The 215,877-nt window shown below is 36.5% G+C and overlaps 1 protein-coding gene across 3 annotated transcripts; it reads right to left on the minus strand.

Moving 5' to 3' along the window:
• Positions 1–36,036: 36,036 nt before the first annotated feature.
• NRK (Nik related kinase) lies at positions 36,037–174,259 on the minus strand. Of its 3 annotated transcripts, XM_064362032.1 has the most exons (29): positions 173,967–174,259; positions 166,643–166,708; positions 114,927–114,983; positions 113,414–113,485; positions 105,630–105,755; positions 100,119–100,229; positions 98,571–98,661; positions 95,375–95,505; positions 93,417–93,471; positions 88,588–88,666; positions 87,357–87,532; positions 85,642–85,705; positions 84,063–85,218; positions 81,238–81,345; positions 77,876–77,943; positions 76,040–76,134; positions 73,363–73,460; positions 71,951–72,315; positions 70,439–70,775; positions 61,725–61,911; positions 60,527–60,682; positions 58,654–58,797; positions 56,204–56,362; positions 51,854–51,958; positions 49,906–50,048; positions 49,457–49,606; positions 46,404–46,563; positions 41,490–41,629; positions 36,037–39,150 (listed from the first exon to the last, which is right to left on the minus strand). In XM_064362032.1, exons 1-29 carry the CDS (start codon positions 174,021–174,023, stop codon positions 39,055–39,057), a joined length of 4,752 nt encoding a protein of 1,583 aa, XP_064218102.1. In that variant the 5' UTR covers positions 174,024–174,259; the 3' UTR covers positions 36,037–39,054. The 3 variants fall into 3 exon arrangements, with proteins under 3 accessions (XP_064218102.1, XP_012307083.2, XP_012307082.2); XM_012451660.3 differs by lacking the exon at positions 49,906–50,048 and having other exon boundaries at positions 46,404–46,539; positions 51,858–51,958; XM_012451659.3 differs by lacking the exon at positions 49,906–50,048 and having other exon boundaries at positions 51,858–51,958.
• Between the last annotated feature and the right edge of the window lie 41,618 nt (positions 174,260–215,877).

Genomic DNA, 215,877 nt, shown 5'->3' on the forward strand with positions numbered 1-215,877 from the left:
TTCATTCACATCATATCTCATAGCCCCTCTTTTTCTGTATCCTAATCAGACTTCTTTCCATATATAGCACCCCTGTCCCACCTGTTTAAGTAGAAATCTCCTTTTTGGCTCTACTTTGACTGAAGCTTGGTAGTTTTGTATCCCGGATCCTTCAACAACCTTCTGTCTACCTCTACATGCCAACTCATTCCCACCTAACAAACTAGACTTTATCTCATTTAAGTATACATTGTGTATATTTAAAGCTTGAGTATAAATGGCACAGTGAGTGGTAATGATGTAGTATCTGAAATTCTAGCCCTGAGGTAAAACACTTCAGTGACAGAAAAATAGTAAAAAAAAAAAAAAGCAATAGTACTGTTGCAGATGTTGTGCTTCTATATTGAAATAAATATTTATGTTTGGAAAACTATGTGCCCGATAAACATTCTAACTTTTGCTTATTAGACCCATTTGCATGGAAGTTTGCTTATTCCAGGTATAGTTCACATTTTGTTTTTGTGTAAGAAACTTTCGAAGCTCAGAACAGGATCTCTGGTACAAAAAATTCATTATTAATATGGAGTTGTTTAACAAGTTACATTACAATCCTGGCTCTGCTGCTTAGTGTTTGGTGATCTTGCACAAGACACTTAAACCCTGTACCTTATTTTCTTCATCTGTAAAATGTGAACACTAAGAATATCCATATCATTGGGGTTTTGTGAACCTTCAATGTTATAAAGCATGTAACATGTAATATGCTCATCACAAGCCTGAGACCTGATAAAAAGCCCTGTAAATATTAGTTGTTTCAGTCATGTTGATCAACATCAAACAGTGGGCTGGTATCAGAACCAGGATTGTAATATGAGTCTCTTGATTTGCAGGTTTCTGTTCTGTAGCTAAGGCTCTACCTCCAGAGGCCAGAATAAATGTAATATCAACTCCTTCCTACCCTCTGTCCTCCAAATGAGCTCCATCAGAGCTTGTCCTAGAAGGAATATCAGTATCTTCAGAGGGAAGTCAGGGATTAGAAAGGCATCATCCCTCAAATACTTCGTGTGTCTCCTTAGAGACTAAACCTTGTTCAATCATTCTTTCCTGTAGCCAGATTATGAAGCACTACCACTGTTTGTTCTATGAGTCTCAGCCATAAGCAAACTAAGAATAGAATATAACTTCCTTAACCTCATGAAGGTTACGCATAAAATAACCAGAACATGTATCTCACTTAATAGAGAAAATTTGTAGCAGAATTTCTACTAAATTGGGAATAAGAAAAGGATTCTCTATTGTTGCTTTTATTAAACATTATATTGGAGATGTTAGTGCAGCAAGATAAGAAAAATAAACATTATAAAGAATAAAGTGGTAAGGAAGAGAAATCTGTCTACACAGAAAAACCAAGAAAATATATTAATAAATTCTTAGAACAAAAGACAGAAAACTTATTGGGTAACCAGCCACAAGAAAGTAGTTGTATGGATTGCATGGAATTTACATTTCTGCTTTCCTTTCTACAATATGATAGAATTATAGACACATGGCTTCCCTGATATACTGCAAGTTCTAGCCTCCTTAGCAGTTAGGCGTAGCCATGTAAGTAAATTCTCAACAATGAAATGTGAATGTAGGTGACACGCAACAACTATCAACTAGGGCATTACAATACTTGGGTACTTCCTACACTCTTTTTCTGCCTCCTTTAAGTTGGATTGTAGATTTACTTATGATCAAGTTTGACCACAAGCAGATAAAGAGCTCCTTGGCAGTCTTGTGAAACCTATGTGTAAGGTCTGTTCTCGCCGAGTGTAAGATGAAGAAACTGAGGCCAGCACGAAAAATCCAATGCGAAGGGTTTTATTCAGGCTCCCGGACGAGGTTCTGCGGTCTGACAGGAGGGGCCGGAGAAGTTGCACAGACTCCTCTCAGACGTGGGGTTTTATAGGGAATGGAGGCATTTGACTGGTTGTGCCCAAGGTGAGTGGGGCAAAATGGCGGGGAGTGGGGCCTGGATGGAACAAAATGGCAGGGAGGGAGTGGTGCCCAGATAGGACAAAATAGTAGGCAGGGAGTGGGGCCCAGATAGGACAAAATGGTACGCAGGAAGTGGGGCCCAGATAGGACAAAATGGTGGGGAGTGGGGCCTGGATTGGACAAAATGCTGTCAGGTAGGTCCTGGCGGGGCTTTTTTTCCCGGGCTCCCAGGGTGGGGGGGTGCTGTGTCCGAGCTCCCAGCGAGGGAGGGGGGTGTGTCCGAGCTCTCTGTGAGGGAGGGAGGGAGGTGTGAGCATGAGCTCCCACGAGGGAAGGGGGTGTGTCCGAGCTCCCCGCAAGGGAGGGGGGTGTGTCCGAGCTCCCGCGAGGGAAGGGGGTGTGTCCGAGCTCCCTGCAAGGGAGGGGGGTGTGTCCGAGCTCCCGGCAATGCAACCAGCCTTACACTATGTACATCTTTTAAGAATAATTCTTTAAATGCTAAGAAAAAGTAGGATTACAATGCCAATGCCACCAATAGTATGGAAATACAATTATTAAAATAATACTGAAATTACATCAGCAAGATGACAGAATAGGAAGCCCTGGATCCTCCTGCCCCACCTTCTTGACAAACGCCAATTCAACAACAATACACAGACAAATTCCCTTTGTAAATATACCCATTATGGAAAGCCGTATGGAGGTTCCACAAAATGTTAACAACAGAACTGCCATATTATATAGCAATCCCACTTCTGGGTATTTATCAAAATTAATTGAAATCAGGATCTCAAATGGATATTTGCACACCAATGTCCACTGCAGCATTATTCACAATAGGCAAGATATGGAAACAATCTAAATGTCCATAGACAGATGAATGGATAAATGTTTCTACATACAATGGAATATTATTCAGCTTTAAAGAAGGAAATCCTGCCATTTGCAACATGGATGAACCTTAAGGACATTAAGCTAAATAAAATAAGCCAGTCACAGAAGTACAAACAGTGTATTATTCCACTTACATGAAGTCTCAAAATTAGTAAAACTCATAGAAGCAGGGCATAGAATGTTGATTGCTAAATACTGCAAGAAGGGGGCAATGGAGAGTTGTTATTAAATGTGTATCAAGTTGCTGACAAATTCTGTTACTAGCAAGGGCTCTTTTCCTAACTTGAAGATGGCCACCTTCTCATTCTGTTCTCATATAGTCTTTCCTTGGTGCATGTAAAGAGAGTGAGAAAGAGAGAGAGAGAGAATAAGAGCTCTCGTGTGTCTCTTCTTATAAGGACACTAATCTTATCAGATTAGATAAGATTATGAACTCACGTAATCTTAATTACTACCTTACTCCAATACAGCCACTCTGGGGATTAGGGCTTCAGTATATGAATATTGGGGGTACACATAAAATCATAAAAGCCCAAGGCTGTTTCCTTTCCCACCTCTCTCAAGCCATTTTTCAACCAGCTTAGGAGGCCTGTTGTGCTTTCCTGGTGTGTGTGTGATGTAATCAGTCTTGACACCTGACACAAATTTTGGGTGAGAATCCATCCTGTGTCTGTAGGATGGCCACAGCAGATGATGTTAATTCCTCTTCTTGTCTGCTATTCCCTGCACATAAAGATCTTGAAGTGTTCAGGCAGCATCCATAGCTTATTCTTCAATGGGACTCTTGCTGAATTTCGTGGCAGAAGTGTTTTTCCTTTGGTGATCATGACTTGCAATGCTACAAAGCCCAGAGCCGTAGAGACAGGTTGCAAGGTCCCCCAGTGGATCATTTAGAGTAATGCGAGTGTGCTCACTCCATTTTCCATCAATTGCTTCCTGACTCATGAATTCTTCCTACTGGGAGCACACCATCATATAGTGGTCTCTGATTAAAGTTAGTATACTGTGCCTTGGAAGAAGTAATCCAGTTTTGTAAAGTATCACCTCTGAGCTGGTGCTTTATGTAAGCCTTCATCAGGTCATTCTAATGCTCTTTTATGACGGCAGATTCCAAGTGCTACTATGGATGGTCCCTGACTTATGATGGTCTGATTTACAATTTTTTAATGGTATGATGGTGTGAAACAATTCTGTTTTTCACTTTCAGTACAGTATTTAATAATTTACATGAGACACCCAACACCTTATTATAAAATGGGCTTGTATTACGTGATTTTGCCCAACTGTAAGCCAATTTGATGTATGATGGAATTGGAGTAACAAATCTTTGGGGAAATGATGATTACATCTATACTGGCAGTAGAACAATGTACTCACTTATCATGGAGAAAAATTATGAGAACCCTACCTTTTGTCACATACTAGAATAAATTCATGATGGATTAGAGACTCAAATGTAAAAGGTAAACTTTAAAATATTCGTAGTGTATCTTATAAAACAACAAGGAAGGATTTTTGAAATAATAACAAAAGTAAAACATATACAGAAGAATACTGGAAAATGTAACCTCAAGAATTGACAAAATGCATCTTAAACAAAGTAAAAATATAATTATAGACAAGAATAAGATATTTGCAATAAGTATACCAGGCACATGATTAGTGATATAATAAATGCCAACAAAAGCAATAAGAAAATGGCACATATCTAAGAGACAAAATTGGCAAAAATTAGAGAAACCAGTGCTGATGGAGAAAAAATATTGCCCAATACGCCTATGGAAAATGCTGGTAACTGGACCTTCCAAAGATTAATTGAAACCATATCCCTGTAGGTGGGGCCTATGCACATGTGTTTATTAGTTGGTTGGTTTTTCTGCTTTGCTTTATCTTAATTTTTTCTTTCTATTATAGTATATGATGCATACAAAATGTACACAAGTCATAAGTATTTAGCTCAATGAATTTTATCAAAGAGAACATATTCATGTAACCAGCACCCAGATCAAAAAAGAGAGCCTCATCTATGCCCCAGAAGCCCCTTTCATGCCACCTTATGCTTATTAACCTCCCAAGTGTAATTATCCTGATTCCTAATATCGCAAATTACTATGCCTGTTTTTAAATATTTACATAAATTAAATTATATAACATACTCTTTTGCTGTTTTTCTGCTTTCCATTCAACACTAGATGATTGCTTATAGTTAGAGTTTTCAGTCTTATTGTTATATCGTGTTTTGTTTTACGCAAACACATTTTGTCTATCCCTTCTAATGTTGATGGATATTTATGCAATCTCTAGTTTGTGGGCTTTTATAAATAATGTCTCTCTAAGCATTATTAAGCAGGTCTGCTAGTGAAAAAATGTTTGCTTTCCTGATGGGTGTAAACCAAGGGATGGAATTGCTGAGTGATAGGGTGTGCATATAATCAGCTTCCATAGACATCCCTCTGTCTTTGCCTGAATCTGGATTGTTAGCATCTAGGTGCATTCTGTTTGATTGACATTATTCCCCTGGGAAAGCTGTTGCAAATTCAGCACACCTTGCAAAATTTCAATATCTATCCATTTGGGTTCTTACCACTTTCCTCGAGGTGCCTGTGTCTCCTAACAGAGGAAGTCTGTTTCCTAAGACTCCCTGGGGAATTTGTTTCCATGGAGTCTCAGGAGGTAAAGACTTCAGAGTAGCCTTAATAGAGTATATGGAATTCCATTCTGCTTTTCAGAGGCATTTCTACTTACATTTGGCCTCCATTCCTGTACAGCTTTGGAAATCAGCAAATGCCTTGAGCAAGGTTCTGGTTGTGTGATTGAGTCCCCCCATGTCTTCAAATTTGTCATTCATTTTCCTGTGAACACCAAAAGCTCACCTGTTTATTGATTTCCCAGATGCTGCCTTTGGCTGGAACTGGCAAAATCTCCCTGGGAGTGGGAGGAATAACAAATTACAGATTCTCAATACAACTTGGAAATATTTTATTCTCTGGAATCTTTTCCCATTTTGTCCTCATTGCTTCTACATGTTTCAGATACATTTAAAATTAGATTTTAATCATCTATCTGACTTTTCTAGGTGTTCTTTATAGAAGCACTGACCTACCAGGAACTACTCCATCTACGTGAAATGAGAAATGTTTATGTGTTCTTTAAAATTTTCCAACATTATTTGAATGTGTAGAACCCGCTGAGAACCACTGTCTTGGAGAAACATTTGCAAGTATATACTTAGAAACATATGCCAGGAAGTTCATGGCAACAATGCTATAAGGGAAAAACTGCAAACAACTGAAATATCCATCAATAAAGGAATGGATGACTAAATTCTATAATAGTAACATTCATATGATGGAATATTGTTTGAGCACCCAAACTGATAAATTAGAACTACGTGTCTAAATATGAATATATCTCAAAAATCTCAGAAAATAATGCTACCTTGTTCCTAGAAATGGGTCCCAATGCAAATCCCAAGAAAATGTTACTGGATCTCACTCAAGAAAGAATTTGGGGCGAGTCTACAGTGCAAAGCAAAAGCAAGTTTATTAAGAAAGTAAAGGAACAAATAATGGCTACTCCATACACATAGCAGCGGCCTGGACTTATTGTTACTTCTTGATTATATGCTGAACAAAGGGTGGATTATTCATGAGTTTTTCGGGAAAGGAGTGGTGAATTTCCTTGAAGCTGAGGGTTCCTCCCCTTTTTAGACCATTTAGGGTAACTTCCTGACTTTGCCATGGCATCTGTAAACAGTAGTGACTCTGGTGGGAATGTCTCTTCACATGCTAATGTATTATAATTAGCATATAATAAGTAGTGAGGACAACCAGAGGTCACTTTTGTTGCCATCTTGGTTTTGGTGGGTTTTGCCAGCTTCTTTACCACATGCTATTTTATCATCAAGGTCTTTGTGACCTGTATATTGTGCCTACTTCTGATCTCATCCTGTGACTGAAAATGCCTAATCTCCTGGGAATGCAGCCCAGCAGATCTCAGCCTCATTTTACTCAGCCCCCTATTCAAGATGGAGATGCTCTGATTCAAGTGCCTCTGACAACCTGGTAAGGACCAAATTGAAGAACAAAACAAAGTATAATACTATTTACATCACTTAGAACGCCATACAAAAGAATACTTTAGTTCTGGAGATCTCTTGTAAAATGTGGTGACTATAGTTAAGAATAATGAATTGTATACTGGAACATTGCTAAAAGAGTAAATTTTAAATGTTCTTGTCACAAAAAAGATAACTATGTGAAATGATGCATAAATTTATTAGCTTGGTTGTGGTAATCATTTTGCAATGTGTATATATATATATATATATGTCAGAACATTGCATTGTATAATAAATATATATTTTTATTTGTCAATTTTAACTCAAAAATATTTTTCAAAAACAATACCTAAATAAGTCATGAATACACATATATGAAGTAAAAGTATAAAAATGTGAACTGGAAATATATGCATCAAATTTACGTTAATGCTTACTTCTAGGGGAAGACAAGTGGTGATGCGATTGAGTAAAGGAATAAAGAGGAAGTCAACTACATCTACAATTGTTTATTTCATTTTTATTTATTTCTCAAGGAGTAAAAGAAAATATAAACATTTTTTAGTACTGTGTGATTGGCATCTGGGTGCGGTTATATTATTCTCAGTACTTCTCTTCAGGCTTGAAACTTTTAAGCCTTAAGAAAGAAAACTCAGTTTAAGCATAACCTTTCTGGTGAAGCGATTACTGATTCCTCAAGAAAACTCTATAACTCTTGTCTAGCTATACCCACAGGTTTTCCTACCTGACGTTTATTGTTATAGCACTAATGACAGCCTGTTTTAATAATCTATTTGCTCACATGTTGCTACTTCTATATTAAAAGTTACATGAAGAACTAACTCAAAATAAGGTGAATAATTTAGGCTGAGTGCGGTGGCTGACACCTGCAGTCCAAGCACTTTGGAAGGCCAAGGTGAGTGGATCACCTGAGGTCAGGAGTTTGGGACCACCCTGGCCAAATGGTGAAACTCTGTCTCTACTGAAAATACAAAAATTAGCTGGCCGTGGTGGCACACGCCTGTATCCCAGCCATTTGGGAGGTTGAGGCAGAAGAAGGAGGTTGCAGTAAGCTGAGATCATGCTCTTGCACTCCATCCGGGGCAACAGAGTGAGACGCTGTCTCAAAAATTTTTAAAATGGTGAGTAATTTAAGAGAATTAAATCAGAATAACAAGAGGTATGGTCCAGGCATGAATACTTTTAAATCTCCTAGGCAATTCTAAGCTGCAGCCAGGGCTAAGAACCACAGGTATTCCTGAAGAGAAGCAATTGGGTTGCCCTTGTTACCTTTTGTGTCTAACACATATTACAAGGAATGGCATAAATCTAGTTGTTTGGCTTCTGTCATCTTAGAACAGCACCTGTGGTACTCCTGTTAATATTAACTTACATTCATCCATTTCATAAGACAATTAAGGAACAAAAGTAAGTCCCTAGCAACTACAGACTTGGTGAAAGCAGCATGTGCCTCTGGAAGGTCATCTTAAGTCACAGCTTCCCTCCTTGTTCCAAGGGATTACTTCCTTGAAAGGTCTGGTCTCGTTCTGATCATAGGTCAGCTGATCATTGACTGCATGCTTTGCATATAGCATCTGCTTTGGGAAAGGTGATGGATTATAGCATACAAAAACAAATGTAATTGTATTTTCTAAGGCCAAATAACTTTCACACGTAGTTCTTTAAAATTCTTCTTTCTTATAGTGACTATATTGGCTAATTTTTTGTCAACTTGATTACACTGATACTAGTTTTTTTGTTGTTACTGTTAAATACCAGTGTAGATGTTGCTGTGAAGTTATTATTTACATGTGATTAACATTTACATCAGTAGAATTTTAGTACAACATATTACCCCTCATAATGTGAGTGGGCCTCATCCAATCAGTTGAAGACCTTAAGAGAAAAGATTGAGGAACTCTCCTGGGTCTCTACCTTGCCAGACCTACTGATTTATTTCAGATTTGCCAAACTCACAATCACATAAGCCAATTCTTTAAGTGTCTCTCTCTCTCTCGCTCCATATATAATGTTTCTCTTGAGCAATCTTGGTTTGGGGACATCTCCCTGAAGTAGCTTTTGAAAGTTTAAAAAATGTTGCTTTATTTTCCTATAACTGCATTGAATTTTGCTCTTAACCACACAACCCTTTTAATTGCATATCAATGTATCTAGTCACTTCAAGGCAAAGTTAGTCACTTATGAACTCTTCCTTTCTCTTTTGGATGATACATTACCATGTTCAAGCATTTCTCTCGCCTTTTTCCTACTTACCAACCCTCACAATGATTTAAGTAACATAGAAGGAGGGGACATGCTCATGCATTGCCTTGATATCAGGGGAGAGGCTTATTGTCCAAGGTGGGTAGCCTCTGTCCACATTGACTTCTGCTGCTATATTTTTTCCATGCTGGCCACTACTCATTCCTACTGGCATTGGCTCAGTTGGTTCCTGTCCTACCATGACCTTTAATTCATAGAAGCCCACTTATTACATTGTCTTGATGCCAATATCAAGTTCTTTTTCAATACTCTGGCTCTCCTTCAACCTTTTAGGAACCCCTTCCCCTAGAGACATGAAGACTGAGAGCTGCTGTCCACATATCACAAAGGGATGCCAGAATTTTTGTGAGGCATGAGGAAATGGGAGGACATGCTCAAAACACCAAAAGACAAAAAGGTTAACAAAGAATTTTATATCCAAAAAAAATCCTTCAAAGTGAAGTAAAAATTAAGATACTGCCAAAGGAACAACAACAACAACAAAAACACCTGAGGGAGTTTGTTATTAGTAGACCTCCCATATAAGAAATGGAAAAGAGGTCAGGTTGAATTAAAAAAGAATCAGGGAGTAACCCAAATCCACATGAAGAAATTAAGGACTACATTAAAGTTAATCACAAAGGAAAATTAAAAATTCAATGTTAATGTATTTTTGATTTGTAACTCTTGTTTTCCTATATGATTTAAAAGAAAACTGCATAAATCAATATTTATAAATCTATGGTAATAGGCACACAATGTATAAAATAACGATGCAACATGTGGCAATAACATTATAAAGCAGGAGACACAGCTATATAGAAACTTTTTTAAAAATATATAAGTATGTTGATATTAATCCAAACTAGATAGTTGTAAATTAACTGCCTGCCTGACATTTTCTCTTGGCTGTCTGGTAGACATTTTAAATTTAACACGTTTGAAATCAACTTAATGATCTACCCTTAAAGCAAACAAGCAAACAAATAACGGCAACAACAACCAGACAAATAAGTACCCTGCTGCATCTTTGATTTTCTCCATCGTAGTTCATAGAAATTTTTTTTTGAGACAGGGTCTCACTCTGTTACTAAGGCTGGAATGCTGTGGCAGAATCATACCTAACCAGCATCAACCTCCCAGGCTAAAGTGATCCTTCAACTTCAGCTTCCTCAGTAGCTGGGACTACAGGTGCATGCCACTGCACCCAGCTAACTTGTTAAATTTGTTTTTTGTAGAGATAGGATCTTATTATGTTGCCCAGGCTGCTCTTGAATGTCCAGGCTCAAGCAATCCTCCCACCTCAGCCTCCCAAAGTGCTGGGATTATAGGTATGAATCATCATGCTCATCCAGTTCATGGTAATTTAATCCCTCTAGTTGCACAGAACACAAACTTTGAAATAATTCTTCACTTATCTCTTTCTCTTACTCTTTAAATATATTAATCTGGAAATACTTTTGACCCTACCTACATAAGATATTTCAAACTTCTCACTCCTTCCAATCCTACTACCCTGGTCCAAGCCATCATCATCCCTCAATTTGTTCATTGTAATTGTCTTTAGCTGCTTTTGCTCTTACTCTTCTACAGACTTTTCTTAAAAATCCAGAGTAATTCTTTTAACACCTAAGCCTCTCACATGTTTCTTCTGCACAAAATCCTCTAATGATATCTATCTCACTTAGAATAAAAGTCAAGTGCTTCAAATGGTCTACAGGACCATGCCTTTCTGACTTTCTCTTCTACTACTCATCAATTCAATCAGTTACAGTCCCTCTAAGATCCTTGATTCTTGGATATACTGGGCATGGTCCCATCTCAGGGTCTTTGTACTTGCTATTTTCATCTCCATGGGATCTTCTGCTTCCTCACCTCTTTCAAATCTTTCCTCAAATATAAACTCAGGGTGATTTACTCTGCCTATCCTCTTTAAAATTGCAACCAACTACTCCAGCATTATTCCTCTTCTTTAGCATGCTTTATATTTTTCATATTATCTAAAATAATGTACAATTTAAGTAGATTAATTTGGTTTCTTCAGTGTCTCACATTCCTAGAAAGTAAGCTTCAGAAGGGCAAAGGATTTTGTCTCTCTTGATCACTGTTATGTAACCAGGGTCTATTAGAGAGCTCCACCTAGACTGCTTTCAGGGCTATTCTTACCTAGACATATAATGTCCCCGAATTCATTCATTTTTACCATTTTTATCTAACTGCCACTGCAGTCAGGTGATTCCTATTGCTGATTGACATTCTCTGCCTATAAGTCCTAGCTTCTGCTGCCGTAATATAGGGCAAACTTGTCCAATGCTCACCTTTATGGATCTCTTATATGTTTGAATGCAACTGGTCATTTCTACAACTTCAGTACTAAAGACGACAACTCATAGTTTACTGTCATGGTGTGCCTCTAAACAATGTCTCCCTGCTCCTCCTTGATGTTTCTTTCATTATAATCATGTCTTAGGCTTAAGTTTCAAAGGCCTATTAGGAAAAGCCTTTTAACCATATCTGTATGCTAGTTTAGAGGGATCTAATAGTAAATATACAAGGAATTATTGTGCTATAATATCACACATTTAATTTTATTCCTGCAACTATTCCATCTCCTAGGACAAAGAAAAAGTGCTTCTTGGGACTGGGTTTAGGGTGGACTGAAGATTGTGGGCTGAGTATGCCTTATTATTTTTAGTATGCCACTTACTGTAGCAATACTTAATCTTCTCTAATCTTAGTCTCTACTGCATGGTTTGACTCATGTTGCTATACTCTATGTTCTACCACGTTGTATTCATTTGCAGGGCACTACAGTCATTTCTATTGTGCCTTCTTCATATTATTTGAAAGATGTGCATAGCCTGTAAAGTCTTAGTGTATAGATAAGTCAAGTTCTTTTCTAGGAGGTAAATTGCATATAACAAGGGCCTTTATAAAGGATGACACTGCAGAGGTCTAGTCAATGCAGACAGTCTCCTCCAGCTATCATGTGAGATACATCTATGAAAGTGTTTGTGTGACAAAGTGAAAGCAGCTTTAGTTTCATGAAATCAGGATGCTTTTATGTCAGGAAGATTGTGTCTTAGCAGTATAAAATAATAATGAATTCCTGGGTATCTCTTCAGCTATATCTGAGGAAATATTGTTTAAAGAAGTCACTATACACTTGTAGACTGGATGGCACTGTCTGGGAAGGTAGCGTTCTGGTATAGTCAATAGGCTCTGAGACGTGACTGTATTTCTCACCTTTATTTATCCATTTAAGAAACATCTTATTCTTATAATAGGATCAGGATCTGCTGCAAGTGAATAAATAATTCAAAATTTCAGTTTCTTAAATACTTTAGACTTGTGTTTTTCTTTCATGTAAAACTCTGAAGGTTCACAATTCAGGGGTGACATGGCAGCTCTGATCAATGAAATCCTCAAAAAGTTAATCTTCTCCAGTTCATTACCTACCATGCTGAGTGTGGCCCTCATTCCCAGATCAGAAGCATTACCTGCATTCCAGGAAGTAGGATAGAAGGAAAGGTGAAGAAAAAGACACAAAGTGTAAACTCCTGAACTTCTAAGGAAAATTCTCAAAAGTCGTCACATGATATTTCTACTTTTATCTCATTGTTTAGAACTTAATTACAGACAATCCATAGAGATGTTCAAAATCTATTCTTTATGCTGGGCAGCCACATTCCTAAGTAAAAATACTATTATTTGGATTATTGAGTCTAAGAGCCAGAGCTATGGTTTTAATGCCTGTGTCCTCTCCAAAATTTATGTTGAAACTTAATCTCCAGTGTGACAGTATTAAGAGGTGGGACAGTATTAAATGATTAGGCCATGAAGGAGCCTCATGGATAGGATTAGTGTCATATAAAAATGGCTGCCCTTCTATCTCTCCTGTCATGTGATGATACAGTATTTGTTCCCTCCAAAGGATGCAGCTACAAGGCACCATCTTGGAAGCAAAGAGCAATTCTCACCAGATGCCAAATCTGTTGATGCCTTGAGCTAGAACTTCCCAGCCTCCAGAACTGTGAGAAATAAATTTTGATTATCTATAAATTACCCAGTCTTTGATATTTCTTATAGCAGCATGAATAAATTAAGACAGCAAGTAACACGAAGAATGGAACCTGCTCTGCCACAGTCTTTCTCAATTAAGCTACTTTTCAGTCATTTATATGTGTTAGGCAATATCAGTGTGCATGTGTGCGTATGTATGTGTGTGTGTCTAGTAGCCTTATGGGAGGGATGGTATCCGATGAGATAATAGCCAAAAGCATGGATTTGATTCTGCTCAATTTTCTGTGAACCTAAAACTAACCTAAAAATAAAGTCTATTTCAAATGTTTTAAAACTTAGTCTTGAGCCAGCACACCTCAGATTTAAATGCCAATTCTCCCACTTACAAACTCTGTAACCTTGGGCAAGTTATTTCACCTACCCAAATCTCAGTTTCCCATCTGTGTAGTAGAAATAATAATGCCAACTCCTGGAGTTACTGCAATTTTCATCTCGATAATGTATATAAATTGCTTAAGCACATTGTTTAACATATAGTTCAATAAATAGAAGCATCTATTGGTATTTTATTATATACATGTATTATTATTCACATAAAAACTTACCCATATATCCATATGGAAGCTGTTCAAACAAGATAATCAAAGTTGGCATACATTTTAGAGATTCAGGCAAGATGGCTGACCAGATGCAGCCAGGTGGAACAACTGTCACCAAGGGACCGAGAGGACTGGCACACTCCTAGAAGATCTTTAGAGGGAAGGCACTGAGAGTGGATAGAGGGAAGACACAGAAGCTGGGCTGAACAGGGAGGAATCTGGGAGCTGTGTGGTGCTGCCACAAACCATGACTTCTTCTTGGCCCCCCAACCACTCCAGGAGAATGGGTGAGGGTGAGTTGAACTGACAGAAACAACCCACTTTCTCCAAGGGCCTCTGGAATCCCAGCAGAAAGAGACCCCTTAACCACCACGGACACTTGAATGGGCAGGGAGAGCTGCTCAGAGAAGTAGTAGGGACAGCACACCAGCCAATGAGGAGCCCAGAGGGCTTGGTGTGGGAGCATCTATAACTGAGCATGACCAGGGATGCCCATCCCCCCAGGCTCCACTTGTTCCCATAGGAGACCTTAATCAGACGGGAACTGTCAGACCTAAACTCTGCAGGGTGGTCTTGATCATCAGAGGATGATGCCCATCCCACCTGAGTACTCCTTGGTATGCTAGCCTCTCCTGGAGTCCCAGCCTAGTCATGCCTGCTTTCAGTGCAGTCTCAGATGCCTTGGGGGCCCACATCATAGCTCCTGAACTGGTCAATGGTTCCTAACAGGGGAGAGATACAGCAGCATGGAGACCAGGGCCACACACCAGTCCATCCTTTTCCTCTCCCCACTGAAGCTTCCCCTTGGCCCACCTCCAGCCCCCACAATACTTTGCCTATGTGTGTGAGTGTGGGTGAATTTTTGCCTTACCTGCCTCACCAGGGCATGTGTGCAAGTTTCCCCTGCCTTGCCTGTGCTGACAGTGGGAATGCACTCTGCCACATCTCCCCACCTTACTACAATTGCAGTCTGAGCCATGACAGGCACAGAGCCTGCCAACCGGGACCTGCCAGCGACCTGCAGGTCACTGCCCCAACACTGCCAGGCCCAGAGAACAGCAGACCCTCCCTTGTCCTGAGTGGCCAAAGAGGGTACACACAGACCTGCATCTGCCAGGGTTCCACCCCTGTGCTAACACCATTGCCAGCACACAGTCACCAGCTGGTCTCCTGCCCCTTGAGCCATGCTGCCTCCATTGCTGCTGTGAATGTCTGCATGGAGGCAGGCACCCCCACAACTACTAGTGCTCTCCCGTCATGCTGCTCTTGCTGCTGCTACTGCTGGCACGTGCAAATGAGGAGAGACCCTGCTACCATCACCCTACAAAATGTTTTGACTGGCACCACTCATCAGAGTGTAGTGACCAGCACTCTGAGAGCATCTTGGCCCTCAAGTGTAGTGGGTTCCTAACCTTGAGGAGCCAGAGAGCAAAGATGGCCCTGATACTAGTCCCGGAAGGTAGATCACACAGTATAGGAGCTGGTAGCTGAGCCTGGGCCCCCTAAAAACTTCACAAACTAAGTCATTTGACTGAGTCCATCTTAAACCACAATCAAACCTCAAGGTCATCAAATAGTATAAAATAAAATTTAAAAATCAATGGACAGCAACTTCAAAGATTGAAAGCACACCAGCCCACAAAGATGAGAAAGAACTAGTGCAAGAACTCTGGCAACTCAAAAAGTCAGAGGACCTCCCTTCCTTCAAATGACTGCATCTTTAGCAAAGGTTCTCAACCAGGTTGACATGGCTGAACTGACAGAAATAGAATTGAGAATATGGATAGAAATTAACATCATGGAGATGTAGGAGTATGTTGAAACCCAGTTCAAGGAAGTTAAGAATCACAATAAAATGATACAGGAGCTGACAGACAAAATAGCTGATATAGAACAAAATGTAACTGACATGATAGTGTTGAAAAACAAAATACAATAATTTCTTTTCTTTTCTTTTCTTTTCTTTTCTTTTCAGACTGAGTTTCACTCTTCTTGCCCAGGCTGGAGTGCAGTGGCGCAATCTCAGCTCACTGCAGCCTCCTCCTCCCAGGCTCAAGTGATTCTCCTGCCTCAGCCTCCTAAGTAGCTGGGGTTACAGACATGCACCACCATGCCCAGCTAATTTTGTATTTTTAGTAGAGATGGTGTTTCTCCATGTTGGTCAAGCTAGTCTCAAACTCCTGACCTCAGGTGATCCTCTCACCTCAGCCTCTTAATGTACTGGGATTACAGGTATAAGCCACTGTGCCTGGTCTAAGAATTTTATAATATGATCACAAAAATTAATAGCAGAAAATACCAAGCTGAAGAAAGAACCTCAGAGTTTGAAGACTACTTTCTGAAATAAGACAGTCAGACAAGAATAGAGAGAAGAAACAAAAGAAATGATCCAAACCTCTGAGAAATACGGGATTATGTAAAGAGACCAAATCTATGATATATTGGTGTCCCTGAAAGAGATGGAGAGAATGGAAGCAACTTGGAAAACATATTTCAGAATGTCATTTATAAGAATTTCCCCAACCTAGCTAGAGAGGCCAATATTCAAATTCAGGAAATGCACAGAACTGCACTAAGATACCCCACAAGAAGATCCTATCCAAAACACATAATCATCAGATTCTCCAAGGTTGAAATGAAAGAAAACAATGTTAAAGTCAACTAGAAAAAAAGGTCAGGTCACCTACAAAGGGAAGCCCATTAGACTAATAGCAGATCTCTCAGCAAAAATCCTACAAATCCAGAAGATATTGGGGGCGATATTTAACATTCTTAAAGGAAAGAAATTTCAGTCCAGAATTTCGTATCTGGCCAAACTAAGCTTCATAAGTGAAGGAGAAATAACATCCTGTTCAGGCAAGCAAATACTGAGGGAATACCTTACCACCAGACCTGTTTAAAAGAGCTCCCAAAGGAAGCACTAAATATGAAAAGAAAATATTGTTACCAGCCACTACAAAAACACACTTAAGTACACAGACTAGCAACACTATAAAGCAACCACACAAACAAGTCTGCATACTAACTAGCTGACAACATGATAACAGGATCAAATTCACACATATCAATACTAACCTTGAATATAAACATGTTAAATGCCCCAGTTAAAAGACACAAAGTAGCAAGCTGGATAAAAATGCAAGACCTAGTGATATGCATTCTTCAAGAGACCCATCTCACATGCAGTGACACCCACAGGCTCAAAAGAAAAGGATGGAGAAAAATCTACCAAGCAAATGGAAAACAGAAAAAAGCAAGGGTTGCAATCCTAATTTCAGACAGAACAGGCTTTAAACCAACAAAGATCAAAAAAGACAAAAAAAGGCATTATATAATGGTCAATAATTCATTTCAATGAGAAGCCCTAACTATTTGTATAAATCCAAAACTGGAGCACCCCACCCAGATTAATAAAGCAAATTCTTAGAGGTCTTCAAAGAGACTTAGACTTTCAAGAATGATAGCGGGAAACTTCAACGACCCACTGACAGTATCAGACAGATCAATGAGACAGAAAATTGACAAAGATATTCAGGACCTGAACTCAGCACTGGATGAAATGGACCTGATAGACATCTACAGAACTCTCCATGCCAAAACAACAAGATATACATTCTTCACACAGCCACATGAGACATACTCCAAAATCAACCACATAATCGAACATAAAATGCTCCTTAGCAAATGCAGAAAAACTGAAATAATAACAATCACTCTCTCAGACCACAACACAATAAAATTAGAAATCAAGACTAAGAAAATTGCTCAAAACCATACAATTACATGGACGTTGAATAGCCTGCTCCTGAATGACTTTTGGACAAATAATGAAATTAAGGCAGAAATCAAGAAGTTGTTTGAAAGTAATAAGAGCAAAAATATAACATACCAGAATCTCTGGGAAACAGCTAGGGCATTGCTAAGAGGGAAATTTATAGCACTAAACACATATATTAAAACGTTAGAAAGATATCAAGTAAGCAACCTAACATCACAACTAGAAGAACTAGAGAACCAAGAACAAAACAAACCCAAAGCTAGCAGAAAACAAAAAGTAAGCAATAAGAAGTGAGCTAAAAGAGATTAAGATAGGAAACAAAAACATTCAAAAGATCAGTGAATCCAGGAGTAGATTTTTTTAAAAAAATTAATAAAATAGACCACTAGCTAGACTAATAAAAAAGAAAAGAAGATGCAAATAAACACAATTAGAAATGACAAAGGGGTTATTATCACTGATGGCACAGACATACAAATAACCATTAGAGAATATTATGATGGGGTTTTGGGGTAGAGAGTTCTGTAGATGTCTATCAGGTCCATTTGATCCAGTGCTGAGTTCAAGTCCTGAATGTCTTTGTTAATTTTCTGTCTCATTGATCTGTCTGATACTGTCAGTGGGGTGTAGAAGTTTCCCACTATCATTGTGTGAATCTAAGTCTCTTTGAAGATCTCTAAGAACTTGCTTTATGAATCTGGGTGCTCCTGTTTTGGATATATATATATATATATATATATGCACACAAATTAGAAACTGTGAAAGAAATGGATAAATTCCTGGAATCCTACACCCTCTCGAGACTGAACCAGGAAGAAACTAAATTCTTGAACAGACCAATAAGGCACTAATAAATAGCCTAGCAATAGCAACAACAAAAAACAAACAAAACAAAAAAGCCATATTCATAGCTGAAGTCTACCAGATAAAGAAAAAAGAGCTGGCGCCATTCCTATTGAAGCTGTTCCAAAAAACTGAGGAAGAGAGACTCCTCCTTAACTCATTCTATGAGGCCAGCATTATCTGATACCAAAACCTAGCAAAGACACAAAAACTTCAGGCCAATATCCTTGATGAACCTCAATGCAAAAATCCTCAACAGACTACTATCAAACCAAATCCAGCAGCATATCAAAAAGCATATCTACTATGATCATGTAGTCTTTATCCCTAGGATTCAAAGTTGGTTAAACATATGCAAATCAATATATGTGAGTCATCACATAAACAGAACGAAATACAAAAAGCACATGATCGTTTCAATAGAGGCAGAAAAGGCATTCAATAAAATCCAATTACCCTTCATGTTAAAAACTCTCAATCAACTAGGTATTAAAGGAACATACCTCAAAATAATAAGAGCCATCTGAGAAAGCCACAGACAACATCGTACTGAATGGGTAAAAGCTGGAAGAATTCCCCTTGAAAATGAGCACAAGACAAGGATGCTCTCTCTCACCACTCCTATTCAACATAATATTAGAAGTCCTGGCCGTGACAAGCAGGCCAGAGAAAGAAACAAAGTTCATCTAAATAGGAAGAGAGAAAGTCAAACTCCCTGTTTGCAGACAACATGATTCTATATCTAGAAAACCCCATAGTCTCAGCCCAAAAGCTCCTTAAGCTGATCAACAACTTCAGTGAAGTGTCACAATACAAAAGCAATGTATAAAAAATATTAGGATTCCTATACACCAACAACAGCCAAGCCAAAAGCCAAATCAGGAATGCAATCTCATCCACAATTGTCATACAAATAATAAGATACCTAGTAATACAGGTAACCAGGGAGGTAAAATACCTCCACAAGGAGAACCACAAAACGCTGCTAAAAGATATAAAAGATGACACAAACAAATGGAAAAACATTCCATGCTCATGTGTAAGAAGAATCAATATAATTAAAATAGCCATGCTGCCCAAAGCAATTTATAGATACAATGATGTTCCTATGAAACCACAAATGATATGCTTCATAGAACTGCAAAAATATTTTAAAATTCATATGGAACAAAATAGAAGCTTGTGCAGCCAAAGCAATCCCAAGCAGTAAAAAACAAAGCTGGTGGCATCATGCTACTCAACTTTAAATATACTACAAGGCTAATGTAAGAATTAAAGAAAGAGGAGAGCAACCTGAAGGGTGGCTTTCAGTCAACAGAAACAGGTTTATTTAAAAAAAAAAAAAAAAAAAAAAAAAACCTGAGACAGGCTGCTGGGTCAGAGCCCCACTCTCTTAGACCAAGGGTTTTTAAGGATTCAAAGTGGGAGAATTTATCAGAGGCTTGGATTGCTTCTGTGTCTCTTTGTTGTGCTTATCTGGGAGGGAGAGTTACGTGTTTGTACGTACATCTTTCTGCAGCTGCAGGCATATCCCCCAAGTCTGCTTTTAGCTTCCCTATCTGCACCTGAAGGGAAAGGAATGTGCTTATTAAGGCCCACTGTTTTACTGGGGCCCATGGTATGAGATTGTAAAGTTTGGCAGTTACCCAAGAGACTTTCCCGTTACCTCCCTCTGTGCCAGAGTGTACTTATCTGTGTTTTATTGTCTGCTGTTTCTGTCAGCTTATAGTTAAAAGATAAGTTATTTCCTTGAAATGCATGAGGCTAGAAAGGGAACTGGAACTTAAAGAGTGGTGTTCGTCTGAGATGATGGTGCTCCTGCTCTATCAGCTACAGTAATCACAGCAGCATGGCACTGGTATAAAAACAAACACATAGACGAATAGAACCAAATAGAAAGCCCAATTAAAGCTGTACATCTACAGACATCTGATCTGCGACATAGCTGACAAAAACAAGTAATGGCGAAAGGATTCCCTATTCAATAAATGGTGCTAGGATAACAGGCTGGCCATATGCAGAGGACTGAAACTGGACCTCTTCTTTTCACCATATACAAAAATAAACCCAAGATGGATCAAAGACTTCAATGTAACAGCTAAAGTGATTAAAACCCTGGAAGACAACCTAGACAACACCATTCTGGACAAAGGAATGAGCAAAAATTACATGATGAAGACATAGAAAGCAATTGCAACAAAAGCAAAAATAGGCAAATAGGATCTAATTAAACAAAAAACTTCTGCACAGCAAAAGAAATTATCAACAGAGTAAACAGACAACTTACAAAATGAGAGAAAATTTTTGCAAACGATGCATCTGACACAGGTCTAATATTCAGCATCCATAAGGAACTTAAACAATCTAGAAGAAAAACAAACAATCACATTAAAAAGCAGGCAAAGAATTAGCTGGGTGTGGTGGCACAGACCTGTAATCCCAGCTACTTGGGAGTCTGAGGCAGGAGAATTGTTTGAACCCAAGAGGCAGAGGTTGCAGTGAGCTGAAATCGCACCACTCCACTCCAGGCTGGGCGACAGGGTGAGACTCCATCTCAAAAATAAATAAATAAATAAAAATTTAAAAATGAAAAATAAAAGTGGGGAAAGGACATGAACAGACACTTTTCAAAAGACGACATGCATGTGTGGCCAGCAAGCATATGAAAAATAGCTCAATATCACTGATCATTAGAGAAAAACAAATCAAAACCACAATGAGATATCATCTCACACGAGTCAGAATGGCTATTATTAAAAATTAAAAACAAAACAAAACAAATGCTGGTGAGGTTCTGGAGAAAAAGGAGCATTTATACACTGCGGGTGTGAGTTTAAATTATTTCAACCATGTGGAAAACAGTGTGGTGATTCCTCAATGACCTAAAAACAGGACTGCTATTCGACCCAGCAGGACCATTATTCAGTATATGCCTAATGGAATATAAACTGTTCCACCCATAAAGACACATGCATGTGTATGTTCGTTGCAGAACTATTCACAATAGCAAAGATGTGGAATCAACCTAGATGTTCATCAATGATAGACTGAATAAAAAAAATGTGGTACATATACACCATGGAATACTATGCTGCCATAAGAAAGAATAAGATCATGTCCTTTGCAGGGACATGAATGGAACTGGAGGCCATTATCCCTAGCAAACAAATGCAGGAACAGACAAATACCACACGTCCTCACTTATAAGTGGGAGCTAAATGATGAGAATACATGGACACATATAGGGAAATAACAGACACTAGGGTCTGTTGACGGGGGAGAGTATGAGGAGGGAGAGAATCAGGAAAAATAACTAACGGGTACTAGGCTTAATATCTGAGTTAACAAACTGATTTGTACAACAAACCTCCATGCAATCAGTTTGCTTATGTAACAAACCTGCACATGTATTCCTGAACTTAAAATTGTTTAAAATATTGGCATATTTTATATGATTTTTCAGAGAATGTCAATTTCTGCAATGACCTTAAAGTCAGGAGAGCAGAGTTTTAACTTAAATGTCATTGGGCAATTAACTTGCTACTTTTTTCTTTTTCTTCTTTTCCTTTCCTCCCTTCCTCTCTCCCTTCTTCCTTTGCTCTAGCTCTCTTTTTCTTTCTTTTTTCACTCTTTCTTTCTTTTTCCATGTACTACTACTTTGTACTGAGGTATTAAGATCAAGTACTCCCCTCTTTAGCCTCTACCCACTAGACGCCAATAGCACCACTCCCAACCCAGTCATGACAACAAAAATTGTCTCCAGACGTTTCCCAACCTCCCCTGGGTGGCCAAATTTCCTTCCATTTTCATCACTACTTTAAGCAGTAAGATGTGAAAACATTAAATAGTAGATTTATCAATTGTAGATGTAAACCATTTAATGAAATTGTATTAAATATGATATAAACTTCAGGCATTTTTTTCTTTCCAGTCCCTGAATATATAAAGTTATGATATAAATTTGCAATGATCACAGAAGCATAGAGGGATAACAAACAAAATTCAGAAAGCTGAGATTTTAAATAAAAGTACAACATTCTATAATGCTGCAATTGTTGTATATTCTATAGTCCTACAATTGTTGTAAATAACATGGTATGAAATGAAATAATGAAACTGAATGGCTTCTAAATAACCACATTCAACCCTTCAAAATCCCAGCTTCTGAATACTTCTTTAAACAAGGAAGTAAAATTTTAGGAGAAAAAATAACCCTGCAATTTTTCATTATTCTTGGTGAACTCTCAGAATCTCATTATATCTATTTCCATAAAATAATTGAACTCGCGCCAGACATTTCTCATACTTGAGCCTATAGCTCCACTTAGTGGTTCGTATGGTTCATAAGCAAAGGAAGTTTAAGTGGTTTTAAGTTGTCCTAAGTCTAGTAGAAAAATAAATGTTGTTTCTATCTTATCAGTTTGATAAAACACTTAAAATAGTCAAGTGCAGTAGAACTGTAATCCAAATATCACACAGTTTTAGTTTCACTGATGCTTGTGGAAAAATCAAGCTCCCTCTGATACATACAGCATTGAAAGCCTAATCTCAAGTATCCAGAGAACTCCTTTTCTTCCCCATCCTGCCCTTTCTACTCCAATAGATGTGATTAGATCACAGTAGAGGAATCAAAGGAAAAAAAAATCAATTGATTATTTTTAAAAGGATAAAGAAGCTTTGAGGTAAGTTTTGGATGAAAAACATCCAGACATTCCATGCAGAGTTTATAAGAAGGTGTTTTTTTTTTTTAAAGGGAGAGGCTTTTATTATTTTATTGTTAAAGTAATATATCCACATTACAAGTAAGACAACTATAAAGTATAAATAAAATAATGTGTATGCCTTTATCTATGTAGATAATCACTTTTAGCATTTTAGTGTACCTTTTTCTGTATATATTCTCTATACAACAAACTAATTTTCTACCTAAAACCAATATTTAAAATTAAACTGAAGATCAATCAATGGTGTTGAAAGTCAAAATAGTGATTACCTCAACACGAGGGTAAGTATTTTTTTTTATTTTTTTTATTTTTTATTTTTATTAAAGAGAAAGAGAGAGAGAGAATGGGGAGGAGGAAAAAGGAAGAGAAAGAGGGAGAGAGAATGGGAGTATTGCTTTCTTGCCCAGGCTAGAATGCAATTTAGTAATGGGTATTGAAAACCTCTTGTATACTGATAATTATACTTAATGATGTAGTCAGGAAGGAATAAGGGAAGAAGATAACAAACAAACAGCCAACCAATATTTCATTTAAAGCTATGAAATGCTATGCGATTACTGAGGAGTGATTTACTTCCAATTATATAGTCACTTTTGGAATAGATGTGAGGTGGTAATGTATGTTTTATGTATTTGAAGTGGAGAGTTCTATAAATGTTTATCAAGTTTACTTGTTCCGGGTCTGAGTTCAAGTCCTGGATGTCCTTGTTAATTTTCTGTCTCGTTGATCTATAGAATCGTTAGCTCTTCTTGTTACATTGATCCTTTTGCCATTATGTAGAATTGCATCTCCTGCTTTTTGTTTATTTGTTTATTTTTACTCTCTGGTTGGTAAATCTTCCTCCTTCTCTTTGAGTCTTTGTGTATTGTTGCATGTAAGATGGGTCTGGATGCAGCATACCGATGGGTTTTGGCTTTTTATCCAATTGAAATATATATAAGTTTAATACTGGCGTTTGATGCGTGCTGGCTGTTTTGCCCATTAGTTGATGTAAATTTTTTATTGTGTTAAAGTTCTTTGCTTTTTAATATATTTTTGGAAAGGCTGATATTGGTTGTTCCTTTATATGTATAGTGCTTCTTTCAGAAGCTCTTGTAAAGCAGGCCTGGTGGTGGTGAACTCTCTAAGTACTTGTTTGTTCGCAAAAGATTTAATTTTTCCTTCGCTCATAAAGCTTAGTTTGGCTGGATAGGAAATTCTGGGTTGAAAGTTCTTTTCTTTAAGGATGTTAAATATTGGTCCCCACTATTTTCTGGCTTGTAGGGTTTCTGCTGAGAGATCTGCTGTGAGTCTGATAGATTTCCCTTTGTGGGTAACCTGACCTTTCTCTCTGGCTGCCCTTAGTATTTTCTCCTTCATTTCAACCCTAATAAATCTGGCAATTATGTGCCTTGGGGTTGGTCTTCTTGAAGAATATCTTTGTGGTGTTCTCTGTATTACCTGGAGTTGAATATTACCCTGCCTTGCTAGGTTGGGAAAATTTTCCTGAATGATATCCTGAAGAGTATTTTCCAACTTGGATTCATTCTCTTCATCACATTCAGGTACACCTATCAAACGTAGATTAGGTCTTTTCACATAGTCCCATATTTCCTGGAGACTTTGCTCATTCCTTTTCATCCTTTTTTCTCCAATCTTGTCTTCTCGTTTCATTTCACTGAGCTGGTCCTCGACTTCTGATATCCTTTCTTCTGCTTGATCAATTCGACTGTTTAAGCTTGTGCATGCTTCGCGAAGTTCTCGTGTTGTGCTTTTCAGCTCCATCAATTCACTTATATTCCTCTCTAAATTGTCCATTCTCGTTAGCATTTCGTCAAACCTTTTTTTAAGGTTCTTAGTTTCTTTGCATTGGGTTAGAACAAGTTCTTTTAATTCACAGAAGTTTCTCATCACCCACATTTTGAAACCTGCTTCTGTTATTGGAACACACTCATTCTCCATTAAGCCTTGTTCCGTTACTGATGAGGAATTGCGATCTGTAGAGGGAGAGGCATTCTGATTTTGAGTATTCTCTGCCTTTTTAGGCTGGTTTCTTCCCTTCATTATATATGTATCCGTCTGTTGTCTTTGTAATTACCGACTTTCTAACTAGGTCTCTGAGCGGACGTCCAACTTTTTGATTCCCAGCGCCGAAATCTGAGCAATCCACTGCACTGGCCAAGACAGCGGTGTTAAGATTGATGGTGCCTTTCTGCCCAGGAATCTCTGGACTCTGCACCAAGAACTGCCGCTTTAAGGCGCCAGCAAAACCGCTGCGCTGGCCACAAGAGTCGCTCTGGCGACCCGTGGAGCTCCTCTGCTGGGAATCTCCTGGTCCGTGAGCTACAAATATTCGTCTGAAAGTGTGGCGTCCTCTCGTTCTCTGCGCTTTCACTGGGAGCTACGTGCCCGAGCTGCTAGTGGTCAGCCATCTTGGATCTCTCTCCCAAGGGTAAGTATTAAATGGAATAAAAGCTAGGGAGAAATTATTGGAAGCATTGGGAATGTTCAATATATTGATATGAGTGATGGTTACACATACATACACATATGTGTGTATGCATGAATTTATGTTTGTGTATAACTGATTCATTAAAATTTGTATCTAGTTAGTGTGTGTTGCATGTCAATAAAAATAAATCTAAGAGAAAAATAAATTGAACATTAATTTCAATCCTAATTGAGAAAAAATGCCCTTTTTTATAATCAAAAATTAGTACATGTGCATGACTAAATTTTCTAAGAGTACAAATAAATACGAAATAAAAATTAGATATTCCACCCACTCAGGCACTGCTTTCTCTCCTTAGTGGCAATATTTATTAATGTTAAAAGCTACTATGTAATATAATAGATAATATAGAGAATATAATTCACAATTATGCTGTGCTTATTTTTTAACTTCGCATTATCTCTTTAATAAATCTGTGTGATGTTTCTATATTGATATACACAGATATACTTTGTTTTTGTTAATGGCATTGTATTCTACTGTATGGATTCACCATACATTTTAAAACTAATGTTTATTGATGAAAACTCAGTGTTTTTTCTCCTACTCTAGTGCTTTATTACAATCAATGTTGCAACAAACATTCTTGGGCACATACCTGTCCACCTGTGTGAATATATCTGTTGTATCTATTTCTGGAAGAAAAATCACTAGATCAATGGGAATGTGTGTGCTAAAAGATATTTTCAACTTGCCTTGCAATGGGATTGCAACCATAGCATATGTAACAGCACATTACAAGCGGTATGATATCAAAATGTGTTACCTTTGCCAATCTGACAGATGCAAATGCTACCTTTGTTCTCATTCCCATTTACTTTGTTATGAGTGGGCCAAACGTGTTTTCCTAAGTTATTAAGTTATTCATATTACTTTTGATGATAAGTCTGTTCCTATCTTTAGCCTACTTTTTATTAGGTTTGTCTTATTTTCGTTTCCACTGAAAGCAAAGCCTGCTACAAGAACTTGGATTAAGAGAGTTTATTTGGTATGTAATTTCAGAAAACAGGAGTTGGAGAGTTGGTAGAGTGAGACGGAGAGAAAGAAAGGATGGTTAAAAGATATATCATGTGGATCACTGCTGTAGGCTAAATTCCACCAGGACCTCCTGAGAAGTGTACATAATGTCTCCAAGCATTGTCCACCTGAAAGTTCAGAAGCTGAAAACATTTCCTTGTTAGTTTCCGTACCCCACTGATTGAGCTTTACTCACAGGTAGTGTTAAATCTGCCATATATTCAGGCTGTGGTTGCATCCCACAGTATCAGAAAAGGCTGTGAGACAGAAAGTGGAAAGAGAACTCTCTTTCCCTGTGAGGACAGATACTTGAATCCTGCACTAGAAGATAATCAGGGCAGCCTAGCAACACCAGCAAGGGAGCTCCACTCCAATAATCAACCCAGCCTGGGAAGCTTCTTTTTCTCCATGGACATGAGGCACCCCTTCCCTATCCAGAGACACTGGTTGTCTGTGTGGCACTGGGAAGAGGGATTTAACCATAAGAACCATTCAGGCTAACAGCCTCTTTACCCCTATAATCCTGAGATTCCCCTTTCCTATCCAGAGAGACTAGTGCACCAGTAAATGAATAACCACAATGACAAGGGCCTAGTCAGAGAAGTGTTCTTCATCTTCCACAGTCAGGGAAAAGAATGCCACAGCAACGTCCTTTCCAAGGAAACCTGTTTACCTTCATGGCCTGAAAATCCCTTGCCCGACCCGGTGATACCAGGCACCCAGGCCTAGGGAAGCCTCTTCCACTTCACCAACAAGTACCAGTGGGAACTGCAGCAGCACCAGATAAACTAAGCAGATCAAAATAATACTGCAAAGTCTGTAAAAAGTAAACTGTCAATGTAACTACAGACCACAAAAGTTGGCTAGCATCTATGTATTAACCTAGGCATGATGACTGCCTGCTCACATAAAAGATATAAATAGGAGTCACCAAACATAACCAACAACATGTCTAGGAAACAACAAAAAGCCTGTTATATCAAGGACTAGGGAAATCAATAATCGAAAAGACAATCAATAGATATCAACAGCAAGATGAATTAATGTCGTAATCATCTGACAAAGATTTTAAAGCAGTGATAAAATACTTCAATAATGAACTATAAATTATCTTGAAATAAATGAAAAATTAGAAAATTTCAGAAAAGAAATAAAGTTATAAAAATGACCAAGTGGAAATTATAGAAATAAAATATTAGAAATAAAAGGGAACATACTGGAATGGCTCAAGGATAGAGTAAAGATGACACACACAGAATTAGTGAAGTTGAGGAAAGATCAATAGAATTCATTCAATCTGAATAATAAAGATAAATAGACAAATAAAAATGAACCAAATTTAAATCCCTGTGGGAGAATAACAAAAAGCTAACATTTGTGCCATCAGAGTTCCAGAAAAAGAGGTGAGGGAGACAGAGAGAGAGAAAGAGAGAAACAGAGATAATGGAAAAAATGGAATCTTAAACAAAGGAGAAGCCAAATGTAAAAATTTGGAAAATTCCCAAACTGGCCATGTAAATAATTTTTTAAAATGTGTTTAGGAGAGGAAATCAAGAGTGTGGTTGAGATACCTTTTATAACAAGGTTAGTATGAATAGAAGAAAGCCGGATACTATTTTTTTTCCTTCATCTTTTATTTTAAGATCTGGGGTACATGTGCAGTATGTGCAGGTTTGTTACATAAATAAATGTGTGCCATGGTTTGTTGGCTGCACGGATCAACCCATAATTTTGATATTAAGCCCAGCTACCATTAGCTATTCTTCCTGATGCTATCCCTCTCCCTACCTCCGACAGGCCCCAGTATGTGTTGTTCCCCTCCACATCTATGCATTCTCATTGTTCAGCTCCCACTTATAAGTGAGAAAAGGTAGTGTTTTGTTTTATGTCCCCACATTAGTTTGCTGAGGATAGACTTCCAGGCTGATCCATGTCCCTCAAAGGACATGATCTCATTCTTTTTTTTGTGGCTGCATAGTATTCCCTTGTGTATGTGTACGAAATTTTCTTTAGGCAGTTTATCATTGATGGGCATTTGGGTTGATTCCATGTCTTTGCTATTGTGAATAGTGCTGCAATGAACATACGCATGGATGTATATGCTTAAATTTATAATAGAATGTATATTATATATACATTCTATTATAAATGTATGATATATACATTTATATATTATATATATAATATATTATAATATATATAATAGAATAGTATAAAATATTCTATATATTTTATACTATATAAATATATAGTCTATATACATCAAATATATAATAGAATAGTATAAATTTATAATAGAATGATTTATACTCCTTTGGGTAATACAGTGGGTAATATAAATGTAATTACTTTGGGTAATATAATTTGGTGAGCAATTCCTTTGGGTACTATGAAGTAATGGGATTGCTGGGATAAATAATATTTCTGTCTTTAGATCTTTGAGGATTGACCATACTGTCTTCCACAACAGTTGAACTAACTTACATTCCTACCAACAGTGTATAAGGGTTCCTTTTTCTTCACAACCTCACTAAATAACATCTGTTATTTTGTGACTTTTTAGTAATAGCCATCTGACTGGCATGAGATGATATCCCATTATGGTTTTGATTTGCATTTCTCTAATGATTGGTGATATTGAGCTCTTTTTTCAGACATTTGTTGGCCATATGAATGTCTTTTGAGAGGTGCCTATTCATGTCCTTTGCCCTCTTTTTAATGGGATTGTTTTTTTCTTGTGAATTTATTTAAATCGCTTGTAGGTTCTGCATATTAGACCTTTGTCAGATGGACAGATTGCAAAAATTTTCTTCCGTTCTGTATGTTGTCTGATCACTCTGATGATAGTTTTTCTTTTTTCCATGCAGAAGCTCTTTAGCTTACTTTTATCCCATTTGTAAATTTTTGCTTTTGTTGCAATTGCTTTTGGCATTTTTGTCATGAAATCTTTGCCTGTGCCTATGTCCTGAATGGTATTGCCTAGATTTTCTTCTAGGGTTTCTTTTTTATAGTTTTGGGTTTTACATTGAAGTCTTTGATCCATCTTGAGTTAATTTTTGTATAGGGTGTGACGAAAGGGTACAGTTTTAATTTTCTGCATATGGCTGGTCAATTCTCCCAGCACCATTTATTTAATAGGGAATCCTTTCCCCATTGCTTGTTTTTGTCATGTTTGTAGAAGAACAGATGGTTGGTAGGTGTGTGTGGTCTTACTTCTGAGTTATCTATTCTGTTTCAGTGTTCTACGTGTCTGTTTTTGTCTCAGTATTTTGCTGTTTTGGTTACTATAGCCTTGCAGAGTAGTTTGAAGTCAGGTAGTGTGATGCCTCCAGCATTGTTGTTTTTTATTAGGATTGTCTTGTCTATTCAGGCTCCTTTTTGGTTCCATACGAAATTTTAAGTAGTTTTTTTCTGATTCTGTGGAGAATGTAAATGGTAGTTTAATGGAAATAACATTGAATCTATAAATTACTTCAGGCAGTATGGCCGTTTTCACAATATTGACATTTATGAAGACAATAAGATGACCTAGCGGCATTTCAGAGATCTTGGAGGCTGCCATGTTCATCACAGGCTCAGAGTGCCAAGGCCTTGAGATCAGAGTAGCTTCTAGGGAGGGGCCTAGGTTGCACGTAGAAACTCAGTGCTCACTTGCCAGGGTGATCTCAAATCTCTGCACCCTGAATTCATGCACTAAAGTCTTCAAGTGCCCCAGCTAGGGCTCAGGTGGACCCAGCTATGGCTTGGACAACCACTCTGGAGGGTGCAGGCACATACAGAGTACATAAGCTATGGAAGCATGGTTACCTTTACCCAGATTTCAAAAAAATGCAATGGAGAGCTTCAGAATCCAGGCAAAGAACTGCCTCAGTGTCAGGGCCACTGTAGAAAGCTCCCTCTAGGGCAAAACCTAGTGGAGCTGTGAGTTTGGGGCCAATGCTAGGGCAATGCTTAATGAAGCCATGAGGGCAGGCCTACCCCAAGACTCTAGAGCCACCAGGGTATAATGCCCACCTGGGAGAGCCACAGGCACCTGACCAGTCTGTAAGAAGTATGGTGTGGGTTGTACTCAAGAAAGCCATGGAGGCAGAATTCCCCAGAGCCCCGAGAATCCAACTCCTACCCTAGTATGTTTGTAAGGCAGAACATGGAGTCAAGTAAGTTTATTCTCAATCCTTAAGATATAATTTTGTTTGCTCTATTGGGTTTTGGACTTAGGTGGGACCTGTTACCTCTTTCTTCTTGCTTATCTCTCTCATTTGGAATTGGAATGTTTATCCCATGCCTGTCACAACACTGTACATTAAAAGCACAAAACTTGTTTGATATTACAGTCTCTCAGCTGGAGGGGAATTTGCCTCTGTATGAATCATACCTTGAGTCTCACCCCATCTCATTTAGATGAGACTATGAATTTTAGACAAGTTTGTGCTAGAATTTTGGGATTATTAGGATAGAATGAATGTATTTTACATGTAAGAAGGGCATGCATTTTGAGGGTCAGGGCAGAATGTTATTGTCTTAATATGTCCCCTACCTCCCAATTCACATATTGAACCTTAATGGCTAATGTGCAGTCAGGCGCCAGTGGCTCACACCTGTAATCCCAGCACTTTGGGAGGCCGAGGCAGGCAGATCACCTGAGGTCAGGAGTCAAGACCAGCCTGGCCAACATGGTGAAACCCCATCCCTACTAAAAATACAAAAATTAGCTAGGCATGGTGGCGGGCACCTGTAATCCCAGCTACTCGTGAGGCTGAGGCAGGAGAATCACTTGAACCAGGAGGTGGAGGTTATAGTGAGCCAAGATTGTGCCATTGCACTCCAGCCTGGGCAACAGAGCAAAACTCTGTCCAAAAAAAAAAAAATCAAAGAATAATTTAAAAAATCAAAATTTTTTTTTGTTTTTGAAATTAACAAGATTGATAAACTTCCCCCAGGGTGCAGGGATACAGCTTAAAGTCAGGAATTGGACAAAGCATGGTGCAGAGCTCTGTGGGGTCCCATGCCACCACTGCTGGCTGGACTAGCACTGTTGGGCATGGCACAGTCATGGGCAATGGCAGATGATGGCTTCAGCGCACACTTGCAATCTGCAACAAGGAAGCACCAGCACAGCCCGCATCCCCGAAACCTCTACTACAAGCTGGTAGGGACCTCAACCAAACAATCCTGACCTTTCAATCCTGCCTCCTCTGGATCCCAGCCTTGTTGACCTCAAAACCTTAAAAACTAAGGTAAGCTGTGCTCCTTCCAATCTATAAATTTTCTTAAAGGCGCCATATCCCTAATTGGGGGAACCTTAAGGAAGTCTAAAACAAATGATGTAAGTTTGTTATTTCATTTACAAACTTATATTAAACAAACTCCAGATATAAGTTTCACTCAAAGAAGTTAACCCTATCACTTGCATGTGCACAAGACCAGAAGGATGACAGATCTTTGCCCTTTGCTTCATTATAATACCAGTTCTCCACCCAAAGAGGTGCTCATCTTCCATTTTCTAATCATGTGATATATATGTTTAGCATGACTCCTTACTACTCTTGTGCACCCTGTATTCCATCCCATCATGTTGTAAAGCTCACTTACCTCATGAATTATGCATATCATCTCCTTAAGGCACCACAATGTACTCCCTCTGGGGAGGCAGCCAGATAACTTTAACTCCAGTGCTGGCTCCCTTGTATTTGGAGGAAAAAAACCTTTAAAAAAGCCTTGACTGGGAAACATGCTGGACCTCGTGTCAATTTCCATTACATGAGAGTCTAAGAACCTGTGGTCTGTAACAGTATTATGGTTTGAATATTTGTGTCCCCTCCAAAATTAATGTTAAAACTTAGTACTCAATGCAACAATATTAAGAGTTGAGGCCTTTAGGAATTGATTAGACCATGAGGGCTCTATCCTCATGAGTTGTGTTAGTGCCTTATAAAGGGACTTGAGAAGGTGAGTTCATCCTTTCCACCCTATTTTGCCCTTGTGTCTTTCCTGCCATGTGAAGTCACAGTGTTCATCCTCTCCAGATGTTACGGCAATGTGTAATCTTGGAAGCAGAGAGCAGCTTTCACCGGACAACCAAACCCACAGGCACCTTGATCTTGGACTTGCTAGCTTCCAGAAGTATAAGAAATACATTTCTGTTCTTCATAAGTTATCCAGTCTCAGGTATTTTGTTACAGCATGACAAATGGACCAAGGGAAGAAGGAATGGTGTTGGTCTATACAGGACAGCAACAAGGAGGCATAATAGATAATATAGTCTGATAGTAATAGATTCAAAAGGGAGGGCTACTAGGGAGAAAGGAGGGATAATGATGTAAGAAGGGACAATTGTTTGGAAGCTGCAATGACGCAGAGGAAAGAATGAGGGCACTAAGGAGATTATAGAGGAGATAGTAAGAGATGATAAGAAATTTTTGGCCTAATTCATCAATAGCAATAATGTCTCATCTTTTAAAGTTTTAATTTATTTGATTACCTTTTCTTGATTTTTTTTCATGTGTAGGTAACAGCATAATTAATTTTGGTCTTCATTTGTTCTCACTGAATTTCCACTCTTCCAATTCATGGAGGGTTCCTTTGTCTTAGTTGGGTAGAGAGGTTACATATTAGAACCTAAAGAAAAATTTTCTGAAAACCTCCTGCTAGATTTTATTTTGCACATTAGGCCATTCTTAAAGGATAAGGGAAAGAGGTAAATGCATTTTGTATTGAATGGAGTGGTACAGAAATACAAGAACCTAGAGTAGAGAAGATTCACTAGCATGGGAAAGGATAGTGGGAACTACGGTTTTTAAAGCATCAGGAGCCCATGCCCACTCAGCACCAATGAAAGTAATAGCACAATAGTGAATATAACCCTAGATGTCTGGGCTCCCTGTCTTGACAAATATTTCCATGGCCGCACATGCCTCAGAGGCCTCAGTGCCACTGTAAGACTAAATGAGCAATAAATGTATCAATGGAGACAAGTGTAAACTATATGCCAGTAAGGCACCCCTGAATTTTCTGATTCATAAAAGATACTTGGGATCTTTTGATAACCCTAGTGAATGAAAGAGGAATGATTAAAATTAAATTTCCCCCAGACTGGTGGGATGGGTGTTGGAATCAAAATAACTGTTTTTGTTTGCTTGGATTCCGCACATTCATTTACGGATCAAATGAAGCCCATACTTTCCCAACGTTTTTACAGAATTTAAATTTTACATTATATTGTGGAGAAAAGCTTTTCCTTTTTCTTGGAGCTCAATTTACTTTGAACTTCATTCCATTCATTTCCAATTACTTAAACTTGTGAGACTCAACTTTATGGTGTTGCATGCTTACTTTTTAGACCTTTGGATAGATTATTCCATTTGGTATGCATTTTAGAAGTACCTACCTACCTGCAAATCAGACAGACTCTTTCAACTGCAAACAAAACAAAACAAAACATGCCTTTAGGGAATGCTTGATATCTAACTGTTTATAGGAACATAATTAAAAATTTTGGATGAAAAACTATATTTACAAGCTCTGAAGGCCCTTAAATATATCTCAGGATGATGCAACATAAACAGTTAATCTTAAGAAAAAGAATCACATTCGAACCAAAAGTCTGCATAAAACAGCCAGTTAAATGGCTTGTTTACTTTCTGTGCTCTTATTTTACTAAACAATGTTTGTCATTACTTATGAGCCTTGTGTAATTACTGAAGGATTATAGTGGCCCTTATGTGTTGTTTTAAAGGTAAGTAAAATTTAGTAAGAATAAATGTCTGTATTGACCTATCTTTTGTTTGTTTCACTTCAGGTTTGTGGGGTAAAATCTTTTGAAATTACCAAAAATAGGTCCTGACATTTTAGTCACCAGACCAGAGCACAGATGATACTTTCATGAAACAACAAATGGATTTCTGAGTTTTAAGTGGTTGTAGATACAATAGCACCAAAGACAATCCAGGCAAAACAAAAAGGGCCCATTTCTGCCCTTCAACTCATGTTTTTATTGAACAATTTCTGTATGTTAAGCACCAAACAGGAGACTTGGACATATGAGGTGGCAAAACTGTAAGAAATGGTTAATCCCAAGTCTTATTTTGTATATATTTACAAAGTAGGGTGTGGGCTAGCTTCTGAAAATGTAAATCCATATAGAATCCCTTTTACTCTTTCTTGAACTATTATTTTTAGGTCAGTTGACATGGTTGTGAGCAACATAAAATGTGATATGTGACAATGATTTCTAAAACATGTTTGACTTTAATTCATTAGCTGCCACCATTCAGTTTTTGGAATTAAAAAGTAGCTATACTCCTGAGTATTCTTAAATCAGGAGTAAGGGCTCTATTTTTTTTTTTCAAAAAATGTTATTATATCGGATGAAAATTAGTGTTAAAAAAGGATTCAGTCAATGGATTTGCAGCATGGAAGTCCTTAGACCCCACTGCTTATGTTGTGAGTGATAAACTTACTAATAATGAATAACTAACGACTTCTAGTCAAGACCTATCCTGTCCCCATGCTTTGGTAAAGAGTCCCCAGAATAATGCCCTCTCTCAGCGTTAGGGACTCACCGTGTCCGAGCTAATTACAATTTGTGATGATACTTTTATTCCTTTGCTCCTAACACTGTCCCTTAAAGTTGAAGTCAGCGTAACCTATGATAAAGTTGAGTAAAACAATTTGATTGTAATGAAACATTTTGAATTCAGCCTTTAACATCCTGGACAAGCATGATGTGTTCAGGTAGCCCAGCTCCAGAATACCTGGCCACACATGCCAAATTAGGACAATACCCAGTAGGCTGTAAGGAGTAAATCTGATGAACACCTCTCCAAAATGTCCCGAGATGGCAGGATGTGCATGAGACTATGCTTTTAATACTCCACTGCTGAGACCTGCTGAGGGAAGTTCTGTTCTTCTGGTCCTGAAGAAAGGACTAAGCTTCTTTGAAAACTTGCCATGATTACTCCATCTTCTGTATTCCACCATCAGCCTGTACTAAACTCCTTCTTAAATGAAAGATACTCTCTGGATAGAGTTCTTCACCTTTCCTCTCCTCGGGACTTGAAAATACTGGGGTTGGATGGGAGGGAAGGCAACATTGGAACTTGCTTGAGTTTCACCCATACCATGTGAATCTATGCCCATATGTAAAGTCTTATATATTTAGAGGAAAATTATTCAGTTTCCAATTTCACCACTATAGCCAGAAAGTATTTTTTAATCAGATTAATATATCCCTCTTTTGCCAGAATTCCAAATGCAACAAGCTGAACCCCTAACAGATTCCAATCAGATCATTATTATATACTTTAAAGAGAAGAATATTATTTGAGTAAGTCCTAATTCTGTGGAATCAGATAAGTATATTTCAATAATGACATCAACTAATGATTTATAAAATTTTATTTTTCAAGGTTAAACAATGATTCATTGTAGACTTTCTGAGCAAACAATTAGCAGTATTGAAGATTGTTTGAATTTTTTTTAGAGTACACATTGAAAACAAATTAATATGATTTCAGTAGACAATTTGTTAAAATAAACTGAAGAGTACTTAAAAGATCCCATTGAATGCTTGTGGGATTATTCCTAGTTTTATGGATACTATTTCAACTAAATGAATCTTGACAGAGAACACTTAGTAATTAATACACCTAGAAACTGATAGCACTAAAATATTAAAACTTATGCATTCCAATGTTTATGTGTATATGTGTGTAGGAGCATGTGATTCTGCTTTGCCTGTTTTACTGTCTTAATGATTATCCCTTCTTACTGTTTCCTCTGGAGATCTTACCTTACTTCTACTGACAATCACTCAGAAATTTTCTTACCGGCCCTTTAATCCATCATTTTCTAGTTTTCAAATATTTCCAATAATGGCTTTTATTTTAGACAAGGGCTTTGTTGAAAAACTAAATTATACCAAAATAAAACCATACCTTATCCCTAGTGCTGCTCATGACCTGCCAGAATGTTAATGGTTCAAACCACAAGGCTAGGGAAATTATGTAGTCAGGAACCTTCCTTCTGCACATCCTTGATGGGCTGGGGCTTCCAGGTGCTGCTGCTACAAGGTAATGTATAGATATAATTTCTTCTGTCTCTTACAAAATAAACTGACCACAAAATACCATTGTCTCTTCACTTTCTTGTTTCAGCTGGCAAAGGATGTGAAGATTCCAGATGGATTTACATCTAAATCGGCAATATTCATTACTTATGAGCCACTTTAAATATTTGCTGTCCTTTCTACATGCTTACCTAACATTTCAATCTCCCTTCTTGACATGTGCCCAGCTTCCTTTCTTTATTAACATTTTATCCTTTAAAGCTTGGTTTATCATTTGCAATCTCTCTTGCTTGGTTACTTTGGGACATCTTTGTAGATTCAGTTCACTTTTGCTTATTTTTACTGGAATAATTGCCACAGAGCACAATGGGAGTTGACTTCCTAAAATAGTTTTGTCTTACTGTATTAAAATATGATTTTAAGATAAAACTTAATTTTAAGCTTAACTTTGAGTAAATATTATGAAAAAAATGGATTATTAAAAGACTTGATTCTACACACTACTTATATGAGAAAATTTTCTGAAATTAAAACATAGCAAGCTCCATTTGCTCAGCGATGAGGTATTTGCACAAAGTTCCCCATGGCCTTTTGGTGTACAAATTTATAATAATGAAGACTACTTCTAGAAAAACATTGACATGAAAGTTTGATTTTAAAATCTACTGAATGAAAAAAGTTGTTTGAGTTGTAAACACTCAAGGATAAGCCAGTTTTAGGATCACATTATTGTGTCACAGTAAAAGAAATGTGAGTCACATTTATTTCCTTAGTTCATGGATTCAGGCTTTCCTAAATTCTCAATAATGAGCTACTACACTCTTGATATAAAGTTGTTAGGAAAATCCAAATCTTCATTTCTGGCACTAAGTGCCAAGAAATGTGCTATTATGAAATCACACATAGTCAGCTGCTTTTGAATTTTGGTTAACCAGGTAGTTTGAAAATTATCATCCCACTAGCACTGTCCTCAGATTTTAGAAGCAGAACTAGAGGAATTATATTGAGGTATACTTTGTGGCAGTTCTGTTGCTTTTCTATTGCCACAGAACTAACCATGGTATTGAGGATGGATATGCAGAAATTACACTCTTCATCAGGTAGCAGTTACCATAGGTGACCAAACATCACCAGTCTATGGCGTCTATAACATATTTGGATGATGGACTAGTATAACTTTCACTACTCTAAATTTGCAGACTTACAAAGATGGTGAAAGTTGTGTATTTTTGAAATCTTTCTTTTTCTTACCTTTAAGTCTTTATGTATGAACTTATCACTGAATATTTTTAGATTAATTTCTGATTTAACATAAATAGAAACATGAAAAACACAGATATTAGCAAAGTTTCTTCATTGTTATGTTTCGTTCCTTTTGCTTAATACTGGAACGAAGCTTTTGTGTGGTCTAATCTTGGATTGGGCAAATATTTGATGCTGTCTGATAGTCATACTTTTGGCCATATAACTTTTATAAATCAATCTATCTGCTTTGGGGAGTAGAATTTGACACCTACCTTAAGGTATTTAAAAAAAAAAAAAAAAACCTCATTCTACAGTACATGTGTATAGGAGTTTAGTCCTGTATTCAGGCTCACAAGTGTATTATTTGGTGGTCTGTAACAACAGCTATTGCACATCTTTTGGGGGTTCTGAGAAAAAACAAGCATCTAGGGGCTTTCTTTCTTTCTTCTTATCAGGAAAAAAAAACAACTTAAAAATGGGTGAAAAGAACACAACTGGTCTTTAGCTGTAGGCTTAATTGTTATGAATCAGTAAGCAAAAGGGTGGTGGCATTTTCCCCTTTATCACCATAGTTTTCTCTGGGCATGCAGGTTGTTCAACCTTAGTCTGGGTTATAACAGTCCTTAAGATTTTTGTTTCTTGACCAAACCTTTGGTTCTTTAAATAACTTTGGAAAAATCACATACAGTTTGTCGATGTTTTTCTTTTTCTGAAAAAATCTTATCCCAGGGCCAATTCTTTTGAAGGCTGCTTGTAATCTAATTCATAACAGGTTTCTTTACCCCATGTTGTGAAATACGAATACAGATACTGTCCAAACTGTCCAAAGAGTAATGTTTGAATTCACAGTAACAAAAGTTACAAAGTTTGTGCAAAAGATATTGTACACCATTGGAGTACATAGAGCTTGCTATAGTTAATTTTATACATAAAGCTGCGTTTCTCATTCAAACTATTCTGTGCTACATTAAAAGTTAAGTTTTGGATTTAATTTTTACTAAAAATAAAACTGAATGCTCATTTGATCTCTGAAATCTGAAGATGCAGTCTGCCTATACATGATGCTTGTAATGTAATAAATCACTGGAAACTTTTAGACACTGTAATTGCTTTGGAGCTCTTCAAGTTTTCCAAGCGTCATGAAGTAAACCCGGCTGTGGCGATTGCGCAGGGTAGAGGTAAAGAACAGCTTGAAAAAGAAAGAAAGACACTGTCAATAGATATTTAATACATTGCAACCAGATATTTGATATAACTATGATTTTAAATTATCTGCACCTGCTAATTAAAATATTAAGTCTTACCGTTTTGTGGAACAGTTTGTTTTTCAAATTAAAGAATAAGAGTTTAAATTAATTTTGAGTCTAAATTATACGTTTTTAAAACAACCTCTTACTATATTCTACATAGTTATAATTTATATGGTTAAATAAAATTAATATTTTTGTAGGTGGCCTTCATTTGCTGAAGTTCTTGATTATTTTGGGGGAATAATTATTTGCTTTTTAAAATGATAATCTACTTATATTCAAGTTGGCTTTTTTTTTTAATATAAGGAAACAAATTATTTCGGTGTTGTTTACCATTGCTGCTTGTATTTAAGAAGACATTGAAATTGTCTACTTGATGCAATTTTCTTTTTTTTCTTTTTAATATTTTTTAAAATTAAAAAAATTAACAGACATATAATATTATATGTTTTTATCACATACAAAATGATGTTTTGAACTCTGTATACATTGTGGAATTGTTAAATCTAGTTAATTAACAAATACATCACCTCACATGGTTATCATTTTTATGGTGAGAGTACATAATATCCACTCATGCAATTTTCTATTTCAGCAAAATGGACTGATATCAATAGATTGATAAAATGAATTAAACCCAGTGGCTTACAGAGGGACATGTGTAAATGTGGGCTGTGCCATAAAGAAAATCAGAAAAAAATGCAGATAAATATCAAACAAAGTCCTCCTTGTTAGGACTAAGGCTTTTGACATCAACAGTGGCTATACTTATGAAACTTTGTGACATAATGATGATGATAAGATACACTGGGTGTGACAAAGGGAGGCAGGGAGTCTCTAATTTGTAATACTGTGAAATTACATCATATGTAACTGTACATGTTGCTTGATAAAATAAAATATATGAAATTATTAAAATTTAAATATTAAAAGTATTTAATATTATTAGACAAAGGCAGCAATCAGTTACTTTGGTTAATACTCATCAAGAAAATGAATAATATTTTAAGAAAAAATATGTGATTATACAGTGTTAAATAAAATTTAAAATGCTCCTGCTTAACTCTTCTAAGATCTGCTTTATATTTAATTAAATAAAAGTCTTCATAAACCTTTATAGAGTTTCACTGTGGCCCTACAGTTGAGGGGGATGCAGGACTTTAGGTATATATGAAAACAGTGTTTTAAATTTCATAGTAAGTAAATGTTATCTCAAAATAAAGAGACATCATTGTAAATGTTTTAAAAGATATGCTAGTCACCCTTGACTTAACATATTTGGTGTTCCACACAATTTGTGAGATGCTTTATATATTATCACTAGTTGTCACAATTGTTCCCAAAGCATTTATTAATATTTCTATTTTGGAAATGAAGGAACTAAGGATCAGAAAGATTAATCAAACTTCTCAGGTTCTCTAACCTAGTTAGTCCGGTTAGAGCCAGGACTGCATTCTAGGTCTTGATGACCTGAAACACAGGATTTTGCCATTGCATCTCTTTACATTGTAAATTAGCAACTTTGCTTGATGCATAGTGCTTTATCCTGGCTGTTCTGATATTAACTAAAATCCTCTGCAATCTCTTCTCAACATGAATGTTTCCTAATCCTATTAGTATTATTTCTTTACACTAGTATTTCCTATAATAGATAGGAATGATAATGATCTTATACAATAAAATTTTCCATCTAAACTATTTGAATTAGTTGTTAAAATTGATCAAATTATATAAATAATTACCAAATCTTGATTTTATTTTTCTTTTCTGCAAAATAAACATTGTAACACCCACTTGTGAAGATAAGTTGAGATAGCTGTTAAAGTAGCTAGCACAAGGCCTATTATACAATTAGGTGCTCAGCAAATCTAAGTACATTTTCCTTCTGTTATTGAATTATGCTGAAAGCTATAAAAGGCAGATTTGTTCAAGCATTTTGTTTAAAATACCATTTTAATATGAACATGAAAGGCACTATGAATCAAAGACAATAAAGGATTTTGAACCAAATAAAGTAACGGCTAAGCTTCGTTTAAGACATAACTAGAAATTTTTCTTATTTTTTCAAAATGGGCTTCTTTTGAAACCAAATTTTATCACTTACCAAGTTAGTGTTTCTACTGCAAAATATAAAATTGTTTTTATAAATAGTAAGCCAATTTGAAAAATATAGCACAAGTATATTTATAGCCAGAAGGAAAAGGACAGAAATTTATTTAGTTAGTTCATTTTCAATGGTTGCTTTATTTTTGCTTTAACTGGAGGGTGTAAGCTATACCTTGTCACCCCGGGTACACAGGAATCTCAGCTTCTTAATTGACCTGCGCTTCAGCTCACTTTCCAGGACCTTGGATTGCAAAGAGCGCACTTCAATGGCCTTTTGACCCCATCCTGTGGTTCGCTGTGTACACTCAAAAGCTACAATACAAATGAAAAAAATCAGAGAAACACAAAATCTTTCCAGCAATCATAGAAAATTATAACTACGGTCAATGTTTGGTTATTAAGAGACTCATTATTACAGTTTAGGTAAACACATCCTGTTTTTCCCTCCTATAGTCAGTTATTTGACCATTTTGCTGCTCAAGAGTGGTGTTCAAACTGGCACCTTTGTAATCAACATTTAATTGCCAGATCTCAATTATTTAATTGTATTCATATCCTCTAAGATGACAGAAAAAGCTAAAGACTAATTCTATCCTGCTTGTAGGCATTCTAATCTACACAGCCATTCCTTATTTTATAGCCTAAGTGAGATACAGCGTTCCTAATAAGGGTGTGCATTTGTGCTCCAGTGACATACATGGAAACCTGACTCTTAAAAATTAAAATAGTTAAAAAATGACTTGCTCAAATAATAGCTGTAGCAACTCTAATTCAATTCAATAAATTATCATGTTATAAGAAGAACCAAAGCTAATTTGACGTTTTTTCCCTGCTCAGGAAATATTTATTAAGATTTTATCTTTTTTGATTCTATTTTATAATACTTTGTGACAAATATAGACTATGACAACAATTGCCCTAAACCTAATTATGTAAACAGTTAGTCAACTGGTGCTGTAAGCTATTTTTGGCACAGGGAATAGCACTACTATTACATCTTTAACTGTCAATTTAACATTCTTTATGTACTTCACAGGGAAAAAATCCATAAGCAAATCAAATCCTGACATTTAAAATAATATCAAGATTTTAAATTCAGGCTGGGCGCGGTGGCTCACGCCTGTAATCCTAGCACTTTGGGAGGCTGAGGCGGGTGGATCACGAGGTCAAGAGATCGAGACCATACTGGTCAATATGGTGAAACCCTGTCTCTACTAAAAATACAAAAAAAAAAAAAAAAAAAAAGCCTGACATGGTGGCACACGCCTGTAGTCCCAGCTACTTGGGAGGCTGAGGCAGGAGAATTGCTTGAACCCAGGAGGCAGAGGTTGTGGTGAGCCGAGATTGTGCCATTGCACTCCAGCCTGGGTAACAAGAGCAAATATCCGTCTCAAAGAAAAAAAAAAAAAAGATTTTAAATTCAAATTAAAATAGTCTAGGAAATAACAAAATAAGGCATCTTTAATCTCATATTAACATGATTAAAATCAGAATTCAATTAAGTACTTTGATTTTTTTTATTGTATTGTAGGTTTTGGGGTACATGTGCAGAACATGCAAAGTTGTTGCATAGGTACACACATGGCAGCGTGATTTGCTGCCTTCCTCCCCTTCACCTATATCTGGCATTTCTCCCCATGTTATCTCTCCCCACCTCCTCACTTCCCACTGTCCCTCCCCTATTTCCCCCCAACAGACCCCAGTGTGTAGTGCTCCCCTCCCTGTGTCTGTGTGTTCTCATTATTCAACACCTGCCTATGAGTGAGAACATGCAGTGTTTGATTTTCTGTTCTTGTGTCAGTTTGCTGGGAATGATGGTTTCCAGGTTCATCCATGTCCCTACAAAGGACAAAAACTCATCATTTTTGATGGCTGCATAATATTCCATGGTGTATATGTGCCACATTTTCCCTGTCCAGTCTATCATCGATGGGCATTTGGGTTGGTTCCAGGTCTTTGCTGTTGTAAACTGTGCTGCAATGAACATTCATGTGCATGTGTCCTTATAGTAGAACGATTTATAATCCTTTGGATATATACCCAGTAATGGGATTACTGGGTCAAATGGAATTTCTATTTCTAGGTCCTTGAGGAATCTCCACACTGTCTTCCACAATAGTTGAACTAATTTATACTCCCCCCAACAGTGTAAAAGTGTTCCTATTTCTCCACATCCTCTCCAGCATCTGTTGTCTCCAGATTTTTTAATGATCACCATTCTAACTGGCATGAGATGGTATCTCAATGTAGTTTTGATTTGCATTTCTCTAATGACCAGTGATGATGAGCATTTTCTCATGTTTGTTGGCCTCATGTATGTCTTCTTTTGTAAAGTGTCTGTTCATATCCTTCGTCCACTTTTGAATGGGCTTGTTTGTTTTTTTCTTGTAAATCTGTTTCAGTTCTTTGTAAATTCTGGATATCAGCCCTTTGTCAGATGGGAAAACTGCAAAATGTTTTTCCCATTCTGTTGGTTGCCGATTCACTCTAATGACTGTTTCTTTTGCTGTGCAGAAGCTATGGAGTTCGATTGGGTCCCATTTGTCTATTTTGGCTTTCGTTGCCAATGCTTTTGGTGTTTTGGTCATGAAGTCCTTGCCTACACCTATGTCCTGAATGGTTTTGCCTAGATTTTCTTCTAGGGTTTTTATGGTGTTAGGTCTTATGTTTATCTATTATAAAAGGAATACATTCTGCATTGTTATAATTGCATGACATATTTTTTTAATTCCTTATCTTTCCTTAAGGTTCTAGGATTCCTTTATCTAACACAAAACTTATCTGGCCTATATATGTATACATTAAATATACATAAAAGGACTATTAAGGAATTATCAAACATTTATAGAAGTGACTTTTCACAGGCATAGTGTGAGCCATTTTGAATCCCTGAACTAAAACTTACCGATCATTTATTATTTCCTGCTTTCTTCTACATTGCAATTCAAAATATCTAATGTATGAAATTGACATAAAATTTGTAATTAAATTACAATCATATTTTGACCAAGAAAAATGACTATCCTGGAAGAAGACTTAATAAGTCAAATTTCAGACTGGAATTAAAATCACTCCAGATATAAAGGAAATAAGAAAATCAGTCTCCAAATGGTTGGGAACAAGTAAGAGATTTAGTCTATCTAAAGTTAAATTTTCTTCACCTTTGTGACTACTTTATTAAAAATGGTATTTTTGTCAACAACAACATAGACTAAAAATTCTAAACTTAAAGCACAGGCTATTTGTTGAGTCCAAGTACATAGTTCATATGGCATCACATAATCTCTACCTTAGTCCCAAAACACCTGCATCTGCCACTTAACCTAACTACTGAGCTAGCTTGCTTTCTGAGATGGGACACAGTAATTTGGAAGTGAGAACACAGTAATACCGGCTGCAATTGTTAAGCTTGTATATATTTGTTTGGAAATGGAGAGCAATGATTTGAGCACATTTATTATAACTTAAGACAATGTAAACTTTAAATTGGGGAAATCTGGATCTGGATTAGTTTTAAATAACAAAGCAGTTGTTTTTAGACAGAAAAATACAGTAATTGATTTCCTTAATATCAGTGTTATATGGTAGTCTCTAGTATACTCTCAAAATATCCTCAATATAAAAACTAAAATATCATGTTCTTATAGCACTGTAATTTATTTTACATGTAGCTGTCTTTCAAATTCTAGAAACTTAAAATAGCTTTTTGTTTTAGGTCAGAAGTTGTCCTGCCTTAGGACAAGACGTGTACCAGATGACTTCTCAAGATCCCTTTGACTCTTATGATTCTCTACTGGCATAAATATAGGAGTTTGTTCAGTTTCCTATTTAAACTGAATTTCCTTATTCCCATTTCTGATTAGCATATGGATCACAAAAGTACCACTGTAAAGGATAGAACATGAGTCATTACTTTTACTTTCTTTTGCCCCAGATCTGTCAATTATACTGTAAGCATTTACCTTCTGTCACTTAAAGTGGTTTTAAACCCTCTGTGAGTTCTTTCTTGTTTGAGGAAATTGGAGCAGGTTTTCAAGACAATCTTTAACACTGACTATATATGCAAAAAGAAAGGATTCTGCAGATGCAATGCAAAGTGCCATCATCTCATAAGAAAAATGTTCATTAACAAGCGGTTATTTTGAACTAGTCCTTAAAGCCACATGAGGATCATATTTAGTTATAGAGATTACAGAAGCATCTGGCGTCTCATTTGACAGCCCATCTTTCTCTCTCTGTCTCTGTCTCTGTCTCTGTCTCTCTCTCTCTCTCTTTCTCTCCACACACACACACACACACTGCTGCTTTTTTCCTTTATTTGCTCCATTAAACTTCTCTTTTCTATAATAGTTATCCTCCAGCTAATCATTCTACTCTCTCTAATATTTTTACTTTCGTATGCATTCTGTTCCCTATCTAGAATCATGTCTGGGGTCACTGAGTCTCATAACATATACAAGAATCTCAAATTATTTGGATTTCCCAGATCAGCAGTCCTGCTTTGGTGAGGAAGAAAGAAATGTCCTGGTTTGATGAAGACGAAAAGGCAATTTTCTTTGTTGCCACCTGGGTGGTATCTAACAGGCACTCCAGTCAGTGATATCTATCACTTTTCTGAATGATTTGATCATTCACAGAAATATAACTCACAAAATAGAGCTCTATTGACTATACAAAATAGAAGTATTTGGCTCTTCTTTTATACTAGTTGGCAGTCTCCTAAGATAAAGATGTACCCCACAATCAGTGTGATGAAAAGAAGCATTTTCAGTATCTGTGTGAAGTCTGCAAGTAAAAGAAGTTAAAAAAAATTACAGATTTTGAGGAAATGAATTTGCTCTTGTTTCAATTATAGAATATTACAAATAACTCAGATAACCAAAATGAGTCTCTTTGTGGTACTCTCATGAATTCATTAAGCAAATACAGGCATTACCTTACTAAGGGAATAAATATGCAGAACCCCAAATTAATCTTATGTGTCTTAAGAAAATGTAATAATTCAGGAAATATTTTCTTAGGACACCTTTTTTACCCTTGGAAAGTTTCTCTGGGGTCATGAAGGAGAAGGAAATTGTGTACATACCTATAGAAGACGGTATGTCTTTCCATATTTCAAGGATCTTCTTGAAGAGTTGTTCATTTGCTTCTACAGAGAGGGCTTCAGCATTGAAGGTGAGCATCATGCCAATTCCCAAGCAATCAGGTAAAATGATGATATTCTGTGGTATAATGATTTCCAGGGGCTGGAATTATGTTTCATAAAGATTTATATGTCCAATATTTTATTACTACTACTTTAATTGAAGCAGCTTGGCTGGGCAATAAAGACCAAAAGAGGTTCAAAGAGCAAGGAGGAAGAGAAACCTCTGTTTCCAAATTAATAAGCATGCCATCCAGTATTTGAAAAGAGCTGCTTTCTTTATGTCATAAAGCCATAACTTTTAAATATTTTTCTTGATATTTAGGAGAAAGCCTTATATTAAAAAAGCAAAGATGTATTTCCAACACAGATTTTTTTGACGTTTCACAAAATATTGTGTATCATGATAGAAGAAACATTTCTTGCTACAGATGAGTTTAAGATTAATTTCAGCACATTAATAAATAGTTTAGTAATGAGTGTATAAACCAAATAACAAATATAGAATACTTGCTTATCAGCTAACTCATTCAAATTAGAAATAGGAAACTAGTCTAAAAAATAGCTTGAACTTAAAATGCTTACAAGGGACAGCTTTATAATAGTCTTCACAGCTTGAAATATAACTTTAAGTCATTTCCCCCTTTGCAAAAATTTAGAATTTCTTTTTCAATTAATATAATTTAATATGTATTTAACATAGATATTCAAAGACATATTTGGTGACATAATATGAAATACTAAGAAATATCTAAGCATTTCTAAATTTCATGATGCACAAAACAATGCAACAAAGTTTTCTTAAACTACAAATAGTGTCACATTAAAGTATTTCCCTGCAAATGAAAAATTGTGTTCCCCAATGGTTTCTCCAAACTAGTACCAAAAAAAAAAAAAAAAAGGTCAGAAACTATACTTGCCAAACCCAGCGTACTCAGGCCAGGTACTTGAGGCCGTGTCTCAGCAACAACAATCCTTATAACTAAAACGGGGATCCAGAGGCGAAAAGCAATTTTAATGCGTTCCCTGGGCACTTGCATCAGTAATTGAATCAGAAAAAAGATAAAGGAAGAGAATAAAAGAAATTGCAGGAAAGAAGATTGTCTCAATAAAATCTGTTTAGAAAAGAACTGGACTGCTGCAAATCCAGACAGCCTCAGATGCTTCTCAGATGATTCCTGGAGTAACCAGATATTTTTTAGCACACATGGTTCCCTTGTATCATTACAGCTTTTGTAATCTAGCACTCTTGGAAAAATATTATGTTCAGTACATTCTTTCTCAGAAGACACCCCCTCCCTGATATTAGAGTCCTTTCTCTTTTAATGGGTCAAGACACTAGAGCATTTAGCTAAAAATATTTTTGAATATACACAAGGTATCCTAACTGGGTCAGAAAGTGATTTTTAAGAACTCATCTCTCATTCCAGCTTCAACAGTAACTAGAAAATTGCTTCAAAAATAACTTTTCTTGCATATTAATCATGTGAAATGCAGGGGTCAACATTCCTAAATTACTTTTCAAATAAGTGTAAACGTGGACCAATGCTGCAATGTTCAATATTGCACTAACTTCTTAGTAAGAGCTATGTGATACAACATAAAAAAAGATGCAGGAAGCTATGGAAACACTCCAACTGAAGAGTACAAGAATAGCTATATCAAAATTAACCTGACCTCATGCCTAAGTGACTTTGGTTAAAATTGGTTCAGTATTTTCTGCATTATAAGCAGTGTGATTTCTATATAATTATGGGCAACTGAGTAATAAGCTGATTATCTTTAATATGACCAAAAGACTTTAAAAAAAAATGTCATGGGTATACCTATGTAACAATCCTGCATGATCTGCACACATACCCCAGAATTTAAAGTATAATAAAAAAAAAGTTCCCACTCATGTCCTGGCAGTTGGTTTATGTAATTTGTTAGAGATATAATGAGATAATTCTGAGAGCTGTTCAAAATATCACTCAATCGTAATTTGAAAGTATATCAAAGGTTTCTCCTGGACTTTTTGTATAATGCTAAAGTGCTAAAATTTTGGTTGTCTACAAATTAGGAATTTAAATAAAGTGAACCAGAGAACTGTTGGTTTAGGCCTTCCTTTTAAATAAAAATTTCAATAGGACAAACATCATTGCCAACATCAAATTTGAGACACAGTAGAATTACATTTTGTATGGTGTGTGTGAGGGATATTACATTATGTTCAAACTCTTTATGTAAATGATGTGTATAATATTTTTACAACAATCCATATTTTAGATGTTGTGCTATATTTTCACAAAATATAATTATTTAAGAGTTGAGTATCTGCTTTTAAAATGCTGAATTTCTGATCAGAAATTCCAACTATAATTAACCTTATAAGAGAACATTTTATGATAATATGCTGTTATGTCACAGTTGAAGTAATATAATAAAGAATAGGGATACATACAATAATGCTGCAATACTGGTGTTGTATTTTTAAAAAATCTATTAATGCATTGTGGAGTACAGAAAATCTAAAGCATGTACTGAAAAATCAAATGCATTTTAGGGTCAGTTATTATAAATATATAAACATAAATGGATAGAGAATGCAGAGCATATATCCCATCTAAAAGGAGCCATACATGAATCAATTCCAATTGATAATGGCTAGATAGTCATGTGGCACTGATGCTGTCAGGTCTTCTGATGTATCAAGAGAAGTCCAGGTTTTAAGGGTAAACGTTACTCATTACAAAAAAAAAAAAAAAAAAAAAACCACCACTGGGCAAGACAAGCAATGTCTATCTGCATAATACACTCAACTTTCTAAACTAAGGAATCTCAGTGTTTTTTGCTTATGGAAGACCACTTTCTGGCACTCTATACTTACCTTTTATGTCTCAGTTCCAGTATAGACATTGCAAATCATAGTTTTAAACCTTTCAGAATTTTGACAGTTGGAAAAACTCAAATGGTGGTATGCAATAATTTCTAGGAATTTGAAGGTATTATCTTACATTATTTGGCAGGGTCACATCAGACATAACCTCAGATTCTGCATCGATGATGTGATATCCATCTGCTGAGCTGAAGAAAATCTTAAGTCTTTTTTCAGAACCAATAGCCAGGTCAACTGTCACTGGCTTATGACCAAGTGTTGGAAATACCTGTGAATATAAAACCAAATAAGGCCAAAAGGCCAAAAATGACATTCTAACTAAGGCAAAAATTCCCTCACTCTTTTGTCAGGTATATAAGTGTACAAAACCCAGGTGGATATTTTAAATGGCATGTCGTGTTTAGAGACCCGTGTATTACAATTTTTCTTAGATCTGTTATTACAACAAAGAAATAATTATTTTCAATAGCTTCAAAATATTGAGTTTCTCTTCAAAGGTCAGATTGGCATTGATCATAAGAGCCGTGTATGGCCCTGCATTCTGTTTGCTGTCTTCAAGTTCCTTGCCTTGAGCTTCAGCAAATGAAGGAGCTCATCTGGTCTCTTAAACCGGTTCGCTGGATCAGCTGCCTGTATTTTTGCCAGTATTCGTATATAGGCTTCATAGGACATGTAGTCTCCTTCGGAGTCTGCTGATTGATCAGTGCATACTTGGTAGGGAATGAAAAGGGCCAGACATATTAACCTACTATACACTGGGTAGTACTCTAGGCTCCTATGGTTTCTAATCTAAAACAAAAGACCAAACAGGATTCATTGCCAAGATCAGATCATGGTAGAGAACTGAGCATCACAGGATTCACCATACTGTAGTTGTGAGGTTGGATTCAAGAACTGCAGTGAGGACTTGGACAAGAATTGTGCATCAGGCTAGACAGACTGTTGGTACTTATCTCTTCGCCTTCCAGCTCCATACCAGGCAGCTCTGACCAATCAGCAGACACCCAAGAATAAACTCATATCCAAATACTGACAGCTGACCCAAGGCCCAATTTAGGGAGATCAGATGAGGGATGTGATTTGTGTAAGGGCTGACTTAGATTGTATATACAGTCATCTACACTATTTATAGAAGAACATAGCTATTTTGAAAATAGACATTGGCAGGTAGTCATAAGAATTTGCTCATCTTTATTGTATACATGCTATGAGTTCCCTTACAAAATATACCACGTAAACGGATCCTGACTTAAGATACAAAAGCATTTCATTAATACCTTGCTGCGTCTATCAGGATGGGTCGCTACCGTGCTTTGTTAAAACCTGTCTATGGATCAACTAGTTAAAAATCACCTGGGATATCTGCTAAAATATCAGTTCCCAGGCCCTGCTCCAGACCCACTAATTCAGTCTGGTGTTGGGTCTGAGATCTAAACTTTTAACAGATGTTCCAGCTAATTCTGATGTACATCCATTAGAAGCTACTGGACATGATAGAATACTGCCAGTTCTTTAGTCAACCCTCATATGGAATAAATACAAAATAATTCCATTTAAGTAAAATTCTGGAGCATTATAAGTAAGTTACTCTAGATAAAAATAATCCCCCATTCTTAAGGTTAGTTGTTTGGGACACTAAATTGTTAACTTATGTGGCTGATTCATAGAAGTTCAGCTAAACTGTAATAAAGGTAGAAAGAGTACTGGTAAGCCTAATCACCATGGCTCACAATATTAATAGTTCTAGAGATAAATGTGTTTAGAGTTCCAGCTTGGAAAGAATATAGACCCATTGAACTCCTTCCCATCCCCACCTACTGTGGCCATGGTAACTGGAGCAAAGGCTTTCTTTTCCCTCCTTTTTCTTCGAAGGGTGTTCCCTCTCTATAATTGTCACACCTTTCTTTACCTTCCCTCTGCTCTCCACCCCCCACTAAGAGAGAACAGGGACTTTCTCAGCTTCACGACATTTGGGTGGCACCCAAAGCCTGTGTTTGGGGCTCTAGAAGAGAAGGTCTTCATGTTGACTACAGGAATTGGGAATGAGGCACTGATGAGGCGGTCCTATAAGGGGAGGGGCCAGGGATTTGCCTCGTATTCTCCCTTGCTGTGATGCTTGTGAATTGCCTAAAAAAGGGTTAACAGTAATTCCTGACATGGTATATTGAAGTTACATTAGTAAGACCCCATATCTACAAAAAAAAAAAACTAAAAATTAACCAGGTGTGGTGTGTGCTGGTAGTCTAGCTACTTGGGAGGCTGAGGTAGGAGGATGGCTTGAGCCCAAGAGATCAAGGCTGCAGTGAGCTATGATCATGCCACTGCACTCTAGCCTGGGCCATAATGATACCCTATCTCTAAAAAAATAAACAAATAAGCAAGCAAAGTAACAATGAAATTGTATTAACTACAGAAAAATGGCATATACTTCTGCATCTGTATTTGAAAGCATGATTCTGTTCACAATTTCTTCTCAAAATAAAAAATCATATAATCCAAAGGAAAAGGAGATCACTCACTTTAATAGCAGAGCTTTCATCAAAGGACTTCGGTGCCCATGCATAAAGGTGAATTGATGATTTTAAAGCAATTGCAATATATGTTGTTTCTTCATGTTGGACTACAATGATAAAACAGAAAAATGTAACAATGCCACAGAGTTAACAAGAACACTTAAGTATTTGTATTTATCGTAAAAAATGCCATAACCACAATTTAAGGGCACAGACAGTATATTTTTGGGGAAGCTACTTGGTTACAATTTGATGCCCACAAAAAGATGACAAGATTACTGTATAGTTTTATGGAGTATACATATTTGCCTTCAAGGGCACTCTAAATTGTACACTGGAAACATTGATGCAAGAAATTAAAGAAGATATAAATAAATGGAAAAATTCTCCTGTTCATAGATAGGTAGATTTAACATTGTTGAAATAGCAATACTGTCCAAAATTATCTCCATAGATTCAATGCAATCCCTATTAAAATCCAAATGGCCTTTTAGTGAAGAAATGGAAAAGTTAATCCTAAATTTCACATGGAATCTTAAGAAGCTTCTAATAGCCAAATAATATTGAAAAAGAAAATCAAAGTTGGAGAACTCACACTTTCCAATTTCAAAGCTTACTACAAGTTACAGTAATCAAAGAAGTATGGCACTAAATAGCATAAGGATAGGCATACAGATCAACGGACTAAAACTGGAAGTTGAAAAATAAACCTTCACATCTATGGTCAGTGGTGTTATACCATTCAATAAGGAAATAACAGTCTTTTCAACAAATGGTGCTGGGACAACTGGATATACCCATGCAAAACATTAAAGTTGGAGCCCAAATCTCACACCATACACAAAATTAACCCCAAAATTGATCAAATACATAAATGTAAAAGCTAAAACAATAAAACTCTTGGAAGTAAACACGGAGATAAGTCTTGATGACCTTGAATATAGCAATGAATTCTTATATTTGACACCAAAGTATAAAGCAAGAAAATAAAAAAAAGATAAATTAGGCTTCATCAAAATTAAAATTTTAGGGCACCAAGGGAAACTACTAAGAAAGTGAAAATACAACCTACGGAATAGGAGAAAATATTTGCAAATCAAATTCTGATGAGAGTACTATATGGGCTGGGGTTGGTGGCTCTCACTTGTAATCCCAGCATTTTGGGAGGCCAAGGTGGGTGGATCACTTGAGGTCAGGAGTTTGAGACCAGCCTGGCCAACATGGTGAAATCTCATCTCTACTTAAAAAAAAATACATATGTATGGACAAAAATTAGCTGGGTGTGGTGGTAAGCACCTGTAATCCCAGCTACTCGGGAGACTGAGGCAGGATAATCGCTTAAACCCAGGAGGAGGAGGTTGCAGTGAGCTGAGATTGCTCCACTGCAATCCAGCCTGGGTGATAGAGTAAGACTCTGTCTCAAAAAATAAAATAAATTAAATTAAAATAAGTCTAGTATATGGAATACTTAAAAAATGCTTATAACTCAACAGCAGAAGGACATAAGAACCAATTAAAAAACAGGCAAAGGACTTAAATAGACATGTCTCCAAATGGTCAGTAAACATGTAAAGGTACTCAACAACATTAATCATGAGGGAACTGCAAATTGAAACTTTTACGACATCCCACTTTACACCCATGGGGATGGCTAGAATCAAAAGATAGACATGTACAGGTGCTCACAAGGATACCGCGAAAGTAGAGCCCTCGTATATTAACTGATAGTAATGTGAAATGGTGCAACCACGTTGAAAAATAGTGTAACAATACTATCCAAGAGAAAAAACCATACATATCCACATACAAAGATGTATGAAATGTTCACAGTAGCATTATTATTTTTTTATTGTACTTTAGGTTCTGGGGTACATGTGCAGATCATGCAGGATTGTTGCATGGGTACATACATGGCAAGGTGGTTTGCTGCCTTCATCCCCCCATCACCTATATTTGGTATTTCTCCCCTCGTTATCCCTCCCCACTCTCCCTAACCCTCTCTGTCCCTCCCCTGGCCCCCACCAACTGACCACAGTGTGTGATGCTCCCCTCCCTGTGTCCATGTGTTCTAATTGTTCAACATCTGCCTATGAGTGATAATATGTGGTGTTTGGTTTTCTGTTCTTGTGTCAGTTTGCTGAGAATGATGGTTTCCAGATTTATCCATGTAGTAGTATTTTTAATAGCCAAAAGGTGGAAAGAGTGTGAATGTCCATTAACCTATGTATGGATAAGCAAAATGTGGTATATCCATACAATGCAATACTACTCAGCATTAAAAAGGAATTACTGGTACATGTTATATATATAATATAGCCAAACCTTGAAAATATTATTCTAAGTAAAAGTCTGTCACAAAACACAACATAATATATGGTTCCATTTGTAGTAATTGTCTAGAAGAGGCAAATCTATAGAGAAAGAAAGTCCTGGGTAACCATTTATCAGTTTACCAATGGTTACCTCGGATTGTGAGGGGAAGAAGGGGAAGTAAAGAAGGATGGAATGGGGGTAACTGTTAATGAATATGGAGTTTCTTTTGGGGATGATAAAAATTACATCATGGTGATCTACACAACTCTATAGACCCACTAAAACCCATTGAATTGTGCACTTTAAACAAGTGTATCTCATAGTATGTAAATTATTTTAATAGGGCTATTTTAAAAGATAAATTTAAAAAGTACAAATAAGTATATGCTTGCTCTTGATTAGGCCTTCTGGTTCTTATAGAATATGTTGTCTTACCTGATAGATTTATACTTTGTGCTAAAACCCCTCTTCTTTGGCTGCAATTTCTTCTGCCAAAACTAGGCATACTTGCTCCCTCTCTCTCTCTCTCTCTCTCTGGGTCTACTTTACTCTTGCATTTTCTTTTGCATTGCTCCCAAGTAAGTCAAAGGAGCATGATGGCTAAACCCCAAAAATCAAAGGTATTCTCTCTTAAGAAAACACTTCCTATACATTTAATATAGGGCAGTAATTGGTGCCAGTTCACTGTCTTGTGGATCTTGGAAGGCTATGAAAATGCCAGTCAAGTATGATCTGTTCTTGTCTTCCTATATGAAGATGCTACTATTACACCTGTCAGTGAGACAAATGTTTTTTGCTGTTCTGAGAGCTTAAGTGGACTGGAATGGGGTCAACTAGGAAAATTAAACTTAACTAGTTCACCCCTTACAAAGAGCACAGATTTGCAAGATGAGTACCTTTGTGACTATCTCTTATTGAACAAATATTTCACAAGTTAGTAGGAGGTAGTTTTGCTATATAAACTCCTGAGTTAACATCTGGGACTATCTTTCACCTCTGGGGCTATCACATTTGCATAATATGATTTGGAGTGAAATAGTGATACCTAAACCTAGAAGAAACTAGTGTATTTATTTAATGCTTAAGTTATCTGGGTACTCAGTTCCCTCTTTAATGGTGTATGCGTACATATGCAGATACATGCAAAAACCTATGCTGAGAAAAAGTCACTTTATATGCAAAATGATAATGGTCAGTCAGGATAGAAATATACCATTGCAGTTTATACAATGTGATTTCAACTATTTCCCACCTATACCGTCAGTTCTGCCTGAAGAGGCAATTAATGAAGAGGGAAAGAAGCAAAAGAAGGCTGAGAGTAGAGGGGGATTTGCTTCAGAAATAGAACAGAATGGGATGACATTAGCTCAAAGATTTTTATAGCTGAGAGCAGGATTCTAAACCCTTAGGATTGTTACCCAATTTCACAGTGGATGGTTGTGAAAGGACAGGGGATATGAAAACATTCTAATCAGACGAAATAGTGATTATACTCATGAATATCAACAGTGGGAGTGAGAGTCAGCAGATATAGAAGAATTTACTTTCCGACTCATCATAAGGTTTCCTGGTCAATATTAGGAGAGATTCAATCTTCCTGTTGTTCCAAAGAAAGAGAATATTATATGAGTCTCCTCAAGTTTGTGAAGATAAATCAAGACCATTTATATAGCTGAAGCTATATAGAGGCAGGAAAATAATATCGGTTTATCTGGAATATTCAGAGTGACTGGGAAAGAAAGTAAGATGAGGAGATAAACCAAACCTAACATCAATAGCTGTTTTAGTCAATCAATATTTTCTCAAAAACAATCAAGATTGTAACACAGAAGACCTGGAAGATGTGTCAGTGAAATTTACTCTTCCTTGGCCTAAAGTTTCTGTCTACAGCCATACCACCCCTGAAAGCACCTGATCTTGTCTGTATTTGAAACTGCAAATTGTTTCCTTTCTCTACTTTGCCTTTCATAATTATGTACTTCACCAGATGAAAGGATGCAAAATTAATATAGCTGTAGTAAATATGAAATGTGGCTTACGGACACTGAAGTGTTCACAGCCTGTTAACTTATCAATAGCTTTGCAGGCTTCCTCTGTCTTCAGCATTTCTTCTTGCCTTCTTTTACTTTCTGGATCATTATTCAAAATCTTGTTCCTCAGCCAGGTCAGATGATACACCCGAAGTCTGTTCTTATGGCCTGATATATAAGAAAAGATATAGTATTTAAAGTCAATCTTTCTTTTCATATATTAGAAGAATAAAATGTAAAGGTATTTTTCCTTTTAAAAATATTTTTATTAACATAAAAAGCACTTTTTAGAAAACTACGTTGCATCAGAATCTCCCATTCAGGTTTTGGAAATGTAACAGACTATTTTAGTCTATCAATTCCAAGAGATAGTCAAAGTATCTAGCTATGTGCCTCTCTGAAGTGTATCTAAACATTTTTGGGGGGGACAGGTTAACCCTTCCACTACACAGGCAGGATAATTACCATCCACTCATTTGTACGTTGGCTATTCACTAAATCATGACTGCTCTAGGGTTCAGACACCTAGAAGCTGTCCCTGGTAGTGTGTGTGTAAGAGGGGTGGCTGAATATTGACTGTTAAGATATTAAGGGACAGCAATATGGGTATCTTGTATTCTGTCATTCTAGCATGCTTATAAAATAGTTGAACAGTTTCATTACATTTTCCCCCAACTCAATTTATCATTTATTAATTTCCTAATTGTAAATCCCATCAAATTCTTACAATTCGGTCAGAAAACAGGCCATGAAAAAAAATCACACACTGCTTTCCCCCATATAGTGACTATAATCATTTATCTTTGTCATTTTTATGGTTTATTATTACAAGATTTCTAGGCCCAACAATAGGATTCTTACTTATGTGATTAATCTTTCACGTTTTTATGTAACAGTTTTGAAGCAGTGTTAGGATTCAGATATCTATGTCTATGTGACATGGTCTTGAATTGTAATCTAAATTGTAATCCCCATGTGTTCAGAGAAGGACCCATTGGGAGATAATTCAATCATGGGGGTGGTTACCTCCATGCTTTTCTCATGATAGTGAGTGAGTTCTCACAACATCTGATGGTTTTATAAGGGGCTTTCCCACACTTTACTTTGCACTTCTCCTTGTTTCTGCCATGTGAAGAAGGACATGTTTGCTTCCCCTTCTGCCATGACTGTAAGTTTCTTGAGGACTCCCCAGCCATGTGGAACTGTGAGTCAATTAAACCCCTTTCCTTTATAAATTACCCAGTCTCATGTATGTCCTTATAGCAGCATGAGAATGGACTAACACACTAGGGCTATTCTATTTCTTAAATGGTAAAATAAATTTGTGCTTTAAACTACTCAGTATCTTCTTATACTGATGTTCTCAGTATTATTTGATGGAAAAATATTCCACATTTGAGAGAAGCCCAAGCATTAGAGAAGAACACATTTTGGTTAGAGAAAGTTGCATAAAAAGTAAAGAAATGTGTTACGCAGATATGTAGTCTACAAGCCATCCAAATGTTTAAAAAAAATTACTTCTATGTACCTTAAAATTATAAGCAAATGATTATAAAAACTATAAAACATAATTTAGAAAATCATGAAGTCTGAGCATACCTCTAAAGGAATTTATCCTCTAATCAAAGCTTAAAGCAAAGTTAATCATTTCAGGAATAATACATAATCATTAATGCACAACATGGAAATGTGTGCACTAACTATACATAAAACATGTTATATATACAATAAAATATATGAACTCATATAAGTGACTGTGATTAACACCATTTTATTCCGTAGACAAACCATATTTTCTTACTTTTCCTCTCCTTTGGTCAGTCATCATTTGCCCAGAGTCAGCTTTAATGTTGATGCTTTCCTGATACTAAGTGCTGTTTAGTAATCACGATCACTTTTAACACTCATTTACTTGTCCTCTTGTATTCTAAGGTTTAGGCTCTGACCGACCAAAACTAAGAAATTTAACTACTATTTGGAAAAGATGTAAAGATCTTTAGGGGATCCATTCTTGTTACAAACTCCGTATCTGTAGGCCCTTGTGATAAAGCTATACTCAGGACAAGATTCTTTTATATCTGATTATTGTTCACTTTGTTCTTTGCTACTTCTAACACATCACAAGAAAGGGACATGGTGGATGTTGATCCAGTCCTGTGCATAAGTGGATGAAAATTGGAGATCTGAATTTGTAGGAGGCTGCACTGGAGAGAACATATAAGGATGAAAATGGTGTGGTTTTTCTTATCAGTAACTTAGACTAGGTACTTTACAGTTAAAGGAAGTTACTTTAAATTGTAAATAAATAAGAGATTACAAGTAGGAAAGTCTGGTGTCCCAATTAAAGGTTATATTTAAAATGTTCTTCTATGAACACTTTCACTGAGAAAGTCTTTAACCTAGTTTGCAGCCTAATTAATCGACACAATTACTCAGCTAATTATAGTTCTTAAACAAACCTGAGATGGTAATCAGCAAATTGAGTGGCTCTAAGACTTGAATCTGGCGGAATGGTCTTCGCCTTATAAGTTTAGTAATGTCAGCCTTTCCACTTCTGTCCATCAGACATAGATTAGATCGGGTTCCCAACAGCAAATTGACTCCTGTTCATATATAAAAAGAGCTATATTAATTCAAATTATTTTTCATAATTGCATCAATATTACTATTTTTGCTATTCCAGTGTGTTGATCTATGTAAAGATGACTTATCAGTTTAGGCTATATTGACCTCATACTGTGTAACTATGTACTCTCTACCAACAGAACAAATTTCAATGAAATACATAAAAATATAGAAGATAATTTCCTCTGGCAATATTCTACTGGCTGATGTCTGATATGCCATCTCACAAATGGAAATTTATGGATATCTTAGTACCCTTTAGTAGTGTTCTAAACTTTATCAAAATCAATCAACCTTTTTGAAAATTACCATTAAACATTCTTAGCCTACCACATACAAAGAGTTCAATTCAGCTCATTTCTCATTTGTAAACATTTCTCATTTGTAAAACATAAGTGAATGTTTGAATGCTTTAAAAATAATTATATGTAAATAATTGTTTTTAAATTGAATGATTCTGTGTTCATGCATATATCAAAAATTTACCATCGCCAAATGCCTGTGAAATTAGCTCTTATCTTCATGTATCTGAATTTCTACACTCTCTTTTATTTGTTGACTGGCTCTATTTGTTCAAATTTAAGCACTGTTTAAAAAACAAATAAGAGGACTGAAATAGAAGACAGAACTAAAGTTAAATTGTACTTCAAACTACTGTGGGAGCTTTTCACTATAAAATGACATAGGCAATAACCAGCTAAGTAGTAAAGCAAGATAAAATTTCACAGTCCTCCTTGCACTTGGAGCATACCTAAGCTCCATCAGCATAGGAGAAAACTTAAGCAATTTTGCCTTCATTTTCTTACTCTATCATTAACCAGCTCTCTAACTCATGGCCAGTAGCATGTTTAGGGGCTGCGTCTTCTTCTCACAGGAGAATCAGAGAAGGAGGAAGAAGTATAGTCAATTTTTACAATAATCTTTTATTTTTCAAAATACAAAATTATGGGTTATAAAAATGAGTTATTAGACATTATCTACATGTCTGGGTAGTTGCCAGACTGAAATGTTCATGCTATATTGTTGTTTGAGACACTAAATTAGCAGAACTTTGAGATGACTTTTTTCTAAGTTCTTTAATCCATATAATTACAATGTTTGCCATGATTTTCTATTTTTTATTTTAAACCCGTCCTTTGTTCAATCATACATGAAGCAAAATTTATGAAATTGTGAGACAGAGGTTGGCATTTACTTCGGATTTCTTCCTTCCTTGCATTCATTTATTCTGTTTCATTTATGATTCAGTTTGGCTTGAGGTAAAATATTGTCTCAGCATTTCTGAAGTGGTTATAATTTTTCTGAATCAAAGGTTTTAAAAAAGTCTATCAGAGTTAAGACATTATAGAAGGAACTTCTCTGAAAATTCCCAAGCCTTTTTACAAACAAGATCCTGCAGAAATCTTTCTTGAAATATCTCATAAAGTATCATATGTTAGAAATATGAATCTTAAATTTTCAAAAAATCACAACCTAGTCCAACTGTATATTTTATCCAAGTTAACTCAGGTTTAAAAAAAAATACAAAGGCGGGGGCCATCAATTCAAAAATCAAACTACACTGAGTGAAAAAAAAATCAACAAAACCAATTCTGAGCAAATTAACTACTATGAATTTATTGTAATGGTTTGGTAAGAGTAAACAAATATTTTATGTCTATTATTTTCACAGGTTTGAAACATGAAAACAAAACAAAACAAACTCACCCCACAAAGAACCACAGCAGATCTCAGAAGTGAACTCCTTTTCATACATGTGGATTAGTGGTTTTTTACATGCAGGAGAGACATAGAGTGGGTTAACATTGACTTCAGAGGGTTGCTTAGGTGATTCCTCAGGTACTTCTACGAATCCAGCATATACTGCAAAGATGTAAGGGGAAGATAATAAGAGGAATTACTAGCTCTATGCCTGATAGAGTTATAGAAAAAAAAAATCTTAAAGAAAAATCTGGGCTGGGCATGGTGGCTCACACCTGTAATCCTAGCACTTTGGGAGGCTGAGGCAGGGCATCACCTGAGGTTGGGAGTTCGAGACCAGCCTGACCAACACGGAGAAACCCCACCTCTACTAAAAATACAAAATTAGCTGGGCATGGTGGCGCATGCCTGTAATCCCAGCTACTCAGAAGGTTGAGGCAGGAGAATCACTTGAACCCAGGAGGTGGAAGTTGGGGTGAGCCGACATCGAGATTTTGCCATTGCACTTCAGCCTGGGCAACAAGAGCAAAACTCTGTCTCAAAAATAAACAAACAAACAAACAAATAAACCCGCACCTGATGGAGTTATAGAAAAAAAATTTTAAATTATTCATCTATACAGCTTATTTGATACAATGTTTCCACAAATGAGACATGACTTAGCCAAATTTATTTTCTTTGGCCAGGTGTGGTGGCTCATCCCTGTAATCCAAGCACTTGGGAGGCCAAGGTGGGAGGATCATTAAGAAACAGAGGTTGAGGCTACAGCGAACCATGATCATGCCACTGTAATCCAGCCTAAATGACAGAGCAAGATCTTGTTGCAAAATAAAAAACAAATTTCTTTCTTTTTATTGTATTTTATTTTTTACTGGAAGTATAGTTTCAGTAACTCTGAAACCATCAGCTAAGACAAATCATGATGGCTAAAATACATTGTTGAACACGAATATATTTTAAGTTATTGTAATTAGAACACACACACAAATCTAGATAAGGGATTCAATTTCTCAATTGTAGCTCAAATTTAAGTACCATAAAGATTCAGTGAAGAATAGATGTTTTAAAAGCATATATCAACCTGAATTTATTTAAACTGAATGTCAGAATAATTTGATTCCTAACAAATCATAAAGCACTGGTTAAACACTATTTAATATGTGAACAGATAACAGCATTTAGAGATTATATTAAACACACTCACAGATGGCACTGGCAAAGTCAGCATCAGTAGACCTCCCAGAACCTTTGGAAGGAGAAGAGTGACTGGCAGAAAAATCTGATTGTGTTGATGATTCTGATATGTCTTTATTGTCATTCTCATCTTCAGGTGCTGATGGTGCAGCACCTGAATCAATGGCATTTGAGGCCTCATTTCCACCACCTGGCTCCTAAAAGAAGTCCAAAAAACAATTTTTACTTTATTAGTAGGTTAACAGTGGGAGAAATATGCCAAGTGAGGGGTTATTTGAAAAACAGAATGCAATATCTATAACATCTGCATTCTTATAAAATCCACATTTACTAGAAAAACTCAACAATGTTATCAGAAGAGAGAAAACTAACCTATTGTTGAGATGACCGATATTAGAGGAGAAATGCAAGGAGCTATAGGTTCCCAGCTGTACAATCTGGGACCTAATATTTGTGGAATTTTTACCATGTATCAGCTACTGTGCTAGGCATCATATCTGGATATCTTTGTGAATCCTTACCATATCCCAACAAGTAACTATAATTATCTCCAATTTACTTATACAAATTTAAAATTTAGAGACGGTAAATAACTTATTCAGTCATAGTGTTAGTAAGTAGGGGAAGTAGACTTTGAAAACAAAGTCTGTTTGATTCCAAAGCATACATTCAGTTGTGTCATGCCAAACAGCCTCTTAACAAAATGTAAAGCACAGTGTGGGGATGTCTGTTCCACTGCTATATGGTAACTTCACAAAACTGAAAGAATGAAACACTTGCAGAAATAATTTTCAAATGATAAAGAAAATGAAGGAAAATCAACCAATACAAATTCAAGAGTGTAAACATGCATCACTGAACATGTAGCTGGCTTCCATTAACGTACAAAGAAGATACTCAAGGATAAAAGCCACAAAATTTGACAATTTGTGTGGTACGCCATGTCCTGTGGGAAAATATGTGAACTATTGTTGGTAAGTCCTTCTGTTGATAAGCTCATTCTTGTGTCTAAACAATGATTCTTGGCACTGAGAAAGTTGTGCTATTCTGTAAAAGACTGATTTTTATGATCTTTTCAACCACAAAAACATGGTATGACACTATGTCCTTTCTAAGTTGAAATGAAAGAAAGATCCACTTCCTCTATAGATTTCCCAAACATTCCTTAAGGTAACTGGAGATAACCAGGGGTGCTGTGAAACTTATGTTGGAACATCCTGTTTTAATGTCTTTAATTTAGACAGATAGATAGATAGATAGATAGATAGATAGATAGATAGATAGATGATAGATAGATAGATAGATAGATAGATAGATAGATAGATAGATAATAAACAGACATAGATATTTTCCCACTGACACTGCTTTCCCATTAGAAACCATTCAGGGAACTTCCTTACTTACTTTTTATTAATTTGTTTTCATCCTTTATTATTTATTCCATAATTACTGTATGCTTATCATATGTCATGTCCTAGGTTACACACTGAAGTTGGATGAGTTGGTAGACAAATAATCAAGGAAGGATTAGATATAATTCTTTCCTTTTAAGAGTTCACAATATAGTGTGAAAGCAAAAAATAAAATAGCAATACCATAAGTACTAAAATGGAATTACGGGCAAAAGGTTTGCAAGCATAGAGGAAGGGGTATATAATTCTGCTTTGGGAGGTCAAGGATTATATTGATTTGGCCCATGAAGGATTAGTAATTCATCAAGCAGAAAATAAGTGAGAGGGCAGCCTTCCATAGGAAACAGCTTGCACAGGAGCACTAACTCATGAAAGAGCATGGCGTCTCCAAAGCCAGTTTGTGTGACAGGAACATAGGCCAGGGGAGTAGACTGGCATAATCTTTCCTCTGTCTGGAGTTCCAGGTGCGTTTTCAGATATCCAGACACTCCCCATTTCTCAAGAATGACTTCAAATATCACATGGTCCAGGAAATATTCTCTGTAATAATTCCTACTAATGTAGCATCTATGAACTACTTGAGTATTTTAAACCTATCTATAAAGTCAATAAATGTTTTGTGAATGACAAAATCATTGTCTAAACACAGCATATTACTTGAATTAAAAATTTAGTGTTAACAATTGCTCAAGAAGTTAAGCATAGACTTATTACATGATGCAGCAATGCCACTCCTAGCTATATACTCCCCCCCCGAGAAAAACCTGAAAGCAGGAACCCAAACAGATACTTGTACATCAATGCTCTCAGGAGCACTATTCACAATAACCAAAAGGTGGAAACAACCCAAGTATTCATCAACAGATGAATGGATACACAAAATATGATATATGCATAAGATAAAATATTATTCAACCTTGAAAAGGAATGAAATTCTGATAAATGCTGCAACATGAATAAACTCTGAAAACCTAAAAAGTGAAACAAGCCAGACACAAAAGGACAAATACTTTATGATTCCACTTATATAAGTTACCAAGGAAAAAAGGAGAATAGAGGTTATCAGGGGTTGGGGGAGGGGGAAACCAAGACTTAATTGTTTAATTTGTTTGGCATGTTAAAAAAAAAGTTCTGAAAATGGATAGTGATGACAATCCCACAACATTCTGAATGTAATAATCCAACTGATTCGTACACTTAAAAATGGTCAAAGTGGTAAATTTTATGATATGTATATTTTACCACAATCAAAAAAATATTCCCAGAAAAAAATAATTGGCTCTGGTTGGAGTGATGTCAGTAAGATAGTTTATTGGTGGCACCTGGTGCTTGTCCCCTTCACAAAAAAGGACAAAGAGAATGAATAAACAATTACAATTCAACTGGTGTGTCTGAGGGAGAGTGTTGGAGTGCAGTGATAGGGTGGTGAGGTCACTGTGCAGCATGGAATATCAAAATGGCAGGAAAGAGAGGGAAGTGAGGTACTCTGCTTCTGCTGCCCCATCTCCCCTACCATGATCAGCTCAGAGCCAGGAAGGAATTCTTATTGAGAAAAGGTAAGCAGAAGATTCTCATTAGCCCCAGTTGTCACCACAGAGAACTCTAGTACTTACTACAGGATAATCTCATAGTCCTCACAAGCCCTGAGCTAAGTTTGGGAAGGTGCCTGAAATTCTTGTGGCTGCATTGCTCCAGACAAGCAGCAAAAGTTGTGTATTTTCCACCAACTCATGACCTAAGCTGCTGCAGCCTGGTGTCATCTTGAATCTAGAGTCATTGCTGAAATGCACTATGCTCTGGGGGCCAGTAACCACTGTGCCTCTCCAGCCTTGTGCCTCCACTGTAATTTCACCAAGCCCCCATTGATGGCTGAAATGCTGTGACCCTGACTGCTCAGATCTTGGGCCCAGGAAAGACCGACCATAACTCTAGTACTCCACAGTGGTGAAGCCAACTCTAGGCTGGCTTAACTGCTGTGCACTTGCACCCTTGGTCAAACAAACAGCTCAGCAGCCCTGATCCCAGAAAGCCAGACCCCCAAGCCAGCTGTCCCAAACTGTGTGACCACACCCTTGCCCATAGAAGTAGTCTGGTAACCCAATCCTGGAGAGAAAATTCCTGAGCCACCCAATCCACTGCATGTACACTTGTGCCTCTGGCCTGAGAAGCAGCCTGGCAAGCCCACCTCTGTCAAAGACGTGCCACTTCTGCCACAAACTTTTGCAGCCTGGGCCACCAAGGTACTAGCAAACATTGCTAATGTAGATTACAGCATAGAGACCACGCTGCTGCATCTACCCAGAGCCAAAGTCAATGCGCCCCACCCAACCAACACCCCAGGACCCATCTACAGTACTAAGTCTTTCCTTATGAAAGCCACTCCATAACATTATAAGAAGTGATTGTTCCACCAGATGCACAGATAACAACACAAGGATGCAAGAAACATTAACAAATAAGGAAACATGATACCTTCAAACCGAACATAATAAGTCTCCAGTAGCAGACCCAACAGAAAAGAAAATGTGAAGTGCCAGAAAAAGAATTCGTAATAATTATATTAAGGAAACTCAACAAGATACAAGAGAATACAGATAGACAAATCAATGAATTTTTTTTTAAAAAATCATGATCTGAATGAGAAATTTAATAAAGGAATAGGTATCATTTAAAAAGAACCAAACAGAAATATTGAAAATAAAGAATCCAATGAGTAAAATTAACAAAAAAAATACAACACAGAGCTTCAACAGCTGACTACACCAAGCAGAATAAAGAATTTCTGAACTTGAAGACAGGTCTTTTGAAATGACCCAGGCAGATAAGAAAAAAGGAGAGAGAAAAATAAATAAATAAAGAGAGCCTATAGAACTTATGGGACAACATTAAGAGGATGTATTGTTGAATTATGGGGCTTCCAGGAAGATGAAAATATATAGAAAATTATTTAATGACATAACAGCTGAAAATTTCTCAAGTCTTGGGAGAGATATGAACACCCAGATTAAGGAAGCTCAAAAGTTATGAAATACATTCAGCTCAAAAAGGTCCTCTCAAAATAAAATTACAGTGAAACTGTCAAAAGTCAGTGGCAAAGAGAGAATACTAAAACAGCAAAAGAAGAGTCTCATCACATATAAGGAAATCCTCATTGGACTAATAGCAGATTTCTGAACAGAAACCTTACAGGCCAGGAGAGAATAGGATGATATATTCAAAGTGCTGAAAAAAAAAAAAAAAAACCCTGCTAGCACAAAATAGTATCCCCAGAAAAGCAATCCTTCAGAAATAAAGGATAACTAGGCCAGGCGTGGTGGTTCACACCTGTAATGCTAGCACTTTGGGAGGCTGAGGTGGGCGGATCATGAGGTCAGGAGTTCGAGACCAGCCTGACTAACATGGTGAAACCCTGCCTCTACTAAAAATACAAAAATTAGCCAGGCATGGTGGTGCATGCCTGTAATCCCAGCTACTCAGGAGGCTGAAGCAGGAGAATTGCCTGAACCCAGGAGGCAGAGGTTGCAGTGAGCCGAGATCACACCACTGCACTCCAGCCTGGGGACAGAGCAAGAGACTCTGTCTCAAATAAATAAATAAATAAATAAATAAATAAATAAATAAGAAATAAAGCCTCTTCTACACCAGTAAAAAGTAAGGAAATTCATCACCACTAGACAGGTCTTATAAGAAATGCTTAAGGGAGTCCTACATCTGAAAGAAAAAAGACAATAACTACTATCATGAAAACATGAAATTATAAAACTGGTAAAGCAGGTATAGAAAGGTGAAAGAGAAAGGAATCAAACCTTATTATTACAAAAGATTACCTAACCAAAGTTTAACAATAAGAGAATAGGTTAAAAAAAAAAAGGGGATACACAAAACAGAAACAATTAACAAAGTGACAGGAGTAAGTGTTCACCTATCAATAATAAACTTGACAGTAAACAGACAAAATTCTGTAATCAAACTTATAGAATAGCAGAATGGTTTAAAAAGAAATGCCAGATATAGGTGACAGGCAGATGGAGGCAGCAAACCACCTTGCCATGTATGTACCCATGCAACAACCTTGCATGATCTTCACATGTACCTCAGAACCTAAAGTGTAATTTAAAAATAAATAAATAAAAATAAAACAAAACTACAAGCCAATATCGCTGATGAAGATAGATGCAAAAATACTGAACAAAATACTAGCAAACTGAATTCAATACCACATCAAAAATATTATACACCATGATTGAGTGGGATTTAATCCAGGGATACATGGGAGAGTCAACATATGCAAATCAATAAACATGATACACCACATCAATGGAATCAAAGACAAAAATTATATGATCATGTCAAAAGATACCAAAAAAACATTCGAAAGGTCAGGAGCAGTGGCTCACATCTGTAATCCCAGCACTTTGGGAGGCTGAGGAGGGTGGATCAGAAGGTCAATAAATAGAGACCATCCTGGCCAACATGGTGAAACTCCATCTCTACTAAAAATACAAAAATTAGCTGGGCATGGTGGCACATGCCTGTAGTCCCAGCTACTCAGGAGGCTGGGGCAGGAGAATCGCTTGAACCCAGGAGGCCAAGGTTGCTGTGAGCCAAAATCGTACCACTGCACCCCAGCCTGGGTGACAGAGCAAGAGACTCTCTCTCAATTAAAAAAAGAAAAGCAAAAAAAAAAGCATTTGATAAAATTTTACATTCCTTCATGATAAAAACTCTTGACAATTTAGGTATGGAAGTAACATACCTCAAAACAATAAAGACCATATATGAAAATCCCACAGCTAAGACCACACCGATTGGGAGAAAGCTGAAGTCTTTCCTCTAAGAACTGGAATAAGACAAAAAATTCCCACTTTCACCACTCTTATTCAACTGAATTCTGAAAGTCCTAATCAGATCAATTCTGCAAGAGAAGGAAATAGAAGACATCCAAATTGGAAATGAGGAAGTCAGATTGTGTCTGTTTACATATGACATGATCTTGTAAATAGAAAAACCTTTAACAGCACCAAAAAATTCTTGGAATTGATAAATAAATTTAGTAAATTTGCAGGATATAAAATCAGCATAGAAAAATCTGTAGCATTTGTAAACACCAAAAACAACCTAGCTAAGAAAAAAATCACAAAAGCAATCCCATATACAATGGCTACAAAATAAAATATTTGGAAATATATTTAACCAATGAGGTTAAATATCTCTATAAGAAAAACTGTAAAACATTGATGAAGGAAACTGAAAAGGACACACACACACACACACAAAAGGAGAAGCACCCTATGCTCATGGACTAGAATAATTAACATTGCTGAAATGACCCTACTATCCAAAGCAATATACAAATTCTACTCAATCTTTATGAAAATACAAATGACATTCTTCACAGAAATAGGAAAACAAATTCTGAAATTTGCATGGAACCAAAAAAGACCCAGAATAGCCAAAGCAATCCTGAGGAAAAAGAGTAATACTGGAGGCATCACAATATCAGATTTCAAAATATACTACAAAACCACAGCAATCAAAAAACAGACACACATACCAGTGGAACAGTATAGAGAACCCATAAATAAATAAATCCACATATTTATTTATCTCATTGTGGTTGATTTTTGATAAAGGCATCAAGAATATTCACTGGGGAGAGAACAATGTCTTCAATAAATGGTGCTGGGAGAACTAAATATCCATATACAAAAGACTAAAACTAGACCCCTATTTCTCACCTTATACAAAAACCAACTCAAAATAGATTAGACATAAATGTAAGACCTGAAACTATAAAATTACTAGAAAATATAAGGAAATGCTTCCAGACGGTTTGGGAAAAAAATTAAGACTAGGACCTCAAAAGCACAGGCAACAAAAGCAAAAATAGACAAATAGAATTATATCATACTAAAAAGCTTCTGTACAGAAAAGGAAATGATCAACAAAGTGAAGAAACAACCTGAAGAATGAGAGAAAATATTTGCAAACTATTCATCTGACAAGGGATTAAAATCCAGAATGTAAGAAACTCAAACAACTCAACAGAATAAAAGCAAATAATCCAATTAAAATGGGCAAATGATTTGAATAAACATTTCTCAAAAGAAGACGTACAAATGATCAACAAATCTAGGAAAATATTTTCAACATAATTAATCATTGGGAAATGCAAATCAGAACCACAATAAGATATCATCTCATCCTAGTTATAATGGTTATTATCAAAAGACAAACAATAAATGTGGGTGAAGATGTGGAGAAAAGGAAACTCTTATATACCATTGGTGGGAATGTAAACTACTACACCAATAATGGACAATAGCACTGTGGTTCTTCATAAAACTACAAATAGAATTACCATATGATCCAATAATTTCACTACTGGGTATATATCTCAAAAAAAGACGAAATCAGTATATCAAAGAGCTATCAGAACCTCCATGTTTACTGCAGCACTAATCACAATAGCCAAAAAAGGAATTAGCCTAAGCATCCATCAAGAGATGAATTGATAAAGAAAATGTGACATATATACAGAATGAAATGTTATTTAGCCATCAAAAGAATGAAATCTTGTGATTTGCAGCAACATGGATGAACCTGTACTCAATGTCATGTTAAGTGAAATAAACCAGGAACAGAAAGATAAAAAACACATATTCTTAATCATATGCAAATGCTAAAAAATCGATCTCATATAAGTAGAGAGTAAAATAGTGGTTTCTAGACACTGGGAAGAGGAGTAGGGGAGAGCAATAGAAAGGCTGGTTAAAGGATCCAAATTCATGACTAGACAGGAGATATAAGTTCTAATATCTATAGCACTGTAGGGTAACTATAATTAACAATAATTTATTATATATTTTTAAATAGCTAGAAGCGAGGATATTGATTGTTTCCAACACAAAAACTGATGAATGTTTCAGTTGATAGGCATGCTAAATACCTTGATGTCATCACTACAAATTGGATATATTAAAATATCACTCTGTACCCTATAAACATATACAATTATGTGTCAATTAATTTTTAAAATACTTTTTAAAGTGTGTGTCAAGAGACACTACCTCAAATATGTTATGTAAGTAATAAAGGCAAACAAATAAGAGACCTTTGCCTTTGGAAGTAAATATAGACCCTGCAAATTAGTAGTAATAAGAATCTACCTACGAACCTATAATTAAAAATGTTTAAGGCTTTGGGGTATATGATTAAAATCTATTTGGAATGGCTGGAAATGCTATATGTCCCATGAAGAAACAGATTTGCAATGAGAGGAGTTCAATCTGCTTTTCAAATGGTGCATTACCTCCTGTAGATATTCAAAGTTCTGAGATGCAGGTCTCTTCAACACTGGACCATCTGTCTCTGAGCAAATTTCTTTTCCATTGAGTCCAAGGGCTCCACTCTCTTCACTGGTTCGAATGACTCCCTTACCTCCATCACCCCCACTGTCTCTTCTTTCACTGCTTATATTGGCTGCATGTTCTTCCTGATCTGCAGTGGCTGCATTGTCCTCACTGGTTGCACTTGCTTCATGGCTGCTATTGACTCTATGGCTTCCATAGCCTCCGTAGGCCTCTTCTTTTCCATTACTTTCATCATAACCATCTGGCTTGCAGCTTCCATCTCTGCCATAGCTTGCCCTGATAACAAGCTCCAATTAATGAAGGAAAGCCACGCAATAAAAAGACATTTGAAAGTTAGCAAATAAAGCAGAATTGGGATGTGTCTTATTTAGATCTACCATGCCCAGTTTTGTCTTTGCTCTATGTGAACACTACTGGTATGATACAGACAAGAAAAATGTCCCTATGTCCTGTCAGTCTTACAAAATGAATTAATACCATAGCCACCACCAATTTCCCGATGCATTTGAATGGCAGAGGGAAGAGAACTAGTATACTTTGTTAGGTACATGTATTAGGCTAGCAGTAAGAATATGTAGTTTTTTCTTAAATATATACTATTTCATGCACTAGCAACCTCACAGATACATGAGTGATTAACCCTGTATTTTTAGCTCAGCCACAACATGATTAATTCTTCTTACAATATATCTAGTTTGTGTTCATTTTAACATTTACCTTGTTTTTCTAACATGTGTGCTGACTGCTTTGCTACAGAACTCCATTGGTCTACTGCTTCCACCAAGGAAGTTCAGCAATACAGAACTCATATCTTGTAGAACTAAGTCATTTAGTTAATTACTAAAAATACTAAGCTTAACAAAATGTCTCAATGCTCTCTTTTTGCATAGAAAACAAAATTAAACATATGTGCCTGTGGTAAATTTATTTCATAATGGAATTCTTGATAAATGTTTTAGTTGGAAAAAAAATCAAAAAAGCTCTTGGTAATTTCTTCACTAATTAAACAGAAAAGGATCATCTTAAATTTATTATATACATGGCGATATCACAAAAGTTTGAGAAATGCATAGCTATGTTTGCAAATACCTTGACTTCACCTTATGCTTATTAAGTTACACACTTCCTCTGTTGTCCTTTCTCATACTCAGTATGGTTTTATAGAGTAGGATGATTCAGTGGCAGGAATTTTAACAGAAACATTCAGGCGATTCCAGTTATAAAGAAACTAATAAATACTTGAATGCTTACTTTAAAATACACAGATGACACAAAATTAGATGTTCTGCATTAGAATAATTTAAAATACTTTATTGACAATCAAACCATTTACTAAAATGCAAATGAAATTAAGTCACTCTCTTGATGATAATTTTTGAAAATAAATCTAAGATGCAAATATTTCTGAAGTTATAAAACATGGAGAGTATAAGTAATTCAAAAAGACCAACCTTGGACAACGAGGTGCCTCATGATAATTATCATTTACATCATCAACAGACTTATTGTTGTCATCATCATGGTCTTCATAAACATTATTAGCCTGATCAACCTGGTTATCCGAGCCATCATTGCCATTGGCATGATCATAGGTATCTTCATAAGCATCATTAGACTCATCCTCATCATCACCATCAGTATCAGCACCGACATCATAGAGTTCAACATAATCACCATCCTCTTCATGTGGCTGACTGATGGGTGCAGGAGTTAACCAATCATTCCGGAAGATTTCAGAGAGTGCATTATAGCCAACCCATTCATTTGTCAAGTATACAGGGGGTGATATTTTTCCTACTTTAAATCCATCTGGAACCTGTGTGCACAAGAAAGGTTAACGTAGTCTCTAGCAGCCTTTCATTTTCTTCTAGATTTGAAAGTTTCCAATATGACAATATTTTAAAATACATTTTAAATTGAAGCAAGGATGTTCACTCACTATATAGAGCCAAAGTTTTAGTGAGGATGAGATGTCAATACCCAAACACCAGACTGTGATTATTAGTAGCCTTTCTGGAGCACATAGGCCAATTTTACTCACTTAAAAAAAATTACCCATACTTGTCTGCTCAAGAATAGACATTTACTTTTGATGCTGGAGAGAACAGGTGATTTGATGCTCTTTAAATATGGTAACTCTTCCCTTTTGTTTCATCTCCTGAGGTTGGGATTAACACACAGCTCTTGAAATTAATATGTTAATTTCCCAGCTCTGGTTTTATGTGTCATAGGTTGTCTTAAAGTATCGCAAACACTTCCAAAGGGCAAATTAATCTAAATCCATCTTTTAAGTATGATGTGTATCATTTAACAACTTGTGGGCAATCTGGAAGGGATATGTGTATGGTAGCATAGAGGTAATTACAAAAGTGAAATAGAATGATCTGAAACCACATTGCATTAGGACAATTTAAAATCTGCATTACAACAATTTAAACATGTTCACAAAGAGCTGAAGACTTTTTATTTATGAAATCAGAGGACACTATTTTTTACTAAATGTTTTATTTGTATACATTGCCTCATCACTCAAGGAATGCTATTAAAAGTTGGACATCTAACCTGTATACCTCAATCTGAGATTAGCTTTTACGAATAGCTCTTTATCACTACTCTCCCAGGTGTGTTCTAACTGACACAAGAATGTGAAAATAAAATATCTGGTTAAGTGTTTTCCCATTTCAATTTTAATTTTTAGATTTTGTGTTCTATATATTCACAAAGCGATGAGAATCTATCTTTAAAATAATAATTTAAAAAACTAAACTAACCATCCCTTCTTAAATGAAGATGAGAATGTGTAAGTCAAAACAAATGAAACATCAAAAATAATAGATATTAATGTATTAAGATGGAAACTCACATGGATGTCAACCAGCAACTTCTGATCAATAGTAGAATAAGGTGGTGATGACTGGGACCTCCTTCCAGTCACAGGACTCTCTTCATCAGAAGAAGATTCTATGGAATGCCAAAAACACATTAGCAACAATAGTGATTACAGCCATTGCCTTCATTTGTATAGTGTATCAGGTAAATCCCTTGTTGTTTCTCTTGTCCTTTTTGTGATTCCATTCAGAAAACATCACCTGATACATTCTCATGGGGCCAGGATCGTAAATTCTCTTTTCAGGGGGGTATTAGCAGGTTCAAGTTTTCTTCGATCTATAGATCTATATGGCTGCTCTGTTTTCAATATTAAGTGTACAGTTGACAAATATCTCTATCTATGTAAGAAGATACATTGTACGACTGATAACCAGGTAGACGCATTAAAAAAAGAAGAATACATCAAAAATAGGAAGGGCTGGGAGTATCAGTGGCCTCATAATCTGACCAGTAGAAAAAAAGACTGACAGTGTATTTATTAGAAGATGATAGACTAGCCAAAATCCTCAAGAGGAGAGTTCATTCTTCAATCTTAACCCCCACAAATTCTCTCTCAATGATATATCCACATGTATTTCAATACAGTTGAGGAGTGAACTACTGAAAAGAGATAACACTTAACACCCTCTATAAAGCTGGGAACATTTTTATAGCAGCAATGTACAACAAAACTTTCTGCAGTGATAGAAATTTTCTGTATCTGCACTGTCCATTAACACTAGTCATTAGTCACAAATGACTACAGAGCATTTGAAATGAGGCCAGTATGCCTGAGAAGCTAACTTTTAAATTTTATTTCTTATTTTAGTTTTTTTTTATTTTAATAGCTACATGTGGCTAGTTGCTACCACATTGAACAGCTCAATTCTATAGTGTAAATATTTCCATTCAAAATGCAAATGTATCTGGTTTGGAGATTAGCTTTTAATATTGAGTTGTGGCATGGTAAATAACTCCTGTGATTAAAATCCAGTGAGAATATTTAACAGGCTTAAAATTCAGGTCTGGGCGGGTGTACTTAGAAAAAGTTTCACTAAGAGAAAATTAAGGTCCCTGTTTATTGTTTTTGTGTGCTTAGATTTTCAAGACAAATACTATTGTTCCTCTTCTTTTCAGTCTTGGTACACAAAGCCAAAGTATAGATACTGTAGTTCCAAAGGACATATATTTTCAAAAACTGTTGTCTTGAGATAAAATTACACTGAACACATGCTACAATTTGTGTTCCCATCTTCTGTCACTATTGTACTTCTGCTGACTTTTTTTTTTTTTTTTTTTTTTTTGCAGGAAACCATTTTCTTTTAAGTCTTTTGGTATGTTAGTAGACCAAATAAGTTCAAGTGAGTGTACTGAGATTTTCAGACAAATTTGTAGTAAGGTGCTCTGAGACTTCCTCTATGATGAAGCATGTAATCTCATGGGAATATCAAACATGTCATCTCATGGGAATATCAAATGGTCTATGTAGCATACAGAATAAAATAACAGAATTTTGGAACTGAAAAGATGTTTAGCTATTATCTGCACAGATGCCTTCTCCCTTCTATCAATGTTATGACTACTTTGGGATCTAATCCAGAATTTCCTTATTTCAAAAATGCCGCATGAATAAACCTCAAAATTTTAGTTATTTGCCCAGTATTAGTAAAATTAGCCCTAGTCAAGCCAGAAAGAAAAGACTGTTAGGAAAAATTTTTAAGAGTTTACTCTTCACTCAGGCTTGTCTAATTTTCACAACATAGTACTTGTGTATGAGGGGACAGTACTATTTAAAAGAATTCTGCCATTATCTGAGTCACTTAAGAAGAAAAATATGTGTTTTTAAGTTTAGATCTTCAAGTATTTGCTTTTCAAAAAGTGAAGTATATCTGTATCATTTTTATTGTTAACATTTTAATAAAATCAGTATGCTACATTTTTACATATGACTCAGAGACTCAATCAGCCAATTTTTCCTTGCTTAACTTACCTGGATTACTTAAAACCGGATAATGCCAGATTGCATGATCCATGGCACAACTTTTGGCTTTGTTTATAGTAATATATGACAAATTTATAATTGATTTAAACTCTCTCAAATGCATATCTTAAAATAAAATACTTGTTTGAAATTTATATCACAACTTTTGAAAGTTATTTTCTATGATTTGATTGATTAATTGTTCATGTATTTTGAGTAAAACCATCACTCTGTAACATTTAGGGACATTTATGAGATATTGTCCTATTTTGGAGAGGTGAAGTAACCAATTGATAAGTGAAACACATTCAGAAGTCCTCCATACAATGTTCTAATTGCTACCTATAAATTTTAGCTTGTTGGAGAGGCCTCTCTCAAGTTCCTTTGCCGTATTTTTCATACGTGGTATAGAAACTTCATAAAATTAACTCTACCCACCTCCTTTAGATGCATTCCTAACTACTACCCAATGAAAAGATGAAACTTCAGAAAAATTTTTTTCCATTTCTCAAAGGCCACCACTGACCACCCAATTGCCAAATACAGTGGCTTTCTGGTCCTAATCCTACTTGGCCTCCCTGACACTTTTTATTCATTCCTTCTTGAAATTCTTCTTTCTTAACTTCTGAAATATAAATTGTTAAACAATAGCTCTGTGTTTTGCCTGCTGAAATTTCGTGCTTTGAATCACCTGACGCTGCCGGCCAATTTTGACGATTTTGCGAACTCCTTTGTCTGATGTCAATGGGCTTCTGAGCTTGTTCCAAAAGACACGGCTGAGGAACGCTAATGAAAAGACAGAAAAGCATGTTCCATGTCCTAACATTCATAAAGGGCATGTACAACTCAACATGAAGTCCAGCACAAAGTTTTGTATAAATATATGGATATATATCAAACTGAAAAAGAAGATCTTAAGTAATAATTTCCAATTTCAATTTTCCCCCAAACTTGCTATTTTGTGTAGAATAGAGTAACAATTTCCAAAATAAAAAATATGTGTTTCTATAGAGTATATGTTTCCTTTACATATATATTAATTTCTAAAAATTTCTGTAAGCTTTTAAAGCTAATATTCAGACATTATTATTACCTAACACAGCAATAAACATAATCTTATAATGTATGTGAGTATTTTAACATAATAAACAAAATAAGTTACTGTTATGTCATATATTCTAGTTATTATCTAGATTTTAAATGCTTAAAATTCATGTTTTTAACATCCCATTCATGATTTAGATAGCTACACTGACAGACAAATAGAGCACTTTCATTCTTACTATTCAAGTTTAAGGAATATTTAGAAAGTTGCTTTGGACTAGTTCTGCTAAATTTTATAGTTGTTGTGGCATTTATATAGGGGAAGGACTTTATTGATTTAGGCCTGGAACAGACAAAACTTTTTCAGTGGCCCCAAATTTCAGGAAACACTTGAGTTTCATTTAATTTTATAAATTTAACTATAAAGGTAACATATTTGCTATTAATAAATTCAAAATCCTTTTGTAAAGTGAACAACTACTCTGAGTTTAACACCAAGTGTGGTTTTTATATATTTGATTTTATTAAAGTCATGTTCCATTATACATAAACCAACTACTCAAAACTAAAATGGTTTCTTTCCTTTGAGGTCAGATAGACTATGACAACCCATTAATTGAGTACAGAGAAAAAGAAATTTCCCAGTCTTGCTTCATAATTTTTCAAAATTTCTACACTTCAGTTAAATCTGAAGACATAATTGTGTGGAGTTTTTAAAATGAAGCAGGAAAATATATACTACATAATATTAACTATATGCCATCTGACCATACTGTCCAATATCTTGAGTATAGTGAGTGTTCAATAAGTATTATATATATTTGCTGACAGTGAATCAATATAAGTTAAGTTCTCTCTATTATGAATTGGGGCTCGACAGGGTATGATTTTCTTAAAAAATCTACCTTAAAATTTGGTTTTCAAATATAACAAATTGCACACAATATCTAAAATGTGGAGCGTGATCTTTGAAAATTATTGAAGCTCACCAACATTACAAAGATAAAAAAATACAGTGATTGATATCAATATTATATATGACATTTTATTGATATAATATTGAATTTTAGATTTGATTTTGACTCTAGGACATTTTTAGGCTTACTTATTCTGTGACATTAGCTTCTGATAGAAATAATTTTATGCGTGTGGTTTATCATGCAGTACATGTGTGAAAATTCACTTGAAATTTCATGTCTTTTCATTGACTACTAATTGAATGCTGTCAAAGTGTTTGTTGTTAGTTTCACTTTAAAATTGTGAATCTAAGTATCCCAGAAACTGCAGTATGTCCAAATGTGAAAGATATAGGTAATGGATCATTGCAGTTAAGGTTTTAAATGTGGGCCAATAGTCAATGGTGATGACATTGTCACTGACATTTTAGTTGATTTCACAAAATGTGGTATCAATGAAATAACTTTTATTTTCCATTCTGTAATTCATTTTGAGAAATTTTAATATAGAAATCAAAGATACATACCCTGAAGAAAACTTGACATGATTTGCATGATCCTGGTTGTTAGGCACAGAAGGAGATCTCTCTTGAACCTTAAAGACACAATGTAATACTTCAGTAGAATTCTCGATAAGTTCTTCAGAGCTATTAATGCGTGGAAAAATGTCTGTCTTCATATATATTTTCCTAACAGTCTAACTCATATGATTTTAATAAATAGATACTATTTTATAATTACTTATAACATTAGACTTGCTTAACCATAATTTCTGATGGCATCTTTGATCTTTAGTATAGGAACAGATTCTGGAGCTCATATAATCAAAATCTTAATTTATTGTTGAGGAATTTGTAGCCCAGAGAGAGAATGTTGACTTTTCTAAGATTTTTATATCAAGTCAAAGGAACATCTAACATCAGAATGTAGGCCTCCCAACTTCTAATTTAATGTTCTTTACATGTTATCACATTTATTTTTATATCAAGTTTAAACTTCTCACTCAGAATTTAAGTTCAGATTCTTACACACTCATCCTTTTAAGTTAACCCTAGATTTTTGAAAGTTGTCACACACACACACCCACATACATTTCATTAAAATCTCTTGAGTCAAAACTGTCCCATCTTTAAGAAAGTAAGAAAGTATTTTTTTCTGCTTTACAATTTGACCGCACTATCATAATTAGTGTTCCAAGTACTGTTTCAACTCTAAAATTAATTTGCATTTTACTAATCATACAATCATTGAATATAGCCACATACTCAAGAAAGGGTGCATATAATAAGCTAGCTTCGGCCGGGCGCGGTGGCTCACGCCTGTAATCCCAGCACTTTGGGAGGCCGAGGCGGGTGGATCACGAGGTCAAGAGATCGAGACCATCTTGGTCAACATGGTGAAACACCGTCTCTACTAAAAATAAAAAAAGTTAGCTGGGCATGGTGGTGCGTGCCTGTAATCCCAGCTACTCAAGAGACTGAGGCAGGAGAATTGCCTGAACCCAGGAGGCGGAGGTTGCAGTGAGCTGAGATCGTGCCATTGCACTCCAGCCTGGGTAACAAGAGCAAAACTCTGTCTCAAAATAAAATATAATATAATAATAATAATAATAATAAGCTAGCTTCCATCAATAGGGGAAATTTACTTTCTGCCAACATCGGTAGACAGGGCCAGGGAATGTTGTTTTGCTTCACTTAGTCTTGTATCACCATGCTTCTACTCAAAGACGTTTTAGCTGCTCAAAACATAGGCAATTCTGACATGCAATAAGGCAGTCATACTAGATTCTTTAAAAAGGACATTTCAACATGTTGCTTTTCAAATCTAGCATATTCATGCTGATAAACTCATTTTATACTTTCTAGAAATTAGAGTAGCCTTAGTACAGTATCTTTTCTTTATGAGGTGACTTATCAAGTCTATGTCTACATTACAAGAGACAGGTAGGTAAGGGTAAGCATCTGCCGATTTTTTTTTTCACTTTCAATTCATATAATTGGGATCATATGACCCAGTCTGGGCTTTTTGGTTTACGAAGTTGATCTTAAGAAGTTTATTGGCACTACTGGAGGCCAAAATTACTCAAAATAGGTAATGGCCAAAAATAAAAAAGATAATGCCTAATATAAATTGGCTGTATTTAATTTCAAAACTGGGGAGATGAAAATGATTAGTAAGAATAGCATATACTAACATAATAATGCATTTCAAACCAGACATAGCTCATTACATTTCCTGCTTAAGTCATGCTTAAGGTAATAATTATTACCTGAGAGTATGAGTAAAGTCATTTAATAAGGCAAATAAAAAGACATATTGCCTCTTTTAATTAAATAATACAATCTGGCTTATGTTCCTTCTGCCAGTGGTTAGTATTTATAAAACAATACTCTTTGTTATTTACTTCAGAGGACTGTTAGTATTAGGGGGATTGTGTTTAAACAGGAGAATTGTTTACAAAAGACTTCATAGTAGACTCCTGTGAAACATCTTGTGCTGAGTAGGAGCAACAAGGCTCCTGACCTACCATCAATAAGGCAAGAGTTTGAGTTCTTCAGGCACTCATCTAATCTACTTGATTGTTCAAAAAAATCTACAAAAACATAGTTTTAGATGGCTGAATGTTAGGAACACTGGCTGTGATAATGATGTTATCTTGTCTAGACAAGAAAATCTACAACTCTGGCCTCTCCAATATATGTACTAAATAGGATTCTATTAATATAGTTATGAAAACAGAAGTCAAGTGGACACTAGGACTAACTTAATTATTCTTATAATTGTAAAAACAAAAAACAAAACAAAACAAAAACCACAGATTAAATGACCCAGACTCTGTCACAAACTACATCCCCGACCAGAGAAAATCAAGGAAAAATATTTGTGTGATTGTGTTACAAACTGAAACTACCAGCATTTTTCATGTACAATATTTTTGCTTAAAGAAAGACTGACAAACTATGATTATTCAGACTACGGGTATTTGGTACACATTTTATTTTTAATGAATAAAGTAAGCCTGTCAATTTAAAGGGAAAAACTGATGCTATAATTTAGCAATGATAAAATTTGAGCTTGCAAAGGAAAATTAGAATTTTCAAACATATCTGCCACAAAGCACTTGACAACTTAATATTCAATAATTTTTATGATGAACTTGATGGTGATATTAACAAATGCTGTTCTTTGATCTTGTATAATGAAACATGTAAATGTCTGGGAAGATCTACATACAAAGTGAACCAATATATTCCAACTGACCAATGCATGAAGTCAAAAATCATGCATCAGCAAAACATTTATTCACAGCATAAGATAGACCAATGGGTTTTATTATTAACTGAATATACAAAATTTCATTGATATGGTTTCAGATTCCACTTCTCTAGTTTTGGTATATTATTAAATAATTTACTCAATTATCTAAACAATCTATGAAAATTCTCCCTCTCCAACTACCTATATGTGAGAAGCCAGCTTTTATTCATATACTTCAACCAAAACAACATATGGGAACAGATTGAAGACGTGGAGACTCCAGCTGTTTTTCATTAAGCAAGAAAGATTTAAGAGACATACAAAAATGTAAAACAATGTCATTCTCTAAAATTTTGTTTTGGAAAAGTACAGGTTTTTTTTTTTTTCATTAAAAATTTGTTTCTTATGTTAACATGTAATAGTTTCATTACTTTTAAATGAATTAATATTTTTAATGTTTTTCAGTTTTAACTTAATAAGTTAAATATCAAATGACACAATCCATGTAATAAACTAAGCTTTTTGAGATCCTCAATGTTTAAGAGTATAAAGTGACATTGAGATCAAAATTTTAAGAACCACTGTTCTGCGTTCTTACTAATGTCACAGCAACTCATATTGAAAAATTTACCTCAATTATTTTAGGATTTGAAATGCATGGCTGCAATGGTTCTATTTGAACTTCAGCCTGAATCGAATGAAAGACTTCATCATTGTCTGATGATTCATCTTCGTTGTCCTTTGAAACAAAAAGGAAAGTAACTATTTTAATTGTCAAAATGCAAGTGATAGAACAACTTCATCATCTTAATACATAATTTAAAAGAATAATATCCAAATAATAAAAATGATTTAAATCAGTAGTTTTTAATAGTGTTTAGTTCTGGATCCCTTTCAGAATCTGAGAAATGCTATAGATTGTCCACAGAAAACTGCATATCGACAAACATATTACATATATTTTCTGATGGATTGCTGACCTCCTGAAGTTCATCTACAGGGTCCAGGTTAAGAATCTTTGGCTTAAACCTTGATTAACTCATAATACCGAACTAACTGTCACATTTAGCAAGCTATTATAACTTCAAAGTTTGGTCTTCCTGAGCAATGCAAGATTTGTTATACAGTGGTGCAAATATTTCTCCCTAATTGAGCTCTAGGAGTTTAGGAAACTGTTTTCCCCTTTAATCCAATCAATATTCTCGCTTCAACTGAAAAATTAATAAAAATGCATTTTTTGTTTCCTGCTGATTACTTGAAGCAGTCACCTATGTCTCTCAACTCTAATAAAATTTCAGGTATTTCAAAAGATCTGTGACTTTGACTATATTATCAACAACTTTTTTTGCCTTTATATTTTCTTCAGTGACCACATATAAAGATATAAATGTTTGTACAAGAGCCTAGAGTCATGAGATTTGTAACTATTATTTATTGACTTTTATAAATTTTAGAATGGCTTTCCACATACATGTTTAAAACAATAAATGACAAAAAGTGTGTGCCATGCTGGTAACACTGAACCTTACAGAGATCAATAAAAGACCTATTCATATATATAAAACCTATTAGATTTAATTGATTACTGGGGTTCATTGAGAATAATCACTAGCATTTTAGACGAGCTAGTTTTTACCAAATGTTGTAATTCTAGACTTAAACCTCTCCCTTTGCCATCTAGTTTCTTTCTCTTTATAGTTCGTCCTTTTTTTTCTCAGAGCTAGACATCCATTTTCCCTTTTAAGACTTGCTTCTCTTGCTGCTTCTACCTTTTCTCCTGTTAAACATGTCAACAAATTAGCATTTGTTTAATTGGCTCAATATGCACAAACCCAAAGAATTCCTTATCTAGATACTCAGATAAAATTCATTTGTAATTACTCCATCGATTATTATTAGGGAAATAGATGTGGATATCAGGGTTTAAGTTAGTATCATCACAATGATTCCTTTTACTCAAATATGGGCGGATTATTAGAAAACAACTCCTCCCCTAATCTTATCTAACCTCATTCATTTGTTATGAAGCCCATAACTCTTCATTATCAGTTTGGAATCTACAAGATTAAATTCAATAACTCCAGTAAAATCATATCCACTTTATATTAAAGAATTTTTGAAATAATTACATTTTAGTGACTGTTCCTAGATAAAATGTAGTTTAACATACTGTATTCCACATTTCAAAATGGTACAGATGAAACTACCACTATTAACTTATAAAATTAATCACAGAAGAAGAGACAGGGAGAAACAAAAATATACCAAGCTTGCAGCACGTTTAGCATTACCCTTTAGGCCAGCTTGCTCTCTGGCCTCCTTCTTCAATAGGTGTTTTTGGCCTATTTTCCTAGAATTATGTAGACCTTGTTGCAACATCATCGTTCCCCTTAACTGCTCTGTAGATAACAACTCGAACATTATGAAATGCTGTTTTCCCTTTGAGATATTTTTTCAGGTCTTTCATACCAGTGAAACTACTGTCAATCACCTGGTCTGAAGGACCCCACTGACGTCAACTGGCCAGAAGGACCCCACAAGAAGCTGCCTCACCAAAAAATGCAGTTTCTACATCCTGATGATTTCAAGGACCATCAACCTTGCCCTGACCAATCAACAACTCCAATTATCCAGCACCTCACCCTCTACAATCCTCTTAAAAACCCCAGCCCAGAACTGCTCCAAAAGATGGATTTGAGGGTCTCCTCCCCACCTCCTAAGTCCATGCCCTGCTGATCATTAAACTTTTCCTCAGCTGCATCGCTGCTATATGTGTAATTGGTCTGTTACTATGCAGTGGACATATGAACCTGTTGGTCTTATAACACAGAGAACAATTTGTAAATTGTTTCATGCTCTGTGAGGCCACATAGTTGATTTATTATGTAAAATTGGCAGCACATTAGTGAAACAAGTCATAAATATGGTAACCATATACAAAATATTTTGGAAACTGCTTTGCCTTCTCATTTTAAACTTGATTTAAACCTCCTGTAGTACTATGCACTCAAATAGTATAGTTCAGCATTCTATTGGAAAAAATAATAAAATAACTTAAAGGTTAGAGTAATAAAACCAAATTTTGTTTTGTGCTTATTTTTTAATGAGTTATCTTTGAAATTTTAAATTATGAAAGTAATTTTTAAAGATCCAAAGTAGTAATTTTAAATGTGCATTTGTTGACCCTTGATTGGTTAAAGGAACAGATAGAAAATTAATGATTAAAGCTATATTTCAGTAGAGATACTGAAAAATATTTTTTCTCATAATTAGCCACAAGTATCTAGGAATTTCAAGAAAATTTATTTGAAGTACAAATTATTTAGTATATTTTCCGTGAACATAATGAATATTTATTTCATTTGGGTTTTTTTTTTTTGAGAAAAAATCATCAGCATGAGCTATCACATTTTCTCTTCATTTCTGACTCAGAGTAAAAATATCAAAAACTCTTACTTTATCAACTTGTCTCAATTCTTCCTCGTGCTGATTAAAGACATCTTCCCATCTGTGCTGGCGCCTTTGCCTGCGGGCTTCTAAATCTGAGAGCTCAAGCTCTTCAGGTCTCCTTGATGACTTTGCCCTGAATCTCTTTGGTGATAGTTTTTTTGCCAGTGCTTGCCTCAGACTAGAAACTTTGGATTTTTTCTTCCATGCCTGTTCTGGTTGTGAATAAAACCTATTTAATGACAGATTTTCCATCAGGGTTTGCAAAGGACCAAGTGGCTTTGAGTTATTTGAGTTTGGTGCTCGAAGCAAGTCTCTTGAGAGTCCCTCTATCAGTGCTTGAACTGAGTCAGTTGCCTGTGGGGTTTCTAGTGTCCAAGCCTGTGCCTGAGGCAATCCTTCAGTTTGCCCCTCTACTGGAATGAGCACCTGAGTATCCAAATGTAGTGGCAACAGCACATGGTGATTCTGTGATAGCAGGGGCAGGAATAACTGGGCATGTACTCGTAATGACTCAGGTTCCTCTGCCTCAGCCTCTGCCTGTGCAGGGTCAGCAGCCTGTTCCTGTACCTCTGGCTGTTCAGGTGCCTGGTTCTGCTCCAGCTCTTGTTCAGGTACCTGGTTGTGCCTCTGCTGTTGTTCAGGGGCCTGGCCCTGCCTTTGTTGTTCAGGTACCTGATCGTGCCCCTGAAATTCCTCTGGTACCTGGTCCAGATCTTGTGGTTCTGATGCCTTGGTCTGAGTCTGCTGCTTTTTGGGTACCTGGGCCTGTACCTGTAGAAGCCTAGGTGTCCTACCCTGTGCCTGTAATGGCATGAGCACCCGGGCTGCCCTCTGTAGTCGTGGAGGTGCCTTAATCTGCATTTGTAGAGGTCTAGAGACCTTAGACTTCACCTGAACCTGTAGTGGCATAAACACCCGAGCTGCCCTTTGTAGTCGTAGAGATGCCTGAGCCTGCCCCATTAGAGGCCTGGGTGCACTGTCCAGAGCCTGCAGTGGCATGAATACCCTGGCTGCTCCCTGTAGCTGCTGAAGTGCCTGGACCTGTGGTTCTTCTCGATCTGGTAGCCACCTTGGCTGAGAGGGTTCTCCATGCAGGACTCTAAGTGGTCTGCATCTGCTGCTGGTTGGCAGTCTCAGAAGCTCATGAGTGCAAGAGGGTCTTCTAAAATAAACACACAAATGATGGGCATACAATTAGAATTTTTAGTGGAATGGAGCCATTCAGGGGCATTGTTTTTACTTTACAAGATGGAAATTTTCTGCAATGAAGATACCTTCAGTAAATCTTTCTGAAATCATTCCCCTAATATCTGAAATATTCTGAAGGTAACATTTGTATTACTAATGTATTCAATTATTAATGAAATCTGATATCTACTTGATCATTCACTTGCCAGATATTCAGGAGTCTTTGGGTAATAATAAAATATTCTCTTTACATTTTCACTTAATATCTCTTAAAAACAGAGATTTGTTATTTGTTGTATCAGAGAGAATTCTTTCTGAATCAAAGGCAACAGTATGGAATCAACCGCCTTACATAAATTTCTATCATCAAATTATATATGCACTTTGTGGAACCCACCTGAATCTTCTCATGGTGTACTGTTCCTTAATAGCTTCTTTTCTTTCAAAGATCAAAGGTATTCCTTTTTTTAAGAAACAGAAAAACATAATGCATAAACAGTCAGCATATAAGCGTGTTATCCACTTTATTCACATTGTTCTCTCTACTTCTCAGGACATGGAGTGAATTCAAGGGCAAGAAGGTAGCCCTTCAAACACACTTGGTTTGTGATATAGACAATATTCTAATTTCTAGGCCCATTTTAAAGCACAGTATAGCTATTGCATGCAGATTAATTTCTCTGAACAGAGAAAAGAAAATTTAGCTATCTGATTTCTGCAATTCTAAAGAGAAAGAAGAGAGAATGGGACAAAGGGAGAATGAGACAAGAGAAACTCTAGATAGTGGTGAGCATCGCTTACAGCTGTGAGCTCTAGATGTAAGGACTTTATGGCTTGAGTTGATATTTAATCTTTTCAATGAGAAGGCAAATTCTTAATTCTGTGTTTTACACTAAACACACTGAAAAAAATTCAGCTTCTTTCCTAACAGCTGTGCCATTACTACTGAAATATGGAAACTTACAAACAAAAGAGTTTTCTTTTGAATTTCCTATATTAAAATGTTTAGGGCAACTATATTTATATATTTAGTGTAACTTTCATATAAATGGAACTTTTCCTGCAGGTAAAATTTTGGAAATTTTGCAGCTCTGGAAATCAGCAAATTACCAAGTAGATGTGCGGTTTTCCTGCAGCCATTCGAAACTGGCTGGTGGTCTGTGACACTGGTTTGATAACTTTATTACCATAGGTAAATAAATTAATTGTTGCTACTCCTTATCTCAAAACAGGATACATGTACAGATGTAACAAGCCCCACTGCAATCAATCCCAAGCTGATCTGAGGATGCCTGCTTTTTCAAGTTTTCCCTTCTACATTCCATTGTTACTCTCAACTCTGCCTATGGTCCCCAAAATCAAATGTGAAATATGTAACATAACATATAAAATTAGAACTTCCCAAGTGGCTCCTTTTGGACTTGGTGAAAATCCATCCTGCCATTTTTATTTTAATTTTTGGGGGGCAGGGTCTTTCTCTGTCACCCAGGCTGGAGTGCAGTGGCATAATCTAGGGTCACTGCAAAATCCTGCCATTTTAAATAGGAGTTCACTTTTATTAATAGACAGAAGTTTATGTTTATTTGTATAAATTAGTTCCTTTAATTACATCTTATATTTGGAGTTTAGTACATAAAATGAGCTTTATATGGTACACAAATACTACTTCAAAATTAGTGGTCAATAAATGGTTAATTACAAATCCATTTATCTCTTGTCAACATGCCAGCTGAAAAAAAAAAAAACAGTAACATATACAGTTTGTTACCTTTTATCTTTCATTTATTTTAGTTACTTAAAGTTGGCATATCACAAAATTTTACTGGAGGTTTTCAAGGTCTCTATAAATATGAATATTTTCCAGGTGTAACTGGTAAGAATTAGTGACTATACACAAAGGCACACAAACACACATACACACACATACACTCAGGCAAGAGTTAATGAATTAAATAATAGCACATGGTATATTCTTGGAAAAATTAAATATCGAAGGCCTCAGAAGTTTTACTTTCAATCTAATTTTTAAACAAATATTATTTTTTCCTGGAAACAATACATGAACAAACTCTGAATATTCATTTCAGTAAAATAAAACGTCATAGATTCTACCTTTTTTCTGTCTTTTTTTAATGATTCCAGTAAGATGCCTCGTTAATGACTCAACGACATGTCGTTCATTTTTTATATCCTGAACAAATGGGTGATGAAGCATGTTTGCAGAAGTAGGACGAAACAGAAAATTTTTTACCATACACTTTTCCATGAAATTTTGGAACTTACGGGACCTAAAAGAAATGAGTCCAAGAGAAAAAAAAAGTGTTCTCAGGCCTGCCAGACCTCTTCCCACCACCACCCACATGCCTCTCTGAAAATCACATTTAGAGAGAGTTGCCTTTAAGTATCATTGTCTTTGCAATTGCCAAATATCCTGCAGTTTGGCAACATACATTATACAGTGAGCCCATTTAGACCTCAGAAAAAGAAGCAAAAGTCAATAGCATCTACCATCTAAATTACAGTAGAAATTTCAATGAGTTAACTGTATGTACCTGGTAAAATCTCAAGTGCAAATATGATGATTAAATGGATAATGTGATACATGCAGTCTGCAAGACTAGATTCATCATCCCACAGCACTCGTACTCTGTATTTTTCATTTGACTATATGCAGTTTTAACTAAAGAAGAATAAATATAATGATCCAAAAAGAGGGTGTTAAAAGTGCCAGGACTAACTAATCTTGAAAAACGACTCGTAAAAATAGATGTGGCCATAAAGACTGAATCCATGGAAAGGATTAAATTGAATTACAATGCAGAATGTTAGCAATCAAATAACAGTCACCACTTCTACCAGGGAAAGCAATAGCAACTAATATACACAAGAGCTTCAGGTACAAGATCAACAAGCTTTAGAGAGAAGAATTCCCAAGTTTAGCTGGCATGTAGTATCCTGGGAGAACAAGTCTAATGCTCTAGGTCTGTGTATGTTTAGTTTAAATGACTAATTAACAGGGCTGCATATAACTGACTGCCTATGTAAGCACCACAAATAGTTGCATTAGTTCATTCCATTACTGTGGAAACAACTGAACACGCCCATTAATGACAGTAGAATAATAGCATCAGAAAATACTACAGAGAATATTACTTATTTATACTTGGCTAGCTACTTCTTAATGAAAACTGGTCATTTAAACCTCTCAGTTAAGATATTAGATTTTAGAAAATATTGTCCAACAAGGATGGTGGAGCAGGAGTGACCAAATGAGTTAAAACTTCTTTGCTAACATAAAAATGTCAAGTCAATGTATTTAGGAGATTAAGGTATTCATCTTTACCATCCACTGGATTTGACTGTGGGTGCAGATTCCCGCAAAATAACGAAGAGAGCTTCCAAGGGTTGAAGGTTACACAGAGCTGCAAAGGGATATAGATAAATTTACAAAAATGGGAAGGATAATTAAAGAGCACACTCCTCATTCCAGAGGGATTTCTCAGTAATCTTTCACATATAATGTTTAGTAGCCACAAAGGGACGAATAAATACAAAAGAATGTATTTAGAAAGAAAAGGAAAAGCTTGTTTTAACACAATTTTGCAATATATAAGATTCTCAAGTTTCACTATCACCAGGTAGTATAAATTAATAATAAACTAGAAAACATATTTGAAATGTATAGTTGATAATTTATATCTAGAAAAGCTAACTGAAAGTGAAACAAGCACACTTCTGTAATTTTGTATTGCAGGTGTTTAGTTATAAAATTGGGATATGTAATTATAGACTGAAAAAGTCAACCAGACTACTACTTAAGTACAATAATATATAAATAACAATGGTTTAGCAGTCTTGAAAGCTGAGAAGAATCTGTTTTGGAAGCTGAGAGTTCTAGAAAAAAAGATAGGTATAGTGCAACTGTTAAGAATACACCACCTAGAGTAAGATCATTTGGGTTCAAATCTAGCTTTACCTTTGTGACTTTCGGCAAATTACTTAACCTATCTGTATCTTGTGTTCTTTTCATCTGAAAAACAGGAAATGTAGCAGGAGGAATCCCTTCAAAGAATTGCTGTGAGGATTAATTAGAAACTTACAAGTAAAAGTGTCTTTACCTCATAAATATATACACCAACTAAATACCCACAAAGATTTTTTAAATAATTTTTTAAATCCCCCCAAAAGTATCTGACACGTAGTAGATGCTAAATAAATATCAGCTATTGACATTATAATAAAGATTTTAACCCTACAGCACTTTGAGACTGTGCCAAATTACTGGACCTTTCATTCTCTCTTTCATACACACAGGTATAAAAAGAAAAGCCTATTCCAATATGTGCTATATAAATTAATTACCTCATTGGTTTGGGAATTTTGTTTTTTTCTATAAGTGTTTAAATATGTCTCACTTTACTTATTTCCTCTTTGGGAATTTTGATTTTTTCTATAAGTGTTTAAATATGTCTCACTTTACCTATTTCCTCTTGTGTTGTGATTAAAGAAAATTGGCAGTGCAAAACATCCCCAATCGAGAACCATAGTGTCAATTTCATCTAACATTACAAGTGTGTCATTGTTGTGAGAATAACTTGATATTAATGACTCTTGATAGAGCAATCCTTTCTCTCCCAAAATGCATCCTCAGATGCAAACTCAAAGTGACAAACTGGCCTCTCATAGTAGTAGACAAGAACTCCACAGGGTGATTTTACTAGGGCTATACAAAGGGAATTGTTTAAAGGTCAAGCTTTGTTTTCAATTACACGGATATAAATTAATAGAAGGTGCATTTTTATAATTGAAGGCAGAATAAGCTCCAAGAACAAAAGATCAGGATCATATTTAACTCTTTTAATTCTTTTACTGTGTCCAATCAGTCTCCAGGTTCTGTCCTTTAAACATATTGTAAGTGAGTTTGTACAATATCAAACAGTGGCCATTTATTAACGTCTGAGCAACAGTAAGTCCACTGACAACATCTTCAGGGGTCAAGAGCTAGGACACAGACTAGGTAAGTTTTCTTTAAAGGAAAAGTTCACAAAGGAATGGAGCATAGGGTGCGTACAAGAGCTATGTCAACAGAAGCTGTTTATGGTTTCTTATATAGTCTAATTTTAGAAATGTCAGTAACTGCCCCCTCCAACCCATATCTCATAACACTATCTAAATGTTCATCATTAGAGGCTCATTTCTTGAACTCCTAACCTCAGCTGATCCACCCTCCTTGACCTCCAAAGTGCTTGGATTACAGGTGTGAGCCGCCACGCCCAGCCTTAGAGGCTCATTTCTTTGAAACAGCAAGCCTTCCTTAAAAATCACATTATCTTTTGAAGGGTAGGACACATATTTAACTGAGCTTAGTTTGAATTCGGTTAAATAATGTGGTTTATTCTTAACATATGTTGAGATCTGAGGGAATCTTCTGAATATTGAAGGAATAGGCCTCTCGATGGGACAGGGGTAGATTTGAGCCACAATGCATTCAGGTAAAGGTTGACATGGGGTGTGAGAGAGTGACACTACAAGGAATAGAAGTAGGACTATAAAGAAACATCATTGACAATATTTAAAATGATCTACAATATCAAGGAGAATGCAAAAATAGGGGAAAACATGGCCCAGTTTAAGGCAAGTTGACTGGTGTACAGCTTTGCCAAGAAAGGGGAGTCAGGGTGAACTGTTGATCCTATCCTGCTTCTCCTCCAGGAACAGATTATCTTTTCTATAAAGGATGGAGACTAAAAACCACATCTATTCAAAATTAGCCTATGATACTCTGATGTTTGGATGGTTACTAGAAATGTTCTGGCCTTGGTTTAAAGGTCCCCATATTGTTTGAATTCCTACCCAGAACCTAGGGACTGAAGGAGGTCCTGGTTTGCAAAAGTACAGTTCTCTACTTCTAGAGACCCTACAACAGTGGTCCCCAAACTTTTTGGCACCAGGGACCAGTTTCGTGGAAGACAGTTTTTCCATGGACCTAGGGTTAGGGGGTTGGTTTGGGGATGAAACTGTTACACCTCAGTACAGCAGACATGAGTTAGATTTTGATAAGAAACGTACCACCTAGATCCCTTGCATCCTCAGTTCACAATAGGGTTCCCACTCCTAGGAGAATCTAATGCTGTTGCTGATCTGACAGGAGGCAGAGCTCAGGTGGTAATGTTTGCTTACTTGCTCGCCACTCACCTCCTGCGGTATGGCCCAGGGGTTGGGGGCCCATGCCCTATGGCATCCTATCAGGGAGAAGTTATTCTTTCTCTCTCTTTACTTCTCTGGAAAAGATTCACCAAAGGAAAACAATTTTGTTATCTGGACCTCAAAAGATATTATCAGATAATTGTCACTTTGGAAGGCCATCCCTTCTGAGATAATAATGATCATAACCTGGAGGATTTGTGCAGTTAAACAGGTGACAATTATTTCCACACAAAATTAATATTCCAGGCAATAAAGAACACCAGTGAAGGAGAAATGTTTTAGTAGGGAGGCCATTTAGAGATGCTCTTGACCAAAGTTGTAGTATTCAAATTACTGAACCAGGCAGGCCAGCCCTTTTTTCTCTCTTTGTGAATTCCAAATCTCCTGGTCCTCACTTATCTTTTGTAAGAAGCTTGCAATTTGTGTAAACTGCGCAAAATTCCTTCTCTGCACTCCTGTGAGTTTGCTCACCAATACTTTTTTCCCATAACTTAATATTTTGGAATGAAAAAAAAGTGAAACAAACAAAGGTGACTCAGGAAGTATAAACCGCAAAACATAGAAAGTTGGTTTTCTGCAAAGGCATGCTGAGAAGCATTCAGAAACAATGGGAAAAATATACATGCAGGCATGTATCCTAACCAAACCATGCATCAATACTAATATGAAATACCAGTTGCCGCTGCTCAATTTAACATAATCTATGTATGTTTCCCAAACAGAAATAATCAAGAGATGATGAGGAATAGTCCACATCCCCTCAGTACCATTTCAATTTTATATATGTGTCATATGTAATCTTTTTACATCTTAATATTTCCTATTATTAATTTTTTATTCACCCAACTAAGGTACTTTGCTGAATTGGGGCACTATAATAGAGGCAGAAGTAACATGATCTCCACAGGCGTCCTAGCTTTATCCCAGCCCCTCTTTGATATTCCAAGGGATAGCAGGAATTCTCAAAAATTATGTTACCATTATTTCTATTTCTTGAAATTCCTCTCATTGGCCATGAAACTAAATGCTAAGATATTTCAAACTCAAAAAGCTTGATGGGTGCACATTTTGCAGATAGAGCATACAAGAACATGGGAATCTATAGGATCTGCTTTGGAGAGGGGAAAGCAAAGTAATCCTCCCCACACCCCACAAGGCATTTTTTTTTTTTCACTTCTCATTCAGCAATACCAGAGATGCATTGTCATTTACACTTTTAGATTTTAGTTACTGAGGACAGCAAATATACTACGCTCTGGAGGCACACATTAGATAGTTATCCATCATTTACACCCAAGTTCATATTCCATTTTTACTTTCCTATCAGAAAACAGTGCCTTGAGAGAACAGGATGCTAACACGTCATTTAAATGATGGGGAGGTAGAGAAAACAAGATGACGTGGGCACTGAGGCAGCTGAAAGCAGTAAAAAGGGCACCAAAGGTAAGCTGGATTTACTCCAAAGGAAAAAAAAAACCTATGTTTACTTCCTGAAATTTCTGAAGATTAGCTCAATTTCAATGAAATGCTAGAGAATTTTCTTAACTATTACAGCCTGAGGCAGTAGCATTGTGTGACTGTAAATGTTCTGGAATCTAAATATTCCACCAGGAAATACAGACTGGAATGCCAACCAGAATCCTTATTCTGGTTGCTCAGGACTGTCAGGACCAAATACTACTGAGAATAAATTGAAACAACACTCAGTCAATCTAAAATAAGATATTGTAAGAAAGAAAAGCACAAGCTGATTTATATACCCATATGTAGCTATTCTTAAGAAAGCATTTGGTAATCACTGAAAAGGTCACCATTAGTAGTTTGGCACATAGTATGACACCTGTGTGGGCAGTGAAAGCTGAGTGGCACAAGTGGCAATCTCATCTTCTTCCACAGAGAGAGATTTGTACGATTTGTATGGTATATTTCCCTAATCTTTAACAAATATCAAACATTTTTACTCACGAGGAGCTCCTTCAGCCATTTCAATAGCAGTAATTCCCACAGACCACACATCACTCTGCAAAGAAAAACATGACAAACAAAAGTCACTTAAAAATAGGCAATTGGTAGTATTTAGAATCTCAAAACAATGTTTAGTTGGGGATGTGGATGCCAATGCCAGAGCCATTTTATGGGTTTCCTATAGTAAAGCTTCATTATAGAGTGACATTGTAAGAAGGCATAATCTGAGCTTGTGACCAGCCAGTACCTCACTACACAACAGGTTGATAGGGAATGGGGTCAAATGCAAGGAAAGTTCATCTTGGATGCATTGCTATTGTTGCCTTACCTGAAATACCAAAAGAAACTTGCCGTAAAGACATTTTATTACATAGACTCACCAGTTGTATCATCTTGGGCAAATGTTTTAACTCTCTGTACCTTAATCTCACTCTATGTAAAATAGAGATAATAATAGCAAACATTTAGATAGGACTGGTGTGTGTGTGTGTGTGTGTGTGTGTGTGTGTGTATTTCAGCAGTTCCTGGAATATACTAAACTAAGGCTAGAACTATAAAGAGTTTCTAGAAAATTATCTTGACTACAATTAACAGTTTAGTACTTTTTTTTTAGCGTGGAAAGGGCACAGGGCTAGAGATACACTGGATGGCTAAATGACTCCTAAACAGATTTGCTGAATTCTTTTTTTTTCTTTGTGACAGGGTCTCACTCTGTTACCCAGGCTGCAGTTTGGTGGCGTAATCTGGGCTCACTGCAACCTCTGTCTCCTGGGTTCATGCGATTCTCCTACCTCAGTCTCATGAGTTGCTGGGATTACGGATGCCCATCACCAGGCCTGGCTAATTTTTTTGTATTTTTAGTAAAGACAGGGTTTAGCTATGTTGGCCAGGTTGGCCTCAAACTCCTGACCTCAGGTGATCTGCGGCCTCGTAGGTTAACTGGATTCTTAGAATCCCAGTTTATAGATTTTTTAGCTTCAGTTGTGATAGTCTAAGCTTAAGATTTCCTTCAATTACATGGTGCTAAAAACTAAAAATAAATAACAAATACAGGCAAAAGTCCTTGGAAGACTGCAAAAAGTATGCAACTATAAAGCATTATTTTTTATAAAAAGCCACTTGAAGAACTTTGTGCTTCCATAGTCTTCATAGCTCCTAACAGAGCACTAAACATAATAGGCTCTCAGTAAATAATCATTTTGCAGATCACGCAGAGGGCACTTAAGGAAAGGGAAAAGAGATGAATCTCAATTAATCAACTTCAAGTATTGAGTCCTAGGTTCCACTGAGGGAGACCACAATTAATTGTTTGGATGACTTATGTGGGGAGTGAGTGAGATTTTTCCAGTCTATAGCAAATGGAGAGTTTTCTTTCCACATCAACTTTTTGAAATGTGTACATGTATGTATATTGTCCAAATTGCAGTTTCAGTGGAAATTTTAATAAATAGCAGGAATTGTTACTTAATTTGTCTATTCTACTGATTTTCTGTGGTTTTGGAGGTGAAACATGCCAAGGAATTTCTCCATTACCCTGAGTAATCAAATTATTTTTTTTGTCTTTTCTGGAGCTAAGTTACTGTGGGGATTAATAATTGGTTTTACATTTATTCATTTTTAAGTTTACAATGTCTTTTGCCCCTGGACATTAAATTTTTATATACATATAAATCCACATTATATAATATTTTTACCAATACGTTGCAAGCAACATAAACTACACATTCTGCCTCAAATACAGGTAATTCTCAATGGTATACTTTGTCCACATTCTTAGAAAATACTATTTTATGCATATAATCAAACCACTTACTGAAATAAAGGCTAGTATTTCCAACCAGCATGTAATGTAAAAGGAGGAGTTGCCTGCTTTTTATTTTTTGTTTTATCATTGCAAAAATGTTAATCAAAAATCCTTTCCAAATTTTAATTTCCACTGTCTGAATTCTCATACTCACCCTGTAATCATAGGAACGTCTGGGGTCCTCATCACAGTCAATCACCTCAGGTGCCATCCAGTATGGTGTCCCAATGAAGCTATTCCTTCTTCCGTTAGTTCTGCTCACCTGGGCACTCACTCCAAAATCAACTGCCAAAATCATTATATGTCAAAATAATCAATCAGAAAGAAAAAGCTCAATAAGTTATTTCTTTAACTTGGAAAGCTGATACAAAAGCCACAATGGATAACAGATTTTCATTCTAGCCTAGCAAACTTTACCATGAAGTCTACTCCAGGAATACTGGGAATAAGCTTTTGCTGCTATTTATGTTGGAATGAGACTCAGCAGTGCTATTATAAATCTACATTAGGTTTGGCTGAATGTTTACCATGAATATTAAAGATAAAGTTCTGTCGGGACACTCTGAACCTCCAAAGTGATAACATATGGAGTGTTTGGACCTGGCACCAAGCTGGAGGAAGACCAGAACTATAAGCAAGATCAAAGAAATCTGAAACCTATTAGCAGTTGATCAGGAAGCCTCACACATGATATTAGAAGGCTCTATCACACTTATAAAGAAAAATGAGGTTTCTGCTAGAATTTAGTTTAAATTCCTACACAGATCTTTTGAATCAGATGCAGGTATTTATTGTGGTATCTATATCTTAGCTTAGATTATAAAAGTTCAGTCTTCTATTCATCTGTGGGATACATTATAAGAAAATATTTGGTATGGTATCCTCAGAAACAGAAAAAAAAAAGGCTAAAGTGGACTGGGGTTATTTATTCCAGAAAAAATAAAACAGGGATGAAAAATGAAGTAGATTTTCTAATTTAGAATGGTTTCCAGGAATCCAGGGGATGTCGAGCAAAACTGACTAAAAGCAGCTTCAGGAATTTAGGGAAAGAGAAGAAAAATGAAAAAGAAAAACCTGAGTTCAAGGCAGTTTTAAAGGATCTAACAAGAACGACACCACCAAAAAAAAAAAAAAAAGTCCACAATATTTGTGAAGATATCATTGGGTGTTGTACAATGTTTTTATCTAGATTTTTTTTTAAATAAATAGGTTAAATAATAGCTCAGCATTCTCACTATCCCTGTGAGCTGGGATTAGGGGCCAAGAAATACCTATGAAGGCCATAAGTTTCTATATGGCATATATCCAGAGGACAAAATGAAAGGAGAAAAGACTAGAAGACTGATTAACAGAAAAAAGAAAAAAGACCGAGAGAAAGAGAACGAAAAGCCAAGATGAGATGAAACCTCAACAATGGCATAATTTAAACTTTCTTTCATGACCTTACAGGCTGGAATATGAAGTTTATTGAGCGATTGCAACTGCAATGTAATCATTTTTCCATCTCTTTCCCTTCTATCACTTGCTTTGGCTGTCATTAGGTTTGTTTTCTGCAACTTTCTCCTTATACTATGTTGCTTTAAAACAACTATAATCTAAAAAATTTAAAACAAATTGTACAAGACTTAAGTGTAAAATATGTGTGATTAAATTTTACAACGTGTTACTTAAAAATAATGATAGTCTGAGTCATCTAAAACAAATTGTACAGGGATTACATATAAAGTAAGTCTTATTAAACTCTAATCCAGCAGTAGAAGTTCTCTCCTTCAGAGAAAGGACATGAACTTTAGTGCACGGACATTGTAACAGATATTTCAGTGGCTTTTCTTTCACGTACAATTTCTCTTTTGTGTCGCAAATGTTTGCCTTGGCCAGCAACTTGACACAAGTATATGAGAGTGTTGCTCTATATGCAAACAGTGTTTAGCCTTGTGATAAACTACCTGTCCTGCATATTTAAATGTGAAATATGTATGCTCTTCATGTATTTTTTATATTTTTATTATTTATTCATTTATTATTTAGAGACAAGTTCTGTCTCTGCTACCCAGGCTGGAGTGCAGTGGCACAATCATAGTTTACTGCAATCTCAAAATCCTAGGCTCAAGTGATCCTCCTGCCTCAGTCTCTTGAGTATCTGGGACCTCAGGTGGACACCACCATGCACAACTAATTAAACATTTTTTTTTTAGAGGCAGGGTCTTGCTATGTTGCCCAGACTGGTCTTCAACTCCTGGTCTCAAGTCATCCTCATGCCTCAGCCTCCCAAAATGCTGGGATTATAAGTGTGAGCTACTGTACCTGGCCACTTCTCATATATTTTAAAATTGTGTTTCTAGCTTTGTAGCTTTTAGACAGACACCAAAGAAGTAGTACATTCTCTTAAAACTACTTTCACTTATTTCAAGGATAAACAATTACTACCTCATGTTTCTTCCGCAAGTGTTCAGTGAAAAATGTTTTCAATGAATAAACAAAATCTCTACTCTTCTTCTAAGTGTTTAGCAACAAAATGGGAAATATCTTAAGGTTATGTTCAGACACAGGTTTACAAAGTGTTGAAAAATAATGCAAGTGACTTACCTTCTGTATCAATGGGGTTATCTGCCACTACAATGTACTGACATGATTTTTATGGTATTATTCTGAAAACTATTGATATTTATTTTACACATTAAAGGATAAAATATATTGTCCCCTATGTGCTTAATGACAAAAGAATCAGAAAATATGTGTGGTTATTTTCAAATAAGTGATACCACTCTGAACTCAGGAATAGAAAGCTAGGTACTTCCAGCTTTTTTTGATTTATAATTCTGAATTTGACTTGGATATTGTTGGAGCATCAATTCTGATCAATATCATTTCTTGGTATATCTGAAAAAATCCAAAGCAATTCCTCCTTATATAATTAAAAATTATTTGATATTCTTGAGAAATTATGGCTCTGTCGTGTGAAAGAATTTTTTTATTTTTTTAAATTTCTGCTCATGACATCGAAATTTGCACATGGTAAATGCTCAATTCAGTTGTTTAAATAAATATAGTAGTTATTTCTAATACAGGGTAAAGCGATGATCAAAAAGTAGTAAATCCCCATTAAAATTCAAAAGTTGTTTTATCTACATGATTTCAAAGAAGTAGGTAGGTGCATTCTCTTTATTTTGCCCTGCCTCCTCTCCCAAACAAATTTTCAAATTTTGACTGGTTTTGCAAGCAGGGAAAACCCAGCTCAAATTAGTAGAGGATATTGGCAGGAACATGAGGAAAAGCATAGTTATCTTATCTTAACGGAGTTTTTTCCATTAAGATGTTTGGAACTTAAAATACTATAAGAATAAACTTACCCAGTTTTACTTCAGCATTATGAGTCAGCAGCACATTCTGACCTTTGATGTCCCGGTGAATTACTCGGTATGCGTGAAGGTGAGCTAACCCCTGTATATATTTTTTAAAAAGCCACATCAGTATATATTTATCTCTTTCCAGTACAGTTCTAGTGTTTTTGGGAAAACTTTTGATAAGAGAAAGAGCTTAATTCTGATGTTTCAAACACAGTTCTTTCTTTAGACTGGAATTACTACAACCCGTCCCTAGAAATATGACTTTTGACTATAAGGAAAGGAAAATAAATCAGGACACCCACGAAAGAAAAAGAACATCAAAATAAATGTTTGTATACAGTGGGCCACTTTACCTTCGTTTCTAGCCTCTGTATTTCCAACTAACCTAAGAGTAAAGACCTGGACATCTTAAATATCATAGCTCAGCTATTGTTTTGCTCTATTCCCTATCCAACCATTTGTTTAGTCCAAAATATTTTCTAGTCAGCCTTGTAGGCTGATAATTTAGGGTAATGTGGAAATTCATTTTAAACCATTTGTAATCTGTGTTGGCTTAACACTTTGGCTCTAGCCCATTCACCACTAAAATTTACCCGTGACCTGGCTAACCCATGACATGGTATGCAATGTTAGGCTGTAGTGAGATTGCCCCAACCACTAACTGGAGATTCATAATAAAGTAACAGTAAAACTGCTAACGTTTATTGAGCCGTTACTCTTTGCTAAGGGTTGTACTAAGTGCTTTACATGGAGTGAATTACTAATTCCTCACAGAAACCCTTTGCAGAAGTTGTTAAAATCACCCTCATAATATAGATGAGGAAAGTGAGCCTTGGAAAAATTAAGTAACTGATTCAAAGTTACAAAACTTATACGTGGTAAACTAAATGTAAGCTCAGTCCAGAGTTTGAACTCTCAACCATTTACACTACCATCACAAGTGAATCCAACCAAAATGATAGGAAGGACATTCTAACATTGTATGAATGGTACTGTTCAACTCTGTTAATATCCTTCTTGGATGACTTTGAGAACTTTAGTCACAAAAGATGGAATCTGATAGATCAAGAAGATTGTTGCTCTCATCAAATTGGGTGTGGAAAATAAAGACATTTAAAATAGAAGCAGTAATCAAAGAAAATGTCTGTTTGCCAAAAGACTGCAGATGGTTTGAGGCCATTCCATACAATACTGACTTCTTCTGTCTCACCTTCATCTTAATCTATAGAATTCTAAAATAATAATAACATAATAAATAATCCAAGTGGTTATTTCTACGATCCATTGAATGTAGTAGTCAGAATCTGACAGAGGTATAAAAGGCCATGATTTCAAAGGAGCTGGTTACCCAGCTGTGGACTACTTTAAAATTTAAGGGGATCAGCTGCAAATCTGCTTTCCCAAAAGCTTTTTGGCTTTTTTAGATATCGTGACGCATAGGTTATATTTCAAATACCTAAACTATCTGATGTGAGCAGGTATAAGGTGCATTATATATATTACTCCCAGGTTCTTAAAATATCAGAAGAGAATGACTATATTAAGACTCACTTGAAGGATTTCTCGGCAGATATAAGCAATCCAATCTTCTTTTAAACTCTGATTTCTGGTCATTCGCACTACATCAGTGACTGAGCCTGCTGCACAGAACTCCATCACCATCTGCAGGAAAGCCAGCAAAGTATAAAAAATTAGTATGCAATTTTCTGAAAATATCTGGAGAGTTTTAGTCCATATGGCTTGTATCTATATGTAATGTTTAGAGATTAAGGCACTGCAAAGACGGCCTCAATTGTCTGGTGGTAGACTCCAAAAGCTAGCGAAATTAGAGAGTTGGAGTAAACCCAAAGTTTTGTAGAGGGAGAGAAGCCAGGTATTTCATTAGAGATATTTAACTGGGAGTTGGAGTTTGAGCTATGTCTTTAAGGATAGGTAGTGTTTGGATATGCTTAAAAGAAAAAGCATTCCGTTTACGGAAAACTAAATAAACACATGCTTTCAGAAAGAAGTTTGTGCAGGGAACAAACTTAAGTGACGACTAGAATGGGAATGAAAGAATGGTCAAGAAAACAGTTTGATTGGGGGTGAAGAAGCAAAATATGGAGGGTCTCAAAAGAGTTTACATTTCAACATTAAAACTAGGTTTGGTTTTTGTTGTTTTGTTTTTTATTTTTGAATTTCAAACTATTTTCCCCAAGATACTGGCAAGCTACGACTCCAAGGGGGAATTTGTCAATTGCATTCCTATGGGATAATTTCTTCCAAATTGGATTACTGTTAAGGAAAACCTATTTTAAAGCTAATATCTTTGATAATATTTCATTAAGATTTTATTGTATTAATAAACTCCATTTCTCAGAAAGTTTATTTTTGACACATATAAAGTGAGGGCCCAACTAGTAGATTTTCTTCTAGGTAATATTAGTTAGAGGAAAGACCAATGTAGAAGAGAATATACCTATCGTAATTATCCCAGCAATCTTTTCCTTGAGTACAGGTTTATGCATTACTGCCCATGTCAAAAATACTTTATTAAAAGATCAAAATACCTCTTTTCTAAAACTTTATGCAAATTAATTATCACCATAGATGAATGGAAGCAAAAGGATAAATCCCAAATCGTGACGATTCAAAAAGTCTAACTTACTTCCTATGGAATATTAAGATCTTCTTTTCAGAAAACTACTCCCCTAATTTATAGTTATTCATCACTGATATTATTGCATGTCTTTCCCATGAGTACACTTTCACCAAAAACAAGAGGCAGCCAAACAAAACCAATACAGATAAGCCACAAAAAGTTGATTTTCACATGGAGAATTAAGCATTGACTACATTCAATGGGCACAACATGTACTCTGTGACAATGTGATAACTCCTCATTTTGAACCATGACAAACCAGAATTAAAGCCATTCAACTTAGGTAAACCCTTGAAGATCTTGCTTATATTATGCCAGTCAGAAGAGCTCAACTATAAAAGGAATGTGAGACATTCTCAATAATTTTCATGACTTTGTAAGCATGATGCCTGGTACATACACTTCTTTATTAATGGTCATTGTTAAGCTATTTACTTACTTTCTACTTGTTTGTCTGATGTATATAGGCAAAAATTTGTGAAATGTCCCACGAAAACTCTTACCTTCACAAGTAATTTACCAATTAAATGCTTATTCACCCTTCAGCTCTCAGTTCAAGATTTCATTCCTCAAGGAAGAGTTTCTCATTTCCCAACTTAACTAAGGTTTGTTTTTAACCCACAGAGAGCCATGATATTTCCCTTCTGACAAATTAAACATTTATATGTGTGATTATTTGATTGACACTGGTCTTTGCAAATAGATTGTAAGCACCAATGGGTCAGGAGCATGTCTATTCAGCTTACTATTTTATCCTCAGTATCTAGCACAACACCTGGCAAATAGTTTTCAATTGATATATGCTGAATGCCTGAATGAATTGAGTACTAATACATATCCAAAAAGGAGACTGCAAAAATTCTCACACTTCGCTATACTGTCAAGATGAAAAAAACTTGTAAGTGAAAATAGATGAAAAGACGAATGGTGTATGCCAAAAAAATTCCTCAGTAACTAAATGATGCAGCCATATTTACTAAAATCTTGACTGAAATTGTCAGAGAATAGAGGATGCATGTTAACTGTATATTTGAGAGATAACAGAGTTAAGCTGAAGGTCTTTAAATTTTGTGGTTCCCAGAGTGTAGTGATCAGCCCAGCAGCAGCAGTAGCAGTAGCATCACATATTGAACTTATTAGAAAGGACAATGTATTGGACCCACACTCCCAGATCTACTGAATCAGAAATTCTGTGAGTGATGCCAGCAATCTGTGTTTTATCAGGCTCTCCAGGAGATTCTGGTGCCTGACAAAGTTAGAGAACCAATGTTTCAATTCCACCCCTTGTTGAAAACCTTTCTATAATGTTCACTGTCCTGTTTTCTGAAATCCATTATTTAGAATGTAATAGAATATTTCCTTGTCACTTGAGGATACTGTACCACTTTAGTCATTATTTTGAAAAATATACTACTAACTTGGACTGGAAATGGAAATGTGGCAAGTATAGAGATTCAAGTATACACTAACACCACCTTATGTTCTAAATATTCTATTTTTAATAAAGACATCCTTGACCAAAGCTGATTTGCTTGAGATTTAACTATTTTTACCATAGTGGGGGGCATCAAAAATTCTGGTATCTATAGCTTAGGTAGCATAAGTTCCAGTTAGCTTCTACAAGTTATATCTTATTGATTTAGAATTTGTGACACTCCAGGCATAATGACTAAGAAAAGGATGTCAACTTACCATTTGGAAAATAGTTTCTTAGAAGTTATGTTTATCCATAAGTGCATATACTTTGCAAAAACTTAAAATGCACCCATATGCTCATGTTAAGTGCTAATTAGAATTAATCCTTATCCACTCATTACTTATTAGTTTATCAGGTAATTACCATAATAGCTACCATAGTAACTACATAAAATATTTGAAAATATTCATGTTAGATATTTCCAGTGTTCATTTGAGTCCTCCCTCATCCCACCAGTAAACCTCTTGTCAGGCACATAAGATATTTTCCCATATTTTATTACTCCTGTCTCCAGAAATCAGAGTTCGTTTTGCCCCATGATATGGATTGGCTGTTTCTCACCCAAATCTCATCTTGAATGGTAGCTCCCATAATTCCCATATGTCATGGGAGGGACATGGTGGGAGGTGATTGAATCATGGGGGCAGGTCTTTCCCTTGCTGTTCTAGTGATAGTGAATAAGCCTCATGAGATCTGAGATTAATGGTTTTATAAAGGGGAATACCCCTGCGCATGTAAGACATTACTTTGCTCCTACTTTGCTTTCCACCATGATTGTGAGGCCTCCCTAACCATATGGAATTGTGTCAAACCATTTCTCTTTATAAATTGCCCAGTCTCTGGTGTGTCTTTATGAGCAGCATGAGAACAGACTAACACAGTAAATTGGTATCAGTACAGTAAATTGGGGCACTACTGTAAAGATACCTGAAAATGTAGAAACAACTTAGAAACTGGGTAACAGGCAAACGTTGGAACAATTTGGAGGGCTCAGAAGAAGACAGGAAGATGTGGAAAAGTTTGCAACTTCCTAGAGACTTGTTGAATGACTTTGGCCAAAGTGCTGACAGTGATATGGACAATAAGGTCCAGGCTGAGGTGGTCACAGATGGAGATAAGGAATTTGTTGGAAACTGGAGCAAAGTTGATTCTTGTTATGTTTTAGCAAAGGGGTTGACAGCATTTTGCCCCTGCCCTAGAGATCTGTGGAAATTTGAACTTGAGAGAGATAATTTAGGGTATCTGGCAGAAGAAATCGCTAAGTGGCAAAGGGTTCAAGAGGAAGCAGAGCATAGAAGTTTCAAAAATTTGCAGCCTGGTGATGCAGTAGGAAAGAAAAACCCATTTTCTGAGGAGAAATTAGAGCCAGATGCAGAAATTTGCAAAAGTGAGAAGGAGCCAAATGTTAATCACCAAGACAATGGGGAAATGTCTCCAGAGCATGTCAGAGATCTTCACAGCAGGCCCTGCCAGCACAGCCTCGGAGGCCTAGGAGGAAAAAAAAAATGGTTTCATGGGCCAGGTCCTGGGCCCTCTTGCTATGTGCAGCCTAGAAATTGGCATCCTGTGTCCCATCCACTCCAGCCATGGCTAAAAGGGGCCAAGGTACAGCTCGGGCTATGGTTTCAGAGGGTGCAGGCCCCAAGGCTTGGCAGCTTCCACATGGTGTCAAGCCTACAGATGCACCGAAGTCAAGACTTGAGGTTTAGGAGCCTCTGCCTAGATTTCAGAAGATGTAGGGAAACTCCTGAATGTCCAGGCAGAAGTTTGCTGCAGGGGCTGGGTCCTCATCAAAAATTTCTGCTGGGGCAGTGCAGAAGGGAAATGTGGGGTTGGAGCCCCCACACAGAGTCACCACTGGGGCACTGCCTGGTGGAGTTGAGAGAAGAGGGTCACCATCCTCCAGAACCCAGAATGGTAGATCCATGAACAGCTTGCACCACGTGCCTGGAATAGCCACAGACACTCAATGTCAGCCCATGAAATCAGTCAGGAGGAAGGCTGTACCCTGCAAAGTCACAGGGACAGAGCTTCCCAAGACCATGGCAACCCACCTTTTATATCTGTGTGACCTGGATGTGAGATATGGAGTCAAAGGGGATCATTTTGGAGTTTAAGATTTGATTTCTCTGATGAATTTCAGACTTGCATGGGGCTTGTAGCCCCTTCGTTTTGGCCTATTTCTCCCATTTGGAGCAGGCATATTTACCCAATGCCTACACCCCCATTGTATCTAGGGTAACTAACATGCTTTTGATTTTACAGGTTCAGATGGAAGGGACTTGCCTTGTCTTAGATCAGAATTTGGACTGTAGACTTTTGAGTTAATACTGAAATGAGCTAACACTTTGGGGGACTGTTGGGAAGGCATCATTAGTTCTGAAATGTGAAGAGATGAGATTTGGGAGGGGCCAGGGATGAAATGATATGTTTTGGCACTGTGTCCCCACCCAAATCTCTTGAATTGTAGCTCCCATAATTCACACATGTCATGGGAGGGGCCCAGTGAGAGGTCATTGAATCTTGAGGGCAGGTCTTTCCATGTTGTTCTCATGACAGTGAATAAGTTCACAAGATCTGATAGTTTTATAATGGGGCATTTCCCTGAACATTCTCTCTTGCCTGCTGACATGCAAGACATGACTTTGCTCCTCCTTTGCCTTCTGCCATGATTGTGAGGCCTCTTCAGTCATGTGAAACTGTGAGTCAATTAAATTATCTTTCCATTATAAATTACCCAGTCTCAGATATGCTAATGACAAAAACCACGATTACTTTTGAACCAACCTAATAGCATTGTGAGAACAGATTCATACACCATCCTACGTTAACAGTTGTGTGCTAAGTTTTCCTGTAGATTCACAAAAGTGACAACTCATGAAAACATACATCCTTGGGTAAAACTCATTCTTACAGAATAAGAACAGTGTGATTAAAAACATACCCAAAGTTGGTGTCTCTGACCAGGGGGACTCAGCTTGAAAAATGCACCATAGAAGGACACAATATTTTTGTGGAAAGAGTACTTCCTCAGAAGGTTGAGTTCAGTCCTGAGATCCTCTTCCTCATCCTATGGAATAAGAATAGACAGCAAAGCTCCTAGGCTATGCAATCAATGACTATGTGCAATCAATGACTGTCAAGGAAGAAGAATCCTATGGTAACCAATTATGCCCAACAGCAATTTATAATAAACTCTCAACTAAAATTGTCAGTGAATGAAGATCCCTGGTTAACTTGGAATTTGGGGGAATAAAAAAGATAAACTGAAAATTTTTTAGTTCAGTGGTTCTCAAGGTATGGTCCCTGGACCAGCAGCACTGGCCACTGTATAAAGTTTTCACTGAGTAGAGTCATTATATTGTTGTCTGTTTTGCAACAGTTGTATTGAGATATAATTCACACACTATAAAATACACCCATTTAAAGGCAAATGCAATGGTTTTAGTATATTTATAAAGTTGTGCAATTATCACCATAATCAATTTTTGAACATTTTTATCACTCCAAAAGGAAACCCCATATCCTTTAGTTATCATCCCTCAATTCTGCCACACACACACACTCCAACTCTAAGAAATCACTAATCTACTTTATGTCTCAATATGTTTATCAATTCTGGACATTCTGTATAAATGAAATCACATCACATGGTCTTTCGTGAGAAGCTCTTTTCAAAGTTCATCCATATTGTAGCATGTAACAATATGTAATTGCTTTTCATCAAGTGAGGGACATTTGGGCTATTTCTACCATTTAGGTATTATGAATAATGCTTCTATAAAGAGTCACATCAAGTAACTCTATATTTAATGTTTTGATGAAATGAAAAACTATCTCTCACATTAACTTTTACCATTTTGCATTACCAAGAGCAATGTATGAGGGGGTTTCACTTTCTCTATACTATCACCAATACTGGTTATTTTCTGTTTTATTATTATAACCATTCTAGTGGGTGTGAATTGGTGTCTCATTGTGGTTTTAATGTGCATTTCCCTGATGACTGATGATGTTGAGCATGTTTTCACGTGCCTATTGCCCATTATATATGTGCTTTGAGAAATGTCTAACAAAAAATCATTTTTCCTTTTAAAAACTCGATTGTCTTTTTATCAGTGAATTATCAGAGTTCTTCATATATTTTAGACACAAGTGCCTTATCAGATATACAACTTGCAAATACTTTCTCTGATTCTGTATATTGTTTTCTCACTGTCTTGAATAGTGACCTTTGAAGCACAAAAGTTTTCATTTTAATGAAGTACAATTTATAAATTTCCTATTTTGTTGCTTGTACTTTTGGTGTCATGTATATAACATCCATTGTCAAATCTAAGGTCACAAAGCTTTATCCTTATTTTCTTCTAAGCATTTTATAGTTTTAGCGTTTATATTTAGGTGTTCAATCCATTTTGAGTTCATTTTTATATAAAGTAAAAGTCCAATTTCATTATTTTGTATGTGGATGGCCAGTACCACACTATCTTGATTATTTGATAATCCTTTACATTTTAAAAGTATTGGTTTGTTCTGTGCTGATCTTTTAAAAAACATTTATTATTTTTTCACATTTTATGTATTTATCTTTATTTTTAAAAGCTATGTTTAAAATAATTTATTTTTTCTTAATCACAACACTGGTACATGCATAACAAAATATAGATAAATATACCAATAAAATATGTAAGGGGTCTACTTTCACTGAACATTTTCCCCAACCACAATGGCTTAGTGTACATTCTTTCAGACATTTGTATATGTTAATCAGTAGCTAGAGCCATGACAGAGATAAATAGATAATGATATAATCAACACACACACACATATGACATTTAAAATATATATATATATATGGCATTTAAAAATCAAAATAAGCTCATATTATTTTCACTATTCTGCAACTTTCATGTTTTAATCAGTATATAAAGTACATCTTTCAATATCAATAAACAAATGCACATCCTTCTTATGGCTGCACAAGAGTGCACAGAATGGAGATATGGGTCCAGCACTTAGGGGACAAGTCAGGTGTAGAAGTATTGTTTTTGAGAATTATCTATGCAGTGATAATTGGAGCCATCTAGTTGGATGAGATCACTGATGTATACAATACATAGCTTCAAGACAGCTCTAGCAGAAGACAGTGTGATGTCAATCAGAAAAGAAAACCTACTCTGGGCATTAGGACACTGAGGTTTAGCACTGATAGCCCAGAGTAGGAAATTCACTTAATCTTCCTAAAGTTCAATTTATTTAAAAAAAAATGATGGAAGATAGCAGCAGTTACCTATCCTCATGGAATATTAGTGGAACCAAATGGGATAATATCTTTGGAAAAATAATTATATAAATGCAATGTATTATCATAAAATATCATTGATACTTTACTTCTTTGACTTACTCCAAGTGCAATCAGAACTATACACTTCCCTCCACTGTTTAATCTACAAACATCAGCCTCCTTCATTCCCAGCATATTAATTATAGTGAAATGAAATAGAAAGCAATTCTCTCTAAGTTTCAGTGATGTCTGCTTGTACCATGATAGCCAAGTGGTTTTGATACTCCTTCTGTAACTCTTATTTTTCAGTCAATCTAGAAAAAGCTCTTTGCTTCTAAATTATTATTATTATTATTTTTTATTGCATTTTAGGTTTTGGGGTACATGTGAAAAACATGCAAGGTTGTTGCATAGGTACATACGTGGCAGTGTGATTTGCTGCCTTCCTCCCCTTCACCTATATCTGGCATTTCTCCCCATGCTATCCCTCCCCAACTCCCCAACCCCCTCTATCCCCCCCTCTCACCCCCAACAGACCCCAGTGTATAGTGCTCCCCTCCCTGTGTCCATGTGTTCTCATTGTTCAACACCCACCTATGAGTGAGAACATGTGGTGTTTGATTTTCTGTTCTTGTGTCAGTTTGCTGAGAATGATGGTTTCCAGGTTCATCCATGTCCCTACAAAGGACGCGAACTCATCGTTTTTGATGGCTGCATAATATTCCATGGTGTATATGTGCCACATTTTTCCTGTCCAGTCTATCATCGATGGGCATTTGGGTTGGTTCCAGGTCTTTGCTATTGTAAACTGTGCTGCAATGAACATTCATGTGCATGTGTCCTTATAGTAGAACGATTTATAATCCTTTGGATATATACCCAATAATGGGATTGCTGGGTCAAATGGAATTTCTATTTCTAGGTCCTTGAGGGATCGCCACACTGTTTTCCACAATGGTTGAACTAATTTACACTCCCACCAACAGTGTAAAAGTGTTCCTATTTCTCCACATCCTCTCCAGCATCTGTTGTCTCCAGATTTTTTAATGATCGCCATTCTAACTGGCGTGAGATGGTATCTCAATGTAGTTTTGATTTGCATTTCCCTAATGACCAGTGATGATGAGCATTTTTTCATATGTTTGTTGGCCTCATGTATGTCTTCTTTTGTAAAGTACCTGTTCATATCCTTTGCCCATTTTTGAATGGGCTTGTTTGTTTTTTTCTTGTAAATCTTTTTTAGCTCGTTGTAAATTCTGGATATCAGCCCTTTGTCTGACGGGTAGTCTGCAAAAATTTTTTCCCATTCTGTTGGTTGCCGATTCACTCTATAGACTGTTTCTTTTGCCGTGCAGAAGCTGTGGAGTTTGATCAGGTTCCATTTGTCTATTTTGGCTTTTGTTGCCAATGCTTTTGGTGTTTTGGTCATAAAGTCCTTGCCTACGCCTATGTCCTGAATGGTTTTGCCTAGGTTTTCTTCTAGGGTTTTTATGGTGTTAGGTCTTATGTTTAAGTCTTTAATCCATCTGGAGTCAATTTTAGTGTAAGGTGTCAGGAAGGGGTCAAGTTTCTGCTTTCTGTATATGGCTAGCCAGTTTTCCCAACACCACTTATTGAACAGGATAATTACACTTTTGTGTATACAGATGCAATGCAATTGAGAAAAATACCTTAAAATATTAACTTATAAAAAGGCAACTTAAATTCTTAAAAATTTTCAGTGAAAATATATTTGGTTTGTGCATTTAGGTGTTATAGTACTAGCTTAAAAGAAATGACACATCAGGAAATAAGATTCACATATATGAATGACACAACCAACGGTGAATACGAAATAGCGGATAATAAAGTTGAAGGTGATGTGAGATGACTCAGGAAGTAATTCTGCACTTGAAAAATTGATTCTTTACTGGGATCCTTTGAATTCCTAGTAGCTCTAAATTTTATTTGATTGTAAATTAAAATGCTCTCCTATTTTATCTATAATAGTTCAATTTATAAAAACTATTAAGAAGTATTGTTATTGCCCAAAATGAAATATATCTGTAGACTGTAAAGAAAAGAAGACTTTGGGCCGGGCACGGTGGCTCACGCCTGTAATCCCAATACTTTGGGAGGCTGAGGCAGGTGGATCACTTGAGGTCAGGAGTTCGAAACCAGCCTGGACAACATGGTGAAACCCTGTTTCTATTAAAAATAGAAAAATTAGCCAAGCATGGTGGTAGATGCCTGTAATCCCAGCTACTCAGGAGGCTGAAGCAGGAGAACCACTTGAACCCAGAAAGCCAAGATTGCACCACTGCAGTCCAGCCTGGGCAACAGAGTGAGACCGTGTCTCAAAAAGAAAAAAAAAAAAAAAAGACTTAGATATAAAGATTTCCTGTTCTAAAATCGAGTGAAAAAAGATACCTTTAACTCTTTTGGGCAGTGACCTAGGAAAGGAACAACTGACATGGGAAACAGTTAAGGAATTAATCATCAATTATCTAGTTCTCACCAGCATTTTCCTCACACTATCCTGACTTATAAGACCTTGTGATCTAGGGAAATAAATCTCTTAGCTGAAATGAATAGATAACTAAACATATCTACTCAGTTATTACCTTCTCTCTTAGGTAATTCTCTAAGACTCAGCAGGAAAAATAGGCAACTAGTTTCTATATTTAGGTATAATGTGGCTAGGCTTTTAAAATACAACATAAATATAAAGCAATGCACTAGGCTTTGTAGTGTCTCTAAGTTGATTTAATTTTTACTTATAAATTATCATTCCTCCCCTTAAATGCCCAGTATTTATAATATACCTTGTAAAAAAAAAAGTTTGCAATGTCAGAGAAATGGCTGGCAATTGCAGAACATTCTTTAGTATTTTCCTAAGATTTTCCACTGGATTTACCTACAAACATTCAACTACTAGAAAATAAATCTCTAGATACCTATTTGTCTTATAGGGGAAAGGGATGAGTCCTGATTTGTGCTGTTGAAAATCTCAATGACAAGTTCCCTCTTTCTATTTTTCTGTGTAATAAAGGAATGACAACTTACGATATGAGAATTGCATGAAAGTTCAGGCTAGAGTCTCATACCAGTCTCCCAGCAAAGTTCAGTTAATAAGTTCCCTTCAAATTATCTTAACCTGTTTTCTAGAAAGGTAAAAATCCAGTGGCTTTCATTCTTGTCATGTAAGATCCTTAAACTTTCTGCTTCCCCTGAGATGGGGCCCTCCTTTGAAATGGTAACAATATCTGGCACCACATAGGACTAGCAAACCACAAGGACTAGCTATTCTATATGTACGTGGGCACTCTCAGTTTCGATTCAGTTGCCAAGGTTCTGCTGAGAGAAATATGAATTCATAAGTAGTGCAATAAATAGGAATGAGAGGATGTTAGGAGGTTAAGAATACAAAGAATAAGTCAAAGAGAAGCAGGGGCAAGACTGAATCCTTTCACTGGCTTGGTAGCTTGATGTTAAAAGAGATTCCTTTTCTTTTTGGGTTAGAAAGTTTATGTGTCCCAGCAAGAACAAGAGATGCCTGGGCTTTGGGCAGCTATGTAGTTGCATTTGTGATGTCTCTTTTTCTACGAGGAGCCTGAGGAATAGAGAGGTAAGACCACTTTCCCAAGTGCTTTTTGGCTATTTAGTTGTAGACTTGGGATTTCAACTCATGTTTCTAGATTTCCATATTATTGCTATTACCATAAACCCCTGGCATCTAAGAGATGTGTGTGCAAGTCACATAATTTTTATCCCAAAGGATTCAAGATGATTTAGAGATGCTAACTGGATGATTAACTCCCGTTATTTTTTCTTACTAAAATATATAATCAGAGATTTCAAAGTCCCTGACTAGAAAAACCTTTTAAGAGTGGGTTTCTCACATAAAGGTAAACTCCCCCAAAACAAATAAATGAAGATCAGATATGTTTGGAAAGCATTAGTGTGTTTGTCACTCTGAATTAACAGGAAGCTGAGCTTGTGAGAAACACATAAGTACATTATATCCATCAGGCCAAGTGAGTAACTTAAAACTCTCACACATCTTCCAGTAATAGGATGCTACCACATTTCCTGGCTTAGGGCCAGTTGATCGCAGACTGGCCTGAATACCCTGCGTTTTGTCAAGAAGAGGCAGCTCAAGGATGCCAGAACTTCCTTTGTAATTTCACCCAATTCTGGAATTAAAATCCTTTTCTCTAAGGCAAGAGTGCCAGAGAGGGCTTGGGATAGATCTTTAAAGAAGTTTTATTAGCACAAATGTGTGATTAAAACAGAATTAATGAAATAGTTATATTTTTCATACCTTACCTTTCGTGGCTTCCTAAGCTACAAAAGCATGGTACTATTTGTTTTAGCTGGTCCTTTGGATATGCTTAGTCTCCTAACATGCATTATGAACACAACAGGAGCCTAGTACTTAATATATGAGTCATGAGGCTGTTTACCAATATCTTTCTAATATAACTAGAAAGTTCCTGAATGTGATTGCGTTAATCGAAAGGGTTATTTTTAATGTGCCTGAGAACATATTTACTAAGTCACAAAATGCTAGAAATATTTGAATCCCATGTAGAACTGACTGCAGGATAGAAAAGTAGGAAAAAAATATATCAATTCAATATATTGATAAGAACAGAAATTCAACTTTTGGGCCCATACAATATTTTATAGATCACCAAAAGATACTGAAAAAGAGGAATTATCTTTGCTTGTTTTATTCTTGATCCAGAGAATTGTTAGTGTCGGAAAAATTGCTTTGAAGGGAAGTCAAAACGCTGCACATAGAAAACATGTTCATATTACTTCATGTGTTCAAGTATGGTACCAGATGTCTGAAGACTTTGAGCTGAGTGGTCGATTTGTTTTCTGCATGCTATTGCTCTTACAAAAAAAGTGGGGATATTCCTCATTTGGTTCAAACACAATGGTAATGGTTGTTAGAATCATAATGGAGAAAAAGCGATTCAATAATCATATATGAGCAGTAGCATATATCAGAGAGTAGATCATAGGAGAAAAGATCCCTTGAGTAGGGATGTTTTCATTGTAGGTGAGGAATTGAATGTCATGATAAATGTGTGAAAAGGACCTTGCTAAGGCCAATTTTAGACAAAATTTGTTGCAGGTCTCATTACCTCCAGTTTTGTTGCTATTCAGTCAGAGGGCTCTATGCTCTGTAAATTTATTCCTCACCTACAGTCAATACATTCCTACTCAAGGGACCTTTTCTCCTAATGTCCTACTCTCTGATATAAGCTAGTGCTCATATAAGATGATTGAATCATTGTGAATATATTAAAAGATACAAATATGTTATCATTTTCAGGAAAGAACACTTTAGTAGCAGTCTTCTAGAGATAATGACACAATGCAAAGGGATAAGTTAAAAGCTGAAAATGAAAGGAAAGACTACTTGGATATTAATGAGAACTTTTAGTACTCACGCTGTATCTCCACCCAACAGATTTCTGATATTTATTCACTCTCACTCGCCTTCCTATTTCAGGTAAAGGGGTCTGTAACCAAGAATGAAATGTTATTAGACATACTGGTACACTCTAAAAATGATTTATGCTTAACTACTTTAAGCTCCTTTAGCACTAAATGGAAGAGTAAGATAACATTGTTCCTCTTTCAATTTTCACTAATAGTTTCAATTTAAAAAATCAAATTTTTATGATATACAGAAATTTGGCAACAAATTCATGATAGTAGATTTAATTGCTGTAATAATTGGAAAATTACAATTTTATATCAGTAAAGGCTTTTTCCTCCTTGCAAAACCAGTTAATTGACACTAAACACTCATGGATTGAACATGATTTTTAAATATTTTAAAAGTCAGAGTATTTGAAATGTAGGTTAAATATATGTCAAGGTTTATTAAAACAAGAAAATAAATATTTTAGAGAGTCTCACTCAAAAAGTAGAAGTTTGATTATTTGGAAGCCATGGATTGTAGGGCAAAATGAATCTACAAAATCTCAAAATCCCTTGAAATTCACAGTGGTTTGCAACATTTGATATTTACTGGCAAAACAAAAACCAGACAACTTTTTTTTTAAATCACCTATCTTTTCTTTTTTTTAATTATACTTTAAGTTCTGGTGTACATATGCAGAATGTGCAGGTTTGTTACATAGGTATATATGTGCCATGAAAGTACACAACTCTTTAAATAGCTTCAGCAATTCACTTCCTGCACAAATTGGAAAAAGAACAGTTCGTGGCATTGATAATAGTTCAGTGACTGTGTATAGCCTTTCAATCATAAATTTCCCTTTAGCGTATAGTGAAGTAAAATTTTTTTGACCTTTGCTATGTTCATACTAATATCATCTTGAGAAAGTGTGATATTCATGTTAAAGAAAAAGAACAGAAAGCAGTGCTAGCAAATTCTATGATAATATGTTATGAACCGTGACACAACTTTATGAATGTTATCAGGAATGGTGCCAATTAAACTGTCTCTTTTGCTCATTTGTCAGAAAATACATGAAAAATGTGCATCTCTGATAGGTTTCTTCCTTCTACCTGTCATTGAGAATTGAATGGCCTCAATTCTCAGAGGAAATCATTGGAGAGAGAAAACAATATGATGGAATACAGAGGGATTAACCCAACATTGGAGGCAATCTCTTTTTTGCTATCCCTGGAAACAAATAATCAACTAGAAACAGAGAGGAATACAGATATCTTCCTTACTGTTATAGAATACCAAAATATGTGGAACATCTGCTGTGAATGAAGCATTGTTTTATGTGGATATATAATAAAGCAATTGATATAATACACTAATTAATACAAATAATATTAAAAAATGACTATAATAAATCCAAAGTAATATAATTATTATATAATATAACGATTTTAAAACAAATACAATATTTTCTGAGCTGTTTATCCCAAGAACACAGTCTGCTAAGGGAAGAGAATACAGGGAAGTTATAATACTACCTTACGAGCATTCATCACTTTAACAGCTGTAAATGCACCAGTCTTCTCATGAAGTCCCTGAAATACAGGATAGTGATAAACATCAAATGCTGTCTAGGTAATTCAGCTATCAAGAAGCAGTCAAACTAGAAAATATTAAAATTAAAGTTGAATACGTTATATGTTATGAAATATAAAAATATATACAGATGAAATATATGGCATTATATAGAAAACAAAAATATTAAATTATCAACATTTTAAAGAAATCACCATTCCACTCAAAACACTCAAGTAGTGTTATGGAACAGTTTGCTTTTTTATGTCTGTAGTAACTAGTGGACATAATTGCCTATTTAAAGTTATTGCTTACTTAGTGTTTTTAATCTAGGTTTGCATGGCACCAAAGCATTCAGATTAAAAGTGAAAATTTTCTATTGAAGATGGCAAAAGGAGTTGTTCTACTAAACATTTTTTCAATTGATTATGTAGTACTATGCAGACCTCTTTCCACTGGATTCTTCTTTACACATAAAATATTTAGTATGTTAGCAAAAATATTAGCCATACATTATCTCCATAATGATAACTAGTAAGAGTGATTCATAATTAATTCAACAGCTTCCAAACTGATTAATATGTCCTGAATCATATGAACCAAAAATATTTTAAAACGAATAATTTCTAGAAAATTCTCTCTTATTGAAAAGATGATGAGTTATAAGAGCTTAGTCTTATCCTAAATGCAAGTATAAGCTACAGATTTGTAATTTTTAAAGGCAAACATATAGGTTTGGAATCAGATTTCCTATTTTGTGGCTGGTACCTTCTAGTATATTCCAAATTGTACTCATAGAAAAAAAATCAGTATAGCATTACTATGTGTAATCAACAGAATGTCTTATCTGATGGTTCGCAGCAGAAACTTTGATTTGGGGGCTGTACTGTGTTGAACAGCGTCCCCCCCAAAAATTGAGATTCACCTGAAACCTCAAAATGTGACCTTATTTGGAAACAGGGTCTTTGCAGATGCAATCAAGCTAAAATGAGGTCCTAATGGATTTGTTTGGTCAATGTCCAGTTTCTTTATAAGAGGAGAGGAAGGGAGATTTGAACACAGAGACGCAAAGATACACAAAGGGGTGATAGCCATGTAAAAGATAAGAATAAATTGCAGTGATACAACTACAAGCCAAGGATTGTTGATAATACCAGAATCCAAGAAGAGGCAAGGAACAGTTCCACCCTAGAAACTTCACATAGAGAGAATGGCCCAGCAGACACCTCAGTTTCAGAATTCTTATGTCTAAAATTTTGAGGGAATACATTTCATTTGTTTTAAGACATCCAGTTGTTGCAATTTTACAGCAGACCTAAGAAACTAGTACCTAAGGCAAAAAAGATGAAAACTGAGCAAGGTAATGTGTTTAACTTGGGAAAGGGTTCAGAGACTAGTAATCAAGGTACAAGGAAATGTCCAGAATCGGGTGAGAAATTTAGGGTGGAGCATGCCAACCACTGAAGACTAGAGTTTTTAAAGGAAAGGAAAAAGTTACAGGTTATTGATTGATCAGGGAAAAATAGGAATCCAACACCAAGACCTGTCTGTTTAACTTAAAGACTTGGGAAACAAATGCAAAGGCAAAATCAGGTTTACTTGAGAAGTGGAAATGAGGCAGAGTTTCTAAGAATCAATCCATGAAGTAATACTATCAGGTTCTAGGAACAATCTTCTCTCTTATCAGACAGCAATCATTATTTTTGCAACCTTTTTAGCCTCTTTTAAATTTTTCAAAAGAACATGAGCTTGTGTTATCTTCTGTCAGCCTGTTTGGATGGAGTCAGATTACTTTTGCTGGACAGTTATAATAAAACAGTTTTAAACTGTTCTCTTTTGCAGGATTATACTTACAACTGAACTTTAACTGAGTTTATAAAAATTATTGAGTATGTTGGATACTCTTCAGACGTATTTACATCTCTGGAAAAAATTATATATTAATATTTTGATTTATTAAGTCCTAGTAACTTAGAAAGCATTGTTTTCATAATCATTCACACAAACACTTCCTAGTACATTTTTTCCCACACCTCTATGTACAAATACAACATATTGGAAACTGATTCCCATACATCCCTTTAGAAAGTTACAATGTTTCTTTCCTTGATTCTAAGAGATTATTTATGAGCCAAGTACTATTTTGTGCAAAATATTTAGCAGGTTATCAAAAATATAGCCATACATTATCTGATTTAACTGACCATCAGTAAAACACAAAATTTTTAAAGTCTAAAATCTATAGGCATCATACTTATGGCACATTAGTGAGATACCTGAATGTCATTAAAAGATTCTAACCATGGCCATAGAACTGAAAAAAAAAATCAACTCGGTTATACTTTCATCATCTGTGATTGATTCGCACTTGAAAATTGCGCTAATTTTGTCAGACAATGTACCCTAATATTGAGTTTGAAAAATGTGCTCACTGAACCTACAGAGGAATAAAAAAAAACTCCAGGACTTGGAACCATGTATTGAGTTAATATGCCAAACCATTATACAAGCTTCCATAGAAGTCTGGCATATACAGACAATAGATCATAGAAATTTGCTGCTGTTAAGGTAGCATTTCACAGAGATCCCCCTGTATCTTGACTCTTCGAAAATTTTATTTTGAAGTAATTTTAGACTTGTAGAGTAGTTTCAAGATAGCACAGAGGGTTCCTGCATATTCATTCCCCAGTTTCTTCTAATGTTAACATCTTACATGGCCATGGTACATGGTCAAAATGAAGAAATTAATATTGGTAAAATACTCTTAACTGAATTATAAAATATTTTCTGACTTCCCAGTTTTCTCACTAATGTCCTCTTTCTAGGACGAAATCTGAATCATACATTCCATTTAGCTATCATGTCTCCTTAGACTTCTCCAATCTGTGACAAGTCCTCAGTCTTTCCTGTTTTTCATAACTGTGACACTTTAAAGAGTGTTCGTCAAATATTTTGTAGAATATCCCTCAACTTGGGTTTGGCTGATGTTTCCTTATGATTAGATTGAGGTTATGAATTTTTGGGAAGAATATTATAGAAGCGAAATACCCTTTTTATCACATCATTTCAGGGGTACATGGTATCTCCATGCTGATCAATGGTGATATTAAACTTGATCACTTGGTTAAGGTAATACCTGTCAGGTTTCTCCACTATAAAGTTGCTATTATTCCTTTTCATATTCTATTCACTAGAAGTGACTGATGTTGGTTTTGAAGAGGTTAACACGATTCTTGGGCACCTATCTAGAGAACCTACAAGTCATCTTGAGATAAACTAATTGTTCAGTGGTGCCATCTTGTGGTTCATTGATTATACAGAAGCTGTTTTGCAATCTTAGCTGAAGGTCTTGTCATAAACAGATTGTCTCCCCAAATGAGGTGCTGAACTAGGACCTATAAATCCAGTTTTTAGGATGTGCCCTTTTACAATTACAATGTGAGTTTTATGGAAAATTACGTTAAAACATCATTTGTTTTAAACACACAAAAGAACACTAAGAAAGGAATTTAGTTTTCGATTCTAGATTGAGTGTCAAATAATCTCACAATTGCCTTCAACTCAGTGAATATTATTCAGGAAATTCACAAGGACAGTATTAAAGTATAAATGTGGATTTTTCAGGCTGTTTTTCCTACCAGTAATATCTGGAGTATCTTATGGAGTCACTAGCTCCACTAGATTAATAATGCTTCATTAACTAGAGTTTGAGTACATAGAAATAGAAATTCCACTTGACTCAGCAATCCCATTACTGGGTATATAGCCAAAGGATTATAAATCGTTCTACTATAAGGACACATGCACACGAATGTTCATTGCAGCACAGTTTACAGTAGCAAAGACCTGGAACCAACCCAAATGCCTATCGATGATAGACTGGACAGGAAAAATGTGGCACATATACACCATGGAATACTATACAGCCATAAAAAATGATGAGTTTGTGTCCTTTGTAGGGATATGGATGAACCTGGAAACCATCATTCTCAGCAAACTGACACAAGAACACAAAATCAAACACCACATGTTCTCACTCATAGGTGGGTGTTGAACAATGAGAACACATGGACAGGGGGAGGGGAGCACTACACACTGGGGTCTGTTGGGGGGAAATAGGGGAGGGACAGCGGGGGGTGGGGAGTTGGGGAGAGATAGCATGGGGAGAAATGCCAGATATAGGTGATGGGGAGGAAGGTAGCAAATCACACTGCCATGTGTGTACCTATAAAATAATCTTGCATGTTCTTCATGTACCCCAAAACCTAAAATGCAATAAAAAATAAAATAAAATAAAATAACCTTTACATTTGTTAATTGATAAATAAAAATTGCATATATTTATGGTTTATAATGATGGTTTGATATAAGAATGCATTGTGGAATGACTAAATCAAGCTAATTAACATAAGCATTATGCCACGTGCTTATCATTTTTCTGTGGTAAAACACTTAAAATTTACTCCTTTAGTAAATATATTTATAGCAATATATTGTTATTAACTACAATCACTAGGATGTGCGATAGATCTCTTGAATTTATTCTTCTATCTAACAGCAATTTTGTGTCTTTTGACCAATATCTCCCCAATCTCCTGTCCCCAACCGCCACCAGCCTCTGGTAACCACCATTCTACTCTCTGCTTCTATGAGTTCAACTTTTTAGAATCCAGATATAAGTGAGATCACCTGTTATTTGTCTTTCTATGTCTGGCTTATCTCACTTAACGTAATGTCCTTCAGGTTCATCCATCTTGTCACAAATGATAGGATTTCTTTCTTTTTAAGTAATTTTCAAACATCATAGAGCTAGGAGAAAAAATTTGTCTTAGCTCTCATTCCTATTGTAAAAGAAACTGCCTTTTAAATATTTTGTATAAGTTCACAATCTCTTTCATAATTGAGGAACAGAAGACAATAGGTAGCAACAATCCTCTGTAGTCATTACTGACTCTAGATTCAAGTCTATTGGCATTTGGAATTAAGAAGTCTATTATCTTCACTTAAGGAAACTATTTGTCTTGTTGTCAAACTCATTCCACGTATTCAAGTTTAGTTATTGATAAAGCTAATATGTTACAATTTGGGGGGCAATAGGTCAACTATTCGAAATACTTCCCCTGTACTCCATAACCCACTACAAGGTATACCAATTATTCATTAAGTCCTGTCCTCCATGTTATTAAGATAATGAAACTCAGTATTAGCTAAGAGGAGGACACATTGATTTGTCATTAACATTTTAGCATGAGTTAGACTATCAGATGAGGTAACTACAACAGGGCAATGAACAGTTAAGTACTGATGGAATGAGAAGGTGGAGTTAGGAAAGGGCTGGAGCCTGAGGAGTTCCAGAAGGGGTTGTTCTTCAGCCATAATGAAAGTAGCAGGTTCCTGGAATTGAGAGCAGGGAAACAGTGAGTGAGCAGGGAATTTCAAAAAGTGAAGGAAGTTTAAAAAAGGGGAGGAGGATGAAGAGTTGGAAAGATAAACTGTTCTATTCACAGTTTATTGCAGAAATTTATAGTTTTTAAGATGTACACACCTGAAACAACTAGAGAATAGAACCAAATGCAAAGACTCATCATTAACATAAATTATTGGATCTCAAATACAGTATGTTTAAACAGTTCTAGAGAATAAATATATTGCACCATATGAAGGACTTAAATAATGTCCTAAAAAACTTCCCTGATTAATTTATGCTGACACAGCTAAATCTATTTTCTGGGGTTGCATTCCAAAATATAGTAATTAAGATGAACATACATATATTCTTTTTACAGTACAATTTCAAACGATCCAGGAGAGAATACATAACCCTTAATGTGTTGATTTCAATTTGGCAAGGATTTGTGTTCTTAATTAATTAACTTAGATAATCAAATAAGCAGCATTATTTAGTCTGCTTCCCCCAGGAAAAACATAGTTTATTATGGTGCTATTGCTCTTCATGGCTCTAAAATTAATATTAGCATTTTAAAATCAGTCCTATCAACAGAAAATGTTGCATATGCCTGAATTTAAGATACTGATCACGTATAGGACATTGTTAAAAGGTATATGTGCCTGCTTTTAACAAAAACCAATGCAGGAAAATCTTGTCATACCTAAAAAAGCAAATAAAGAGTCATAAAAAATTTCTAGTTTACAAGAAGACTTGCACTAGCATTCATGAAACACCAAATTTCCCAAATTGTATTTATATCTCAAAAGTAATGAAGCAAGGTCAATTTTTACACTGGGGACCCAGAATCAAATAATGATTGTAAAGAAGAGTTATGAATTGTCAGTGCCTTGGCCACTTGAGACTTAGATTTGCTGACTTCTAACTGATCAAACAGTCTATCATAGTCCCTAGCCCATACTTCCTCTGGGGCATACAGCATTTGAAGATTTCCACTTTTGTTTTATAGGTCTGTCCTCTGCCTTTGGGCCTGCTCGGATAGAGGTAAGTGGTTCTTCCAGTTACTTACTATGATTTCTGTTAGTAGATCTAGGAGATAGATATAGGAGTGTGTGGAGACACGAGAGAGAAGGGTAAGGGTAGATCAGAGAACAGGTGATGGCCCTAGGTGGAGCTCACTCTTCTTAAATCAGGACCACATTGACAGTATTGAGTAAGGTATGTGGGCAAATTTATTAAATACAGAAAATGACAGAAAAAAAAAACTGTAAAACATGAAAGCCTAGTTATCAAGCACATCACTGTATCAAAGATTTAGTCACTCTATTAATAAAATCAGGTGAAACATAAAAGTCCTTAAAGTCTGGTAATATATTTATTTTATCTTGGTATCTCTAGTGCATAGCATCATGGCAGGTACATAAGGCCCTTTTAATGACTACTAGTTAAAGGAATGATGACTAGAGTAACTGGCAAAACTTCACAGAATAGGTAAAATATCAAATGGACCCAGAAGATGGCATAGCATTTGAAGAGATTCAGAAGCAGAGGTTGGGCCCAGTGGGTGGGACATTATGAACAAAGCTATGAGATAATGCTGAGCAGGAAGGTAAAGACACTAGAGAAGGAAGAAAACGAAAAAGGGGGAATTGCCATAGAGAGAAGAGAGATGAAAAGGAGAGAATGCATGAGTGCACCTGTTTTTGTCATGCCAGAAATTTCAGTGTAAATTTTTTTTTGAAATAAAATCTTGTTTAATGGAAGACACAAGCCATCACTGAGAAATGAGCCATTAGTAGTTTAGCACTTTATGACTGGCTTTTGTTAGTTAATGGTCTGATTCAAAGCTCAGGGTTGTTAAGGCACTGAAAAACCAGCACTGAATTGCAGTAATGATCAATTTCTGGGGGATTACACATTTTAAACCATAACAAATGATTTAAAATAGCAGTTGTGACAGCTGTGTTGGGAAAATCCATCATTCTGCAGCAGTTAATTACCATGTTTTTCTCTGGAAAGAATACAGGACAGTCCTTGACGGCCTTCTAATCTTGATTAGGCTAATTTTTTTTTTAATCATGCAGTTCAACAAACTGTTGTAGAAAGTCTGCTGACCCTTCAGCAGTTCCTACGTAGTCCTTAACGTTATTTGCTTTGCATTCTTTTGGCAAATCTAAACCACATAATCCCCCAGGGCATTCTTTTTTTCTTTTCAATTGGTTTTGTGGTGGTGGAAGGTCATGAGGCACTTACTACAATCATGTCCATTCTGTAACCTTGTTTTTCATTCATAGAATTTTGTCCTTCTAGTCATTTTTTTGGGTGCCAGCTTTTTCGTAGCAAACAAACTAAGTGACCCTTCGAGGCTACCAAGAGTGAAGCTGTAAACAGCATTTGGGAGCACTTGGTGCTGTGCTGGGGTGGGACAAGACAAGATGCCTAACAAGACGGGTTTTGTCAGCATCAGGTTCATGCAGAAAAACAAAGACATGTGACTAGAAAGGACTTTCAAAGGCAAACAAGTCCTTATCAATGTCTCTAAGCAAGGCCTTTCCTTCACCAGTGCTTGAGATGGGAAGTAATGGTGATTTGGTTGTTATTTGAAAGTTTTCATTTTGTTTCTCTCTTCTTAGTCTTCATCACTGCCGACAAGCTCAATAAGCCGAAAGGGACAGACGGGATCAGAATATTCAGGGTTTGGAGGTGTGGCTGAGATTGGAGTGGATCTAGCACAGATAGGTAGTAATGGTGGGAGGATAGGTTTGGGGACATATAAGAGAACATAGCAATCACTCTCCATCTCGCATCTTATCCATCAGGAGGATTTACTTATTATTATAATAACAATTGCCAAAAGCGGAGATGTAGCCTGTTTTTGAGATCCTCAAAGTTATTTTACAGACTTCAACTTTAGATTTGTTTTCAGAAGGTTTAAGAAACGCAATGTTGTTTAGATGTTTGGCAGGTGCTATTTAGTAATTGACAAGATTGTTAAGATTCACACTTATTAACTCCCACAAAGCTTAGTATATACTGCTAGGTCACAGACTGTACTCATTACATTAGACCGAGGGACAGTCATTTAGAAGCCAAGGGACACTAAAGAGAGTCTCTTATTCGATACTTGTGTAAGCATCTCATTATCACAAAGTTTTGATACAGCCAAGTGTATCAAATTCGGAAAATTCTTCTTAGGTGTGATTTTCTCCTTTTTGAGAAAACTCAGAATAGGCAGGAGTAGATATTTCTGGCTACGAGCAGATGGATCCTGGAGTTGAATAAATACTATTTTAACCTTGACACTTTAAGATAGACAAAGACTTCTATAATCAAACTGCTACAACTTTCTAGTCAAACGTTGCATGTTAAGTGAGGAGGAAGAACAGGATCACTTCTTCCTAAAAGAATAGTAACAAATAGATTATTATTAGACTTTATAAATATTGTTTATGACACTGCTGTCACTTTTAAACCTCTATGGAGAAATGTCCTATCTTCACATATATCACGAGGGTAAATTTGCATTCAAGTTGTTTTAGCAACATAAATGAAACTTACATGATCAGTAGGCACTTTGTATTTCTGAGCCATCTTAAGTCCGTTTTGCCTAATGAATCTATTTACCTATCTATCTCCCCTACTAGATTGGCAGCTCTCTAAGGGTAACTTTCTTCTCTATCTTTAGGGTCTAGCATAGTACCTGGCACGTCATAGGCACTCAGCAAATATCTGATGACCTGACCAAGTCAATTGCAACATGGAGCTCTAAATAGGGAAGGAGATGCATAGGCAGATGTGTGTGTGTGTGTGTGTGTGTGTGTGTGTTGGTGGGGTGTACAAAGATAATACCAAACAATATGGAAGAAGAGTGAGAGGGAGTTCAAATCCCAATGTGCTCCATGATACACAAGTTCCCTGACAAAGACTGTGAAAGTACTGTGGCTAAGTACTCCAGGAACTCAAGGGCCCTTATATATCCATAAGTAAATGGTATTTTCATGGACCTTGGGTTGCACTATGATGTCATCCAAATTTTTAACAACTCTATTCAGTCAGAAGGCCTCAATGAAGAAGCTAGTCAAGGACAGAGGGCATGAGCTCACAAAAGTAATTGAAATGCCAAGGCTCTTGCCGAATTGGCACAAGTTTGTCAGGTAACATTACCTAATGTTCATCCATGCTTCCCCTAACATGTGGCTATTATTCTGAAATCTTCACTAAATACTTACAGTTGATACCCTCTGTAGTTATGTCAAGTACGGGGACATATGATAGTGAGGGCTCCAAGTTCTTTACTTCTATTTTTTTTTTTTCTCAGCATACCACCTAAATTACTCAAATGTTTGCTACATGTAGTCAAAGGATTTGTACTGAAACAGATTTTTGTAGCTAAAAAGCTACAGAATCACCAGAATAATCCAACAGAATAATGTGTTTCCTCTTCCAGAAATCTGGGACAGTCATGGTCATGCTTATTAGAACTGTGAAAGGAGTCGAAAGAGGGCCTTCGTGGTTTCAGTGGCTTCGTAGCTTCAAACGTGTCCTGTAATTTGAGGCAGTTATGTGTGCTTATACAGCAGCTTTGACTGAGTTTTATTACCCTTGTTATTACTCCTGTAGGGAAAAAATAGGTCAAAATATGTAGTAACTTCATTTGCAAATGGAGCTGCTCTCTATTACACGATAGCACTCAAATGATGAATTGTACAAAATGGACAATGAAGTTCGATGTTCTTGGCTATGGGATACATATAACATTTGTGGGAAATAAATGAATAGCTACTAGTAGGCAACTAAAGAAAGACCTCAATATACTGCTATGTGGCAAGTCAGATCTACAGGGGACAAAAGTACAAAGCCATTGAAGCTTGCTATTACAAATGGGTGACATCACAAAACTTTTAAATTTAAAGTCACAGGCTATACCTGCACAGGCTGAGGAAACTATATAGGAACTCCGTAAGACTAGGGCCCACACTATTTCAAACCCTCTGATAACACTTCCAAGCAGCATTATTTATCAAACTATGTGGAAAGCATGATCAAGTGAAGGATGAGTATTTAGTTCTCCATGTAAGAAGCTTCCCCACAATGACATTCTCTTTTTTCCCTCTGAATGACAATACAATACAAAAATAAATGGGAACTCAGCTACTGAAATGACTTATATATCCAGAATTATTTTTCTTTCAGTTACTATTTTCTCCCACTGTCATAGATTGTATACCTTTTTCCTTTAAGGTTTGTCTGGGCTTAACCATGGGGCAGTGGGTGAGGGTATGGGCAAGAGCAACAAAACCCTTCACAAGCAAACAGGTTTCAGCACACAACAGATAGTGCTTCATTGCAATGTCACAATGTTTTAACACAGATTGCTTTCTTTATGTAATGCATGAATCCGTTAACACTCATGCAAAATGCATTCCATCTGCTCAAACAGATGTAAGCTGCAGTGTTTCCAATTCTATCAAACAGCACAACTAGTTGAAAGAAAAGCACAGAGACAGATGGGTGATGAGTGAGAAAAGGGTTTCAACCAAAAGAAGCAACTTTGTCTTAAAGTCTACGCAGTCAAAATGGAATTCTCTAGTTTTCCAGGTCCGTCCACAGAGGTACAAACATAACAGCCCTTAATATAAAGCTAACATGAAGAGGGTGTTGATGCATTTTTAAAAAAGTATTTATAAGCTGGATTGTCTCAACAAACCATAGCAGAAATTAGTAGTTCTCAAAGGCACTTTAGAAGCACTGATGTTGACTGGGATGGCTGCTAAGAATAAGGGAAATGTCAAGGAGGAGGGGAAATAGAAAAGGAAGGAGTAGAAGGGAAAATGAGAGAAGCAGCAGAGAGCAGAAAAAGACTAGAGAAAGAAGATGATGAGGAAAAAAGCATAGCTTCCATTTAAGATAGTTGAAGAAATACCAACAACAGTCTTTTAGGTCTAGTCAATGCTCCTAAACATAGACATGAGGTCGGCCGTGGTGGTTCACGCCTGTAATCCCAGCACTTTTGGAGGCCAAGGAGGGTGGATCCACTGAGGTTGGGAGTTTGAGACCAGCCTGACCAACATGGAGGAAACCCTGTCTCTACTAAAAATACAAAATTAGCCAGGCATTGTTACAGGCTCCTGAAATCCCAGCTACTCGGGAGACTGAGACAGGAGAATTATTTGAACCCAGGAAGTGGAGGTTGTGGTGAACCAAGATCACACCATTGCACTCCAGCTTGGGCAACAAGAGTGAAACTCTGTCTCAAAAAAAAAAAAAAAAAAAGACATGAAAAAAGCAAAAGGACTTGTTCTATCAATATCAATTTACCACTAACTTACTAACTTTCAGGCCCTGTCAACCTCAAAAGGTATGAGTCCTCATTGTAGCCCCTAAGATGTCTGAAAACTACTTTTACATGTAGTCTGTCACCTTGAATTGACCATTATGGGTAAAACTCCATGCCCCAGAAGTTCCCTTCCTCAACATTCCACCCAGCTGTCCCATTCCTTCAGCATCTGGCTTTGGCCTTTGCAAAGCCAAAGCACTAGTTTATCTTCTCTTAATAATGTATTGCAAAGGTCTTATCCAGTGACCTCTTCTCATCATGGTACTACATGTGCATTGTCGCTATCTGGGTTTTTAATTTTATTTTTTATTAGGAACTTGACTTTTTAAATGTAATGCCTTTTTTGAGAGTGTTTTTAACTCTAAGGAATTACCAAGGCAGTGGGAATTTCAGAACATTTTGGCTACTAAAATGCTGGATTTGCCCATGACAGGCTGTTTACCTCAAGCCTGCAGAAATGAAATCTGAAGAGTGTGAAATCAACTGAAAGGCTCAGAGTTAAACCCCTCAATATATCCCTCACAGTTGTGTGGTGAACAGAGGGGTGGGGGGCAGGGAAAGTGGATGGGGGAAAGTATGGTGGGATATAGCAACTCGAAGAATGCCAAGCAGAAAAATGCAGCATGATAAAAGTAGAATGCACAGGAAAATAGAATCCAACTAACTACAGTAGGATTTGGGTTAAGGTTACCCCAAAGAGAAAACTCACTGAGATAGGCAAGTCAAATCAAGCAAGGCAATATAGAATACTAAGGCAATCATCTAGATAAAACTACACATTATATCAATTATCGGTTGTTTCAATAAATGTGTGTGTATATGTGTATGCATGCATGTAGGAGGAGTATGTAGAGGGAGCAGTGTGTATGTATAGCAATGACAATTTCCAGTTTTGGAGGAAAGGAAGGAAAGAGATCTAAAGGATCATAGGAGCATGTAGAAACCAACTTTGCCTTGCTCATAACTTTGACTATTTACTTTCCTCCTTCAAATAGTTTCACCATTTTTTCTGCTGAATTCTCGACCACTAATTTCCCAAATTCACCGATTCCCACTGGCATAGGGGTAGTAGCAGAGGCCAGACTAAGCTCAAGACCCTTTTTTCATTATGATGCTATTTAATCCTTACACATTTCCTCCATATTTGAGTATTTATTAAATATTACCTATATGTCATGCAGAAAGCAAGGAATTATAAAAATTATAGTTCCTATTTTATATAAACTTTTAGTATAGATAATAAAGTTACACAAACCATCATAATACAAGAGACAATGTGGCAATGTTCACAGTAAGAGTAAAAATGAAAAGTTAAAAGGTCTTTGAAAGTATTATAATGATATTTAATATTTTCCTATTGAAAATGTTTCACAAATCCAGCTCAGCAGTCTCCCAAATCAGTGAGATTTAGTATATTTCAGTATTTTCAAATTCTCAGTTTATATTTTAATTCACACATAACAACTACATTTTGTTAGGTCATAGGTTCTGTATGTTTTCAAATTTATTTCAATGCCATAAATTACTGCTACAATAATAAGCTTCTGGATGGAACCATGATTAAATCCTGTGGAACAAACTGCTAATATTTGGGGGATATAAGGAAAATAACTGGTATAACAAGCTGATTGAATTATTTAATGTTTTAATTTTTATCCAAAATGGAAGAAAGAGTTTCACCTATAAATATCTCTGTGAATTCAAAGACAGGCACAAAGGCAGTTAAATATGATTTTAACCATTTATGTGTTACTCAGACAATGCTGGAACTTATTAAAAGATAAAAATATATTTGATGAAATGTATTTTCAGTTTGGGCTTGTATAAGTCAGGAATTGGGGCCTAATTCTTAGTCTGGGATTAGAAATAAATTTAGGTGGTCTATCTATAACCTTAGCAAGTTCACCCTGGCTAATAGGTTTCAAAACCTATGTATCCCCATGTGGCTTAGATGACAGATTATGGAGTCCAGAGAAGATACTTCAACCACATCTGACCAAGGCCAGAGAATATCTGTTGGATGTGGCTTTGAAACTTACTTTGTCTTTTTGAAAAGATTAACCTATTATTTTATGCTTTGTTTATTTAGCAGTATTATCAGGAAGGACAATCTGAATTAATTTAAAATATAAATTGATACAACTGCAATATATTGATCCTGTCTGCCTAACAGAGAACCTTAGAGAACCTACTATATTGATTGATAAGAGTCATTTTTAAATAACTCATCAAGACTATACCAAGCTATATGTTTTCACTATTCTCTACTGCAAACACTCCAACAAAAATTCATTGAATGCCTATCTGCAACTGTCTGCAATATGTTCTGTTAGGAAGTTTGTGATATAAAATCTAGGGCTATCAAAGAACTTGAAAAAAAAGATTGTCCTAAATAGATTAAATAATCTTTTTATAATTTTGTCTATTATATTAACTTGCTCAACAACACTTTTTAAAAAGCCATCACAAATGTTTATAAATTATTATGTTATGGGGTTAATATTATCATTTGATATGTGTGAGAGGCCCAAAAACTGTTTTCCTTTTTAATTGAAAATATTATTGAATTAGATAAATATCCGATAAAGTGAATACATTTTTTAGTTTACATTAAAATTTCCATTTGCCTGTAAATCATTCAGATATGTATGTGTTCAACTTCTAATTGCTTAAGGATTTTTTTGTTGCCATTTCATTGTTCCTTTATAAATTGTATTGAATTCTGGTCAAAGAACATGTTCTATAGGATACAGATTCTTTGGTATTTAAGCATTTCTCTACAGCCATGCTTATAATCAGTTTTTCAAAATGTCCCTTATTTGCTGGAAAAGAATACAGCACAGAAGGGACACTTTGTTCCCTAACTCTTGATTATTTCATTAGTTTATTCTCTTTCTTGATTTCAGAATTCCATATATTTCTAAGGGTCCAAGCTTGCTAATTGCATTCTTATGAAGATTTTTGCCAACTTGATCTATAAAATTCTGAGACAGATATTAAAGTCTTCCAGTCTGTGATTATGGATGTATCAATATCTTTTGTAATTCTATCAATTTAGCTTCATTCATTTTTAGGGTATATTTTAGGTACATATGCACAGAAGTTCTGATATTCTAATATTTTAATAATAGATTTTTAATTTCATTTATGAAATCAACCTCCTCTATTACTAATAAAAATAAATTTAAGATAAGAAAAAATGTTTATTTGAGAATTCATTACAGATATTAAAACCTACTTATGAAAAAAGTGTACTGAGTTTTATGGTTTATTTTTTTGCTTTGTTTTATTTTATGCACCTGACTTACATTGAGAGCGATGCCACCTAGAGTGAGGTTAAGCAGTGTTCCTTGGGCTAAACTTTGAACATAAAATAACTGACTGAACTGGTTTTCCCCTGAATTGACTGACATATGGCTGTCTTGGCAGAATCTAAATGAGGAAAAAATTATCGTGCCATAGCAATGCCTACAAGACTGTATGACCAATATCTTTGTCCTAAATAAGTCTTTGGGAGATACAGAAATCAAGCTAGAGGCCTGCAAAGAAAGGTGGTAAAGATAGATGGTTTATTTTCTTTCTTTACCCCAATTTTATTTATTAATATACAAAATCTAATTCCTGTCAGGCCCAAATTACAATATTTACATAAAGAGCAGCTCAGCAGACTTTGCCACTTGTGTGGGTTTAAATATTTGTTGCACTCCTTAACAGCTGCTGAAACATTGCAGGATTTCCACTTCAGCAAGACAACTACAAAAAAAATATCTATTCCTCTAAGCCCACACCTGGGATTTCATGCAACCAAAGTACTCTGGCCCCAGGGGTCTTTTCTGGTGCTATGGTCATGAGTCACTGTCACTGTGGTAATTTAGAGCTTGCTCTTACTTATCATGCACTATGCCTTTATTCCTTTGTGAACTATGAAAAGTCAGAAAGTTCCTATACTCTTCATGGGGAAGTACCTGAAAGAATGAGCTCAGGGGCCTCCTTAAGGAGGATTCTGTTCCTGTCAAAATTAAGCATTTCTTCTAAGGAATACACTGCTACTCTCCACTACTTCCTCCCTGACTGTCCCAAACCAACCACCCCAGGTGTGGGCTTAGGAGATAGTGAGATTGTTTTATAATTGTCTCGTTGGAGTGGAACCTCTGCAATATGTTTCAGCAGCTGCTAAGGGATGCAACAAGTATTTAAATGCAGGAAAGATTCACAGTTTAAAATAAACATCAAAGGCAATCTTGAAGGGGAAATACATTGCCCAAGAGGAACCTGAAGGGGAGCATAAAGTGTTGTGTGCAACAAACATATGAAAAAATGCTCATCATCACTGGTCATTAGGGAAATGCAAATCAAAACTACGTTGAGATACCATCTCACGCCAGTTAGAATGGCGATCATTAAAAAATCTGGAGACAACAGATGCTGGAGAGGATGTGGAGAAATAGGAACACTTTTACACTGTTGGTGGGAGTGTAAATTAGTTCAACCATTGTGGAAAACAGTGTGGCGATTCCTCAAGGACCTAGAAATAGAAATTCCATTTGACCCAGCAATCCCATTACTGGGTATATATCCAAAGGATTATAAATCGTTCTACTATAAGGACACATGCACACGAATGTTCATTGCAGCACAGTTTACAATAGCAAAGACCTGGAACCAACCCAAATGCCCATCGATGATAGACTGGACAGGAAAAATGTGGCACATATACACCATGGAATATTATGCAGCCATCAAAAACGATGAGTTCGCATCCTTTGTAGGGACATGGATGAACCTGGAAACCATCATTCTCAGCAAACTGACACAAGAACAGAAAATCAAACATCACATGTTCTCACTCATAGGTGGGTGTTGAACAATGAGAACACATGGACACAGGGAGGGGAGCACTATACACTGGGGTCTGTTGGGGGGGAGAGGGGGGGATAGAGGGGGGTGGGGAGTTGGGGAGGGATAGCATGGGGAGAAATGCCAGATATAGGTGAAGGGGAGGAAGGCAGCAAATCACACTGCCACAAATGTACCTATGCAACAACCTTGCATGTTTTTCACATGTACCGCAAAACCTAAAATGCAATAAAAAAAATAAATAAATAAAATAAAATTACAAAAGTAAAAAAAAAAAAAAAAAAAAAAAGAAGAATAGATCTGTACACTTTTCACTGGGATACAGTAAGAGTGGGAAGGAAGGTGCTGATTTGCTGTAAGATGTTTCCTGCCTAAACTGTTGGGATGGGGTACAAGGAGAAAAGAGGAGAGAGGGGAGAGGAGAGAGAAGAGAAAAGTTCATTTTCCTGAAAATTCATCCGATTAATCCTTTTTGCCTAAACTCTATGAAGTTTACCCAGTGTCTCAGCAAAATTCAGACACCCTAAATGACTTAGTTATATTCTCCCAAATTGACTCTGACCTGACCAAGTCTTACCTTACAGAAAGGCAAAGGGAAACTTGTTTTTCTCCCCAACAAGTTTAACCACCAAATTAAATCATAAGATTATTCAAGTGTTGAGAACCGTGTGTGTGTGTGTGTTTCACTTAAGATGTATATATTCATTTAACTTTACAACTTGATCCATCTTTGCTACCAGTTAAAACAAACTGATTTTCTGGAAAGTTCTGATTTCTTCCTCTACTTGGTGTATTTGATTATTTCTGAGTTTGTTCATTTTTTTTTTTTTATTTTAAAAGATTTAGAAATTTCCAACTCAAACAAGAGGGAAGGATTTTCCTAATAAATAGAATAAGTAAGTCCATTTGCAGAATTGGCAAGTTGTAATGGTGAAGTAACCCACAGATATCTCAAGATCTCTCCCCATGTTTACAGGGTAACTACATGTACTATACAATATCGCAGGCTAAATATCTGTGTTTTGTTGGTATCTCATTTGGATTTTGATACTACGCAGCACTAAGAGCTGTGAAATCCTTTCTATGAAAATTTTTAAGTGTATACTGTGCCTCTCATTATATGAATTAAACTCAGCATATCTGTGCAGTATACATTCTAAATAAAGTCCTAGCAATAGAAAAAGGTCTTTTAAATTAAAATTTTAAGTCTCCACCTGAATTACAACTTTTTATTATTTTCATGACACTTTATTACTTTGGATAAGATAAAGCTTGCAAGATTATCTTCTTGCAAAAAGTGACTTAAACAAGTCATTCCCGGGAGTTGATGACCAAATTGACTCCAACAGCAAAAGCCTTTGAGAAGTGCTTTGGCATAGGCCTTGCTTATAGTTTTCATAAATTACTGTGAAAGATGATGGGAAATGACAGTCTGAGAAATGTCAGCATAAGAAGTGGAAGTCTCTTAGAATTCTGAGATTCTCAGTCTCCCTCTTTTATATAAAAAGTATAAAATGTGCAAACTCTCCTGAAGAAACACTACTTAAGCCAATCTGACCATTATTACCTTTAAAAGAGAAGAATACTCTTCTACAGAGAATAAATGATTGAAGTAATGGAAAATGAATATTTCTAGGACATTTTGGAGGCATTAGTGTTATTAAGATGAGAGAAAAGAAGGCTCAATGGTAACTTGGAATATTATCTTCGAATATTCAGAAGTTTTTGGCTGCTGCTGTGACTACAGAAAACTGATAAAAAGGAAATTGGCTTTAATTTAATTTAATTTAATCTTTAGTAGAAAAGATTATTAACTAAACATCAGCAAGGATTCCTTGACAATTAAAATAACACATAGGAATGTGAAACTTCCTTTTCACAGCGACTTTAAAATTGTGTGTGTGTGTGTGTGTGTGTGTGTTACTATTTAATCTAAAAGTTTGAAGTTTGGCCAGTCTAAATAAAGGGTATTAGAACAAAACTACTTATTCCCCCATAGTAACAGTATTCAATAATACAACTGCAATTTCTGCATTCTTAAAACCATCCTTAGTGTCTTAATAGAGACTTTCTTTCTTGCCTTTCAGAGAATGCAATCAATATGGTCCAAAAGCCTGGGCTGAGATTTCATAAAAATCATATACCATGCTATCCCATAGCTTAAGTATTATTCCTTGTCCGCCATTTATACAATATTGGTTTTTGTTTTTCCCAGGCCTATCTGGAAGATAAATGGTACATAACCCCTCTTGCTACTTTCTAACTTTTTAGTGACTAAAATCTTAATTCTCAAACCAGCCACTCACCATATGGAAGATTTAAGAACAGTTAAAGTATAATTTGCCAAACTCTATGTAAGGCCTCCTTGCCTCAAATATATTGCCCACTGGAAACAAATTTAATCAACTTGCTGAGACCATTAAGGGCACAACAAGCACAAGCCCCTTCACCCTAGTTTTAACATCAACCACTAATTGTATCCATGGTAAATATTGACTTTGGAAAGTTAAAGTCACAAACTTATCAGTTTAAAAACCAATATATTCTCTATATAGTTTGGACATCAAATGGTCCATATCATAGTATCAAAATATTTTGCTGCCCATTGCTATTATTTGAAGGAAATCTCTGGATAATCTCAACCAAAATAAAATCATGAGGAAGAAAGAACTTCAGCGACCTGAAAATTTATTTCTTCATTTTGGAGATGGATGATGAGTTTCCTATTGTTTTTGTTTTTCAGAATGTCTTATGATTAGCTTTAGTTTGTGTAAGATAATTGCCTGGCTAGCTTTTCTTTTCTCATTTGAAATTTTAGAGGCTAACAAGTAAAAAATTTCTTGGATTTAATGGAAGGCAGCCAATGAAGATATTTATATATTACCTTATTAAAAAGTAGCTCTTAGGTAATCTAGTTTGCAGTTAAGTTTAAGCTGTAGCAGAGAATAACAATTTATTGTAATAAAGACTCAATTATATTTATTTTCAAAGAAGAAACCTTTCACTTCTGCTTCCTTGATGACAAAATGCTTTCAATAACTGTTTTACAGCAACTAAGCACAATTTGTATCTTACCACTTCTTTGGTTTTGTGTGAAACTCAAATATTTACATCAAATTCACAGCAAGCATAATTAGCAATACTAACATTTCATAATTTGATGAAAATACATTAAATAAACTCTTACATTTATATATATGGGGAATTAATCTTTAACAAGAATGTCAAGATAATTCAATGGAGGATTAAGTATTTTAACAAATGGAGCTGGGGCAACCTGCAGAAAATTTAAAGTTGTTCGCCTCCCTTCTACCACACAGAGAAATTAACTAAAAATGGATCAGCTACATAACTGTAAGAGTTAAAGCTATAAAACTCCTAAAAGAAAACATAGCAGTGAATCTTTGTGACATTGGACTAGACAATGGATTATTATATATGATATCAAAGGCCCAAACAACCAAAGTAAACAGATAAATTGGACTTCATCAAAATTAAAGTGAAAAGACAACCCACAGAGTGGGAGAAAACATTTTTAAATCATGTATCTGGTCAGGGACTTGTATTGGCAAATCATTTAAATGGATTTTTCCCAGGAAGACATAAATGCTCCATAAGCAACTGAGATATTCAACATTATTAGTTGTTAGGGAAATGTAAATCAAAACCACAGTGACATACCACTCCACATCTACTAAAATGGCTATAATAATTTTTAAAATTGGAAAATTGTTTTGGTGTGGATGGGCAGAAATTGGAACTTCTTACACCCTTGTTAAGAATGGAAAATGGTGCAGTCATAGTGGAAAACAGTCTTGCAGTTCCTCAAAAAGTCACACATAGAGTTACCATATGACCCAGCAAACCTGTTCGGAGGTGTATACCCAATAGGATTGAAAACACTCACCCCCACACAAACTTGTATATGCATGGTCATGTCAACATTATTAGTAATAGCCAAAAAAGTTGAAACAACCCAAATGTCCATCAAAATTGATGGATGAATGGATATCCAAAATGTGGTATATCAATAACAGTAGAACATTATTTAGCTATAATACAAAATAATGTCCTGATTCATGCTACAACATGAATAAACCAAAAACAATTAGGTTGGTGCAAAAGTAATTGCAGTTTTTGCCATTGTTTTTATTGACAAAAACTGCAATTACTTTTGCATCAACTTAATATATATTGAGGGAAAGTAGTCTGTCATTAAAAGTGACACATTGTATGATTCCATTTATGTGAAATGTCCAAAATATGCCATAGAGTGAATTAATGGTTGCCAGTGGCTGGGGGCGGGGGGCCTGGGGAATGACTGCTAATGATTAGAGGGTTTCTTTTGTGGATAACGAAAATGTTCTAGAATCAAATAGTGATCATGGTTGCACACTTTTTGTATATACTAAAAGCTACTGAGCTGTATACTTTAAATGGTGACTGTTATATAAATTATACCTTAAAAAAGCTGTTACTTTTAAATGAAATAAGTTAAATAATGACTGTGGATATATTAAATATTAATTTCCTCTAGTCTTGAAAAATTTTGGAAAATTTACATTTTAATAATAATAGTTACTCACATATTAAAGGTACAAATTAATGCATGATCTATCTCTGGACAGTGAAGCAAGCTCTGGTATGGCAGAAAAAGCACTTTTGTCTTTGAATTCCAGCTGTTTACCATTAGCTAACTCTGTGACTATAAGGCAAGTTACTTGACCTCTCAACTGCAAAAGGGGGATAATTATACCTTCCCTCACAGGATTGTTTTAGAGATTAGAAGAGATAACCTACAAAAAAGGAGTAGCACAGTGCCCAATACATAGTAAGTAATAAAAAATACAAAACCAAACAAAGATAATTCATTCAAGGCAAGGTGCTGGGTGAGATCTTCAAAAACAAATTAAGTCAAGGACTTCACCTTCAAAGGGTTCAGGGTCAACTAAGCTATTATAAAATTATCATTGACCGTTTTTATTATTCTTTTCAAGCTTTCTGTATGGCAAGGGATCCCAACTGCCCATCTGCCTCCTCAAAAGGCTTCTGCACCCCTTTCGCTCCTGCCTCCATCACACATGTGATTAAGGAGACATTGCATAAGGGAGTGCAAACATTTCTACTTATATATGGCTATTAAGTGAACACTAAAACGTGGTCATCTCTCACTGGGAATACGTGTGATATATTTGCCAAAAGCATTGTATTGATACATTAAAAGCCTTGCTTCCACACACTCTGTTAAGGAATATATTCCAGTGTATTTCTGAGATGTAGACTTCTCAGTTGCTTCTGATTTCTAGGTTCAAGCCGCAAATTATGTTAAACATACCCTTTTTGGGTGATGAATCATAAAATCATGCTGATACTGGCTATATACAAAGATTTGGCAAGTAATTGGCATAAAAGTAGTCTAGTTTATCACCGCAGAACCTTATCTTGCAGATTTCAGTTTTTGATGCTCCTTGCAGGTTGAAAACAACCAAGGTCAATCATAGAACATGGTTTACCTTGGCTCTTATTGTTTCTTTTTCAAAATCATCATCTTGTAATTTTACTATTCTATAAGTCTTTTGTGCTTGTAAGTAGAAATTCAGCTCTCCCAAACATAATCAGGTTATTTAGATAGCACATATCAATGTTGCTAAACAAATTACTCTTCCCTATTCTATATTTATTCCATCAATGATCCAGGTTTTTCCCTTTTATCTAACTGAAAGTGATCTATTTGAGCAAGCAATTACAGTAAAGCAAGAGAGTAAAATATTTAGATAATAATACCTACTTTTCTTAGAAGGCAATCTTTACTCTTTTAAGGTTAGTATAATTCTCTTACACTGTGAATAACTTTATTAATTTTCCCTCTTCCCCTACTAGCTTCAAAAAATAACAATTCCCCAGAAATTAAAGAAAGTGAAAAAAAATCCTAAAAACTATAAAACTGATAACAGTCTTGTTTTACACTGGCCAAAACATCTTGGGTCAACTAGATTCTGATTTTGGCAACCTGATACATCAGTTCAACCCAGGTGGCTCCATCTTGACCCAGACACTGCTATAGGGGAACAGATGTTTCTCAAATTTCACATGACATTATCCATTCCACCTGTTTTTGTGGTAGATGATTTACTTTCTGACACTCAAGCAAATATGCCTACTTGCCCTCCTACCCTCCCCCCAAATCAGGCCACCTCAACACAGGAATTGCCTGAGCTTAATAAGATACTGGTCCAAGGTGTTCAGTTTATAAAGGCAGAAACAAACTCCAGAAAGGGAAAATAACCTTACTGGTGTCACTTGGAGGAGAGGGCATTGCCTGCAGTATAAGTGAGCCTGAAATTATACCTCTGGGATCTCAGTCTCAATGCTTTTCTATAACCTCACAATTCTATCTCTATAGCATTTTGGTTATCTATCCATTCATCCATCCACATATCTTTCAAATCCCTCCCTTTATAATACCAAAAAGTAAATTAAAAAATGGAGGTGGTGCACATTTTTGGGGTCAGGTTTACTCAGGTATAATTTACATCAGTAAAATTTGCCCATTTTAGTATACATTTCTATGAGTTTTGTCAAACACATGCAGTCACATAATCACCACCACAATCAACATACAGAATAGAATTACTACCCCAGAAAATCCCATCAGATGGCACTTTATTTTTATTATATTCACAGTGCTGGTAACGGACTTATCAGTTAATGGAAAATTCTGTTTGACTAAACGTTTAGCTTAACGGAGAACTATCTAAAACACACTTTTTGTCCCAGTTTGGCTGAAAAGCTTTCTAAAATGCTAGAGTTATTTGTTGCCTTATAGAGAAGATAGAGAAGCGAACAGTAAGATATATCAGCCAGTTTGGTCAATCAGGTATGGTTCCTCAAGTGACATGCCTGGGCAATGGAGGGATGCAAGGGATGGATAATAGCAAACAAACAAACAGCAGAGAGAGTGAAAGAAGACACACACAGAGAAAGAGTGAAAGAGAAGGAAAAAAGTGGGAAGAAAGATGAAAAAGAAATCTTGTTTATGCATACACTTTGTAGAATCAGGCTTGATTATTGATTATAGACACAGAAGATTTGTGACACCCTGCTGAATATGTGCCCATGTATCTGCAAATGCCTGGATAGCTTTTTAAACTTGATTATTTTTTTAGTTGTGCTATTGCTATCTGCAAATTAATATAAATACTATCATAGGTTTGGGGTATTTATTTATTTGGCCTCAGACACCAGGAAATTCTGATCTTTATTATTCAACTGAACTCAGTTTCGCATCTTAGATTCTTGGGATAATTATCTTTATTCCTCTCCTGATTAGTTTTTGATCTCTCACCTCAATCACAACAATGCATATTAACTTTATAAATTGCCTCAAATATTCTGACAAAAGGCAGCATTTAATTTATAAGTTGTTTGCATCTGGTTGCTGGGTAACTGGTTAAGAGTAATGTGGAACATGGATCCATACTAACCTTTTGATTCTTAACTGATAGCCCATATTTTAAGAGGAGTGTGGTTCTAATCAGAGATATAGAGTAATACTATTTTCTTAATAGTAGAACAGAGCAATAAAAGATAATGTTTGTTTAAGAAAGAAAATGAATCAATTGAAATTTCTTCAATATGCTGGTATTACCTCAAAATTACTCCAGGACAAAAGGCCATTAGACCCAAGTAACTAATAACAATGATAAATATAAAGACAAAACTGTAGACTTTATGTAACAGGTTCTTAGAACAAACTCAGTTAACTTTTACAACTATCCTATAGGTTAAGGAGTATCATTACGCCCACTTTGCAGATGAAAAGATTGAGAGGTCACATGTCCAAGATCACACAGATATTTAAGTGACAAAGCCAGGATACAAATCCAGAAAATCTAACTCCAGTTCCCATGTCTTTTAAGCATTATACAATGCTTCCTTTCACTATATTTTGCATCAAATAACTTTCTTAACTGACCCTCAAAAACCCACTCACTTATCAAATCTATTTGATTAGCATCATTTGAAATATCATCATATATATGTATAGAGAAGTTTAGATACTGCTGTACCTAACAAAATCAGGCCCTTTCATTTTATAAGTGGCCCTCAGGTCCCTATGTCTGTTCCTAAACAGTCAGTGGTCCTGTGGCAGTGGTATCCTTGGCCTGATATATTATGTTCTTCTCCTTTACTGAAATTGGAATGACCTACAAGCATACTAAATATTGATATTGCTTTCTGCTGCTGTTGTATCCATAAAGATTCTAAAATAACTAGCATGCACATTGGCAATATCAATGTGATGCTATACCATTCAAATGTTATCAAATATTCAGATGTTTAGCATCTTATGTACATGAGCACTAACCCTATGACATAATAAACTTAAATGAGATATTTCATGGCATTCAAGGAGCATTAGTGTCACTTTATTACAGACTGTTTACATACTATTGAAGATCAAGTGGCAAAAGTAAAGAATAAACATAGCCCTCAAAATTAGAATTCCTTTAAGAACAAAGATTCTAATGAGAATTCTTTGTTAGGTACCTAGGCACTTTCTCACAGAGCTTTCTCTTAAATATCTTGGTTGTCAAGTTTGTTGTAAGCAAGTATTAATGTATCTAAATAACATATTTAAATATATTTTCATAAGATATCAGTTAAAGGCTTTAGCAAAACCGTCAAAAGAAATTTCTTTAATCAAAGAAGGAATGATTACAGGAAATTGATCAATAGAAGCAATAAAAATGTTATAATCCAAAATTTTCCTTTTGAGTGTGGTTGATAAATGTTAAACTTGAAAAGAAATTGGTTAGGCAAATTTATTTTCCTTACAGGAAGACTATAACTATTGTTGATTTTGTAAGAACTATAAAGAAACTATCCTACTGACACTTAGTTTATTTAGTAAATTTGTTGTACACTTAATGTTAGGTACCTTAGAATGGTGTTAAAAAGTGAAGCATGAGTTGATATCTTACATATTTTATCTTCCACAAAATGTATGGTATCTACAATGGTTTAGGGGATCCCATCTTCTTTCTGTCAGTATCAGAGCAAAATTTAAAATATTCCTGTCTCCAAATATCTGTAGGTCCCTAATGTCAATAATTTCACTTCATTCTTCTGTTTTATAAGTTAGATAAAGATCATCATTCATGAGACCATCACAGGAGGCAACAATCAATTACCTATGCTGCAAATGCAGACTTATCTCCCAGCTAGAGGAGGTGAGAGGGCCTGAGGAGAAAGCTTTCAGAAACTGCCTCATCCCTAATCTTCTCAATCAGTATAATTACAATATGTGTCTCCTTCTTTCTTTCACACATTCCCACTGTCATTTGTAGCTCCTTAATAACACTCCTTAAGTACATATTGTATTACAATTATTTCTTCATGCTCTTCTAATTCAATTATGAAGTTTCTCCTATTCCTCCTAACTCTAGTTTTTACTTCTTCCCCTTGAATTTTGTACTCTCATCTTACCATTTAGTATTGTTTCCTCTTTTGAATAAAAAATCCTTTTGTCCTTGTTATTAAATCAGAGCAGAGAGAGGTCATCCTAAGGCACTTTCTCTCTCTTCCCCTCTGTTCAACAGCCTATATGTTATCCATATCCACAGCTCATGATTGACCTGGTTTAGGCAAACAGGATACTTCCTCCAGGTCACTGGCACAACTCCAGGTTTACGCCTCTTAATGAAGATTAGATTCTCAAATACAATTTAAGTCCTTTGCCTGCAAGGGGATAGCTAACATTTACTGAGCATTTCTTATGTACCAGGCACTATGTCCCGTGAGGTCAGCATTACAGTGCTTAATTTTACAGATGAGAAAACCTCAGGCTCAGATAGTTTAAGTAATTTGCCTAAGGTCATACAGAAAGTGGCAGAGTTAAGGTAAAAATCCAGATCTCAGGGATTCCAAAGCTCATGCTTTCGATAATACACTACGCAGCTCCCGAAGGCAATCCGGGCTTTATTTATTTAAAGTAAGAATAAAAGGAGCTAATTACAACTGAGGATTCCCTTGTTAATACTGAAATCCAGCCTCAGAAAGAACAGAAGAACATTTATCACCTGACATATCCACTTGAAATATTATGAACCGGAACATAGTGAACCTGGGTTCAATCAACTTGGGCTCAGATTAAAAGAAATGTAGGTGAAATATACTAACCTACAAAAGGTTTGCTTCCTGTGACTCAAATAATTATGTTAATCTGAAGTCCATTGACCAAATATATAAAATTGTATGCATGTGGCTTGTAGATGTTCATATTTCCTCACTTTCTTACTAGGAATATATCAAAGTTAGGCTGTATCTTGAGGCTATGTGTCTTCAGTGAAATAACCAGCCAGTGTAAGTTAACCAAGAGTTAACTTACAATCTAATCAAACAACTGGATTGACAAGGTTTATTTATTGTCAAATTGACCAAGTTGACTAGAAGAGACCAGTTAGTCTGTTTGGCAGCCAACTAACAAAGGTCCTCAAATCATCTGCAACGTATCTCACTATGTAAATCCTATCAGGAGAGGGAATCCTACAACTTTCTACATCACTACCATTAATGTCTGTCCTTTCTGAGAAATCTTGCCCAGGTTTCTAGATCTGAAAGTTCTGCAGAAACATTTAGCAAATTCTAAGCCATCATCACTGGGAAATTTACTGCAGCTTACTCCAAACCATTGTACTAAGCTGCCATCACCAACTTGCAAAAGGAACTTTGTGAAGGCAGCCCCCAAAATGCTACTCGACTGTGTAGTAAGACATAAGGAACGAATTGCTTAAGTTTCCAATTCACTAACAGGATACATATGCAAAACAAGAAAAAGTAACTAATTCTATAATCAAAACTAGGGCTACATGTATTTCTAAACTTTTAGGGATTTGTAGTATGGGAGTAGAAGACTCAGGATATTTGCTTTTATTAATTACTGAAGACATGTTTTCATAGTTTATAGTATATTTTCATTGTGAAGGAGAGTCTGAAATACCTTCCTCAAATCTATATATCCTAAGAACTTAATCTGGAGGATAATCTATTTAAACTTATATATGCCTGATATGGGGAAATTTTGCCCTTTCGTGGGATTCACCCAGTAGTAGAGAAATATTCAGTTCACTGTCCCCTTCGTGGAATATTCAAGTAATGATGAATGTTTCTATCCTCTAAATTTGTGTGTGTGTGTGTGTGTGTGTGCATGTGCACACATGGTTGGTGCGGATGGTGTCAAGAATCAGTGTTGCCAAACCACCTTGAAACTCCAATGAAAATGTGATCTTCTGTTAGTGCCTGGTTCTAAGTGAGGATAATACGCACAATGAAGAAACAAAGGAGCATGTTAAGGGATGGGCTATAACTGAGGCAGTGACTCTCCAACCTGGTGCATGCATCAGAAATACTTAATCTGTTAAAACACAGATTGCCTGCTCTGCCGACCAGTACTCCTACTTGAGTTTGTTTCTGATTTACTATTTCTGGAGTGGTTCCCAAGAATTTGCATTTGTAACAAGTTTCTGGGTGATACTAACACAGCTAGTCCAGATGCCAAACTTTGAGAACCACTATGCTAAGATAATTAACATGTGAAAGTAGAATCTGTGAATCAACCATACCAAAAGGTCATAAAAGAAAGATTAATGAGTCATTCCAAGGACGACAGGGACATGGCACTGAACTTTACAGGAAGAAACTGGTAAGCCAGAGGAGGCAGAAAAAACCTAACTAATTTCATTACTTGGCTGACAGATTTGAAGTTCACAAAAGTGTAATAGGAAATTCAAAAATTTTTAAAAAGTCACTCCATCTTCCTTTGCCATGAAGACTGTTAAGGTCTTGGAGGTTTGGGGAAGTTCTAGCAGATTTCCAGTAAATCTATAGTGACTAGATTTTAATTCCACTATATTATCTGCCAAGACTTTAGTTCTGGCTTCTGGGCTTCCTTTAAAAAAGTGGTGCACACTCATGCCACTTCAACTGGCTTCCTTAATTGAAAACAGTGGTGCTGTTTTAGGGAATGGATGCTAACTTTAAAGGGGGAGGAGTAAGAAAGATAGTTCATTCATTTGGCTTTGTTCAAATCCTGGTGCTTAGATTTGATATGTGTTTTAATCCCTCTTTTAGATGGCCAAATACAAAAAAGAAAAAATGAAGGCCAAGGCTCAAGTTATCCAACCAAAGAGCAACTGGATAATCCAAAGGCAGATTAATCAAAACCACATTTTTAAGGGAACATAGTCTCTTAACTATATGATTCTCTAAGGACATGTGGACAAATGGGCTTTACTGAAATCGAGAAAAATAAAAGGAATAGTAGAATTTGTGGTTACTAACATTCCAAGCACCAAAACTTATTTTATAGCCATAACCAGAGAACTTTCACCATTTCCCTATTTATCAGTTGACTTAAAACAGCCAAACTGGGGCCGGGCGCGGTGGCTCACGCCTATAATCCCAGCACTTTGGGAGGCCGAGGTGGGTGGATCACGAGCTCAAGAGACTGAGACCATCCTGGTCAACATGGCGAAACCCTGTCTCTACTAAAAATACAAAAAATAATTAGCTGGGCATGGTGGCGCGCGCCTATAGTCCCAGCTACCCGGGAGGCTGAGGCAGGAGAATTGCTTGAACCCAGGAGGCGGATGTTGCGGTGAGCCGAGATCGCACCATTGCACTCCAGCCTGGGTAACAAGAGCGAAACTCCATCTCAAAAAAACAAAACAAAACAAAAAAATAACCAGCCAAATCTACATGACTATTTTCTCTATTCCCCACTCTCCTGCCTGCCTTCAGACTAGGATCCTGTGCTTGCTACCACTTCAACATTCTCAATATATTGAAAGGTTCTGAAAATATTTGACCGAAGTCACTTCTCCTATCCACCAGAGGATGTATAAGGCTCCATAACTCTGGCTAAGGTTCAGGTGAGCAAACAGAAAATAGCATTTGCAAAAAGACTGAGAAAGTTTTTTTCTCCACTGATCTAATATGGTTTAACTGTTTTCCCAAATAAACCCAAACAGTTGCTTTGAATGTACGGTGTGTGCTTTCTCTTCACTGAATGGGCCAAATCAATCAGCTGTTTAATACTGTGTAACCTAAATGGTAGGATTAAATCCCTCCAGCCTTTCTCCTTTTGTTGCTTTGCATTTAAATGAACCAGGGTCAATGGAGGGTCATTGTAAGCAAGAAAGACTTGAGCCTGTAAGAGAAAGGAAAGCAGGCTTCCTCCATCAAGGGCAATTGGATAACCTCTGGCAAAAGTGTGCTTTGCCTTCAACCCTCTCCTCTCCCATGATGACCTAAGGGTTCTCTCTTTTTACAGAGGTGCTACATCTGGCTTTGCTTTGTTAAGGAACCACCACCCTTGTTACAAAACTCTCCTCTCAACTCTCTCACAGTCATCAAAAATACTTTACTTGCCATATGCCTCATTTGCCTTGGGATTAAGGTGAGACCTACTCTTATCTATGCTAAAGTATTAATTAGTGGTTTAATGCATTACTTAATTTATAATATAGATGTGAACAGTTGATTTCTAATAAGAAGTCCAAAAGACTGACTCTCTAATAATGGGAATTTTGAGAAATGTGGAAGGCTGGTCTGTGGAACATATTTTTGGTCTGATATATCTTTCCTGCACATCACACCACATTAAGTCCAATCTCTTTCTTCCCAATACATATGTGTAATTTTTTCACCATCTGAAAAATGTAATAAACCCTCTCTGATATTTCTAGTTTCTTAAATTCATAGAATCTCAAATTCAACTAAGTGGTGATTCCCAATGAGAATCTTTTAAGGTAGGTCGTGAGTATTTGCATTTTCAAATGATTCCTCCAGAAGATTTTGGTGTGCACCCTTACTTAAGAACCACAGAAATACAGAAATACAGAAATAAGGGCATTTATTTTTCATCAGAGGCCAGCAAGTCCAGGCTTGCTACTTACTACCTCTGCTCACAATGTTGCTGAAACACAGCTTTTCAATTCATGTCAGATTGTGGATTACCCTGGAAAGAATGTGACATTGAGATCCATGATCTATTCATTCATTTTTTATCCCTCACTGTCTCCTACCACACTGCATGTCTAGTATTAGCAGTTATTTGACCAGTTACAGGGTGATATGGTTTGGCTGTGTCCCTATCCAAATCTCAGCTTGAATTGTATCTGCCAGAATTCTCACGTGTTGTGGGAGGGACCCAGTAGGAGGTAATTGAATCATGGGGGCCAGTTTTTCCCATGCTATTCTCATGGTAGGGAATACGTCTCATGAGATCTGACGGGTTTATCAGGGGTTTCCACTTTTGCTTCTTCCTAATTTTCTCTTGTTGCCACCATGTAAGAAGTGTCTTTCACCTCCTGCCATATTCTGAGGCCTCCCCAGCCATGTGGAACTGTAAGTCCAATTAAACCTCTTTTTCTTCCCAGTCTCTGGTATGTCTTAGCAGCATGGAAATGAACTACTAATACAGTAAATTGGTACCAGTAGAGTGGGGTACTGCTGAAAAGATACCCAAAAAAAGTGGAAGTGACTTTGGAACTGGGTAATAGGCAGAGGTTAGAACAGTTTGGAGGGCTCATAAGGAGACAGGAAAATATTGGAAAGTTTGGAACTTCCTAGAGACTTGCTGAATGGCTTTGCCCAAAATACTGATAGCAATAAGGACAATAAAGTCCAGACTGAGGTGGTCTCAGATAGAGATGAGGAACTTATTGGGAACTGGAGCAAAGGTGATTCTTGTTACAATTTGGCACAGAAACTGGCAGCATTTTGCCCCTGCCCTAGAGATCTGTGGAACTTTGAACTTGAGAAAGATGATTTAGGGTATCTGGCTGAAGAAATTTCTAAGCAGCAGCACATTCAAAAGGTGACTTGGGTGCTGTTAAAAACATTCCATTTTAAAAGGGAAACAGCATAAAAGTTTGGAAAATTTGCAGCCTGACAATGCAGTAGAAACGAAAAACCGATTTTTTGAGAAGAAATTCAAGCCAGATACAGATTTGCATGTGTAACTAGGAGCCAAATGTTAATCACCAAGGCAATGGGGAAAATGTCTCCAGGCCATGTCAGAGACCTTCATGGCAGCCCCTCTCATCACAGGCCTGGAGGCCCAGGAGGAAAAAGTGGTTTTGTGGGCTAGCACCAGGGTCCCCGTGCTGTGTGCAGCCTAGAGACTTGGTGCCCTGTGTCCCAGCTGCTGCTGATGTGGCTGAAAGGGGCCAATGTAGAGCTTGGGCTGTGGCTTTGGAGGGTGGAAGCCCCAAACCTTTGCAGCTTCCACAAGGGGTTGATCCTGCAGGTGCACTGAAGTCAAGAATTGAGAGGTTTGGGAACCTCCACCTAGATTTCAAAGATGTACGGAAATGCCTGGATGCCTAGGCAAAAGTTTGCTTCAGGGGTGGGGCCCACATGGAGAACCTCTGCTAGGGCAGTGCAAAAGGAAAATGTGAGGTTGGAGCCCCCACACAGAGTCCCTTCTGGAGCATCACCTAGTGGAGCTGTGAGAGGAGGGCCACCATCCTCCAGACCCCAGAATGGTAGATCCACCAACAGCTTGCACTGCATGCCTGGAAGAGCTGCAGACACTCAATGCCAGCCCGTGAAAGCAGCCAGGAGGGAGTATGTACCCTGCAAAGCCACAGAGGCAGAGCTGCCCAAGACCATGGGAACCCATGTCTTGCATCAGTGTGACCTGAATGTGAGACTTAGAGTCAAAGGAGATCATTTTGGAGCTTTAAAATTTGACTGCCCTGCTGGATTTTGGACTTACATGAGCCTGGTAATCCCTTTCTTTTGGCCAATTTCTCCCATTTGGAACAGCTATATTTACCCAATACCTGTACCCTCCTTGAATCTAGGAAGTAATTAACTTGCTTTTGATTTTACAGACTTATAGGCAGAGGGGACTTGCCTTGTCTCTGATAAGACTTTGGACTCCGGACTTTTGGGTTAATGCTGAAATGTGTGAAGACTTTGGGGGGTTGTTGGGAAGGCAAGATTGGTTTTATGTGAGGACATGAGATTTGGATGGGCCAGGGGCAGTAATGTTATGGTTTGGCTGTGTTTCCACCCAAATATCAACTTGACTTGTATCTCCCAGAATTCTCAGCACGTGGTGTGGGAGAGACCCAGGGGGAGGTAACTGAATAATAGGGGCCACTCTCTCCCATGCTATTCTAGTGATAGTGAATAAGTCTCATGAGAACTGATGGGTTTATACAAGTTTCCACTTTTGCTTCTTCCTCATTTTCTCTTGCTGCCACCATGCAAGAAGTGCCTTTCACCTCCCACCATGATTCTGAGGCCTCCCCAGACATGCAGAACTATAAGTCCAAGTAAACCTCTTTGTCTTCCCAGTCTCCAATATGTCTTTATTATCAGCATGAAAACAGACTATTACACAGGGCCGAATAAGGCACAATACAGAGAGACATTTTAAGGTAAGGCAGGGAGGCTAAGCCTTCATTTGATTCTGTGTTTTCAAATATTCATCACTATCTAATATGCCAGGGACAAATTACCAAAATTTTACATAATAATAAAAAGCATATGAAGATAAGAATGGTGGAAACTGACTCTGGAAAAGCAACTAATAAGTCATTAATATATCTCCAGATTCTGTCCAAAAATATTAAAGAGATTCATATCAATTTATGAACAATTCATATCAACTTATGATTCACATCAATTTATCAACCACACTGAAATTGTCTGTATCTAAAGAAAAGAATGAGGATGTAAGACATAAAATTAAAATGAAATAACTTAAGAAATAAAGATGTGAAGTGGGGCTGATGTGAACCGAACATGGAGGGTTCATTTGTTGGAAGCTGCAGTAACTTAAGACTGATTTATGAGATATTTTTCTCCTTGTATTTTGATGAACATCAATAAGCCTCCTTAACATAAATTGAATAAAAAATTCTTTACTCATAGTTGTCATTTATAAGATTCTGGAGGGACATCTGAATCATCTCTGATTTCAAAAATACTATAGTCTCACTGATATAATAAGAATAGCTATTACTAGCAATATGAATTACCACTATTTTAATTATTCACAATCTTATGTGAGAGGGAAAAATAATGAGATATTTCACCTTCAGATTCCTAGAAAGAAATAAGATACTTAGAGGATGACCACCTGGAAATTAGAGTACTAGATAATATCTGGGAAACCTTGCATGAGTGAGAGTGAGTTAGGGAAGAAGAAGGACGTGGTATTTCTATAGCAAAGTGATGCTCTACATCTTTAGTTATTGACCTGAAGGAAGTCACTTCCCCTCTTGGGGCTTGAGTTTTGTTATCCATAAATAACGGATAGACCTACGACCTGAATGGAGTCCTACCAGCTCTGTCCTGTGGTAGTTTGATTCTTCCTCATCTGCCTCAGTTTCAGAGTAGTGAATATTAAAATAAACTTTGTATTAAAGGTATTAATCTACAAACTTGTCCATTCATAATGCTAATAACACGTTTATACTGGTTCCCACATTGATAAAAAACTTTTGCATGTTTTTTCATGGGATAATAACAGATACATTGCATAATATGCTTTATTGTCCCCACTATTTTTTTGAAACTGTGTCTTAGAGAGGTTAGGAAACTCACTCCCTGGCCACTCTCTTCATGGAGCCATGAGTTAAAGTGAGATCTATGTGACACTAAAGCAGATGCTCCCACTGTGGCATGGCAGGGGACTAGGATGACATGATTATAGAAAGATGGAATCTGCATACTCTAAACTTGTCAAAATAAGTATCTACATGAATTTTTAGCTGACGACTTAGAATGTATTCCATGAACATAAACTGATACCTTCCTGGTCAGGGCTCTTGTCAAAGTAATTAGTCTTTTAAATGCTTCTGTCTAGTTTTTTTGAGAGAAGGACTTTCCCTTTTGAAATTGTGTAGCACAATATCAATAGCATGTCTAATTTATTCCTGTTCTGGTTGGTTCCAAAACCTGTATTGTGTACTAGGCATGCTGCTGTTGAAATATTTTAAATATTTTAAAAATTTTCTAAAAAATTAAATTTTTTCAGAAAATGTAATTGAATCATTCTTAAATATTTACTGTTCAGAACAGGTGTTTCATGAATGGCTAATTATTTTTTTAAGTAGTTTCTAATGTTCCCCATATAATGGACCATGCAATTTGGCTTTGTCAAATGACTGAAAAGATAATTCATTAATTCTCTCTGTTTTCATTAGAAAGGCTCTTTGACACAGACTGGAGAAAAACAATAATGGTACTGGAACTGGGAGAGCTGTAGTCGTTGGATCCTCATTACAAATATTCTTTGGGGGTTTGGTGGAACCACCTCCCAGTTCCTCACTGATTTGAGTATATCATGTAGAAATGTACTCCTTTTTTTTTTTTTTTTTTTTAACTTAACCATTCTCCTGTAGGTTTACATGGCACAGTTAAAAATGAGGGCTTTACAGGCCAGGGAGATCTCATTACAAACCTGGCTCAAACACTTAGTGTATGACTTCAGACAAGTTATTTAACTTCACTATACCTCAGTTACATATACAAAATGAGAATAACATTTATAAAAACTACCTCATGGGACTGCTATGAGGGTCAAATGACTTAATGCCTATAAAGTATACAGAATAGTATCTGGTATACAGTAAGCTCTTAATTAAAGATACCTTGAATTGTTATTGGCTAGAATCCAAGACTGACTTATTTTGTATCTATACATTATAGCAAACAGTCTTCCCCACTTTTTAATGAGAAAGTAATTTTCCTGAAGAACTAGAGAGCTGATGATGGTAGAAGATACAGCAAATGAAGTTCTGAGGGCTGAGAGATGGTGACACTGTTTCTGGCTCTATCTCTTTCTCCACTAAGACTCTTAGCAAATTAAGAGAGGACGTAACTAACAGTGTCACATCATCTGGAGACCTACAGTGTACTGCTGCCTCTTTTGGAATCTTCTTAGGATCTACAGAAGCGTTATTCCTTTGCAGATTGTCAGTTATCCTTGAGGAAAATTATTTACAAAATGGAAAAAATCAGTATATTCTCTGGGCCATGTTGACAAAATTGAGAGCAGAGTGATGTGACAGCTGAATTTAAGCAGTTCTGCTGGCAGTCTGCCTCAATTTCACTCCATACACTGACTATTAATGTCCTACATATCCTTCCTTAAGGCAAATTTCCCAGTACCACAGATAAAATGAGTGATTTAACTTAAAACTCACAGAGATGGACCACATGCAATGGAGCTCTAAATGACACAAATGGTCTTTCTGTAAGAAATCTATAAATTAAAGCCAGTGATAGCCTGGCCTATGAAAAAAAAGAACATAAGGTCTTTCACCAAAAAAAAATTAACATCATTGATCGATATTGATTGCAATCACACTACGGGCTTGGGCCTATACTAAGTATAATAGTAGAAATACCTAATGTACATGATGGGTTTATGGGTGCAGCAAACCACCATGGAACGTGTATACTTATATAACAAATCTGCATGTTCTGCACATGTATCTCAGAACTTAAAGTACAATAATAAAAATAAAATAGGATAAAATAGAACATACACACACACACACACACACACACACACACACAGAGACAACAAAAAAACTAAAAACTGGAGAGTGACTAATCAATTCAAATCACCAGCCCAGGGGCCATTTCCCTTATGGATTAAGGAAAAATAAACTCAGAGTGACCTTGATTCTCTTCTGCAGCCAAGGGGACTGAACATGCAAATGGTCTCCTTGGCATCTCAAGGAGAAAACTCTCCTTTTTTGCTTGACCCAGCCCCTCAGTAAGGAGAGAATTACTCACCTGGAGTCAATGATCCCTACAGCTGCCAGCAAAGCAGCATTCCTAGGAAGCTCTGAAAGTACCACAAAACATTTGCTGCAAGAAGCAGGGAGGAGTAGCAGCTGTTCTAGGACCAGAAGACCACCTCCTCCCCACCTTTTGGCAGCTTCTTAGATAGGCTGATCTGGCATTCTCTGCCACACCACAGCAGGTGGGAGAGTCAATCTCTTTCTTATTTATTTATTTTAGACGGAGTCTTGCTCTGTCACCAGGCTGGAGTACAGTGGCGCAATCTTGGCTCACTGCAACCTCCACCTCCTGGGTTCAAGCAATTCTTCCGCCTCAGTCTCCCAAGTAGCTGGGACCACAGGCGCGTGCCACCACACCCGGCTAATTTTGTATTTTTAGTAGAGATGTGGTTTCACCATGGTGGCCAGGATGGTCTCAATCTCTTGACCTCGTGATCCGCCCACCTTGGCCTCCCAAAGTGCTGGGATTACAGGCGTGAGCCACCGCACCCGGCCTCTTTCTTATTTCTTAACATGAGATTGTCAGGTGGCAAATCTGTGTATGGGGTAAAGTTGGTCCTGTATAAGGTTGGCAGATAAAAGTACAGAATGTGCCCATTTAAATTTGAATTTCAAATGAACATTTTTTTCAATTATAAGTATATGCTGTTGGGACATACTTACATTAAAAATGTATTTGCTCTTCATCAAAATCAGATTTAACTAGGCATCCTGTATTTTTATCTGCCAAATCTGGCAACCATAGTTCTAAGGTCTCTTGTATCCTATTTCTCTCTTTCCCCACTTCCCGGGCTCTATTCCTTCACTCCTCTATTTGGTCATCAGGGCCTTGGAATATAAGATTTGAATAAGAAGATTCACAAAATATAGAATTAACCAACAAAGTTTGATTCAGCACAGTGATACTGCAGGGAATATGAAAGAAGCAATGAATATTATCTAGTCCCTGCCCTCATAGCTTTTTTAAAACAAAACATTTGACTGAGGCTAAGTAAAATTGCCTGGGTACACATCTCATTCTGCATGTTTTAATGCAAATAGAGGGCAAGTGGCATCATTAAAAACTCAAATGGCTTTTACTTCCATATAAACCTAGAGACACATCCTCAGGCACTGAATCTCTGTTACTGTAATTCCTTCAAACTGAATTGTAGTTTTCTACCAAGTGCGTAATGATATATAAAATGCCAGTAAATGGCAAGATGATTCACAACACCAACAGAACTCAAAAGATATGAGCACTTACAATGGAGCTGAGAGCACATTACTATATACACCAGCTACTGAGAGGCAGATACTTTGCCTATTTAAAAATTACAAATTCTCCTGTTTTGTGGGATGAGGAAGGCTTTACAACTCAGCCTCAATGGAATTATGAAAATACTTTGCTATTTATTTCTTTAAATAAATTATCTTGTATACAACAGCCAGCCATATGGATTTCTGTAAACCCTCTCCTGATGCAACTCACCTATCACTCATACCACTGCCAGATTCAAATAAGTGGAGGAAATGGGGTAGGTTTATCTGGAAAGTTATGGACTCATTCCAAGGCCTTCCATCTGAAGGGCCTCAGAGAGGTAGGTTGACAGTGAGTTATACTTCACTAATCTCCCTCCCTTGCATCCAGGCATTCAGATATGCCTGAGAAGTCCCTAAAAGCATGTGGACGCAATGTAAAAGATCATTTTCCATTTTAGTAAGGCTATTGCCCCAGATTCCAACAGACATTTTGGTAATTTTCATCAAATAACCAATTATTCTGTCTGTATATTTTGGGGTGGGGGCAGTAGTGGTAGTGGTGAAGAAATCAGTCAAACTATTTCTCACATTGTACTGGCTGGGTTATACACAGACTCTGCTTCCTACTAGTATCACCACTCTGTTCACATTTCTCTTAAACTAGTTGGCACCTTTCTACTCATGTATGTTACTTCTTGCCCTTAGTGCAGTAGAGGGGAAGATACCACTACCTCTTACAGAGTATAATATGTTGTTCAAGTATGAAAGGGCACAAATCAAGCATATACACATGATTACCAACTGTTCCGGACTGACAGGGGTTTCCTAGGACATGGGACAAAAAAAGCACACACACACACACACACACACACACACACACACACAGTGCAGGACCTGCAAAATAAACATTACTAAGTCTTTTAGAGTTTAACATTTTGAGCCATTTAATTTTTTTTTTTTTGAAACTTACTAAAATTTAAGGTAGTTAAAAAAACCATTACAGCAACTGGCAAGCATGGGTAGAAGGCCATGAGAAGCAAGGGCATTTGTAGCTTCTTATTTATATGTGTTTTTCTTTCTAACAGCTGCAAATCTTCCAAGTCAGGAAATATTTACACATGTTCTAGACATCTTCCTGAAGGTATGAAGCTCTCTTGAAACTATCCTTATACTTGTCTATGCCAATAACACTACAGCAAACTACAGTACCCAGAGAAAAAATATACTCTTTCAAGCTTCCTAAATGACTCATTCAGCAGAAAGTAATAAAAAGTAAGGCTAATATTTCCATCCTTTGGAAATATTTATCTCTACACAGTGCCACCTTTTTTATAGTCAGAATAGAAAGTTACTTAGGTGGTATAATTTTGAAAGGCCAACCTGTCTCCAGCATTGGCTTAACAGAGTGTCACTAGTCAATCCTTTTCATCGAGGCACATCTGCAGAGAGCTCCTGTAAAAGTAGTCATTCAGGAGGGGGGTCACTTTTGCACATATCGTTTTAGTTCCAGAAGAAATTGTGTCAAGCACCCATATGTATAAGGTATTGTGCTAGTCCCAAAGAGAACACAAAGGTGATTAAGATAGATTTTTTGGACATAGCCAGTGTTTCTTGTAACATCTACTTGTAAAATAGTAATACTACTAATAAAAGGAGAATATGAGTGTGGGCAACAGAAAATACATGACACAGTCTACATTGAAATTTCTGCTTGCCATTTATCCCTTATGCCCTAGTGCCTAATATTTATAATGCACTTTACTAGGCATTCTAAGAGTAGATTTGAAAGGAAATAGTCCAGGTTTCTGCCCCTGAAGAAATTCACGAACTAAAGACTAGGTAATTCTTAGGCATCCAGTTTTGTAACTGGTTTTCTACTGTCATTGCAACACTTTATTCTGTGGAAAGTTGGGAGGAACTCAGCTGCTTGCAAAACTCTTGTAGAGGTTAACCACCAGGAAAGTCTTAAAGCTGTAAGTTCTGTTCAAACCTGCATGCTCATCTGATGAGAACAATATAATAAGACTTAAATAGCATACCTGGTATTTACCTCTTCACCTGCAAACCACTAATGTATCCATCCACCTGCTCAACTCTGCATCTGCCACCCTCTGACCTTCCAAGCTGTAGCCACTTAGCCCTACATTTAATTTATTCAGCTCAGACTCTGGGAGAACCTCTGTTCTTAGGCAGGAAACAAATGAGGGTCCCCTAAGTCTCATATATTTTAATCTTCACTCATGTTTTCAGAAATGCATTTAGTAGAAAATACATTATTTTTTAATTTGTTAATTTTTAAAATTCCTACCAATCAAAAACCAGTCATCTACAAAGGAGGCACTAACTTTCAATGACCCTTTGCTATTTTCCTCTTTTCTAGGGCTCCCAGTAGAAGCAATAACAGGAAAAATATCCTTGCCTCAGAGGTGGGCCCCTGCCCATAACAAGAAAGCGAAGAGGTTGACATTAAGTATTTCTCTACCTTCTCAGGGCTTCCAGGAGTCTGAGTAGTAATTTAGTCATGAGCTTTGAGTATCCTGTAAAGACTATCTGCTTGTCCACGTCTATTTCTGAAATCTATGAGGTTCCAAAATAAGACTCTAAGACTAGATTGTCTTAGTGTCCTTCATGAAGGAAACAAATATGGTGGAGGGACACATCATTAATGATCTTCATTACCTATCTCAGCTCATCAGTTTCCTGTAAACTTTTGTACTTGGGCAGATTGCTTTTTTCAGCTGGCTAATCTAATTGAATGCTTTTTTACTTTGGCTTATATCTGTTGAGCTGCATATACTGTATTAGGATTAAGAGTACAGACCTGGAGCCAAGCAAATTTTGGTTTAAATCCTGACTTTGCAATATACAAGTTTTGTGAACTTGTTCAGTAACTCAAGTTCTTACATCCTGTTTCCTCATTTGTGAGATGAGAGGATGATGACAACAATGGTAGCCATCTCATAATGCTCTTATGAGCTGCAAGCACTCAGTAAATGTTATCTATTTTTAGGACATTGAGGTCACTATCTCTAAAGTGACTAATCTTTAAATCTCCATCTTTTTCTCACCCAATTTGAACACTCAATAATTTTATTTATTTTTAATTTTTTTTTCTCAGAGTCAAGAAAAGGTGCCCTTCTCTGAGGACTCTTAGACTTGTCCTTTTAGATCATGGTGGCATTTTTGTTTCGTTTGGTTTTCTCTTCCTAGTTAATGATTTATACAAAATGTTACTGGCAGTGCTCAGAATATAATCAATCTTCTTTCCCTCGGGGGACCCTGAACAATCCAACCTTCTTTTCCTACTCATAAAGGGACTCTGCCTAAAAACGACAAACCCAAAAGGAGCTTTCTTAGTTTTCTAACACAAATTATGCATAAACTACCACCATATCATTATTTCTCCAACTGAAATAACATACAATTCACATTTCATTTTTCCTCTCTTTATGCTCTGGTAGAGGAGGAATTTACTACAACCTGGGTATAGGTAAGCAGGAAAAAATAAGACTGCAGGATAAAGATCTGTTTATATGTTTTTATATTCTTTGATATTTTAATTTAGTCTTACTGATAGGCTTCTTTTTAGGATCCTGTCTTCAGAGTAGCCTCAGCATCATAAAATTTTAAGAGCTTCCACTTTTCTTGTGACACCCTGACAGAGCTACTGCAGCATATTAATCTCCAAATGCAATTTTGGCCCCACTCACACAGCTACCTTAGACACAGAGGCACAAGTACGGTAGAATGTTGGCGGTCCTAAAATCAAGTTAGGACTATTCTTATTTCAAGAGTAACAACTGCTGAATTGCTATTTTTCAAAGAGTGTTTCATAAAATGCGGTGAGGACCTAGTTAACTAGTCTTTAGTGGTCAACTACTAGAGGATAAAGTAAAGCAAAAACTCTTGATACTTCAACCACCTTAACAAAATTTACTCTGAGAATATGACCATAATTATATAACTATAGAGATAGATACATAGACACTTACTTATATATGTAAAAGCAAAATAAAACAAAATTTGCTTTTTGATATATTAAAGAGTACATTATTACTTTTAACACTGTCCAACCTACCCTCACCACTCTTTAAAGTGGTTTATAAAATATTGTACACATGAATTTTCCTAAGACTAATATATTAAAAACAGCATTATATACATTAAGTATCAATTAGGCAATTTTGTATGTCTATTTTTAAGTAACTGCATTATTTCCCCACAGAGATTTATACTTAAATTTTATAAAGATTTTCATAATTGGGATTATTTTATCTGGTTGACCAAAGCCACCATGCTATAAAGAATTTATTAGTTTTGGCTACTGTTTACAAATGTATTTGTCTCCAATCATTTAAATTTATTTTTTTCTGCCCTGGAACAACTTTGTAATAATCAACTGGATTAAGTATCTGCAGAAATGAGATAATATACTTTGTGTTACCACAATACACCAAATATATCAAATTGCTCCCCAGTATATATATGTAAATATAGTAAATAGATCAGAGTAGCTGTGAAAAATATATATGGCCTCTTGGGAGCAGAAATCCCGTGACTTTTACTTTTCCCTTTCATACCTGTCAGTTACTAACTGTTTTGTCCTACCTCAAGATTTATTGGGAAGCAAAAGTAAATTTTGGTATAACATATTAAGAAACAGACAAGCCTGCAACTCAGAGGCCTGGGTTCTATTCTACAGTTGGAGAGTTGTCACAGCCAAGATAGAAATATTCCATTTTTCTCCAAGGCCTAAAAGCCTCAGCACTTTCCACTAATTTGGTCCCCTGATTCTCAATTTATTTACTCTATGCTGTTTTTTCACCCCCATTGTAAATATTCAACCTGTTCTCTTATTGAAGAAAAACTTGTCCCTGGAGTCTCATTCTTTAGAAGCTTCATTAGACTTTCTACATCCAGGAACAAAAACAAAACAACTATGTCCCAATTTCCTCTTTTCGGTTTTTCCAATCTCTCTCATTCCTTCCCATTACCCATTACGCCCTCTTCAAATACATTGGTCACGATCATACAGAAAATACCTCCTTACTTATCTCTACTAAAACTAACTTAACAAAAATGACCGCTCCTAAAAAAATATTTTCTGATCATTCTAACTAGCACTTAGTACGTAACATGGTACTTGGGACATAGTGTGCATTCAACAAATGTAGTTTTAAAATTTTTATTACAGAATGGTTGACACATTTGAAGCAATGTTATTTAATAGACAAATTTAATGTTTTCTATGCTAGAGCAGCCTGAGAGTTCCTTAAGACAGACCAATCCCTACTTTTGACGCACATTATCACGGTGTCACAGGATGAAGTTGGAACCAAGACATGGCTCTGGACTTGTGGCACTGTACTATAAAGGCACAATAGCCTAGTATGCCTGTGGCCTCAATTCAGCTTCAGCTTCAGCTCCTGCTTCAGAGACTTGCAATGTATAATGAAATGTACAGTGTTGTATGCTTTATGGGTGCTCAAGCAATATTTTTTGGCTGACTTAATTAAGCTATATTTGCAAAATGGCAAGGATATGAGGAAACTTTCCTACCTAAAAAGAAAGCATTCACAGTGCTAGACATTTGGTAGGCAAATAAACAGTATAATTTCAGCCTAAAAGGAAAAATACTCAAACCCCCATCCAATAGGCCTAGTGGCTAGGTAACCCAAATGTCAGCACTGTGTTTCCGAAACTTAATTTAAAATATCATAAATTGTATTTCATCAACTTTCAGGACAACATTCCTTTCCTTGCTTTCCATTCTCATTCCCTGCACCAACTTCAAATCCAGAAAATGTAAGTAATAAACTTAAATCCCACCTGTCTGGTGAGGTTTGCAAGAAAAAGCAATGTGTCAAGCTGTGATTTATAAAACCAAAGTTAAGGGTGATGCATTGTTTTGAAAAGTATTTTCCATATTTAATGGTATACCACCAGAGTGCAAACAATTCAGGAATTTGCTCCTGACTGTGACTTTCATATACCTTGCTTGATCTACTGACACCAAGGGACAGATGACTCCTGTAATATCTCTCAAGGATGGATGCTTAATTATGCCTATGGTGTGTTTTTAGGTATTAGAACAATAAGAGACTTGGGGTGGTCCCTTCCTTACACCAGCATTTAACTGAGTTTCAACGAGACATCAGCATACGTGGCAATTAGGCTCTATGCCCAACTGTAGAGGTTTACTCTATTTCAGGTGAATTTTTCCTTTGCTTGAAATGGTTGCCTTGAATCTTTTCCCATTCTTTTTGCTGTCCTCACAACCTGCAAATGGTAATGTAGGAGTAGGTGATTGATGTTAGGGGATAGTCAAGACCTCATGGAGGGCCAAGGCAAACTCATTCATTCTGGATATCCAATTCGTTGACTTACCTCAGTAGTATTATGCTTAACAAAATGGTGTTAGATAACATATAACATATAATGAAGCATTCCTGCTTTCCCAATATACCTGCTACCCAGTTTTACCTTCACATTGAGTGTCTTATTAGTTACTAAGTTAAAAAATCAGGTCTCACTACTAGGTGATTAAATAGAGGAAAGAATAGAAAACATGTTAAAAATAATTTTATTTGGTAGAATGTGAAACTACTCCAGCTAATAGCCAATAATCAACTTCTAATATGCAAGGTTGAGAAGCAATGATAGGATTGCTGTAATTATGCTGATGATAGTAAGGTTAAGAATAGGTTGCATTTTACTGTGTGCCAGGCACTGTGCTAGGTGCATTATCTCAGAGGCAGAAGAAACCCTGGAGATCATTGAGTCTAATACATTTGTTTTATTGTTGAAGAAATTGGCCCAGAAAAGTCAAGAGACACATTTACTGTCAGTTACTGGGATAGTTAGGTTGCCAATTCCAACTTTGCCACCCTAAAGGTCTTGGTCTCTTTCTTAATACTGTGGTCTTTCTGTGTATATTGCTATTTGGGAAATTATTTGTTTTTAATAGTACCATTAAAAATGAGTTCCAATCTATTTTCTTTTTGCTAATATGGCCTCACATGGTCAAACACTAAACATTCTTCCAATTAAAATGACAACTCATAAACTATGAAACTAGCAGTTGAAGGTGAGGAGAAGAGTATGTTCTCTAACCCTACTGAGGCAAAAAAAGGAAGAACAGTATTTTCTCTCCTAAAAAGGGACAGAAAAATAGAACCCACAATTTCAAGTGAAGTTTGTACTGGCAGGAGGTGGGAGAGGGTGAAAGGATAGGCATCTAATTAGAGGAAAAAGAAGGAAAGGAAAAGGACTACAATAGTGGTGCAAGACTCAGCCTTCATTTCAACGTGCACAGACCTCAGCAGACAGCTGGAAACCTGCCAGAGAACGAGGCCTTGGAAACAAGCTGGAAGACATTGGAGAGACTTTAACCAAAACAAACTCCAGCAGGGGATGTGGTTGGCAGCACTGAAAAAGCAAGGACTCTATGAGTCACTCTGACATTAATTTTGAATGGTATCATGCCTCTATTTTGAAGTATAGGTTATTTATACAACATTTGGTACTGTCCAATATATAATTTATGTAAAATATACACACAGATATATATGTTCTATACTTAAATAATATTATATTACAGACATTAGAAAAGAACAAAAATCCAATATCTCACTATTCTAATCATTAATTCGCCATTTTTTATCTGCATTTTTTTAACATAGCTGTAAACAGGGAACACATATAATTAGGAATACTTTATTTAATATCTTAAGCATAGCTCTATGCTGCTAAATAACTTCATAAATATTGCTTTGTAGCACAATAATATATTAACTGGGTAAAAAGTAATTTTCTGCCATCTTTTTAAACTATTGTCAATGAACTTTCAAAAAATAATAGCAACAATAATGACAATAACTGACATTTAACAGGAATTTACCATATTCCAAATATTACATATATGTCTATACATATGTATATTTCTATATTTTATATCACCTCACAAGGTAGGTATTATTAGCCCCATTTTATAAATAAGGAAATTTAAACTTAGGTTAAGTGACTTGTTCAATGTTATAGCTAATTAATGGCTAAGTAACCACTGAATCAGGTCTGCCTGGTTCAAAGCAAGCCCTCTTTTCACCACAATATGCAACCTTTCTTCTGCAATGAATATCCACATGTTTTTCTATGTTTGGGATGTTTATCATATATTTCCAAAAGTTGAATTAATGGTATAAAGAAGATAAACATTTTTAAAAAGTCTTCATTTACATACTCCAGATAGTTTCCCATGAGGGTGTTATCAGTGTATAGCACCATCATTCCAAATCTTTTTACAGTAATTAGAGGTAGAAAAAAACAGGTAGCCAATGAGTGACAGAGGGAAATCATTCTGGTGTAAATCATGTTTCTGTAAGCCTCTACCTTCTGTAATACAGAGGTTTGTACTTTGAAGGTCTGATGTTAGAAAATGTACTCTACCTCTGGATCTGAGTAGGTACACAGGAAATTCTTAGGATTTATAAATGTGTACAGGAGGATCTAACATATGGAAGATTGTTCATGAAGATTCAGTCAAAAAGAATTAACATGGACTTTTTGCTTCTGATGAGAATGTGAAAGTTGGAAAGAGTGCCACACCCACCCTAACAACAAGAAAAAGCTTAATAATCTATGTAATCATGACTTTTCTTTAATCTAGAGAGAAGTCTCAAGGCAACCAACTAGCCTGAGGTCTGAAGAAAGAGAAGCACCTGCAAAAAGAGATGGTACATGAGCACTAGCTCACCTGTGGCTGTAGAGGGAAGACAAGGTCACCACAGAAGCAGGTATAAAGAATACAATGAAATTCTTCTGTTTGTTTTTTAATTTTTGTGGGCACATAGTAGGTGTATATATTTATGGTGTTTATGAGCTATTTTGGTACAAATGCAAATTTTTTAGCTAATTGCTAAAGAGCAAATGGGGGTTAGCATGAGAGTATAGAACCCTTGGAAGCCATAGACACAGGACAAAGTTATATAAACATGTAGATTTATGGTACAGATTTGAGGGAGATGAAAAGCCACTACAGGGGGCAAGGTAGGAAACCAGGTCCAGTTCCCTTCCCTTTCATGAATAAAAGTCTTAAGCCTTAGGGGAAAGGCAGCAAAGTGTATTCTCCCCAGGGTACGATGAAGACCTACTGCAGATGGGAAAGGGTAAAAAGTGTCCTCCACTTCTGAGGGAAGAGCAAGAATTAGTTGTGGGCCCAAACAATTAGAAGTATCCCACCACTAGAAGAGGGGAAGGATAACTAAGAAAGTCCCACTCCCATGACACAGAGGCACAGGATCTTAAAATACTGAGGTTGAAATAGAAAAACATAGAAATTCTACCTGCCCACACCACCAAACCAATGATCATTTAATAAGAAGCAGTAGCAGTATACCATTAGAGGAGGACAATAGGATGGAGAGAGAACCTCTTTGAGGCACAGATACACAGGGAGGATGTAAAGTTGAGGAAAAAACAAGGATATTAAGAAAAACTCTCCAGAAGGCCAACCCCCATACTATGCACAAGGTAACAGGAATCTGAAGCCGGTAGTGAACTGAGAGTAACCATATCAACAACATAACCCAAATGTACTGTATCTTCTTATTAGATTGAATGAACCTTCCATATAAACAACCTAGCTGTAAAAGTGTGCCCATTTCAAGAAATAAATACTGTTTACTTTAATCTCTACTGTTCTACATACTATGTCAATTAAATAAAAATTGTGAAACAAAGCAAAAAAAAAAAAAAATTCTCAAGAGACAAAGCAATCAGCATAACCAACCTCAGAGATTACTCAGATGTTGAATCCATCAGATACATAATTTAATGTAACTATGATAAATACATGAAATGCTTTAGTGAAAAATATGGAAAACATGAATAGATAAATAGGGGATTTCAGTAAAAATGTTAACTATTAAAAAGTCAAGTAGAAATGCTAGAAATGAAAAACAGTAATATAGCTTAAGAATGTCTTTGGCAGTCTCATCAGTAGACTTGAAACAGCTGAGAAAGGAATCAGTGAAAGTGAAAATAGAAAAAAAGTGATCCAAACTGAAACACAAAGACAGAAAAAGAAAAAAAAACACACCCAAATACACTCCAAAACAGAGCATTTAAGAACTGAGGGATAGTATCAAAAGGCCTAACACATACGAAATTGTATTTCCAAAAGAAAAAGATAGAAGACAGGGTAGAAAAAATTATTTGAAAAGACAAAGGCCAAAAGTTTCTCCCAAATAATGAAATATGTCAAACCACATGTCTAGGAAGCTAAGAGAACCCTAAAGATCTCTAATCTTTATCTCAGATAAATATTCTTTCAACACACACACACGCGCGCACACACACACACACACACACACACATCTCCAGACATTTCATATTTAAACTGCTGAAAAACAAAGACAAAGAGAAAAATCTTGAAGGCAGTCAGAGAAAAAATACAAAGGAGCAAAGGTAAGAATTACAGCAGACTTTAGAAACTGTGCAAGTCTGAAGACAAAGTGGCATGTTAAAACTGTTGAGAGAAAGAAAAAATAATAACTGTCAATCCACAATTCTATAAACAGTGTGAATATCTTTCAAAAATGAAGGATAAAGTCTTTTCACACAAAAGCAGAGAATTCATTACCCAGAAGCCTTGGACTATAAGAAATATTAGAGGCCGGGCGCAGTGGCTCACGCCTGTAATCCCAGCACTTTGGGAGGCCGAGGCGGGTGGATCCTGAGGTCAAGAGATCGAGACCATCCCAGTCAACATGGTGAAACCCCGTCTCTACTAAAAATGCAAAAAATTAGCTGGGCATGGTGGCGCGTGCCTGTGATCCCAGCTACTCAGGAGGCTGAGGCAGGAGAATTGCCTGAACCCAGGAGGCGGAGGTTGCGGTGAGCCGAGATCGCGCCATTGCACTCCAGCCTGGGTAACAAGAGAGAAACTCCGTCTCAAAAAAAAAAAAAAAAAAAAAAAAAGAAAGAAATATTAGAGGAAGTTTTTCAGGCTAAAGTTCTACGTACCAGAAAGGAAGCTGAATCTACAGAAAGAAATGAAGATTCCTGAAATGGTTAAAATGAAGATAAACATAAACGACTTTTTCTGATTTTTAATTTTTATAAAAGATAATTGATTAGCTAAATTTTAAAAACTGTAGTAGTGAGAATAGGAAAAAGAGTGAGTATAGGGAAACTACAGTAGCTTTTTGAGTTTGTGGCATATGCAAAAGCAAAATGTACGACAGCCATAACCACAGCACATCAGTTGGGACACCACACAGTGAACAGGTAGAATACTTCTTGAATCTAGTCTGTGATTAGTTTAAGATGTACATCGAAAATCTCGATTATGGTGGCACTTATAAGACTATGCATTTGTCTAAACTCATAAAGTTGTACACTTAAAAGAGTTAATCTTACCAAATATATATTATATCCCAATAAACCCTGAGTTTTAAGAAAGGATATTCACATGCACAACGTACCTTTTTATGCTCTTACTTTTCTTCTTTTGGTGGCATCGCAGTTCATTATCACATGAATGATAATGAGTAACCATCTTTCTGTGTTGTCTAATTTTAACCTTGCTTCTTACCTTATATGACTCTGAAGTTCTTATTTCTCACATCTGGTGACTCTATACATTTGAATCAGAACAAGTATACACAGACACACACATTTCACACATACCCTAAGGAATTAAAATGTGCATAGAGCCATGGAGACTGTAAATGTACCATAAACATTCTATGTATAAAACGTAAGTATCTATGTATAAGGTGGCAAAACTGACTAGATCACATAAATGTTAAGTAATTGTTCACTACAGAATGCAATTGAGGTAGCATAAACAAAATATTTCAGTCTATATCATATCACTGTTTATAGCTTATTGATTCTGTTAATAGATATGGTCAAAATAGTTTGAAAAAGTTTGGTCATGAATACTGGCATTCTTTCTATTCCCTATATTCACCAAGGTTTTTTATGTTTTTAAGACCTGTCCACATGCTATTTCTACTACTCAGTTTCTATGCTATGAGTACTTTATTTGTTATTTTATTATTTTTATTTTTAAAGAGATAGGTCTTGCTCTGTCACTAGGACTGGAGGGCAGTGGTATAAGCATAGTTCACTGCAGTCTCAAGCTCCTGGGCTCAAGTGATCCTCCTGCCTTAGACTCCTGAGTAGCTAAGACTGCAGGCTCATACTACTGCATCTGGCTAATTTTTTCTTTCTGATTTTTTGTAGAGATGGAGTCTTGCTTTGTTGCCCAGGATGGTCTCTAAGCTCTGGCTTCAGGCAATCCTCCTGCCTTCATCTCTCAAATATTGGGATTACAGGAGTGAGCCACAGTGCCAGGCCCTATAGGCGCTTTTATGCAAAATTTAAAAAGCATCCCCCATTCCTACCTGGGCAGATGCATAAGAAAAGAAGCCCCTCTGGGTAGATGTAGTCCCAAAGTTGCAAGACTTGGCAAGAAAAAAGACACCCTTATCAGAACTAGAAAGAAGCCCCTTTCTCTGGGCTTATGCTAGGACACCTTTACACAACCTATGTGTAGAGGACCTGTGATTAGTTGGCTATAAGGATCAGCCTAAGGACAGTAATCTAGTTTTTGAGTGACAGGCCTGGGGAAAAGGAGCACTGCAATTGTATAGAATATTACACGAGATTGAGAAAATGTCAATTCTCCATATTAAAGAGTAGAAGGGTACCTGTTCAGTGCAATAGGGCTACTAAAGCACCGTATCCCAAAACCAGCCCTTAACACTATCCATACCTCCACCTAGAATGTATTAACATCATCCTCCACAACCACACCTTTTCTTGGTTACCTCGTATTTATCCTCCTGATATCAGTTTAACTGTCACTTTCCCTTTCCAGGGAGTGGGAGATCAACACTGACCTTTCTGTCTAAATTAAGCGACCCCCCACGCTTTATGCTTTTATATCACTAAGAATTTTCTTACAGATCATATATCACAGTTACAATTATAGTTATCCCTCAGTATCTGTGGGGGATTGGTTTCAGGGCCTCCTGTGGATAGCAAAATCAGGGGATGCTCAAATACCTGATATACAATAGCATAGTAATTTTTTTTTGCATGTAACCTATGTATATCCTCCAGTATACTTTAAATGATGACTAGATTACTTATAACATCTAATTCAATGTAAATACTATATAAATAGTTGTTACACTGTATTGTTTAGGGAATAATGAAAAGAACAAAAGTCTGTACACGATGCAATTTTTTTTTTTAGTATTTTTGATCCAATATTGGTTGAATCCATGGATGTGGAACCCACAGACACAGAAGTATATAGTTATTTGTGTGCTTACTTATGTAATGTGTGGCTCCCCCAACATCCCCCACACATATCACATATACATACTTAATCACATACCTTTCTCAACCATAAGCCCCAAAAGAGCAGGGAACTTGTCAGCTTTGTTCATCATTTTATTCCCAGAGACTATCACAGCACCTGGCACATACTTAGTGTTTAATAAGTAATCATTAAATAAATTCAGATTATTTCTTGTTAGATTCTTCAGCAAATTTTATCATACATGTGCACACGCAAGTACCAGAGTATGATATAGAATGTTATGGAAAGATTCCTTTTAATAGCATTCAGTTTTCAGCTGAATGTGAGTAATTAGGATGGTATGGATGCATACTATAAAACAAGTGATATTTTATTTGGGTATATCTTATTTGAATTATTTCCATTTTCCATTGGTGACTTTATTTATTTTCTGCTAATTTTTAGATGTTATGTTTGGTTGGATGTTTCAGTATAGATTAGCCAATCCATTCCTTTTGTGATAATAAACAGTAATTCTTACAGATGTCACTGAGCTATCTAATTTGGTTTATATTTCAAAGTGAAATGCCATATTTTGGCTTTATTTGATTTGTGGTGTGAATGACTGACTCACAGTCTTTGTTATCATTAGAAAATGAATGAATAAATAATGTAAGTCAACTTACCAAATAGATTCTGCCATAAGTACCAAGGCCAATGGTTTTATCTAGTGAGAATATTCCAGTGGGATCCTGCAAAAAAGTAAAACAAAAGCTGTCAATTTTCTTAGGAAATGAGGCGATCATTCAACTACATTAAATAGTATTTCCAATCTGCCTTGTTCTGTTAGATTTTACATGGGAAGAACCTAGGTTTCCTTTACCAAAAAATAGACATGTCACAATCTCCTTGAACTGAGTATATTCATTTATAAAAAAGAAAAAGTAATACGGACATTAAGTAGTCATGTAATTATTTATCATAAAACTGTCAAACGCACACAATTATCTAAAGCTGAGGCATATTAAAGATGTAATTAGAAATATAAAATAGAAATAAGCTCATTTATTTGCAATGGAAGCATTCTTTTAATATTGATCTTTTGAGTGATAACCAGACAAGCAGAAAATTTAACATGCAACAATGATGACTAGATGTTGCATACAAAGTCTAGATTACTTATTTGAATTATAGGTTGATGCAAAAGTAATTGTGGATTTGGCATTAAAAGTAATGGCAAAACCGCAATTACTTTTGCACCAACATCTAGCAGCTCTTAAGAAAGAAATACTATTTCTGAATATGAATAACGAAGCAAGATCATGATATTAAAAGAGCATCACTTTAAGAAAACCAGACAAATTTTTTAAAGTTAAGCTTTGCATCTGCTGAATACCTTTTCATGGCACAAAGTGACGTTGTTTGTGACTTAACCCTAAATGTGGCATCATAGAAAACAAAACATACCATGTTTTGGGATAGAGTTGTGAGGCTTCCATATTTATCTTCAAGCATTGTTTTCTTACTTTTAAATATGAGTACTCCTTTATTGCTCACCACAAAACATGGTTTCTTGAATTTTATCACTGAACTTTTAGTCTAGCAGCCTATTTTTTTCTGTTTTAGCAAAACTTATATGAGGCATGAGTAGATGCCAATTTATACATAAAATGGTAAGAACATTGGCACATTCTTGGAAATTCACATACCTTATAGAAATTTTATTTTATATACACAAATGTTGTTTAATCCTGTTTGAAAACATTTTTATTGCTGTGACAAATATAAGCTAAACAGGAAAACTATTGAGCATATGCAACATAGATGAATGAAATTATAAAGTTCTTAAAACTTCCATGATATTTGTGTAATCTAGCAAAATTGTTACAGGAAAATGACACAGCTTTGAGATTACATCATTCAATAAGTATTCAACTGGACAGAGTCAGAAGACTTGAATTTTAGCCCCAGCTCTACCATTAACTATATGAATCTGGGTAAATTATTTACTCTCTCTGAGATTCAGTTTTCACATATATAAAATAGAAGTGTTGTGATAGGTGATCTCCCAGCTCTAAAATTCTACAGATATAAATCATAGTCTATCAATCATTCTAAAATCTAGATGTTCCCACTGAATTGATAAAATTATTGTTAGATAAAGCAGCAGCCTAGCAGCTTAGTTTTTCAAAATGCTTATCAAAGTTAAGATCATAATACACACAGTTATCATTTCAAACAAATAGTTCAGGAAATATACTCCCAATGAAAATGTAATTTATCTAAAATGACAATTTTTAGAATCTAAGAAGTAAAAATAGATCTTTACATTATCCTTATTATTAAGTATATCACTCGTGTTATAACTAATTCAAAGATCCATGAGAGACAAGCCAACAAAAAAGTTACTAGGGACTGACTTGAAGACTTTATCACTGTAGCAATGGATATCATAGAGGGATTTATTTTAGACATCGTTAATTCTGGAGAAACAGCCTTTGGCCATCTGTCAAAATAATCAAACATGTTAGCTGATTCCTATTGGTAAACTATTCTTTGCTATATTTAAGGCTGCATTTTAGCCGGAAAAGATACCACAGATTAGAGAATTAGTGTAACATCTGCACAACCTTTATTTGTGAATCTTTGAGCACAGTCTTAGATTTCTTTATTTCTTTCTCTAGTCCTCAATAACATAAATACCTTACATTGACTTGAATATAGTTATCTAATTACTAAAAAAAGACACCAAGGAAATGGACTAGAGTAATTAAAGGACTGCAGAAATTCATGGAGGCCTCATATCTATGTCAGGAAACTTGTTTTCTGCTTGCAAATAACCGGTCTTAATTATTTTCACACTCATGTTTAATAAAAGAAAATTTTTAAAAATTCCCTCTTAAATGCAGCTCAACTTCATATTCATATAGTCTAAGACTACATTGTTTTCATTAGTTCTATATGCTAGTTTTTGTTCCTGATCTCCATACTACTGTCTTTCAAGACTATATGTTAAATTGTGAAAAAGAGGGGAAGGACTATGCCTAATATAAGGTTAACAACACCAAATTCCTCATATCATATTTTGCACTTATAGTCAGAGCAAGTTTATTCTGGATTTCCAAGGAATGGAGCATTGAAAAGGAACATTCTTTTTGGTCACTGTGAAATTAAAAGGTCCACATCAGAGGGGTCTCCATAATCATTTGGTCCTTTCCTCTGCCTTGCCACCTTGAGATAAGAAAACCAGAAGAGGACAGATATTCATATCTGTGACTGCTATATCAATTTGGAGATTATTTGGGGTTTTGGTATGTTTTGATGTCCCATTTGGGTACATAAAATGATCAGTAAAGAATAAACTAATTTCTAAAGCTTGTCTTACAATAAATTACTAAAAATCTAAGTATTAAAACATTTTTGAACCACAAACTGTTAGACAAACATGTTGTACTTTCATTATCTCTTTCTATTCATCTAAATTATCTCCTGCAGTTTAAAAGTCCTAGTCTGGCTGCCCACTGAAATAGCAAAATTTTAGGGAGTTGTTTCTGTTTCCTGATTTCAGGGGCAGGGAAGAAAGACCACTTTGATGGCTAATTTTAATAAAAGCCAGGAATGGGAGTAACTGGAAGGAAAAGAGCCACTAGAAGGCGGTGTTAACTGGTCAAGGGAGACAATTTCAAAGCAGAGGCTGATCCGCAGAACCAAATATGGCAGAGATTAAGGAGAAAAGGGAACCAAAAATGATCAACAAGAGTAGGAGGAAATTTGAAATTTAGGATAGTAAAGGAGAGTGAGGAATCATGCTCCAGCAGTCAAGCTGCAAAAAGGAGACTGCACAGTACCTCAAAGGAGATGGCAGAGGCTTTTCTCCTTTTATTTGTAATATTAGAAATAGCAATTTTATGAAAATAAAATTGAGAGAGAACATGAAAGGGATAGATATGGCAAGATGAGTTCCAGAGTGAGTTGCTGAGATAGTTGGAGGAATGGGCTTCAGAATTTACACGGAGACGTTAAAGGGAAAATCTCTTCCTCCAGACCAGTGTTTCTCAAACTGTAGACTGTGTAGACTCTCACTACATGTGAATCATCTGAGTAATACTATTAAAAATACAGATTCCTTGGGCCTACCATGGAATTATGAAATCAGAATTTCTGATGATGGGTCCCAAGATCTTGAAATGATTCTTGATTTTTTGTGCACTGTTCTTCTGCACTAACATATGAAAACCACTGCTCTAGAAACCGAAGAAGAAAAACGACTGAGAAAATAAACTGATGTACAGTGTTATGTGGAGGAGATGCTTTACATGTGATTGAGGATTATACTGAATGTTTCAATCATTGTTGACTTAAATGAAGGTAAAACTGCTTCTAAACAGGGGACTAAGGAACTTGGTAAAGTAGGAAATTTCTTATGACCAAATGTGGACAGCAGGCCTGATCTGGGTGGTGGAAGACTGGGAGACTTGGCAGTTATATTTAAATATAAATCTAATGTATTTCAAATATAGTTTTTGGATCATGTGCTATTTCAGATAACCTCTGCTACTACTGTCCTCAAGGCCTGTCTAATCCTGACCCCAATATAGATTAGGACTACACATGGCAGTGTCAAATACCAAGGCCACAGCCGTAAGGAATGTCATTACCATACTGGGCACAGAAGGCAAAGGGGACAGTCATAGTGAAAGACATGACAAATTTGGAGAGGAAGAAATAGTTTCCAGTCTCAAGGACACAGGCATACTAGAAATAATATATACATATTATTGTGAATATGTGTGTATACATATACATACACACACACATATATTATACACACAAGCATATATATATATATATATATATATAGAGAGAGAGAGAGAGAGAGAGAGAGAGGTACATGCACATCCCTAGGTATTGCTGGTGGGCAAGGTGAATATATATATACATATATACACACATGTATTACAAAGATATATATATATATAAAGACATAAAGCTTTGTACTTATCTTTTCAGAAAAGAAGCACAAACAACAAATCTCTGCACTTTCCTTTTTGTTTTTTCACCTATAGAAAATATTTATTCAATAGAAAATCAGAAAATTACTGTAACCCATTAATTAACAAATATAATGATATTGATCTATTGTAATTACATTGTCTCTCTTATTTTATGTGTCTGACTTTAGAGCATTATCCAAAAAAGTTATATCATTGTATAAAAGTTATTTTTTAATTTTAAAATTTACATAATTTTCTCACCCTTTCTTGTTTCCCCAGCTTTCACTCCTACTTACTATTTTAGGTTTTAAAATAATATATAATAGCAAAAATACCAAATAACCTTCTACCACTATCTTTAAATCTCAATTTGTATAGCAAGTCTATCCTCTCTCAAGGGTCTTTGTCTCATGGTCACTTAGCTGGCTAGTCCCACAAAAAAAAAAAAATATCAATCTTAAACCAGAGCCGTATTTAATTTTTGTTCCACATTCTGATTTTTTTTCTAAGTTTCAAACTCCAACGTTTGAATCTTCCTCCATTGTCTGGCTGTTGCCAAACTGGTATACTTGGTGTTTACAGATGCCAATTTTCTGACCTTCACATATGTCCTATGGAGGATAATTACTGCAAGGGATACCATCATATGCAGGTTTCTTTACTTGCTTTATCAACTCTGCTTTGCATCAAAATGCAAACTTTAACAGAACTGATTCAGATGTCTCTTTACCTCTTCATTTGCTTTTACTTCTTCAAAGAGTCAGAAAATAAATCAAATGTAAAGAAACCCAAAATCGCTGAAAAATATCTCAGTGACTAAAGCAACAATAACTTTCCCATGTCTAAAAATTTGATAGTAAAGAAACTTCTAAAGGGCAGCTACTGCTCTTCTGCCAGATTTCTTAGGGTTTGAATCTGGGTGTTTGAGGATAGAGGGCGAATTATGCATAATTTGCTAAGAGAGTGAAGAGCCACACATGAGGCAAAATGGCTCAGGTATAAAATTTAGAAATTGTTAGAATCTGTGGGTTTTATGAGACTTTCATGAAGTCTGTAAAATGAGGCCAAACATCAATGCCCTGAGATTTTGTATCTTCTCACTACTCCCCTTACATTAAAAACCAACCTTATCTTTCTACTTTTCCCACACACCCACTCCACCAACCTCCAGGAAACTAATATTCCACTGAACTGCAATGTAAAGATTGCAGCTTTCCTCTTATCTCCTGGACTCCACCAAATTCTTATGTCTCAGGACCGTGACCCGGTCAGTTAGTCTGGGCCATTTCCCCCCATTTTTTTTTTTTTTTTGTGGCAATAAAATATTTTCCTTCTTTTTCTCCTTGGGTTTTGAATTCCCTGCCCTATTATTTCTATGAGGTATTTCCCATTTATCCGTTTAGTCATATTTAGAAGGGAGTTTATTTCAGTTTGCCCGCCTGCCTGCATCAGTTTCACATATCTGCTCTAGTTTGCTTTTTTTCTCTTTTCCTAACCATAGGCAAAGAATGTTGGAGGAAGGGTAACCTTTTATTCCTCGCTTTTATACTTTTACTTTGGTGCAAATCTAGTCTGAATATGAAAGTTGTGCTTAGAAAGAAAACCACCAATTGAGGCCTCCATGTTCCAGAAATCTCGTGTATGCACACTGAAAGGAAGAAATTCTGGGTGCATGCAAAATGAGAAAATATTTAATTTTAAAAGTTCTTTGACATATTTTATGAAGCTGCATAATCACAACACTAATATCTGTAAATTGCATAGACCATTTTAAATGGTAGAGAACAATTTGGTAAAATGTTACCTATGTGTACCACCTTACCTCCCCACATACAGCACCTAGTGTAAAATTGTATAGGGAAGGCTTTGGAAATGCTCTATTTTTGAGGGAGGTAGGCTTCTGTCATCATCGAAAACATATTTTTAAATGCCAAATATGTGTAAAATTAAGTCAATCAACTTTGAATAGTCCTATAACCTCAAGGTTAATATTTAGCTTTTCTCAAACCAAGCAGGCCACTGCCCTGAACTACAGTTGACTGGTGATCATTCCAGCGCGGTGCCTGCTTATTCCCTTTCGGAGAATCCAGGGGCCTTTTGCATTCAAGACAGGGTGCGAGTGAAATGCCAATCTAAAAAGGGAACTTGAAACACTGTTGAGTGGGATCCAATATTAGCCAGAAACCAGATGCCAATGAAATAAACTGTGCTGCCAAAATAATAAGTCTACTAATCACGACGGCGATAATAGCTTACCAATCAAGTACAACTCTAGAAGAAAGCTGGGCATCCGGGAAAAGAAGAGCTCACAAATGAAACTCACAAGAAAAAGCTAAATCTGGTTAGGTAAGGAACACAATATTAAAAAACAAAACAAAACATGGAGTGTGCAGAATTCACTCCTTCCCCAAACGGCGTCGAGTTCTTTCACTCTCACAACACTAAATCGGGAACATTGCCCTGGCAAGAATAAGATTTTAGAAAGTGTATTAGAAAATAAGAAGAGTGGGACTTAAACGTTTTAATTTTCTAGTCACTGTCACCTAAAAGTAAAGGTCACCAACCCGCAAGTAGGCATCTCCGATGGCAAAAGAAGTAGCAAACGTCGGGGCAGCAAGATAACAGGGAGGAGTACACTCAGGAAGCCACTCGAGTTTGCACTTTTTGGCCTCTGTTGGAGCAAGCGGGCTAGGACAGATACCGCAGCTCCGCTAGACAAGGCGGGTCACAAGTTTAAAATGTCCCACTGATTAGGGTCTGCAGCACCCCACTGCCACGTTTTCTCTCTGTCTCTCCTTCCCAAGACCCCGTGCCTTTGCCTTTCTTGGGAAATTGGTGAGGTCCTGGTGCCCAGGGGGCGCCTTTTCCTCACGTCGGCTCCCTGGGTCCCCTCCTGCGCCCGCGGGACCCGTCGAAGTCCTTGTCCAGCCCGTTTTGAGGGCTTCCACTCCCTCCCCGGTGCTCAGAACCCGCCAAAAGAGAGCATTTCGGGGGGCGATGGGCGTCCTCTACTCACCGGCAAGTGGCCCAGATCCGTGACTTCCTTGTCCCTCCAGCCCCCAGGTGCCGCCATGGCTTCGAGCCGAACGGGAGCGGGCGACTGAATTGGGTGCACGCAGAATCTGAGGTGGCAGCGGATGGAGAGTTGAAGGGAGGAGAGGGGAAGGGGCAGGGCGAGAGAAAGGAGTTGGGGGATCGGGGATCCTTGCGTGGGAGATAGAGGAGGGGGAAAGTGGACTGAAAAGAGTTGGGAGTGGAGGGAAACCGAAGTTTGAGAGGCGGGAAACCAAGTTTGGCTAAGGCGAGAAAGGAGCCTGAGAGTCCGTCCTGGAGACGAAGAAGCTAGAAGGGTGCTCCGTGGCGAGAGCGCTGTGTCTGCCCCGTCAGGGTGCGCCTCTTTCAGGGTGGGGAGGGGGGCGGTGCAAGGAGAGGGGGCCCGGGAGCAGCTCGAAAGGGATTGGTGCAGCGTCACGTCGCCAGGTGGGTAGCGCGCGGCAGGGAGGCAGGCTAGGAGGGCCACCGGCGGAGGGAGGTGCTGAAGGACTATAACGGTTTGCAAGCACGCCCTTCGCTGCCTCCCCCCGCCCTCCCGCCCCCACCCACGTCCACTGCTGCGCCCGCCGCCCCTGCCCCCGCCCCCGCTGGCGAGTGTTCCACAGGAAACTTTTTCCAGGCAGCTGCCAGCCCCGGAAAACCGGTCCCGCTCCGCGCCGCTCCCAGTCTGGGCCCCACAGCCCTGCCACAGTCCAAACAACCCGCGCCCTAGACTTCCCAAGAAACTCTTGTGACTTTTTTAGTTGTCTGTTTTCTTTCTGTCCCTCTAATTTTATCGCTCCATTTAATGCAAAGACCCACCGAGTTACAGAGGGAAACGACTTGCCACCGATTTAGGGATCGGTCCTAGGGGAGCCCTGATTCGAGCAGAGGAAGGCACCGAGTACACCCTGGGGCTGTCACAGTTGGCCTTCGAAGCCATTAGCCTAGGGCAGGAGCAGAACGGACAGAGCTGCTGGAAACTCTCCTCCCAGCAGGCCTTATCTCCTCTGGCCCTAGGCTAGGTCGTGCCAGGTCCCAGCCGCTCACTGAGAACCGCACCTGTTCTCAGGTGCGCAGTTGAGTAAGACTGACTGTCTCCAAAGCCCGGGCTGCCCTGGCTCCTAAGTTTGCAGACGCCTTAGTCGCAGCGCGCGGAGAAAATTCCTGCTTTCCTTCCAGTCTCCAGCATTCCGGCCTGCCGGCTTTCATTCATTCGCTCATTCATTGCAAAACTTTTCCAAGTGCCAAAGCTGTTTTCCTCCGTTTTCCTTTAAAGCGCTGGGGGACTGACACAGGGCTTACAAGAATTTCACAAACGTGATTCAGCTTTGAAAAGGAGCCCCTTGAAACATTCATGGGAATGGGAGTCGGTGCGTAAAACTAACCGCATTCTAAACTGGTGCTCTGCAGAGAGCACTTTAGTAGATTTCCCGACACTGCTTACTTTCTCTGGAGCTCCCAGACGGCGTTCCGTGCACCTGATCTCCGGGGTCGGCAAGTGAAGTGGGAGGACTTGTTTCCTGTTTCTTTCTTTATTTTTTAATTAATAATTACCTACCTCTTCGAACAAGATGTATATGAATAATTCTTCTCACTGACCTCGAGCTCTCCATTTCTGACTCATTCTTCTAATTTCTATAATTATTATCTGTACATATTAGTGGATTTTGTTTATTTCTTGTCTGTTTCAATGCCAGAGTTTGACCTCTTTACATTCGTTAATTTCCAAGCCTCAGTGAGCTGTGTAATGGCCATAGCCTATCTGAGGAACCTGGTCTCGGTAAATAAAATTCTATATTAACGAGTGAAGAGAAAACCAACCACTACCTCTCCCCCAAAACAAACCCAGGTGTGCTGGATCGAATTTTCTCGATAATTTAAATGTGATACATACCATCACAGAAATTACATTTTCCAATAATTCATATCTTGACAATTTCACCACACAAAATAATCCCTTTAAAACACACTTTAAGAATTCCTGGATGATCAGTAAAACTCTTCTGAATCTTTCTAAATGTGAGTCTGAAATTAACATTTCTTAACTGAGAAGGGCAGGTGAACTAGTTAGTAGAAAATTACACGTTTACATTTAGTTTTTAGAAATAAGACATGGAGTCAAAAAACACAACATTTAAAGGAACTCTGAAGAGAATCTTTGCTAAAGGGAAGAACTGTTCGCAAGTCACTTTTTTTTTTTTTTTTTTTTTTTTTTTTTTTGCAATGCGATTTGCTGAACGCGGCGTGTGGGGAAAAATACTCCGTGGCCCCTAATGGCAAAGACTGTTTTAGCCTGTCTAAGGGGCAAGTCCAGGCCAGGAAAACAATCTAGACTAGATAATTGAGCTTTATAGTTGCAAGGGTCTGTGGGAGACTTGCCGCTTGGAGACTCCATAGGGATTAGCCACATCGTGGGACGCCACCCCCCTGGGTGGCGGAGTGAAAACTACATGTTTGACCAGAACTTGACAGAGAACTTACACATTTTAATAGTTATTGTTATTTTCAAGGGGAAAATGAGGCGTGGAAGAGCATAGAAAGTTTACCTTGTAAGCTGGCATTATGGGGATTTTTGTGGCCAGCTTGGGGAAGGTCAGCTCCTCTAGCAGAACAGAAGGCAAATAAATGGCCCCTAGGCATGGGGCTGTGCCCTGAGCATAACCTTCAAATAGAGCACTTGTTTTCCAACTTCAGGACTTCTTTTCCTTTCACCCTATTAACCATCATTTCCCCTGCCTCCTTCCAACATGTTGTTATTTCTCTCTTTCTTTCCTGACTTCAAACTGTGTGAAAATGACCCTAATCTGTCCAGGGTCTGGGAATTTCTCAGATTGTGTTTTACCCAGGAATGAGTTCTCTGCCATCATTACATGTCCCATATTTGTACTGTCCCTTTCTTCTCTGATTCATTTTGTTATCGTAAAGCCATTAGCCCTTTGGAACTTTTAATTATTGATACATTGTGGTAGCTAAAATCAATTAAGTGCTTACTGTATGCACCAGACTAAGTGATTTGCATGTATTATCTCATTTAATTTTGTTGACAATTATTCTAGGTTTCAAATTTTTGTCCCCAAGTGTTTAGTCAAGGAAATTGAGGCACAGAGAGATGAAGCAATTTACCTAAAGTCTCACAGCTAGTAATTGGAAGAGCCTGGCTTCCAACTCAGGCAGTCTGATTCCAGAGCCCACTTGTCAATGACTGTTGAAAGGCCAGTGCATATTTTGAGACTGTGTGAAGAGGAGCCAAATTCAAAAAAGCTTGGGGTAAGAGAGATCAGATGACATTAGCATTAGCTAGGCCCCTGAGCTATCCAGTTCTCCCTTCCCCTTTCAGCCCTCAAGCCCTCCTAACAGAAATAACGTGGGATTTATAAAAAGAAATGGAACCCAGTCATAGCCTAAGAGTAGCTAGTGACTGCTTGAGCAGATATCACCAAGTGGATCACCTCAGAGCGCAAAATCATGGATTTCAAGCTAAAAAACTTCCAGAAAGTAAAACAGTGACTTTTCACGCTAAAAAATTAAAATATATTCGCATTCCTTCTTGTGAGTTTTTTTGGCTGGGAACAAATCTTATTCAGTAAGAGTTGAAGGAGGCTGTGTTTGTGAGCAATCGTGCTTAACAGAACTGAGATGTTACATGGCAACGTTACAGACAGTAGCTCAGTTGGTAAGAGTACCATGGACATGGTGCCAAGGGCATGGGTTTGATCCCCTAGAGGACCAGTATGCATCTCTCTGCTCTTTGGTCCTTGATAACACCTCCCCTCTTGCCAACCCGCATACCTTTTACTGGAAAAACAACTCCAAAGTCAGTACTTCCATCTTTGTATACAAAGAACCACATATTAATTTTGATATATAAGTTGCTAATCACATAATCTGAAGAAATTACACTGCAAGGACATGTGTGTATTATGAAAAATACAGATTCAAAATATTCTTGGTTGTTTTTTCTTTTTACATTGACACATTTAAGATTGACAATATATATCTTAATAGATATTTAATTAAAAAACTTGTTTAAACTTGTTTAAAATCTCATGAAACAATTAAAATTTTCAAGCATACAAAAAAGGTCTGTCATTTGCTGGTTTTCCTCTACTTTGACACCTCATATATGAAAATGAGTTCTTCTGGTTGCACAAACTTGCTGTCTACATTACTGGGTCCTGGGTGGCAGTGGTGACATAAGTTTACATAGCAATCTTTTTGAAAAGAAGAGTCCCACATCTGTGATTCCAAATGTTTCAGGTCCAATATCTCCCAATACACTTGTGAGGGGCTGTGTAGTCTATCTGAAAGATCCTCAAGAAGTCCTAGTAGAAGGAGAAAACTTTTGGGAATCACTAAGCTAGAGGACCTTCTTGAGGTTTTCTTTCTTCTTTTTGGAGACAACTTCACAAAATGTAGGATTTCCACCACAGTTCATAACACTACTGGCACCGTTACTTTTGATTTTTCTTACAAGCCACTTCTCTGGGGACAAAGCAACAAGCTACCTAATGTTTCTCAGGCTAGAGGTCATGAAATGTGCCTTCTGACCATAGTTTGAAAAACTTCTGTTGCTTGTCATGGAATGATCTTAAGCTCAGCATGATTTGAGCTATGCTTGTTTCTAAAATGGGGTCCCAGAAACCTGATCCTAGCTGAACACGGGTCTCCCTGCTGTTGAAAACTGGAATGCTACTCTAAAAAAAGACAATTGTTTTATAAAGACAACTAAAACAGGGAAATTAAGATAAAAAGTCAGATAGAATTCTGAAATTTGAAAAAGTCTTCCTTTTTTTTTTTTTTCCTTAGTCTTTTCTATCTTTAGAGGCTATAACATCCTCCTCCAGGAATTTCCAGCCCAGCAACTTCAGGCTACCAATCCTTCCTCACCTGGAACAGAGGCACATGGAAATTTATTTACTGTGACACTAATGAAGTTCAGCTTCAAGGCCTCTCACTTGCACTTCCAGTGCCCCAAGAGTGGCCCTAGCAATTCTGTATTGCTAATTTTATATTCCTTACTTTGATGTGGGCTCCTCAAATTATAAAAGCTTCAGACTCGACAAAACTCAAATTTGTCCCTGAATGCACAACATCTAAAGAACACAGTAAACTTGAATTATGTGTTTGTGTGTGTATAATCTCCATAAATCACTAAGGTTTGACAAAGTAGGAGTTGCAACTAGCAATTCGCAACTAGAGAATATGTACTTTTAAAAGAGAAACATCCCAGAGTAGCAAAGGCAGGATATCACTGAATTTTAAGAGGTTATCCATCTATGTAGAAAGGAATATATCACTTAAGCAGGATAGATATCCTTTCAGTTGAGGATAAAATGGAAAGAGGAAACAGAAGTAATATTGTTAAGAGTGTATGTTACAGACAGATAACAAGAACTATATGGACAATACTTCTTAACTACATATCACAACAGTAGAAGAAGGTAATAATAGTCTCCACCTTCTCCATCCAATCATATACCACCACCACTACTCCCTCAACCAAAATAGTCAAATTTTGGAACAGGAAGAAAAGATTCCAGACAGTATATATCAATAAACTTGATGTTGCTTTTAGGGGAAATTCTAACAGAATATTATACAGATGGCTCCTGAAATATGCTTCTGAGGAGCACGTTGTGGTTCACTAATAATGAGCCATGGCAAACTAGTTCATTTCCTATTTTGATTTTTTTTTTGTTCTTGTTTGGTTGTTTTTTGTTTGCTTTCATTTTTTTCAGGCAGAGTCTTACTCTGTCGCCCAGGCTGGAGTGCAGTGGCACGATCTCGACTCACTGCAACCTCTGCCTCCCGGGTTTAAGTAATTCTTCTGCTTCAGCCTCCCAAGTAGCTGGGATTACAGGTGCCCATCACCATGCCTGGCTATAATTTCCTATTTTGAGTGGTGATAGCAAATTCAATGTAACCTCCTCAGTGTAACCCCAATGAACCAGTCATCATGTTATTCACCTTGTGTGGTCTCTTTCCATGATGGATCAGGACTGACCCTCTGTGGTCAATAGAATATGGAGGAAGTGGTAGTGTGGACTTATAAGACTAGGTCATAAAAGAAATGGAAACTTCTGGCTAGATCTTTCAGATAGTTTGATTTGGGAGAAATCACTTGCCAAGCCTTGAGGACATTAAAGTAGCCCTGTGTTAAGGCCTACATGGAGAAGAACTGAGGCCCATGCCAAGAGCTAACACCAACTTGAAAGCCACAAGAGTGAGCCACTCTGGAAGTAGATTTCTCACCTCCATTGAAACCTTAAGATAAAAAGAATCCCAGACAACATTTGACTATAACTTCATGACAGACCCTGAGTCAAGCCACTCCGAAATTTCAGACCCATAGAAAATATGAGTGATAAGACAAGATTATTGTGTTAAGCCATTAAATTTGGGGATGATATGCTACAAGGTAATAAACAACTAATAAGACAAGATTATTGTGTTAAGCCATTAAATTTGGGGGTGATGTGCTACAAGGTAATAAACAACTAATAAATGAGTTTCTCAACCATCCTGGGCAACATGGAAAAATCTTGTCTCTACTAAAAATACAAAAGAAAAGACTAGCTGGTACTTGTGATACATACCTGTACTTCAAGCTACTTGGGAGGCTGAGGTAGGAGGATTGCCTGAGGCCTGGAAGTCGAGGCTGCAGTGAACTGAGATCAAACCACTGTACTCCAGTCTGGGCAACTGGAGTGAGACCTTGTCTCAAAAAAATAAAATAAAATAAAAATAAAAAATAAATTAAAAGGTTTTCTCAGCAATTAGATCAGGATATTATTATAGTTGATGTATTTTTATTTCAGCAAAAGATTTTATGATATCCTTTTGGACGAGATAGAAAAATGTGAGCTAGATAAAGCAAAGATAGGTATAGTCATGACTAGTTGAACAAAAGAGTTAACTAATGAATCAATGGCAAAATGAAGAGAACTTGCAATACTGACATAAGGTTATGCTAGGCAATAATCAAGTAGATATAATCAAATAGAATTTTCTATAGTGGTGAAAATGTTTTATAGCTGTATCATATATTTATGATAGCCACTAGAGTTGTGTGACTATTTGAAACATGACAACTTAGGAACTGAATTTTTAGTTTTAATAAAGGAAACTTTAATTTATATAGACATATGGCTAATGGTTATTGTATTTGCTAGTGCAACCCTCCACAATTTAAAAAATCAGATTCATTAAACTTTAGAGAAAAAAGAAATAAAAACCCAAGGACAGATACTCTAAAAGGAATGTGGTACAAATTTCTGTCCTTGGCTCTGTGTTCAACTTACTTATCAATGTTTTATGTGACAACACAAAAGACATGAATATAACTTTTGTCGATGAACTCAAATAGGGAACAAGTATTAATTTATATGTTGACAGTATTGTTCCTGGGTTTGGCACTCCAAGGTAAGAGCAAGAAGGGAATAGAGCCAGGGAAGTGATTGGGCTGAAAAATAAGGTAGTTTTTAGGGTTAGTTCAAAGGAAAGGGTCCCAAGGCCGGAGCAGGGTAGAGGAGACAAGCAATAAATTGGGCATATAAGCTTGGGAGGCAGCGAAGCAGACAAACTGAGAAGATAAAACTAGAGATGAGGCTGGAGCTGACAGGAAGCTAGAATGATGAATGAGCAGGAAGTTAGGAAAGGGAGGAAGGGGCCAAACTGACATGGATAAAGGAATAAGCATAGATGAAGGCCAATTCATGCTGGTGTATGGCTGCCTGGTTCCTCCAGTTGTTTTTGCTTATGGCTTTTTACATTCCCTCTGGGCATGGACTGAAGCATTAAAGCATCGGGTCCATTCCTGAGAGAATCAGGTAATGCAAGAGCCTGGAATTGTTAGCCTAAACCAATCAGATGACATTTTACAGTGATTAAGTGTGAAACTCTGCTGCTAAGTTTGCAATACAAGCAATCGATTCTTTATAGTATGGGATGTGAGAAACCTAATTTAAAAAGTAATGTTAATCCAGTGTTACAGTGATATCAGAGAGACCAGTAAAATATCCAAATCAAGGACAATCATCTTAACTGCACTCTATACTAGGCAGACATCTGAAGAGGTATAACTATTTTAGAATATAACATTTCAAACCAATTAAATAGTTTCCGAACTAGGGAAAGAAGTAGGATGGTGAGTAATTCAGAAATCATGACATATTTGGGAAGTTTTGGGGAACTAGTACCACGAAGAGTTTTCGAGAGGATGGCTTAGGAGATAGAGTAGTTATTTTCACATATTTTTAATGGGAAGTCACAAGAAAGAAGGATCAATGAATAGAGGTTATGAAAAGGTAAAATTCAGACCAATTAAAGAAGAGTTTTCTAACCATTATCACTGTTCAGAGCAATTAAAGGAAGAGTACTCTAACAATTATCTCAGCTGCTTTCTAAAGGAGAGAGTTCTAATTAGAAATAGCTCATGCATAGACTAGATGATCATCTGCACCAGATTAGCATTAAAAATTCGTGGATTAGAAGATAGATCGAACTAAAGCAATTCTAAGTCCTTTCCAGTTCTGAGAAACTATGCAACTACTATTCTTTTCAGAGGGCATTGCTTTTCTGTTTCCAACATAGGGGCATGTACTATTCTTACGTCACACCCAGGAAACTATGTTTTATATAAGGTCACAGAACAAATGCTACACTTGGTTAGAATACAAAGCCGTAACTATCTATTTTTATATGTGGAACAAGTGCTGAGCAATGCAAACATTGCTACCACTCCTTCCATCTCCTCCAACCTTCTCCCACTCCTATGAGTTACCATCCAAAAGACACTCTCACCACAGTCTGTGAATATCTACTTTCGTCTCCTTCATTTTTGTCTTTGTGGTATTTAGCATTGAGAAGAGTCTTCAAGGTTAGATAGTGTGTGTGACAGGGGTGGGTAGTGTCTCAACTTCTAGGAATGTATCTGAGTGATTGTGCTACTCACCCAACCATAAGTTATGGGACATATCCAATCAATTACTTCTCTTATAGTGATTCCAAAGGGAATCTTTGAGAGAGTGGTTCTTGCCCTGCATGATATACATTCTCCTCCAAGGACGATGATGAAATTACAGCAATGTTATTCTTTAAGATTTTTTTCCTTTACTGGAATTTTTAAAATTACAATAGTTATAAAAACTTGTAACAAGTCAAATGATACAAGGATACAAGGATATGTAAAGAAAGAGTTAATAAATCGCTTCCTCCCATCTCTCCCCACTGTTCATGTTAATAGTTTGGGTTTTTATCTTTACATAACTTTATATTTGCTCATACAAATATATGCAAATATGCACAAACACATTTTCCTCAATTTTTTAAAATAAGAAGAGAGGATAATACTATACATATCATTCAGCAACTTGCCTTATTTTACTTAATACATTTTATACATCAGGACATACAGGAGTAACTTACTGTTTTAAGGGCTACAAAGATTGACAGATTTGATTACATGAAACTAAAATGAATCAATGAAAATGTATTTCCAACATGTATGACCGACAAATGTTTAATATCCCTACTACAGAGGAACACTTACAAATTTATAAAGAAACTATCTAATGGAAAAATGGGCAATACCAATGATCAGGCAATTTACAGAATAAGATACATAAGTAGCCATTAAGTATAAGAAAACTTGCTCAACTTTACTAGTAATCAGGGAAATGCAAACACAAAGAAAAAGCAAGTTTCATTAAAAGTTACAAAAGTAATAAAACCTCTTTTCAAAAACAGGGTAATAGTCAAATAGAGGTATATAAAGAAAAACTTACTAGTTTACCTTTGCACCTGCTGTCTCATTCCCTGTGAGGTAATCATACTTACTGGCTACCACACAATTTTCTATGATCTTACAAACATATATGAACTCACAATAAAGGTTATTTCAGAGATCTCCTGGGCAAGGCTGGCAAGATGGTCAAATAGGAACAGCTCCAGTCTGCAGCTCCCAGTGAGATCAACACAGAAGGCATTGTTTTCTGCATTTCCAACTGAGGTACCCAGCTCATCTCATTAGGACTGTTTAGACAGTGGGTGCAGCCCACAGAGAGTTACCCAAAGCAGGGTGTGGCATTGCCTCACCTGAAAAGTGCAAGGAGTCAGGGAACTCCCTCCCATAGCCAAGATAAGTTGTGAGAGACTGTGCCCTGAGGAATGCTGAATTCTGGCCCAGATACTACTCTTTTCCCAGTCTTCACAACCCACAGACCAGGAGAGTCCCTCTGGTGACCAGGTGACTACACCACCTCAGCCCTGAGTTTCTATTTGAGAAGCTATTTGGGAAGACACAGAGCTAGCTGCAGGAGTTTTGTTTGTTTGTTTGTTTTTGTTTTGTTTTGTTTTGTTTTGTTTTTTCATACCCCAGTGATGCCTGGAATGCCAGCAAGAAAGAACCATTCACTCCCCTGAAAGGGGGCTGAAGCCAGGGAGCCAAGTGGTTTAGCTCAGCAGATCCCACCCCCATGGAGCTCAGAAAGCTAAAATCCACTGGCTTGAAATTCTGTCTGTCAGCACAGCAGTCTGAAGTTAACCTGGGATGCTGGAGCTTGGTGGGGGGAAGGGCATCTGCCATTACTGAGACTTGAGTAGGTGGTTTTCCCCTCACAGGGTAAACAAAGCCTCTGGGAAGTTCAAACTGGGCAGAGCCGAATGCAGCTCTGAAAAGATGCTGTAGCCAGACTACCTCTCTAGATTCTTCCTCTAGCTAGACTGCCTCTCTAGATTCCTCCTCTCTGGGCAGATGATCTCTGAAAGAAAGACAGCAGCCCCAGTCAGGGACTTATAGATAAAACTCTCATCTCCCTAGGACATAGCACCTGGAGTGAGGGGCTGCTGTGGGCGCAGCTTCAGCAGACTTAAACATTTCTGCCTGCCAGCTCTGAAGAGAGCATCAGATCTCCCAGCATAGCTCTTGAGCTCTGTTAAGGGATAGACTGCCTCCTCAAGTGGGTCCTTGATTTCCGTGCCTCATGACTGGGAGATACCTCCCAGCAGGGGTCGACGGACACCTCATACAGCAGAGGCCAGATGCCACGTGCCCTTCTTGGACAAAGCTTTGCTGTTCTGCAGCCTCTGCTGGTGATACTCAGACAAACAGGGTGTGGAGTGGACCTCCAGCAAATTCCAGCAGACCTGCAGCAGAGGGGACTGACTGTTAGAAGGAAAATTAACAAACAGAAAGGAATAGCATCAACGTCAACAAAAAGGGCATCCACACAAAAACCCCTTCCAAAGGTTACCAATATCAGAGACCTAAGGTAGATAAGTCCATGAAGATGAGGAAAAACTAGCACAAAATGACTGAAAATTCCAAAAACCAGAATACTGATTTTCCTTCAAAGGATCATAACTCCTTGCCAGCAAGGGAACAAAACTGGACAGATAATGAGTTTGATGAATTGACAGAAGTAGCCTTCAGAAGGCAGGTAGTATCAAACTCCTGAGCTAAAGGAGCATGTTCTAATTGCTAACTAGAATAATCAGTTTAGAGAAGAACATAAATGACCTGATGGAGCTGAAAAACACAGCATGAGAACTTTGTGAAGCATACACATGTATCAATAGCCAAATCAATCAAGCAGAAGAAAGGCTATTAGAGATTGAAGATCAACTTAATAAAATAAAGCGTGAAGACAAGATTAAAGAAAAGAGAATAAAAAGGATTGAACAAAGCCTCCAAGAAATATGGGACTATGTGAAAAGATGAAACCTACATTTGATTGGTGTATCTGAAAGTGACAGGGAGAATGGAACCAAGTTGGAAAACACTCTTGAGGATATTATCCAGGAGAACTCCCTCAACCTAGCAAGACAAGCCAATATTCAAGTTCAGGAAATACAGAGAATGCCACAGAGATACTCCTCAAGAAGAGAAACTCTAAGACACGTAATCGTCAGATTCACCAAGGTTGAAATGAAGGAAAAAATGTTAAGGGCAGCCAGAGAAAAAGGTGGGATTACTGCAAAGGGAAGCCCATCAGACTAACAGTGGATCTCTCTACAGAAACCCTACAAGCCAGAAGAGAGTAGGAGCCAATATTCAACATTCTTAAAGAATTTTCAACACAGAATTTTGTATCCAGCCAAACTAAGCTTCATAAACAAAGGAGAAATAAAATCCTTTATGGACAAGCAAATGCTGAGGGATTTTGTCACCACCAGGCCTGCCTTACAAGAGCTCCTGAAAGAAGCACTGAATATGGAAAGGAAAAATTGGTACCAGCCACTGAAAAAAGATACCAAATTGTAAAGACCATTGACACTGTGAAGAAACTGCATCAACTAACAGGCAAAATAACCAGCTAGCATCATAATGACAGGATCAAATTCACACATAATAAAGGTAAACAGGCTAAATGCCCCAATTCAAAGACACAGACTGGCAAATTGGATAAAAGGTCAAGAGCCATCTGTGTGTTGTATTTGGGAGACCCATCTCATGTGCAATGACTTACATAGGCTCAAAATAAAGGGCAGAGGAATATTTACCAAGCAAATGGAAAGAAAAACAAAAAACAAAACAAAACAAAACAAAAAAAACAGAGATTGCAATCCTAGTCTTTGATAAAACAGATTTTAAACCAATAGAGATCAAAAAGAAAGAGCATTCCATAATGGTAAAGGGATCAATGCAACAAGAAGAGCTAACTATCTTAAATATATATGCACACAATACAGGAGTACCCATATTCATAAAGCAAGTTCTTAGAGACCTACAAAAAGACATAGATTCCCACACAATAATATTGGGAGACTTTAACACCCCACTGTTAATATTGGATCAACGAGACAGAAAATTACCAAGGATATTAAGGACTTGAACTCAGCTCTGGACCAAGTGGATCACATAGACATCTAAAGAACTGTCAACCCTAAATCAACAGAACATATATTCTTCTCAGCACCACATCACACTTATTTTAAAATCAACCACATAATTGGAGGTAACACACTCCCCAACAAATGCAAAAGAATGGAAATCATAACCAACAGTCTCTCAGAACACAGTGCAATCAAATTAGAATTCAGGATTAAGAAACTCACTCAAAACTGCACAATTACATGGAAACTGAACAACCTGCTCCTGAGTGACTACTGGGTAAATAACGAAATTAAGACAAAAATTAATAACTTGTTTGAAACCAATGAGAACAAAGACAAAATGTACCAGAATATCTGGGACACAGCTAAAGCAGTGTTTAGAGAGAAATTTATAGCACTAAATGTCCACAGGAGAAAGCGGGAAAGATCTAAAATTGACACCCTAACATCACACTGAAAAGAACTAGAGAAGCAAGAGCAAGCAAATTAAAAGCTAGCAGAAGACAAGAAATAGTTAACTAAGATCAGAGCAGAATTGAAGGAAATAGAGACAGACCAAAAAAAAAAAAAAAAAACCCTTCAAAAAAACCAATGAATCCAGGAGCTGGTTTTTTGAAATGATTAACAAAATAGACCACTAGCCAGACTACTAAAGAAGAAAGGAGAGAATAATCAAATAGACACAATAAAAAAAGACAAAGATGTCACCACTAATCCCACAGAAACACAAATTACCATCAGATAATACTATAAACACCTCTATGCAAGTAAACTAGAAAATCTAGAAGAAATGGATAAATTCCTGGACACATACATCCTCCCAAGACTAAACCAGAAGTCAAATCCCTGAATAGATCAATAACAAGTTCTGACATTGAGGCGGTAATTAATAGTCTACCAACCAAAAAAAAAAAAAAAACCCCGGGACCAGACAGATTCACAGCCAAATTCTACTAGAGGTACAAAGAGGAGCTGGTACCATTTCTTCTGAAACCATTCCAAACAGTAGAAAAGAAGGACTCTTCCCTAACACGTTTTATGAGGCCAGCATCATCCTGATACCAAAACCTGGCAGAGACACAACAAAATAAGTATATTTCAGGCCAATATTCCTGATGAACTTTGATGTGAAAATCCTCAATAAAATACTGACAAACCAAACCCAGCAGCACATCCAAAACTTATCCACCATGATCAAGTCAGCTTCATCCCTGTGACGCAAGGCTGATTCAACATGCACGAATCAGTAAACATAATCCATCACATAAACAGAACCAATGACAAAAACCACATGAGTAACTCAATAGAGACAGAAAAGGCCTTTGATAAAATTCAACACTCCTTCATACTAAAATCTCTCAATAAACTAGGTATTCATCGAATTTATCACAAAATAATAAGAGCTATTTTTGACAAGCCCATCATGCTGAATGGGCAAAAGCTGGAAGCATGCCCTTTGAAAACTGGCACAATACAAGGATGCCCTCTCTCACCACTCCTGTTCAATATAGTATTGGAAGTTCTAGCCAGAGCAATTGGGCAAGAGAAAGAAATAAAAGGTATTCAAATAGGAAGAGAGGAAGTCAAATTATCTCTGTTTGCAGATGACACGATTGTATATTTAGAAAACCCGGCTGGGTGCCATGGCTCACACCTGTAATCCCAGCATTTTGGGAGGCCAAGGCCGACAGATCATCTGAGGTCAGGAGTTCGAGACCAGCCTGACCAATATGGTGAAACCCCATCTCTACTAAAAATACAACAATTAGCCATGTGTGGTAGCAGGCACCTGTAGTCCCACCTACTCGGCAGGCAGAGACAGGAGAATTACTTGAACTGGGGAGGCAGAGGTTACAGTGAGCTGGGATGGCACCACTGCACTCCAGCCTGGGTGACAGAGTAAGACTCTGTCTCAAAAAAACAAAACAAAACAAAACAAAAACAAAAACCATCGTCTCAGCCCAAAATCTCCTTAAGCTTCTAAGCAACTTCAGCAGTCTCAGAATAGAAAATTAATGTGCAAAAATCACAAGCATTCCTATACACCAATAATAGACAAACAGAGCCAAATTATGAGTGAACTCCCATTTACAATTGCTATAGAGAGAATAATATACCTACGAATACAACTTACAAGGGATGTGAAGGACCTCTTCAAGGAGAACTACAAACCACTGCTCAAGGAAATAAGAGAGGACATAAACAAACAGAAAAGCATTCCATGCTCATGGAGAGGAAGAATCAATATCAAGAAAATGGCCATACTGCCCAAAGTAAGTTATAGATTCAATACTATCCCCATCAAGTTACCATTGACTTTCTTTACAGAATTAGAAACAACTACTTTAAATTTCATATGAAATCAAAAAAGAGCCTGTATAGCCAAGACAATCCTAAGCAAAAAGAACGAAACTGGAGGCATCACACTACCTGGCTTCAAAGTATACTAAAACTTGGTCCTGGTATCAAAACAGATATATAGACCATTGGAACAGAACAGAGGCCTCAGAAATAATGCCACACATCTACAACCATCTGATCTTTGACAAACCTGACAAAAACAAGCAATGGGGAATTGATTTCCTATTTAATAAATGGCTTTGGGAAAATGACTAGCCATATGCCAAAAACTGAAACTGGACCCCTTCCTTACACCTTATACAAAAATTAAATGAAGATGGATTAAGGACTTAAACATAGACCTAAAACCATAAAAACTCTAGAAGAAAACCTAGGTCATATCGTTTAGGACATAGGCATGGGCAAAGACTTCATGACTAAAACACCAAAAGCAATGGCAACAAAAGTCAGAATTGACAAGTGGGATCTAATTAAACCAAAGAACTTCTGCACAACAAAAGAAACTATCATCAGAAGGAACAGGCAACCTACAGAATGGGAGAAAATTTTTGCAATATATCCATCTGAGAAAGGGTTAATTCTAGAATCTATGAGGAATTTAAACAAATTTACAAAAAAAGAAACAACCCCATCAAAAAGTGGGCAAAGGATGTGAGCAGACACTTTTCAAAAGAAGACATTTATGCAGCCAGCAAACATGAACAAAAAGCTCATCATCACCGGTCATTAGAGAAATGCAAATCAAAACCACCATGAGATATCATCTCAAGCCTGTAAGAATGATGATCTTTAAATAGTCAGGAAACAACAGATGCTGGATAGGATGTGGAGAAATAGGAATGCTTTTACACTGTTGGTGGGATTGTAAATTAGTTCAACCATTGTGGAAGACAGTGTTTCCTCTGGAAGACAGTGATTCCTCAAAGATCTAGAATCAGAAATACCATTTGATCCCACAATCCCATTACTGGGTATATACCCACAGCAATATAAATCATTCTACCATAAAGATGTGCACACACATTTATTGCAGTACTAGTCACAATAGTAAAGACTTGGAACCAACCCAAATGCCCATCAATGATAGACTGGATAAAGAAAATGGGGCACATATACACCATGGAATACTATGCAGCCATAAAAAAGATGAGTTCAGGTCTTTTTCAGGGACATGGATGAAGCTGGAAAACATCATTATCAGCAAACTAACACAGGTACAGAAAACCAAACACTGCATGTTTTCACTCATAAGTGGGAGTTGAACAATGAGAATACATGGATGCAGGAAGGGGAACATCACACACTGGGGCCTGTCGCGGGGTGAGGGAATGGAAGAAGGATAGCATTAGGAGAAATACCTAATGTAGATGATGGGTTGATGGGTACAGGAAACCACCGTGGCACATGTATACCTATGTAACAAACCTGCACGTTCTGCCATGTATCTCAGAACTTAAACTATAATATAAAAATGAGATCTCCTATATGTATTACCTTGTAACCTGCTTTATTTTTCATTTTACAATTTTCACAGGCATCTTTCCTGATCAACATGCAAAGATCTGGCTCATTGTTTTAAATAACTAATATTCCACAGGCTATAAACATCACAATTCACCAATATATCATACTTTCAAGTAGTTTCCAGATTTTATTCTTTTATATATAATCCCTCAAAAATACCATATAGATATATTCTATGTACTGATGCTTTTATTAGCTAGTACAGATTTCCAAAACTGCAATTTCTGGATCAAAAGATATGTGTGCATTTCAAATTTTAGTAGCAATTACAAGATAGATTCTTTCTAAAGTGTTTGGTAGGAAACACATTCCCAACAGCAGTTTACAAGGATACTCACATACCCATACTTTTGCTCCAACAAATGTTGCCAGTCTTCTTTCTTCTTTCCTTCTTTCCTGTCTCCCTCCTCTCTTCCCTTTCCTCTTCTTTTCTCCTCCCACCCCTCCTCCCTCTCCCCATCCCTCGTCTCCTCTTCTTCCTCCTCTTCCTCCATTAATTGCAATGGGATTTCCATGCTGCTTGGTTCATGAATTGTAAGCCTACCTGATTATGGTGAGCATTTTACAATGTATCAGTTTGGCTACTTCTTCTGATTTTAAGATAAAGCCCAAAAGTGAAGTTACACAACCACATGTGTTTAAATCATTTTGCTTGATCTTGAATTGCTTTATCTTTTTCTTTCAATTGTATGGGTTTATAGGAGTGGGTGATGATGGTGGAAATAATTATTTAAATATAGCTAAGTATTATTATACTGAGGCTTATAATTCATTTCATTTTGCCTAACTTTGTAAGATTCTTTTTTCCACCTTATTCTTTGGTGTATAACTTAACCTCAGCCCTCTCATAGACTGATGAGAAGACTTTCAATGATCACTGCCAATGTGTCAACTAAAACTAAAAGTAGCTATTTTTGCACACCATCCAGCCAGACTAACATGATAATCATCATCCCTGACAAATTAATTTATCATTGTAGTAGTACGATTTTATGGAGATCATTGTGAAGATTAGCATCCTCCTAAAAACATAGTCCTGATGCTAAATTTGGGCTAAAAGAAAGAATAGCAAATAATGAAGTTTTCTAGATTTCAGTGTAGAGCTTCTGGTCAGATGTATCTAAACAAAACTATCAGAACTGCCAGCTAGGATTCTTTCATGGTTCATACTTCCCAGCATATGTCTCAAACCTAGAGATTATTTGTAATAGGTTTACTGAATGCTTAAAGCATGACGGGCACTATGCTAATGTTTTACATTCATTATCTCATAAGGGTACTATTAACATCTCCACTTTTCTAAGAAAATTGAGGCTCACAGAAGTTATGTAATTTGCTCAAGGCAGAGTGAGGCCTTGAACCCAATTCTGTGAAACTTCAAAGCTACTGCAGTCTATGGCAGAAGTCGGCAAACAGTTTCTGTAAATGACCAGGTAGCACATATTTTCAGCTTTGTAAGTCATACAGTCTCTGTCGTAACTACCTGACTCTGCCATTGTAGCATAAAGGTAACCGGAGACAATATGTAAGTAAACAAATGAGACTTTATTTGCACTGAAATTTGAATTTTTCTGTGTCATGTAACTTTTTTCTTGTTTTGTTTTTTCAACCACTATAAAATATAAGAAACATTCTTAGCTTGTGGGTCATATGGAAAATAGGTGATGGGCTAGATTTGGTATTGTGGGGCCTTAGTTTGCCAATCTTTAATCTGTGGCATCTCAAAGGGTACAGAGCCTATCAGTCACATAATTGAAGCACTTCATCAACCATTCTACTTTTCCTTTAATAACTCAGTAGGGGTCAGTTATTCAGGCACACATCTGAGCCTTGTTAGATTATTTGTCTATTCAATCCCATATATGTACTGATTTTATCTGGCAGAAAGTAATCCTTTTCTAAGGATCCATTCAAATATTTTAGCATTCAGTGAACAAGCCTGTATTTATTACATTCTTTTATTTTTTTTAACCTGGCTCTCCTTTACTTCACATACCATGCCAAACATTTGTCCACTTTGCCAACATTTGTTCTATAATATATTCATCCTCCAACAGCTTAGGGGCATCTTCTATACAACAATTAATAACTCTCAAAAATAATAAATATGGAACTTTTTAAATATTAAGAGTGATTGAAGGATTATACTATTTTCAATGATTTCAATAATGGACATTACTAAAAAGCTCTTAGACATTGCAGTACATTCCAAGACATGTCCAATTTTTCTTTCCTGATCCTTTAAACATTACATTTTTACCTCGTATCTCCCAATATGGTGACAGTGAGATTCATGACAGCAAAAATGGTGCTCACCAGTGCTTAGCACAGTACCTGACACATAGTAGGTGCTTATCTGTTGAATGACTGAATCATTAGCACTCTCTGGTTAGGGGAGTAAATGTGTACAATCATCAGAAATCATGGACCCTGATGATTTTGGTGAGTCACAACATAAGGTAATCAGTCTTTTCAAAAGTGTTTACAGGTCACCAAAATACTATAAAATCATGGATTTTCTGAAAGTTTGGATGAGAGAAAAACAGTAGATGTTTTCCAGATTTTTTCTTTGTCAGAAGAATCTCTGGGAAGCCAGGAAACTGCTTAAGAATGGTACTGTCTCACCTTCCACACCTTCTGGTGGTTGACGGGATGGAACATTCTTTAAGCTAGTCTATTCTTTAAGATTAGGAGTTGGGCCAGAGTTTCCCTTTGGCAAGGAAAATGGCAAAGTTATTTCTCAGTACCTGTCGGTTTGGCTTTGTGCCCTATATACTCTATTATCTGAATAAATGTGTGTGTGATGGAGGGGGTGGTGGTTCGTAAGATCAAAATTATGGGTGTAGTTTCCATGTGGTTCTTTTAGCTTTGTTGTGTTCCAGAATTGTACACTTCAGTACTAACCATCATCAACTCTATGATGTAAATATTCCTTTTATCACAAGATGGGCAAAAAGAGTGTATGTAAATAGTTCAATACAAACTTCTCAGTGCTACCTTAAACTAAGTTCAAAGCCCGTGTCTTTCTAGTCATGTTGGGTCAGAAGTGTCCGTCACCCTGGAAAACATTTTCAAAGGTAAATAAAAGTATGTGGGGAATGAGGGAAAGTTATTATTTCAGCATGCAAAACAAGGTCACCCTCTGCAATATCTCTAGTTACAGATGTACAAAAACAAACAGGAAAAGGTCACAGATGATATTTTACTTTCTTGGAAAGAAGTATGATTCATTTATTCAAGGAATATGTATGGAACACCAATTATACACCAAATATACAAACGAAATAAGTATTTCTTTTGAAAAGTGCCAGAAAAATAATAAAAAGGCTTTGAGAAATAGAATAATAATAAAGGGGACTGCCCCTATATAAGGTAGTCATATAAAGTCGCAATGAAAAGGAGACATTTATCTGAGAATGCTATCTGCTAATTGCACTTCAATTTGCCAGATACTAAACCCAAATGTTTTATTTGGAAGGAGAGAAGCTTTTCTAAATGGTAATTTTTCTATTAAAGAAGGAATCCTCCATAGACATTAAAGAGCAGCTGGTTAAATGCAGAACGGAAGGAAACTGGCATTTATCAACATTTTCTCTGAACCAAACCCTTTACACATATCATTTCATGTTATTTTATTCTGTGTTATTATTTTTGTTTTGTGGATGAATAGACTGTAATTCAAGAAGGTTAAATAAGTTTCTCAAGGTAACATAAGAGACTGTGATTGAAAATTGAAGTTTTTGCCTCTAAAATTCATGTTCTTGTCATTATACCATGATGCTACTGATCAAGAATACTAATTGCTACCATTATTGAGGAAATACTATAACAACTTTGGGACCATCGTGTCACTTAATCTTTAATCAATTACTGGAGGAACTACTAACCCACTTTATATGTGAAGAAATTAAAGCCTAGGGAGCTTAAGCAACTTGCTCAACTCACATGACTAGTCAATTATGGATATCCGCATTTTCCACGTGATGATTTTGAGGGGTTGATCTGCTTTTCAAGTTTTAGGCTTATGATTGGACCAGTCTGATGTTTACAAAGTGGTTCTGTCCTGAAGTCAGCTTGAAGGAAATACTAGTCATTCATCTGGATCCTAATATTACTTCAGTCCAAGTCTAGCTTCTCTGGGACCAAAGTGAGGCAGTAAAACAAGGTCACCTCTCAAATGCAAAGCAAATGGAGTGAGACATGGAATACTGCTTGCATTTCCTTTTGCCAAAGAAAGTGCCATAGAAGCCAGAGGTCACCTAAGTGTCTCAGCAAGAGAGTTAATTTGACCTACTGTGAAATGTAAAATGCACCTCTGACTTCCTTTCTTTTTTAAATATAGCTTTCAATATATTCCTTCCTTTTTTAGATGCACATTCGAACACTTTCCTCATGAGGACAGAAGTTTTGCAGTTCCATCCATTTAACTGATTCTTATAAACCTGATTTGCCTAAGCAGCAAACCAATATGTGAGAAAAGAGAGAAGGGTTGGGCCTTAGCATGGCAAACATGTGTGGTTAAGGATATATCCTGGGTTCTGTGTTGTTCTTTGAGCACTCCTTCCTTCACCTAGACTGGAGGTGCTCCCCTCATCAAATATAATCTCCTCAACAACGTAGGGTCTTCACTGCATTTTTACCTCCTCAAGACCTACCCTGAGGAAAGGAACTGCTAAACTCACCAGAAAATGACTGATAAGGCTACATATGATATGCTTACTATCCATGGGTGTGATTAAATTTTAATAACACTAATAGCTAACATATGCAATTGACCCTTAAGCACTAGTTTGAACTGCATGAGTCTACTTACACGTGGATTTGTTTCAGTAAAAATTATATCTACTGAGTCTGCTTCTCCTGCCTACCCTTCCACCTCCTCCACCTTTTCCATCTCTGCAACCCCTGAGACAGCAAGACCAACCCCCTCCTCTGCCTACTCAGTGTGATCATGATGAGGAGGAAGACCTCTATTGATTATGTACTTCCACCTAATGAATAATTAACATATTTTCTCTTCCCTATGATTTCCTTAATAACGTTTTCTTTGCTGTAGTCCACTTTATTGCAATAATATGGTATATAACACCCCTGCATTGTTCAAGGGTCAATGATATAGTGAACTTAGTCTATTAATGGCACTGTGCTACCTATATTATCTCATTTAATTTTGATAATCCAGTAAGGTGGTATTATTATTAGTATGCTACAATTAGAATTTGGTTATTCCCTACCACAATTCATGTTGAGGCTTGCTCTGCAATGTGGTGGTGGAGGGAGGCAGTGCCTTTAAGAGGTAATTAGCTCATTAGAATAGATTCATCTCTTTCTCTGGAGTCTGGATTAGTTTCTGAGAGAGCAAGTTGTTGTAAAGTGAGACTTGGTCTCTTTGCACATGTCTACTTTCCCTTTTGCTTCTCTGCCATGCTTCTTGAACTTCCTAGCCTCCAGTGTTGTGAACCAAAAAAAACTATTTTCTGTATAAATTACCCAGTCCCAGATACTCTGTTATAGCAATATAAAATGTACTAAGATATAATATCGCTCTCATTTTATAAATTTAGGAAACTATGCCAAGGGAGAGTCAGTAATTTTCCCCAAGCTACCCAGTTGATAAGTGGTACAAATATGATTGGAACACAATTTCACTGACTCACAAACCTGTATTCTTAACCAATTACAATAGTGCCATAAGACAAAAATAGACAAAGTAATAAATGGAAAATTTAGGTATCAGCAAGCTGGATGAGGGAGGTTTTGTGGGGTTAATGGGTAAGTGGGAAGGAGACAGATGGTGTCTTCATGATATCGCCGTAAAGACACCATGAATTAGGCTGCATATTCCACTCACTAATAATAATGATAAAGAATAGCTTTTCCAAGCCCAACGTTTGTCAGTTTATATCATTACTGAATACGTGTACATGTGATTTTTAAATACTATTCATGAAAAATACTGGCTGATTCGATTGCTAAATCTTACCTTTTAGGAAAAAGGAGACCAATATTGTTCCCCAGAGAATTACTAAGCCATGTCCCAAGATGTTGAAATCTGCATACAACTAGATACTAACTTTTGATTTATTAGCACCCTTTGCAAGTGAGTTAACACTGCTCAATGATGTGGTAGAATCCAAAAGTGTACTCAAATCTACTTTTTTCTTGTTTTGTGGATTCTACTCACTTTGCCATTGTGCCATGATGAGTTTTCAAGTAAAAATGAAATAGTCTGAATTTCCCCAAAGAAGTATTTAATTCTGAATTATGTGGTGCAGGCCTGAATTTTGAGAGCTTAAATTGAATTAATCTTGCATCAACAAGGCAAAAAAAAAATATTGCTTTTTCTTCTCCATGGATCTACTGACAAAGAAGTAGATTCATGGAGTAGATCCATATAACAAGCTATATTGCTAATATAGTTGCCATTTAACACTCTTACTTTAGGTAGTGGTAATTTTAACAACTAGTTTCTATCAAATTCCTGAGTTGACAGCAATGGATTCTCCCAAAAAGAAATTTCACAAGGAGTTCTCCATCTCTCCCTTTCCCAGTACTTTATTAAAAAATATTCCCAGTATTCCCCATTGGATGAGGGAAGTTGGAGGAGGAGGGTCTTAATAAATTAATCATATTATACCCTTTGTCTCCTTGATCCCTTTAGTCAAGATTGAGTTCCAGGTTCACACAATTTGTTAGTCATTTGGAATTGGACTTCTTGTTTTTTTGTTTTTGTTTTTGTTTTGTTTCGTTTTAATTTAGTTTAAAAATATAACCCCTTTCATTTGCACAAAAGTAACCTTTCTCATAATATTTCTGAGTTTCTCAGGATGTATATATATACATATATATACCGTTTCCTCACCAGATTAGCCTCCATGCTCAAATCCTGTCCCATAACATCATGACATTATTTCTCAAGTAATGCTGATGATTGGAGGTTTTCTGATTACCTTTACAAACATACACTCACACAGTGCCATTTCCATTTGGGAAAATTCTCAACAATATTTTTTTCGCACAGGATTATCTGGCAAACAAATTATTTTCTTTTCCTTTTTTTTTTTTTTAAAAAAAAAATGGCTTATTGTTGTGCTAGAGTTTGGCTTCCTTGGATCTATGCCCTCAGCCTGGAATTTAATTTCAAATATGAAAATGAGGACCTCGACTAATGAACTTTTCTGTTTTGGGCTAAAATTCTTCAAATAGTATTTAAATAGTATTTAAATATTTTAAGTTTATAAATTCAAATTAAAAATTTAACTAAATAAATATGTATGTGTGTATATATAGATATAGATGATATAGACACAGATATAGATATAGATATAGATAGAGAGAGATGGAGTCTCATTCCATTGCTTAGGCTGGAGTGCAGTGATGCGATAGCAGCTCATTGCAACATCCCGCCTCCCGGGTTCAGGTGGTTCTCCTGCCTCAGCCTCCCGAGTAGCTGGGATTACAGGCACCTACCACCACACTCGGCTAATTTTTCTATTTTTCATAGAGACAGAGTTTCACTATGTTGGCCAGGCTGTACTGGAACTACTGACCTCAAGTGCTCAGCCGGCCTTAGCCTTCTAAAGTGCTAAGATTACAGGTACGAGCCTATGTCTAGCCTAAGTATTTTTAAAGTGTCTTCAAAGCAAACGACTTCGCCATGACAAGAAACTCCTCAATCTCAGTAACACAAATACTCTATTTTGTTGATTCCTAAAGGACAAAAACAACTTTCAGGTCCATTTAATGCAATTTCACTTTGATATATAGTCGTTTGTCTTCCAGTGTTCATATTATGAACTTTCACTGTCATTGTAGAGCCAAGTCTATTATTATATAACATATGTACTCTATGGGATCAAGATAAACTAAGCTGCAGTGAAAGTGCTCCTTAATCATATGCCTTTGTTTTTCTCTAAAATATATAAATCGAATATATCACAATGGTGTCTAAATGTTTTCTGAAGACATTGTGATAGAAAATAATGTCACCCTATTTTATTTTTATTTTCATCTTAAATTTAGAGCTTTTAACTTTTTTTCATTTTTATTTGACTGTGTTTTGCCACTGATGTCACTTTCTATATGAACTATCTGGTCACTTGGCTGTTAGCAGTGTGATAGCAGCAATTTTATGAGGAAATAATGCGTCCTAATAACCCCTATTGTATCTGGATACTTACACTTGGCTAGCTAGCTGGCCTTGGGAAGTGAAATAAGAGACAGCTCTGTCAATGAGAATATCCATTTAAGGATAAGTACCTTTATGTAAATGGGTGCTATGTGTTTGTTCCATTGTGGTTAATACCCTGGTCCTCTTGGGAAAAGAAGTTGCCTTAATTTTTAAAGCCTGATTCATTCATCCTTGATTTAGTATCTTGGCCTTCTTTTGAATAAATGTTATCATTATTGTTTGTTATTTTAAACTAGACACTCATGCCATATATATTTTTTCAGTTATCTATGCCCAGTAATAGAGAGGTCAGTACTTGAAAGGGTTTGGGTAAGTATAGGTTGAGAACAGTCAAGTAGGAGGAGCAGTGCTTCTATGTTTGATGGCATTCAGATTGGCCTTTCTCTTTAATCTGTCCACTCACAGTTCCCTACTTCTAGATACTCCTTCTGCTCTTTCTCTGCAAGTGCCAAAAAATGAGTTGTCAGGGACAGTAGGTGAAAAATGTGTTATTGGGAAAAATCTCTCTCTCTCTCTCTCTCTCTCTCCCGCCCCCCCGTCTCTCTCTCTCTCACACACACACAGACATACCTCTCTTCTATCTCAAACTCTGAATATTATTGAACCTATCAGTTCTTGCCAAATGTAGTCCTTTAAATACTATTGTATTATTGTCTCTATTTTGTTGTATAGTTTGTCAACTTTAAAATGGCCCTATTTCTCAGCAATGTATAAATTCATAGCAGGAACAGCACATGTATAGGCCTCCATAATGTGAACTACAAGGTGTGGAATCCTTCCCTGACCCCAGTGACTCTCTAGTCAGCCTGGTCCAGTTCCTGAAGCTCCCACCAAAAGATTATCTTTTAATCCTTTGGATTAAGTCTTTGTTGAAACATTTTGTTAAAATGTACCTGGGGGTTAATAAATCATCTGGAGACTTCAATTCTCTAGCTTAACTGAATTTATCAGATTATATCTCATAGAAAACAGGCTACTAAAGTCATGGAGCATAGGATAAGAAAGTTTTAACAGGAAAAAATGGAGGAGTAAAATATTTTGAATATTTTTGAGGTTTGGGGAGCAAACTGGGAACCCAGGTTGGATAATCCTAACAATTTTGTCAATTAATTCTAACTAAAATCACACCCAAATAGGCTAATTCTGTATGTCTGGAAGGATATTGCATTAAACACTGCCCATCTCAATGGTTTCAACATTATTGTTGTTGCTATTCTTATTTGAAATTGTATACCCCTATTCTCATTTTGAAAACCATGTTGGGGGGTTTTACTGCTAGATTTTTTCTCCCTCTTTTTGAAAAACTCTTGGAGTCTCTCCTGAAGGCCATTTATATCTCCCCAAACGGTTTCTAACTTTGTATAGGAAGATGAGGTTAGAACTGTTTATGGATAGGTTAAGGCATTCAGATAGAAACTGAGAGAACTTATTTTACTCTGCTTTAGAAAGCTACCTTTTGGAAATTGTTAAAAGCATTCATGGACTAATGGTGATTCTTAAGTTTTTCTTTTCCTCTTAAACAAAAGAAATTTGATCTGTCTCCTAGCCTCTTAAATCACTGAACTGAAAAGGTATAGGGGACCTTAACTATCTCTGTTCAAAGGTTAACATTCTCCCCCTAATCAATAGACTTTACAATAATCAGGCTTACATTGCAGTTTCCAATTTCTCACCTTTCAGCTCACGGTGGTCTCCTTTCAAAGCTTCTTGGGTGGGACTTTTAATGATGGTTGATAAATGATAGTAAGTGGTCAAAAAGAGGAAGCAGCAAGTTGAAAAACAGTGCTAACTGGGAGGGGTACTTTTTACAAGAAATAGGATGTAATATAATGGAAAGAGAGATGGATGTAGACATTCTAGAAGTAACTCCTAAAGGATTTTCTATTTAGCTTTGAGTTTATTTTTGGTAATTATAACACTTGACTCATGGATTATTGTGGGAATTAAAAGCGAATACATGTAAAAGCATTTTGTAATAAAGAATCACACAAATCTTATTCTAAAAGTAAATCAGTCTTCCTCCTCTCTCTCTCTCTGTCTTTGTCTCTCTCTCTCTCCTCTCTCTTTCTCAAGAGGCTAGAGAAAAACTTTGTGATTATTTCTTCTTGGCTGAGAATCTCTCAGCATGAGCATTGGTTCTGTAGTCAGGCTGTCTTGGATTTGAATCTGTAATCTGTCATTTTCTAGCTGTGTATTATCAATGGACCCGTGACTTAATGTCTGTGGGCCTTAGTTTCTTCTTCCATAAAACAAAGATAATATCTGCCTAACAGGAATATTAAGAGAATTAAATAAGATGATATATGAAAAGCACATGCACAGTGCTTGAAACACAGTAGTTACTTAATAAAATGTACACTGGTCCCTTTATAGGTGACCATTAAAAGCACAAAGAAAACTTTGTCCAAGTAGAACATCCACTTTTTCCTACTTATCAAATCGTATCTTCTCAAATGGCAAGGTCTCCTAATTACCTTTGCCTGGATTTTACGTTTTGGTTATAATGATGGTTACAAAGGCAGGTAAATTTACACTGGAATCTGCAGCATTGCTCAGTCTTTCTTGTGAATCACTTGTGGAACTGCCCACTTGTTGGAAGAAGCTGAACTTTCTCAGAGAAAGACTCATGTTCTTTGGTTAAGATTATTGGAACTACTGTGCACCCCTATGGAAAGCTTTCAAAAAAATACATTGGAACTTCTGATAAGCTTTTCTCAACATGTTGACATTTCTGTTGGCTTTGAATAGCCCTAGATATTTTAACGCATTTAAGCACAACTGATAGGCCATTTCCTAGCAAAGTGGGACCCAGCTACAACAAAGCCTGAGGCTTTCCATATGTGGGCCTTAATATATTAATTATCTTTCAAGGTTTAGTTTTAAAATGCTTGACAGGCACAAAAATTTACTGATATCAACCTCACCTGTAATTATAATTCAGAAGTGAGGTTTTCATGTCTTAGTTTTATCATCTTCCAAGTACCCTATATATGCTCAGGATTTCTTGTATTTTATGACCCTCACAGACTCTCTGCCAGAATTAAGGGACTGTCAAAGTTCTACTAAAAACATAGTTCTATTATTAATGTGGGGCAAAGAGTAAAGAACATATCATAGAAGTTATAGGCAAAGCTAAGCCTTCTTACATTGCAGCCCAATTACAAACATTTTTTCTGTGATGCTTATAATTGTTGCAAACTTATATGTCCATCCAGTCCATCCAGCTCTCAAAGATAAATTTGAGGGCTTCTGCAGGCAACTAAGCAGAGATGGGAAACTTAACATGCAGGAGTATATAGGCAGATTGATTAGGGGGTTTTAACATTTTTTCCCCTTTAAAATGTCCCAATGAATTTACAGAGATTTATTCTCTAAAAAGGATCCTGTCAAGCTTAACCAGAACTGAGGAATCATTTAGGTCCCAGACCATGCTCACTGGATACAACAATGGACATATTTTAGCTTGAATGGACTTAATATGGGGGTAAAACTGACATGAGTGAGGTTTTTTTCATTTTTTTCCTTCTGTCACCAGAAGTCAGAGAATGGAGAAAATATCAAGATAGAACTATGCAGGTTGTCACAGTGGGATCTGGGCGGCAAAAGGAAATGAAAGTTGGAACCAGGAACCTTAAGAGGCCAGAGTGGTTTGAAGCATCTAGGTGGCAAGAGGTTAGTTAGTTTAGAGAAGGATCTGGGAATTTGATCTTATTAGAGCACTGTAATTTCACTTTCTTTGTGCAAACCAATTTTAAGCTTTGCACAAAGATTAAAAGAATAACCAATTTTGCTCTTTGGTTACAAAATTGACTCCAACATTGTACAGGACAAGACCCACCTATGGAAATCATTATTTTCTTGTCCCAGATGTCCACTCTGCTGAGTCTATTAGGGCAGCCATTTAGATAATCAAATTCATAAGTATTTCATCATTAGACATTTATTTCCTTTATATTTTATTTGTCTGTGCAAGTTATCAATGTGTCTGTGCAAACTATCAATATGTCTGTTCAAATATCCTGATCAGCTTATGGAGAATAAACCCCATCACACCGCAAGGCAATTGGGGTGAATACTATCACTGTAGATTTGGGAATAAAAAAGTAAGTCATGTACGCTACTCTCAAATTTATAATCCATGTGATATTCTACCAGTCATTTAGCAGCTTGTAGAATCCCCTTGGTGTCTCAGTTCTTTTTTGGCTAGGTTAGGACATAATAATAAGTCAAAATCACAATACTTACAAAACAGCTGACATGTATGCAAGATCTCACACTCATCTACATGGAAGCTTGAGGCACTTGACCCTCATACAGGTTAGAAGGTTAGCGTGATTAACACTTTTCCAGCAGGGTTGTTCCATCCCTTATCTCCTTTCTTCTCTCCATCCAATCTAATTGATTTTGTAATTCTGAAAATATTACTTAACAGACTGAGTCTCAACATCCTAATTTGTATAATGGGGTAATATTGTTTACCTTACTACTAAGGAATAAAGATAGTACAGAATGTTCCCCATAGTAAAATGATTAATTTTATCTTGGTGCATGGCTGCCTGGAATAAAGAGTTTATTTTCCTTACTCTTTTGCATTTGGGTATGGCCATGCAATTAAGTTCTGACCAATGGGTATCAGGTGGCAAAGGCAAGAAACTGGGGGTCAACTGCAAGCAAAGAACTGAATGCTGCCAACAGTTAGGTGAGTAAGCTTGGAAGCAGATTGATCCCCAGCCAAACCTTTACATGAAACCACAACCTCAGGCAACACCTTGATTGCAGCCTTGTGAGAGAATGTGAGACGGAAGATGCAGCTAAGCCATGCTCAGATTCCTGACTCACACAAAAGCTGCTAAATTTTAGAGTAATTTATTATGCAGCAGTGGAATATGTGACTTTCTGAAAGTGTCCTTCAGTAGAAAGGGTGTGCCCTTCTTCTGTTCCTTCCTCTTGATAACTAGATTAAGGCTATAATGGCTGGAACTCCAGCAGCCATTTTGAACCACAGAGCAGAGCAACAAAGTAACCTGAGTTCCTGAGATTATTATGTACAATACTATTCTGGATCATCTACGCCTACCTATAAACCTTTGGGGTTTTTTTGTCACTTAAGACAAGTCTAGTCCTACCTAACAATTGTGTCTAATATTACTGTTAACACCATATAAATATATATATATATATTTAAAATACTAGCTTTCTTTCTACTCCACCATCATGGAAGAATAAAAGCTAATACAAAATATCTTGTAGCACACTTCTTGTCTTTCAGGAATATGCTGTCTAATTTCAAAATGATTTTAATGGTTTAGCTAAATTTTTCTTAACGAAAGTCCATCTCAAGCACAGTCTCCTTCTTAATAGTTAAATATATTCAGTTTTCTAAAGAACGCTGAATTCTTTTTGGTAATGGGAAACATTTATTTTGTGATGGCAATTTTCACTCCTACTTCTATCCATTGGTAAGAAAATTGGAGCTTTACACATTTTTTTAATGTAAGAAATTTACATATATAATAAGTTCTGGTTTTGTTCCTGGCAAGTTGTATAAACTTGCCCAAGTCTTTTACTACCTTAGAGCCTCAGCCTCCCAATTGGCAAGAGAGGAATAATTGTATTACCCTCCTCCTAGTGTAGGCTAAATGAGATAATACACTGAAAATATTTAACATATAGCTCTTCATAAGTAATTACTACATAAATGGTGACTCCAATTATATTTTTGAAATGTTATTATTAATACATTTCTCTACAGCAAAGACTTTATGTTGATTCTGGCCTTCTTTGGTTCTATTAATATGTTGGCTTGAAGTTCTCTGGAGACAATGCATGAATCTGAAAAAAACGAGTTTAAAGTTGAAATTCTCAGACACTAAGGCAGACTAAGAGGGTAGATAATTTTCTTTTGTCTAGGGGAGGGCCTTTCCAGGAATCCCTCACATTCTTCTCCATGAAGGGAGTGACTTTTGTTCTTACATCTATAGCAAGCTCAATAATGACAACAGTTGATTACTTTCTTTTTCTTGAATAACATCACAGATGAATACTCTCCCCGCCTACCACAAGTTTCTTCAGTCCTCTATTATGTGATTCTTAGCTGTCCAAGAAGCTCTCGCTTAGGTTTTGATTTGCACATCTGGACTCACAAAAAGGCCTAGATACCTGGAAGTTTTTTTTACTAGATGACTGCTGGTATCATTTTCAGCTATACTAAGTATACATTTAAGGACAAAATGTTGCCCAGATTTTGGTCTCTCCTGTGGATTTTATGCTGCTTTTTGCTATATGGGTCGTTTGTTGGGATAGTTAGTTTTGACAAATGCTTGTTGGTCTAGTTTTCTGGAACTCAGGGCTACTTATATAATCCAGTCCCAGGTTCATATGAATTTTTCTATGTTACTCACCCAGCTGCTTTGGTTTCCCAGAGACTGCTGAATACTAGAATTTTCATACAAGGCTCTGCTCTCCACCCCACCCAAGAAGCTTAGTTTCCTCAGGGATGTGATCAGAATTGAAATCACTTGAAAATTATTGTAGCTCTAATTGATGATAAATTCTGAGCTGGCCCCAGGGTTTAGCAAGCTCAGATATTCCATAAAAATGAGCTTCTGACAGAGCAAATAACATCTCTAAGCTTTAATGTTAATGAAGAAATACATCTCTCATTGAAGAAAAAGATGTTCTAACTTGTCATCAAGAGAGTTTCGTGTCTTTTTTCTTGTTCTTATAGTGTGGTTAGATCATTGAGCTGCACAATTTCACCACTTAGTCTCCTTTTGAACATTTGGGTTAAGGATACATACGTGTGTGTGTTTGTGTGTGTGCCTGTGTGTCTCTGTGTGTGTGGGTGTGTGTGTGTAAATTAATAAATAGATTTTTTAAGAATGATATTTGTGACTTATTGATCATCATAGTTTTAACCAATAGTGCTAACTGTCCATGGATTTTAAAGATCTAGGAAGAGACAAATCAACATTTACCAAGTTGATATGATAGCCCAGAAAAGTTATCTTAAAGTAGATTTTCTCTTCTTGTATTGTGGCAAATTCTACCTTATTCACAAACACTAGGATGATCAAAATTTTTAAAAGCTAAAAATAACAAGTGTTGGCAAGGATATGAAGAATTTGGAACCCTCATACATTGCTAATAAGAAAGCAAAATGGTGCAGCCAACATGGAAGACAGTTTGGAAGTCCCTCAAAAAGTTGATCATAGAATTAACATATGATCCAGCAATTTCGCTCCAAGGTACGTGTCTAAAAGAATTGAAAACAAGTATTCAAATGAAACCTGTACACAAATGTGCATAGCAGCACTATTTTCAATAGACAAAATGTGGAAATTATCCAAATTTCCATTAACTGAGGAGTGGATAAACAAAATGTGTTTTGTACATACAATGAAATACCACCCAGCCATAAAAATAATTGAAGTGTTGATGCATGCTACCACATTGTGACCCTTAAAATTGTAATGCAAATGAAATAAGCCGGTCATAAATGTAACATATTATATGACTCCATTTATATAAACTATCCAGAATAGGTAAACTCATATAGACAGCAGATTTTGTGGTTTCTAAAAGCTTGGGGAAGGAGGGAAGAAGTAGTAAATTCTTAATGGGTGCAGAGTTTTATTTGGGTGTGATGAAAATATTTTGGGGCTAAAGGTGTTGGTTGTAAAACATTGCGAATGTACAAAATGCCACTGAGTTGTACACTTTAAAATTAATTTTATTTTACATGGATTCCACCTAAAAATGTAAAAAAAATCTATCTTATTAGCTTAGTAAGGAAGTCTACTGACTTCATTAAAAGGAAGTAAGCAATCACTATTCATGTTGTTTTCATGGTAATCTGTGTTTCGGCAGTGAGGTTTACATTTTGCATTTCTGAGATAAATAGGGTTTAGAGAAAGAATATATTTTTTAAAAAGACCTCTTTAAGCCATATATTTTTAAAAAGCAGTCTTGTTCATTTTTCAGCCCTATACAAAGTTAAAAGATTTGAAGGTAGTCCAGGTCAACCTACTCCCTTATGATAACTCTCTGGGAATCATAGATCATGGTCATTGAAAATCAGTAGGTCTAAGTGAAACACTAACTTTTTTCCATTTAACTTGTTACATGTTATGCTCCAGTAAAAATATCCCATTTGTAGTTCCTCAGACATACATGTTATTTCATTTTTGATCCATTTTTATCTTCTGTCCTCTTGGCTTGGAATGCCCTTCTTACTGTTGGTTATCTAGCAAACTTCTACTCCTCTTTTATGTCCTAAGTCACTGTCATCTCCTCAAGCTGACTTACTTCTTCCTTCCTCTGTTCTATCTGATAATTTATACATCTGTTTCTTAATGCACTTAGAACAATTATAGTTACATGCTTGCATGTCTATTTTCCCCACTAGACTTTGAGTTTCTTAATAATAAGGTCCATATCAATTTTACCCTTGGCTGTGTTTCTAGTGCCTAGAAATGTGTAGAGCCTATAAGAGGAACTGAGAAAAGTTTGTTGAGGCACTTAATTATACAAAAGACAGTATAATATTGACTTTCTTGGAGGCAGGGGAATAATGAAAAGACCTTTGGAAACCTGGGGATATCCGAGGGTGATTTCGACTGCCATAGAATTCTTTTTGAGACTTTTATCCACAAGGAATCCTGCCTCAAAGCTTCAGTCATTTATCTCTTCCCAAGATACAATGTCTCTGCTGTTTTGTTCCCAGCTTCTCCATTTGAGAAAGGTTCCTGATTACTTTTGCTGGCAAAAGTATTTCCTGTAGATGCTCTTAATGTAAAATACAGCATTCTGAGATCATGGGATCTACACTGAAGAATTTTTTTTTTCACTCGTATCTGCTGCCATGGCTCAATTGTTCTGAGGACTTGGACACTTTTTCTAACCTGATTTTCTCCAAAAAAGACAACTCCCTCATCCCTAGAGCCCTTGAAAGTCTCTAGAAGCTTTAGCAAGGCAGATGAGTCCGCCAACTTCAGCACTCTGCCAGTTTCCATCCTGTACATGTTTTTAACCCTCAGGGTAGAGTGAATGCCTAGAGATATTCTTTCATAACATTTGTTTGGCAAGAAAAATAGAAAAAAAAATGATAGCAGCCAAGGGTCACAGTTTCTACATTCTGCAAGAATATCTTTAAGCATATTCTGCTTTTATTTTTGCAGAGTAAAAACTCATAGCTTTATGACAACTCCTCACACTATCTTTTTTTTTTTTTGCTTTGTTACTGCAGCTGGGGCTATCACAGCCATAATTCTAGACTGCTCATATTTTTTCATTTTACAGTGTTAAACTATATCCCGTACCTTCCTTTTTCCTATGCATGCTCTAACTACATTCAGTTTTCAAATTCTTTAAATGAGATACTTTTAATTTGGGGACCACTTTTAATGGTACCCATAGATCGGCTTCTGAAGACATGCAAACCCCTTTAGATTGTGACCTGAGCAAAATTATGTACATTATTATATGAGTGCATTTATTTCTGAAGATTAAGATCTATAAGTTTTACCAGTTCTGAAAGTAGTCCAAAAGTGTGTTCAAAATTATTATGATATACAAACCTAAGCATATGTGCTTTAACGAAACTCTTCAGATAATAACATAAGGGTCTGTGACTCAAAAAGAATTTTCCTCTTAAGAGGAGATGTCTCTTTGTTTAGGGAGCAGGATCTTTGTTTAGGGAGTGAGATTCTCATCAAGTGAGATTAGAACTTTCTGGATTGTAAAATTTGGTTTTGGGGTTGAACCCTTACACCTTGAGATTGAGTCTCCTTATTCAAGCTGCTGGAACTTACAGCCCACTAGCTGAGCTGCTAGAAGTCATATAAAAATCACCAGTTGTAGCTCCTAAAGGAGAAACAGCAAAGGAACTGTTGCTGGACTTATAAATCTTTTTCAAATATTTGAGGTCCGGTTGTTATTTGTAGGTTGTTGGAGAAAATGTTCCAGCATATTAATATCTGTAAATTTATATGTGTAAACCTGTGTACGTTTCTTTATCAATCTGCATTTATTCAGCACTCTAAGATGATTTACACCCTCCCAGTCCCTGAAAACCCTGAGGACAGAGTGTTACACATACTCCCAATTATTTATGCATAAAAATATGAGGTTTGGCTATTGGACCCACTGACATAGCTAAACATTTTTGGCCTCCTCACAAGGTAAAGAGTGGAGATGTGGTGGTTTGTGGACTTACATTCCATAGTCTGCATTGGTCTGTGGGGGAAGTGAAGAGTGGGGATAAAAAGAGCTCCTTCAGCTTCTCAAGGTTGACTGAGAACTCAACTCTCAGAAACAGGGTTTCATCCTTTGAGGCATATATCAGAATTGGGATATTTTCAGGTTTTGTCAACTTGGAGCTCTCATTTCTGCCCTTAAGTAATCCCCTTTCCCAATACTGTTCACAATACATATGGTTGGTTTGGCTTAATGAGAGGAGGTTACATATGAAGTGCTTATGTTTCACAGTTGGTATTTTTATATCTACATTCACCATTCACCTATACTTTATAGACTTTCTGCTCTTCTACATTTCATTTCTTGTCTAGCATTACTAAAAGCAGGAGCCATGACTTATTCTTTGGAACCCTTGCATGTCTGATACAATGCTCAGTATATAATATGTACTCAATATCTACTGATTATTTTAATTTTCATGTTAACTCGTGATTTCTGGCTTTTAGTGACTTCATATAAAACTTCTAACTCCTAGAGGTGGAGTGGTTGGATTTGCATTTGAAGGTATAAATCCAAAGAAAAGAGTTCATTGTTCAGACGTGGCTTTGGAGACCCAAATTTGGCCATTGTGTTCTTAGTGGTGGTCAACTAAGTTTGGATCTAGTTAGAGTCGACATGGTTCTTGTTAGACTGGACAAGATTGGAAGCTTCCAGGGCATACTTTTATTCACATAAGCATGACATGTGATCCTTCTAATGGGTACATTTAGAGACAAAGAAAATAATGATGTTTCCAAATTTGTTCATATGGTGAGTTCAGTGTTGTTTAATTCAAGTCAGTTTGGGGCTGTGCAAGAAAGTTTTACATAAGGACAAATCAGATAAACTCTCCTTATGACAAGCTCTTCTTTTCTAGGAGTTTATTTGCCATACATTAGAATATAATCTCTATAGGGCATGTATTTGTATTTGTTTTGTTCACTTCAGTACCCCAATAACTAGAACAGTGTCTGGTAGAGAGGGTTCCCAGTAAAACTTTCCAAGTAGACACAATCAATAAGTAAGAGCTTACTGAGAAGCAACTATATGGTTAACAAAGTGGTAAGTTCTCTGAATATACAAAGAAAAATTTGAAAATGGAGAAGTCATTATTATTAATGAGTTTAGAATCCACCTGAGATGAAATGAACAGATAACGAAGCAACTGCATGCTAAAGTACCCAGACCAAGAATAGAAAAATTTAAGTTCCCTTTCTCATTTTGCTATTAATCAGCTGGGTTAGCTTGTAAAAATCATTTTTTTAGGAGCATTAGTATCTCCTCATTTGTAAAACTGAATTAGACAAACTTAGATATTGAACATATGATAATTCTATGTTTACAAATGCAGAGGAAGAAGAAACACAACGGGCTGTAATAGTCTAAGAACATGTCAGGTAAAAGATGAACCAGACCTTACATGTTTTAGAGAAGTGGGCAAAATAAGATTGCCTAAAAGGAGGAGTTCAGGGAGTAGGAGGTACAAAAAGCTAGAAAAGATATTTGGACTATATGGAGTCATATATAAAGTGTGTATGAATGCATATAGTGCTTAGAAAACTGCCCGGCACACAATAAACTTGATATATGTCTCAACTATTAAATGTGTGGGGGGATTTCGGTGGGGAGAAAGGAGAGGAAAGGAGGAGGAGGGGAGGGGAGGAGGGGAAGAAAGGAGAAAGTGGGAGAGGAAGAGGGAGAGATAGAAATAAAAGTCAAGTAGAAAGATGGATCTGACAGTAGTGATCAGGGTGAATTAGAAGGCAAACCAGCTAGATAGATATTTCAGCAATCTGAGCAGTCAGAGGCTACGATAATATATATGAGTTGGAAATATTCTTAAATATCAACTATTTCAGCCTCACACTTAAACTCAAAATCCTTTCTGCATTCTTCCAGTCAGTCTCTGATGGTTTGCAGTGACAAAGTGTACTGTTTTGCAAGGCAGCATATTTGATTTATGGGTAGTTTGTGAACTTAGATAGAACTTTCTGATCCTAAGCCTAAATTTGCCTTCTTGTGAGTTCCACTATCTTAGTTTCCCGCTTGGGGGCCACACTGATTATGTCTAATTTTGCTTTAACTTCACATTTTGGTTAAATTTTCTCTTTTTCAGGAAAAATAGTTTCAATTCATTCAATCATTTCTTCCATGGCATGATTTCCAAAACTTCACCATCTGGATCATCTTTTTCTGAAATCTCTCTAGACTGGTAAAGTTCCTATTAGAATGTGGGTGCCTAGAAATGAACACAGACTAACAGATGTGGTCTGACTAGTGCCAAGTTCCTCTCTTGAACTGGGCATTGTACTTGCATTTCTCTGTTCTAATACTACATTTGCTTTCTAAGCAGCTACATCACACTGTTGACTCATTTCAGCTTGTAATTGCCTTTGAACCACAACTATGCAATGGCTTGTTAACCTGGTAAACTTCTTTATTATTTTGGCCTTTCAGATCTGTTAGTTCTTTGTGAGTGGAAAATTCAGGGAGCTTTGCAGGTTGAAAAACTACTTCTTTCTCTAAAATATCTAGAGTTGTTATTATTTTGGGGGAGAGGTGCGTGCTGAGGTACAGTCACAACTCACTAATAATTCTGAGAAGTTGGAGGGTCTATTTACTGAATTAGTGAAAACTCTGAATCACATTCTAATTTGAAAGAGAATGTTCTTTAATATAAAAGTGTTAATTAGAATAACTACTGTGATGATGTTTTCAAGGAAAGAATATGCTTGACCAGCTATAATGAATAGGCATGATAAGAAGCACCCTTCCTTGTGTACATTTCATGGTTAAAATCCCTTAAAACTGTCCCTGTAATGCTCAATGTTGGGTGTTAATTTGTTGAGCCAATTGTTTTTTCCTCTATACAGCAGAGAAGAAAATACAAGTAATAGCTAACACTTTCACAGCATCTACTCTTCTGTAGATGTATAAGGCTCTCTTCTGAGCATTTTATGTTCTTAATCTTCTTAATAATCCTATGAAGTTGATGCTACTGTTATCATCATCTTCGTTATCCCTATTTTACCACTGAGAAAATGGAGACACTGAGAGCTTTAAGTAATTTTCCCGAAGTGAAATAGATAGTAAATAGAAGTGTGGAATTTGAATTCAGGAGGTCTGGCTGTAGAGTTGGTACTGATGGTACCTCGCAGATCCAAACACTCATCTTAGTCAGAATAGTAAAATTCAAAAATGTCTCCAACTTGCTTTAGCTAGGAGATCAAACTTAAGGGTGAGTTAAGCTCCCATACTACAGACTAATATATCTTCTCTTCTGCTAATGGTGATGATTATGGGGGAAGAGGTTTCACAATTGATTCTGCCGCCTTTGCATATGTAATGTATTTGGTTAAGCGTTTAGGACTTCGCAGATAGATCTATGTGACATGAAGATATTTGAAAGGATTTAACATTTTATAAATTGGCAAGACATTGTCTGCCCTCCTCCAGAAAAGTTAGACGGATGTATGAACACTTTAAGAATTTAGTCTGGTTAGGCCCAGTGGCTCACACCTGAATTTCCAACACTTTACGGGGCGAAAGCAGGCAGATTACTTGAGCTCAGGAGTTCAATACCAGCCTGGGAAACGTGGTGAAACCTTGTCTCTACAAAAAAATACAGGCTGATACAAAAAAAGTTAGCCTGGCATCATGATGGCACGTGCCTGTAGCCCCAGCTACTAAGGAGGCTGTGGTGGGAGGATCACTTGAGCCCAGGAGGTTGAGGCTGCAGTGAGCCATAATCTTGCCATTGTGCTCTAGTTTTGGTGCCAAAGGGAGACCCTGTGAGCCGTAATCTTGCCATTGCACTCTAGCTTTGGTGACAGAGGGAGACCGTGTCAAAAAATAAAAATAAAAAAAAAGAATCCAGTCTATGATTAAGATAGTGAAAAGAGTATGGTCAATCAGGAATCCTGGATTCTAGTTTTGGCTCTATCACTAAGTAATTTTTTGGCTTTGCATAAGTGACTTAATATTTCTGAGTCTCACTTTCCCCATCTTTAAGAGGACTAGATGATCTCTCAGAGCTCTTACAAATCTAACATTCCATGTTTTAAGACAGTAAAGGAAACCAGTGGTGAAGAAGGAGAGAAAAAGTTTAAAGATCTTCCATGAATGAAGAAATAAAGTCAAGCCTTGGCTTTACCAGTTTTGATTATCTTTGGATTGTGGCTGAAACTGAAAAGTAAAGAGGGAGATCAATGACCCTCATCCTCTACTATGTGACTCAGAACTGGGTTTGTGCACATTAGAGAACAGGAAAAGAAAGAGAAAAAGAGAAATTTTTCAAACCAAGAAAGCTAATTTCATGTGAATTGGCATCAGTGCAAAATAAATTAGATGAGTAGTTTACAGTATATCTCTCATAATAATCTGGCTTGTCTTGAAACATTGAGCTTTTTAAACAAATTTTACTGCCTGGTCTATGGCTTTGTGGTTCCATCGTGTTTAAGAAAAAATGCTGACTACTTGTTTTCTGTTTCCACTGGCAGCATTACTGTTTTTAAACTGAAATGATAAATGGTTGGTTATGGTGCAATGACTGAACTTTGACTTCTATAGCAATATTCTATATTTCTCTTTTTCTGGGGGGGCTTCCATTTTTTTAAATTGTATTTTAAGTTTTGGGGTAATGAACACACTTTTATTTCCAGGTAGATTTCCACTGTGTTTAAAAAAATGCTCATCATTTCATAATTGTAATCAGCAAACAATTATATGAATTTCGGTCTTAATAGTTAAAAAAAGATGATACATCCTATTTTAGGCTTCTGTTTATGTCATGGGAGTGCTTTTGAGAAGACCAGAGAACTCTGAGGAGAAAATTATTCTTTGTTTTTTCTATTTGGGGAAACCCAGGTGTGCTGAACATCTTTCTAATTTATTTTTATCCATGCCTTTTGAAGCATTTGAGAACAGTTGATTTGTATTTTCTCCACACACTACTGCCAAAGACAGTGATAGAGACTTGGAAAGACTCACTTTGATCTGAAGGTAGTTTTGCTTGCCATGTGCTTGTGCAATTGAGTACTAGCTGATAATCAAAGCCAACTCCTCAAACCTGAGCTTAGTCCTTTGATGACTTATTTGAGACTTTGGGGCAAACCCTAAACCTTTATATTTTTTATCTGTCTAATGAACTGATTCAAGTCCCAAAGAATATTATACTCAATTATTTTTAACCATTGTGGAAGATGGGGCAATCACAAACGGTTGCTATTTGTGTTAGGTAACGTTGAGTATATTAACAAAATTATTCATAGATGAAGCTTACTTAGGATGCCTATGACTCCTCTTCTTGTTGTCTACCTAACCTCCGCTCCTAACCTCAGAATATTCCTAACATTCCCCATGTGCCAAGTGTGTTTATGAATTTTTGAAACCCTCCTAGTTTCTGTCTCTATCTCCTTCTACCTTTATGAAGATGTAACCATGAGTTGCTTCATAATTATAGGCTTCTGTACTCCATGGCACCATCTGGTATTTGATTAAGTCACTTTGTCTCTGGGCCTCAGGTTTCCTAAAGTAAAATGAAGGGATTGAAATAGATGGTCTTGAAGTTTCCATCCATTTCTAAAATTGCATGAGTTAATATCCACATTAATGTGTTATCAAGAAAATGTGTTTCCCTTCCTGATAGAGTAGTATGGGGGAATCATAAAGGCTAGATTGTGGCAACTCTATGGGGACATCATGATTTATCCTCGTTAATATGATTTTAGTACACTAATGACAGGCATTTTGGGAACTGCCTTCCTCATCAATTTTGATTTCCTTCAAAATGTGCTCCATAAAAGGTTACCTATTTTGTGTATTCCTATAGTTAACTCTCTCTGTTGGTTTGCAGGTAGCATGTATTTCATAAACAGAGAAGAGATTTAAATGTATTATTTCAGATTTAACTCCTTACACATTTAATTGAAGTCAGATCCTTTTAGGAAATATCTATTTCTGAGAAGTTTCTTTAGCAAACTTTCTTTTACTGTTAGTATCATCCCAGCCATGCTTTTCCAGATAATTCATTGTGATCAACTCTTCCAAGATACTGTCTCACTCCAAAAGCAGTCGCCTCCCACAAGTGCTACTCAAAGATTAGATGTTTCTTTAAGTTAAAAAAAATAAAAAGAAAAAAATAAAACCTCCACCTGAAATGCTGCTTATCTAGTGATATTATCAAAAAGCTTCCTAATCAACTTGTAGGCATTTTAAACCTCTATAACAAGAAACCAACTTGATTTTACCCAGGTTAAGGAAAAAGACAAACTATGGTGATTTTTTTTTTCTTTTGGCTTCTCTTTCCTTTAAAACAAAGAACAAAATGACAAATCCAAATTTGAGACATCTGGATGTTTCCCATCATGTGGCTTAAACATCTGCATTTTTTCACTTCTCATCCAGATGTTTTGGTCTTATGTAAACCTAGCTAAAGTGAAGCAGAGTATCAAGCAATCATCTGGGGACTTTGATTAACATGGACAACAAATCTGAATAATCCATGTTCTGAGAGTCCTGGTTTTTGTCTAGCTCAGAACACATTACTAATGAGGTCAAAGTTACTGTAGATTTGGTTCTTGAATGGGGGCAGTGAGCTGTGATCTATTCCATGGTCACAAAATGCACCTCTAACCTCAGCCAACTGTCTTAGAAAATGAGTATCCTTGGTCATACAGGCAGTCAGGCAAGAAACATAATAACCGACCTCTACCACTTTGAAAGTAAAATAAAATGTATTTCCTGT

Source organism: Aotus nancymaae, unplaced genomic scaffold (assembly GCF_030222135.1).
Source record: "Aotus nancymaae isolate 86718 unplaced genomic scaffold, 86718_ANA_hifiasm-v0.15.2.pri h1tg000004l, whole genome shotgun sequence".
Lineage (NCBI taxonomy): Eukaryota > Metazoa > Chordata > Mammalia > Primates > Aotidae > Aotus > Aotus nancymaae.

Excerpts from the sequence above, each read along its gene's own strand:
- NRK (XM_064362032.1), bottom strand. The coding sequence starts at position 174,023 with ATGGCGGCACCTGGGGGCTGGAGGGACAAGGAAGTCACGGATCTGGGC. Across the intron at positions 76,135-77,875 it reads CATGTCAAGTTTTCTTCAGG|CGTTCCTCAGCCGTGTCTTT; the intron begins GTATGTATCTTT and ends TCTTTTCATTAG. Across the intron at positions 49,607-49,905 it reads TTCATTTGCTGAAGCTCAAG|GTATTTCCAACACTTGGTCA; the intron begins GCAAGGAACTTG and ends TTATATTCACAG.